Here is a 288,358-nt window from a genome sequence, read left to right on the forward strand (position 1 = left end):
TAGAGACAAGAGTAGTGGAATGGCTTTCAGTGGCCTTGCCAATGCCATGTCCCCCAATCTGGCACAGATTGATAACAAATGAGCACCCTCACTCAATGAACAGGCTGCTGGAAATTTAGGTTGACTGACTGACTGACTTTCCAAGGGCATGGCAAAGCACAGTGGCTCCCATATGGCTCTCGCTTCAGCACCTACCACTCTCTGATTTAATCAGAGAAGGTTCTTCCACTGCCCAGAGATCATCAGAGTGTCTCCCAGAGTGAGAGGAGGCAATGGTTCCTGCTGTAATGGACTGCATTGAATCCAGCTCACAGTTTCTGATCAATTATCCTTCATCTGGTGTTAAACACATAGCCTTCGTGAATGACATTAATAGAGGATTCAAAATAGATGTTCAATACCTTCAAAATTTCATAAATCCATCCTTATTCCTATTCAGTGAGATCTGGGTGCAATATAGCTTGCAACACTCTTTCCTCAGGACTGACAATAAAGGTGCAACTCTTATTTGTTCAGTTTCCTTTATCAACTCTTTCCCAATTACATAGTTTTGCTGTTAAGACTGGAAGAATATCCAGCAGTCAATATCCAGCTCAAAGTTGCAGACTGGAGCTTTACTTATTCTCTGTTGTTTTTCACAGCTGCTGGCTCTACGATAAGCTTTCAAAATCCATTCAATCCCACAGTCCATACAGCACATAACAATGGCTTCTGCCCCAAATCCTTATTTACAGAAAGCGACATTACTGGTCACATGATTTTGACAAGCCACAGTGTACAAAGGTATTTATCCAAACCAGAAACGTTGCTGCAGAAACTCTGCTTGAAATGTCTGCCAAAGGAAACAAACTTCTATGATTTGGAAAAGCACATAAAAACATTTTGTACAAAGGTAGGCGTTAGTGCAGGAGAGAACACTTGGGAGATTTTGAAGGATATTACTGGGGGCATTGCAAGTTTTCCAGATGTACCCTCTTTTTGACAATGTCATGCAATTTACATAACAGTGTGTTACATATATTTTAGGAACTTTCGCAGATTATTATATCCCTTTTACTTTGTCGGTTGATCAAGTTTGACATTTTAAAAAAAGTTTGTTTAAAAGAAAAGGCTGTCTTTAGACTAAGGAGGGAAGGTTCATTTCATATTAGTCCCAGGGCATTGCTACAAGAAAATCACAGGACTGAGCTCAACCATCTTTAGATGTTTCAATGTTGACCTTCCTTCCAACATGTTACCTCCAGTCTGCAACAAGAGCCCAAAACTCAAAAGGACCCAGTTTAAAACTGAGGGTTCACCTATTTGAGACAGAGATGAGGATTTTTTTCCTCTCTGAGGTTTGTGCATTTGTGAACCTCTCTTCGCTTTAGAGATAGGATCATTTAATATATTCAAGGCAAAAGTAAAGAACTTTTCATTAAAAACAGTCAAAGATGGATAGGAAATTGGCATTGAGGACACAATCAGTTCAGCCATGATCTTATTAAATGATGAAGCAGGCTCCAAAAGGCTGAATGGTCTGCTCCTGCTCCTAATTCATATTTTTACATCAGGTTATGCATGGGAATTTTCACTGATTACAAGGGTTCATTAACATTTGCAATTCCTCAGATAATGAAGCAAGGATGCAGCAAGACCTAGACAGCAACAGGCCTTGGCATAGTAAGTAACTTTTGTGCTACACAAGTTCCACACAATGGCCATCTTCAAGAAGAGAGAACCTAACTATCCTTATTTGACATTCATTCCTATTCCCATTGTGTAGCGGTAAGATTAAAAATGAAATCTTTAAACCAGATCATTAAGGGTTAATCATGAAGGGTTAATGGGACATGACAACAAGCAATTAAAACAAAGTGGAAAAGTTCATGAAAAACAGGCCAAATGCAAAAGCAGCCTGTTTTGACTGAGAGGTGACCACACAACACTAAAACTGTGCGAACTATCCTGTTGGACTGCCATGCAGAGCCACCTGGAGATATTTTTCTGTATGATAGAATGTCTGGAAAAGTGCTGAAAGTGCCACAAAATGGTGATACAGGTTGTAACCATAGATTCAGAATAGTATTAATATTTGCCGCATTTAGTGGACCTCATCTCAGGCTGGGCTTTGCGACTGTATGAAGGCAGTGACAGTGGTTGCCAACTTGATGCATTTGCTATTGGACTTCACCTCGGACCAGGATTGGCAAACAGTGCCAGAAACCCCATGCCCTCCAGACCTGCTGTCATAAAGCAAAATCCCTGATGGCTGTAAGGGTGTGAGACTCATTGTCAATATACATTTACTATTTTATATGTTTATTTGCTTTACATATATTTACTGCTTAATATATACAGTTACTGTCTGCTACATTGATGACTGCATAGGTGCCACCTCGTGCTCACGCGAGGAGGTTGAGCAATTCATCAACTTCACCAACGCCTTCCACCCTGACCTTAAATTTACCTGGACCATCTCTGACACCTCCCTCCCCTTCCTGGACCTCTCCATCTCCATTAATGACGACCAACTTGACACTGACATTTTTTTACAAACCCACCGACTCCCACAGCTACCTGGATTACACCTTTTCCCACCCTACCTCTTGCAAAAATGCCATCCCATATTCCCAATTCCTCCGCCTCCACTGTATCTGCTCCCAGGAGGACCAGTTCCACCATAGAACACACCAGATCTTTAGAGTCCACAATTTCCCTTCCCACGTGGTTAAAGATGCCCTCCAATGCATCTCGTCCACATCCCGCACCTCCGGCCTCAGACCCCACCCCACCAACCGTAACAAGGACAGAACACCCCTGGTGCTCACATTCCACCCTACAAACCTTCGCATAAACCCAATCATCCGCTGACATTTCCGCCACCTCCAAAAAGACCCCACCACCAGGATATATTTCCCTCCTCACCCCTTTCTGCCTTCCGCAAAGACCGTTCCCTCCGTGACTACCTGGTCAGGTCCACGCTCCCCTACAACCCACCCTCCCATCCTGGGACCTTCCCCTGCCACCGCAGGAACTGTAAAACCCGTGCCCACACCTCCTCCCTCACCTCTATCCAAGGCCCTAAAGGAGCCTTCCACATCCATCAAAGTTTTACCTCACATCTACTAATATCATTTATTGTATCCGTTGCTCCCGATGCGGTCTCCTCTACATTGGGGAGACTGGGCACCTCCTAGCAGAGCGCTTTAGGAAACATCTAAGAGACATTCGCACCAATCAACCACACCGCCCCGTGGCCCAACATTTCAACTCCCCCTCCCACTCTGCCATGGACATGGAGGTCCTGGGCCTCCTTCACCATCGCTCCCTCACCACCAGATGCCTGGAGGAAGAACGCCTCATCTTCCGCCTCGGAACACTTCAACCCCAGGGCATCAATGTGGACTTCAACAGTTTCCTCATTTCCCCTTCCCTCACCTCACCCTAGTTCCAAACTTCCAGCTCAGCACTGTCCCCATGACTTGTCCGGACTTGTCCGACCTGCCTAGCTCCTTTTCCACCTATCCACTCCACCCTCTCCTCCCTGATCTATCACCTTCATCCCCTCCCCCACTCACCCATTGCACTCTATGCTACTTTCTCACCACCCCCACCCTTCTCTGGCTTATATCTCCACGTTTCAGGCTCACTACCTTTATTCCTGATGAAGGGCTTTTGCCCGAAACGTCAATTTCGCTGCTCCTCGGATGCTGCCTGAACTATGCTCTTCCAGCACCACTGATCCAGAATCTGGTTTCCAGCATCTGCAGTCATTGTTTTTACCTTACTGTTTAATGTTTACCTCCACTTAAAATAGGTTAACACTAATAAATGTGTTAATTTGGATCACCTAAGCCATGGAGTTCTTCTGTTACATCCCACTAAATCCACGATCGAATAATAACACATTGCTGATACCCCACCATTAGCAGCCTAGGATTCTCACTGACCACATCAACAGTGGAGTTCCAAGAGCTGGCTTATGAATTCCTTCCCAAGGGCAACAGTATTCCCCAAGTGATGGAGTATAAATACTGGTAACATCAGTGACTCCCACGTGCCATGAATGAACAATATAATAATGGTATTTAAAGTCTGGTTGAAGACATTAACAGACACATGGTAGTCAGGAGGAATATCTGGCCCAAGCCAATCTAGGCTGGTTGCTGTGCAAGTTTGAGATAAAATGAGCATGTAAAAATTAAATCTGTAGGTGTTTTGGTAAAATGATGATGTAGTTTTGCTAAAAGAAATGTAATAAGTGTGAAATACATAGTAAGTCAGCTAGTAGTTCTAGAAAACAAGAAGGTATCAGATTGTGTCTCCATTCAAATCCTTTTCCATTTACTTTAACATCCCATATTTCTGATCAGATAGTTGTTTTGCCTTGATAGTTCCAGAATAATTAAAATACTAGTTGAGATTTTAAATAAAATTAGAATGAGCAATGTGTCAACATTAAGATGGATTAGAACCTGCATCCATCATTTCATTTAACTTTTGTGAAGAAGAAATAACTGAGAAACATTGATTGTTCAGAAAGTTGGAAAGTGTGGGAGAAACTCAGCAAGTCTGTCAGCATCTGTGGAGAAAAAGCAGTGTTAATGTTTTGAGTGCAATACAACCCTTCTTCAGTACTGAAAATAGCTGGTGAAACCTGGAATTAAGAGTCTAATGATGACCATAAAATGGTTGCCAAAATATCAAAAAAGAACCTCTGGTTCACTAATATCCTTTAGAGAAAGAAACTGTTGTCCTTCCTGCTGTGGCCTATGTGTGACTTCAGATCCCCAGTAATTTGGTTAACTCTTCTTAACTGCTCTCTGGGCCATCATAAATGGGCAATAAATGCTGATCTAGCCAAGGTGGTCACATCTCCTGAATTAATTTTAAAACTCCAAATTCGACTTTTCCAGTATTTCTGATCAGATAGTTGCTATCTGCCAACTTCAAATTTGATTTTTTTTTCATTGTCCAGCATCTATTTTAAAAATGCAAGCATTATCCTCTATAGAACATAGAAGGATACAGCGCAGTACAGGCCCTTCGGCCCTCGATGTTGCGCCGACCGAATCCTACCTAACCTATACTAGCCCAATAACTTCCAAATGCCTATCCAATGCCCGCTTAAATGACCATAAAGAAGGAGAGTTCACCACTGATACGGGCAGGGCATTCCATGAACTCACAACCCGCTGAGTGAAGAATCTACCCCTAACATCTGTCCTATACCTACCACCCCTTAATTTAAAGCTATGTCCCCTAGTAACACCTGACTCCATTAGCGGTAAAAGGTTCTTAGTATCTACCCTATCTAAACCCCTAATCATCTTATACACTTCTATCAGATCTCCCCTAAACCTTCTCTTCTCCAATGAGAACAGCCCCAAGTGCCTCAGCCTTTCCTCATAAGATTTTCCTACCATTCCAGGCAACATCCTGGTAAACCTCCTCTGCACTCGTTCTAAAGCTTCCACATCCTTCCTATAGTATGGCGACCAAAACTGCACACAATACTCCAGATGAGGCCTCACCAGAGTCTTATACAACTGCAACATGACCTCAGGACTCCGGAACTCAATTCCTCTGCCAATATCTTTTATTTATTCACATATCTTGTCAAATGTATATTATACCAGTGAGTTATTATCTGGGTAACAGTGAATTCACTGTCTTAAAAGTGAATGTTTCTGCTGCTAAGGTAGTTTTACCACTCTTTGATCTTACTGTCTTTCCAACCAAAATGACAACATTTATCCTCTCTCTCTCTCCTAAAACCAATGTGTGTAAAAACCCCTCAGAGGCTTGAATAAGTAGTATCATAAAAAGCAATAGGTTTCATGTCCATGACACCCCTTGATAATGGAAACTTTAAAATACAATGCTCCATGTTTAATTTTTTTTCAATGTTTCATTTACCCAAATAATATCTTTCACTTTGGGATTTTTCACAGTTGTACTCAATTCTAAGACCTCGATAGTGGCCCATTTGGGGTGCTCTGTCAATAGCCTTCACAATTCTTCATTTCAGTTTGGGAAGCCATTGCATTTTTTGTAAGGTCCTATTTTGACTAACTGCAGTGACATTAACATTTTCCAAATAAGTTTGCTAATGCAAGAAGACATTCAGTTCCTTCTACCGAATTCTTATCTAATCTACTTGGAAGACCCAAAGGCCTGACTTCCAATTTTGAATTCTGTTTCAAATCTATTTAAGACAATGATTTCAAATTCACTGCTCCCACCCTGCAAAAATTATCCATCTGTATTATAAAGGTTCCTGAAAACAGTCTCTGAAGGTGCTTGGAAAATATGGCAGGGTTTGTTTTCAAATGGAGGTGGCCCAAACTTAATAAAATGGAGTGAGTAAGAAATACCAAACTCCAACTGTACCATCTGGGCTGGATATGCATTTCTTTAACTTCTGGAGTACCCACAGTATGTTTGCTACTATTTTAGACAGTGAAGAAAATGTTCCTTTGTGCTGCTTTAATAATAAGTAGTACCAAGTGTTTGTTGTGAACAAAGCCAAGAAAAAGTCAAGTCTTCAAAAGTGATTTTTAGCCATAGATGAATCTACTATATCTTAATTACCTAGTTTTTCTTCAATCCCTCATGACACTAGCCTTGCTTTAGCTTTATATGTCCCAGCGACTGACACTGTTTTTGTGCATATCCGTGGAAATGATAAAAATGATTGTCCCCTATCTGACAACTGTGTACCCTCCAAATTCTTTCCAGACTTGTAACACTTGCTATTTGGCAGCTTTCATGAGTTTGTCTTCTAATTTGTTTGTAGCCTCCTTGACTTCCCAATCACATGGGCGCTTGTTGCTGCATTCACAACTATTATGTCCATATTAGTATATATATTTCTAAATCAACATTAGCAAATTCCTCCCATTATATAATTAAAATTCAATCCCTATTTGTTTATATACACACATTGCCCACAACTATGTTCTTATATTATGTCTTATTGTCAACTGACTAAATATGATTTCCACAGCTACCTTTAAAATCATAACCAGTACTTCATTGAAATCTTTTGCTAAGGACAAATTTACTATAGACCATGATGGTGTCCTTCAGTGTTATTTACAAATCTCACACCTATTACTTCTATCATCTTATTATATTGTTTATCCCTTATTTCTGCATCCTTTACTAACATCTTTAGTCATTTGGAGAACAGATGGGCACATTTACTATATAGTTCTAACACAATTAGTATTTGTCTTTTAAAATTCTGCATCTTGGCATCAACATTAATTACTTTATGGGTTCTATGGAGCTCTCCACTAAAGTGTAGAAAGAAGCCATTCAACCCATCAAATCTATATCAACCAGTTACCCAGTCCTAGACCCTAACCTTATGTATGTAACCACTTATTTCCCATGGCTTACCCACCTAGTCTGCATATCCCTGGATATTACCGGGCAACTTAGCATGACCAATCTACATAACCTGCACGTCTTTGGGCTGCGGGAGGAAACCCACACAGACGTGGGGAAAATGTGTAAACTCCACACAGATACCCAAGGCTGGAATCGAACCCAGGCCCCCTGCTGCTGTCAGGCAGCAGTACTAAACATTGAGCCACTCCAGGTTGTGTTCCATTAAAGGAATACAAAAGAGGCCTAATTGTATAAATTAAAAATAACCATTCTCCCAATCTGTTGTTTTCTATACTCCATTTTATCTGCACTTTTTCATTGAATGTCTACTTAGTAACAATGATAATTCCCTGGATGTTATGCCCATACTAATAAAATGATTTTATGAGCAATAACTACATCTTTTTAAAAGTTCAGGGTGTTAACATTACCAAATCTGGTAAAACTGTCAAAAATCTCAGACTGTGAGATGGTGCAGTGGGTCAGCCTCACCGTGAGGCAGACTGGGAGACTGTGCAGTGGGGTCAGCCTCACCGTGAGGCAGACTGGGAGAGGGTGCAGTTGGGTCAACCTCACCGTGAGGCAGACTGGGAGAGGGTGCAGTTGGGTCAGCCTCACTGTGAGGCAGACTGGGAGACGGTGCAGTGGGGTCAGCCTCACCGTGAGGCAGACTGGGAGACGGTGCAGTGGGTCGGCCTCACCATGAGGCAGACTGAGACGGTGCAGTGGGTCAGCCTCACCGTGAAGCAGACTGGGAGACGGTGCAGTGGGGTCAGCCTCACCGTGAGGCAGACTGGGAGACGGTGCAGTGGGGTCAGCCTCACCGTGAGGCAGACTGGGAGAGGGTGCAGTGGGGTCAGCCTCACCGTGAGGCAGACTGGGAGACGGTGCAGTGGGTTGGCCTCACTGTGAGGCAGACTGGGAGACTGAAGTAGACTGGGAGAAGGGGCCTTCATGAGAAGGGTAGTGGTGACAGGTGGTTAAAACTAAACCCCATCATCCTGTTTCTAACTGTCAGGGCCAAAATGTAACATAGGAAAAAAGTGCATTTTTCTTCCATGTCTGTTTGATTGGCTTAAATCAGGAGATGTTTTTATAGCTGGAGTACTTTTAAAATATTTAACATTCAAAACAATTTATGAAATTGATTAGACATGACTGGAGAGGTGATGTGTTGTTGCTGTAATATGTGGAGTTGCTCAGTATGATCCACAGTGACAACATCTGCAGCAGATATTGGCTTCTGTTTGAGGACTCTCAGCTCATGTTTGATGAGATGGAGTCCAAACTGTGGACAGTCTGACACTTCAGGAAAGAGAGGAGTTACATGGTCACTGTGCTTCACTTTACAGTCATGCCCCTTAGATTAATTACATCTAATTTAGTCCATGGTCAGGGACAGGAGCGTGTGACTGAGAGACAGGTATTGGGATAGAATTTGGAGGAGCCCCAGTCAGTGTCCTTGTGCAGTCAACATGAAAATCATGCTCCTGCTGTGGCCATGGGCACAGCTGCAGAGATGATAACCAAACATACCAAAGTCAGAAGTCACATGACACCAGGTTATAAACCAATAGGCTTATTTGAAATCACAAATTGTCAGAGTGCTGCTCCTTCATCAGGTGCAGTGATCAAGGCGCCAAAGTACAGAGTGGTGAGAGGAAAGGGAAATGTAATAGTAATGGAGATAGCTTAGTTAGGGGAATCGATTTGTTGTGTGCAACAAAATCAGAGAGTGCTAAAGGCTGTGATGTGTCAATGTGCCAACATTCAGCACATCTGTTCTGGGCTACAGAGAAACCTAGCAGAGAAGGGGAAGGATTGAGTTGCTGTGGTAGGGAGGGATTATGAGCATTTTGAGACTAAATTAAAAAACAGAACCACAAAGTTTATAATCTCAATATCACTGTCTGAACCAATCTTTGAGCTGAATACTTACCACTCTTATCTAATGTCAATCTAAAATTGATATACAGCTCAAAGATTGGTGTGGGAGAAGTCGCCTGTGATTCATGGGGCACAAACACTGGTACTTGGGAAAGAAAAAGCTGTTCTGTTGGAAAAGGCTTCATTTGAACCATGTTGGGGCCAAGTTCCTTCCAAATCATATCTCACTGGGGTTGTTGATTGGCCTTAAAGTAAGTAGTGGTTGGAGGATGGTTCAACTGAAGAGCTGATGAAAAATAATAAAACAAATCAAGCGAGGAGTGCAGGTTAATGAAGAACTGAACAATAACTAAAGTATGACAGGAAGGGGTAAAACACATCAGAAGAATCCAGCTGAAATTAGAAGCAGAATAAGTCATAACAATTAAAAAGTCAAAGCTCTGAACACAGTCAGCATTCGTCTTAAAATAGATGAGTTGTTGGCAAAAATAGACATAAATGAATTTGACTTGATAGCTATTACAAAGACATGGTTGCATGGTGACCAGTACTGGGAACTCAACATTCAAGGGTATTTGACATTTTGGAAAAGTAGGCAAAGTGGAAAGGAAGGTGGGGTCGCTTGGATAATAAAGGACAGTGTCAATGCAGTAGTGAATAGTGATAGAGATGCCATAGAGCATGATGTAGAATCAAGTTGGGAGAAATAAGGAATAATAAGGGTAAGAAGTCTTGGGTAGGAGTCATCTATAGGCCCTGAAGAGTAGCTTCACTATAGAAAGTATAAATTGGGAAATAATGGAAGCATGTAAGAAGGACACCACAATTGTCATGCATAATACTGACTTGGCAAATCAGATGGGCTAAGTTGATATGGTGTTTGTAGAGTGCATAGGGATTGTTCTCAAACAGTATGTTGTACAACATACCTGGGTACAGGCCATTTTAGATTCAGTAATGTGGAATGAGGCAAGATTAATAAAAGTTCGAGAAGTTAAAATTTCTCAACAAGTTGGCAATCTCAACATGAGAGAAGAAAGAGGGAGAGTACCTTGGTTCTCAAACCAGTGTCCTCAATCAAAATAAGGGCGATTGCAGAGGTATGAAGAATGCATGGTCTAAAGTGAGCTGGGAAATAGACTAAACAGAATGTTAGCAGAAGAGTAGCAGCAGCCATTTAAACAAATGTTATAATGCTCAGTAAAAAACTATTCTAGTCAAAAAGAAGAAGTTGATGAGAAGGATAAACTATCTACAGTTAACAAAGGCAGTTAAGATGACTATCAGATACAAAACTAAGTCATACAAGCAGCAAAGACTCGTGGTAAGCCAAAGGATTGGGACTTTCTTTTAAAAGAAGCTGTGAATGACAAAGTCTAGAGAAAATTGATTATGGAAGCAAACTGGCAAGAAATATAAAACAAACAGCATATGGTTCTAAAGAAATATAAAGAGAGTGCAGCTGAAGTAACTATCAGACCTTTGGAGAACACAATTGGGGAATTCACATTGCAGAGCAGGCAAGTAACTTAAACAAATATTTTGCATCCTCAATGATGGAGGACACTATAAACATTCTGAAGATATTAATTAAAATCCTGTAACAGTCACAGTCACAAGAGACAAAGTATTTAACAAACTAATAAACCTGAAGGCAGACAGGTCAACAGGACTCAATGACTTACACCCAAGTGTTTTAATAGAAGTGGGTGCAGAGATGGTGTGGGCATTGGCTGAAATATTCCATAACACTCAGGATTCCATGAGGATTACAGTGGAATGAAAAATTGCAAATGTGAATCATTGTTTAAGGAGGGAATGAGACAGAAAACAGGAAATGATAGGCTAGTTAGCTGAACATCTGTCATCGAGATAATGATAGAATCCATTATTAAGGAAGAAAGAGTAGAACATTTAGAAAAGCTTAAGGCAATCCAACAAAGTCAACATAGTTTCGTGAACAGGAAATCACATTTGGCCAATTTGCTGGAATTCTTTGAGGATATAATAAGCAGAATTCATAAATGGGAACTATTAAATGTAGAATGCAAGTGATAAGATGCCACATAAAGCGTTTATGCACAAGATAGGGTGTGTTGGGGGTATTGTACTAGCATGGATTGAGGATTGGTTGATACACAGAAGATAGATTAATTGGTCTTTTTCAGGTTGGAAAGACATAACCTTGAGGACCACAAGGACCTCTCTTATTACTTACTCATATTAATGACGTGGAAGAGGGATCAATGTATCAAAATTTATGGATAATACAAGGACTGATGGTGGGAAATGTGGTGATAAGGGCTAAAGTAATTGCAAAGGAATATAGATAATTGAGAGAGAGGGAAAAACTTGACAGATCAAGTTTAATTTAGGCAAGTATGAAGTTATGCGCTTCGTTAGGTAGAATCAACAGGCAGACGATTATTTAAATGGTGACCAACTCCAAAATGGGTGTGCTTTTATATGAAACATAAATGATTAGCCTGCAGGTGCAGTTAGTAAGTAGGGTGGCTCTGTTAGTATAAGAGTGAATTAACAAGAAATAATTTTGGATTGGATCAAGCAGAGGAGGTAAGAGATAACTAGGAGCTTTGCTTACTCATTTACACAAGCTTTTATCGCTCCTCTCGAATTGCTCAGAGGGCTGTTAAGTGTCAACCACATTGCTAAGGATCTGGAGTCACATGTAGACTAGATCATGTAAGTATAGCTGTTTCCCTCCCTGAAGAGCATCAGTGAACTATCTGAGAAATGACAACGTATTCGTTGTCATCATTAGACTCTAATTCCAGATTTTTATTGAATTCAAATTTCATCAGGACTTATACACTTAATGGTAAGGTCCTAGGGAGTGTTGCTGAACAAAGAGACCTTGGAGTGGAGGTTCACAGTTCCTTGAAAGTAGAGTCAAAGATAGACAGGGTAGTGAAGGAGGTGTTTGGTATACTTGCCTTTCTTGATCTGTTCGTTGAGTATGGGAGTTGGGAGGTCATGTTGCAGCTGTATAGGACATTGGTTAGACCACTATTGAAATACTGCATGCAGTTTTGGTCTCCCTGCTATAGGAAGAAATGTGAAACGTGAAAGGGTTCAGAAAAGATTTACAAGGATGTTGCCAGGGTTGGAGGATTTGAGCTATAGGGAGAGGCTGAACAGGCTGGGGCTATTTTCCCTGGAGCGTCGGAGGCTGAGGGGTGACATTATAGAGGTTTATAAAATCATGAGGGGCATGGATAGGGTAAATAGACAAGGTTGATTCCCCAGGGTAGGGGAGTCCAAAACCAGCAGGCATAGATTTAAGGTGAGGGGGGAAAGATTTAAAAGAGACCTAAGGGGCAACCTTTTCATGCAGAGTCTGGTGCGTGTGTGGAATGAGCTATCAGAGGAAGTGGTAGAGGCTGGTACAATTAAAACATTTAAAAGGCATCTGGATGGGTGCATGAATGGGAAGGGTTTAGAGGGATATAGGCCAAATGGGATTAGATTACATTAGGATATCTGGTCAGCATGGACAAGTTGGACCAAGGCTCTGTTTCCATGCTATACAGCTCTATGACTAACTGCTGTGGCAGGATTTGAAGGCAGGTCCCCCGAACATTACCTGTGTCTCTGGAGTAACAGTCCACTAATACCACTAGGCAATTGCCTCCAGCCAAAACAGTAGAACAGAGAATAAATAAAAGGAGATAATGAGGGTAATTACAGACACGTTAAAGTATATTAATCATGGGTAACTTTGATTTGGAGATGCCAGTGTTGGACTGGAGTGTACAAAAGTTAAAAATCACACAACACCAGGTTATAGTCCAACAGGTTCAATTGAAAGCACACTAGCTCCACAATCACCTGATGAAGGAGCGTCACTCCGAAAGCTAGTGTGCTTCCAACTAAACTGTTGGACTATAACCTGGTGTTGTGTGATTTTTAAATGGGTAACTTTCATCTTCATGTGGATTGGGAAAATGAAACTGAGTGTATTTGGGACAGTTTACTACAATGATATTATGTAGATCCAACCAGGAACAAAGCTATTTTGGATCTGATGATGTGTAATAAGGCAAGTTTAATAAATCATCTGGAAGTAAAAGATTCCCTGCACGACATGATAGAGTATCCAATTAAATTTGAGAGCAAGAAATTGGAGTCAGAAACAACTGTGTTAAACTCCAAGGGTAAGTACAAAGGAATGAAGAAAAGAGTTGGCTGGAGTGGACTGGGAAAAGGAGTTTCAGAAAAGACAGTTAAATAATAACTGAAATTTTTGAAAATAATTCATGACTCAAAAGAAATATCCCCACGAGCAAGAAGGGTTCTGCTCTAGGAGAATCACATGTGGGTATAAGAAAATTATTTATCAAGGAAGTTAACAATTAAATACAAAATATGACAATAATTAGTGGCAAGTCAGAGGATTTGGCAAGTTTGATAAAAAGGTGACAAAATCTGACCCAAAAAAAAGTAAAGATAGCGAAAATAAACTTAGCGGGTAAACTAGCAACAGTATAAAAATGGGCAGAAATATACAAACCACTACAGCTGAAACTGACACCCGGAAACGGCAAGAAGATCCATCAACAGACACATCAACCTGGACCCCACATACAAACTACTACAGCTGAAACTGACACCCGGAAGCGGCAAGAACAAACCACTATAAATACCGGAAGAAACATCAAAGCAGCGCTTCACAGGGGGCTCCAATAGCACTGATGATGTTCCCTAGCCAGGGAACGAAACGTTTGCAGCAAAAACTTCCAGCTCGGCGAACAGAACCACAACAATGGACAGAAATAGCTTCTTTAAGCACAAAAATAAAGAGAGATGTCAAAATGAGAATTTGCCTCCGAGAGGCTCAGGAAATAATAATGGGGAAGCAGGAAATGGTAGAGCACTTAAATAAATATTTTGCATAAGTCTTCATAGTTGAATCCACTAATAGCATTCCAATAGTATTAAATAATCTCAGACAAAAAGGGGCAGAAGAATTCAATGAAAATAAATGTCATAAGAGAACAAGTAGTAGGGTAACTAATGGGGTGAAAGACTGGTAGGTACCCTGGACATGATGAGTTGAGATAGTGGATGCATGAGTCATAATGGAAAACAGGAGCAGAATAGGCTCTTCAAAAGTTGCTCCATCATTCAGTATGATTGTGGCTGATCATCCAACTCAGTACCCTCCTCCTGCTTTTTCCCCATACCTTTTACTCCCTAAGAGCTGTATCAACTCCTTTTTGAAAACATTCAATGTTTTGACTTACTTTCCATGGTAGAGGATTCCATTGGTTTGCCACTCTCTGGGGGAAGAAAGTTCTCCTCATCTTAGTCCTAAATGGCCTACCCTGTTTCCTAGACTGTGGACCCTGGTTCGGGACTTCCTGGTCATCATCCCTTTGAGTCTAGCTTGAATTCTAAACCTTTCAATGAGACCCTTGCTCATTCTTCTAAAGTCCAGTTTCCAATTTCTCTTCAGCCATCAGTCATTTCAGAATGCCATTTCAGAAATCAGTGTGGTAAATCTTTGGTGCATTCTCTTCATCACCAGAACATCCTTTCTTTGTTAAGGACAGATAAAAAGAAACTCTAATAGTGGAGTTCCACAGGGATAGCCAAGTTTGTAAACGATGACAAAAGACAAATGGGAAGGTAAGTGGTGCAGATGATAAAGGGTCTATAGAAGAATATAAACAGGTTAAGAAAGTGGGCAAATATGTGGCAGAAGGAATATTATGTGGAAAAATGGGAGTTTCCACATAAAAAGGATGAAGCAGCTGAATATTTTTTTAAATGGAGAAAGACAGCAGAAAGTTGCAGTGCAGAGAGATTTTGGAGTCCCTGTGTACGAATCACAAAAATCTAGTATAAATGGCAGCAAGTAATAGGGAAGGCAAAGGGAATGCTGACCTTTATTTCAAAGGGAATAGAGTATAAAAACAGGGAGGTTTTGGTAAAACTATATGAAGTTAGTTCATAACTGGAGCCCTTATCTAAGGAAAGGTACACTGGCATTGGAGGCAATCCAGGAAAAGTTCATAGAACATAGAAAAGTACAGCACAGAACAGGCCCTTAGGCCCACGATGTTGTGCCAAGACTTAATCCTAATGTAAAATATAGTAACTTAACCTACGCATCTCTCAACTCACTACTACCCATGTGCATGTCCAGCAGTCGCTTAAATGTCCCCAATGACTTCGCTTCCACCACTACAGATGGCAACACATTCCATGCTGATTTTGGGTACGGAGGGACTGCCTTATGAGGAGAGGTTGAGCAGGTTGGTCTTGCACCCAGTGAAGTTAATAAGAATGGTAGGCAGTGTTATTGAAAATAAGATTCGTATATAGTCTGACAGTGTGCTGAATGGTTGTCTCCCATGGGAGAGTCTCAGACCAGAGGACATAATCTCAGAGTCAGGGGTTGCCCATTTGATACAGAGGTGAGAAAGAGATTCTTCTCTCGGAGATTAATGAATCTGTGACTTTCCTTACCACAGACAGCTGTTTAGGCTGGATCATTAAGTATATTCAAAGCTGAGACAGATTCTTAAAGTGATACAAGGTGTCAATAACAGTGCTACCATTCCCGGGCCACTCATTACTGCCTTGCTTCAAATATGAATTCCACGGTGGGGTGAGAGTGACAGCCTTTGATATCAAGGCTGCATTTCACAGAGCACGGCATCAAGAAGTCCCAGTAAAACTGGAATAAATGGGAATCGGGGGCAAACTCTCCAGTGGTTGTAGTCATACCCATCACACAAAATGGTTGTGGTTGTTCGAGGTCAGTCATCTCAGCTCCAGGACATCTCTGTCGGAGTTCCTCAGGGTAGTGTCGTAGGCCCAGCCAGGTGCTTCATCAATGACCTTCCCTCCATCATAAGGACAGAGGTGGGGATGCTCCCTGATGATTATACAATGCTCAGCACCATTTGCACCTCTTCAGAGACTAGACCTGGGCAATTTCCAGGTTTGGGCTGACAAATGGCAAGTAGCATTCACACCACAGAAATGTCAGGCAATGACCATTTCTAATAAGAGAGACAATCACTGAATTCCCCTGGGGGAAGGGGTTACCATGGACAGAAGCTCAACTGGACTTAGTGGATAAACACAGTGGCTACAAAAGCAGGTTAGAGACTAGGAATACTGTGGCGAGTAACTCACCTTCTGACTCCCAAAGGCTGTCCATCATCTACAACGCAAAAGTCAGGAACTTCATGGAATACTTTCCTTGATGAGTGCAACTCCAACAACATTTATGAAGTTTGACACCATCCAAGACAAAGCAGCCCACTTGATTGGCACCACATCCACAAACATCTACTCACTTCACCACCAACACTCAGCAGCAGCAGTGTGCAAGATCTACAAGATGCACTGCAGAAATTTGCCAAAGATCATTGGAAAGTACCTTCTAGACCCACAGCCACTTCAGTCTAGAAAGACAAGGACAGCAGATAGATGGAAACAGCACCACCTGCAAGTTCACCTCCAAGCGACTCATTATCCTGACTAGAAAATATATTGCTACTTACTGTCGCTAGGTCAAAATCGTGGAATCCCTTTCATAACACCATTGTGGGTCAACCTGTAGCACATGGATTGCAGTGATTCATGGTGGCAGCTCATAACCACCTTCAAAGGGGACAAAGGATGGGCAATAAATGTTGGCCAGCTAACAATAGCCAATTCCCATGAGTACATTTGAAAAAATAGGGAATCAAGAGTTATATAGATAAGACAGGAAAGTGGAATTAAGAATTATCAGATCAGCCATGATCTCACTGAAAGGGAGAACAGACTTGATGGGTGGAATGACCTACTTCTGTTCCTTTGTTTTATGGTTTTATAGTCTTTAGGCGCTTAGAGTCATCGAGCTACACAGACCCTTTGGTCCATCTCATCCACGCCGACCAGATATCCTAAGTTAATCTACCCCCATTTGTCAACATTGGACTCATATCGCTCCAAACCCTTCCTAATTATGTACCCATTCAGATGCCTTTTAAACGGTGGCTCAGTGGTTAGCACTGCAACCTCACAGCAGCAGGGACCCAGGTTCGATTCCAGCCTCGGGCGACTGCGTGGAGTTTGTACATTCTCCCAGTGTCTGCGTGGGTTTCCTCTGTGTACTCGGGTTTCCTCTCACAGTCCAAAGATGTACAGGTCAGGTAGATTGGCCATGCTAAATTGCCCATAGTGTTAGGTGCATTAGTCAGAGGGAAATCAGTCTGGGTGGGCTACTCTTCAGAGGGTCGGTGTGGACTTGTTGGGCCAAAGGACCTGTTTCCACACTGTAGGGTATCTAATCTAATCTAAATGCTGTCATTGTACCAGCCTCCACCACTTCCTCTGGCACTTGGATGCCTTGTGCTTAACAAATGGGAGCAATAAATATTTACAATGTGAATTGTTAGACTTTTCAATACATAAATGGCAAAAGCTTTATCATTGCCTGTGTTGTCCTTTCTGATGGGTTTACAGACAGAAATTCCTACAGGCAATGTTCAACTACCAGTTACAGCATGCAACAAAGCATTTTCAACTGAATGTACTTCGCTGCCTGTAACCACCTCTTACTGACTGAGCTTACAAAGATACTGACCTTTACTCCATCAAAGAGAGATCAGTGATGTCAAAGTAGCACTGTAAGCACACTGTAAATATCACATGCAGCTTTAAGTCACAGTTCCCTGGCTTCCTAACACTAGGATTTACAATGTCAGCATCATTAGTTTCAGGGTTCAAGTGATCTACACGCTTCCCACTCCACTGTTCAGAACCAGCGAGCCCAAAACTGATATTCAAATCTGTGGTAATTATGCAAATACCCCCCTTAGTATGTTAAGGGGGATTCCCAGTGTACTGTTGCTATCGACACCAACCTATATAGGGACTGTCCAGATATGGGCACCTCTGCATAAAGTAATGTTGCTGGCAGTAGTTAAAAAGTCTAAACACTCCATCTTTACAAGAGTTTTCTGCCAAGCTGCTGTCCAGGACAGAGTCAGTTCCTGACAGTGAATACATTGAATTCTTTTGACTGCTGCTGTCTAGGTTCTCCCGTTCTCAGATGAAGTGCCAAAGTTGGAAGTAACATGCCACGTGATTTGCACTGGCCAAAGTGAGCACTCCAATTCATCACTTCCTCATGGTTTTGATAGAGCAGGCTCCTCTTCTCCCAGTTGCTTCAGCTATCTTTTCATAATCATTCCAGAAACATGGAGTGGAATTTGGTCTCTGTCCATTTTCAATTCTAGACTGGGGCAGTTTATATTTATCTCAGAGACACCAGTAGGTACATTGGGTCATGGGACTTATCTAGATAATGTTGATGAGCTACGTCTGCATTCAGCTATCAACAACTCACCTATTTGTTACACTGAAGGTTGTCATCACATTAGCTCAGGAAAGAGTTGAGGAAGGCGGGGCTACAAGCATGAATTAGAAGCAGGATTGGACCATTTGAGCTCCTGTTCTGCCAAACAACAAGATCATGTCTGATCTGATTGTGGCATCAGCTCCACTTTCCTGCCTGCTCCCAATATCCTTTGACTCAATTTTTACTAAAGAATCTCTCTATTGCCACTTTGAAAATATTTACATCAGTGTCTCCGCTGCTTTCCAAGGAACAGAATTTCACAGACTCAAGACACTCTTACAGGAAAGCATTCTCTTATCGGTTTCAAATAGGTGAGCCTTACTTTGAGACTGTGTTCCCTAGTTCTGGTCACTCCTATAGAGCAATGGTTTCTCTGCTCTGCTCAGGACCTTTGAGGATTCAATAAGATCAGCTATCATCATTCAAATCCTAATGGATTCACACCTAACCTGTCGAACCTTTCCTCACAAGATAATCTTCCTGTCATCCCAGGAGTCAGTAAAGAGAACCTTCGCTGCATTACATCTTTTGAAATTGTCTTTTCTTAAATAAAAAGTGACCAAAACTCTACAAGTACTCCGTATTGCTCCAATGTCTTTGTACAACAGCAGCAAAATATTCCAATCTTTATTTTCTGTTTTCCTGTCAATGGACATCTGTTGTGGTTCTGCTCGCCGAGCTGGAAGTTTTTGCTGCAAACGTTTCGTTCCCTGGCTAGGGAACATCATCAGTGCTGTTGGAGCCTCGTGTGAAGCGCTGTTTTGATGTTTCTTCCGGTATTTATATTGGTTTGTTCTTGCCGCTTCCGGGTGTCAGTTTCAGCTGTAGTGGTTTGTATATGGTGTCCAGGTCGATGTGTCTGTTGATGGAGTTTGGGGATGAATGCCATGCTTCTAGGAATTCTCTGGCTGTTCTCTGTCTGGCTTGTCCTATGATAGGACACTATTCAAAAGGGCCACAACACACTGCAGTACACCAGAACTGCGAAAAGCGGAAGAGGAACATCTATACAAGGTATTCGCCAAAAACGGATACCCACGCAACTTTATCACCAGATGCCTAAGAGATAGACCGAGGAACGAGGACATGCCACAACCAAAAGGACTAGCCACTCTACCATACGTCAGGAGCGTCTCAGAACTGACAGCCAGACTACTGCGACCCTTAGGACTCATAACAGCACACAAGCCAACATCCACGCTCAGACAACAACTCACTAGAACAAAGGACCCAATACCCAGCATGAGCCAAACTAACGTAGTTTACAAAATACCATGCAAGGACTGCACAAAACACTATATAGGACAAACAGGAAGACAGCTAACAATCCGCATCCATGAACATCAGCTAGCCACAAAACGACACGACCAGCTATCTCTAGTGGCCATACACTCAGACAACCAGCAACATGAATTTGACTGGGAAAACACCACTATCATAGGACAAGCCAGACAGAGAACAGCCAGAGAATTCCTAGAAGCATGGCATTCATCCCCAAACTCCATCAACAGACACATTGACCTGGACACCATATACAAACCACTACAGCTGAAACTGACACCCGGAAACGGCAAGAACATCCATCAACAGACACATCGACCTGGACCCCACATACAAATCACTGCAGCTGAAACTGACACCCGGAAGCGGCAAGAACAAACCAATATAAATACCGGAAGAAACATCAAAACAGCGCTTCACACGAGGCTCCAACAGCACTGATGATGTTCCTTAGCCAGGGAACGAAACGTTTGCAGCAAAAACTTCCAGCTCGGCGAGCAGAACCACAACAACGGATACCCGAGCTACAAATCTTCAATCAGATTTTAAATGGACATCTGCCTTCCTAATCATCTATAAGGGCTGGTTGTCCATCAAGTATATTTTCAAACTCAGAGGAACTCTCCTGTTCTTCACTGACAGAAGTATTGTGTTGCACATTATTAAAATCTTTTCAAATGTCAGCTGAACCACTTCCAATGATTTACTTTCTTTAGCATCTGATTTTGCTTCCCCCAAAAAGAGTTCTAAGGTTTATGAAATATAATCTGCCTCATAATAATAATCAGTAATAAATACCTGTCAGGTCCAACAAACTTTATTAAGTTGATCCTATTGGGTAGGTTCTGGTAAATTGAAGTAATCGGTTTCTCAATTTTCTGGTTTATCCGACTCCTTTTACAATGCTGAGTTTGGATCAGACTTCATATTTCAGAAAGCAGTTGAATTCAAATCATTGGAAGTTTTCAAAGAGGCATTAGATATAGCTCTTGGGTTTAAAGTGATCAGAGGATATAGGAAGAAGTCAGGAACAAGATACTAAGTTGGATGATCAGGCATCATCATATTGAGTGGAAGAGCAGACTTGAAGAACCAAATTGCCTACTCCTCCTCCTACTTTCTAGGTTTCTATATCCTATTTCAACCTGTAACATCAACCAACTCCATTATTTCCTCCATTTATCTACCTTTGAGAGTCAACAGCCAGTAACCTAAATCTTAATTCCTGTTTAACAGGATAGATACAGATAGTTACTTGCCCCTGAGAGTTAGGGTCAATCAGAATGAACGAATTGCTTGAAGTTACATGCAGCAGTTGAGCAAATGTCACAACATTTTGACTTCAATCTTGGAATGTTGCTGATTTATTATGATTGGTAACTGAATATTGGAGTTAAGGAGAAATTATTGAACACTTTGGTGATATAAAACACATAGTCCTTTGGGCAGCCCAATGGCTAGCACTGCTGCCTTTCAGTGCCAGGGACCCAGTGGAGTTTGTACAGTCTGCCTGGGTTCTTCCAACCATCCACAGCTGTGCAGAAGAGGTGGATTGGCCATTGAAAATGCAGGATTTCAGGGATAGGGTAGGGGGATGGATCTAGTTGAGATGCTAGTCGGAGGATTGGTGAAGACTCAAAAGGGCCAAATGGCCTGCTTCCAAACTATACAGATTCTACAATTCTATGATTGCTGGGAACAGTTCATCTCTCCTTTTCTTTCGAAATTTTAAGCAAAATCTCTGTCTCAGCAAATGTTCATTAATGACCAATCAATTCGGTGTGAATACACACAAAATGATTGTGGATGAATTAGAAACAAACCATGATTCTGCAAGGGTGTTGCATGCAACTTCAAGGGTTAGAACAGGAAGCAGCATGTTCCAGCTGAGGCTCGACTGAGGAAAGCCCCTTCTTATGGTTTGTGAATAGAGCAACTGACACTTTAGTAAAGATACAGGATTCATCTTTCTCTAACTGGTTAGGTATAAAGCAGAGGAAAGTTCAAACTAGATGTCTTCCCAAATTACTAGATACAAGTTCTCATCTGAATACATAACATTGCACTGTGAAAGGCTTAGAAGGCTGGATTAACTAACAAACTATTTTTCACAAAATAGGTCAAAATCTATCAGAAAATATGTCCCAGCATTCTACTTATTTACAACTTCCATTAATGTACAGCAAGTAACAATAACAGTTTAAACAGATTGCAGCAGTTTTTCAACAAGCATAACATTCAACCTTCAAGTTTTCCTTGTTTCAGTATATCAGGCAAACTATGGCCTATTATGATCACTATAATAACTTGTATTACACAGCAGTATCTTCCACTGGGTGGATTTTCATGCAAAAGTAGTTTTTTTGTATTAATAATCTCAATTTAAATTAGGTTGACTATCAATTTTTGGCAATATTTAACATAATTGAACAAAGGTGAGATTTTATTTACATACTGCCATTACTATAACGTACAACCTTTGAAGATTAAAATCATAGTCATAGAGATGTACAGCATGGAAACAGACCCTTTGGTCCAACCCATCCATGCCGACCAGATATCCCAACCCAATCCAGTCCCATCTGCCAGCACCCGGCCCATATCCTCCAAACCCTTCCTATTCATATACCCATCCAAATGCCTTTTCAATGTTGCAATTGTACTAGTCTCCACCACTTCCTCTGGCAGCTCATTTCGTGCACGTACCACCCTCTGCATGAAAACGTTGCCCCTTAGGTGTCTTTTATATCTTTGCCCCCGACCCTCTAGTTCTGGACTCCTCGACTTCAGGGAAAAGACTTCGTCTATTTATCCTATCCATGCCCCTCATAAATTTTGTAAACCTCCATTAGATCACCCCTCAGCCTCCGACGCTCCAGGGAAAACAGCCTCTCCCTGTAGCTCAAATCCTCCAACCCTGGCAACATCCTTGTAACTCTTTTCTGAACCCTTTCAAGTTTCACAACATCTTTCCGATAGGAAGAAGACCAGAATTGCACGTGATATTCCAACAGTGGCCTAATCAATGTCCTGTACAGCCGCAACATGATCTCCCGACTCCTAGACTCAATGCTCTGACTAATAAAGGAAAGCATACCAAATGCCTTCTTCACTATCCTATCTACCTGAGACTCCACTTTCAAGGAGCTATGAACCTGCACTCCAATGCCTCTTTGTTCAGCAACACTCCCTAGGACCTTACCATTAAGTGTATAAGTCCTGCTAAGATTTGCTTTCCCAAAATGCAGCACCTCATTTTTATCTGAATTAAACTCCATCTGCCACTTCTCAGCCCATTGGCCCATCTGGTCCAGATCCTGTTGTAATCTGAGGTAACCCTCTTCACTGTCCACTACACCTCCAATTTTGATGTCATCTGCAAATTTACTAACTGTAATTCTTATGCTCGCATCCAAATCATTTATGTAAATAACAAAAAGTAGAGGGCCCAGCACCAATCCTTGTGGCACTCCACTGGTCACAGGCCTCCAGTCTGAAAAACAACCCTCCACCACACCCCCTGTCTTCTACCTTTGAGCCAGTTCTGCATCCAAATGTCTAGTTCTCCCTGTATTCCATGAGATCTAACCTTGCTAATCAGTCTCCCATGGGGAACCTTGTCGAACGCCTTACTGAAGTCCATATAGATCACATCTACTGCTTTGCCCTCATCAGTCTTGTTACTTCTTCAAAAAAACTCCATCAAATTTGTGAGACATGATTTCCCAAGCACAAAGCCATGTTGACTACCCCGAATCAGTCCTTGCCTTTCCAAATACATGTACATCCTGTCCCTCAGGATTTCATCCAGCAATTTGCCCACCGGTCTATTGTTCCCTGGCTTGCCTTTACTGCTCTTAAGCAGTGGCACCATGTTTGCCAACCTCCAGTCTCCCGGCACCTCACCTGTGACTATCAATGATACAAGTATCTCAGCAAGAGGCCCAGCAATCACTTCTCTAGCTTCCCAGAGTTCTCGGGTACATCTGATCAGGTCCTGGGGATTTATCCACCTTTAACCGTTTCAAGATAACCAGCACTTCCTCCTCTGTAATCTGGACATTTTGCAAGATGTCACCATCTATTTCCCTCCAGTCTATATCTTCCATATCCTTTTCCACAGTAAATACTGATGCAAAATATTAATTTAGTATCTCCCCAGGTTTCTGTGGTTCCACACAAAGGCCGCCTTGCTGATCTTTGAGGGGCCCTATTCTCTCCCTAGTTACCCTTTTGTCCTTAATATATTTGTAAAAACCATGTGGATTCATTGAATTATTATTTTTAAATTTAGGTTTATAAAATTAAATCTTACGGCAAGCAAGAGTGCAACTTGTAATACATACTGGAAAAGTAAAGCTAACAACTTGGTTTTCTCTACAGCTATATTATTATCTCAGCCAAAAAGATTAAGATGCTCAAACAGGCTACTGTATTTTTTTTGTTGTTTATCAAGAGAAATTTAGCCATTATCTTTAACCAACTGTTACATGTGATAACACCAAGCTCTGTTTACCTTTTTACATTTCTGATGGTTGAACGTCTGCAAAGTGGAGAGCATGGAGTCAAGTGGGACAAAGGAAGAGTGGTAGAATTGTGATGTTACTGGACTAGCAATTCAGAGGTGCAAATTATTTCACCATGGTCGCTGAGGTTTTTAACGATCATAAAAGCTTGGAATGTTGTAAAAACCTAAATAGCTCACTGATGTCTTTCATAGGCAGAAATCTGCTGTGTTTATCTGGTCTGTTTTAAATTTGACTCCAGACCAACAATGTGTGAACTTCTTAAATAGCTTTTGAAATGCCGCCTTAAACCATTCACTTGTAGCAAATCATTACAAAAATGTATAAAACATCAACAGTACCTAGAAATGACAAAGGGGCACCTGCAAATTTCTCTTTGATAACATCAGGAGACCTGTGCTAAAACTGGTCAAGAATCAGCCTGGCATACCTTCATGGAATCATACTTTACAGCCAATATCCCTGTGACATGTTTTCCCATAAATACTAGGTAATCATCTCCTGCTGACATCTAACAATATTACCATCCTCAAATATCCCACTAACCATCTCCTGAGGATTAGTGTTGGCCAGACATGAATTGACAAAGCCGTATAAATATTGTGGCAATAAAAAGTCAGCAGAAATTCGACCATGAATAACTCACCCTCTGACTCTCAGACTAACCATCGTTGACGAAACACATCATGAGTGCTATTGAACACATTTCATTTGCCTGAATGACTGCAGCTCTGATTACACTCGAAGATAAACAGCATTCAAAACAGCCTATCTAATCACTAATCCATTCACTGCTTACAAGCTACACAAAAGTAACTTATAACATTCCTCCACAGGCATCTTCTAAACCTATAACTTCCAATAGCAAGGAGGAAAAAATGCAACATTGCATGGGACCACCAACTGCACGCTCCATTCCACTTCACACCATCCAGACTTGGAGCTATATTACTATTTCTTCACTGTTGCTGGGTCAAAAGCCAAGTCCTCCTTCAGGTGTACATGTTCCACACAAATGACAATGGTTCAGTAAGGAAGGTCACCATCTTCAAGGGCAACTAGAGATGGACAACACATTCGGGCCTTGACAGCAAGATTCACGTGCCAAGGATATCTTTTAGAAAACTCATTTATTAGGTTCATAATATTTAAACTTTTAGGATAAACCATTCAGACATATTTGACTAACACAATTTATTTCAATTTATCCAGTTAAAAATATTGGAAGAATACTGAAGGCTAAATTCTTTAAACTCATTAACTAAGATAAGTTTGCTATATGTGGTTGCAGTTGAAGAGCACGTGCAATTTGACACCATCAGCTTGCTTATTTTTGTGATGTTTCATTTATCTAAATTTGTATTGAGAAATATTCATTATAGTTTGTGCCTCAGTCATTTCTCCCATTTGTGTGGCAGTTCATATACTAAATGTTTCCTTTGACAAGGTGCTGTACACGTGGCTAATGATTAAGGTAAGGGCCCACGGTGTCAGAGCTAAGGTGCTGGCATGGATAGAAGCTTCGCTGTCTGGCAGAAGGCAGAGAGTAGGGATAAGAGGGTCTCTCTCACAATGGCAGCTAGTGAGAAGTGGTGTTTCACAAGGGTCAGTATTGGGACCACAACTTTTCACTTTATATATTAACGATCTAGATGAAGGAATGGAGGGCATTCTGGATAGGTTTGCAGATAATATAAAGACAGGTAGAGGGACATGTAGCATTGAGGAGGCAAGGCGGCTGCAGAACAATTTGGACGATTAAGAGAGTAGGCAAAAAAGTGGCAGATGGAGTATAACATGGGAAAGTGAGAGGGCATGCACTTTGGTAGAAAAAAAATACAGACATGGACTATTTTCTAAATGAGGAGAAAATTCAAAAGTACAAGGAGACTTGGGAGCTCTGGTCCAGGAATCTCTCAAAGTAAATTTGCAGTTCGAGTCTGTAGTTAAGGCGGCAAATACAATGATGGCATTTATTTTGAGGGGACTTGAATATAAAAGTAGGGATATACTTCTGAGGCTCTAAAAGGCTCTGGTCAGACCCACATTTGGAGTTGTGCGCGCAGTTTTGGGCCCCATATCTCAGGAAGGATATACAGGCCCTGGAGTGTGTTTAGGTAAAGTTCATGAGCATAGTCCCAGGAGTGAAAAGTTTAACATGTAAGGAATGCTTGAAGACTCTGGATCTATACTCGATGGAGATTCAAAGAATGAGGGGGATCTAATTGAAACATACAGAATACTGAATGGCCTGGACAGAGATGATGTTTGGAAGATGTTTCTATTGGTAGGAAAGACTAGGACCAGAGGGAAAACCTTTTAGAATGGTGATAAGGAGAAATTTCTTTAGCCGAAGAGTGGTGAATCTATGGAATTCACTGTCACAGAAGGTTGGCGAGGCCAGATCATTGAGTGTAGTTAAGACTGAGATAGATAGATTCTTGAGTATCAAGGATTATGGGGAAAAAGCGGGAGAATGGGGTCGAGACACTTATCAACCATGATTGAATGGCCGAGCAAACTTGACGTGTTGAATGGCCTAACTTCTGCTCCTGTCTCTTACGGTCTAAAAATGCCTGAATTGCGTTTAATTTAGTCAATTAAAATCTGATGTGTTAGACATACAATTGGGCCCTATTGTGGTGCAGTGGTAATGTCCCTACCCCTGGAATGGGAGGCATAGGTTCAAGTCCCATTTGCTCCAGACATGTTATAATATCTTCAAACAGGTTGATTAGGAAAAAAATGGATAATTAATAAAACGTCCTGAGATTTCTTTAAAGAATTGAAAAGAAAAGTGAACTACAGCTAGCACATCTTTATAACTGTGCCAGGTATTTGAAAACATTGAATTTACCATTGCCTCTTCTGTGCAAAGTGGCAGGAATTAAGTACATTCAGGAAAACGGAGAGAAAACAACATGTACTCATTTGAGTTGTGTTGGGGGTGGGATGAATATATTGAATGTAGTGCCAGGTTTGGTCTTTGCCCCACTTCTGTTTCTAACCCATAGAAGTGACTAATTGAAACTTATTGCCAAGTGGTCAAATTTACAAATCAGGCAAAATATTTTTAGGCCATTGAAATCACTAAAGGTTTTCACAGAACATAGAATGGCAGAAAAAAAAAGACATATGCTAGTAGTCCTGTGGTGCAGTGATTGTGTGCCCACCTCCAAGCTAGGAGTCTTTGCTTCAAGTCCCAATTGCTCCAAAGGTGTGTCATAATACGTCTGGACAGGTTGAGTAAAAATATCTAAAGACATATCCTTTGGATTCAGACAGTATTCACATGTAAGGATTAAAAATTATGCATTTCTCTGAACAGGTAAATTACAAAAATAAAATTTTTAAAAAGCTTTTGTGGCACATTGTCCTTCTCTTTGTGCCCAGCAGCTCAAGTTCAAGTCTCAATTGTCCCAAAGGTGTATCATAACATATCGGAACAGGCCGATTTGATTTTGATTGAGGAAGTTTCCCAGTTGAGATAACACTTCTGGGTTGAGAGAGAAAAAAAAATAAATCACATCCCATGCTCTCAATGCCTCTAGAGAGAAAGGTAGGCACCACAGGGATACAGTGCTTTATTTACTCCCTCCAACTCCATTTTGATTTAGTCCCTTCCCGTGCTCTGTATCCTATCTATCACCTTACCATTGATGGTTTCCATTGCCCATAATGGACTTTGCTTGTAAATATTTTTTTGACTACATGGATGATTACTAGTGGTAGCTAAAAAACAAAAGGTCATAGTAATTTTGGTGGTGGGCATGTCATTCAGTCACATGATAACATGAATTTTAAACCCCCTCCCCATGTGTTATGGTCTGCATTGCTTGCTTCTAAATATTTAATTAGCTACAGGGGTGATTACTGGTGGTGGTGGTTAGAGGTTTTTTAAAAAAAAGTCAGTCACAGCAATTTGGTGCTGGGGAAGTTGCTTGAATGATAATGTAGAAAAAAGCAGAGATGGAGAAAGCAATACAAGTGGGCACTGCAGGAGTTAGTGCTTTGTTTGCTCTTCCAGTTACATTTTGATTTAGTCCCTTCACATTCTCTCCCTATCCAACTATCATTTTGATGGTTTGCAGTGCCCATAATTGGCTACAGGGTAAATTTACTGGTAGTTAATAATTAGAAACAAAACAAAGTCTGTGCTTTGGTGGTGGGGAAAGCTGTTAATTTATTGTAACATCACTTCTCTATGTTTTAAAATATAATTTTGAGTAGCAGCCTTGTGATGCAATGACAACATCTCTACCTTTGAGCCAGGAGACCTGGGCACAAGTCTCACTTGCTTTAAGGATGTGCAATGATAACTCTGAACAGGTTGACCACAAAAAGAAAGAAAAGCAGTCCCAAGGACTCTTGTGGTACAATGATAATGTACCTAGCTATCTCTGGGCTACAGAGGTCTGGGTTCAAGTCCCACCTGCTCCAGAGCTGTAATAACATTTCTGAACAGGCTGATCTTGGGGAGGAAAAAAAATAAAACAGATCCACAGAAAAGTCAGTGATGTGGTGAATGGAGAGCCATTTAGTTGTGAGATATGGCAGGGTGGGGCGAAATAAAGTGAGCAGTGGCTCGATTTTGGTGCATAATCGTAAATAATAGAATATAGAAGATATAACAGTGCAGCACACTAACAGGACCTTCTTTCAACTATGATGCCATTGTAAACTAATCCCATTTGCCTGCACAGTCTCCATATCCCTCTATTCCCTGCCTGTTTGTGTATCTGTCTAAATGCCTCTTAAACGTAACTGCTTCTGTCACCTCCCCTGACAGCATGTTCCAGACACCTACCACTATGTAAAATCCTGCCTTGTACATCTATCTCCTTTAAACCTTCCATTGCTCACCTTCAACCTATACCGCTAGTGACTTTGCGACCCTGGGAAATATTTCCAACTATCCATATCTCTCAATTTCATTTACTTTTCTCAGGTCACCCCTCAGCTTCCAATTTTCTCGCAAAAAACAATCCATAGCTCTCCTCATAGCTAATTCACTCTCAATCTCAGCAACATCCTGATAAATCTATTTTTTACCCTCTTCAAAGCCTTCACATCCTTTCTATTGTGTATGCGCTGTTCTGGTCACTACAATTCCAAAACTTGCCTGAAGTTTTGAACAGCTGCAACATGACTCGCCAATTTTTATACTCAATGCCCTGATAGATGAAAACAAGCATGCTGTACACTGCCTTTCCTACCTTGTCCATTTGATGTTCCTTTCCAGTATTAGTACATTTCCAAAGGAAGGACATGCTATCCAAACCATGGTGCTACAAGAGGAAACTCTATCATGAGAAGGGTTCAAAATTGGAGGTTGCAGCACTGAATAAGCTATTGGTACTTCAGGTTTACTTGGAACTTTAGCTGATTAGATGGGTCCAAGGATTTTGAAGTGAGACTGGAAATGGAAGGGATGGTGGCCATAATCCTCGTTTTCCCTGGACTCGGGGTGGTGCAGCAAAGGAAAATTACACGGTTCAAAAAAAATGTTAGATAAGCCCAGCAATTACAATTTAATTTTGATGAATAAACCTCAAAACAATAATTTGGGGCAAATGCATATTAATTAGGCAAAGCCAGCATTGATTTTTTTTCTTGAAGAAAATAATATTTAACTAACTTAAACTTTTGAAAAGGTGAGAGTTTTGATGAGTGTAATGTTTTTGATGTGGTACGCATAGATACAGTTCAATACCGTGCCACACAAACCTACCAGAAATGTTATGCTGCATGAAATAGAGCATAATGCATCGATTATATCATCTAACCATCTAATCTCAGGAAACAGAAAAGTTACATTTATGCACTCTAACCCTTTAAGATCTAATCATTCTGATAAACCATTTTACTCCAACAGTTGGACACACAATACTAAGTACAGTGCTTATTCCACATGGATTCTGGACCAATAAAAATTTGTCGAGAACAGTGCATTTTTTCTTTTAATACTACAACTTCTTGGAGATAAAATCCCAACTGTATAAAATGGTTTTTAAAAAAAAATGAAAATTCTCAGATGTGTACATGGCACCTAAATCCGGTTGATATACTGCAGCCCCTAGGCACTTACCATAGGAAAATATTCTGCTCAGTCTTTCTCAGACTGATATGATAATGTAATTCATTATTTCAAAAAGGCAAGACCATGGCCAATGAAGTTCAACCTGTCCAACCTTGTGTCCCAATCGTAGTTAAAAACCTTTAAATATGATAAAAAAGGGAACCACCACTTATCGCATCCTATCAAATTCCTACACTGCAGAAAACAACTTCTATTTTCATGTAGATTTGGGGCAGATTAGCAGAAATATCCAAGAGAAATACTTAATAGCAGATTGGGATAGTTTTCCTAGAATAGCACATTGTGGATCAAAGCATGGCTGAAAATGTGTTGCTGGAAAAGTGCAGCAGGTCAGGCAACATCCAAGGAACAGTAGAATCGACGTTTCGGGCATAAGCCCTTCTTCAGGAATCCTGCCCATAATACATTTACTTAACAGAAAGAAATTCTGATTAAAAATTAATCATCAATTCTGCATCCACTGCTGTCTGTGAAAGAAAGTTCCAAACATCTAGCACCCTGTGCATGAAATGCTTCCTAACATCTCTCCTGAATGGTGTGGCGTTAATTCTCCAACTACCGCAATTACTTTTCAAAACCCCAAATAGTGAAAAGAGTTTATCTATCCCACCCTTGCCTGTTAATATCAAATATTGAAATTTTGGTCAGATCAGTCTTTAACAGTCTAAATTCTAGAGAGAACAGGCCTAAACTCTCCTCATAACCCCTTCAGTGAAAGTATCATTTTTGTAAATTTACATTGTACTCCAAGGCCAATATATCCTTCCTAAGATGTCATGCCCATATCTGTTCACAGTATTCCAACTGGAAACTAACCAGTGTTTTGTACAACTGCAACAAAATTTCTGCAACCTTGTAATTCATTAGCTTAGGTTACTTTCTGTACTTGTTCATGATATTTTAAAAGATTTGTGTACTTGAACTCCAAAGACATCCACTGTATTTAACTTCATATCATCTAGAAAGTACCCTGATCTTGCAAAATGTTGGAAAAACCCATCAGGTTTACTAATATCCTCTGGGGAAGGAAACGGTCATTCATGTCTGGTCTGGTCAACATGGGACTCCAGATCCACAGCATAGGGTTGAGACTCAACTGCCCTCTTGGCAACTAGGAATGGGCAATGAATGCTGGCCTGGCTAGCAATGCCCATGCCCTGTGAAAAAAACTCTTTTGTCCAAAATGGAAAACGTCATGGTTGCTTAGACTGTACTGCACCTGCCAACATTTTGCCCATACATTTAGTATGAATTACAAAAGAATATCTACACTGTTTAAATTCTTTGTGCCATCAGAAAATTTGGATAAACAACTTTCTATGCCATTATCCAAGTCATAATGACCAGAAACAACACAGATCCTTATAGGACACCACTGATCACATCCTGCCAATTTGAGTACGTACCCATTAGTCCTACTTTGTTGCCTGCCACTCCTCCAATTTTGTAGTCATTTTGATAATTTGCCCTCAATTCCACGGGCTTCTATCTTAGTTGAGTCTCTTCATCAAATATCCTCTCCAAATGCATATAAGCAACATTCAAAGACATTATCTTGTCCACTACCTTATTCACCTCTCCAAAAAATTCAATGAGCTTAAGTCAGGCATGACCCACCTGTCATGAATCCATGTTGGGTGTCCCTGATTTACTGAAAATTTAATATGCCCAATTACCTCATCCTTGATTGTAGACTTCAACAACTTCCCCACCACAGAATTTTGGCTTTCTTCTTTTGCCCTTAAGAGAAAGTGACATTCAATTTTCCAATTCAGAGGGATGACTCCTGTAGCTAGGAACTCAGATTACACAGAACAACCTTGATTACCAGACCAAGACGACGGAGAGTATTTTGTTTGGACAATTTGAAATTTGGATAATTGACATTCAGATAACTGAGGTTGTTCTGTAATCAGGGCAAGTACAATATACCTTCCACCTTCCTTTAAAACTCTTGAACTGAAACCATCAGGTCCTAGGGATTTGTTACTTTTTCATTCCATTAATTTCCTCATTACCAATGTTTTACTTACGTTAATTTTATTTAGGCCCTGTTTCCAATCCACTAATTTCCTTGGTACTTTCTACACATTATCCTCACTTAGAAAAACATAACCAGTCAGCATGGCTTCATGAAGGGGAAATTATACCTCTTCAAAATTTGAATATATCTTTCAGGTAACAAGCAGGCTGGATAAAGGCAAAATACTTGATGTACTTTATTAGATTTTCAGAAGGCATTTCATCATGCACCACAGATTAAGGTAAGAGTGGTGTTGTACGGAGTATATTAGCATAGAGAGAGGACTGGCTAACAAATAGGATGAGGAGTTGGGATAAGGAGGGAGCTTTCAGGACTGCAAGCTGTAAATAGTGGAGTGACAGGGATCAGTGCCGAGGCCACAATTATTTACGATATATATTAATGACTTGGTGAGGAGCTGAACGTTTAAATTTAGAAAGATATCAGAAATCTGCAGCACAGTGATTTTGGAATCTTTCTGCATGAATCACAAATAGCTAGCATACAAGTTCAGCAGATAAAAAGAAAGGTCAACAGAATGTCAGCCTTCATTTCAAAGAAATTGGAGTACAAAAATAGGAAGATTCTGGCAAAACTTTACCAGGCATTAGTCACACCACAGGTAAATACGGTGAGCAGTGTTGGCTTTCTTAAAGGGAGCTATCCAGGTATTGAAGGCAGTCCAAAAAGGTTCCTTAGATAGATCCCATGTGTGGAGGGACTGTCTTACAAGGACAGGTCACGAAGACTGAGCCTATACTAATACGCATTTATAAGAATGAGAGATGATCTTATTGAATCATTACAAGCTTTTTTGGGGACTTGATAGATTGGGACCAGAGGACCACCTCTTCTTAGAATAAGAGGGTCAACCTATTTGAGAGAGATGAGAAATTTCTTCTCAGGGTAGAAAATTTGTGGAATCTTTTACCATAAAGAACTGTAAAGGCTGGGTCATAAAGTGTATTCAAGGTGGAGATAAACAATTTTTTTTAAAAATCAAGGACTCAAGCAGTATGGGTGAAAAAGGTAGGAAAATGAACTTGAGGATTATCAGATCAGCCAGGATCTCAATGAATTAAGAGTAGACTTGATGGTCTGAATGATGGATTGGGCCAGCAACATCTCTTCCCATATTTTGAAAGACCAACACTTTCAACTAGCTTGTATCTGGCCACAATACAAACCACCCTTCTGAAATCCCTCAAGTTCCAAAATCCCATATGGTTCAGTCCCAACGTTTCCACTTTTGCGACATTAGAGGTGATACTCTTGACCACAGTTTTTGCCACATAGAAGTGCTTTGATTATTTAAACGTCTATTGAAGTAAAATGAAATTCAATTTCAACAGTTGAAAGCCTTCTGGGTACAGTATTCCTACTAATAAAGTCAGGTGCTTCCATCATTTCAAACATGCATGAACGCTTTAGGTTAGCTTTTCAGACTTTATAAAAACAATTTATACACAAAGATATAACAAATCGGTCTTATGAGACACTTGGTTTAAAACAATGGTTTATTTCTTTGTAATCATTCTTTTCATGTACTTTAGTTGGATATCAACTCAGAAAGAAAATAATCTAGAAAGAAGAAAACAACCATTTTAAGCTTACTTAGAATTAAACAGCCACTTAGATTTCAAATTTAAAGGTGAAACAAATAACAGAACAAAAAACAATGCTGTCTTGTGAGGTGACGATTTGTTCCTCAAATGTCTCAGCACAGAAAGCATTCTAACACATTTTGCCCACATTAAGAAATGAACTTTTTCATGGTATTTTGAACAACTGCTTTTACTTTAGTGAAATTAGTATGTGCTGTGCCCTGGTAATAGGTATTTTCTTGACACGCAACGTAGAATTCAGTTTTGTTTAATGTGATTTGTAGCACAGCAATTGTCAAAGTTCCTAACGTATGTACTTGATGTGATTTCGTAATTTTGTTTTACTCTACAAAGTTATTTTAAGCAATTTCAAATGTAGATTTTGACCAATGTACCACTTGACATCAAATGTTTCATAATTGTTTTCCTCCCAAATAAAAACGTGATTAGTTGGCTACTTGATATTTATGGTTATGATCACACAACACCAGGTTATAGTCCATCAGGTTTATTAGGAAGCACTAGCTTTCATTACCTGCTCCTTTATCAGGTGGTTATGGAGTACAAGATAAAACGCAGGTTTATTTGGAAGCACTAGCTCTGAAAGCTACTGCTTCCAAATAAAGTAGTTGGACTATAACCTGGTGTTGAGAGATTTTTTAACTGTGTACACCCCAGTCCAACACTGGCACCTCCAAATTATAGTTATGATCGTTATATTACTGTTCCAATCTTTACAAACACAAAGTTATGTCAGTATCTTACTACCATTTTTACAGTTTTAGTCTTAGAAAAATACAGGGATTTAATGTTGTTTCACTGTAGCAAAATTTGAGTGCATAGTGAGAAGTTAGAAGTATAATTTTGTACAAGGGGCACACACAGTTTTCCCAGTTTTCTTTGTTCCTTTGCTGCTCTTTAATTTGCACCCCTTCCTCTTCATGGATGCAAAAGATATAATATGAAGTAATAAAGTTTCTTAAAAGTTTAAAGTATGCAGCGCAATATTCAAAGCAGTATTGTAATATTACCATTTCTCACTGTGGAACCCATGGTATATATGTTCAAAAACCTTAGAAATAATCACATAATTACCTCAGTTAAAATTAGCAGTAACAGGCATTAAAATATAAATCTGCAATATAAACACACTGACTTTTTAAAAAAGAACATTATCCTATTGAGCACATCAAGAGGCTATATAAAAAACATGCTCAATTGATTGCAAACTAAATCCTTACTTTTTTTTTGAAATTCTGGCAAACATTACTACATATATCAGCAGCAACCCATAAAGCAAATTTAACAAACTTAATTTAGAAAATTCTAAATGCTGGGATATTACTCCCAGAAAGGACTAATAAAAGGTTTGAATTTCAGGTAAATATTCATGTAGAAATTGTAAACACCCATTCTTACATAGAAACATGCATAGACTCAAATGACTTTAATAAACCCAACGGGTCTGTATAGCATGTTGAGCTTAACCCATTCTGTGCTAAATAAGCAAGAATTCCTTATGGTTAGCACAACAGATAATGCAACGAGTTTGACGATTTAGCTGTGCCACTGTTCAGTACCTGAATATGATCAGTTTCAATCCAGTAACTGCAATATTCAAGTATAAGGTCTCTCCATTCTTGATATTGAAAGTACTATTCTAAAATACTGTACAGCAAAAAAAATCTTAAATAAAAACAGATCAATGTTTCTTTTCATGAATATGCGAATAAAAGACCCTAATTTACCTTCAAGTTTCCTCAGACTGGGAGGTATGTTTAAAGTCTACAATACACAGTCCAAAACTGCAGTTTAAGTACCCAATAATTTAGAGACAATTCAGACATCCATTTCCTGTATGCCAGTTAGTATGCTATACCATCCTGGCATTCACATTTAATCATAAAAACCTGTGAGGAAAGTAATAAAGATGCATCCAATGGCAGTCACAGTTCCAAAAATATACACATCATTAATGCCCTGGAGACATTAGTCATGAACTGCTTAAATGGAGATAACAGAGATTCACAAGCACTTTTGTGAATTCTCATTTTGTTTTTAAAAGAATGACGTCAAATCAAATAACTTTCTATGACTTCCAGGAGTAGCAGAAGCTGTCCTGGTGGCAGAGACAGGGTAAGGCAGAAGCGTTCATTTGTGAATATTGTAGCTTTTTTGGTGTCAAGCTAGCTGGTCCTGATGAGTTTTGTGGAGGTGGTTGGTTGAAGTTTGGCATCATCGGATGGCCTGGACTAAACAGTAGTCAGCATAGCATGTTCAAATCACTGACTGTGCATTACTCTCAGGATGCAGAATGATATCTCACATCAAGCACAGAGGGAGTCTGAAAAATATTGTTTTTAAAAAGTTGTTACATGTGCAGAATTTCATAAATAATTACACAAACTTTAAGGATTTCATGAAAGGCTGAGATTTTGTCAGTTTAACAATGTTTCTCCCTCTGCAGATATTGTTAGGCCTGCTGAAAGTTTCCAGAATTGTGTACTTATTTTAAGCTTTGACCATTTGGCCAGGAAATCACAGCCTTACCCAAAGTGACATCCACAGTTATGTATGTCACACTGCAATTCATGCTCCAAAGCAAAACATTACAGATGCTGGAAATATTCAGGAAGTCAGGCAATATCTGTTTATGAGAAACAGAATTAGAATTTCAGTTTGATGACTTTAAGTCAAAAAGGTAAGAATTCAATAGTTTTACAAACGTAGGAAATAATGTAGCAGGAATAGACCATGTTGCACCTTTAGTCTGCTCTGCATTCATTATGGGTCTGAAGGAATTTGATAGGGTAGATGTTAAGAGGTTGTTTCCCTTGGTTGAAAAATCTACAAGACAGGCATGGACACAGGATAATGACTGATCATTTTCAGACAGAGATGAGGAATTTCATATTTGAACCTTAGCTCTCGAGTCCTTAACACCAAAATTCTGTCTTAGCCTTAAACATATTCAGCGATGGAGCATTCACAATCTTTTAGGGTGAAAAATTTTGGAAATTCACAGTGAAGAAATTTCTCATTAGTTCTGAGATGATGAGACTACCTGTCTTTAAAATGGCTACTACGTCAAGTCCCTCAGAATTTTCAGGTCAGCTCTCATTTTTATAAACACCAGAGAGTATAAGCCAAACTTACTTAGTTTATAAATGGATCAATCCGCGGATTCTAGAAACCAATTTAATGAACCTTCACTGCACTACCTCCAATGCAAGTATATCCTTCTCGATGTATGGACCAAAACTATGCACAGATTTGTCATTATCTCCCAATGTCCTGCACAACTGATGGAAAACCTTTCTTACACTTTTACTCCAAAATCTTTGCAAAAAAGGCCAATGTCATTTGTCGTCTTAAATGCTTGTTGTATCTGTACAGTAACTGTGCTGTTATGAGTTTTACGTAAACAAGGTGGGGGTGGGGTGGTTCTCTAAAGGAAAAGCATGGGAGCCATAGTCATGATCTAAAATTGTTGAACTTAATGCCGAGTCTGGAAAATCAAAATGTTTCACTGTAAACTCAGGCAATGTTCGTAGAGATTGAGCTTCATTGGAATAGTGTAGGAGACTGAAAACAAATTCATAATGGAACAAAGAATTAAAAATGACAAGCAACTGGAAACTCAGGGTTGATGTGCAGATTGAATGGAAGTGTTCAACAAAGCAAATGATCCGGTTTACATTTGATCTCCAGAATGTATTAAGTACTGCATTGAGTGTAACAAATACAAAAAGCATAAATAAATCATTGTTCTCTTGGAAGGATTTAGTAGTAATTTTACATTGACAGGTCCTTTAGACTCATTTCCTTCTTTATCCATCTCATTACATTTGACTTGCACCATGTTTTTGTAATGTAACCACTTCCACTGTCACAAAATGCACTTTTCCCCCTCTCAGCTTCTAGATTTGCTTCAAAACTATTACAGCTGTGACATTTTCCAGTTCTGATGCAAGTTTACTGATTTGAAAGTGGTTAACTTGCTCTCAGTCCACAGATGCTGCTTCACCTGCTGATAAACACCATGTTTTCTGTACTTATTGCATAGCTACATGCACATTTACTTTCGCTAATTTTCGACTTAAACATTTCAGATAAACATTATATTTTTTCAGCTTACTGCAATATTTTATAACCAATTACGTGTAAGCCTTTTCTATTATTAAACTTGTAGACAACCATACCCATCATTTTTTAAAATTATTACCGAACACCACTTGGGTCTAACCAAGAAGCCTCAGTCTTTGAAGAAACACAAAACATATGTTGCCATTCTGAAATAAAAGCATCAAATGCTGGTAATACTCAAAAGGTCTGGAAGCATTTTTGGAAAGGAGTTAATACCTCAGGTCTGTGACCTGTGAATGGCTTAATCATTAAACTTGATGGATATGTGCATCATCCTTTTGATCTTCTAGAATCTACAACAGATGCAATGCTCATATTATACTGAATGCCAATTATTAGTCATAATGACAAAGGCAGCCATTCATTATGATGAGCTCAGGCTGGTTCTCTGTAGAGCAGTCCAGTCAGTTCTATTCTTCTGCTTTATGCCTATAGTCTTGCATGTTTGTTTTCCTCGTGCTCATCCAATTTCAATTAGAAATTCACCTTCACATAGAGTCATAGAGATGTACAGCATGGAAACAGACCCTTCGGTCCAACCCGTCCATGCCGACCAGACATCCCAACCCAATCTAGTCCCACCTGCTAGCACCTGGTCCATATCCCTCCAAACCCTTCCTATTCATATAACCATCCAAATGCCTCCTAAATTCTGCATTTGTACCAGTCTCCACCACTTCCTCTAGCAGCTCATTCCATACACGCACCACCCTCTGTGAAAAAGTTGCCCCTTAGGTCTCTTTTATATCTTTCCCCTCTCACCACAAGCCTATGCCCTCTAGTTCTGGACTTCCCGACTCCAGGTCTATTTATCCTATCCATGCCCCTCAATTTTGTAAACCTCTATAAGGTCATCTTTTCTAAAGAGCGGTGACTACGACTGGGTGCAAATATTCTACTTGTAAGCCAACCAAAACTTTTTAAAAGGTTCAGCATAATATCCTTGCTTTTGCACTCAATATCTTTATTTTGTGAACTCAATATATCCTCCCATCAGAGATCGATACATAGCTCTCCAGGTCCCTCTATCCTTGCATATTCTTTAAAGAAGTGTACCACTAAATTTATATTGCCTCTCCCCAAACTGCTAAAATGCATCAGTTCAAACTTGCATATTAAATTACATCTGTTATCGGTCTACCCATGACATATGGTCCAGGGTGAGGAGAGAACGCACAGTGCTGTGAGAAAGGGAATGACAAGATTTTGATCCAAGAGTGAAGGAACGCTGGTTCAGGCTGATGTGAGAATTTGCAGGTATGGTACTCCCATGGAGGAGAAAGTGAGGTCTGCAGATGCTGGAGATCAGAGCTGAAAATGTGTTGCTGGAAAAGCGCAGCAGGTCAGGCAGCATCCAAGGAACAGGAGAGTCGACGTTTCGGGCATAAGCCTGATTCCTGATGAAGGGCTTATGCCCGAAACGTCGACTCTCCTGTTCCTAGGATGCTGCCTGACCTGCTGCGCTTTTCCAGCAACAGTTTCAGCTCTGGTACTCCCATGCCAGCTGCATACATCCTTCTCGGTGGTAGAGGTAGGGAGTTTAGAATGTTCTGTTGAAGGAGCCTTGTTGAGCTGTTGTGCACCACTGAGAGGCAATCCTAAAGCAGGGTGCTGATCAAACCAAATGCTTTGTCTTAAACGGTTTTGACCTTTAAAGATATTTGGAGCCACACTGAAAATGGCAAGTGGACAGTATCCCTTCACATTTCTAATTTATGCCTTGCAGATAGAGGACAAATTGCAGGTGTTACATGGAAGGTATTTTTTGCAGAATTGAAAGCCTCTGATCTGCTCTTGTAGCCATAGCATTTATTTTTTTTTTAAGATTAGATTACTTACAGTGTGTAAACAGACCCTTCGGCCCAACAAGTCCACACCGACCCGCCGAAGCGCAACCCACCCAGACCCATTCCCCTACATTTACCCCTTCACCTAACGCTACAGCAAGTTAGCATGGTCAATTCACCTAACCTGCACATTTTTGGATTGTGGGAGGAAACTGGAGCACCCGGAGGAAACCCACGCAGACACGGGGAGAATGTGCAAACTCCACACAGAGTTGCCTGAGGTGGGAATTGAACCCAGGTCTCTGGCGCTGTGAAGTAGCAGTGCTAACCACTGTGCCACCCATGTCTTTTCCAGTACACTTTCTGGTCAATGGTAATACGCAGGATGGCGATAGTGGGAGATTCAACGATAGTAATGCCATTGAATGTCAAAGGACAAATGGTTAAATGCTCTCATTATTTTGGATTGCACCATGTAGAATCTGTATGGGTGGAGGTAAGAAATAAAAAGGGGAAAATATTGCATTTCATGTATAAGTCAACCCCTTACTTTGGCTAAAAATCTTGTATTTTCCATATATCTTGTGTATAAGTCAATTCTACTATATCACATTATAAACCTCTCATTAAGGGAAAGTTATTGTTTGGCACGTATATGACAGGAAAGTTACTCGCCACTTGTCAACCAAAACCTAGATGTCAGCAGGTCTTGCTGCACTTGGACACAGCTGCTTTGGTACCTCAGGAATCACTAACAATGACCAGTGAAAATCTTATTATGGAGATGGTCATTAATGAAGCAGCTGAAGATGATCAGACTTAGGACACTACCATGATGAATTTCTGCAATTGTGCCCTATAATTGACGAGCGAATTCCAAAAACTATAATTGTCTCCCAATGCTGTAGACAGACTCTCTCTCTCTCCTCCTTCACCCCTTCCCCCGCCTCCAAAAATAAAAATCACGTTTGTTACAGTTGTTTTGGGATCCTCTATGTCCAACTTGATCAAATGCCACTTTAACGTTAAGGGCAGTCATTCACACGTGACCTCAAATTCTACTCCTCTGGCTGTTTTTGGTCTCTGGAGATAATGAAATCTGGAGCGAAATAGCCCTGGTAAGACCCAAATTGAGTTTCAGTGAGCTAATTATTGCTATAGAAGTGTCACTTTTAATAGTACCACAAACAATCTGATATATTATTTTGCAGATCAGAGAAGACTCGTGGGAGAGTTTTTGGCAAGTTTAGATGCATCCTGCCCTTTGTGGACACAGCCACGTAATTTTTCATATTTTATGGTTGATATTACTAATTCTGGAACACAAGTCTTCAATCTCATGCTGAATGTTGTCAGTGACCATCCTATTTTTTTTTGTAATATCAAGTGCGTTCAGCCATTTCTTGATATCATGTGAATTGAAGTTGCTGAAAGTTGGCATCTGAGGTTTGGAGATCCTTAACAAGAGAGACCAAAGCTGGAGACTTAAATATTCAGGGAATGTGACTTTACCAAAGGACAAACTGGAAGAGAAAGGTGGTGTGGTGACTTTATTAGCATAACATGGAATTAGTATGTTACTAAGAAATTATTTTGGATTGCACCATGTAGAATCTGTATGGGTGGAGGTAAGAAATAAAAAGGGGAAAATATTGCATTTCATGTATAAGTCAACTCCTTACTTTGGCTAAAAATCTTGTATTTTCCATATATCTTGTGTATAAGTCAATTCTACTATATCACATTATAAACCTCTTACAAAGGAAACTGCATGCTCCCATTAACTTATTTTGCTGAAATTTCATAGATTTTTCAGAAAATATCTGCATAATGAAGAAAATAAGTCAATGTTCCCATTAACCCACTTGAATGAAATTGCATTCATTCATTCATTCATACCAATTACTCTACTTATCATTCTTTGTTTACTACTAGTATATCGCATCTCTATTCATTCATAATTCTATTTCCCGCACTTGGTTTACTACAGCACATTTTGATTCATTCATTCATTCAGACTGTTACTGAGTCTATCAGCACTTATTGCCCTTTATTTACTATACATCCGATAGCTAATATTATTGAAAGGTTAATCATTTTAATTGTGCCATTATATCGGAATTAAAAAAAATGAAATATATTAGCTACATACTGGTCTATCTTTAATTCTTTGACATTTCAATATACTGCTTTGTTCAATTCCAAAATAATGAGGAATAACTCCAAAATCCACTCAGGTAGAGGATTTTATGGGATACACTGTACCTCTTTTAAAATTCAATTTCATATTAATAAGTGTTGATGTAATTATTCTAAGTTAATTTACAATCCATGCGCTCTCTAGAATGATAGAGTGGGCATACAGTTTAAGTTTCATTTCTTTAACTTGAGCACAGTTTGTGGTGTGAGCCGCTGTGTAACACTGCCTTCTCCCAACACATTCAGTGGCTACTGTCCCCCTCTTTTTCTCCCCCCACCACACATTTGGTGCTAGGCTACGGAACCTCCAGTGCCTCCCATCAGCAAGGCCCTACATAGGCGCATGGCAGGGAGGCAGTGCTGGTCACCTACCTCCAATGACATCACTGCCTGCCAATCAGAACGCCCACCTGCTTGACGATGGACAGAAGATTAGGATTCAGAAACTATTTAGGATTGTTCTTTACCCAGGATTAGTTGTGTGATCAAATAGACTTCTGCAAATAATATGGTATTTCGAACTAGAGCAAGAATTTCAGCCCCTCGAAAACAATACTTCATGTATAAGTTAACCCCCCAATTTCAGTTTTAAAAATTCTTCGAAAGTGGATAAGCCAGCCATGGTTAACCAAGAAAGTTAAGGAGAGTATCAAATTGAAAATAAAAACATATACCATGACAACGATGAGTAGTAAATCAGAGGATTGGGAAAGTTTTAAAAGCTTAAAAAATGATTAAAAATGGGAGACTATAAATTATGACGACAAGCTGGAAAATAATATAAAAATGGACAGTAAGAGTTTAAATATATAAAAAGTAAGTGAGGTGCCAAAGTTAACATAGGCTCATTCTTATAAACAATGGGGTCTCACTGCATGAATCCGACAAAGCTGGAATCCAAGTTCAACATAAGATAAGAAAATGAATGCTGGCCTTTATTTCAACAGGAATGGAGTTTTTTTTTAAAAAAGGAATGTCTTGCTAAAACTATACAAGCAACAACTGGAATACTGTAAACAATTTGTTCCTTTTGTCCAAGGAACGATATACCGATATTGGAAGCTCCCACACAATGTTCACTCAATTGAACACTGATTTGGGGGGGGCGGGGGGGATGGATTATTTTAATGAGGAAAAGTGGACTTGTACTCAACAGAATTTAGAAGAATCAGGGCACTTTACTGAAACATGTATGATTCAATACAAGGTGGTACAGTGGGACAGTGGTTAGCAATGCTGCCTTACTGTATCAGAGAACCGAATTCGATTCCAGCCTCAGGTGAGCGCATGTGTGGAATTTGCACGCTCACCATGTGTCTGCATTTCCACCAGGTGGTCTGGTTTCCACCCACAGTCCAAGCGTGCTGGATGAGCCATGCTAAACAAAAATTGCCAATTTACACACAGATAAAGTATTCCACTTTTAGACGCCACACACAACATCCTTGTCAAGGCTATTTTACCAAGGCTCCAAAATGCATTACATTCAAGTCTAATCAACTATTTAAGGCAAAAGCTGGTGACTTGCCTCTTCCTCCTCCTCAGAAAGTTTCATAACAACATCTGGAGAGTTTTGAGGTTTGTCAGCAATGTTTGCACTCTCTTCTCTGCTACCATGTTCCGCTTCCCACTCCTGCAGAACCTCTTCGAGATTGAAACGACGGCGATAATTCACAAAGAAGTTTCTCACTTGTACTACTGTCTTATTGCCAATTACATCTGAAATAGCTTGGAAATCCCGGCCATATTTCCTTATTGCTGTGGGCAAGAAAGAACTCGACTAAATAACAAAGAAGCAATGCATTTTAGCTAACATTCTTATTTTCATTTCATGCTGAAACATAAATCCAAGAATAATTCACTTACCCTGCACAGCTAGTAGTTGCTCTTCAGTTGTCCAACGAGCATTAATTTTCTGATTCGCCTGAAGAGCAAATTTGCATTTAGAGTTTTAAAGTATTCCCCCACAACTAATTACTTACAATTGAAGGACAGTAATTTTTTAAGCAAATATGACAGAATAATTTAAGGACAGCAATGTTTTACCAAGATAAATATTATAAAATATACCTTTTGAATACATTTTGGCAACAATAGTTAGACCAAATGAGCAAGAGCAGAAGTAGGCCATTCAGCCCATGGAGTCTGCTCCATCATTCAATGAGATCATGGCTGGCTTGATAACCCTCAACTCCACTTTTCTACCTTTTCTGTATAAATTTGGATCCCCTTACTAATTAATAACCTCTCTCAGCTTTGAATATACTTAATGACCCAGTCTTCACAGACCTCGGTGGTAAGGAATGCCATAGATTCACTAACCTCAAAAGAAATTCCTCATCTGAGATTCTATCTGTTGGTGTGAAACTCTACAACAAGTGGACCAACCTTATCATACAAGATAGCCTCTCATTCTAAAGCAAGTATAGCCTGTTTCTTCAAAAAAAATCTCCAAATTCAGGACTTTTTGAATCTTTTGTGGACTACCTTCAATGCCAATTTATCTTTCCTTGGATAAAGGGACCAAAACTGGTCACAATAAGTTGAAGTCAGTACAGCACAAGACCATTTTGCTCTTATTCATACATTTGGAGACTTAAGTCCACTTAAACATGGTTGTCAAGACCTTGCTTTAATCTCAGCTGAAAGACAGATTTGAAATCGAAAACTATGATTCAGCATTACATTCAGTGTCAGTCCACATTTGAACTGGGAATGGACCAAGGATCAAATCTACAATCTTTTGACTTACGAGACAGAGAACCACTAAATAGAGAAACTAATTCAGTCATGTGCTTTAAATTGCAATTACAAATTTTAGACAATTCTTATTACAAATCTGTAATCTACTAAATGTTAACACAACAGTGTGACAACATGCCTTAAAAAATTGGAAATGTGGGTGATTGGACAACACACCAGTAAAGGTTTTTCAAAACACTGACTACTAGGAGGGTCATAATTTCTTCAAACGCTATGAATTTCCCATACCGGTTTAACCTAAATTTAAGATTCGAACGGGTGCAAAAGCATGCTAAACATGCATAAATGCTGCTAAATTTCTAACAAAGAGCCACATTATTTCCCTCTAGATTTCATAAAACTCTTGGACTTCTTCCATTTTGACAGCTCATTTCAACCCCAAAACGAACCTAAACCAATTGACCCATTAATGTCCACTGACTCTCCTTCAAAAAAAAAACACACCTGCACTTCCAAAAGATACTCATACAAAAAGGTGCACAAAACCATACAAAAGGTTTCATAAAAAAAATCATAAACAAAAACACAAATAGAAGGTAGCCCTGACTTGGAAACTAAATGGTTTGGTAAATAGAAGGTAATGGGTGAAGGAAAAAAAAAGTGAAAAATAATTGGTGGGCTGAAACAATACAGAAGAATATCTATGCAGCTCCTATTATATAGAATGTAGAATGTATTATATAGAATACAGCACATGTCCCAAAAGAATCTGTCCTGGGACTTCAACATGTCACATTTATTAATAACTTGGATGAAAAATTCCAGAGTTGTTATCTGCAATAGACACTGGGTTAGGGGGAACAGCAAATGATGAGCTACAAGTTACAAAATGGTTCCAATTTGAATCAAAAAAGACAAGTCAACATTTTCAAAATGGCAAAACATAAGGAACTGTAGAGCAACAGAGAGGTTTACAAACCCAGATATGTATATCAACAGAAGCTTATGAACATATGTAAAAGGTAATAAAATTGTGTTGTGATCTGATTTTAACTGAAAGACTGTATTCAATTTTGGGCATTGCATCCTCCCAAGAATAGATCGGTCTTAAAGCAGGTGCTGTACAGATTCAGCACAATAGCATCTTGTTTAAAATAGAAGGATAAGTTGCACAAACTTGGCTTACATTTTCAAGTGAAGCAAACTGAGGAGTAGTTTGATCAAGGTGTTTCAAATGCTAAAAAGGATTTGAATAGAGAGAAACAATTTCCTCTGGTGGGGAAATCAAGAATGAGATATGAAATTATAAAATTAGAGTTCATTGCTTAAGGAGTCAAATCAGAAAGCATTTTCACACAAAAATGATTAGAAAATGTGGGTGTTTGGATACTATCTGAAAGTTAAACTGCTTATCAAATACAATTCTTCTCACTATTCAATATTTTTGAGAGATAAAATTAGCATAAATAACAAAAATAGTTTAGTTTTAAAATAAAACTGGTCAGTTGAAGAGGTGGACTTGTCCTAAGTATAACTTTCTTGTAGATGAATTCATCATCCTCTAAAGCATAGACCTGTTACACTGTTCATTAGTGATCAACACATAGGGCCAGGATACTGGTCAGTGTTGGCCTGGGATCACTAGCTTATCTGAAGTAATTATGTTGCTTGGTCAGAAAAGAAAAAAAGACTAACAAGATAATTTAACAAACAGTGGGACACTAAGGCTTTGCACAATGTGACACTGCCTATCTGTAGGTTTAAACTAAGTGTCATCAACCCACCCTGTAATCTTAAGATTATATGGATTGAAGAATGGATTTTATTGTAATTTAAAATTCTTAGTATGCTGGGGAGGCACAGGCAAATATATACTATTCCTTGATTTTATTCAATAAGGTGAACAATTCCTTACCTCAGGTGGCTTGAATTCCTCTATCCCACCGTCTAATTTTTGTTTGAGAGCACCATTTATCTGTTTCACATTTTGGATCTAGAATATTAGATTTTAATGACCCAATAAACAAAGAGTCACTGATAAAACTGTCAAAGATAGACTAAGAGAGATTTAATTTATATATTACATAGCCTTCCCAGAGATTATACTCCTATTAGCACTACAGACAAAGCATGACTATTTTCTTGCCTCCTTATATTCTGAAGCCATCAACTCCTTGCAGGTGTACATCTCCAAGGACACAATGTACTATTTCACCTTGCTCAAGTTGTCATTCTTGATTGATAAGCTTAAAAAAGTATGAGTGCTAGCAGGCCATTACCCACAGACCCAAAGGTGACTTGATTGCTCTGGACATCACACACAAATACTTTTTGGGGAGAATTCACTGATGGTAAATCAACAGTGTGAACAGTAGCTACTTTATTCTCCCTAATCTAATAAACAGCATGGATTACAGCTTATAATATCCTATCCGAGCACGATGAGTTGAATGCCCACGTTCTATGCTGCATCATTCTATGAAATCAGCTTAATGGTTGGACATCAAACCAGAGGGCTTCATATGCTGTATGTTTCAAGACTTTTGACCATTTTTGTGCTGAAAAAATTTAGAAATTACCTGAAATCTATTTTACAAGAACAGCGTATAACCACATTCTTCTTGTAAACAGGTGTGAAATGACATGTAACTAAGTTGATCATATACAATTATTGAGAAAATAAGCAATTTGGTGTTTCGTTTCCACAACTGATGAATACCTCTCACCACTGTGTGGTAAAGCTTTGAGTGCTGTGATTGATTATTTATGAATTTAGCAGGAGCTCAGATACCAAAAAAGCCTTTGCAACAGAAGCCAAAAGTGGAAGAAGAAAGGTTCCAGAGAAGACATGCTCATGGAAGCAAAGTTCAGAGCCATCTTGTAAGACAAACAAGATGACCCACTGAAGCAGGGTAGTACATTGTGCATGTAACCTTCATGCAATTACACTAATATATGTTGACTAAGTAAATCTGATCATAACTGCTGCTTTGTATATTCACTCAACTTTGAAATAAATGGCACAACAATTCAAGCCTTGCCTCAAGAGATTAAAGACATGCACAAATATATTTATATTTCAAGTCAAATGGGTAGGTTCCATTGTTACACAATTGGGTCTGCATTGTACAATAGTAAATACAGTAAAATCGCCTTATCCAGCAAGCACCAGGGTTGGGTGGTGCCTGTAAATTAACATTGGCAGTTAGCCAGTCAATTAATAATTCAACTATTTGGAGGATAGACTGCAGGCAGTATTTTTACAATCATTTCAGATTGACATAACATTTTATATAGCAACCTTGAATCCTGTTATATTTAAAAATTCAAGATTCAAAACAAGATTCTGATTTTTCGCCCCTAAATATTCTAGTCAAACACTTTGACACAGTCCATCTATCTGTTATTATGATATCATAAGGACGTAATGTTATCCAACCCAGTGCTTGATTTTCAATGGCAAACTCCTGGAGTGCCACTTAAAATTTATAAGTGCTGCATGTGCTGTTTTTAGTGCTTGGGTGCAAGTCTCTATATATGTTTTGTGAGGAATCCTTTGTAGCAATTTAGAAATCCTGTTTTTACATATACCCAGAGAAGGTACATTTTGTATTGGGAATGGGAAATACTGTTTGGTGGAGCGCCCCAATCCGAGGAGCTAGATATTGTGACTTTTACTGTACAGGGCTTTCAAAATCAAAGATGTAAAGCTACTCAGGACTGGCTGACACCTATAAACAAACATTGTTTTGTCCATCCAGAACTTCTGGTCTAGTTACAAATAACTCACCCCTTTGTTGACTACACTGCAAGAGGGCTAAGAAAATACTATTAAATACACCAACAAAAATTCCTGGGCAAACTCAGCAGGTCTGGCAGTAACTTTGGTGAGAAAGCAGAGTTAATGTTTCATGTTCAGTGACCTTCAGAATGGGACCCAAAATTTCTATTAATGGTTCTCACTTCCAGCATCTGCAGTTCTTTGGGTTTTTTTTGTTTACTAGTATTAAATATTTCCATTCTTTAATCAATGACACTTGATTGCTGTTTCAAGTCAATCCAAAGTGTTCATGGATGATATTACGTGAAATCAATTTTTATAAATATTGTTGTGAAATGATACAAGTCAAACACTTCTGCAGAAACTACTACTTTTACAAATTAATGATCATAAATCTAACTTTGCAAAATGATCCATACATGCAAGGAACTAGCTCAGCATTTAACCTACATTTCCATCAGATTTTTTTCTTTTTAAAATTTACCAAGGGTATTTGAGAAAATAGTAATCTTCATTGTTTATACATTAACTAGCTTCATTCCAAACAGAATCAGACAGGGAACAGCAACGATGTTTGGTTAATAAAGGGCCCTTCACCTGGAATTGACATGCATTTACACTTTTAGTCTTGTGTCGGAAAAGCAAGCGTGGAAATCATTAAGTATTATAATGAAATGCAATTTTTGTAACTGAAGATCCAGTTTAATAGCCAGGAATAGCAATGATCCTAGCTGATTGTAAACATAACTAATTTTCCCTGCTGCGTTCCTAATATTGGGGTGGGTAAAGAGTGGAATTGGAAAAAGCATAGCAAGTCAAGCAGCAACAGAGGAGAAGGGGAGTAAATGTTTCAGGTTGAAACTTTTCATCAGGACAAATACTTTAATACTGCATTCCTAATATTGTAAGTATAATACTATATGTTTATATTGGAAAGTCAAACAAGTTTTCTTATAAAAGTTTGAGAAGTTACGAGAAAGGAATTCTGAAATTAACTGAAATGAAGAAGTTGCAGAGCTTACTTGACGTTTAAGTGAGACTAATTCCATATCAAGTTGTCTGAGAACTGTGTTAGCAGCACCAGAGCTCGTAGATAATGCATCAAGATCCTCTTGAATCAGGAACATCCCTCTTGGAGGTTTCTGACTTATTCTTTGCTTTCCTTGAACAGTTCTTGTGTCCTTTTTGGGTGGGACGCTTTTCACAGTTTGAGATCCCTGCTATAAGATAAAAGGGAACACATTGGAATCATAAGGTGCAGAAAAAAAGCAGAATCTTACAGAACAAGAGAGCGCTACAGTAGTTTTCTATCATGCCTGCACTGTCTCTGAAAAAGCAGCGTTGATTAGTTCAACAGGTCCACACTTTTATCCATAGTCCTGCAAGTACCTTATTCTCAACTAAATTACTAACGTCTTTCAAAATTACTCATGGAATCAGCTTTTCAAAAACAAAATGCTCAATTCCAACAGTTCAAGTTCAATATCATTCTATAAAGATTAACTCAAGTCCTTTTGGCTAAACGTGGTGCAAGCTGGGAGTTTCGAAATGCAGTTTATTCTGGGGACTGCTGATACTCTTAGAGGTCTGGATAAAGTGGCCATGGAGAAGACGTTTCCACTAGTACAAGACACTAGAACTTGAAGCCACAGCCCTGGAAGTGAATGGACAATCCTTTAGAACAGATGTGAGGAGGAATTGCTTTAGTCAGAGGGCAGCTAATCAGTAGAACTCACTGCTGCAGACGGCCGTAGAGACAAGTCATTGAGTGCATTTAAGACAGATAGGTTCTTGATTTGGTAAGGGGATCAAGGGTTACAGGGAAAAGGCAGGAGAATGGGGTTGAGAAACATATCAGCAACAAAGTGCTGGTGGAGTAGACTCGATGGGTCAAATAGCCTAATACTGCTCCTGTATCTTAGAGTCTCATGGGAGCCTGCAGCTAGCTCAGTCAACAGTAGATACTTTTCATGGTAGTGCTTCATCACAATTCATCACAACATCACTGTTAAAGCATCAACATTAAAAATGCAAATTTGCATGGGAGAAGCAGATGTCATCTTAAAATTAAGCAGTGGGCTAAACTTGTTAAGTGTTGCAAGTCCATTTGCGTATTGTTTCAAGACAAGAGATCCACAGAAAATAAATCACTGCTTCCGTGGAAGTAACCACAAAATCTCATTATTATTATACCTAAAAAGATACACAATTTTTAAAAAAATTACTGCATTTTCATTTACTTACAAGTTGAACAGCTTTATTAATAAATTAAGAAGGTATCCTCCCATCCCCATAACTCATCTGACAAACTAGTTGTCTGCAATAGGGAAATTCCCAAAGTCATACAAAGAGATACATCAGAAATTGATAATATTTAAAATCAATATAGTAATTAGATTACAACGTGCATCCTGTTCATATGATAGCTTAATTCCATAAGTCAATAACATACATGATTCCTTGAATTCAACAAACCTAATCTAGAGGAATATAATTAAGTTTCAGAAATATCCCACTTAGTTATTATAATGGATAAATTTTGCTTGACTTTGATTATTTGATTATTAACTGGAGTGATTGATAGCTGGGATAAATGCTGAAATACCAATGTGTAAGTATACCTCCAACTAAACGTATGTAGCATCATGTTACATCAGGAATGGATTTGAGTTTTAGAAACAAATTATACAAATAAGGCCATTCATACAAATTTCAAAATTCACAATTGCTGGTAAAAATCTAAAATGCTGACTGAAATTAACTTCCAGCCAACTTTGTGTTTAAGACAATATACCTCTGATGTGTGCAACTGATTTTAAATCGAAAAATGAAAGCAACTGACCTCTTTTTTTGCCTCTTTACTTGGCTCAATTTCATTGTCAAGGATACTAGCTGCATTTGCACTGGATTCTTCAATCTCATCACCACTGCAAAGGATGACAACTTATAAATGAATCATTGAATATCAGAAGAAAAATTATTCAACAGTCTTGATCAAAAATGAAAAGTTACCTCAATGAATACAGCATGATTTTAAGCTCTGGGAGCGCATGTTTTTAAAAAAAAAATCACATGAATGTAAGGATCACCAGCTGCCTATCCCTAATCACTCCCAAGGTGATGGTGATAAGCTGCTTGTTTTTTTAAAAAATTGCTGCAGTCCTGGTGTGTAGAAAACCCACAATGTTGTTAGGGTGTTCCAGGACTTTGATCCTACAACAAAAAAGGAATGATAATACAGTTTCAATTCAGGATGCTAAGAGAACTTGCAGGTCATGACATTTCCATGTTTCTGATGCCCTTGTTGGTAGAGGTTACAGATTTGAACGGTGCTGTCGAAGGTATGTTGGTGAATTGCTGCAGTACATCTTGTAGTTGGCACACATTTCCTCTAACTTTCCTAAAGGCTGTGTGGGTCTCCAAGGCATAGCAACTTCTAGTCAATGCCACGTCCAATATGCTGACCCTGATCACCATGCAAAGAACTTCAGAATGATGGCACAGCATAGAGGGAACGGTGGGCATACTGCCACCACAGTGCCAATTGTGGAGTGAACGAATGCTGAAGATGGTGGCTGAGGTGCTAATTAAATAGGCTGCTTTATCCTGGATAGTGTCAACCTTGAGTGCTTTTGGAGCTACAACCATCCAGGCAAATGGAGAGTATTCCATCTCACAACTGCCCTGAGCCTTAGCAGATGGTGGATAAGCTGTGGGGAGACAGGGCATGAATTACTTGCCACAGAATTCCTACCAATCTGATTACTCATGGCCACATTATGTACATGACCAGTTGCTTTCTGATTGACAGCAATCCCATACTTTGTTGGATGATTCAGTAATGGTAATACTATTGAATGTCAAGGGGTAATGGTTAGATTTTCTCCTGCTTGAGATGTTTATTGCATGGCACATGTGTGGCACAAATGTTACTTGCCACTTCTCAGACCAAGCCTGGATTTATCCAGGTCTCAATTCTGCTTCAGTATTTGGTGAGCTACAAATAGTGCTGAACATGTGCAGTCACCAGCAAATATCCTCATTTCCGACTCACGATGGAAGTCATTGCTGAATCAGCTGAAGATGGTTGGCCTTGGACACAACCCTGAGGAACTCCTGCAATATGCCCTGCAGCAGAAAGGACTACCTCCAACTATCACAAGCATCTTTCTTTGGACTAGGTATGTCTGCAACCAGTAGAGCAGTTTCCAATTCCCATTAACTCCACTTTTGCCAGGGCTCTTTGATGCAGTCACTCTCACCTCACGTCACCTCTGGAGCTCAATTCTTTGTCCATGTTTGCACCAAAGCAGTATAAGGTCAGGACTTAGTAGCACTGACAGAACCAAACTGAAAATCAATGACTAGGCTATTGTTAAGTAAGTGCTACTGGATAGCACTGTTGATGAGACATCCCAACACTGATGAGCACAAATTGACTGACAGGGTGATAAATGGTCATGTTCACTTTTTAATATTAGAAAAGTTATGTTAATTCAAATATATCCATGCAAAAACAAAATCACACAAAATGCACTTTATTTTGTTTAACTCAAAAAAGCATAGGAACAGGAATAGGCCGTTTATTTCAAATTCTTCCTCAAATAGCTATGATTTTTAAAATTTGAATCTGTATTACCCAAATAGGTCAAATTCAATTAATTTTGCCAATCAATTCAGATTCAAAGTCTACTCATACAAGGCAGTGGTACAAACTTTCTTGGCTTGAAACTGTAATAATTATTAAAAATTCAGAATGTGGCCTGTTATCTAACTAAACATTAACATTAAAAACAATTAGACCAATACCAACACACCAATGAGGGAATTATATTATGACAGAGAATTCAAAACAGAGAATTACGAAACTTCTGAAATCATTGGCCAGATATCTTAATTAAACACTGATAAAGATATCCTCCTTTATTTGTGCACTCAAGGAGAATGCAAGCTTTCATCAATATGAAACAGTACAAGGACAAAACCTACTAAACTTAAATTATTCCTTGCAAGTCTATATTATCACAACTGGGAGGAAAAGAAAGCTGCCGGTAACTAGGAATTCCTGGATGGCACAACATATTCTTTATTTTTAATAAAAGCAATATGACCTGGAAGAAAGGATGATTGGAACTCTAAGGAAAATGCGCATAAGTCTGACCAAAATATGGCATCACAAAGCAGAAGGGTCATGGTAATAGCTGACAACTGTGGAGCTCTCAAGAATACTTGTAGGTTAAAGTAGAATCTGTTGCCAGCTTACTTTTGGCACTACTAACTCATCCAGATGGCAAGGGTAGCAGCAAGTGCAATCAAAATTTTGAAGCAACAAAGTCAAGTGTTCATTTGCAGGTCTTTGCCAGCATATGCAACATTTGAAGCTATTTTGTAAAGTTGAGTCTTGACATTGAGATCACTGATGTTATAATGGATAATGCAAGATATCTAGGAATCAAAAGATGCAATTTAGCATGCTAGATACTGAGCAACCCATCTTCACTACAATGGCCACAAATTTTAAGATAATTGAGAGAATTTGATGTTCCAATGGAACTTATCTTTGCATTTACCAAGTATGAATGAATTGAATCTAATTGCTGGATTTTGCAAAGTGACTGAAGTTTACAAGCACTTCAAGATGAGCAGTCCAGCGCACTTTCCTAATTCTTATAGCACCGCCTGGTTGCTTTCAGAGCCCACTTAGTGTTTCATGGGTGGAAAATCCAAGAAAAAGTGCTAAATTGCATTCTCCCTTACCACCAAAAAATCCTTTGAATTAATGGGAGTAAAACTGCATTTATATGTTCTTGTTGGCATATGTCATACAGGCAGGCTTGCTCACTGAGCTGGAAGGTGCGTTTTCAGATGTTTCATCACCATACTATGTAACATCATCAGTGAGCTTCTGGATGAAGCGCTGGTGGCATGGCCCACTTTCTATTTGTGTTTAGGTTTCCTTGTGCTGGTGATCATTTCCTGTGGTGATGTCATTTCCTGTTCTTTTTCTTAGGGGGTGGTAAATGGGATCCAAGTCAATGTTTGTTGATAGTGTTCCGGTTGGAATGCATTCTTCTAGGAATTCCTGTGCATTTCTGTTTGGCTTGCCCTAGGATGGATGTGTTGTCCCAGTTGAAGTGGGCTCCTTCCTCATCTGTATGTAAGGATACTAGTGAGAGTGGGTCATGTCTTTTTGGGACAAGTTCATGTTCATGTATTCATGATGTTCACTTAGGTAGTCCCCGAGTTGCCAACAGGTTCTCTTCGAGTCTGTCCCCAAGTTAATTTGCACGCAAATTAGAATAAAACATAGGACAATGTTAAGCAGCTGTTGGTAAGCACAGGAAATATTCATTTATCAGTTTTTAAAATTTACACCCAAGCATGGGATTGTTTGTAAGTCAGACTTTCATAAATCAGGGACACAGTACAGGGAAACTGAAGTCATTTTTCAAAACTGTCAGTTTTGGGAAAACCATTACTTTTAAAACTTTTATTACGAGCCCAGCTCATGTTATTGCTGGGCAAGTCAGATCAGATCTGGCTTGGCAGATTTTATTGCTTTTTATTTAATGGGTTTATGTTTCAGTGAAACAAAATCACACAATGCTGCAGACTGGTTTGAACATTAAAACTAAAGTTACTTTGCAAAATAAACTGAACGTAAATAAAATAAATCAAAATTCATAAAATACAATTGGAAAGATTTCACAAAGAAGAGTAAAATGCGATCTCTTCTACCCCAATACCGTTATTTTATGGATTCAGAGGGAATTTGCCTTTTCCACCACATCCATAATTTAACTGCTCCTTCCAATTCCTGATCTTAATCAGTCACACAACTGAGCTTAGACTTGCTCAGTTTCAAATAACACCTTCAGGGTTCTAACCAAACTTATGTTCTGGAACATTCAAGCAAAACCCTTCCACTGAGGTAATCTATCTCTGCTCTTACAGAAAAATGGTCTTACATCTGACTCCCACCAAGGGACCTCTGAACTGAAACCAAAATGTTTCCAAGTTACGGGGGTCTTTCCTCAAGGCAAAAAAAACCTCATTCTTCTAAGTTGAAAACAAGCTAATGCTTTTCAATATTTACTGTCTAATCATAAAACAAGGCAAACAAATTCCCATCACCTTAAGAACCCCCTCATACTGGTTTAAACAAAAACGGCTCTAGAAATACTGACCAGTTAATTATTAAACTCCCTCATGCATGTAAACCAAAGCAGACATGCTAATGGCTCAAAATACAAACTGAATATTTATGTGCATATCAATCTCACTCCGATGTCACAAAGTTAGTTTAAAAAAAACAGAAGTCAGCTTTTAAAAAGAAAAGTACTCTTCAATTAGGAACTGTTATAGAAAATTATTTCTAGGGAAAGAAGAACTACTTAATTTTAAAAGGTTATCTTTCATTTCACACTTTAGATACACGTTAGGTACAAGTAGATTTAATATTTAGGCATATTTGCCTCAGCTACAAATTGACTGGCGACACCTCCTTTGCCAATTACCCACTTTCTAAGTTGTATCTATTTTATTTAGAGAGCAAACTAGCAAACATGCACACATCATTCTGAACTATTTACTTACTGCAGTGTTTTACATCAGATATCAAGCAACGTATCTTTCCTGCTCTCCAGCAACTTGTGCCATACAGTCGAGTTGGTGTAGCAATATTTACCTTCCTTCCTTATCTCTTTTCATCTGCTTGCGAGCATGACGATCCATTACACTGGTCTTGGTCCGTGTCTTCTTCCAAGAGTAATAGAACTTTACCAGACTAGCTATGGATTTGTCAGGCAACTATGGAGACACATACGGTTAACAAGTTTTGCAGAAAAAAACTACATTTTAAAAATCCACTTAGTGTACCTACCTAATCAAACAAAAATCTATATTCAGTCAACGGCTATATTTAGGACCATGATAGATTTTTGAGCACCAACATAATCAAGGAGTATGACAGGAAAGGGGCGGTTGTTCATTCATCATGGTACCAAATAGCAATAGTTTAAGGTTTGAATGGTCTATTACTGCTCATGTTACAGAAATTTATAAAAATATAAATGGAAGTGATTCATTGTTCAACAGATAAATGTATCCTCTAACTAAACTACTGGGTCAAACATGGAAAGACTTATGGTTCAATCTCTATTTTGAGCTACTTTATTTCATTTCAACTTGGGCAGCAGCAGCAGTATTACAGTCAGGTAGTCTTGGTGATCTTATGTTTGGGTGAGGTCAACCACAGTTTCTTCTCCAGTGACATCTGTTAAAGAGATAAGGTTGAGCATTTCATTTTAATGTCAAACTGCCCATCAACACGCACAATCCATGTTCTTAATTGAAAGGAATATTCCTTTGTGTAAGGGTACCGAATAGTTCTGGTTTGTTAACATGGATACTACCTTTTAAAAAAATATTGAGTAGACCAGTTAAATGTTTGAAAGAGAACTGAATTGTATTTTGGAGAAATGAACTAGATTATAGAAACATCTACGCAATGAAAACTCATCCTTGCATATGAATTTTTTTTTACACTGCAGTATGGGAGACATTTTCTTTTAAAGAAAGAGCCACCCATTAAAACAGGTATTTGCTTAATTAGATTATAATTTGGAATTAAGAGTTTAATGATGACCATAAATCCAGTCAGTTGCCAGAACAACACACCTGATTCACTAATATCCTTCCTTTAGGAAAAGGAACTGCCACCTTGCCTTGCCTGGCCTACATGTCACTTCAGATTCACAGCAATATGGTTGACTTTTAACTGCCCTCTAAACAGTTAGAGATGGACAATAAATGCTGACCTAGTCAGCAAAGCCCTCATTCCGTGAATGAATTAAAAAATTAACATTTCTTTAAATTTAAAAAAAAACACGTCTTGTTGAGATTCATTTCACGTAACCACGTAATTTTTGCTAGTAAATTTCTTGTCATATGACAAAATGGAAGGTTTAGAAAGAACAGTGATAAATGTCACTATTCCACTGTAGCTTGACTCTTATTTTGTGGAGCAATACTAATATAAATGTAGAATCACGGAATTCCTACAGTATGGAAAGAGATTATTTAGCCCATCAAGTCTGCACAGATCCTTCAAAAAGGATCTTACTCAGACCCAGCCCCATAGAAGCATTCAGGTGTAGATATCTGTTGTCAGATGCTGGGTCAGAATTTTACACTTCACTGAGATACAAACTAACAGATAAAAAAAGACAGTCTGCCTACTTCCCAGTTTTTAAAAATTCAGGTCTACTTTGCAACATCTTTACCAGAATAAAAGAAAACAATCATTTCCTAAATCCCATAAATACCTATAGTCACACTCCACCAGTTATCTTCAACTTTTATTCAGTGCATTCACCAATATTTTAAAACCGTGGGATTTTAATGGCCAAGTGATAAAATTAGTCTGTTCTAATTCACAGTTTTAGGCCTAGCTATTTTCTACTGAATCATATGGTTAAAAACCCTTCAACAAAACAGACAGAATCCCAAGATTCAGACTTAACGTTTGAAAAGTTTCACAAAAGTCCCACCTTATCTAAGTCTCCTGGTCTTACCAGACTGCTAGACTGCATAGGGCTGCTTTCTCATGAGAGATTCTGTTGGTGGTAGTTTAACTGGAGGGTCACCACCTCAGGGAAGGGGAGAAGTTAAGAAGGAGTGTCCTTCATGGTAATCTCCGCTGGTGCAGGAATTGAACCTATGCTTTTGGCATCATTCTATAAAATAAAAATACTTGGATTTCTATGAAAATAACTAATGTCATGACAGAATTAAAATATATTCTTTGAACATGGTTGATCTGCACATTTTAATAACAGTGTCAAAATAGATAGGATTTTGCCCTCAGCGTTCCATTCACTAACCCTGGCAATTCATATCCTGCAGCTACCGCATTCACATTAAGATGATTTAATGGTTAACGGAGTAAATCTAATCCAAAATCTGAAGTGGAATCCCATTCGGCAGATTGTATTTCTCTCAAGTCATCTTCTGACAACTCCTGCAATCAACTAGGCCCTAGGTGTAAAGGACCCTTTTCTCTGGGTACCAGCCTATGAGGTTGAAAGAGGGGTGCACATGCTCACAAGTATGCACATCATAAGCAGGCCTGCATTACAAAAATAAAAGCAACCTTTTGACTTGGAAGCTGATTGCAAGGATCTTGTGCCCTAGCATGAACAATGTCCTGCAACCCAAAGCAAGCATATGCAAGACAGTCCAAGTTAACCATGAGCTACACAAGCCTGTTGACACTGCCATTCCATAAGAAACCAGATTAACTGACAAGTGAGGTGTAATCAATCTTTTACCAAAATGAAAAAAGTGTATTGAAGACCACTGTGGTACAAACTTCAGTGAGTGACCAATTGGCACAATCAATTAAATAGTCCAAAGCAACTTTAAGCACTCCCCTAAAGCTATGATCTGATAGAAATGTAGCCAATACCGTATCTGCCTGCATCCAGCATCTCAGAAAAAGAACATATCTATGACACCCTAGATGACATTCTGAGGAGCTGTCCAAATGGGAAGAAAGCTGGGTAAATTCAATGCACATATTGAAACAGTGATACAATTGTGGCACATTGACCTTATCTGACACGTTGCATGGCCAAAGATAACATTCAAGAGATTCTGGTGTCTTAAAGCATAAATGTCAAAAGGTTAGTACGCAGCTACAGCAAGTAATTAGGAAAGCTAATAGAACACATTTATATGAGGGGAATTTAATACAAAAAAAGGTTTGATTAAACTACACAGGGCATTGGAAAGACATCTGGAGTATTGCGAACAGTACTGATCATCTTATTTGTCCAAAGGATTTAAATATGTTGGAAGAGCTCCACAGAATGTTTCGCAAACTAATACCTGGAATGGATGGGTTGTTTTGAGTTAAGGATAGACAGGTTAGGCTTGTATCTGCTGCAGATAAGAGGAAGAGACAACTTGATTGAAAGTTAAGACCCTGAACAGACTTGACACAGTTAATATGCAAGAGGAAATATCCTCTCCGTGAACATCTACAACTAGGGGTCACTAATTTTAAAACATGGGGTCACCTATTCAAAATTGAGACGAGGTGAAAATTTCTCAATCTCTTTGGAACTCTCTTCAAATAAACAGCCAAAACAGAGTGCTTGGATTTTTTAAAAATAAACTCTGGGGAGGATAGAATCATCGTAAGAAAGCAGATGAAAGATTATCAGGGGTATGCAGGAACATGGATTTGAGGTCACAATTAGATCAGCCACAATCTTATTAAATAGCAGAGCAGGTCTGAGAAGCCAAATGACCAACTCCTGCTACTTGTTCATATGGCATTCTTGAGCATTGTGTCCTGAAAGCATTCCATCACAAATACATTCTTTCAAGACAAATATTGGCACAAACTATCGTCATTCCACAGAGTCTAAAGAATGGCAATGAGATCTGATCAACACAGGATTGCACAATTTCCCAAATACTGTGCAACTAGGTAACTGTAGTCAGAGAAAAAAAAACAGTGGAATGCCCAACATTCCATTCAACGATGCTTGCAATGATGACCTGAAGGCCCCCAAACCTTAATTATTGAAGCTCACTGGGAAAGTGGTGATACCCACTATAGGCTGACATGTACAATCACTACCACCAGTGGCTACAGCACTTGGCAACAGCAGCCTACAATAACACCTGATAATGCCATGCATAGCATGTGTGGAAGAACCTACTTCTCATTGAATGGCCTCTTCAGCCAAAGGTACACCTGATTAAAATACCTCTTCTAAAATGGGGGTATTTCACACTCTGTCCATAATCTTCGTAGATGAAAAGACAGCAAATGTATCAAAGGTAGAATCAATAATTATTTTCTTATTTATAATGAAATGGAGGTGCAACTTAACCAAATACATTTTAAAAAAACACATGCAGCTCCTCTTTGTCACAAAATAGTAAATATCAACAAGTTCCAGTAGAATTATCAATTTAAAGCACTGGCTAAATGGTTGCATGTTTATTCAAATTTTCTGTTGAGGAATATGTACAGATATATGTACAGATACAATAACTGCGTTAGATTATGACTGGGTCATTCGAAATTCCTTGTGCGTTCTTACAATTGACATTTAATTGCTTGCTTAGGCCAAACACACAAGATTACAATTTGCCAGTTCAGTAAACCATGCACGCTTCCCACTTCTTTCAAAGCTATAAATTTTCTGAGTTGACAGCCTGGGTTTCAGAAAAGTATGATTTTAGACCATACTGTTGTATTGCTGAAATGATTACAGAAGTTTGAAATCTAAAATAAAAGTCTTCATTACTCTTGCCACTTTCCTGAGGACCTAAACATTTTACAAATGCAGTTCATTCACCAATGCTTCAAAAAAATATTCATCTGCAATACTCGATTAATTATAGTGGTTGGTTTTTCATTGCAGGAGTGATCATAGTGGACCCCAGTCTGCCCTAACTAATGCACACTCCCAGCAATGATCTTTGGATAGTGGCAACTGAGCAGGAACACCAGTAATACAAGGGATATTCTTGCTGTAATAGATGAAAACAACCATCTCAGGATGTAACATTTTCATTAAAACTGAAGAATTTAAACAGGATTTTAAACAGGATTTTAAACAGGAAACACCGACTTCATGGAAAACTCTGACTAGACTATGCATTTAATGATAAATTAATAGTGCTAAATGCCATGCACTTATCATACTACAGTACTGAACAAGAGTCTGCCTGTCTAAAGTTCAGATTCTTATGCAGGGAGAGTACACTACAATGAATGAAAACGAAAATAGCATCTCTGCATGAATTATATAAAATGTTCTCTTTTCTTATGTTCAGCATAACATGGTCACTAAGTTCCAGCAGGCTCAGGTTATGGAAGGAAACATACATGGTCAATGCACAAGGTGTAACTTAAGGTAATTACTGTGTGCAATTTAAAGTATTCTCATTTATTCACTTTATTTGAAAAGGAATTTAAAATTAATTCACTTTTTCCTACCATTTGCTGAATTCTGTGGAAGGTTTTCCCATGGAAACTAAATGCTTGTTCAAAAAGGACCCGGTCCTCCACAGTCCACTCATCTGGAAATGGTGTGAAGTTTGGAAGGTCAGCCAAAGACTTCTCAATATTGTGTTTGTGCCAAAAGAGCATACCTAAAGCCTATAGAAAATTCATTATGAGTGCAAATAAAATCAAGACATTAAAATTAGATACAGTATATGCTAAGTCAAGACAGAACTGGAACAAGATCTTAAAATGGATAGACAGGTGGCAGAATAGTTGCTGAAATTGACAGGCACTCAATTACCCATCTGCATGAACATGACATAAGAGTCTGGTCATTCACTGGTACACACAAAACCACAATTTCAAAGCATAAAAGATTCCTGCGTCAGTCATAGCTCAAGCTGGTAGCATTCTCACTTGCGTCCGAAGATTGAGAGCTGAAGTCCCACTCCAGGGCAAGAGCACTAAAATCAAAAGTTGGCACTCTGGTGTATACTGAGGAAATACAATAGTGTAAAGTACTGCCTCTGATGCGGGATTTAAACAAGCCACTTCTACATATACAGCTAGATTCAAGATTTTGACAAAATGGCAGACAAGTTATCCTTGTGCCCTAGCTAGTAAATGTTGAAAATGTGTTGCTGGAAAAGCGCAGGTCAGGCAGCATCCAAGGAACAGGAGAATCAACGTTTCGGGCATGAGCCCTTCTTCAGGAATCAGAATCTGCAGTCCTCACTTTCCCCTAGCTAGTAAATCCCTTGATAAAAATCAGCAAATGCAGATAACGTGGTTATCACACTGCTGCTCCTGGTGGGAGCTCACTCAAATGGTCTGCTGCATTTCTTGCATTACAACAGTTACTAGATTTCAAAAGTATTTCATTGGTTTTAAAGTGATTGAGGTCATCAAGTGGTTACAACAGGTGCTATATGAAATGCAAAACTTTATTTTATAACTTTCATCCAATTGCTGTGAACTAGATAGCTCTAGCTGTCACCTATCAACAGTTGAAATACAGTATTTTCAATCTAGAAAGACTCAACGGAATGGGGACGGAGTCATGAACAAAATGTGAGACAGTAAGCAGAATAAAGAACAGCTCTAGCACTCTAAAACTCCGAGACACCAGCTTCATAACCTGCAGTGAAGCTGAACTAGCTAATTAAATGAAATCAAAGGTTTGTCACCTTCAAAGTGATTACTTCAAGCTCTTTACAGAATTGGCTTATTGAACTAAATTTTTGTAGTTTAATGTATTGGTTCGAAACTAAACAACTTATTATAATATAACATTTGAAAGGAAGTTAGCCAAGATCAATCCTTTTAGAAACTGTAATGTTAATAATAAAAAACACACATGTACACACACACAAAAGCACAATTGTTCTCATTATTCAAGTTACAGATTTGGTTTCAAATCAACAAGCAGTAAAACTTCAAACAAAAACTGAAGTTGCTGTGCAGGTCTGGTAGCATTTGTAGACAGCAAAACTGAATTATAACGTTTTGAGCACAATAATCCTTCATCAGAATGGTCTGTGCTCTGATGACGGGTTGCTGGACTTGGAACGTTATAACTATTTTTCCTCTGCACAGAAGCTGCCAGAGCTGCATTTCACCAGCACACTTATTGTTTCAGATTTCCAACATCCAGTCCTGTGTTATATGAGAACTGTAAAACCTGATATTCTATGATGTTTTGAATAATTATACATAACCTGGATGCTATCCTATTATTTTGTCATTTCGTATTAAACAAAGTATGCTCACAGCTAATTTCTAACTATATTACATCCTATTTTCAGGCTGTACTTTGGTAAATGTCTATGTATTTCAGAAGCTTTTTTTTAAAATCATTAGTCACATGTAAAGTTTTATTAGGCATCAAATATTTGCTTGTTACACACAGGCATTATCTACCAGTACTCCATCAGATGTTCAGTCTACATCACAAGTTTGTCATCAGAAGTGGTAGTTTCCATATCTGAATGAAGCAGTTGATCAAATTCAGCATGGAAAGTTTGAACCAAAATATCTTTAAGAGCATTGTGAAAATATTGCTTCAAAAATTCGAGCAGAAGAGAATATAAGCAAGTTTTCAAATCATACATACGTGGAATAATATTTGAACTAAATAACCTAACTTGCAGAGTTACTTTTCAAAGTTCCTCCATTGGCATGAAATCTCAACATCAGGAAAGAGAACATCACCGCACTTGGTCAAAAGTGCAGAAGTCCATCATAGCCAATCATAAGGTGGAATTATTTATTGTCTTTGAACTAACCTTCAGAATATAACCATCTCTGCTTAATAAATCAGCTTTGAAAGTAATTATGAGACTGGGGGGGGGTGGCAGGGGCAGGAGGGTTAAGGCAATAAAAATATTACCAAATATATTTTTGGTTCTCATGTTGAAGTTTATTTCCACACGCATTATGGTGTACTCATCACCAATGATATTTGTAACTTGGAAGACAGCAGAGGAAGAAATATAATAGGACTGTATGTAGGCATTCATTATCTTTCTTCTAGTTTTTTTTTGGTTTGAAACAGATTGCACAACTATGTCAAGAAAGCCTGGTATGCATTGTTTGAAACAGTTTATTGAGCTTGCATATTACAATTCTTTTTTACTTTATCCTTTAACTATGCATCTGTTTGAGAGACAGTAGGAATTATGATCAAAGAAGATTGGGCTTTTGATTATAGATATTAATTAGATGATGCTATTTAACTGTGTTCTTTTAATATTACATTATTAACAATAAATTCTTAAGTTTTGTTTACATTATAAACTTGTTCTTGATCTGATATTGTTAAAGTCTGGTTAAGAACAAGTGGGTAACTTTACAGAGTTGTTGAATTGTTTGCATTTCACCGTATTGTGACTCCCATGATAGTTAGGATGAATTCGTTTGGCTGGCTATCCCTGTGTCATAACTACCAATCAAACAGCAAAATTTAGTCTTTTAAGGTGAGGAGGGGTTCATGTTTGAGAAAATGTTGGACCAATTTTAATAGATATAACTCAGTCGCCATCTTAAGAGGCTGCATTTTGGTTTTTGTTCTATTCTATTATAAACTTCTATGTTCACATTTAGGATGGAAGATGCGTGTGCAAACACGTTATATTCTCCTACTAATGGTGGTTCAATATTATGAATTATCAGTTCTTTTGTGTATATTGCTATAAACTGCTTATTTCAACAATGGACTTTATGATTAGGGCTATTTGGAAGTATCAGAATCTAGCTTCGTACATGATACACAGTAATTACTCATTATGGCAAGGAGGAACAGCACAGTCAAGCGATTCTTCAACACTAAAGGACCACTTTCAAGAAACTACACTCAATATACTTTCTTGAAGCAATGGCAAGGAGCTTTGCCCTCTAACTGCCTGTCTCCATTCAAATAAGGATAGTTATTACATAAAGGGTGGGAAAATTCCTTACTTGAAGGAGAAATGCACAAAACTAGCTGTGATCCAAACAAAATTGGCTCTGGAAAGGAGCAGCACAACCTCCCAGATACGGTAGCAAAGTGGTTATGTTAGTGGTCATGTCAGTTGTCAAATGATCGAATGACCCATAACAAGAATCCAGAAACAGGAAATCAAATCCCACCACAGCCAGTAGGAAACAGGAATTCAGTTAATTAAATCAACTTGGAATAAAAAGCTAGCTTCAATAATGGCAACCACAAAAACCCAAATCCTTTGGAAAGAGACCCGATTTTTCAGTCCAAAATATTTTTAACTTTGGGTTCACAGCAAAACAGTGATCTCTTACCACCCTTCTGAAATGTTGTACCAATAAACTCAAATTTTATCAATCATTTCTCCACAACAAACTGCAATTGGTCAAGGTGGCAGCATACCAGCTACTGCAGTGGCAACACTCTGGAATGGATGAGTAACTTCGAGGAACTTGGAATATATCCTTCTAGGACAATAATTGCTTTTAAAAAAGGGATAAAGAGTAGCCAAAAGGTTATTGGTCCTAAATAAGGGGAGTGAACAAAATGAGAATAGATGTTACACAACATGAGTTAAGATCACATAGCAAAGCTCAAGAGGGGCAGGACACTTTTGATTATTCATTGTTGAATAAAGAATCTATCTTTGAGTGAGAAAAATGATTAAGTTTGGCATGAAAATTGAAACTGTATAAGATTGGAGAAAAGTAGATTTCAGCAAGGAGGGAAGCAGACAGATAAATTAGCAAGAAATTAGAACAATTAATGTGTATCAAGTAATCACATTTCAAAAAATATTAAACCAGAAGTTGCCCAAATTATGTAAGCATGAAATATGCCCAATAAAAGGTCAGCAAGACTTTAGAGACTTTAATAGTCAGAGAAGCGGTTAAACAAAAATAAAAACAATGGTAAATAATCAAGGAGATAAAAGGATGGTGAAGAAACTGAATAAGGAGAAGTTTCTGCTTTTTGACGTGCACCAGCAGGGATGGAACACATGAGACAAGGAATCAGAGACAGTAGACTAGATAATTTTGAAACAAAATTACTAACAAAAAACTAAAAAGCTTGCAGAGCTCAGAAAAGGTGGAAAGTTTGTCTGAAGGTGCACTTTCTAAAATGTTGAGGTAATTAAAGATCAGAACCTTGAATCACAACCTTTCAAATATGTGAAATGGAAATTCCTAGGAGCGGGGGGACAGGCATCCTAACTTTAGGGAATCTTTGATTACAATTTTATGGCCAGTTTGCAGCATCCTACAATAACAAACACCTGAACACCATGCAGAGGGGGTGCAGAGGAGATTCACTAAACTTGGTTCCACAGAAAAGAAGTTTCAATTATGACAGACGCTATTTATTCCTTGAACTGAGAAAAGTAAAAAAAAAGGTATTCATAGCTAATATCACTTTAATAAGTGAAAGCGAGTTAATTATTTCTTGATATCTCAGTGGTATGCATAGATTTAAAAATACCAAAAGAACAAAAGAAATGGTAAGGACATTTATTATCCATCTTAAGTTAGGTAGCTGTTCAAGAATGAATCAGAAACAGTGCAAATGAATTGTAATAGCTGTTAAATATTTGACCAGGACCTAAACTGAACCAGCAGTATAAATATTCTGCTTTTAAGAGTGGGTCAGAGGATGAAAATGCTTTTTTAAAATTCTTTCAGCGTGTATGGGTATCATGAACATGGCTAGCATTTATTGTATATCGCTAATTGCCTACAAAAGGCAGTGATAAGCCACCTTCATAAACCATTGCAGTCAATTTGGTACAGGTATATTACAGAGTTGCTAGAAAAGGGAATTTCATGAGTTTGACAATGAAACCGTAATATTGCTCCATGTAAAAATGGCATGCCATTTGGAGGGGAACTTAAGGTGGTGGCATTTGCAAATATCTGCGCCCTTGTCTAAGTGGCAGAGGTTGTTGGTTTATTTTGGACGAAGTAAACACTGTAACACCATGCATTCATGTTGCTGGAAGTAAATATTTAAATTGCATGGATAGACAGCCAAACAAGTGGACTACTTTATCTTGGATGGTACTCAGCTGAGAGCTGGTTAAGTCACTAATCCAAGATAAGTGAAAGTGTTCATAATGCTCATGACTTGTGTCATGTGAATTAATTGATTTACAATCATACAGCACCACTCTTTTTCAGGGTGCTCCATGTGGACAAAATTTAAATTAAAAATAAGCAAAGGGGTGAAACCAGCAAGTGTAAATAGGTGCTTAATAAAGAGATTGGGGCGAGGAGTGGAACTTTGAGAGGTTTGCCCAGAGCATTCCAGGGAATAGAGTTTAGATCATTGGAAGCACAATTCCAAAGACATAGGTATAGAAAATTTGGGGAAAGGTTAGTTGCAAAGGAGAAAGAAAGAATATAGAACCACAAAGGGATTCAAACATTACATAATAATTTTACACCTGAAATGGTGATGGCTAGTATAGGTTTGCTGACAAGAATATACAGTGTTGACCTGAGCAAAAGAGAACAACTTTGGTCTTTGCAGTGTTCAATTAGATAATTAAGGTGTTGGACAGGAAGTCCAATAAGAAGTGTACAAGTACGGTGGTTCTGTCAGCACACAGACAAATTGAAACCACATCTGCAATTGGAATCACCATGGGGACCATGCAGCAATTAAAAAGGAAGGGACCAAGGACAGAATACTTGGAAGGCAATAGTCTAGGGACAACAAGATTCCTTGCAGTTGTTCTGACTATAATTTGCAGGTTACAGTGGAAATTAGATAGGAAGTTCACAGTGAACCAGAGACGGGAGGGGAGGTGGAGAAGAAATGTTAGTTTCTACATTAAACAGGACAGATAGTAAACAATACACAGAGATTAAGGGTTATGCATCGCAGTCACTTACAATAATTCTACAATTTTAATCCGGTGCTGCAGCAGGGATAAAGCCTGTGGAGAAGTTCAAATAAGAGTGTGGAAAACACGCGATAACAGTCAACAAGAGAAGTTGAAGATGGAGCTCTAGTTTAGAAGGACAAAGGGATTGAAAATAGGCTTACTGGTGCAGAGAAGATGTGCAGACAGCAACTTTAAAATGGAGATGTTAGTATCAGGGGAAAGACTGCCATTTCAACAACAGTTAACATGAGGGCTAGGAGACTAAACAGTCAGATTAGTCAGAATAAGACCAAGGATTAAATTTCAGATCTTAAAAGATTTATTACCTGTTCCATGTTGTAGCCATGCTTCTCTTTGGCTATTGAAATGTACTCATCCACTGAAAATGCAAAGGAAAAAGTTTAAAAAAGTTCATATTTAGTGACAATTAACAAAAAAATAGTCTTTGCCACCTGCATGTTAACCTAGTCAAGGGAATCATGACCCCACTGTTGAACCCAGACTTTTATTCCACTGAAATAACCAGAATGAAATGGGGCAAATTTTAAGAGCAAGCAATCCACTCGAATTAACACGCTAATAGTGAAGAGAAGAATTTACTTTTATACCTTAGCCAGATTCAAGATGAAATAGGATCTTCAAGACCAATGAAAATATTTACAATCGGTACTGTTGTAACTTAATGCATAAGACAACTGAAATACAACTTAAAAGCTTGCTCTTTGGACCAAAGATCACACGCTTAAACAACAGAAATTCCTCTTTTTAATCAGATATTTGTCTAAGATATCTTATCAGTGAATATAATTAAGGCTGAAACATGCAGCAAGGAATCTCAGGATAAAGGGAGCAGGCAGGAAAGTCGAGGTGAACCAAATAACCATGATTATACTGAATGGTGCAGTAGGTTAAAAGTGCTATATGGTATTTTTCTGTTCTTACTTCAAGTGACTGCAATAATGGAATAGATTTAAAAAGTAAGCAGAACAGAAGCTATTGCCAATCATAATGAAGTAGTTGAGAGTGTCAACGATTAGTCATTCAGAGCATTAAATATTCCCTTCCAACCAAAAAGGCACAAATCTGGTATTAAATAAGTAAAATTGTTTACATGATATCGTTCAGGGCTACCTCAAGTTACAACAAAAGAGTTTCTATAAAGCAGGAAGCAACAAAAATCAAGGTTGAAATAAAAGTGAGCTTTTCCACAGTCTTTGATTAATTCATTAGCTTTCAACAGGCAACCATTTAACATGTCTACATTCTTCTGTAACTAAAGCACTAAGTAATGTTGTATTAGTGTCCATCTCAATTATGCCTGTTTTCTATAGCTTTGGTGTGAGGATATCTGGCGTACAATTTTGGTCTCCTAAACCAAAGGATGATCTCTTTAAAAGGAGCTTACAATTTAGTTTCGCCTACATAGTATCCTCGGCTACAAAGGCTGTCCTGTGTCCTTTGGTTATGACACTGGTGATAATTATTAACAAAGTTTGAAACCATTGCAAGTAAATGGTCCTTCCTATACTCAAGTACTTAGCAGATATTCACATTATATTTTGATAAATTTGGCAATGCTACAAAATGCGAAGTCTTTTCTCTTCCATTATCCAAGTAATTCAAGAAACCGTTCAAATATTGCTGAACTTCAAGATCTAATTCCCAAAACAATCCAATTCTAATGAACCAACTTTTTATTTTCAGTTGTACTCACAGTAATTCATATGTGTAAACCAGCATAGTGATTCAATCCCAAGATTGGAGACCTCAGTTTCATAATGTAATAACTTTAAGCACATTCCACAATATAGACATTTTTGATCTCATCTGTAAAGCTCCTTTCTCAGAGAAGGATTGTGCTTTTAAGACCTCACATTCAGGCAAGCAAATGCTAGGGAAAATAAATACTTGCAATATGTTAGAGGTGATTCTCGGAATTTTCTTATGGGATCAATTCCAAAAGTCTCTAAAATTTCTTTTTAAGTCATTCATAGGATGAGGGTGTCACTGGCTAAGCCAGCATTAATTGCCCACCCCAACTGCCCCACAGTCAACCAAATTGATGCGGGTCAGAAGTCACATGTAATCCAGATCAGATAATGATAGCAGCTTCCTTCCCTGAAGGACATTAAATGAATCAGATGGGACTTTACTGACAAACAATTACCATGGTCATTTTAATCTTAAGTCAAAATTTTTTTTATTGATTTCAGTTGCACTATCTGCCATGGCAGGATTCGAGCCTGGGCCCCAGGGTTAACAAGGTTAGTACAATTAAGCCACTGTCCCCTCTTATCAAGTTCAAGCACAACAATAAAATCATTGCTGACCGCCATAAAAACCTAGCCAGTTCATTAATGTGCTTTAAAAAAAAATTCCCTTACCTGGTCTGGCCTATGTGAACTCAATAATGTGCTCAACTCTTAACTGATAACAGAGCTGGCTTAGCAAGCCATTTAGTTGTAACAAAATGATTAAAAGTCCCAAAGAAATAAACCTTGCCTGACTATCTGGAATTGACCTAGGTAATAAGTAAACACAATGATGATGACGCTGACATCTAGGAACCAGTTTCAGAATTGCTCAGACTAGTCAAACAGCAGCCTGTCATAATCATGCTCAAAGAATCATACCTACAGACAATGTCCCAGACAATACTATTACCATTTTTAGGTGTGTCCTGTATCATTGTCAGAGTAAAGTTGGCAGAATGACAAGTCAGAGGTGTACAGTCAATAGGAAGATACTCTTAAGAGTTCGCAACATTTAAGTCTCGGACCCATCAAATTTATGGAATCAGGTCAGATTTCATTTTGGGATCTAATTTGTCTAGTAATAACATCAGGTGTGATCACAAGTGGCTCAAGGCAGCAACTACACCATCTTCTCAACGGCAACTAGGGATGAACAGTAAATGGATACAGGCAACTGTGATGGACAATAAATTCCAGAGTTATAAAACAGAGGTTGACCTCCCTCTGAGAGCTAAAACCGAAACATCCAAAGAAAAGCGCCTCGCCCTATAATCTTTTGAAAAGTGGTGTAACCTGCCCTTCAGCAACTTCGTGGTTAAATGAAATAAATTCCTGACATTCACTTTAAAACCAATAAGACACAATTTATCTATCTAACTCTGACAGTGAACAAATTAACTGAACTATTAACAAACCGAACAAACTTTTTATCTGACTTTTCCTAAATAAAGCAAGATTCTAATGGTATAGTGTTCCAATAAATAGAAGTCCCACTCATTAGAAAAAAAGAAATTAGACTCTCAAAATAACAGCCAGATTACGTGCTTTCTGTGTCAATTCTTCTGTGAGGAGTGCCTTCTATCATTGATACCTTTGGTATTTAGATTCTGTTTTCTCTAAGTCATGGATAAGCCTGAAAGCCAGCGATACTCTCTCAAGACCGTGTTGAGGGCCATTAACTCTGGTGAGCGGCAACTAGCTCTGGGAGTCTCTGTCCAAATGACCCTTTTATACATCTCAATCATGACATATCAATATTTCTTACAGTTGGACTGGTCTTGTCTTGTCAAAACCAGATTTAAATTTAATAGGTTTTTGGGAACTAAGTACCTGGTTCAAATTGACTGGCTAAATTTAAAAGCCTGTTGTCTTGGCCTGCGAACCACAAGGCCTTTCCATACAAACATTTCAATTTGGGCTCTGTGTACTTGGCGTTTACATCCATTTTAAATGTCTAAGCACCAAAAAGCACCTTTTTGTTTAAAAGGGACCACACAGTGCTTTCCCCATTTTACAAACACCAAATTGTAACTTCCTGCCTCCCAATTACTCAACTCCTATACTCAAAACTTCTAGCAATGAAGATAACTTAACCATCATGCAAACTTCAAAGAATTATATACCTGAACCCTTAGGTCTCTGTTCTACAACACTACCCAAGGCCCTACTTTTAGATGTACAAGTCCTGTGCTTGTTGTTTTACAAAAATTCAATATCTTACATCTATCCAAATTAAACTCCATCGTCACTCCTCAGCTCATTGGCCCAATTGATCAAGATCTTTGTGATCTTAGATAACCTTTTTCACTGTCTATTTAAATACTCAAATGTTGAGGGTTTCTGCCTTTAAAGGCAGTGAGTTCCAGATTCTCGCCATCTTCTGGGTAAAAGTTTTTTCTATCCCTTAGTTTAAGATCTATGCTCCTCCTTGGTCACTGATCTCTCCATCGAGACAGGAAATTTATTTCTATCTACCCTATCAATTCCCCTCAATTTTATACATCTCAATCATGTCATCTCTCAACCTCCTGTACTTTAAGAAAAGCAACACCAGTCTGTCCAATTTCTCATCAGAAATTTTCCAGCCTATGCAATGTGTGTGTTGCCTCCCTGGTACTGCAACCTCGATACTCTAGAACTTTAGTAACTGTTCATAGATTGAAAGAACCAGCGAACACCTTGAGTAAATGTTTACAAACAGTTACACAAAAGGAATTAAAAAGCAACATGCCAATTAATCATTCCTAGGAACAAGGCGTCAAAGTAACATATACTATTTCCCAGGAGAGTAGAGGTAACTAGCTATATGACAAATAAGATTGCCAGCAGAAGGAATATTCGGAGGTGAAGGGGTTATTGGTAGGCTGTGCTTCAAACGAACAGCTAACGCTGACTGTAACAACGAAAAGAGAACTAGGTTGAGTGCAGCTAGTTTTTACACCTAATAAGCAAGCTTCTGACTTGGTTACTTCATGCATCATAAATAATGTCAAACCACAAACTGAACAAAACAGAAAATCCTACAAGAGTTCAACTTTGGGATTCTTTATCAGAACTCCAGAGAATCACACTGCACAAGGAGTGAACCATGGACACCCGAGAGACAGACACTGTTGGTTGGAATCAATGCTAAATTCCACCATTAATGAGGTAACAGTTAAGTTAGGTCGAGAGGCAATACTTGCTTACTTGAAGATCATATTTACTTTGAAGGGTCTACATGCAATTAAGTTTAAATAGTTGTTTCAGTATTGGATTGTGAGCAATTTCTTAATAAGTAGCTGAATTAAAGATAGGTTGTGATAATTTACATAATACAGAGAAGGGGCCATACTAAACCTTGTATTGAGAAGTGAGTCTGGCCAGAAAGTCAATTTCAGTGGGGAATAACGATCATAATTCTACAAGTTTTAAGAGCCTTTTGAAGGGTAGATGGTCAGAGATAATGGACATGCATGCCCCTGTGAGGATAACTGATAAGGATGGCAAGAACTCTGGATGACAGATTTAGAAACTTGGTCAAAAAGAAAAAAAGGAAGCAAAGGTAAAATTTAGGAAACTGAAATCAGACATGCCCTTGAGGAATACAAAGGAAGTAGGGAGTAATGTAAATTGATAGAAGGGTGAAAAGTGGCCATTAAATGTCATTGGCAAATCGGATTAAGGAGAATCCAAAGGCATTTTATACATATATTAAAGGCTAAATGGTAGCCAGGGAAAGAACAGGTCCACTCAAGGACAAAAGGAAGTGGGAGACAATCTTAAATTAATACTTTGTATTGGTAATTAGCAAGATGGGCATGGATAATGCTAAGATTCAGGTGGGTATGTTGATTTTCTAGAGCAACAAGGATAATCCAGGAAATTATAGGCCAGTGAGCTTTACATCAGTAATAGAGTAATTATTAGAGAAGATTTTTAGGACAGGATTTACTCTTAGTTGGAAAAGAATGGATTTTAGGGATAGTCAGCATGGATTTGTGCATGTCTAAATAGCAAAAGAAAAGCTTAGTGGAGAAAAATGCACAGTGCAGTGCACCAAACAATAACAGATAATATGCGCCCATTATTTTATCATTGCTGCTATTCCTAGCCCTAACATGTTCATACTTTGCACAGTTATGCAGAAATTGGTATGCTAATCTTAAGATTGTTGCCACTGCTAAGCTTGCATTGACTTGCTTGAACTTATCAGCAAGAGTGTGGAGTTTGCATACCGAGCCAATCAATCCAGGTGTTCGCCATTAGGAAACCCTGGATGAATCAAGACATATACAACCTGCTAAAAACCAGGCATGAGGCCTTCAGATCAGGAGACCCACTCAATTATAAGGAATCGAAGTATGACCTTCACAGAACCATTACAGTCAAGGACCAATACTGATCCAAACTGGAGATCCAGACAGACACCCAGCAACTTTGGCAAGGACTAAATGACATCATAGGTTTTAAAAAGAGATAGTGCAAGATAGCAGACGACAGCACATCCCTCCCAGATTGTCTCAACACCTTCTATGCTCGCTTTGAGCAGAATTTCAGCAGAGAGGTGACACCTATTCTGACAAGTCCTGACGAACCTATCCCGACAGTCACTACGTCAGAGGTCAGATCAGTTTTCTTTCGTGTGACTTCAAGGAAAGCGATGGGACCAGATGGAGTACCAGGCCGTGCACTCAGAGCATGCGCAGATCAACTGGCAGAGGTCATCATGGACATCTTCAACCTCTCCCTGCAGCAGGCCACTGTCCCTGCCCGTTTCAAGAAGGCCAACATCATTCCTGTGCCTACGGAACATGTCTCAATGACTAACGCCCAGTGGCCGTAACTTCTGTGGTCATGGAGTGCTTTGAAAGGCTAGTCCATAGCATTAATCAACTCCAGCCTCCTTACTACTCTTGACCCACTCCAATTTGCCTATGGGGCCAAGAGATCCACATCAGATGCCATATGTATCACTTGCCCTTCACCCCTCCCTAGAACATCTTGACACCAAGAACAGTTAATCAAGAATCGTACTCATTGACTACAGTTCAGCCTTCAACACTATTATCCCCTCGATACTTAATGATCTCAGACTAAGCCCCACTCTCTGCAACTGGATCCTCAGTTTCCTGACCCACAGGCCACAATCAGTGAAGACTGGGGACAATATTTCATCCTCACTAACACAACCTCCCACCTACAGAATCCATCTCTCAGGCCCGCTGTCAACGAAAGCTGCCAGCATTCTTAAAGATCCATCCCACCCTGGCAATGTTTTTCTATAACCTCTACCATTGGGGAGTAGGTACAGAAGCCTGAACACATGCATCAGCTGATTTTGAAACAGTTTCTACTCTACTGTTAGAAAATGGAATGGGCTCACAAACTCTTAACATTCGACTGTAGCTGTGTTTTTGTTTCTGTCGCTGTTTACCTACTTACTTATCTATGCTACTTAACTCTATGATCTGCCTGTATTGCTCGCAAGACAAAAAACTTTTCACTGTGCCTCGGATACACGTGACAATAAATTCAATTCAATTCAATTCAATTGTACTGCACAAAATAAATGACTATTGTGATGTTCTCTCTCCTAGGAAAGAGGCTTCTAATTTCAAATAATTTAAAATATTAATGGAGCTTTTATTGATTAAAATTGCGAACAAATATTTCAAATGACTTTTTAGGTAAGTCACTATGCACCCTCTAGTGGTGACATAGTAACACTGTTAGAAGTTTAACTGTGCAATAGGGCTAGGGTCTGTCATGACTGACAAAATAAACACTGCAACAAATATAGCTGGCAATTTATACATACACTATACAGTTATGAAATACCTGATCCAAAGACAAAACTACAACATTATGCAAATCTGAAGGGGTGGGGGTAATGGGAAGCATGCAACTCAAGTATATGGAAAGAAGTTGAACAAGAACAAAACAATAAGGAGGTTTTTTTTAATTCTTCATTTTGATTTTAGACTGAAATGAGAAAAGACCCGCTTTAAGAACCAAGGATTGCTGAAGGATTACTGAAATGTTTTTGAAAGCAAGTAACCAGACACCGTTGTAAGCTTCATTTACACAACAGCTGCTTCAAGCAGTAATATTTCAGAGAACGAAAGTCAAGCACAACTGGATGTACAGTCAACAATAAGTAGCTGATTGATCTATTGACTAATTATCATGACAAAGGGCTTCTGCCTACTACTGAGATTGCTTTTGGGTGGGAAACCAGCAGTTTCTGAGCAAATCAGGAGGTCTGTTTTCTGCAATAATAGCCAGTAAGCCAAGAAAACCACTATTTTTCTTCAGCAGTTGTTGTTAGTTGTGACTTTTAATTAATAGGTCAGATCTTTCATAAATGTGAATCTGCTATACCATGTCTCGTACAAACCAGTGGAAGCATCCAGGCAAGACAGACAAAAGATTTCTGATCAGCACAAGTAGCTCAGTTGATCCTGCAAGCATAATTGTGTGCCCAATCTTCTGCCTATAACTTTGTTTTGTGTTGTATGCATTGAATTAAGGCAAGGTTAAAGGAGTTAGGAGTTTTAACTAGTCAAGTTATATGCTGACTGTTTATAATTGTTTGTTTGTTACAAATAAATAGACTTTAGCTACAGGTAATGTTTGTTAAGTACAGTAAACTGGTCGCACTGTGAATTTGGATCTAAAAGGCAGATAAATTGGTGAAGTCTGTGTACATTTAAGGAAGATTTTAAACTTATGCAACAACTAGGAATAGTAGGGTTGACTTCCAGTGCAGTACCTCAGCAAAGCATGATAGTAACAGGAATTTAATGATAATTGTTGGGTAGGGGAATGCAGAGACAGGAAGGGCAGGGAATGAAAGCATGCATCAAGGAAGATGTCATTGTTCAAACATTAGGTAATTGTGCTGGAACATGCAGCCTTGCATCACTTTTTTTCTGTTTAACTTCTTGCATAAAAGTAACTGCCAATGCTAACTCATGGCTTTAAAATCAACTTGGATTTCCTATACTAGTGAAGAGTTCAATCATGCGAAAGTAGCAAGTGGTAATGTTTCAGTTGCAAAATACAAAAGCACTTGGCTGTCTAAATGTTGTGGCCATGGATTTGGAAGTGCTAAGGAGACACTGACCTGTTGCAGTTCATCGCATATAGATACACACTGCTGCTGAGTGTCAGTGGGAGAGGGAACTATGTTTAAAGATTTAGTGCTAATCAAGTGGCTTGACCTAGGTGGTGTCAAGTTTCTCAAATATTGCTGAAGCTGCGCACACCCAAGCAAATGATAGGTATTCATTCACACTCAGACTTGTGCCTTATAGATGGTAAACAGACTTTAGGGAGTTAGGAGTGAGTTATTTACTGCAGGATTCCTAGCATCTGGCCTGCTGTCACAGCCTCAGTACTTATAAGGCTAGTCCAGTTGAGTTTTTGGTCAATAATAATTCCAGAATGTTGACAGTGGTGAATTCACAGTGTGAATACTACGGAATACTCAAGAGGTGGTGGTTACATTCTCTCCTGTTGGAAATGGTTACTGTTCATTGCCCCACTTGTGACATTATTTGCCAATGGTCAACATGACCCTTAATAATTTTCAGGTCATGGTCATTCAGACATGGACTGATTCTGAGTCTGAAGTGTCAGAAATGGGGGTGAACATTACTTGCGGAAGACAGCACATCGCTATTTGTAACTTTATAATGAAGTGAAGATCATTGATGGAGCAGATGAAGCTGATTAGGTCAAAGTTATGGCAATTCTCTACAAACAAGCCTTAACTAACCGGAAGGATTTTCAGTGATCTTGAAACGTTAAGCAGAGATAGAGGAGAATTGTTTAGCGGTGTTCCATTAGGTTTGAAATGTATTCACAACACAAAAGCTACCTTTAAGTCACGGCTTTCAACACAAGTTCATCGTTTTCGAATGACTTTGCTTAGTAGCTTAAAGCTAAAAGCAAGGTCGTATATGACACCATTCTACTTTTGAGGAAATATCTGGGTAACTAACTAAAAGCGTTGACTGGTATTAAAACAATTGAAGTCAGTCAGAAGATAGAAAGAATTGAGATGAACCCAAGCCAAATTTAAGATACAAAAAAAAAACTAGAAGTTTGATGTGAAATAATAAACAAGACTGCTGTTACTTGCAATGTCACAGGAGCTGACATAGCACATATAAGCTTTGCACTAGTTACCATCATTTGTTAGAGATCCCAGTTTCAAAATTGTGCTGTGCAATCTCGAAATTGAAATTCCGTGCACGGGAATAAACTGCAGATATTGTTCTCCCCCCAAAGTATGGCAGTTGTTTTTCAAGTCATCCATGAACAGATCAGTTTTTTTAAGTAACACAAGACTTATTGTTTCAGATAAAAGACATTTCAATACCAGCAACAACATTATTTCAGCACTTTTATATAAAGCACAAGAAAGCATGCAACTTTTTTGATATTTCATTGCACATTCAATCCTGGAGATGCAGAGGAGTTAAATGTTGCTGCATAGCGGTCAGTTCTGATTTGGGCTGGTTTACCACATCCGATTAAATTTTGACTTGAAATGTGAGTTCTCAAAAATTCCCAGTTGAAAATAAACACTGGTAAAGTGGAAGTGGTCTGGAAAACGTTTAACAGTGACAAGTAAATACAATAGCACTACAGGGGGCACAAGAACATAGGATATGTTTAGTATGGTTCGAAATTACTGTCATAAATGCAACACTAATCAGGCACCTTCAAAAAGACTTGCAATAAAGTGCACCTCTGCTGAATTAAAATGAACTATCCCTCCTCCTCACTGTTCATCCCTCACTTATTTCAAACACGGATCAAAACCAGACCATTGGAAATGAATCAACTATACTCAATAATTTGACAATATGTCAGCTTGTTAATGTGTACAATTATAATATCTAGGGCATTGTTGCTGAGCTGAAATAATGGCATTCACTTAAAACAATATTACTGAATAGGACTGCAAAACAAAAACCAACTTTGATAAACAAGAGACTACAAAACAACTGGAATCAGCAAAATGTTACTTAGTGAAAGGGAACAAATATTTTAAAAATATTTTTCAACACTGGCTTATTGGTAGACTAATTATTCATTAGTCAGAAGATAACATTCACTTTCCACCTTGAATTTAACCCAACTGATGGGACAGCTTTCAGAAGTGATAATTTAGGACAACATTAACTTCACTTAGAGAAACAGGTGTGTTTAAGGCAAATCATGTTTAAATAACGGAGTTTTGTGGTGAAATGAGAGGCTTGATGTAGGTGACCTGGCTGATGTAATGCAAATGAAGTTCCAAGAGACATTCCAAATATCAGGCTTTTCAACATAGTTGGAATAAAGGGATAGCAGCTGAGTGACAGGAAAGAATAGCGGTGAGGGGCTCTCCAGGGTCAGCGCTAGGACCTCTATTTTGCTCAATATTATTAATGGTTTAGACTGGCATGCACAGAGCACACTTTCGAGTGGTGAATGACAAATTGAAAGGGAGGCGATAATCTTGCAGTATGTGAAGGTGAAGTCTAGTGGTATTTGCATTGGACTGTTAATTTGGTTGGCATGGACCAGTTTGGGCCAAATGGCCAGTTTCCACGCTGTTGGACTCTATGATCCAGGTTTGAATCCTACCAATGCAATGGCAGAATTTGAATTCAATTTTTCAAAAATCTGGATTAAGAGTCTAATGATTATTATAAATTCTCAAAACCTATCTGGTTCACGAATGTCATTTAGGGAAGGAAACTGCTATACTTACCTAATCTGGCCTACGTGTAACTGCAGACCCACAGCAATGTGGTTGACTCTTTTTTGCCCTCAGGCTATCAGGGATGAACAATAAATACTGGTTTGGCCAGGGATGCCCTCATCCAGTGAATTAACTTTTTTTTTAAAAACACTATGAAATGGGAGGAGAATAAATGATAGGCTTCAACAGGATGTAGGCAGGCTGGCTTACAAGTTGACAGCTGAAACCGAAAGCAAAATAGTGTGAAGTGATTCATTTTGATTGGAAGAACAAAGACAGGCAGCTTAAAATTAACAGTACAATTCTGAAAAGGATGCAGAATACAGACATCTTCAATACCTGTGCAGAAATTAACAAAAGGTTGGCTGATTGAGAACAGTCAACTAGCACGAGTTCCAGTTTCTATAAGTAAGGGTATGGGATACAAAAGCAAGGAACCTCTGATAAATTTGTATAAACTATGTTTTAGCCTCAAATGGAGTATTTATCCAAATGTTGTGGCATCCTCTATGAAGGACATGAAAATGTCAGGGCATGCAGAAAACATGCACTAGAATGGTTCCATGAGTGACAAGTTTCAGTTGCTTCAGAGAATAGAGGCTATGGCAAATTTCCTTCAAGAAAAGGTCAAAAGGAGATTAGTTAGAAAAGTGGAGAGACCTTCTTTTGTGCTGTAACCATTCTACAGATTAAATGGTTGCTGCTACCTCAAGAGCAACCTCTTTCTTTCCTCAGAGCAAGAAATGCTGTAGTATTAATCTACAGAGATGATAATTTGCTAGTACAGTATCCAGTCTATGTCAAATTAGTAGATGCAGCTAACTTGCATATTGCCTAATCACACCAGAAATACTATTAATGCCCATGAACTATGTTACAGCCTTAAACATCCCACATGCATTGTCATTTGCAAAATTCCTGAGCATTACGTTGATGTGTGTATTTTTCAGATTAAGGGCAGCACAATGGTTAGCACTATTACCTCACAGCACCAGGAACAAAGCTTTGAATCCACCTTTACGCACCAGTGCGGAGTTTGTATGTTTGCCCTGTGTCTGCGTGGGTTTCCACCAGGTGTTCTGGTTTCCTCCCACACCCCAAAAACATGCAGGTACATGGATTGGCAATGCTAAATTGCCCATAGTACCCAGGTAAATGCAGGCTAGGTGGATTAGCCATTGCAAATGCATAGTTAGATAGGTAAGGGGCTTCAATACATTATCTGGGCCAACATGACACCAATTGTTAAAATTCACTTGAGAATGTAACTATTGTTAAAAAAGGTTTTGCAATTTACAAATGAGAGAACTGAAATCAACATGATTATTCTAAAGATGAGAGACTTAAACAATCCAGGTCTTTTTCAATATATAATTTCAGTTACATTACACTGTAAACTTGTGCTACAAAAGCTAAGTCTTACAATCTTATTCTCCACAAACACCTGAAGGAACAGCATTCCCGAAAGCTAGTGCTTCCAAATAAAACTGTTGGACTACTACATGGTGTAGTGTGATTTTTAATTTTGTACAGCCCAGTCCAACACCAGCATCTCCTAATATGGTTGTCTTTGTGTGTTTTATAATGTTCTTGAGAAGCTCCTGAGAAAATGTATAATAAAAGTTACTTGAGAAATGGCCAAAAGGGTTGCTTTTCAGACTGGGGGCCTGTGACCAGCAGTGTGCCACAAGGATCTGTGCTGAGTCAATTGCTTTTTGTCACTTATATAAACGATTTGGATGTGAATATAGGAGGTATGGTGAGTAAGTTTACAGAGGACACCAAAATTGGAGATGTAATGGACAGTGAAGGTTGCTCAGAGTATAACAGGACTTTGATCAATGGGCAGGTGGGCCAAGTGGCAAATTTAATTTAGATAAATGTGAGGTGCTGCATTTTGGTAAGACAAATCACAGCAACACTTATACACTTAATGGTAAGGTCCTGGGAGTGTTGCCAAACAGAAGAGACCTAAAGTACATTTCCTTGAAAGCACAGTCATAGGTAGACGGGATACTAAAGGCAGCATTTGGTATATTTGTCTTTATTAGTTAATGCACTGAATATAGGATTGGGATGTTATCTTGCAGCTGTACAGGATATTCATTAGGCCAATTTTGGAGTACTGCATTCAATTCTAGCCTCTGTTAGAGGAAGGATGTTGTGAAACTTGAAAGGGTTTAGAAAAGATTTACAAGGGTATTGCCTTTTATAAAAGGGTGAAGGGTTTGAGCTATAGGAAGCAGCTGAATATGCTGGGGCTATTTTCCCTGAAGCATCGGAGACTGAGTGGTAAACGTACGGCTTATAAGGTCATGAGGGGCATCAATAGGGTTAGTAATCAAGGTTTTATCCCCAGGGTAGAAGATTCCGGAAATAGAGGGCATAAGCTAAGGTGAGAGGGGAAAGATTTAAAAGGGACCTAAAATGACAACTATTTCAGAGAGATGGTGTACATGGAATGACTACCATACGTGGTCTTGAGGCTGTTACAATTACAGAATTTAAGCAGCAAGTGGATGGGTATATGAATAGGGCAGGATATGGGCCAAACGCTGTCAAATAGGTCTAGGTTAGTGTAGAGTACCTGGTCAGCATAGACGAGTTGGCCTGATGGTCTGTTTCCGTACTGTATGAGAAGTGAGAAAGAAAGAACAACAGAAAGCTAACGATAGAAAGAAGAGTGAAGCAAGAACATGAAAACAACAAACAATCAAGCAAGCTTACCCTTTGACAAGCATCAAGGTATCTGAAAGCAGTAATAACATCTTCAATACAATGAAATATCCTGGCATTGTCTGCAAGATAGGAATCTGACAGCATGACTTTTTCATAGCGTTGTGCAGTACTGTACAATAAAATGCAATACCAGCTTTAAGGGGAGATATTGTACCAGATCTTCAAAAGCTTGGACAAAGTGGAAAGATACAGAGATGCAGTGGTTTTAAATCATTCAGATAATATGGATAGCCCTGGCTAGGCAAGCATTTATTGCCTTCAATTCCCATGGAGGTGATGGTGGCAAACTGGTTCATTGAACAGCTGCAGTCTTCGAGCTGCAGGCTGTTAGGCAGGGAGCTCCAGGATATTGACCTAGAGACAGCAAAAGAACAGCAAACAATTCCAAGTCAGAATGATGTGCGGCATGAAGGAAAACTTACAAGTGGTGTTTACATGTATTTGCTACTGCCATTCTTCTAGGTGTTATGGCTTTCAGGTTTGAAAGTTTCTGTCGAAAGAAATTCTGGTGTGTTGCTATAACGTAACATGCAGATGCTCCACATTGGTGACACTGTGTCAGTGGTGAAAGAAATGAATGTTAAAGATGTTGGATAGGGAGCCATTCAAATCAGTTGCTTTGTTGTGGATAATATCAAGTTTCAAGTGTTGGAAATACACTCATTTAGGCAAGTGGAGAATGCTCCATCATACTTTTGACCTGTGCTATGTATGTGGCGTGTGTGTGTAAGATTTGAGTTACTCACTGCAGTATTGCTAGCCTGATCTGCGCTACAATCATACATTACAGAATAGGTCTTTTGGATTATCATGTCTGTACCATAAGAACTATATTAAAATGTTTACATTTGTAACCACAGCATTCATATGGCTAAGAGCTGAAAAATATATGTTGCTGGAAAAGCGCAGCAGGTCAGGCAGCATCCAAGGAGCAGGTGAATATACGTTTCAGATATAAGCCCTTCTTCAGGAATGGGCTAGTTCCACTCAGTTTCTGGTCAATGGTAATCCTTAGTATATTGAGGATGGGGGATTCAGTGATGGAAATGTCATTGAACAATGACCATTGATTCCAGTTTTGCTAAGGCGCCTCAGGGTCTCTCAAGTTTAGCAATGACCCCAATGGTAGTCGACTCTCACCTCATCTCCGGAACTCGGCTCTTTTGTCTATTACAACCTCGGTTCATATGTGAAGTCAGGAGCTGAGTGGCCCTGATGGAACCCAGACTAGGCATCAACTGACAGATTATTGCTCAGCAAATGCTGCTTAATTGCACTGTTAATATCACCTTCTATTACTTCACTTATGATTGAAAGTAGACAGACGAAACAGAAATTGGCCAGGTATGATTTCATATGCAGGGTGCATGCAAGACATCACTGGACAATATTCTACCATGTCAGATAGATGCCAGTGTTGCAACTACACTGCAATAGTTTGACTAAGGGCATGCCAAGCTCTCATGCATTTCAGTAATTCTTGTTAGCATGTATGCCAGGTAAAGATGGCACCAGAGTACATTCTATGCTCTTGTTGCTCAGTGCTTCTTTCAACTAGTGTTCAAGATGAAGTTGTACTGATTCATTTGATGTGGTAGGTAATAATCAACAAGTGGTATCAAGTCAGATGTGAGTAAGGAAACTATGAGAATTCCTGGATTCCAGAGTTAATGTTGAAGATTCCCAGATCAAAGTGTACATACTGATCTGCCACTCTGGACACTGCACACTGTAGTCCTGCTGGTGTGCACAGGGCAGAGAAAGGGGATGGCATTGTTAGTGCATTGTTTGCAAGATAGGAATATGAGAGCATGACTTTTTCCACAGTGTTGCTCAACTGTTTTGAGAGATAGCATTCCCAATTGTGGCACTTGCCTTCAGACAAGAGTAAGCAGGACTAACTTTGCAGGGTTCACGGTGCTGGGTTTCAATGTCTCAGTTGATTCCAGGTGGTCTGTCTGTTTTTTTTGTTTTAAAAACTTTCCAGGAGGTCACATACAACAGTAGCTGGCTAAGTCATTCCAGATGGAAACCAAAAGTCAACTACATTATGTGCCTGGGGTCATATGCAATTCAGAGCAGATCAGGATACCAGGTTTTCTACCCAAAAGAGCACAGGTGATCCAGGTGAGTTTTTACAACAATGACAGTTTCATGGTCACCATTTGACCGGTTTTAATTCCAAGTATAGTATTTGTGATATTTCAGCTTATACCACCAGATCATGAGGCTGAGCCTCAATTATTAGCGCTGACACTAAAACTTTGCTACCTCTCCCTTTAGGAAGGATTTTAAAGAAAACATCCACCAACATTAAAAAGTTAACCAAATATTATCAAATATTATTAAATGGCAGGAGAAAGTGACTGCAGATGCTGGAGATCAGAGCTGAAAATGTGTTACTGGAAAAGCACAGCAGGTCAGACAGCATCCAAAGAACAGGAGAATCAACACTTCATGAGCCCTTCTTCAGGAATGAGGAAAGTGTGTCCAGCAGGCTAAGATAAGAGGTAGGGAGGGACTTGGGGGAGGGGCGTTGGAAATGCGATAGGTGGAAGGAGGTCAAGGTGAGGGTGATAGGCTGGAGTGGGGGTGGGGATGGAGAGGTCAGGAAGAAGATTGCAGGTTAGGAAGGTGGTGCTGAGTTTGAGGGATTTGACTGAGACAAGGTGGGGGGAGGGGAAATGAGGAAACTGGAGAAATCTGAGTTCATCCCTTGTAGTTGGAGGGTTCCTAAGCGGAAGATGAGGCGCTCTTCCTCCAGCCATCATGTTGCTATGGTCTGGCGATGGAGTCGTCCAAGGACCTGCATGTCCTTGGTGGAGTGGGAGGGGGAGTTGAAGGGTTGAGCCACAGGGTGGTTGGGTTGGTTGGTGCGGGTGTCCCAGAGGTGTTCTCTGAAACGTTCCGCAAGTAGGCGGCCTGTCTCCCCAATATAGAGGAGGCCACATCGGGTGCAGCGGATGCAGTAAGTGATGTGTGTGGAGGTGCAGTTGAATTTGTAGTGGATATGGAAGGATCCCTTGGAGCCTTGGAGGGAAGTAAGGGGGGAGGGTGTGGACACAAGTTTTGCATTTCTTGCGGTTGCAGGGGAAGGTGCCGGGAGTGGAGGTTGGGTTGGTGGGGGATGTGGACCTGACGAGGGAGTCACGAAGGGAGTGGTCTTTTCGGAACGCTGATAGGGGAGGGGAGGGAAATATATCCCTGGTGGTGGGATCCGTTTGGAGGTGGCGGAAATGACGACGGATGATACAATGCATATGGAGGTTGGTAGGGTAGTAGGTGAGGACCAGTGGGGTTCTGTCCTGGTGGCGATCGGAGGGGCGGGGCTCAAGGGCGGAGGAGCTAGAAGTGGAGGAGATGTGGTGGAGGCCATCGTCGATCACGTCTGGGGGGAAACTGTGGTCTTTGAAGGAGGACATCTGGGTTGTACGGTATTGGAACTGGTCCTCCTGGGAGCAGATGCGGCGGAGACAAAGGAATTGGGAATATGGAATGGCATTTTTACAGGGCAGGGTGGGAGGAGGTGTAGTCTATGTAGCTGTAGGAGTCGCTCTGTTTATAGCAAGTGTCCGTGTTGATTCGGTCGGCCGAGATAGAAATGGAAAGGTCTAGGAAGGGGGAGGAGTCTGAGACGGTACAGGTAAATTTGAGGTTGGGGTGGAAGGTGGTGGTGAAGTGGATGGACCGTTCAACCTCCTCGTGAGAGCACGAGGCAGCGCCAATAGAGTCATCGATGTAGCGGAGGAAAAGGTGGGGTTGGTGCCAGTGTAGCTGTGGAAGATGGACTGTTCCACAAATCCTACGAAGAGGCAGGCATAGCTGGGACTCATGCGGGTGCCCATGGCTACTTCTTTGGTTTGGAGGAAGTGGGAGGACTGGAAAGAGAAGTTGTTCAGGGTGAGGACCAGTTCAGTCAGTCAAAGCAGGGTGTCAGTGGAAGGGTACTGGTTGGTACAGTGGGAAAGGAAGAAGTGGAGGGCTTTGAGTTCTTCGTGATGGGGGAATGGAGGTGTACAGGGACTGGATGTTCATGGTGAAGATAAGGCGTTGGGGACAGGGGAAGTGAACATCAGGGAGGAGGTAGAGGGCGTGGGTGGTGTCCCAAATGTAGGTGGGGAGATCTTGGACTAAGGGGGACAGGACCGTGTCGAGGTATGCAGAGATGAGTTTGGTGGGGCAGGAGCAGGCAGAGACAATGGGTCGGCCAGGGCAGTCAGGTTTGTGGATTTTGGGCAGGAGGTACAAACGGGCGGTGCGGGGTTGTGGGACTATGAGGTTGGAGGCGGTGGATGGGAGATCCCCTGAGGTGATGAAGTTATGGATGGTCTGGGAGATGGTTTGGTGGTGGGAGGTGGGGTCATGGTCAAGTGGGCAGTAGGAGGAAGTGTCCGCGAGCTGGCATTTAGCCTCAGCAGTGTAAAGGTCAGTGCGCCAAACTACTACCATGTCTCCCTTGTCTGCCGGTTGGATAGTGAGGTTGGGGTTGGAACGGAGGGAGTGGAGGGCTGCACGTTCCGAGGGTGAGAGGTTGGAGTAGGTGAGAGGGGTGGAGAGGTTGAGGCGGTTAATGTTGCGGCGGCAGTTGGCTATGAAGAGATCGAGGGCAGGTAAGAGGCCAGCACGGGGTGTCCAGGTGGATGGGGTGTGTTGGAGGCGGGAGAAGGGGTCATCAGAGGGTGGGCGAGAATCCTGGTTGAAGTAGGCGCGGAGACAAAGGCGGCGGAAGAATTGTTTGATGTCTTGCCGCTGTTGAACTCGTTAATCCGAGTGCGTTGGGGAATGAAGGTGAGGTCTCTGCCGAGGACTGATCTTTCATCCTCAGAGAGGGGGACGTCTAGAGGGATGGTGAAAACACAGCAGGGCTGGGAGCTAGGACCTGGTGTGGGGCTGGAACTGGGAGTGGGGGTGGGGTTGCACGTGGGGCGGAGACGGAGATGGAGATCAGTGTGCGGGTGGAGATCGGCGTGCGGATGGAGATCGGCGAAGGGGCAGGGTTAGGTGTGCGGATGGAGATCAGCACAGGGGGGCGGGGTTAGGTGTGCGGATGGAGATTGGTGTGGGGCGGGGTTAGACATGGTGACGGAGACAAATGCGGCATGGTGGTTGTGCAGGTTAGCGATGTCACTGGGGGCTGAATTGACTGCGACAACGGCAACCCAGGGGGCAGAAGTGGCTGTGGCGATGACAGAAACTGTTATTCCCGATAGCGGTGGACCCCACGAATCTGTCGGCGATGGTCTTCCTGGCTATCGTGGACGCAGTTGTCTGGACGACGATCGCGGAGGCTGCAAGGTCGGTGGGGTTGGAAGTAATGGCATGGTTCGCGGCGGCGGTTGATGCCAGGGGCGCTGCAGCGGCTGCGTGGTTAATGGCGCCCGGGTGATTTCAGAGGCTGATGGAAGATTGTGGAACAGTTGAGGAACCCAGATTGTGTGGGTAAGTACATTAAAGTTTTTGGTACTTACTGTCTTTAATTTCCGATATGGCTAGGAAGAACTGTTTGTTTAGTGTATGGATTCTTCTGTGGATGAAGAACAGTATAGGTCCTTTGCAGGTCTGAGTGTGTTGTCCTGAGCTGGGGTAGGTCTAATTGCAGGGAACGTAGGTAGCGGAGCATGGAAGACAGGCCGCCTACTTGCGGTACATTTCAGAGAACACCTCTGGGACACCCTCACCAACCAACCCAACCACCCCGTGGCTCAACCCTTCAACTCCCCCTCCCACTCCACCAAGGACATGCAGGTCTTTGGACTCCTCCATCGCCAGACCATAGCAACACGACGGCTGGAGGAAGAGCGCCTCATCTTCCGCCTAGGAACCCTCCAACTACAAGGGATGAACTCATTTCTCCAGTTTCCTCATTTCCCCTCCCCCCACCTTGTCTCAGTCAAATCCCTCAAACTCAGCACCACCTTCCTAACCTGCAATCTTCTTCCTGACCTCTCCGCCCCCACCCCCACTCCAGCCTATCACCCTCACCTTGACCTCCTTACACCTATCACATTTCCAATGCCCCTCCCCCAAGTCCCTCCTCCCTACTTTTTAATCTTAGCCTGCTGGACACACTTTCCTCATTCCTGAAGAAGGGCTCATGCCCGAAACGTCGATTCTCCTGCTCCTTGGATGCTGCCTGACCTGCTGTGCTTTTCCAGCAACACATTTTCAGCATTATTAAATGGCGGCCTAATATTGAAATTTGAATTGGTCCAAGGTTTTACAAATGAATTGCTAAATGTGTATCCTGACAATTCTATTTTAGCAACACATTCACATTATTGGTTCAGTAAGCAAGGCTATTTGCTGTTTTACCATGAAACAATCAGATAAATGGATTCAAAATATTATAAACTGTGAAACTGACCTCAAATTGTTACTATTTTAAATAACCTTCAAAAATGAAATCATACATAATTAAATAATAACTTACCTTTGCAATATTTCGGCATAAGCTAAAGCTTTATCAAATGACTGTCAACTGATTGCATTTGCTGAGATGCTGCACAAAGTAGGATATAATCTTGTGACAGGTGCTTCAACCAGAAATGTCCCAAATCAAGCACTGCGACTTAAGTTCCAATTTGATATCTTCATGATTTTTAAAAAATTTAGATTTAGATTCCCTACAGTGTGGAAACAGGCCCTTCGGCCCAACCAATCCACACCGACCCTCCAAAGAGTAACCCACCCAGACCCATTTCCCTCTGACTAATGCACCTAACACTGTGGGCAATTTAGCATGGCCAATTCACCTGACCCGCACATCATTGGACTGTGGGAGGAAACCCCCACAGACACAGGGAGAATGTACAAACTCCACACAGTCGCCCGAGGCTGGAATTGAACCTGGGATCCTGGTGCAGTGAGGCAGCAGTACTAACTACTGAGCCACCGTGCCAGCCTTTTTTTTTCCAAATCAGCTGATTGACTCCACATTGAACCTCCAAAACAGCATTCCACCCACACCCACCCCATCATGGTAACCTTGCATTTACTATGGTTAGTCCACCTAGTGTGCACATCCCTGGACACTGGGCATCTAACCTGCACATTTTTCGATTATGGGAGGAAACAGGAGCACCTGGAGGAAATCTACTTAGACATGCAGAGAATGTGCAAACTCCACACAGACAGTCACCCAAGGATGGAACTCAAACCCAGGTCCTTTTGAGGCAGCAGTGCTCACCACGGAGCCCTGCTGAGGAGTAAGAATTAGCATTAAAGCTTTAAATCTGAGATACGAACTTCATTAATCTTAAAGAATGAATTTTCTATTTAAAATTCTAGTAAAGAACAGGATGGTAATACCATGAAAGAGTGGTTGTTCCACAAACTCTTTCTTTTAACCAGTGGTATACTATACCATCCCTCTGGCTTTCTAAATGTTAGCTTTACAAACTTGTATACAAAAGTTTGTTTTTATTCATTCTTAGGATGACTGTAAATGTTGACCCTGCCAATGACATTGAACATCTAAAATTTCCTTCTTGAACTGCTACAGTTTTATGTCATGCAGGAACAGAGTTCTAGCATTTTTAGCCTGGCAACAGTAAAGGAACAGCAGCAATATATAATTCAAAAAAAGTATGATGGTGTGCAACCTACAGGGTACTTGCATTCTCCAGGCCTTGTCCTTCTGGCGGATAGAGGACAGATTTGTAATGTGTCGAGTAAGTCTTTGTGAGCTATTGCAGTGTATCTCAATTGTTATATTCTGGATTATTGGTGTTGGAAAAGCACAGCAGTTCAGGCAACATCCGAGCAGCAGTAAAAATCGACGTTTGGGCAAAAGCCCTTCATCAGGAATACAGGCACAGTGCCTGGAGAGATAAGTGAGAGGAGGGTGGGGGTGGGGAGAAAGTAGCATTGAGTACAATAGGTGAGTGGGGGTGGGTATGAAGGTGATAGGTCAGGGAGGAGGGTGGGGGAAGGTAGCAAAGAGTACAATGCGTGGATGGGGGTGGGATGAAGGTGATAGGTCAGAGAGGAGGGAGGAGTGGATAGGTGGAAAGGAAGATAGGCAGGTAGGACAGGTCATGGGAACAGTGCTGAGCTGGAAGATTGGAACTGGGGTGAGGTGGGGGAAGGGGAAAATGAGGAAACTGTTAAAGTCCACATTGATGCCCTGGGGTTGAAGTGTTCTGAGGCAGAAGATGAGGCGTTCTTCCTCCAGGCGTCTGGTGGTGAGGGAGTGGTGGTGAGAGAGGCCCAGGACCTCCATGTCCTCGGCAAAGTGGGAGGGGGGGAGTTGAAATGTTGGGCCATGGGGCGGTGTGGTTGATTGGTGCGGGTGTCCCAGAGATGTTTCCTAAAGCGCTCTGCTAGGTGGTGTCCAGTCTCCCCAGTATAGAGAAGACCGCATCGGGAGCAACAGATACGATAAATTATATTGGTGGATGTGCAGGTAAAACTTTGATGGATGTGGAAGGTTCCTTCAGGGCCTTGGATGGAGGTGTGGGACGTGGTGTGGGTGCAGGTTTTGCAATTCCTGCAATGGCAGGGGAAGGTGCCAGGACGGGAGGGTGGGTTGTTGGGGGGGGGGGGGGGGGCGTGGATCTGACCAGGTAGTCGAGAGGGAACGGTCTTTGTGGAAGGTGGAAAGGGGTTGGGTCTGTTTGGAGGTGGCGGAAATGTCTGTAGATGATTTGGTTTATGCGAGGGTTGGTAGGGTGGAAGATGAGCACCAGGGGGGTTCTGTCTTGGTTACGGTTGGAGGGGTGCGGTCTGAGGGCGGAGGTGTGGGATGTGGACGAAATGCATTGGAGGGCATCGTTAACCACCTGGGAAGGGAAATTGCCTCAATTGTCATATGTCTAAACTAAACAGAGTGATGGATTTCAGTGCATGTTATGCAGCCATCCAACAAAGAAAATAAATGTCAAGAACCATTCAGTAGATTCTCTCTCCTCCCTGTTTCACATGTACTTATTTCAAATCTGCCAACAATTAGCTGACAACCTCATATTCATCAACAATTTAATTTAATTACAGGAAATGTCAAGCTAACATAGTTCACATTTACCTGTTCCATTTACACATTGTTATTTTTGAGCACACTCACTATAGTCACTATTGTAAGGTTACAAAATCACAAGCTGGAATCCAATAGTATCTCAAAGTTAACCAGAGTAAAAATTGTTCAGCATAACCCAACAATATTTTCTACTTCAAGTAAGTGTCTATTTTTCCTTTTGAAGTAGTTATGGTTATTGCATCAACTACATCCTGTGGCAAAAACTTTTATCCAACAAACCATCGAAGAAATATTTCCCATCCACTTTGCAGTGACAATTGATTACCCATAACTGCTAACCTGAAAGTTTCTCACGAACTGATCAAACGCTTTTGATAACAAAAACCAAGATGATTGGCACAATGTTCTAATGTATATACCATTTATAATGGACCACAAGGCAATATCTCATATCTGAAAGAAGTTTCATTTTCATTAGTGGACAAAACTGTACTTGGAAATGGGGATAGAAAACTTATATTTTACAATTAAGTTTCAGAAAAAGGGTGTGTTAAGATGCAAGCAGTATCGTGTGTCACTGGCAGGGACAGTCAAATTAGGAATTGGCTATCTAATGACAAGTTTCCCTAAATTTGAGATGGCAACTAATGTGCCATATGTATAATTAACCCTGATCAATAAAATAATGGACATTTCAACAGGGTAGTTATGCTGATAAAGCCAGAGACTAGAAATGGAGGGGCCAGAAATCTGGGTGAGAGGGGTACCATGCCTCTCAACATTCACTGCCTTCCGAACCCTTTTAATGCTCAATATACAAGTCCGTAATTTGGTAATGAGGACCAATATCTCCTCTCAACACTTCACTCACAGTCCATCCCCTCAACCCTCGCTGCTGTCAGACCCCAGCTGAAAACACATCCAGGAATGAATTAACAGTCAAACGCAAAGATAACAAAAAGAATGAATTACGGTTCCTCCATCTTTTCATTTGAACAATTTTGACAATAGTTAACAGTGATTTAGATACTGAAACCCAAGAATTTAAAAGTATAATTGAATTCCTCCCACCGAGACAGAAGGCCTGACTCCAGTACCCAGGACTAGGGTGAACTTCACGATACGGGGCTCTAACAGGCCCACAGTGATTGGGAACATGGCCACACTTGTTCCCACCTACATCGGAGGTTCTGATCCAACACCACCAGACCTCTTTCAGGTGGGGTCATTGACACAAGTCTACTTCCAAGTAGACAGGTTGCAGAACTAGTGTTGGGATGGCACCACAGCAGCACATGCCCAAGCTGCAAAGATGCACAGCGACAAGAGGAAATTCCCAGGAGTTTTTTTCAGTCACTGCACTATAAATTACAAAACGTATTTTCTAAAAAAAATTAGACAATGATGAAAAATACTTAAGTTTATGACAACAGCTTCTACCTTAATCCAAATGTCTGTCTCAATCACAATTAAACTCTTTATAAAATAACAAACTTTTGCATTTTGCCTGGTTTGCTGTAGTGGACTGATTGGTTGATCAAGCTGTTTGATTAGTTTATAATTACTGATCTGCACATATCCCCAGTAGTTGATGCCAAACTCTTAAGTCATATTAGAAGGGAGGAAAATCAATACTGTAGTTCATGAGAAGAGAGTTGGTCAGTGATGCATATAGTTCATTCACTACTGTTTTTGAATGTTAGTAATAACTGCAAAGATCCGAATAAACTAACTTCTAATCAGGCTTTTTTCTTCCACGGAGGGGATAGCAACAGTTTGTCCCTGCTGACACAAAGATTTGCAATGGTCAGACATTTTGTATAAATTTGAATACACCACAGCCCCAAACCGCTGGGGATTGCTGAGTGTTTCAAAACAAGAATCAACTAACATTGAGGGCTTTAGAGAGTTTATTGTGGCTTTGCAAAACCCATACATTCAACATAATTTGGAAATTTTAAGACAGAGCACTACAAGACTGACTTGTGCATGGCTTAAAACAGTCAATGTATTCAAAGTAGATACTGACATTGCCAAAGTTAACTTTGACATAGCTTGCACATCAGCACCATCCATGAATACAGAAGAACGTGACTCACCAGACACAGTTAATAACCAATCTTCTGAAGTAAATAAGTTGCAGCTGAGAAAGCCAAAGGCCCCACAGATAGTAGCAATACAAAGTTGCAAATACTTAGCCAATATAGCTTTCAGAAATGGACAATTCTTCATTCAGTGGAACAGGTACAAGACGTAGGGTCACCTCATCAAGACAAGACTAAAGAATACAATGGAGAAAATGTTGGCTGGAGGGATGGGCAATCAGTGCATATAGTTCTCAAACAACAGCAGGTCAATGATGGCCCAAATGTATAAGCTAGTAATATGAAAGCAGATAAGAGTATTTTTTTTTAAGATATCTAAAAAGTGAGAGAGCAACAAGAGTGGACATTGGACCACTGGAAATTGAGCCTGGATTAGTAATGGAGAACAGTTTTCACAATGGAAGACATCAACCGTACACCAGAACTTCAAGGAAGTCAGGGGGCAGAGGTGAGCGCAGTGGGCATTACTAAAAAAAGATACTATGTAAGCTGAAAGGGCTTGAAAATAGATTAGTCACCCAGACCAGATGGACTACACCCCAGAGTTCTGAAGAAGGGAGGTGAGGAGATTTTAAAAGCATTAGTCGTGATCCTACTGGAATCACTGGAGTCTGGGAGGGTTCCACAGACTTGGAAAATGGCTAATGCAACACTTCTGCTTAAGAAGGGAAGAACGCAGAAGACAGAAAGCTATAGGCCTGGCCTTGGTAAGACTGGAGTCCATTATGGAGGACGAGATTACAGAGTACTTGGAAGTACATGGTAAAATAGCGTTGAGTCAGCACAGCTTCATCAAGGGAAGATTATGCCTGACAAATCTGTTAGAATTTATTGAAATGGCAACAAGCAAGTTAGACAAAGGAGAGCAAGTGGGTACAATCCAGTTAGATTTCCAGAAAGCCTTTGACAAGGTGCTGCAGAAGAGGATCCCAAATGTTAAGAGCTCATGGTGTGAGAGGCAAAGTACTGGCACTGATGGACAACTGGCTGACTGGCAGAAGGCAGACAGTAGGGATAATGGGTTCTTTTTCAGGATGGCAGTCTTTGACTAGTAGAGTTCCACAGGGTTCAATGTTGGGACCACATCTATTCATATCATATTAACAATCTGGACAAAGGGATGGAGGGCACTGTTGCTAAATTTGCAGATGATATACAAAGATAAGTGGAACAACAGGTAGTGTTGCATAAGCAGGAAGAGTGCAGAAGGAATTGGGCAGGCTAGCAGAGTGAACAAAAATAATGGCAGATGGAATGCAATGTAGGAAAGGGAGGTGATTCACTTTGGTAGGAAGAGTAGATGCACAGACTATTTTCTAAAGAGAAGGTTTCAGAAATCTGAAGTTCAAAGGGGACTCGAAAGTCCTCGCTCAGGATTCGCTTAAGAGCAACAAGTAGGTTAACTCATCAGTTAGGAAGGCAAATGTAATGTGAAGATTTATTTTAAGACGACGCAAACAGAGAATTATGTTGAGGTTGAATCAGGTTTTGGTCAGGTCACATTTGGAATATTGAGAGTTTTGAGCCCTGTATCGAAGGAAAGATGTGCTGGCCTTGGGAGATGCCCAGAGGTTTACAAGAATTATCTCAGGGATGAAGGATCATCATATGAGAAGCAGTTGAGAACTCTGGGTTTGTACTTAATGGAATACAGAGGATGGCGGGGTGGGGGTGGGGGTGGGGGTGGGGTGGAAGGAGTGTTGGTGGTGATGGTGGTGATTGAAGCTTACAGAATACTTGGCAGTCCTAGATAGAACAGATGCAGAGATGATGCTTCCACTATTAGGAGACTAGGACCACAAGGCACAGCCTCAGTGAGATGTGGAAGAATTTCTTGAGGGATGTGGCAATAAAGTGTCTTTAAGGCAGATATAGATATGGTCGTCATCAATAAGGGAACCAAGGTTAGGGGCGAAGACAGGAGGGATGGGGTTGAAAACATACCAGCCATGGTTAGCCAAATAGCTTAATTCTGCTCCTATAAACTTTAATGACCATAAGATATTTTAAAATCAACTTTACAGGTGGTGCCACATGTGGGGCATGAGAGACTTGAATCCAGATCTTTTACCACTGTGCCAACTGAACCATGGTAAGCACTGTAATTCAAGTAGCATTGGACGAAGCACCAGTTAATAGGAAGTTGACAGAGGAGTATCAACTAGCATGACAAGTTTCAGCAAGCAGCAACTGGAGGAATCTAACCTGATTTCTGACATTAAATCGAGGAGAAAAAGTTTTCATTTTAACAAGAAGTGTATTTGTTCCTTACACGTGACTGGAATTAAGTGCAAAATTGCCCATCACTGTAGTGAAGTGTTAAAAACAGCCTTGCCAGAAAGCAGCTGAATTGGTAGCAGTCAGGTTAAACTGAAAGAAGCAAAATTCACAACACGGAATGAGTTAAATACTTCAGGTATTTAGCAAAGCCACCAAACAAATTCAAGAATTTAAGGCCAACATATGGGCTTAAAGGATCACAAGCTTCATCCAGAGACATATGCTCTAAGAGAGAACATAGGCAAGAAGTGGAAAGAATCGGAGATCGAGGGTAATTGAGTTAATCCTGTGGTGGTTAAGCAAGAACTGTTAGTTGTTAGAGGTTATGCTGTGCAGACCTAGAGTGGCAATTGCCGAACGGTACAGATTACTGTGGTTATGTCACCTTCATGATCAACACTCAAGAATGATTTTGATAGAGTCTCGCCAAAAAGTTTGATGAAATAGGTTATGTAAGGACATAACAGATAGTGCAACAGTCCAGGTCAAACAGAAGAAAAGCCACTATTAGTTCCATTACAACCACAGAAATGGATAGCTAGACTGGGAAAGATTGCACATACATTTTTCAGAACAAGAGGTAAACACCTATTCATTGTGAAGATAGTTATTCAAAGTGAGTGGAAGGGTTTCCAATGATGTGAACAAGCAAAACTCTTCACAAGTAACATATTTTACATGTTGTTTACAGTTTCCTCTGAGAATCTGTCTGATAATGGGCACTAGTGTCATATTACTATTGGTTGAATACCAGCTGAATTATTCTTTAGGACAGCAGAAAACAAGATTTTCATTATTGAAACCACAATTATGACTGACAAAAGGCAGCAAATCATTCATGCAGAGAAAAATAAAGTCATAGGAATGGAGTAAGAAAAAGGAATAAAATCATAAAAAGTAAAAAAGTGAAGATCCAGCAGAAACTATCAGTAAGCAATGTGAGAAAAAAAAACATTTGAACATCGACCTCTTGAAGGTTTTTAAAGTGAAAAGACTATAAACATAACATTTAATTTCTAAAATATAAAATGAAGTGCAAACTTACATTTGGACTCTGAGATATTCTGATTAGGTGACCAGACCAGCATTCCAAGGTTCTCACGTTCATGGCAATTCTTTGCAACTTCTGTGCATGGGGAGAAATGCAAAGATAGAAATTTATATTCACTACATATATAGTTACCTTAAATTTAATATTAAAATACCAAAGCTAATGGGTAGCAGTTACATTATAACAACATATGTAACTTCGATTACACCAGTTATGCTTAGGGGTGGGGGAAGAGGCGTGCTAAAAGCAAATTAGAAGAAATTTAGAATAGATTGACACGACCAGATGGCTCTTCGAGGTTCATTCATGGAACATAGGCAACGCTGGCTGGGTCAGCATTTATTGCTCGTCCCCAGTTGCCCTTGAGGTGGTGGTAGTGAGCTGCCTTTTTGAACCACTATAGTCCATGTCACAAATTTCAAAAGGATCAAAATGTCCATTCAACATATTAAAAAGTTCACAATTTCAAGATTTATATTTATCTTCCTCCATTATACCTTCCCCCATACACAAGTTATTTCAATGCTACTATGATAAACTGATTAGCTTATTTGTAATTGAGCAGAATGCATAGACATATTTGCATATTGTAAGTTTGAATGGGTTGTGATTTAACAAGTCGAAGAGAGTGTGGTGCTGCAAAAGCATAGCCGGTCAGGCAGCATCCAAGGAGCAGGAGATTCGATGTTTCGGGCATAATCCCTTCATCAGAAATCATTTAATAGGACTTAGAAACAAGAGCAATAATTATTATGCATAAGCATCAGAACCTTTCTGAACAGGACACTCCTTGCAGAAATTGTGGAACTGCAACTTGAAAATCACGTGTCAAAATTGGAAAGGTACATTAGAAAAATTTGATATCTATTGACATCTGTCTGGACACAGACACGTGGAGACTGTTTAAGGAGCAGTTGTTTCGAGTGATGCATAAATTTGTTCCTCTCAGACAGGCAAGGAGTAAGATCAAGGAGCCTCAGATGACGAGAACAGAGGAGCTTCTCGGCAAAAGCAAAAAGCCAACTTACGAAAGGTGGAGAAAACAAGGGTCGAGCACAGCTTTAAAGGATTACAGGCTTGCTAGAAAGGAGCTCAGAAATGGACTGATGAGAGCCAACAGGGGGCACGAGAAAGGCTTGGCGAGAAAGATTAGGGAGAACCCAAAGGCATTTTATTCATATGTGAAGAACAAGAGAATGATCAGGGAGAAGGTAGGGCCGATCAGGGATAGTGTAGAGAACATGTGCTGGAGTCTGAGCAGATAGGGGGAAGTCCTAAATAAGTTTTTTGCTTCAATTTTCATTAAAGAAAGGGACCTTGTTGTGAATGAGAACTTTGAGGACCTGGGGAATAGGCTTGAACAGATCAGGATTGAAGAAGTTGATTTGCTGGAAATTTTGGTAAACATTAAAAGGTTGATATGGGGGGATCCAAGATGGTGGCAACCCAGCAAGTCTGAGTCCATAGTGCTCTTCCCAAGACTTGGGCAAAGTGGGTCACCCACCCCTACCACATTCACCAAATCATTTAAAATAGCTGTTTAATGTAAATTAGTTGTTTAGTATTGAATATAAACAATTTAATCTTCAGTAAAAATGACTAAAGGGAAGGAAGCCCGCAGCTCTCAGCAAGCAGGAACCCCTCCCCCACCCTCTCCAGTTGCAGCAGAGGCGTCTGCAGATGCCCCGGGGGACTTACCTACAACGGTGAGCCTTGTGGAAATTATCTCCAAACTGGATGCGAAGATAGACCCTTTTACTGAAGAATCCCAAAGTCGATGGGACTCACTCTCGGCCGCGCTGCAAAAGCACGACCGTGATATTAGGGAAATCGAGCGCCGAGTCGGAGGAGCAGAGCTAAAAGCCGTGACCTTCGAAACTACAGCGCAATCAGCCGTGGATCAGGTCCGGACTCTCGAACAGCGAGTCCGGACCTTAACAGAACCACATTCACGACCTGGAGAATCGAAGTTGTCAAAAAAATATTCGTTTGCTGGGCCTTCCCGAATGGGAAGAGGAAGGCCGCTTACAGTTTTCCTTGAACAGTGGCTTCCACAGCTGTTAAATCTGGAGGCCGGATCAGGTCAGGTAAGGGTAGAATGGGCCTACCGGGTTGCAATACCTGGGCCCGGCTCACACCAGCTTCCCCGCCCAGTCCTGTTCCTGCTGCAGAGCTATAAAGGAGAGGCAGATACTCCTAGAGCCTCTAGAAATCTTGGAAAAGATCCCCAAGCCATGATCTATAAAGGATCCAAGATCATGTAATTCCAGGACTTTTCCCCAGCTCTGGTCCGAAAGAGGAAGGCATTCGATGAGGCGAAGAAGTGTTTAAGGGACTTAAATATTCAGTACTCCTTACGTTACCCAGCGACGCTACGCTTTAACCATGAAGGATCCATGTATAACTTCAGATCACCGGAAAAGGCTAAGGAATCTTTGGACTCTTAGATAAATTGTAAGAGATAATTGATATTGGTTTGCCTTCTCCACACTTTTATATTCCCCCCCACCACTTTTCTTTTTTTAACCTTCCTGTTTAATATTATCTTTGGGGGGGGGGGGGGGTTTATTTATTTATTTGTTCTCTTCTTAACGATTTTCTCCCCTCCCCCCCCTTATTTTTTTGTTATTATTCTACATAGGCTGGGGGGGGTCTAGTTAATATTGGTGGGGGGAGGTGGTTACCTTATTCTATTTTACCTGTCTGTAGGAGCAGGGTTGTTTTCCCGTATTATTATATTTAATTATTACTTGTTGAAGTTGTAATTTTATAGTTATATATGTTTATGCATGGTATTAACATTACCAAATATATCCAGGTGTTGGTGTGGGTGGGGAGGTGGGAGTTGGGTGCTCGCTGTTAACTCTAGCTCTGTAGTATATTTGAATTTTCCTCATCCTATTGAGGAGCGCCTGGGTCAAGGGTGGGGGCACTGGTTGGGAGAGGATACAATGGACCTTTGGAAAGGAAGTGATACCCCCTGGGAACAAGGGAGAAAATCTCCATTTAAATACGTTTTTTATTAGACTGTTGTGACTGTATTAGAGAGCCTTTATTTTTATGAATTTTATATGCTCTATGCTCGGGATATTCTGGATAGGGTTTCCCCTCCTGAGGGGTCTTGGATTTGCCCAGACAATTATGGTTGATCAATCGGTTAAGTGGTGCATCTGGAATGTCAAGGGGAGTAATTCGCCAGTCAAAAGGAAGAGAATATTATCAAATCGCAAGAAAGAAAGAAAGAAAGAAAGAAAAAGAAAGAAAGGGTTGATATAGCTCTCCTACAGGAGAGGCACTTATTGGATAAAGAACACTTGAAATTACGACAGGGTGGATTTGATCAGGCCTTTTTTTCTTCTTTTAGCTCAAAAAGCAGGGGAGTTGTTATTCTTATTCAGAAGAATTTCCCTCTCAAAATCCTAACTCAGATAAAAGACAAATCTGGACGATATATTCTGATTAAAGCCCTTATAAATGGAGAGGAATATGGGATTTTAAATTTGTATGCCCCCTGGCACATCCTTTTAAACTTATAACGGAAGCCTTCTCAAAATTGATGGCTCTCGGTGCCCATCATACAATTATAGGGGGAGAATTTAATTGTATTATGGATCTAGAAATAGATAGGATTCCCAGGAGTACTGCAGGAGTATCTCCCAGATCGAGACAATTGGTGGATTTGAACAAAGAATTAGGATTAGAAGATGTATGGAGATGTCTTCATCCACAGGGCAGAGATTTTTCTTTTAACTCCAATCCACATAAATGTCATACCAAAATTGATAGGATTTTTTCCCCCTCAATTTTTTAAAATTCCATATCATCCTGTAAAATCAGTAGTATAGCAATTTCCGATCACGCTGCTGTATATATGGAAATCAAGGCAAGGAACAATGGGACATCCCCTCGGCATTGGCATATGGACCCCTTCCTGATGAAAGATAGTAAATCTGTAAAGTACTTCTCTCAAGAATTTAAAACTTTTTTAGAAATTAATTTAGGTATGGCTATCAACCCATCAATGTGGGAGACCATGAAAGCTTACGCGCGAGGTTTGATCATCTCATACTCAGCGACCTAGAAAAAATTAAAGGGAGGACAACAGCGTCTGCTCGAAGCTCGCTTAAAAGCAGCTGAAGCAGCATACGCTGATAGACCTTCTATTATCAAATTACAAAGGATTACGGCCCTTAGGACAGTCTAAACACCACGCTTACCCAAACAGCTAAGAGGGAAATATTATTTACAAAACAAAGGTTATATGAATTTGGTGACAAACCGGGTAGATACTTAGCATTTCTTGCAAAGAAAAAAAAAGGCCTCTCAAAGTATCACGTCTATCAAGGAAAGTACGGGTATTTTGACTCATGATCATAAAAGGATTAACGCAATCTTTAGAAACTTTTATTCTGATTTTATATAAATCGCAGGATTGTGAAGACAGGACTAGGAGGATGCAATCATTTTTTAAAAATTTGGCCTTTTCGGACCTAACTCTGGAACAGGTATCGGTCTTAAATGCTCCCCTAACAGTCCAAGAAATACTTGACGCAATCAGGCAACTTCAGAGCGGTAAGGCACCTGGCCCAGATGGCTTTCAAGCTGAATTCTATAAAGAATTTATAGGAATATTGGCTTGTCCACTTATGGACATGTGTAACTACACATACAGTCAGGGCTGTCTCCCGCCTTCGTTGAAAGAGGCAAATATCTCTCATCTTTTAAAAAAGGGAAGGACCCAGAAGATTGCTTGTCATACAGGCCAATATCCTTGCTAAATGTAGATTTTAAAATCCTTTCTAAAACATTAGCATCGAGACTAGAAAGGGTATTGCCACATATCATAAAGGAGGATCAGACGGGGTTTATTAAGGGCCGTAGATAATCCAATAATATTAGAAGGGTTTTGAATATGATTCAAGCCTGCCATCAGAGAAACATACCAGGAGTAGTAGTCTCATTAGACGCGGAAAAGGCATCCGATAGGGTTGAATGGGTCATATTTGTTTTACACATTGGAAAGGTTTGGCATTGGAAAGGAGTTTACCAAATGGGTCTCAACATTGTATAGTGATCCCAAAGCAGTTGTGGTTACCAATGGATTAGGTTCAGATAGCTTCAGTGCAGATAGGGGCTGCCGTCAGGGATGTCCTCTCTCGCCATTGTTATTTACGCTAATAATTGAACCACTATCAGAAGGTATACAGGCTGATCCTAATATAACGGCCCCAAGGATTGGAACAGGTAAACATAAAATTACCTTTTATGCAGATAATGTTCTTCTATTCCTCAGTAATCCTCTGATGTCCGTGCCTCGCTTAATCCAAGTTATTAATACATTTAGTGCATTCTCAGACTATAAAATTTATTTCTCAAAATTGGAGGCTATGCCAATGGGTGGCCTTGCTATGATACCCCACTTAGTGGACGGATCACACTTTCCCTTTCGGTGGTCCCTGGAGAGTTTCTTATATTTAGGCATTTTTATTGCGTATTTGCGTATTTTAGGCGTATTTGGACGACAGTTTACAAGGCTAACTTCGTGCATTTACTGGAAAGAATAAGGCAGGACCTCCAGCGATGGGGAGGCCTTCCAATTTCCTGGCTAGGTAGAATAGCACTAATTAAAATGAATGTCCTGCCCCCGTCTCCTATACCCTATGAGAATGCTCCCGGTGATGCTGCCGAAGCTAGCATTACGTAAATTATATGGCTGGTTGAGTTCCTTTATCTGGAATCATAGATGGCCCCTCATTAAGCTGAAGAAGCTACAGCTTCCACAGGCAAGGGGAGGATTGGGCTTCCCAGATTTTAGGAAATATCAGTTAAGTTCCCTATTAAGTTACATAGCTGATTGGGTCTTGTCTGACCCGCAATCAATCTGGCTGGACATCAAAGCTTCTCAAGTAAAATGCCCACTTATTAACCTTTTATTTTCAGACAAGAGGAAAATCATTACAGATCACTGTAAAAACCCTATAATACTAAACACAATTAAAGCTTGGAACATAATGCAGCAAAATGAGGGCAACTCATGTAAAACATCCCGCTATGCTCCGATAGTGGGAGCATGGGGATATCAACCGGGTTTACAGATGTCCCTTTCAAACCTCTGGAGATCCAGGGATATCTCATGCTTAGGGGACCTTTTAAAGAAGGGGCCCTGATGTCTTTTGAACAGTTGTGTCAGAAATTCGGATTAGCTAATGGAGACCTCTTTCAATAATTCCAAATTCGAGATTATATACAGAAGACGACTACATTATTAGATAGTCTTTATAAATCAGATAGAGAATGTACAGTGCTAGGACCAATGAGAGTATCTTCCGTCAGTACTATTTACCATTTACGACATGATGAAATATCAGGAGATATGGACAATCTGCTTAAAACATGGGATCAGGATTTGGGACTAGAAATCTCTATAGAAACGTGGAAAGACATTTGGGAAAACGCCAGAAGAATTGTTATCTGCAACAGAACTCAGGCTATCCAGCTGAAGATACTTCATAGGGTCCATATAGCACCGGATCGATTGGCAAAATTGAAGGCAGGAGCATCTCCAATGTGTCCCAACTGTAAAATAGAGGTGGGCACTCTTGTACATTGCTTATTGACCTGTCATAAGATCCGTAGATACCTGACTAAAGTAGCAAGTACCCTGACAGAAATTTTAGGAACGGAAATTAAAGTGGACCCTGTATCTCTCCTTTTGGGCTTTTCGAACTTACTCTCCCTGGATATGCACGGGAAGAGATTATTTTCTATTCTCTTTCTGTGCAAGGAAAAATATTTTGGTAAACTGGGTGGAAAGCCCCCCGGATTTTCAAATTGGCACAGATTATGGAATGTATTCCTCTTGACTTCCTTACAAATATTAGATTACTGACAGTGTGGAAACAGGCCCAACAAGTCCACACCGACCCGCCGAAGCGCAACCCACTCATACCCCTACATTTACCCCTTACCTAACACTACGGGCAATTTAGCATGGTCAATTCACCTGAACCGCACATCTTTGGACTGTGGGAGGAAACCGGAGTACCTGGAGGAAACCCACGCAGACACAGGGAGAACGTGCAAACTCCACACAGTCACCTGAGGCGGGAACTGAACCCGGGTCTCTGGCGCTGTGAGGCAGCAGTGCTAACCACTGTGCCGGCCACGATGGTGCACCGAAATATAGTGCACCGAAAGACCGAATTATTTCATAAAATATGGCAGCCCTTCTTGAATTGTATAAATACAGATATTTCGGCTATAAGGGCTTTTATTTAATTGAGATTGCGAACCTGGCTGGTCCGGGGCCCCTTGGGAGGGGAATCACGCACGAATATGGGTTTTGTTACATTTGATGTTAACACATTCCGAGCATGTATCTCACTATCCAATTTCTGTGTTATCCATTGTTTTTTTTTCCCTTTCTCTTAGTTGAATAATGTAAGAGACTTAATTATACATTCTGGTTAGTTGTAGGTTAGATTAATAGTTAGTTGAGTTTTTTTTTCCTCTCGGTATTTTTCTTTCGTTAAATCTTAAATAATAAACAAAATTTAAGTGTATATCAATGTTTGTACTTGAGAGTTTTGTTTATTTTTGTAAACTTGTAAAAATGTTAAATTTCCAATAAAAATGTGTATTAAAAAAAAGGTTGCTAAGTCCCCAGGGCCAGACCAGATTTATCCTAGGTTGCTCCAGGAAGCAAGATAGGAGGTTGCTAAGCCGCTGGCGAAGATCTTTGCTTCCTCACTCTTCAGCGGAGTTGTACCAGAGGATTGGAAGAAGGCGAATGTTGTTTCTCTTTTCAAGAGGGGTAATAGGGAAATCCCTGTCAATTACACACCAGTCAGTCTTACATCTGTGGTCAGCATGGTTTTGGAAAGAATTCTGAGGGATAAGATTTATGACTAATTGAAAAAGCGCAGTGTGAATAAAGGCAGTCAGCATGGCGTTGTGAGGGGCAGGTCATGGCTCACAAGTCTGATAGAGTTCTTTGAGGAGGTGATTCGACAAGTTGACAAAGGTCAAGCAGGGGACGTGGTGTAGAGAAACCTCGATTTATCCGAATATCAAATATCCAAATTCTGGATTATCTGAAGATGATGATCTCAAGGTCCCGATAGAAACATTACATCAAAGACGTGTTTCCAACACTGATCGTGTCTTTTGTTTACAGTTATTAAAAGAGAACTTGGCTTACTGAAATGCTGCCAAGAACAATCCTGGACATTGATGAGAGCCCAGGCACCATCTCCAAATGACTGACCTTCTGCCCTCTCACTTTCCCTGGAGTTCTACACAGGGGTGTACCTTAAAGCCCCATTCCCCTGATAACCTCTCTAATATTGTCCAGTACAGGGCAAAGGTGGAACCTATCAACCAGTAAAACATTGTCCTGTATATGGACTTCAAGGCATTTGATGAGGTTCCCCATGGTAGACTCATTCATGAAGACGGGAGATATGGGATATAGGGAGATTTGGCTGTCTGGATTCAGAATTGGTTGGCTGACAAGGCAGAGAATGATTATAGATGCAAAGTATTCTGCCTGGAGATCAGTGGAGAGTGGTGTCATGCAGGGTTCTGTTCTTTGGCCTCTGCTCTTTGTAGTTTTATAAATGACTTGGATGAGGTTGAGGGGTGGGTTAGTAAACTTGCCAATGACACAAAGGTTGGAGGTATCATTGATAGTATCGAGGACTATTGCAGGCTGCAGGGCCACATAGACAGGATGCAGAGCTGGGCTGAGAAATGCAAGATGAGTTCAACTTGGATAAACGCAATGTGATGCATTTTGGAAGGTCGAACCTGAGTGCTGAATATAGGATTAAAGACAGGATTCTTGGCAGTGGAGGAACAGTGGGATCATGGTATTTAAGTGCACAGATCCCTCAAAGTTGCCACCCAAGTGGATAGGGTTGTTAAGAAAGCATATGGTGTTTTGGCTTTCATTAAAAGGGGATAGAGTTTAAGAGCCGCGAGGCTTTGCTGCAGCTCTCCAAGTCCCTGGTGAGGCCACACTTGGAATAGTGCGTCCAGTTTTGGTCGCCCTACAATAGGAAAGACAGAGACTTTGGAGAGGGTGCAAAGAAGGTTTACCAGAATGTTGCCTGGACTGGAGGGCTTGCCTTGTGAAGAAAGGTTGAATAAGCTCGGACTTTTCTCTGTGGAGAGAAGGACGAAGACAGGAAACCTGATAGAGGTATACAAAATAATGAGAGGAATGGAGAGAGTCGATAGCCGGAGACTTTTCCCCAGGGTAGGACGGAGGTGTTAGGAAGATGGTAGAAAAGGAGATGTTAGAGGTAGGTTCTTTACAGAGAGAGTTGTGAATGGTGGCTGAGTGGTTAGCACTGCTGCCTCAACGTCAGCTATCCAGGTTCGATTACAGTCTCGAATAACTGTGTGGAGTTTACATGTTCTCCCCACGTCTGCGTGGGTTTTTCCTCTGGGTGTTCCAGTTTCCTCCCACAGTCCAAAAATGTGTAGGATAGGTGGATTAGCTACGGGAAATGCAGGGTTACAAGGATTTGTTTTGGGGGGGGGGGGGTGTAAGAATCTTGGTGGGATGTTGTTCGGAGGATTGGAGTCCATTCAAATGGGCCAAATGGCCTGCTTCCACACATAGGAATTCTAATGATTTGCTCCCTGGTTGAAAACAAAACATGCAGCACAAAAATGATTTGTTGAAGTTGGACCCTACAAACCCTACAACTTAAAAGCAATTTCAATAGAGATAAATGCAAATATGAAAAGTTTACAGTTATTTTCTACACAAAGGTAGCGCAAGAATGAACATATCTAAACATATGTTGCTTCAATTATTTTAAAAAGCCATTCAAATCACATTTAACAATAACCAAAAGGAGCACAGGAAATTAGTAAAATTTCCGTCTTTACAACTAATTTTGTACACACCAAATCACTGTGCATTTTTTTTTAAAACAACATAAAAATCGCATTGCATTGCTCAAGAGATCCTATCCTTTTAAGAAAGTTGAATCATTCCTTTTCTTAACACAACAGTGAAACAAGTACAACTGACCGAAGTAATTCTTTTTTCTTACTGATTTTTTTTCAAATCCATTTCTCTTTTTTTAAAATTACAAAAGCTAGACTATTTGCACTCCTCCTGCAACAGAATTCAGTTCAGGTTGGCTTATTAGCATCAAACACCCTGCATGATATACATGAGGCAGCAACTGTTAGAATCGGTCCTCACCAAAACCAGAAGCATCATGGCAAATTTCTTTGTGGATTAATTCAGTTTCAGAAAGAAAGAAAACGGAAGTACAATAGGGTTGTTAATTATACAGCTAAAAGATAACATCACAAGCCAGGCTACAAAAATAGTAGACTAGCCTATATTCCGACTTTTAAAAATTTATTTATGGAATGTGTGTTGCTGGTTTCTCATGTTTTGGCCCTCAGGAAGACAACAAACTACTTTCTGAAAATGCTACAGCCAGAGATTTAGTTACAGACATCCTATTGCTAGGAAAGGAGTTCCGGAAGGAAAGTACGTGGGATTGGCAGAAACATACAGGTGGTCTTCCCATTTCACAGTCATACAGCATAGAAACAGACCCTTAAGCCCATGCAGACTATAATCCCAAATTCATTTGATTCCACCTGCCTATGCTTGGCCAATATCCCTCCAAACATTTATTAATGTACTTACCTAAAATATCCTTTAAATTTAACTATATCTGCACCCACCACTTCCTCTGGCAGTTCATTCTACACATATACCACTGCAAAACAAAATGCCCCTCATGCTCTCTCGTGTCACTTATAAATATGCCCCGTAGCCTTGAAATCTCCCAACCTAAGGAAAAGACAAGTGTCACTCACCTTATCTATGCCCCTCGTGATTTTATAAACCTTTAAAAAGGTCACGCCTCAACTTCCTACGCTCCAGTGAGAAAAGTCCCAGCCTATCAGGCCTCTCCTTTAACTCAAACCCTCCATTCCCAACAAAATCCTGCTATATCTCTTCTGAACCCTGTCCAGAGGTGGTTCTGGTGAAATTCTCAGCTGTGTCCCTAAATAGCACACTTCAGCATTGTAGAACTCAAATCCCAAGTTGGCACATGAATACACCAGGACTCTAACATTCAAGAAACTAGGTGCTGAAGTTGGTTTTTAAACCCCACTTCCCTGTCATGGCACCTCCCCCCATGACAAATTAAATTAAATTAGACTAATTATCATTTCATTACAAATGATAGTAAATGATCAAACATTAACAAACTATGCAAATTTTGTTTTTCTAGGTGGTAGAGGTAGTGGACATGAAAGGTGCTGTCAAAGAAGTGGTGTCAAGTTGCTGCAGTGTATTTTGTAAATGGCTCTCATGCTGCCACTATGCACAGTGGCAGAGACCAATTAGCTAATTTAGCTGTGCAGCTTGTTTGAGATGCAGCACAATGCCAGTTCAATTCCCACATTGACCAAAGTTACTAAGAAGGTCCACTTTCGCAAGCTCACCTCAGATGAAACTCCTCACCATCGGTCATCTCTCTGTCTCTGACAGAAGATCAGCCCTAGGGTCCTCAAGGACAATGGTGACTTTAAACTTTAATGCGTTAAATGTAGTTTCTGCATTAGTGGTGCTGAAAGACCACAGCAGTTCAGGCAGCATCCGAGGTGCAGCGAAATCGACGTTTCGGGCATGAAGGGCTTTTGCCCGAAACGTCGATTTCGCTGCACCTCGGATGCTGTCTGAACTGCTGTGCTATTCCAGCATCATTAATCCAGAATCTGGTTTCCAGCATCTGCAGTCATTGTTTTTACCACCCTGTGTTAAATGTAGTGCCAGCGGGTGGGCTGCTTTTTCATGGCTGGCAACACATTTGGGTGTTGGTGTGTAATGTTAAAAGATTAAATGGGAAACCATTCTGGACATTAATGTAATATTGAAGAGTTAGACTGCAAAACCGAATATTCTGGAGATGGTTAGGGGCAACATTGTCTCAGAAGAAGCATGCAAACTATCCATGATAATTTACACTTCATTTAGACAGTAATTTGCTATTACTCCCCTGCTATTGTTAAATTAAACTATTATTTAATCTCTTCTATCCAGAAGCAGTTTCCCAGAAGGTGGCGGGGTCAGGAATGAACTGCTTGGGAGGGGAGGGTAGTGAGGCGAGAGACCTCAAAACCTTGAAAAAGTACTTGGATGAGCACTTAAATGTCATAACTTTCCTAGCTACAGGCCAAGTGCTAGAAAGTGGCGCTAGTGCAGATTTAGAGTAGCTTTGTCAGTGCTGACTAGAAGGGCCAAGGGGCCTCTTCTGTACCGTCTTTATGTGGGGAAGCTTTCTGATTCCCATCTGTTGATTGAGGCTGCACTACTGATGCTTGCGCAGAGCAGTCAGATCCAAGTGCACATTGAACATAAAAGAGTGAGAGAGAGTGGGATAGAGCTTCAGAGCCTTCATCCTTTGGCTCAGGTTCAGTCTTGCCCTGATACAAGCATTGATGTACGTGCTCAGTAACTACCAACTGAGATGAGGTGCAGTTGATCACTGACTCCGCACATGGTGCGGCAGGTTCTAATGTTTAGACAAAAACAGAAATTGCTGGACCCTTCAGGAGAAGGGTCACTGTACCCAAACGTTAATTTTGCTTTCTCTCCATAGATGCTGAGGTTTCGTTTACTGGAATTTTTTGCTTTATCTTGCTTTTTAGACGTTGCTTTTTGATTGCACAGCTGCTATCAAGCCATTACCTTGCTGTTAGTGCCGTAATTAGCATTTGAATCTCTATTTGCAATTCTCAGGAAGCAGGCTGAATTGGAATGTTTGGAGGGAAAGCCAAACCAATAAAGCCTTCACACCCACCCCCCACCATCATGCTGTTCATTTGCACGAGGGGAGCTGGGGGATGGGAGTTCATATTTTCTAAGACAGTTTGTAAGTTTCTGTTAATAAACGTGAACCAATTTTTTTTGACAGTGAGACTTTTCAATCATTTGCCTTGATTTGTCTTGTGGGGAGGCAGGAACTTTTCACATTGGTAACAGCTGGGTTTTTTAGAACGTTGAACAAAACAGCGCAACAACAGGCCCTTCGGCAAGTGTTAGGGATATTTAAGTGACTGCTGGACAAGCACACTCTGGACAGCAGTAAATTAAGGGGTGTGTAGGTTAGGTCAATCTTAGATTAAGATAAATGACCGGCACAATATAGTGTGTCAAAGGGCCTGTACTGTTCTATGTTCTAAATGCTTTCTGGCCAGAGATATGTCACACCTAGATTGTCTTGGGGAATCACTGAGTCCGGAAATCGTCTGCATTAGGATTCCCTAGGGATAGGGCACTAGCACTTGCTTCACCTGAGGATGATCTCATCCTCCCATCGTACTTGGAGTAACATATGACGGAGTCTTCAGTGGCATGTGACTATGGGGGAAATGGCCTGAGCATCTGTCGCATTGCCAACTGACTCGTACAAGGGGGTGCATTTTTTTTGTTCAGGGTCTCTCTTCTGACTCAACTTTGCACGACCACAAACAGTATCAGAGGGGTTAGTTACCGAGCTTGTACAGGCTTTATTAAACTTTAACAGTTTGCAGAAGTCAGTGTGCGTGATTTACATCTTGTATGCAAAACCTCAGGAAAAGAACCTAACAGGTGGAGCTGTGTTCATCCAAGCAAGTAAAATAAATCATTTTCTTGACTTGCATCACGTAGATAGTGCATAAGCTTTGGGGAAACAAGGGGAGAGTTATACACCACAGAATTTCAAGCCTCCTCTAGGCACAATAGTCAAATGCTAGTCCAGTTAGCTCCTGCTCAATGGCAACCTTCTAAACTTTCAGAGTTCCAGTGATGATAATGCCATTGTAGAATGAGGTATTTGAATTTTGTCTCATTGGAGACAATGATGGCATGGCAGACGTATAATTTGCTAGTCTGCCCAAGGTCAGGTCTTGTTACAGGTAAGTATACACTGCTTCAGTAGCTGAAGAACTGTAAATATAATGAGCAGCACAAGCAGTGAAGATCCCCACTTCTGACCTTTTGATGGAAGGAATGTTGGTTAAGCAGCTGAACAGTTGAACTTCTAGGACACTACCCTGAGATACTCTTACACTAATGTGCTGGGTAAGGTGACTGGCTTCCAACAACCAAAACCATTTTTCTTCATAGTAGGTATAACTCTAACATAGATCCAGGGCAAAAACCCTTCAATTATTTCAATTTGGCTTGGTTGCCTTAATGTCAAAAGCAGTCAGTGTCACTCTATCTGGCTTGTTATACGGAAGATGCAAACAAAAAGACTCAAATTCTCCACACACAAAAGCAGGTAAATGAAATGAAGTTTCTTCAACGAAGTCCATAGAGAATATTTTGCCCAGAACCCTAATTGATAAAGCATGCAACTTATTCAGTTTAATAAGAATTTTTCTCACTAAAGTGTTTTTTGTGCTGAAGGTACAAATATATTACAGCAGAAGTACAAGAAGGACTTTGAAATTAGAAAAATACTCAACAGGTCAAGTACTATTTAAAAAGAAACACCGGGTTAAAGGTTTCAGGTTGATGACGACCTTTCATCAAAACAGTGAAAAGTTTGAGATATTGTCAGACAGGGTACAAAACAGGACAACGAAGTGACAGAGGAGTTAGCTCTCCAAAGTCAAAGGGAATGGTAACAGAACAAGAAACAAAAGATGGACCTGGAAGTGGGTGTGTTACATTCCGAATGCAAAATAAAGTAAATCGAAGAAATGATTTTGGACGAGAATACAGGAAGCATGGACAATAAGCTTGCGGATGACTCCAATATTGGTGGTAGACAGTGAAGGTTATGTAACAGTACAAAGGGACCTTGATCAACGGGGCCAATGGGAATTTAACTTTGATAAATATGACGTTATATTTTGGCAGGACTTAACATAATTAATGGTAGGGCCCTTCAAATGTACTGTCGAACAGAGACACCTAGGGGTTCTGGTGCATAATTCCTTCAATGTTGCATCACAGATAGACAAGGTGATAAAAAGGTGGTTGGCACACTGCGTTCATTGCTCAGACCATTAAGTATAAAAATTGGGACATCAAGTTGTAGTCATACAGGATGCTGGCAAGGCCATTTGTGAGATATTGTATATAGTTCTGGTCACCCTACTATAGGAAAGATATTATTAAATTGGAAAGGGTACAGAAAAGATTTAAGGATGTTTCTGTGCCTGGAGGTTCAAGTTGAGGAGAGGCGAGAAAGGCTCAAAAACTTTTTTCACTGGAGTGTAGGAGACTGTCAGGTGGCCTTATAACCCTTTATAAAATCACTGATAAGCTGAATAGCAAAAGACCTTTTTGCTTAAGGTAGGGGAGCATAAAACTGAAGGGCATAATTTTAAAAAGTGAGAAGAAAGATTTATAAAAGGGACCACAGTGGCACCTTTTTCCACACAGACTGTGGTTCATATGTGGAACGAACGGCCAGAAGAAGTGGCAGATGCAGGTACTGGCGCAATATTTAAAAGACATTTATATAGGTACATCAACAGGAACGGTTTAGAGGGATATGGATTTTTCAAATCCATTGTCCAAATTATTACTAAAATAAATTCTAGACAGTGTTCGAACACTAATCTTCGTGGAACTACATTTTCTACCTTTTGCCATTATAAATAGCTTTACCTTTTAGCTACACTTTAGTTTCTGCCTTATAGCCAGCTAGCTATCCATGCTGCTTCTTGTTTCCTGACTGCATGCTTTGACCTTATTCCAGTCTATTCTGATGCTTCATTGAAACAAATCTAGACATCTACATTTTGCTGTTTACTTTCAACACCGTTAAAACAGGACTGCACCACATTGAACTGCTGAGCAAGAAACGGAACACAATATTAACTAAATCATGAAGCTGAGTGACAGCAGTTCCAAACATACATCCTTGGCAAGTCAGTGCAGTAAAAGCAGTGGCTTGTAAAGCAAAAAAAAGTTAGCTCCTTTCATTATGGGGATTCTTCTAAAAATGTTTTCAATGGTAACAATTGTTTTATATACACTGTACCTCATAGATCACTTAATATAAAGAAAAATTAATCATACGCAGGATCACAGCATGAACAGAATAAAAATAGATTCAGTGCAAGAAAAACTAAATACCATATTACATAAAGATTACAAAAACTAAAAGCAGGCAGAAGAGATAATAAATTATAATTCAAATACTAGGCAAGTGATAACATTTCAGTTAAGTCTATGTTGGTCAAGGTTTTGCAGAAAATCGCACACATATCCACCAAGAATTCTTTTCTCAGCCAGTACAACACTATAATGAATGTTGCTTTGTAACTATTCCTGGCTTGACAGATGAAATTCTCAACAGAACAACTGGCTTGCTCCTCTGTGCAATGAGGGGAAGGAAAGAGGAATTATTTTCTCATGCTCGTGGCTCTATAATTTGGATAATAGTTTACAAGTGAAAGTGTGGTAATTGACAGACTATATACCGACAACCTGAATGAGACAAGCACTACTATAACATGTTTATTGAACTTTCTCAATTTTAGTAGTCTATTTGAAACAAACTTGACATTTGTGAACATTTAACAGCACATTTTAATACTTTTAGATTAGATTCCCTAACTAGTCCACACCGACCTTCCGAAGAGTAACCCACCTAGACCCATTTCCCTCTGACTAATGTACCTAACACTATAGGCAAGTTAGCATGGCCAATTCACCTGCACGTCTTTGAACTGTTGGAGGAGACCGGAGCATCGGAGGAAACCCACGCAGACCCATGAAGAATGTGCAAACTCGACATACACAGTCGCCCTAGGGGGAAATTGAACCTGGGACCCTGGTGCTGTGAGGCCACTGAGCACCGAGCCACCGTGCCGCCCCACAGTGTATTTGGAGTATTTAAATACCACACTGAAAATTGTCTACATTATTTGTGAATGGATACAAGTTTCCAATATATTGAAAAAAGCAAATAAGCCTAGGAACTAGAGAAGCCTAATGCCATCTATTTCACTCACTCCAATATATAATATGGTACATGGCAACAAATACTTGATGTTAGCTGATTATCTTCATTAGAAAGTGTGACTTGGTCAAACTCTAAAATAAATCAGTTTACAAAAGTAGTATCTACCCATCATAAAATGGAATATACATAGAAGCAATAAAAATAAATGCACAACAAAATACAATCTAGGAAGAAAAAGAAAATTCCAAGAAACTGAGCAATACTGAAGGTCAAACCAAATACAAGCTTAATGTGTAGCTATATTGGGAAAAAAAAACAAAGACTTCATTTAAGAAGTGTTGTAATTTCAAAAACATACTAAATCATTAGAAAGACCAAGAATCCAATCATCGTATCAGAGTTATACAGCACAGAAATAGAACCTCTGGTCTAACCAGTTCATACTGTACATAATCCCAAACAAAACCAGTCCCATGTGCCTGCTACTGGCCCAGATCCCTCCAAATCTTTACTATTCACGTACGTATCCAAATGTCTTTTAAACGTTGTCGTCGTACCCGCATCCACCACTTTCTCAGGAAGTTCATTCTACACGTAAACCAGTCTCTGTGCAATAAAAGTCCTTCATGTCTTTTTATTAAAAGATTTGAAAGCTTTTACAACTACATATAAAAATAATACAAGATATAGTTAAATGTCAAATCACAATACTATAATAATAAACTACCTACTATTCTACCAGAACAAATGTACCTAATTAAACTATAATCAAATTAAATAAAAATTAAGTTGAGCTGAATTCAAATTAACTTTAATTGAATTATATCACATTACTTTATTCTATTTCACTCACCATACCTCCACTGAAGCTCCCACCCCTGGGAGCACCAATCGTTGTACCTGTATTTTTCAACCAGCCTCCCCCTCCCAAGGCCCAACGAGCACCCAAACTGATGCCCATGGTTATATCACAGCCCTAATTATTATTGCCAAAACGTCTGTGTCAATATAAAACCGCTCCATTTTGTGGTGCGCCATAGAGAGGTAGTCTTGGGGGAGAAGTTCCATTACCAGCCTGTACCACCCATAAGACCTGGACTTTTTCCAAGCGTTCACCATATTTAAAACGATTGGGCTCCTATGCTGTTTTATCACGGATTTAATCTTATCCATGAATAATAGATTAACATGGGGATATCTCGACCGCGAGGCTTCATACCAAATAGACTCAATCCCCGAGGGATGCCTGGAGAAAGAATACCTCATCTTCCGCCTCGGAACCCTTAAACACCAGGGCATCAATGTAGAATTCACTAGTTTCCTCATCTCCCCTCCCCCCACCTTACCCTAGTTCCAAACTTGCAACTCAGCACCATCGTAGTGACCTGTCCCACCTGTTATAATCTTTCTTCCCACCTATCCGCTCCACCTCCTCTCTGACCTATCACGTTTACCCCTTCCACCATCTACCGATTGCACTCCCAGCTACCTTCTCTCCAGCCCCACCTCCTCCCATTTATCTGTCCATCCCAGAGGCTTCCAGCCTCATTCCTGATCAAAGACTCCTGCCCGAAACGTCTATTTTCTTGTTCCTTGGATGCTGCCTGACCTGCTGCGCATTTCCAGCACCACTCTAACCTTGACTATAATCTCCAGCATGTGTGGTCCTCACTTCTGTATGTTTGAGATGACTGCCACCTTAGAATCATTATACAACCCTGCCACCCACCTAGACCAAAGCGCTCTAGGACCCCAAACAGGTACGGTTATTCTATCCAGTCATATGCCTTTCCCGTGTCTAGGGAGGCCACCAAACCCGGGATCAACCTTTGTGGCATACCTGCACTACCCCCCGCCCCGATATTGTTGGAAGAGCTACAGCTCTTGATAAAACTCGTCTCATCTTTTCACAATATAGGGCAATCCCTTTTCCAACCTCAGGGCCAGCATCTTTGACAGAGTTTTAAGTCTAGATTCAACAATGAAATTGGACTGAATGAAGCGTAGTCTTTGAGGTTTTTCCTCTTCTTTAAAATGAGGGAGATATTAGCCTCCCCAAGAGAGCACAGAAGACATGAATAGCTATACATCCCCAAAAGTGGCTTCACCAACACATTTATGAATTCCTAATAAAACCCACTCGGGAAAGAGGAGACCTTTTTTTGGCCACCTGTGCGCGCAATGAGTCGAGCGCAGCCTGGAGTGTTATGATATGCTGCAGCTTGACCAATGAAAGCCTCTTCTAACATGCTTCCTCAGTTACCTTCAGCCAGGTCTCCAGCCTCCATCGTTGCTCCTCCTTCTAATTGTTGAATATGAAGTGATCAGGCCTCAAATATGCCTTAGTGCCTCCCAAAGTATTGCCGGATTACCGGCCGTACTGGAGTTGATATCCCAGAAGGCCCTGAACACTTTTGTAATGTACGCAACAAGTTTGCTATCCCTTAACAGGAATAGGTCCATGCAACAGTGCCATGCATCTATTCCACCACCTTTGATTTTAACATCTAAATACACCGCCACATGGTCCAAGGTAGTTATACCCCAAATTTTGCAAGCCAAATGTTTCTGTCAAAACAAACTGAAGGAAACAAACATAAGGAACATGTCAATTCGTGTGTGGCACTTGTGTGGGTTGGAATAAAAAGTAAAGTCTCTCCCATTAGGGTGGAGATGCCTCCACACATCCACTAATCCCTACTCCTCACACAAGTTCATCAACTGGCTTGAATGCAAGGGCGTACTTGCTGGGCCCCTTGGCATCCTGTCAACCCTGGGATCCATTAGGCAGTTAAAATTCCCTCCCATAATCATGTGGCACACCCCAAGATTGATTAATTTGGCAACTGCATTAATTAGAAGTTTAAGAGGGTGCACTGGAGGACAATAAACATTCAGGAATACTGGAGTTGGGAGGTCATGTTGCTGCTATACAGGACATTGGTTAGGCCACTGTTGGAATATTGCGTGCAATTCTGGTCTCCTTCCTATCGGAACGATGTTGTGAAACTTGAAAGGGCTCAGAAAAGACTTATGGATATTGCCAGGGTTGGAGGATTTGAGCTATAGGGAGATTGAATAGGCTAGGGCTGTTTTCCTTAGAGCATCGGAGGCTGAGGGGTGACCTTATAGAGGTTTATTAGATCATGACGGGCATGGATAGGATAAATAGACAAAGTCTTTTCCCTGAGGTGGGGGAGTCCAGAACTAGAGGGCATTGGTTTAAGAGAAAAAGAGAGGAAAGATACAAAAGAGACCTAAGGGGCAACATTTTTGGGGAGGGTGGTATGTGTATGGAATGAGCTGCCAGAGGAAGTGATGGAGGCTGGTACAATGGCAACATTTAAAGAGATACTTGGATGGGTATACAAATAGGAAGGATTTGGAGGGATATGGGCCGGGTGCTGGCAGGTTGGACTAGATTGGGTTGGGATATCTGGTCGGCATGGACAAGTTGGACTAAAGGGTCTGTTTCTGTGCTGTACATCTCTAGGACTATGATACCATCTTCCTCTTAGAACTTTAAGGATGATGAACCATCCACGTTCGTCCTTAATTTGCTCAGTTACCTGGAATGGGAGATTCCTTCTTACTGGTATAGCTAACCCTTTACTTTTGGAGCTAAAGGAAGAGAAAAATACCTTGTCGTGACCCCATTGCTGCAGCTTCACATGTTCCTTATCAGTTAAAACGTGTCTTCTGCAGCAGGGCAACGTCAACCCTTTCCTTCCTTTTTTTCAAAAATGGGGGAATGGCTGCCTTTTACATTCCAGATGCACTCACTACCTGAACAAATCACTAGCCACGACCGCCCAGGGCAGCCCGTGGTTTCCAAAGAGGAGGAAGCTTATCTGAGGTGCAGCAAGACATTAACTCTAAAAAGTCTAAAAACTACTCCAACTAAAAAAACTAACCACTACATTTAACATAAACACCCAAATAAACCCCAGTTCGCTAGAGATCTCCCCACTTGCCCACAAGGGACAATCCTCCCAATCCTTGCAATCATCCTGGCTCCTTCCAGCTGAAGCCAGGTCCTAGCACCAGGCAATTCACAAAACAGAACATGTTATTTACATTCCTGAGAGTTAACATTGGATGCCCACCCTTCCCCCTCCTCACATCTTATCCAAAAGATATAGCCAGCCCCAATCCAAAAACAAAAAGGACAGCAGCAAAGAAAAAGACAATAACCAACCGACTAAAATAAAATAAATCAGGTTTTACACCAAGTCAGTACAAAATCAATAAAACCAATAACCACAAAAGGGGAGAGAAGGGAAAAAAGGGACAGAATAAAAACCGTACCATCATCCGTAACAGTGCCCCTTTCTACCAACCACCCCACCTCCACTCCCAACCAGAGTACTTTATTTCCAAGAGTTCACAAAGTCCTTTGCCTTTTCTCCCGAACCAAAATTATGTACCGTCCTTCCATGAACAAAACGCACCACCACCTAGTTTTCTCTTAACTTCATCAAATGCCTGTCTCTTAATAATTTTGGCTCCTGAGAAGTCTTGAAAAAACATTATCCTTGAGCCCTTGTATATTAAAGCCTGTGGATCTCTTCCCAGACTTCTTGCTGTTTCAATCACCAACTGTTTTTCTTTATAGTGCAGGAGTTGCACTAGGAACAGGCAGGGGCGCGGATACGGCCCGGATCTACGCAGTGTGATCCAGTGGGCCCACTCCACAGTCATCAGGCCAGACTCCAACTCCAGCCCCAGGAACTTCAGGAGCCACTTCTCCTGGAAACCAATGAGGTCCTTGCCTTCCTCACGCTCCATGAGACTCATAAGCTGCAAAGTTTTGTTTCTTCTACTTCTGTTTTCCAGGTCATCCACTTGTTCATGAAGGACCCAAACCTGACCTTTCGGAGTTCGGATCTTCCTTCTGAGACCTCCGCCACGGTCTCCAATGCCTGGTCCTCTGCTCCACCACTTCTTCTCTTTACTCCAGTGTTTGAATCTCCTGCTCCTATTTTTTCAGCATGGCAGATTTCAGCTCCACCACTGTTTCAATCTTTTCTCAGAGTTTGGCAAACTCAGAGTAAACACTGCTGCCCCATTAAATCCAAAGGGGCTGTCCCAGGAGTTTGAGCAATGGCTACGGGCACCTCTGATGTGGTAGGGAAGTGCCCTGCCTGCTGTACTCCTTTTGCCCCTTTTCCTTAATTCGCCTTCATCCTGATCTCAGGGCTGTCAAACCACAATTCTAGCAGCTCCAGATATTCAGTAACTTTTTATTAGCAATTTTTCTCCTAGGGGTGGAGAAAGGGAGGGGGTGGGGTAAAGGTCAATCTTGCCAGGGGGTATGGCACAGAGCCCAGCACAGTAGACCAGTCAGACCACTGCCATCTTGGATCTCCCTCACTTCTCACTTTAATAATGTGCCGCCTAGTCTTGAATTCCCACATTGTGGAAAAAAGACAACTTCTATCAACTATCTATTACATACCTCTCATTATTGGAATACTGCATGCAATTCTGGTCTCCCTGCCATAGGAGGGATGGTTCAGAAAAGATTTTTAAAAACGTGGCCAGGATTGGAGGGTTTCAGCTATAGGGAGATGCTGAACAGACTGGGGCTGTTTTCCCTGGAGCATTGGACACTGGGGGTGATGCGCTACATAGAGGAGGAGAAATGAAAGATTTCGACAATTTGGAGGATGAAAATGAAGATGATATTCATAATACTGACAAGAAAGACCATCTAATTAAAGTAGGACAGAATGTGTCAATGAAAAGTGAGAGTTAACCTAACAAACTATTTCCAAGAGGCAGGCTTTGTGCTTTAAAGTTCTCTCACTGATCTGGAAGGTAGTCCCTACTTAGTGAAAGTAAAGCTAACCCTGTAATTGGTGAGATGAGAGTGCAGTGATCAAGTTAGTGTGCAAAGTAGCAGAGGGAGTTGGTAGCACTCTCCCTTGCAGCGATCAGATTTTAGCTAACTGTTGCTTTTAACGCAGAACACAGCACAGATCTCTATCGCAGTCCAGGCTGGCTAGGTCTGGTTAAAAAGCCCCATTTGACAACAAGCAGGAAAAGGGCAATTAGGGTTAGGCAATGAATGCTGCTCTGGCCAGGGACATCCTCATCCCATGAATGAATTAAAAATATTTTTAAAAGGGACTGTCCTCCCTCTATCATCCTATCCATTAGCACTTGCCAGTAGAGCAGAAAAACTTATTGTTGCATTTAGGGCCAAATGCTCAGTGATCAACACCAATGAGAGGTAGTTTCTAATTTGCAGTATCTGAATAATGTGTAGCTGTGCTTTAACTGTGGCACTAGCAGAGTAACACCAGAATCTCCCCGCAGCTGTACTGCGCAGTTGCACAAGAACAACATCAAAGTGCCCAGTTGCATAATTAATGCAGTGAAGAGTATAGGATTGCAAGAGAAAGCCATGATAGACCAGGTGTCATAAATCTCAGTGGTCAAAACACTAAGAGAAGAGAAAATTCAGTGCAATGTGCCATTTCTGTTCAAAAAAGTAAATTAGTTTGCAACATATCTCCACATTATAAATCTTACTATGGTAGCAACATTTAGCAAAAGTGGCAAAACCGAAACATCATTTTTAAATAAAATGTAATCCTCAATGTAAGGTAGCCAATTTCTGAATTTGTTAAACTGCAGAAGATCCAAGCTGGTGCTACTGGATTTGTATACTTTTGTACTGGGTTTTTGCCACTTAAATAACCATCAGAACTCTCCAGCACCGGGAAAGTGTTCAACTTGATTCCTGCGCTTGGGTACTATGGTATAGGAACAATAGCTAAGTATCTTCAAGGGAAACTCAGTTACACATACTGTAAACACAATAAACATTCTGCACATTTGTATTTGTAATGGAAGTGCACAATAAAAATTACGACAATGAAAATATTGTAAATATTCTAATCTGGTGGTTTTCTGTGGAGAGAGAAAAAGTAAATGTTTCAGATGTTTTTCCTCTTTGGAACTGGATAAATCACCTTGGCTAGTTGACTGAATAGGTTGACGTGAAATTCAGTCACTGTTTACATTAAGAACATTTAAATAAAAAACTTAGTTAAATCTACCAAGATGCTAAAGGTACTAAAAGGGCACCCCAGATCCCAAATCTTTAAATTAACACTCAAAATGTTGGAATTTGCAGGTTTTAAATAAACTTAAAATTAAACATGCTTTCAAACCAGTGACTGGAGAACTTTTTAGTTAAAGCTGAAGCACATGCTTTATGCATGGGAAATCATGTCTCACAAACTTGAGTTTTTGGAAGTAGTAACAAAAAGGATTGATGAGGGCAAAGCGGTAGATATAATCTATACGCTTAGAAAGTAGACAATAAGTAGCAGCCAAGTAGAAATGCAGGAAGCTACTAAAACAATTAGGACGCCTGTAGACAATTTCAGTGACATTGAAGCAAAGATGTTTCGGCACAACTACATACTGAAATGTGAATGCAAGTTGATTATCTTAACACCTATTGGGCAAACCAGTTACTCAAACTTCAAGCAAGTAATCACTGGAGCCGAACTGTTAAGATCAGAAGATGTGGAGAGAAGGGAAGAAATAGAAGAGAGAGAGAGACACACACACACACACACACACACACTTACTTCAAAAAATACGTGGAAATGAATATTGTGCTGTGAGATTTAAGAATGTCAAATCTAAAAATGTGCTTCAACCTCTCCTTTTTGAGATATGTATAAATGGATGAATTTGTAGATGGGTGGGTGAATGAGTTTGCAGATAACACAAAGGCCAGTGGAGTTGTGGATAGTATAGAAGGGCGTCAAAGGATAAAATGGGATACAGATCAGTTGCTGATATGGGCAGAGAAACGGCAGATGGAGTTTAATCCAGGCAACTGTGAGGTGCTGCACTTTGGGAGATCAAATCATAGAATCCCTGCAGTATGGAAACAGGCCATTTGGCCCAACAAATCCACACTGACCCTCTGGAGAGTAACCCACCCAGACCCATTCCCCTACTCTATTATTCTACATTTAGTGAAGTATTCAGTTAATGGCAGACAGATCTTGGGGTTCAAGTCCATAGCTCCCTGAAAAGTGGCCACACGAGTAGATAGGGTGGTAAAGGAGGCATATGGTATGTTTGCCTTTATTGGTCCGGGCACCGAGTATAAGAATCTTGATGTCGTGTTGCAGCTTTGCAATACTTTGGTTAGGCCACACAGTGTTATATTCAATTCTGGTCACCGTATTACAAGGAGGACGTAGAAGTTTTGGAGAGGGTGCAGAAGATGTTTACCAGGGTACTATCTGGATTAGAGAATATGATCTATAAAGAGAGGCGAGAAAAACTAGGGTTGTTTTCTCTGGAGCGGAGGTGAAGGGCAGACGTGACAAAAAGGCTATACAATTATTAGATGCATAGATAGGATTCACCTTGCCCTATCAATCCTCAGACACATCATGCTTAACAACCCAAACAAAAGTTCATCTGGGGAAAAAAAAGATGAAAAGAGTAGATGTGATTTAAATGTCTTGGGAGAGAAGAGTTTGATAAATGATGCCGAATGAGAAACTGAAGAATGAAATAGAATTCTAAGGAACATGCCCACATGGAGTACAGAGAGCAAATGCTGGGTATAAAAGAAAAGTCAAAACATACATGGGTATTTAAACAGTGGTGTGTGTTCTGGATACTCAATTTCAGAATTTAGTTGTTGGCACCAGGTAGGGAGCACTATCGTTTGTAACAAAGATCATAAAATACTAAGAAAAGACTGATAAGTGAGCAGGAAGGGCAGTTATAGAAATAAAAAGTGAAGCAGCATTTTCAAAATGAGAAATGGTAGTTTTAAATGGAAATGGACTTCAAATGCAATATGATCTTTAAAAGTGGCACTAAGTTGAACCAGACATAAAGGTTAACAAAATCAATGCTCTTGAACTCAGGTAATTTCTACAAGATCTTACAAAGAGCATTACAGGTAGTTTGGCACACCATTTCAATAGATTTGGAAGACCATGCCAAACACATTAAAATCCTTCCAGGCTCTGAGCATCTATTAAATCGCTCCTTTACCTTCTCTGCTTTAAGGAAAACATTCTCTCCAGATAATAGGTCCCTCATGTCGAAACTTATTCGAACAATCTTTCTCTGCACACTTAAAGGTTTCTACGTTCTTTGCCTTTTAATGGTTGTTGCAGGTAGAAGTGATACATACTGGGGTGCAAATTGATCCAACTTGCTGTTAGATCTGAATTGTATGGAATCCTCTTTAAACGTTCTCTCAGCTTGACCATATTGTCTAAGCAGGAGAAAGCGAGGTCTGCACATGCTGGAGATCAGAGCTGAAAATGGGCTGAAGAAGGGCTCATGTCCGAAACGTCAATTCTCCTGCTCCTTGGATGCTGCCTGACCTGCTGCACTTTTCCAGTAACACATTTTCAGCATATTGTCTAAGCACTCAGAAATGAAGATGAATTTTAAAGCATAATGATCTTAAGTGAATGCCTGTAAAACTGCCATAAAGTTAACCTGGTAAACCACATTTAAACTGGGAACCAAATTAGATTCACAAAAAGAAGTGCAATGTAACTAAGATCATATTGTTTAAAATCAGTAAAAATATAACCTCGTTTAAGAACCTAGTTTTCATCTAGAGCAATGCAATAGCTACACACTGCCAACACTCAGTTTCCAGTCGGACAATTTAACTTGCACTTCAACCGATAAACTGCCAAATAAATAAACGGATGAGTACATTGCAGAAGGACACCATTAGACCAATCATTCAGCACTAACTCTTGAAAAGCAACACGTTTACTACTAGAGTCAGTCATAGAGATATACAGCATGGAAACAGACCCTTCAGTCCAACTCATCCATGCCAACCAGATATCCCAACCCAATCTAGTCCCACCTGCCAGCACCCAGCCCATATCCCTCCAAACCCTTCCTATTCATATACCCATCCAAATGCCTCCTAAATGTTGCAATTGTACCAGCCTCCACCACGTCCTCTGGCAGCTCATTCCATACACGTACCACCCTCTGCGTGAAAAAGTTATCCCTTAGGTCTCTTTTGTATCTTTCCCCTCTCACCCTAAACCTATGCCCTGTAGTTCTGGACACCCTGACCCCAGGGAAAAGACTTTGTCTATTTATTCTATCCATGCCCCTCATAATTTTGTAAACCTCTAAGGTCACTCCTCAGCCTCCTACGCTCCAGGGAAAACAGCCCCAGCCTGTTCAGCCTCTCCCTGTAGCTCAGATCCTCCAACCCTGGCAACATCCTTGTAAATCTTTTCTGAACCCTTTCAAATTTCACAACATCTTTCCAATAAGAAGGAGACCAGAATTGCACGCAATGTTCCAACAGTGCCTAACCAACGTCCTGTACAGCTGCAACATGACCTCCCAGCTCCTGTTCTCAATACTCGGACCAATAAAGGAAATCTACCTGTGACTCCACTTTCAAGGAGCTATGAACCTGCACTCCAAGGTCTCTTTACTACTGTTCCCATACTATAGCTCCCTGCAATTCATTTTGAATTGTAGTATTCCAGGTCCCTTCACTGAAGCACTCACAAGCGCTTTATATTTATTCATTCATAACTCCGTTACTAACCCACAAATGAATACTGTGTCCCTGTTTCATTTGTTCATAACTCCCTACTGTAACACTTCCATTAATTTCATAAAACCGCAGTTTTGTAGTATATTTTACAATGAAACAGAGCAAATTAAAACAACCCTTTCTAATCAAAGTTTTCATACCTTAGCAGCCCTTGCCACAGTAGTATTTAGGCCAATTTACCTCAATAAATAAGTGTAGCGTATTCAGAACAATACCAACCTAGCCAGCATGTCTCCCCAAAAGATTATAATATTAATCAGCCTTTACCAACTGCCTCTCAGACCTAAAACACCAGTTTCCTCAAATAGAATGTACTTGTTACCTTTTAACTGAGTCGTTACCTCTTTAAGAAACTGTCAAAACAGCACTTTGTGAAATTACATGAATGAAATGAAACTAACACGGCAAATAGTAAATGAATCTCACAACCCAGTTGTGGCAATCTGTTTAATACCCTTTATTCTTCAAGTACAGGTAAAATTGCTAACTTATTTGGAGCATATCGGCCTAGTTTTTTCTATGTTTACTAGCTTAAGGACAAAAGGACTAACACTTCTTAATTATGCAAGCAGGCTGGACAGACACACAGGTTTGATTATTTCCTGTCTCCCAGGACAGAAACCCCTCAAATCTTTGTGTACTATAGTATATAGATAAAAAAACAATATAACATCATAGTAATGGAATTTTAATATATGCAAGAACTGTGTGTAAAGATGCTAATTTAAGACCTGTATTTTGGAATTCTATTGCTGCCTTGAACTTGTGATATTGTGGTTGTTGAATAAAGGATATTTACACCACTCACCTATTTCTGTTGTTATTTGAACACAATCCTGCAGTTCTCTTCAAATATTAATCTAATTCTTTGTTTTCTATAAGAATTGGTTTCCACCATCTGTCAGGCAGTGTTTTTCAAATACTAACCACTTGATGTGTAAATGTTTTTCCTGAGACCACCTCAAGTTCTTTTGCTGTTCATCATTCATTTATGTCCTCAAGTTATTGACCACCATCTACTGGAAACAGTTTTGTTTTTTCCCCCCATCTAAGCCCTTATTTTAAATACCTCTACCAAATCTTCTTTCAAGTCTTTTCTCAAAAAGGAATAATCCCATCTCCTCCAATTTAGGACATAATTAGGTTTCAGTAGGATCATTTCTATACCATCGCCATTTCCTTCACACCTTTTTTAAAAGATGATGCATGGCACTGGACAAAATACTTGAGCTGGGACTAAAGTAATATTTATCCAGATTTAGGATGTCTTCTATGCTCCCATTCCTTTAAGCTAGCATCCCACGTCTTCTTAAATTGCTTTACTATCCTGTCGTACACCTTCAATATTTTGCTATCATGCACCCACAAAATGTCTGTTGTGGCACCTGCTTTAAAAGTGTACTATTGAACTTTATGTTCTTTTTTCAGATTCATTGCCTCAATACTCTTGCATCCAACCATTTCATTTGTTTGTATTCTCTGAAAGTCTATTACTATTCTCAAATTTAATAGATTTCAGAATTCCATGCCATTTGCAGATTGGTATATTACCCCCAAATCCCAGTCATTAATTAATGCATGCCCAAGTGGTCTTAAAACTAAGCACTTTGGAATGCCACTGCATAAATTGCTACGATTCAAAAATCAGCCAGCAAGCACAATTCTGTATTCCATCCCTAGCTTTCCACCAACAACTCCATCCTAGCTCACCTTAATGAGAGCAAACATGTCCAAACAGCTTTTAAACACAAAGTCTATTCTAAAGTAAATTTTCAATGATATAAAGCAGTTCAATTTTCTCAAATAGCTTATCATACTAGTAAACAAAAACCAGAAACATCAGCAAAATATCCAAAAATCAGCAACTTCATTGTTTTTGGCACAGTGGTCTTTATTTTTAGCTCTCACAGAAAGATTAAATTGATTGGCAAAGTCATAATTGTACTTTTTAAACAACCACACAATTTGCGGAGCATAACTTGTGTTATACAAAATTTGAATTCATGCTCAGTTCTCTTCACTGGAAGCAGCTGCTGTTAAGTCTTTCTTAACCAGCATACATCTGTTTTGTTTGTACATACAGGTGCAATGTTCAGTTTATGATAAAGTATGGGCTTGAAAAACTAGACACTAATAGTTCAAATTTTATAGTCGGCATATAGATCAACCTTTTTTGGAAGAACTCTCAGACGTTTTAAAAGTGAACTTATAATCCTCAAATCAACAATTAATATCTTCTTGATTTTAGCCTTCTGTGGGCAGTTAGTCAAGTATTAAGAAAAAGGGCTGCATTTCCATTTTACAACATTAGTTGGCAGGGCATTTACTGTTGGTAAAATGACTGAATCAGGAAAGGTATTTGGATTGCAGTTAATTAACATTTGCAATTTCACAATATACAGTACACAAACATACTATCTATCCCAACCAGTCTATTCTTCTAAGTATGCTCCATCAGAGGCACCTCCTATCCTCCAACATTTTAACTAACAGCATTACCCCCTACTCCTTTCCATTCTGTGTATTTACAAAATGGATTTAAGCTTTCTCTTAAATACACGAAAATATCTACTTCCAAAAACGATGGAGTTCCCCATTCTCACCACTGGGTGAGAAATTTGCTTTGGAATTCCTTATTTGATCACTTGGTAACAATTTTTATTCATTTATGGGATGTGGGTCTCACCGGCTGACCAGCATTTACTGACTGTTCCTAGTTGCTCAAGATGGTGGCGGTAAGCTATTTCTTGAACCGCTACAGTACACATGCTTTGAATCGACTCTCAAATGTTGTTGGGAATGTAATTTTAGGACTTTGACCCAACAGTGAATGAAGGGCAATATATTTCCAATTCAGGACCGTGAGTGGAGGGAAATTTACAGGTGGTAGCAGTGTTCCCGAGTCTGCTGCTCATTCTTCTAGATGAAGGCGCTGTCCGAGGATCTTTGGTGAAGTTCTAAAATGCATCTTGTAGACAATACACAATGCTGCTACTAGATGTCAGTGGGTAAAGGGAGTGAACGTGTGTGGATGTCGTGCCAATTAAGTGGACAGCTGTGTCCTAAATGGTGTCAAGCCTCTTGAGTGTTGTTGGAGTTGCACTCATCCAGGCAAGTGGGGACCATTCCATTACACTCCTGACTTGTGACTTGTAGATGATGCACAGGTCAGGAGACGACTTACTCCGCATTCCTCACCTCTGACCTGCTCTTGTAACCAATGTCTTTATATGGTGAGTCCAGTTGAATACCTGCTCAATGGTAACCAAAAGGACATTGACAGTGACACAATTCAACATCATGGGCAGTGATTAGGTTGTCTCTTTTTGGTGATGGTCATAGCCTGGCATCTGCTTAGCACAAATATGACTTGCCACTTGTCAGCTCAGAGTCTGAATACTGTCCAGATCTTGTTCCATTGGAACATGGATTGCGACAGTTTCTGAGTCGTCGTAACTGGTGAACAATCACCTGCTAACATCCCAACTTCTGATCTTATGATGGACAGCAAGTCATTGATGAAGCAGCTGAAAATGGTTGGGTTGAAGATTTTGATAATGAAGGCCTGCTTCTTCATCTTGCCCCATATTTGCTGTATTGTTAGATTCTAGTTTCATTCTTCACCATCTGTAGTCAGGGTGCTTCCCTCAAACCCTTTCATAATTTATTAAGCTTTTACTTGATAACACTCAATCTCCATTTTAAGATAAAAAGTGAAATGTTTTTATTCCATTCTGAATATACCTTTCCTAATAGGTATAATCTCAAGAGTTATGGCTTTATTCTTGTAAATCTTGTAAAACAGCTCCTAAAGAAAAGAGAGTTACTATAGAAACTGGCGTAGTAGAAACTGGGCAACTGTCCAAGTAAGACTGAGGGTTATTATCTAACAGAAAAAGATTCACTTTTAAAATATCTCATCAAAAATGGAGGCAAATAACTTGCACAAAGTACTATTTACAGTTCTAGTCACCCCACTTAAGGAAGGGCATACATCTATTAGAAGTATTTGGCAATTCCTAAGATGAGTGATTCATCACATAAGGACAGTTTTGACCTATGGTGTCAGTATTTGGTCAAAGGTTGACTTTCAGTTTGTCAATAACCAAATATGAAACCAAGTGTTTGAAAATTTCAGCCTGGGCATTTAGAAAGGATAGCGAACATACTAGATTTAGGCTAGGTTCATTTTAATGCAACTGAATTCAGCCAGAATAAATATGCAGAAGGTCAAGATAGACATCTTTAAGTAAGGGAATCAAGAATCAACCATGATTTCATCAAACTGCAGGACAGACTCAAAAGGCTGAATAGCCTACTTGCGCTCCTATGTAATATTCTACCTTAACAGGTACAGATTAGTGGAGGTAAGTTTAAGGCGATGCCAAAGGGGCATATCTAAGGGGCCTTGATACAAGCAAAACCTCACCACCTTTGGAAAACCAGAGAGGTCTTTCATCCTGTGATTGCTCTTTGCAACTGGTCTATTGATAAAGGTTTACCCACAGATTCCACCATAGTGCGTGAGGAGATAGTATCCAACCCAGCCTCCAACACACTAGCAAAAACAGCTTCTACTCAGCAAATATACTCCAATTCAGGCAAGTTCCTGGTAAATCTCTTTCGCACCATTTCCAAAACCTTCTGAGTTTGGCAACTAGAACTGTACACAGATGTAGCCTCGATTAATACAACTACTGCGTAACTTGCCAAATTTTACACTCAGTGCCTCAACCAATGAAGGCAAGCAAGTTATACACCTTCATTACTATCTTATTCATTTGTATTGCCCCTTTCAGGGAGCCATGGACTTGCACCCAAGATCCATCCATACATAAATGCTCTTAAGGGTCTAACTATTAACTGTACTTTTTCCTCGTGCATTTGGACAGCCAAAATGCATCATCGGGCTGGGGGGGGCCTCAATTCTGTTATAACACAGTCTGCTGAACGCTAAGTTTTTTTTCAAAATTTCACCATTGAACGGTCACTTATTCTGAAATTCAAAAATTCCAAATTCCGAAACCAGCTGGTCCCAAGCATTTCGGATAAAGGATTGTGCACCTGAACTAGCATATCATCGGCATTCAACTGGAGGACAATCAAACAGTGTCCTTCTTAAAGGCAACTCCACAAGTATTCAGGTAAATATTAATTCATTTGAATTCAAAAAAAGAATAAGGAATTAACGATAACTGTGAACCCTTTGATTGTCAGAAAAAACCTACCTGGTTCACTACTGTGCTTCAGAGGGAAAAAGAAAGTGACATCTTTACCTAGTCTGGCCTCCAGAACCACTGCAACCTAGCTGACTCTTAACTGCGCTCTGGACAATTAGGGATGGGCAGTAAATGCTGACTTAGCCAGCAATGCCCTCATCGAAAAAATGGAACAAAAAAAAAGAGACAATTTCACTGGACTTCATAAGGTGTCCAGATGGCAAGATAACGGTAATGGTCATCAGGTCCCGTTTTCTCAACCCTCAAGATAGGCATAATCCAGGGAAGGGCAAAGAAAATGATTTTTAAAAAATATTCAAGCTCTTCTTCAAATGACAGTATGACACTACTGTCATTTGAAGGAGAGCTTTAGCATGCATAAGATGGGGAAGGAAATTGCAGGGAATGGACACAATTGAAATCTGGAGCTTATTCAAGGAACAGCGGTGTTCCTTGATATGCACGGGTCAGGCAAGGAGGAAGTATTAAGAGAGGGAGCCATTGTTTACTAAAGAAGTTGAATCTCTTGTCAAGAGGAAGACAACAGCTTATGTTAGGATGAGACATGAAGGCTCTGTTAGGACACTTGAGAATTACAAATTACCAGGAAAGACTGAAACAAAGCTAAGAGCCAGGAGGGGACATGAGAAGTCGTTGGCATGTCGGATCAAGGAAAACCCTAAAGCTTTATATAGGTATGTCTGGAATAAAAGAACGACGAGACAAAAATTAGGGTCTATCTAGGTTAGTGGTGGGAAGTTGTGCATGGGGTCTCAGGAGATGGAGAAGCACTAAACGATTATTTTTCATCAGTGTTCACACTGGAAAAAAGACAATGTTGTTGAGGAGACTACTGAGAAACAGGCTACTAGACAAGATGGGTTTGATATTCACAAGGTGGTGGTGTTCTCTTTTCACATTTTCCAAAATTGTGAAGTCCCCTGGTCCAGTTCGGATTTATCCTAAGTTTCATCCCAGGATTCTCTGGGAAGCCAGGAAGGAGATTGCAGAGCCTTTGACTTTGATCTTTATATCATCATTGTCTACAGGAACAGCGCCAGACGACTGGAGGACAGCAAATGTTCTTCCCTTGTTCAAGAAGGGGGAATAGAGACAACCCTGGAAATTACAGACCAGTGAGTTTTATCTCGGTTGTGGGCAAAGTGCTGGAAAAGGTTATAACAGATAGAATTTATAATCATCTAGAGAGGAGAGGAATAAGTTACTTAGGGATAGTCAACACGGTTTTGTGAAGGGTAGGTCATGCCTCACAAACCTGAGTTCTTTGAGAAGGTGACCAAACAGGTAGAGGAGGGTAAAGCAGTTGATAAGGCTCCCCACGATAGGCTATTGCACAAAATGCGGAGGCATAGGATTGAGGGTGATTTAGCAATTTGGATCAGACGTTAGCTGGCTGGAAGATGATAGAGGGTGGGATGGTTGATAGGAAATGTTCATCCTGGAGTTCAGTTACTAATGGTGTACCACAAGGATGCATTGTGGGGCCAACACTGGTTGCCATTTTTATAAATGACCTGGACGAGGGCGTAGAAGGATGGGTTAGTAATTTTGCGAATTACACTAAGGCTAGGAGGGTTGTGGATAGTGACTAAGGAGTTGCAGGTTACAGAGGCCCATAGATAAGCTGCAGGGCTAGGCTGAGAGGTGGCAAATGGAGTTTAATGCAGAAAACTGAGAGATGATTCATTTTGGAAGGAGTAACAGGAAAAGGAGTACTGGGCTAATGGTAATATTTTTGGTAGTGGAGATGAGCAGAGAGATCTCTGTATCCATGTATGTAGATCCATAAAAGATGTCACCCAGGTTGAATAGAGCTTTAAGAAAGCATATGGTGTGTTAGCTTTTATTAGTAGAGAAATTGAGTTTCGGTGCCATGAGGTCATGTTGCAGCTGTACAAAACTCTGGTGCAGCCACATTTGGAGTATTGTGTACAGTTCTGGTCACCGGATTATAGGGAGGATGTGGAAGCTTCGGAGAGGGTTCAGAGAAGATTTGCTCGGATGTTGCCTGGTATGGAGAGAAGGTCTTATGAGGAAAGGTTGAGGGACTTGAGGCTGTTTTTGTTAGAGACTAGGTTGAGAGATGACTTAATTGAGACATACAAGATAAATCAGAGGGTTTGATAGGGTGGACAGTGAAAGCCTTTTCCCTCAGATGGTGATGGCTAGCACAATGGGACATAGCTTTAAATTGAGGGGTGATGATAAAGGACAGATGTCAGAGGTAGTTTCTTTACTCAGAGAGCAGTAGGGCTGTGGAAGGTATTCCTGCAACAGTAGTAGATATGCCAACTTTAAGGGCATTTAAATGGTCACTGGATAGACATATGGATGAAAATTAAATACTGTAGGATAGATGGGCTTCAGATTGGTTCCATAGGCCAGAACAACATCAAGGACCATAGGGCGTGTATTGTATTATAAAGTTCTTTGTTCTATTACTGACTGGGAGAAACTTGATGTCAATTGTTCAGACATCATAAAGCAACACTTCATTCATGAAGTTGTGTAATGCATTGAATCACATTTTAATGAGGCACAGCAGTAGAAAAAAAGCAAACATTGTATGCCAGATCATAATACTTAGTGGGACATCCTTTCCCATCTTCCAAAGATCTGTAGGTCAAAAAAATGGACTATTTAGTCACATGGAAAAGAGATCGAAGATCAACTGGAAGTAAAAATTTATGAAGAAAGGTCTCTGATCACCTCTGAGCAGTAACCTGTGAAGCAGCAATCTGGAAGACAAAGACAAAGACGACAGAGGGAAATGCTTACATGTATCACTAATCTCATCCTGTCAATTAGTGCTTAACGACCATCCTGATGTTCTGCTGCATGACCAATTTCCAAAAGAAGAATTTGGGTTCACTTTCATTGGCTTCAACTAAGAGTCTGTTCTGGACGTTCACATAATACCTGGAGACACTGAACTCTCCACTATTTTAGTCATCTCTTCAGAGCATTTAGGATTTTTCAGCTATGCTGATTTTTTTGTTAACAGTTTTTTAAACTATATTTTCATTGAAAATTTTTTTCTAAAATATTACAAAAAAATGAAACAATACAACTCAAAACAATGCAGAGAACACAAAGTAAAAAGCCCAACCTGCCCTCATGTACAAATGTATAAATATATATACAAAAAGATATATAGGTAGGATTGGCGAAACTGCGCCAGCACTTGTGGTGACACTGCTGCATTGACATTCAGGGGGCACAAAACATAGTTAATCAATAGGGCTTTCAGAAAGGAGATAAATTCAGAAACTAAATTTACGTTATTATTCGATTATTTGAAACTCATCCTTCCTTAGCATTGTACTGACACTTCTCACACCGCAGTCTTGCCAAATGAATGCCACTTTCCATGAATGCAAACATAAATCATTTGGAAGGCCCAACTTCACATTCGATTACTATTGTTTTCAATGTGTTGATTAAGGGCCTCAGTCTAGAATTAAATTCAGTTCACAGAAATAAAAGAGATTTGATATTCTATTTTTAGATGGCCTATCCAGCTAATTAGCTATGAAAGCAGAAAATCCTGGAAATACTCAGATCATGTAGCAGTGTGGAGAGATAATCAGGTCTATATCTTTCCTCTGAATGTCAAAGAATACAAAAAGATCCAAATCTTCCCAGCGTGCACCAAGATCTCAACAGTTCTTAGTTCCTGACGCTAATAAACAGCTTCCAAAGCATTTAGACCTACAGGGTTATTCAGGGATTGAGGGTACCAGAAGTGATTGATGACACAAAGGCACTTAGTCTTTTGCTCTTAGGCAAAATTGAGGAGAGCTTTCTTCTATTGTTGAGCTTGAGTCATGTAAACTGAAGCTTCATGCCCTGACATAGAGGAGACACAGTTCTTAATGAGATTGGTGGTTTTTCATGCTCCTTAGTTTGTACTTGACCTTCAATTGACTCTGTCAGACAGGCTGAAAATGGTTGACATTTTCACGAATGCCTCTTGTCCAGTTTAGGCAATCTTGATCTGGAGGTGTGCCGAAGTAGATAGCGATATTGCATTTTCTCAGGAAGGCTTCAAAAGATGATCTAAAGGTAAATACCCAGCCATCATGTTGGCCATGATGAAACAGAGCTTAGAGCTTGACTCAAGCATGCTGATACATGTTCTGGGGACATAGGCTCAAACTATACTGTAGCAGATGGTGAAATTTGAATCAAATCATTTTTTTAAAAACCTACCCCTATGATGACATGTAACCATAGTCAATTGTTATTAAAAACCCATGTGGCTCACTGGCATCCTTAAAAGAAGAAAATCTGCCAACTTTACCTGGTCTGGTCTACATGGAATTCCATGTCTACAGAGGTATGGTCAACTCAAACTACTCCCTAAGCATTTAGGGATGAGCAATAAATGCTGGCTGAGCCAGCAGCATCCACTCTTTGAACAATTTTTGAAAATCCTCCTTCAGATGTCAATCTTCAGCCAATTTGGTTCACTGCATAAAATATCAAGAAGTGGCTGAATGCAATGGATGGCAAAGGCCATTGGCTCTGACCACATTTCAGCAACCGTACTAAAGACACGTGCTCCAGAACTGCCATATCCCTAGCCAAGCTGTTCTAACAATTTGAGAAATTGTCTAGATATCAGATATACACAAGTATAATCTGGCCAATTAGCATTTTTTTTAGGAAGACTTGTAGCTCAGGTTGATGTCTGTAAGTTAGCTCACTGAGCTTGAAGGCTTTGTTTTCAGATGTTTCATCACTATATTAAGTAACATCATCAGTGAGTATCTCTGGTGAAACACTGGTGGTATGTCCCACCTCTTTTTTTATGGGTCTTTGTTTCTTAAGATGTTATTTCCAGTGCTTTTTTTCCCCAGGGAAAGGTAGATAGAATCTAAATCAATGTGTTTATTGATGGAGACTGCCATGCATCTAAAAGAATTCTCATGTGCTCAAGGTTTGTGCGAAGATTTGTAGCTCGGGTGCTCGTTGTTGTGGTTCTGTTCGCCGAGCTGGAAGTTTTTGTTGCAAACATTTCGTCCCCTGGCTAGGAGACATCATCAGTGCTCTGGAGCCTCCTGCGAAGCGCTTCTTTGAAGTTTCTTCCGGTATTTATAGTGGTCTGTCCTTGCCGCTTCCGGGTGTCAGTTTCAGCTGTCCGCTGTAGTGGTTGGTATATTGGGTCCAGGTCGATGTGTTTGTTGGAGTTTGTGGATGAATGCCATGCCTCTAGGAATTCCCTGGCTGTTCTCTGTCTGGCTTGCCCTGTGATAGTACTGTTTTCCCAGTCGAATTCATGTTGCTTGTTGTCTGAGTGTGTGTCTACTAGGGATAGCTGGTCGTGTCGTTTCGTGGCTAGTTGGTGTTCATGTATGCGGATTGTTAGCTGTCTTCCTGTTTGTCCTATATAGTGTTTTGTGCAGTCCTTGCATGGTATTTTGTAAACTACATTAGTTTTGCTCATGTTGGGTATCGGCTCCTTTGTTCTAGTAAGTTGTTGTCTGAGCGTGGCTGTTGGTTTGTGTGCCGTTATGAGTCCTAAGGGTCGCAGTAGTCTGGCTGTCAGTTCTGAAACGCTCCTGATGTATGGTAGTGTGGCTAGTCCTTTTGGTTGTGGCATGTCCTCGTTCCGTGGTCTATTTCTTAGGCAGGCATCTGTTGATAAAGTTGCGCGGGTATCCGTTTTTGGCGAATACCTTGTATAGGTGTTCCTCGTCCTCTTTTCGCAGTTCTGGTGTACTGCAGTGTGTTGTGGCTCTTTTGAATAGTGTCCTGATGCAGCTTCGTTTGTGTGTGTGTTGGGGTGGTTACTTTCATAGTTTAGGACTTGGTCTGTGTGTGTTGTTTTCCTGTGTACCCTTGTGGTGAATTCTCCGTTCAGTGTTCTCTGTACTATCACGTCTAGGAATGGGAGTTGGCTATCCTTTTCTTCTTCTCTCGTGAATCGGATTCCTGTGAGTGTGGCGTTGATGATCCGGTGTGTTTTTTCTATTTCCGTGTTTTTGATGATTACAAACGTGTCATCGACATATCTGACCCAGAGTTTGGGTTGAATTTGTGGTAGGGCTGTTTGTTCTAACCTTTGCATAACTGCCTCTGCTACGAGTCCCGAGATTGGCGATCCCATGGGTGTTCCGTTGATTTGTTCGTATATCTGATTGTTGAATGTAAAGTGTGTAGTGAGGCACAAGTCCAGTAGTTTAAGTATGCCGTCTTTGTTGATAGGTTCCGCCTCCTGTTTTCTGTTCTGTATGTCCAGTAGGTTGGCTATTGTTTCTCTGGCTAGGGTTTTGTCAATCGAAGTGAACAGTGCCGTCACGTCGAATGAGATCATGGTTTCTTCTTTGTCTATGTGTGTATTCCTGATGGCATCCAAGAATTCCTGTGTTGATTGTATGGAGTGTTTGGATCCGCTGACCAGGTGTTTCAGTTTCTGTTGTAGTTCTTTGGCCAGTTTGTATGCTGGTGTCCCTGGTAGTGATACTATGGGTCTGAGTGGGATGTCTGGTTTGTGTACTTTGGGTAGTCCATAGAATCTGGGGGTGTTGTTGCTTTCCGGTTTCATTCTTCGCAGGTCAGCTTTGGTTATCTGTCCGTTTTTTTGTAGATTCCTTAGTGTGTTATTTATTCTATTAGTGAGTTGTGGTGTGGGGTCAGAATCCTTCATTTGGTAGGTGTTGGTGTCTGCTAGTAGGTGTTGTGCTTTTTTGATGGAATCTGATTTATCTAGGATGACAGTCATTCTGCCTTTATCTGCTGGTATACCAACAGCCACGCTCAGACAACAACTTACTAGAACAAAGGAGCCAATACCCAATATGAGCAAAACTAATGTAGTGTACAAAATACCATGCAAGGACTGCACAAAACACTATATAGGACAAACAGGAAGACAGCTAACAATCCGCATACATGAACATCAACTAGCCACGAAACGACACGACCAGCTATCCCTAGTAGCCACACACGCAGACAACAAGCAACATGAATTCGATTGGGAAAACACTACTATCACAGGGCAAGCCAGACAGAACAGCCAGGGAATTCCTAGAGGCATGCATTCATCAACAAACACATCGACCTGGACCCAATATACCAACCACTACAGCGGACAACTAAAACTGACACCCGGAAGCGGCAAGGACAGACCACTATAAATACCGGAAGAAACATCAAAGAAGCGCTTCGCAGGAGGCTCCAGAGCACTGATGATGTCTCCTAGCCAGGGGACAAAACGTTTGCAACAAAAACTTCCAGCTCAGCGAACAGAACCACAACAATTCTCATGTGCGTCTTTGTCTCACCTGTCCTAGGAGGTGTGTGTTGCCCCAGTCAAAAGTGATATCCTTCTTTGTCTTTATGTTTGAAACTAATAACAGTAGGTCGTGTCTCTTGGTGAGCAGTTGATGTTCACGTATCCTGGTTTCAAGTTTCCTGCTAGTTCATCAGATTTTTTAAAAAAAAAAATTCGTGCATAATACTACTAACAAAACTAACGTCATTTATAGAGTATCTTTTGGACCCTTTAGGTTCATTAGTTGCTGTTAAGTGTGTTGGTAAGTTTGGGGGCTACCATGATACCAAGGGGTCTGCGTAGTCTGGAAGTCATTTCTAATATGTCTTTGATGGAAGGTAATGTTGCTATAGCTTTTGGCTGCGTTGTGGCTGCTTGAATAGGTTTGTTTCTGAGGAATCAGCAGGTTGTTTATTGGGTACCAGTTTTCCTTGAAAATATTGTATCAATATTTTTCTTCTGCTTTTTATAGTTCTTGGGTGCTGCAATGTAATGTAGCTCGTTGAAATAATGTCTTGATGCAGTTCAGTTTGTGGGTGTTGGGATGATTGCTTCTGAAGTTAAGCATTTGGTCGGTGTTTGTTGTTTTTCTGTAGATGCTGATTTGAAACTCTCCATTAACTGTATGTTCAACTGACACATCTAAGAATGGGAGTCTGTTGTCATTTTTTTTTTAAGATTAGATTACTTGGTGTGGAAACAGGCCCTTCGGCCTATCAAGTCCACACCAACCCTCTGAAGAGCAACCCACCCAGACCCATTCCCCTACATTTAGCCCTTCACCTAACACTACGGGCAATTTTAACATGGCCAATTCACCTAACCTGCACATCTTTGGACTGTGGGAGGAAACTGGAGCACCCGGAGGAAACCCACGCTGACATGGGGAGAATGTCCCACACAGACAGGTGCTCGAGGCGGAAACTGAACCCTGGTCTCTGGCACTGAGGCAGTAGTGCTAACCACTGTGCCATTGTGCTTCTCCTCTTGTGAATTTTACGCAGTCAGGAAATTGGTGTAGTATGCTTCCTCTGATTTGTTCCATTTTGCAATGAAAAGGTGTCATCTACACAGCAGATCCAAAGTTTAGGTTGGCTAGATGGGAAGGCAGCTTGTTCAAGTCTCTGCATTACTGCTTCCGCTATGAGCCCTGATATTGGTGATCTCATAGGTGTTCTGTTGATTTGTCTGTAGGTTTTGTTATTGAATGTGAAGTGGGTGGTGAGGCATAGGTCCACTATTTTGAGCATATTATCTTTGCTGACCAAGTTGGTGCTGTCTGGTGTTTGTGCTCCTGGTTGTCCTAGTATTGATGCCAGTATCTCATTGGCCAGGTCGATGATGATTGATGTGAAAAAGGGCTGTAATGTCAAAGGAGACCATTATTTCATCCTCTATCTTGGTGAGTTGATGGGTGGAATGAATGGAGTGGCATGAATCTTCGATTAGGTGAATGAGTTTTTGGTGGATTTCTTTGGCTAGTCTGTATGTTGTGATGGAAAATGTCCTCAATGGTATGAAGCAGCACTTGCTCAGCCATAAACTGTATGCCAGTGAGCAGATTATGTTCTGTCAGTGCCATTCAGCTCCTGGCCCAATTGCAGCCTTGGTTCAAACATGGACAAAAGGGCAGAACTCCAGAGTGAGGCAAGAGTCACTAGCCTTGATATCAATGCTGCAATAGACCGAGTACCCCATCAAGAAGCCCCAGGGAAAACTGGAGTAAATAGGAATTGGGTTGGGGGTTATACCAGCACAAATAAAAGATGACTGTGATTGCTGGAGGTCAGTGATCTCAGTTCCAGAAGATCTCTGCAACCATCTTTAGCTGCTTCATCTCACGTGGAGATGTTTGCTGATGACTGCAGTGTTCAGGTCTATTCACACCTCCTCAGAAAATGATACATTCAAATGTCCAAATGGAACAAGATCTGGACAACATGTTGCCAGATAAGTGCCAGGCAGTGACCATTGCCAAGATAGAATTTAACTACTGCCACTTGACATTTAGTCATAGTACGATCACTGATTGGCACCTTAACATCATCCCACAGATTACCATTGAAAGAAAGACTGGCTCTTTAAAACTATGGCTACAAGAGGAAGTCATAGGCTCAGGAGGGTTTTGGGAAGGGTCACTCAACCAGAAACATTAACTCCGCTTTCTCTCCACAGACGCTGCCAGGCCTGTTGAGCTTTCCCAGCAATTTGATTTTTTTTTTAAAAAAACATAGGATAAAATTCAAAACTGAGCATGTGAATTCCTGATTTGCCAAACCCAGCCCTCCATCTACAAGGCACCAATCAGGAGAGGGATGGAAATATTCCACATCTGTATGAATAGAAACAACTCAAGAAACCTGACACCACCCAGATCAATACTGTTTGTTTGTGAATGTGATACTAATCAAACATTCCTGCACTACTGATGCTCAGTAGAAATTCATCAAGGCTTCTGAGACAGTATCTGCCAAACCTAAACTCACTAACATCTTGATGAACAGGACAACACACATGGGAGCATCATAACCTCAAGCCACTCACCAGCCTAACTTGGAAATCATTCCTTTAAAATTGTTGAGCATTGAATCCCTAACAGCATTATGGATTACCTAAACCAAAAAGAACAACAGTTTTAGAAGGCAACTCACTACACATTCACCAGGGCAATTACTAGGATGGGCAGTAAATTCTGAACCAGACAGACAATGTCGTTTACAGTTCATGAATTAACGAACAAAAGTACTTGGACTGCAGAATAATTTCTAGAATCCCTGACAGTGAACCAAGGTGCCAGTTTACTGCTCATTCACTCTGGAGACATATTGTCCACTTCTAGGACTTTAAATGTTCTATGCTCATAGTTCAGGGTAATGAAAAGTTAAGCCAAGATGACTTGAAACAGGTTTGCAACAGATAACAGAAGCGATGTGAAATTTGGAAATCACATGCTATAGAAAGTTCAATAAGTTTCAGGATCAGTTGCGAATGGAATAAGCAGATTTAAAAGTAGCAAACCCAAATGTGATGGGACTGGGCAAGCTTCTGGTAAGCATTATTCGCTATAAACCAGGAGAAAGTCTTCTAGATCTCCATTCCACTATTCAAGGACGTTTGGCAGAATAACCTCAAAAATGCCCAGAAGTAGTGAAATAAAGTCCATCCAACAGAAGTACATAAACATACCATAGTTTAAGAAAATAATCTTCATCTTAACAGATGTGAAAGCATTTCATACAAAACCAGAACATTCAAGAGGAAAAACACCTCAGCTAATGTTCCTCAGCCATACATGGAAATTTGGAACTCATTTTTAACAAGGGGTCAAGGCTCATTTGCAAGGCTGACACTAGTTTGCCATTCTGGTTCTCCAAGCAGCTTAAGTATACTGTCACTTACTAGGTCACTTCAGAGTTCTTTTTTAAGTGTGGTTTTGGAGTCACGTACACCATAACAGGAAAGGACGACAGGTTTTCTTTCCCAAATGTATTGGTTAATCAGCTATATTTTTCCAACAGTTCAGTACCTCAATGCCATTTACACAGCTTCCAGCATTTTAATTCCAGGTATTGAAAAAAAAAATGGCATACTGCCATTTCAAACTGCTATTTGAGAATCTCTACAGCAGTCATGGTCTCATGGCTTACCAGTCTAATCATTATATAACCACTATACTTGCTTCACACAAAAAAGAGGCTGACCAAGTCCCTGTGTGATATAAAGTTTTTGTACTTCTTTCTAGATTTAGATGGTACCATCAACAGTGAAAACCCACACCTATACAAAACGAGTCACTCTTTCCAACTATGCCTCAAGAGCACTTGAACCATTTTCTCTTGACATCGTTTTTAGATAATTAAATTCACATTTGACACATCGTTTCCCAGCAGGATAATGATAAACGATACTCAAATTGGCCAGTTGAAATACTTTCAAAATCATGTCCAATCTCTGGGAAGGTCCGTACCAAAAGCATAAATTCATAAACAGCGCCTGAAGGCAGTAAATCTTTTAGTGCAGATAAAAAACATTAATGGAAAACCCTATCAACCAAAGCAAAATTAAGATAAGTTCATCAGGGATCAGTGTTGGGACTGCAATTATTCACAATTTACATAGATGATTTGGAGTTGGGGACCACTAGTCTAGTTTGCGGCTGACATGAACATGAGTGCTAGAGCATATCGTGCAGAGGACTGTGAAACTTTGCAGTGGGACATAGATACTTTAAGTGAGTGGGCAAAGGTCTGGCAGATGGAGTACAATATTTATAAATATGAAGTCATCTATTTCGTAGGAATAACAGTAAAAAAGTCTATTGTTTGAATGGTAAAAAATTACAGCATGCTGCTGTGCAGAGGGACCTGGATGCCCTTGTGCATGAATGACAGAAGTTCCGTCTGCAGGTACAACTGGTAATTAAAAAGGTAAATGGAATATTGCCCGTCATTGCTAAAGGGACTGAGTATAAAAGCAGGGGAGGTTATGTTGCAGCTCTACAGGGTACTGGTGAGGCCACACCTGGAGTAGTGCACGCAGTTTTCATCTCCTTACTTGAAAAGAAAGATACTGGCACTAGAGAGGATGCCGAGGAGATTCACTAGATTGATTCCAGAGATGAGAGGATTGGCTTACGAGGAAAGACTGAGTAGACTGGGATTATATTCATTAGAATTTAGAAGAATGAAGGGCTATCTTATAGAAACATAAAATTATGAAGGTAATAGATAACATACAAGGGAAGTGGAGGTTTCCAATGCCAGGTGAAACTAGAACAAGAGGTCATAGCCTCAAAATTAGGGGAGCAGATTTAAGACCGGACTGAGAAGGAACTTCTTCACCCAAAGGGTTGAGAATCTGTGGAATTTCCTGCCCAATGAAGCAGTTGAGGCTTCCTCAGTAAATGTATTTAAAGCTAAGAGTGATACTTTTTTGAATAGTAAAGGAATTAAGGGCTATGGTGAGAGGGTGGATAAGTGGAGTGAGGCAAGGAAAGGTCAGCCATGATCATATTGAATAGCAGAGTGGGCTCGAAGAGCAAGATAGCTTACTTTTGCTCTTAGCTCTTTTGTTAGGTGTACTAAAAGGTTTTCTGACTCAGTATGTGGATGTACCTTTAGAGAAGGTGCAAAACTGGACCCAATGTTGGGAAATATGGCAGGCAGGTGACTGAGGTATCAATATGGGAGCAAATTGGGGCCAGTGACCATAATTCTATTAGTTTTAATAATAGTGATGAAAAAGGATAGACTGGATCTAAAAGTTAAAGTTCCAAATTGGAGGAAGGCTAAATGTGATAGCATTAGACAAACAGCTTTCAAAAGTTGACTGGGGATAGCAGGAAAATGAAAAGCCTTAAAAAAAGACAACGACAGTCAAGAGACAGTGTGTTCCTCTAGGTTAAAGAGCAAGATTGGTAGGTGTAGGGAATGCAGGTTAACTAGGGAAATTGAGGTTTTGGTCAAGAATTAGAAGAAATCCCATGTTAAAGACAGCAGAAATCATTGATTGCATCGAAAAGTGAAAAGGTGACAGGAGTATACATAACAGGGAAATCAGGAGAGTAAAAAGAAGATGTGAGATAGCTTTGGCAAATAGGGTTAAGGAGAATCCAAAGGGTTTTTACAAATATATAAAGGACAAAGGATAACTGGGGAGAGAATAGGTCCTCTTAAAGATCAGCAAGGCCACCTATCTGTGGAAGCACAGGAGATGGGGTAAGATGCTAAGTACTTTGCATCAGTGTTTACTGTGCAAAACCATGTGGAAAATAGAGAATGTGGAGAAATAGATAACAACATCTTCAAAAATGCCCAAATTACAGAAGAGATGGTACTGCATAAAAAGTTGATATATCCCCAGGACCTGATCAGGTAGATCCTAGAATGCTGTTGGAAACTAAGGAAGTGATTACTGGATACAATATCCCAGCAAGGGATCAACAGCCACAGACGAGGTGCCAGCAGAAAGGTGGTAAGGAAAAGCCAGTGAACTATAGACCAGTTAACCTGACATCGGTGGTGGGCAAGTTGTTGGATTGAATCCTGACAGAGTTTACATATATTTGGAGAGGCAATGACTGATTAGCGATAGTCAACATGGCTTTGTGTGTGGAAATTGTGTCTCACTAACTTGATAGAGTTTTTTTGAAGAACAAAGAGGAATGATGAGGGCAGAATGGTGAATATGTGGATGCGATCTATCTGGACTTCAGTAAGGCATTTGACAAGGTTCCTCATGGTAGAGCGGTTAGCAAGATTAGATCACATGGAACACAGGGAGAAACAGCCATTCAGATACAGAACTGGCTCAAAAGGTAGAAGACAGAGGGTGGTGGTGGTGGAGGGTTGCTTTTCAGACATGAGGCCTGTAACCAGCGGTGTGCCTGAAGGGTCAGTGCTGGGTCCACTGCTTTTCTCATTTATATAAATGAGTTGGATGTGAACACAGGAGGAATAGTTATTAAGTTTGCAGATGACACCAAAATTGGAGGTCTCTGGATTCTCATTATCTCATTTCTGAAGGCTTCCCATTTTCCAGCTGTCCCTTTACCTGCGAACATCTGCCTCCAATCAGCTTTCAAAAGTTCTTGCCTAATACCGTCAAAATTGGCCTTTCTCCAATTTAGAACTTCAACTTTTAGATCTGGTCTATCCTTTTCCATCACTATTTCAAATCTAATAGGTGGGACTAGATTAGATTGGGATATCCAGTGTGGCCGGGTTGGACCGAAGGGTCTGTTTCCATGCTGCACATTTCTATGACCCTATGGAGGTTTGGTGGACAATGAAGATTACAATGGGTTCCCGATCAGATGGGCTGAAGAATGGCAGATATAGTTTAATTTAGATGAATGTGAGATTATGCATTTTGAAAAGGTAAATCGAGGCAGGATTAATAAACTTAATGGCAAGTTCCTGGGGGGTGTTGCTGTTTTTAAAAAAAAAGACACACCTTGGAATGTAGGTTCACAGTTCCTTGAAAGTGAAGTCACAGGCAGACAGGGGGCATGCTTTAAAGTGAGTGAAGATAGAATTAAAAGTTGCCCCTTTTCCACACAGAGGGAGGTGCGTATATGGAGCTCTGCTGCTTACTCAAGCAGATATTGAGAGAGAATGCATTGGGACATAGAAGTTCAGTAAAAGATCAAAAGGGTCATACAGCCCATGCCAATGTATTGAACAAACCGAGATGGCTATTAAGTCTTTAATCAGTTAGAATGGAAGTGCAGGTTTCCATTCATTAAGATGTAAATCCCTGCCGTAAAATGACTCCAGGTTTTATCAGAATAAAGATGACACCTCAGGTCAGACAATGCATTTTAGTTGTGAGGCCAGGTTTCAAGTCTGTTTATTTCGCACCCTGGAGCCAGACAGGTGTTACTTCCAAAGTAGGAATTTATAAAATGTCACATTGACTGTCTGTCTACTGGTTGTGTTCTTTCTAAACAAAATAGAATGTATCGGCAAATACACGTGCAGGAGAGAGTGCGAAAGTGGCGCACACTTGGGAGGGAGTGAGAGAGAGATGGAGTATACAAATATGAAAGTGAGAGTGAGATTACATGTATGAAAGAGGATCCATGTCAGTGTGCGTTTATGTGAGAAAGTATGCATCCATGTATAGGAGTGGGTGAATGAAAGTGTATAGTGTAGTGGGGTCACCTGTAGTGTGACATGAACCCAAGATCCCAGTAGAGACTGTCATGGGTACCAAACATGGCTATCAAATCAAGGCGCTCACCCAAATATCAGAGGCTGAATGTCGTTGACAGCTGAAGTGCTCCCACACTAGAAGGAAACAGCCCTGCCTGGTGACTGTTGTGCGGTGTCCGTTCATCCATTGTCATTGTGTCTGACAATATGCAATGCTTGCTCCCTCCTAGTGGGGGAGCACATCAGCAGTCAGCATTAGGCCTCAGATGTTTTCATAAATGTCCTCCAAAGCAGACTTTGGGACAGGCAACAACAGAGTTGCAAAACAGAGATTAAGTCATGTTCATTACCCACGACTATAGCCGCATCAAGATCTTGGTTCATGTCCCACTACAAGTGGGGGGAGGGTGGTGGTATTGGGCAGGGTTAGGGGGCAGTGCTGGACACCAGGGTGCGGTGTTGGGCAGGGGGCAATGCAGGACAGGAGACAGCGCGAGGTGGGCAGAGGCAGTGTTGGGTGGGGTTAGGGGGCAAGTGGTGGTTTTGGGCAGGGTTGGGATGGGCAGCGGGGTGGGGGCAGGAGCTTGCACGCTTTGTGTTTGGGGGGCCAGGGGCAGTGTTGGAACGGGTTGGGGGGCAGGTGATGTTGGAAGGGGTTTGGGCGGCAGGTGGGAGCCCGCGCACTGTGATCTGCTGCAGTCTCCTGAATGGGGAGCAGACTTTAAAAACCCCGAGCCTCAAGGAAAGGCATTTAATCAATTAACCAAATAATCGATTATCCAAACGAAATAGTGCCCGCCCATCTCGTCTGGATAATCGAGGTTTCCCTGTACATTCTCACACACGTGCACACACCTTTGCGCACACACGCACACATACCTATAAATCTATGGGGCGAGTTTGCATTTGCAGGTATTTTGTTCAAAAATCTGTAGACAGTCAATGTGGCATTTTACAAATTCTTACTTTGGAAATAACCTGGAACCAGACAGGTGTTAAGATACAAACAGACTTAAAACATGACCTCACACCTAAAATGTATAGTCTGACCGGAGAGGTCACCTTTATTCTGATAAAACCTGAAGTTATCTTGGGGGCAGTAACGTGAAAGATATTCTTGGATTTTAATGTTAATTAAATCAAATCTTGCGCCTCCATTCTAACCAATTAAAAATTTAATAGCCATTTAGGTTTGGTTCAATACATTCACTAAGGTGTATCACCCTTTGATCTTTTACTATAAATTCTGCATCCGGTGTATTCTCTCTCACTAGCTGCCAGGTGAAGGAACAGGGGCTCCAAAAGCTTGCGGTTTCAAATACTACACCCTAGTATTGTGTGATTTTTGACTATGTTATTCTATGTAATATAACATTAAAAAAAGTGAAATGTGAAATCTGAAAATGCCATAAGTACGAGAGGCCAGAAAGGTGTGGAGAGAGAAACAGAGTTAGCAGCTCATATTGATGACCTATCACGAACAGACCTTCCTAATAGAAGCAGATAATAGAAAAGTTAAATAATACACGGGCTCAGGAATTAGAGAAATTTGGTTGGAAAATATTTTCAAGGATTATGAATATTATTAATTATATGGTGCAAAAGCCACTTATTTCATACAAGTTTATGATAAAGTGTCCTCACTTTCTCCAAGTTTATGATCTATGTATAAAGAAACTACCCAAAGTGATACTCAGAAGCTTAAGTAGAGGCACAGGAGGAAATATTGTAAAAAGTGACTTGAAAATATGTAAATAAAGTAGATTTTAATGACACCATTTTAAAAAAGGATAGACAAAGAGTTTAGAGAGGAAATTCAAAATATAGGGAGCCAATCATCTAATTCACAGTTTATGAAGATACTCAATTTAATTGTGTCATTTACAGCATCTTCAATTCATTAGGCTAAGTTTCAATTAAAAAAAAACTAAAATGGTAACTGTCTCCTAGTTCTTGATTCTCTAGCCAGGGAAACACTGTCTCAGCATCAACCATCAAATCCTCCCAATCTCACATGTGTGGACCTCATACTCACATTCTCCTCAAGGGAAAGCCTTTCAGTCCAGAAATGTATCTAGTGAATCTTCTAGCACCCACACATTAAAAATATCTTCTCTTAGGATCAGGGATCAAAACTGCACTCCATACTCCTGGCCTTGTGAATTTCAGCAATACTTGTTAGCTTTTGTACTCCAGTGTACTTACAATAAAAGGCCAAAATACCAATTAACTTCAGAGTTGCTGTATATTTAAACGTTTTGCTTTGCCATCATGGAAGATCACAGACCCAAAATGTTAACTGTTTCACCACAAATAGTGCCACACCTTTTGAGCACTTATAGCATCTTCTGTTTCCAATTAGATTTTCAACATGTGCAGTATTTATCTCGAACTCATTTGCATTAACTCTTTTGTGGATAAGGACACCCAAGTCCCTCTAAATATCAACAAACAAGAAAAAAAAACACAATCTTCTTGTTCCTCACATTCTATTCAATGTGCTACCTTACCATTCTGTATCTATTTGCAGATGTCGTCCCCTCAATAGCTTACTTTCCCACCTAACTTCGTATTATTTAACTCATATCTTACTTGCTATCCCAGGTCAATTGTGAACAGATGTGGAGCTAATGTTGGATCCTTGCAGTAACTTGATATTAGCAGCCTGCCAAACTGAAAATTCTCAAGTGTATTCCTATTGTTTAATATTCTTCAATTAATCCTCTATCCAGGCTAATGTCACCCCCTTAATCCTGGAGCTTTCATTTTCTGCAACATCCTGGCATTACGCTACCTCACTGAATATCCTTCAAGAATGTAAATATTCAACATCCACTGCTTCCCTTTCAGCCACCCTGCCAGACATCCTCAAAAAAACTTTAATGAATTCATAAAGCAGCACTTGCCTCCCTTTCATCTGACAAATGATTTTGACTTTTTATATACCAACACCATTTCCTTAAAGAATTCGACAATTCACTGATTGTTTGGATTGGAGCTTAACTGGGATAGACCCCACTTGTTCTTGTCCCAATTTTAAAACAGCACAGCTACATTTGCTGCCTTCCATAGCATTATTCCAAAAGGCTGTAGATTCTGAAAATAAAAATCGCGAATGCACCTACCATTTTAGAACCTAAAATGAAGTCATGCAGCATGAAAACAGACCTTTCAGTTCAACTAGCCCACGTTTCCAAACTAAACTAATTGTTTGTGTTTGACCCATATCCTTTCCTATTCATGTACTTATCTAAATGTCTTTTAAAATGTTCTAAGTGTACTTATATCCAACACTTTCTCTAGCAGTTCATTCTACTCACTCCACATGTCCTTTGTAGATCTTTCCCCTCTTACTTTAAAAGTACGCTCCCTAGTTTTGAACTCACCCACCCTAGGGAAACGACCCTTACTATCCATCTTATCTACATCCCTCATGATTTTATAAACTGCTAAGGTCATCCTTCAACTTCCGACCTATTCAGCCCCTCCTTACCAGTCCATATAATCCTGGTAAACTTTTCTAAACCCTCTCCAATTTAATAGCATCCTTCCTATAGCAGGGTGACCAGAACTGCATACAGTTCTACAACATTACCGAGTATCCTACCATAATTGTACAAGTTCTGCCCTCGTTTGTTTTACCAGAATGCAATACCTCACATCTTTCCAAATTAAATTCTATCTGACACTCCTTAGCCCATTGACCAAATTGATAAAGATCCCTTTGTAATCTTAGATAATGTTCTTCAAAATCCACTATGCCACCAATTTTGGTGTCATCTGCAAACTTACTAACCACGACTTCTAAACGCTCACCCAAATAGTTTATATACAGAGGAACCTTGATTATCTGGATAAGATTGCAAAGTCCTGATGCTTGGCTAAACTGTGTTATTCGGGCATGAGCAGGAATCCTGAAGAAGGGCTCATGCCCAAAACGTCGATTCTCCTGTCTTTGGATGCTGTCTGACCTGCTGCACTTTTCCAGCAACACATTTTTCAGCATCTGCAGTCCTCACTTTCTCCTAAACTGTGTTATTCAGCATTCAATTATCCAAACAAAATACTCCGCTCTCATGTTGTTCAGCTAATCGAGGTGAAACACTGCTGGTCACAGATTTCCAGTCCAAAAAACAACTCTCCACTGACACAATGTCTCCTGGGTTTGGTGGCTTTTAATTCTGTTAATGTCTCCTGTAAATTTTGATTTCTAATTTCATTCAACAAATACATCACTGGCTTGACTCAGAGCAGAGTGTCGGAGTCTGATGTGCACTCAGATGAGTCAGATTAGACAAAAGCAGGATCACCAAGGCAGCAAGGGGATATCAATTTTTTTTTCCTTGCAGGACAAAAACAAACCATCACCATAGGACAGAACAGAATGATATTCAGAAAAAGAATGGCACCACAAGACAAAGTGACTAAGCTAACCAACAGCAGACAAGACAACACGACAGACATCTAGGTAAGAAACCTCTCCAATAGACAGCTCACAGGCACAGAAAAAGCCACACCAGCCAAGGGACTCAACTACGGAGTTCCTAGCTGCACTAGACTGTACACTCCGAGCTAATGGACTAACCGAAGAGACAGAGCAAGCAGTCAGACAAAGCACTGTACCCTTAGCAAAGAAAAGGCAAAATGAACAATCTCAACACCCGAGAGAGAGAGAGAAGACCTTAACACACAAGACAAGAACATAATCATAGTACCAACCGATAAAGGGCCAGAGAAACAAGCCTAAATTAAAATAGACTATTTACTGGAGTACAGTGCCCATTTTGCTAGATTACTAACTGAACAAAGTAAACGAAACAAAAATAATGATACTAAAGAAACTTGGCAGGTTTGGCATCATCTGTGGAAAGAGGAACAGTTGATGTTCAGTCTGTTGTGACTCTTCTTCTTGGTTAAAATCAATTATAGAAGTCACTCAGTTATATCTGCCATCTCCATCAGGGTGCTTTAGGCTCTTAGCTCTCACGTCCATCACCTCAACACTAATTACAATGTTGACTACACAAACTCCTTTCCATGACAAAGCTTTCCCAACTATTGAGTCTGTCCCACCATTTGAACATGGCTGATATGTCCCTCTCTGTCCCTCCCTCTGGAGCATTACATTCCACAGATTCTAGCAGAAGTTAAGGGATGACCTTAGAGGTTTATAAAATCATGAGGGGCGTGGATAAGATAAATAGACTAAGTCTTTTCCCAGTGGTGCAGGAGTCCACCACTAGAGGGCAGAGGTTTAGGATGAGATGGAAAAGATATTTTAAAAAACCACTTTTTCACACAGAGGGTGGTACGTGTATGGAATGAGCTGCCAGAGGAAGTGATGGAGACTACCACAATTGCAACATTTAAAAGGCATCTGGATGAATATATGAATAGGAAGGGTTTGGAGGGATATGGGCCGGGTACTGACAGGTGGGACTAGATTAGGTTGGGATATCCAGTCGGCATGGACGAGTTGGATTGAAGGGTCTGTTTCTGTATGGTACATTTTTATGACTCTATGATTCAACTCCCTCTGGCTGAAGAAATTCCTACTCATCTTTTAAAAGCCACCCCTTCACCCTGGAGCTGTTCCCTTGGTCCTCATCTCTCTAGTGGAAACATCATCTTCATGTCCACTCTCAGGCCCTCAAATATTCTGTAGTTTCAATGAGATTCCACCATCTTTCTAAACTCTTACTAAATATATACCCAGAATCCTCAACTGCTTCTCATTTGACAAGCTCTTCATTCCTGGGATTATCCTTCTAAACCTCCTCTGGACCCCCTCCAATGCCAACACATCCTTCCTTAGATATGGATCCAAAACTGCTCTCAATACTCCAAACGTGGTCTGACCGGAGCCTTATATAGACTTAGCAGTACATTGCTGTTTTTGTATTTTAGCATTATCAAAATAAGTGTTAACATTTGCCTTCCTAACTCCCACCTTAACCCACATTAACCTTAAAAGGATCCTAAACCAGGACTCCCAAGTCCTCTTGTGCAAACCCTTTACCATTTAGAAAATAGTCTATGCATCCATTCTTCCTACAAAGGTGAATCACCTCACTTTCCCATATCGGATTCCATCACTTCTTTGCCCACCCTTCTAACTGATCAAAGTCCTTCTGCAGCCTTCCTGCTTATTCACCACGACCTGTCACGCCCTCCACCTTTGTATCACCTGTAAACTTAGCAACAATGCCTCTAAGTTACTTCATCCAGTTTGTGAATATATAAAATGAAGTCCCAGCAACGACCCTACAAACCTCACTAGTCACTAGCTGCCATCTGAAAAAGATCCTTTTACCCTACTCTGTATTCTATTAGTCAGCCAATCCTCTATCCATGCCAGAATCAAGCCCTTAATACCATTGGTTCTTATCTTATTTAGCAGCTTCACATGTAGCAATGTCAAAAGCCTTCTGGAGATCCAAACATATCACATCCACTAGCTCTCCTTCGTCTAACTTGCTCATTACTGCCTCAAAAAATGTAGCCCTCATGTAATCTGTTGTTGTTAGTGGTCTCCTCTTCAGATCCTGATCAGTTCTCACATACTGCAATTGCTACTCCCGTCAAAAATTCTTTTGAGGCTGTCATCTTACAAACTACTGTTCCCATTCCTATCCAAAGTCTTCAAGTGTGCTTTTACCTTCCAGATCCATGTCCATCGTTCACAGTTCATTAAGCACAACCAAGTTTCTGCCCTTGCCACAACACAATCTGCTCTCCAAGACACTATGTGACTAGGATAATGTTTACCATAAATGCTCATTCTGCCTGCTGCCTTTGATGTGGCTGACCTCCAACTCCACCAACATTTCTCCACTATTCACCAGATGGGTGGTACAGCATTCACTAGATATATTATTTATTCAACTGTGTCAGAATATCACCTGAAATTGCTTCTCTTCCGCTGTTATTCCCAATGTAACAAAGATTTATTCCTGACTTCCAAGTAGTCAGCCAAATGCTAGCCTCCATTGACATCATATGAAAACAGTATCAAGTTTTGACATACACACTGATGGCACCCAGCTCCACCTCATCACCACTTCGATTCCTCCAGTATACTAAAATACCAGACTACTTGGCCAACAACCAATATAGCTCAGTAGGAATTTCATCTAATTAAATATTGACGTAACTGAACCCAATGACAATCCCTGTTCCCCTGTTCCCAACTAAATCGTTCGCCTCAACAGTGTCTAAGGCCGTAGCATAGCACTCATAACCATGATATCACATTGGTCACAATGAGTTTTCAATCACATACTTGATCCATAATCAAGATTGCCTATTTATATCTCTGCACCAAACAATGACTAAATCCTTCACTCATCTACCTAAAATCTTTATCCATACCTTTGTTACCCCTACACCTGACCGGGCCAGTACACTCACAGCTGGCCTCTCACAATCCATCTTCTCTAAAATTCATCCAGAACTCTATTGCATATACCCTTAAATGTATCATCATCCTGTGTACACTGATATAAGAATAGTTCCATTTAACAACATTTTGATTTTTCAAAACATCTCTTTGAAATCCTTCTTTCCCTTTTTGAACAACCTTTGTAAGCAGCCTTAAAAATTGCCTATGTGGGTCAGTGTCTAATTTTGTTTTACAGTACTCAAGTACCGTAAGACAATTCATCATGCTAAAAGTTGTATCATAAAGTTGCTATTATTGAAGTCCGTTCAATAGCAAATCCTACATTTTGAAACAAATTCAAGCCTTATAAAATTTTTAAATTCTGAATATTCAACCTTGCTTATTCCATAAGTCATTGGTGTTAAGCAGACCATTTTGCATCCGAAAGTTGCATTTCTCTCTAGACAACTTGAGCATCAAAACTATAGAAACAAAGAACAAACTTGTTTTAATAGCATGCCTTTCATGAGGTTCAAGTTAAAAATTGTTTGAAATTTAAACTTTATCCTGTTTTATGGGCAAAGCAAGCAGTCAATTACTGCAAAGAACGCACAAACAGTAATGAAAAATAACCAGTCAATTATTTCTTGTGGTATAACAGAAGAATAGGTCAAGACATCTGCAGAATTTTAGAAAAAATTCCAGTTAAAAATAGGCCATATAAATAGGTAAATGGGACTTTAAAAATTTTACATCACACCTACATAACAGACAACTCAAAACTCTTTCAGTGATACATGTAACAAGTGATGAGCTTGAACTCATGATTTTGTGACTTCTACCATGAGGGTTAGCACTGGCTAAACATTACTGTACATCGTGAACTACAACAATGCCATCAGCATTTGCTGTTCAGAACTTTAGAATATAAACTGATTTTCATACATCAAACAATGGCAACAGTAAATACAAGAACTCATTTTCTTTTCAATCAAGCTGGTTAGTTCAGCCAAATTCATCCCCATAATTTCACATCTGCCATAAACTGTACAATTAATGAGTTTGCAAACAAGCTTTTTACAGGTTTTCCAGAACCTCAACCTGAGCTACAAATCTTCTCAAAACTTGCTAAGCTTTTTACAGCATTATAGGTCAAAAAAAAAATACAATGCTCATACAATCCAAAGACAGCCAGACATTTGTACATATTTCCACTGTATCCCATGACCCAGTTCATATACTTCTACAAACTATTTTAACTTATTTTTAATTTGTCACCAAGTCTTGGAAAATTAAGACACTAAGTGTTTTGTTTCTTTCACTCCATGGTTATTTTCTCCTTTGAAGCAAAATGAACATTTTTGTTCCCCATTTACCTTTAATTCCTGAGCTGAACCCAATTTCACGTTCCTGCACTCTTTCTACAGCACCTATATTTGCCTCAAGACAAAGAGAAATCAATAGCTTATGGATATATCTAAATTTTCTAATACCTTAAGATTTTTTATTCCGAAACTCGATATAGTATTTAAAGAAATGCTGCCGTAGTAAGCTAAAATTACTAGTTACCAATCAATTCTTAGTCCAATTATTGAAAGTTAAGGACTTAAAAATCTACATCCCTTATACCATTTGCTCCACTTTATAAAGTAATTTGGCATACTACATGCAGTATTATAATTACTCTTAATATTCTCTCAAAAATTAAAACAGCAGACACAACGGTATTTTCATTTAGAAAATACTTTCTGAAGTCAATTCTAATTGCTATTTCCGTGTTTCACCTCTACCTCCTATTATCTGCATATCTGTGAAGACATATGACCAATTTTAAGCAGTTAATACATTTTGAATAAAATCATCTCTCTTCATTGCTGCAGATCTAGTCATAACTGTACGTCTGAATGCATGGCTTAGAACACAATCAACAAAATAGAAACAAAAGCATCAAGTAGTCAATATTCTCTTTCACAGATCAGCAGCAATGAACAGAGTCCCAAACTGGCCGTCACCCTTCCCAAGAAATATCTGAAGTTTGGACCCTCAATGCACTCAGGCTTCTATTAATGATTAACTTTTCGCAAAAGGCTTTTAAAGCACAGTTCAATGCATTTTTTTTCTGAAGTTAGATAGGTATTTGTTTCAATCAATATTCAAAATCACAAAAAAAGAGTGTGGTATGAGCTGTTACATGAAAATTTCTCCTCACCAACACATTTAACCTGGAAGAAAATACTTGGGCTTTTTCTAACTGCAACCATCTATGAAGCAATATCGAGACTCACCGCATCTATTGGCTCTACATGCCCCAAATATTCACTATGCAAGTCCACTGAATACTACTTTGAATCATTTATTAAATATATAACCAAGGCAGTCAGAATATCATTTTTTTAAAAATTAATCTCAAAAAACCTGAAATGATATGCAAGGAAAAGCAGTTACATAGATACCATAATGTAATCCTGAAAAATGCAGATTCTATGTTATATACTAAATTTTTAAAACTTCAAACTAAACGCAAAATAAATTCCATACAAAGCCATTTGAACTTAATACATTTTATTTGGCTAGGTCATTCATTTAACCTAGGAAATTACAATTACTTTCTAGACTCAATAAGTGTATCATACACCTGTATCAAAATTAAGGTTGACAATCGAAATAGTTGAAAGAACTTATGCACTAAGCAATAAAAGATAGAGTCCACAATTGACTTAAGTACAATGGACAGCTGAATGAACTGATTTTAGCTGGCGCAACCACAACTTCATTACAGAGATTGCATAGAGTCTATCATCCTCAGTTCTAAATCCTTACAGAGGTTGCCACTCAAGTATCATCACATCCCTGACTAATTGCTCTACTGTTGCCTTCAGCTGCCTGAGCCCTATGCTTTGAAACCACCTATCAAGCCACATTCTCCTACTAAAAGTACCTCTGACCTGGCTTTTTGATCACTGTCATTGTGAAATGTCTGTGCTATATAAAATGCAAGTTGTTAGGGAAGCACAGAAATTACACTTGATTGTTTTGTTATCCCAACTGGAAACTTCTATCTGAATATTGAGCATTGACAAATAGTGGAGCCAACTGTGATGCCTGAACAGACACCGATATATAATCTTCAAACATCAAAAGCAACAATGTTCGACACTCAATGGGCAATGTTCAAAGGGCAATGAATCAGCATCAGTGACTATGCCATAGCAAACAGTAACATATGGAAGAGAAAGTTACTGCATAGGAGAAAATGAAATCAAAGCTCACCAAAGGAATAAATTTTCCTTCAAGTCAGTAATTGCAGTTCAGCGCATAACTGAATGTGACTTTAAATACAAGAGCAGGGATGTCTTGCTGCAATTGTACTGGGCCTTGGCGAGACAACACCTGGAGTACTGTGCACAGTTTTGGTCTCCTTTGTGGAAGGATATCGTTTTGGCTATAGATGGAGTGCACCAAAAGTTTAACAGACTGATTCCTGGGTTGGCAGGACTAACACACAAAGAAAGATTGAATTGGTTAGGACTATATTAGAAGAATGAGAAGGGATCTCTCACAAATCTATAAAATTCTAATAGGGCTGGTCAGAGAAAAAAAAACACAGGAATGCTAAAGGCTCAAAGTGTACGGAGAAAGCAGGAATAGCTTTGATGATCAGCCATGAGCATACCAAATGGCAGTACAGGTTCTAAAGGCTGAAGGGCTTACTCCTGCACCTATTTTCTACATTCCTCTTTCCAAATCCTATACCTGAAGGATTAATGCATTAACCATACTCTCAGATACAGAACTGGAAGTACCAACAGAGACATATAAAATAGGCAAGACAGACCACCAATACCTTATCAAAGACGCAATGATGTCACCTAGCGAGGCAACAAAACTTATGCATAAAAACACACTGGCTCGGCAAATGAATCCATGACATCTTTACATCAATTCCATTCTTCTACCTCGGGCATCGTTTCACGCTGAACCAAATAGGTTGTAATCTTAGCATCTGTTCAGTCACAATCCATACCTAGTTGATCACAAAGACCTCTCACAACATCTCCAAAACAATAGCTAGGAGCAAGAATAAACAATTCAGCCTCTTTAGTCTACACCACTATTCAGTACAATTATGGCTGATCTCAGTGGCCTTCACTCCACTTTCCTGCCCATCTTCCATAACCTTTCAACCGATTACAATATAAAAATCTGTACATATTCACCACATTCTAGGTGAGTGAATTCCACAGATTACCCTACTTCATCCCACTTAAGAGTGAACATCATTCATTTCATCTTAAAAGGAGAAACATAACTATTCCAATGCTCTTCTGGGTAAGCATCCTATTCATTGCTTTCTCTCATTCACACTATGTTACTCATTTTTTACCTCAATTCCAATCACCTATCATCCTTTCTTCACTTATGGGCAGCACAGCAGCTCATTGGTTAGCATTGCTGCCCCACAGCATCAGAGACCTGGGTTCTATTCCCGCTTCAGGCAACTGTTTGTATAGAGTTTGGACACTCTCCCAGTGTCTGTGTGGGTTTCCTCCAGGTGTGCTGATTTCCTCCCACAATCCAAAGATGTGCAGGCCAGGTGAACTGGCCACGCTAAATTGCCCATAATATTAGGTGCATTAGTCAGAGGGAAATGGGTCTGGGTGGATTACTCTTTGAAGGGTCAGTATGGACTTGTTGGGCCAAATAGCCTGTTTTCACACTGTAGGGAATCTAACGTAACTTGCACCAACTTGCAATCCCCACCTTTTTGATAAATAATTTCATGGCTGAAACTGAAGAACTTGAACAGGGAAAACTCAAATGTTAATTTTGTTCAAGATCAATGACCAACTTTAAAACAAAAAAAAAGTGGTTTAAAGTTTATTTTCTTTGATATTAGCCTAAACCTCACCATAACAACGGCGAACAAAATGACAAGCACTCATTAAAAAAAGTCAAAAAAGCCCCACTAAAGTAGCATAGTTTACAAAATCTAAGCACATTCGAAAGACTTATAGTCTGTAATAAATACTATTCTTCTAAATGCATATAAACAGTATCATTGAATAACGAAGTCAGTTACAATATTAACATTAAAATATCGTTTCTAAAATTTATTTTCAACGACTTTTAGAAAGTGGGTTTTCTACACTGCACTTAACATCAATGCTTACTCGCAAAGGAGAAAGATGCTAACTATCCAACTTTTAATTATATTCAAACACATGCATTACACTACACCTTTCGCATCGCTCTCGGAGTCCTTTCTCGCACATGCGCCCAAAGGTAAATAATGCAGACTTCAAAATACACTTTTACTTTTCAAATCGCGTTGTCGATTTAAGCTAAAACGACACAACCATAACTATTTTGTGAAAAAAATTCCGAGAAACTCTAATAGCAAGCTCCAATTTGTGCAAAAAAAATCGTTTGCAGCGTTCATTCATAGTGAATGTGAAAGCAACCACATCCGAAACGAGGAGAAAGGAGTTGAATAAATCCCATGAAACAGCTCGCAACATTCAATCCCGGACCTGCATCTTATTTTTTGCCATTAAGAACTTTTGATCGCACGAAGAATATCAATGCAAGATTTCAATTTTATTCAGGGTGGGGTAGGAAATGATGATTTAAGTCAAAGCACGCCTGCAGCACACGCTGCTATTCTCAAAACGAACAGCAGGGCGGGGGGGGGGGGTGGTAAGAGGTATTCATCTGCCCTCATTTTATTATAATTAATGTCCTATACTTTTGTGACTGTTTTATTAACTCTTCTCACGACGGCTCAGAATGAAATCCCCCTCCTCCTTCGTTGATCTCTAACGAATGTAACCCCTTAAATAAGTATTCTGGGGGGTGGCGGGCAGGAGAGAAGAGTGAGATGGTGAGAATGAACGCCACAGTTTTAGGCTATCTCGACACAAACAGAATTAAAAAAAACTCACCAGGGTCGTAGTCAGGGACAACCGCCTGATATTGGGAGCCCACTCGCATTCCTCCACCTGTAACAAGTAGTGAATTCTCCCATCAACAATCCGATCACTTAAATGTGTTTTTTTTTAAAAAAGACGCGATCGGTGGATGTCTCTTTAAACAAAAAAAAAGAAAGTCAGTTCTAGGCTATTGCCAGTTACCGTGCTCGTCCTCGGAGCCGCTGCTCGCCTCTTCCCACGAGTTGTTGCCGTTGGTCGCCGCCACAGCCGGTGCTGCCGCTGGTGGTGCCGCCGCCGCAGCAGCAGCTGCTGGAAAACTTTTCGCCCCATTCCTGCCTCTCCTCTTACCCGAAACCTCGGGCCCTTTCTCGATCATGGTCGGCATTGTTGCTCCTCTCGGTGCCCCTTGTTTTTTTTTCGCGTGTGTGCGCGCGCGCAGAGAGTGAGACGGAGCGACTTTGGTAGTGTTGAAGTTTGGTCCCCAGGCTGTCTATGTCTCAGAGTGAGTGTCAGCGTCTGAAACTGCGAGTGAGGCTACTACTCCTGTTAGTCCCCGCGGTTCTCTCTGTCTCAGGGACGCCAGCCGCCGGCGCCGCTCTCTGCGCTTTTCCTCTCACTCCAACCGCACACCCGAACCTGATGTTCCCGCCTCCCCCTTCGCCCACTCTCTATTGGCCGGTAACTCCACGCGGCCCCCGCTATCCTCACGCTCATTGGCCAAATCACCCGTCCATTAAAGGTAGCCGTTTGCTCCGCCCGTCGCCAGGTTTGGTTGAGCGACGCACTCACTTCTGGACGTGGTTGCGGATCACTCCGCCACCCACAGACACATACTGCTCAGCACATCTACTTTTTAATTCTCTTGCCGTACTTTTTTATGCTGCAACCACTCGGAGGGGAATTGAAGATCTTTACTTTTTATAAAAAAAAACAGTATAATGTTAATAACCTATGATATAGGCCTTTGGCGGAGAATATTTGATCATACTTTAAGAACTATTTACTTTTGCGGAAGGCTGAGGAAACCCCAGCTTGCTGGATAGAGGAATTGTCTTTATTTAAAAAAGAAATGCGAAGTTTCATTCAATTCTTCCTCTATAATTAACAGTTAAGGTGCAGATAAAATAATTCTATACACTGTGAGTTTGTTGAACTGAAATATTCGTCGTCTCCCAAAAGATGAACACGTAGTCCTGAAGTGTTTTACAAATGGCTTAAAGTTCAGTGTTTGGTCATTATTTAAGCTGCTTATACAATAAATTATTATTTGACTGCTCTACCTCTAGGAAGTCAAAGGTATTAACAAGAACCTCAATGTACGCACAAGCTCCACGAATGCTGCAAGATTGACAGTGATTTTAGGGGTCCTGATCGGGTACAGCCGTACTTCATTTCACACCTAGTATTGAATGAGTAAATTTAACAAAAAAATCTAATAAATACTGGATTAAATATTTATATACGTCTATCATTTCCATTCCTTTGTTAATACACGCAATGCATGATGGTTTTAATATTGCAATGCAAATATTTGGTTACATCACATCCACTAGAAACTCCTAATAGTTTGGCATAGATTTGAATGTTGCAACATTGGATGTCTGACGGTTGAAACCTACAAGGGCTATATGGGTATTTAATACTTTCTGTTGGGAAAGTTCAAAAAGCCTCAATTCACCATGAGGCTGTTCACCAGCATCATCCAGTTGTTTGCAATGGAGGAAGTAATTAAAGACAGTGTTTCATGTACGCAGGAGATGCAGTGTACTGTTGTTGAGTGTGGCAAAGTAAAACTATATCGGGATCGTTTCCTGGAAAGCCTCGTGATGCATGAGTAAATCCTTTTGAACGCTGAATTTGATTTGGCTGCTCTTGCTTATATATGTCTGAAAATACCTTATATATATATTAAATTTAATCTGATGTGTCCAACTATTGTGAAATAGAGAAGTTAAAATCAAAACGGCAAATGAAGACAATGCCTACGGTTAAATTTTGAATAACAACAGCAATCTGTTATCTTGTCGTGAAAGTAGTCCATGTGCAACGCTGAAAGTGATGTCCACAAAGTGAGCCACCAGTTGGAATGTACGTACAGTCTTTTAAATAAAAAAAAGTCTTTTAAATGACAGATCCAAAAAAATTGAAAATATCTATTAAAACTTTTAATATCATAAGATGTTGATCTTTTATCCAACATTGTTATGATGTATTCACTTGGCAGCTAATTTGTTGATTGAGAGATATTGATAGTAGTTCTTATACAAGCAGATCATCTTGAGTTCTTTTGTTCATTCACAGGATGTGGGTGTCACTGGCTGGGCCAGCATTTACAATCCGACATAACTGCACAGAGACCAGTATCCTGTCATTAAATCGGCCTTTATTTACTTGCGCACAGAACATTGGTTGTGGCAAGCTAGCTCAAAGTCAGTCCCCTGAATTGAGGAAACTCTAAGTCTCCTGGTTATGTTGGTCAACACTGGCTTTCCCACTTGGCCCAGGTTAACAGCCCCAATCAAGGGTAGTAGATTGGGTTGGGATATCTGGTCGGCATGGACCGATTGGACTGAAGAGTCTGTTTCCATGCTGTACATCTCTATGACTCTAGACTCTAGTCAACAAGATCCAGCTGGTTCCAATCACAACAGTACCTATCCCTGGTTGCTTTAAAAAGGTGGTGATGAAATGCCTTTTTGAACTGCTGCAGTCCATTTGACGCAGGTGTACCCATAATGGCAGTAGAGAGGAAGTTCTAACAACAGTGAAGGAATGGTGGAATATTTTCAAGGAAGGATGACATATGACTTGGAGGGAAATTTACAGATGGTGGTGTTCCCATGTAACTTCTGTCTTTGTTTTTCTAGATGGTGGTGCTCGTGATTTTGGAAGCTGCTTTCTAAAGAGCCTTGGTGAATTTCTGTAGTGCATATTGTAGGTACTAGAAATTACTGCAGCTGAATGTTGATGTTGGAGAATGTAAGTGTTTTGTGGGTATGATGCCAATCAAGTGCACTACTTTGTCCTGGATGATGTCAAGCTTCTTGAGCGTTGCTGGAACTGGACTCCACATGGCAAATGAGGAGTATTCCATCATATTCCTGATTTGTGGCTTGTAAGTAACTTTCTGCAGGATTCCTATCTTCTATCCTGCTCTTGTAGCCACAGTACTAATACAACAATCCAGTTCAGGTTCTGGTCAATAGTAACCTTCAGGATGTTAATATTGGGGGATTCGTGATGGTGATACCATTAAATATTAAGGGGGCAATAGTTAGATTCTCGCTTGATAGAGATGGTCATTGCTTGCCACTTATGTGGCACAAATGTTACTTGCCACTTGTCAGCTCAAGCCTGGATATTGTGCAAGTCTTGTTGCATTTAAACCATGGACTGTTTCAGTATCTGAGGAATTGTGAATGGTGCTGAACATTGTGCTGTTGTCAGTGAACATCCCTACTTTCAACCTTATATTCAAGGGAAGGATGTAGCTGAAGATGGTTGAGCTAAGGAACTATTCTATGGAACCCCTGCAGGGATGTCCTGGAAATGAGATGACTGACTTTTAACCATCACAATCACCTTCCTTTATGCCATGAATGATTCTAACCAGCAGAGAATTACCCCTCTGATTCTCATTGACTCCAGTTTTGCTAGAACTCCTTTCTGCCACACTATTTGATACATTCTTTGAAATATAGAAATCATATTTGTTTTTAACATTCCTTTTCCCATACAATACACAATATCTTCAGTAGTAGATGGGAATCTCTTTTTCTTTTGTCACCAACAAAAACTAAGTTTCCATAAACTAGATCTTCAGTGGTAATATTGGAGTTCCCAAGGCTGTTTCACAAAATTGTATTTATATTTTACTTCAATGACCTAGACACTCATATTTTTAAAGTGCAGGAATGTAGTAGATACAAGGAAAATTGATATGCTGATGGAAAGAATCTAGAGAGGCATAATTATTGAACTGACAAAAAGTACATGGTATGTCATCACTGAAGTAAAAGTTTACATATAAACTCAAAGAGGTGTGCATTGTGATTTCAAAATTAAATATTTACATCCTGATACAAGTGTTCTGTTTTTGTAACACTCTTGGGTTAGCTTTTCCCATTGTAGATTCTGATATCTCTATTCTTCATAGAAACTGCAATGTAAACTTGAATAAAAATTCAAAAGAGCTGCAGCTCAGGCAGAGAGAATTTGTGTTGATGAACTGATATGTCGATTTTTCATCAGGCATGATGAAAGAGTAAGAAAAAGGAAGCTCTGTTGAAAAGCGAACCAGGATTTTTGCAGAGGGAACGATCCCTTGGGAATGCTGAAATGAGAGGTATTGGAAAATGTATTTGTTGATAGTATCACTCTGGAAATGGCAAAAATTGGAGAGGATGGTGGAGTGGAAGATATGTATGGTGGGGCGAAAGATGAGGATGGTGGGTTATCCTGTTATTAATCTTGAAAGAAGGAGGTGACAGCAGAAGTGTATGAAACAGATGAGACATGATGGAAGGCCCTGTCAACCATACGGGGTGGCAATTGTTGTTTGAGGCAATAAGGTATACCATCAAATGTTGCACCATCAAGACCAGATGCAACAGAAATGGCGAAACTAAGAAAATGGATTGGAGTCCTTTCAGGGAACAGCATGTGAGGAAGTGTGGTCAAGGTAGTTCTGAGAGTCCATAGGTTTGTAGTGAATATATTTCTTACAATACCTGCTCATGTAGGCACAGAGGTTGTAACACCTGTCCATTCTTGCACCGAAGCTCAAAGCATCTCTTCCACGTGAAACAATGGTTCACTTGTACTTCTTTTAATTTAGTTAAGTGTATGCTCTAAGTTGGGAAACCAAACACATACTTGTGACCACTTTGTGGATCATTTCCAATCAGTTCACTGGCATGACCCAGGGTTACCTCTGCTTCCCGTTTGAATTCTCCAACTCTGCCCTTTCTGCCGCTGTCCTGTTACAGTGTTCCAACGAAGTTTAATGCAAGCTTGAGGACAGTACCTCACCTTTCATCTTGCCATCTGAAGACATTACTGAGTTCAACAACTTTAGATCATAATCTTTGCCTCCAACTTACTGTGATTTCTTTTTCTTTTGTGGACTTGTTTCTCTGTTTCTTTATGTTGTATTCAGAAGAAAATTATACATCGATTGCTGCCTCACCTGAGCAAAATTGTTTTTTCTTTACCATACCTATTATCACTTTCTTTTGCTTCTATTTTATTGAATGAAGGACAGAAGAGATTAAAAATCATAGTTCTTCCTTCCCTTTTATTCTTCTCACTCTAATCCCTTTCTACTGGCTTAAAACTCTTCCATTTCTATCCTTCTTCGATTCTGGTGAAAAGCCATTGACCTGAAACATGAATTATGTTTCTTTCCATGGGTACTACTTGACCTGTTGAGTATTTCTGTTTTGTTTTTGTTTTTATTTTAGATTTCCACCATCCACAGTATTATTCTTTTGCTCTGTAAACTTGTGATTACAACTTCCCACCAGTTACAGCACTGTCACATCTCAGTTCTGCATCTCCTTGTTTTTCAATCTGTGCTACAGATGATCTCCTCTGCTTCAATCAAATCCTCCTATTTCTTCATTTTGATATATATAAACTAAATGTCACATGTAAATTTAAAGTATTATTTAAAATAAGAGTAGAATGTATGTTGTTTGAACATTGACCGAATCAAGTCTGCGTCCTGATCCAGTAATCCCTTAACGTTTAACCACATATCACGAGAAAGCCACATTTGACCATAATACCAGAAGACATAGGAGCAGAAATTAGGCCATTCAGCCCATCAAGTCTACTCCACCATTCAATCACAGCTGATAAGTTTCTTCACCCCTTTCTCCCACTTTCTACCCTTAACCCTTGATCTACTTGACAATCAAGAACCTATTTATTTCCATCTTAAATATACTCAATGACCTGGCCTCCACAGCATTCTGTGACAGTGAATTCCATAGATTCACTACTCTCTGGCTGAAGAAGTTCATCCTTATCTCCATTCTAAAAGGTCTTCCCTCAGGTCCTAGTCTCTCCTACCAATAGAAACATCTTCCCAACATCCACTCTGTCCAGGTTATCCAGTGTTCTGTAAGTTTCAATTAGATCCCCTCTCATCTTTCTAAACTCCATGGAGTATACACCAAGAGTCCTCAAAAGTCCTTATATGTTAAATTTTTCATTCCTGTGACCGTTTTCATGAACCTCCTCTGAACACGCTGCAGGGCCAGTACATCCTTCCTGAGATATGGGGCCCAAACTGCTATACTCCAAATGTGGTCTGACCAGACCCTTATAGAGCTGCAGAAGTACATCATTGCTTTTATATTCAAGTCCTCTCAAAATAAATGCCAAAATTGCATTTGCCTTCCTAACTACTGACTCAACCTGAAGTATACCTTGAAAGAATCCTGGACTAACTCGCATATCTCTTGCATTTCAGGCTTCTGAATTTTCTCCCCATTTAGAAATTAGTCCAAAGTACATGACCTCACACTTTCCCATGTTGTACTCCATCTGCCACTTCTTTGCCCACTCTCCTGACCAGTCCAAATCCTTCTGCAGCCTCCCTGACTCTTCAATTCTACCTGGCCCTTATCTTTGTATCATCTGCAAACATAGCCAGAATGCCCTCAGTTCCTTCATCTAGATTATTAATGTATAAAGTGAAATGTTGTGGTCCCAACACTGACCTTTGCAGAACACCACTTGTCACCGGCTGCCATCCTGAGAAAGACCCTTTTATCCCCACTCTCTGCTTTCTGCCAGACAGCCAAGCTTCTATCCTTGTCTCTAACACCATGGGCCCTTATCTCATTCAGCAACCTCCTGAGCAGCACCTTGTCAAAGGTGTTCTTGAAGTCCATGTAGATAACATCCATTACCTCGCCTTGGTCTCACCTGCTCACTACCTCCTCAAAGAATTCTCGCAGATTTGTCAGGCATGACTTCCCCTTGATGAAACCATGCCCTATTTTACCATACACCTCAGACTATTCAGAAACCTCATCCTTTACAATGGACTCCAAAATCTTACCCACAACCAAGGTTAGGCTAATCGGCCTGTAACTTTCCATCTCTTGCCTTACTCCGTCCTTAAACGGGGGTGTCACATTAGTGATCTTTCAGTCCTCTAGGACTCTCCCTGACTCTAGCGATTCCTGAAAGATCATCACTAACACCTCCATTATCTCTTCAGCTATCTCCTTTAAAACTCTGGGGTGTAGTCCACCTGGTCCAGGTGATTTATCCACCTTCAAGCCATTCAGTTTTTATTTAACACCTTCTCCTTGGTGATGACCACCACACTCAATTCTGCCCCCCTCTTGAATTTTTGGGATATTACTCGTGTCTTCCACTGTGAAGACTGATGCAAATTAATTATTCAGTTCCTCAGCCATTTCCTTGTTTCCATCTATCATCTCTCCAGCATCATCTTCCTGTGGTCCAATTTCCACTTTTGCCTCTCTTTTACCCTTTTATATATCTAAATAAACTCTTCTAGTCTTCCTTTATATTACTGGCTAGCTTACCCTCCTATTTAATCTTCTCCCTTCTTATTTCATTTTTTGTTGCCCTCTGTTGATTTTTGTAAGCTTCCCCACTGCCCTCACCACATTGTGCTTTCTACTTTGCTTTTATGCTATCCTTGACTTCCCTAGTCAGCCATAATTACCTTATCCTCCCTTTACCATGCTTTTTTTTTTCTAGGGATGAATTTTTGCTGTATCTCCTGAATCACTCCCAGAAACCTCTGCCATTGCTTTTCCACTGTTTTTCCTGCTAGGCTGCTATCCCAGTCAATTCGGCCCAGCTCCTGCCTCATGCCTTTGTAGTTATCTTTATTCAGCTGTAATATCGTTACCTTTGATTCCATCTTCTTCCTCTCAAATTGCAAGGTAAATTTAATCATATTACGATCACTGCCTCCAGGGTTCCTTCACCTTAAGCTCATTTATCAAGTCTGCCTCATTGCACAACACTAAATCTAATATTGCCTGTTCCCTAGTGAGCTCCACCACAAGCTACTCCAAAAAGCCATCTTGTAGATATTCCCCAAATTCCTTTTCTTGCAGTCCATTACCAACCTGATTTTGCCGGTCCACCTGCATGTTGAAATCCCCCAAGATCATTGTAAGTTTGTCTTTCTTACACACCTTTTTCTATCTTCTGATATATTTTGCTCCCCAGCTCCTGACTACTGTTTTGAGGCCTGAACATATCTCCAACTACGTATTTTTACCTTTGCGTTTCCTCAATTCCATCCACACAGATTCTACACCATATGACCATACATCATTTCTTACTGTTGATTTAATTTCATGTCTTACTAACAAGGCAACTCTGCCCACCTGTCAATCTTTTCCATAGGATGTATACCCCTGGATATTCAACTCCCAATCCTGATTCCTTGCAGCCATGTCTCCGTGATGTCCACCATGTGATACCTGCCAATTTCAATTTGCACCACAAGCTCATTTACCTTATTCCTTAGACTGCATTCAAATATAACATCTTCTGGAACAAAGATTACTCTATTTAACAAGACAAAAGTGAATGTTGATTTGGTCTGTACATAGGCCAAATTATATTTTTTTTTCAATTACCATTTGTTCTGTTGTCCCAATTTATTATTTTTTTGGTAGCACTGTAATACTTAAGTAACATTTTAATCAATATCATGTAGTAGCTTAAAAGGAAATATAACAGGTAACAATTGCAATAGTGCCATTGTCACACTTGCACTATCCAATTTGTTATACTTACTTATTTCAGAGATGGCACTGTGACCATTTCCAGCCTGTTTTATCAAATGCAATTAAAATAAAAACCATTTATTTTAATTAACCGTGAGCATCTGAAATTCACAAATAAGGTCAAGAATATTGTATCAATTATTCTTTGTTCAATGTTTTGTGGTATCTAATTTAGACTAGCATATCTCCAAGCAGACCTTGATACAAAGGATAGAAATGAATGATTCTAAAATGGATAAGTCATATATGAAAATACTTCAGGGTTACTCTAATTAGTATTCTAATACTCAGATTATTCTATTTCACAATTCAAAAATGAATATTGATTTGATTAAAACAGATAACCTAAAAGCTGATACATTAAATTTTAAAACAATCAATGACTGCAATTAAATCAGTGGAGACAAAATAGGTGATGTTAGAAAAGACCGGTTGGATCAACAGCTTAACTTTTTAGTTTGTTTTAGTTAAAACTTTTCAGTCAATTATTCTTCAGAATAAGTTGTCTTAACGATTTGTTACCTGTTACTTAGTCTTCTCTGGTGATCTCTTCCATGGATGTATTACACTTTGTTGAAACCATTCTATCTGATTTCACTGTTTAATTCTGTCACATTTTGACCCATAGTTTCTCTATCCTCCCTTATATCTAGATCATATTTATTTTATGCATTTTTACTAATGTTTTTATTAGAACAATTATGTTTCTGAAGTTGAAGTCACTGAATTTTACCTATTATCCAAGTACACATTTATTTCTGAAACAAAATAATCTGTTCTGATAATTGATCTAAATTTGCCTCTTGTCAATGTTTTTCCTCTCTACACTTAATAAATCAATACCCATTTTAAGATGTGAAGACTGAGATTGGATAAATACTTTAAGCGTGTGGTCTCTCTAGACATGAAATTATTACATATAAACTTTTGGCTTTGCCCCAGTTCACAGAATTGTTACTGTGTAGATAAAGATCGATTGGCCCATTGAGTCTGATTAAAAACTTTACCATGTATGAACAAGTGGAGAGATGTGCAATGATTGACAATAAAAGTACATTATTGAACATAATTTTATAATGGTTAAACTCCAATCAACTTTTACAATATTAGAATAGGAAATGAACCAGAACTACATTAATGTTTTGTAAGACTACATACCATTAACAGCAAGATTCAGTTATTCAAATAAACTTAATTTAATACGGGAACATTCTTGTACAGTTCATGAAAGATGATGTTGTGTTTTGAAATCTCAAAGTTTTATAGTCCATATTTCATTCCAATAATGTATCCATTGACCTCAGGTTAAAATCTTATCCTTTACAATCACTGGCTGTTAAATTTGATAGCTTCTGAAAACAGGCATAGGGAATTGATGAGCAACTGACCAATGCTGCTGATTGTGGTGCTGGCAGTTTGCCAATTTCATGCTGCCTGGACATTTCAATGTTTTTAGAGTCCAACTAAGGGGAAACAATAGTGTGCTGGTAACATTAATTGACTCATCACCTGGAGACCCACGCAACGTTCTGGAGATCCCCATCTAGATTCCCCCATTGTAGGTGATGGAATTTAAATTCATTAAAGAACTGAAACCAAAGGTATAAGGATGATCATGAAATCAATGTTGATTGTAATTTTAAAAATTTGCTGAATTGTCCCATGCTGTCTAGGGACGTACAGTATAGGTGGATTAGCCATGGCAAGTGCCAGGTTTATGGAGATATGTGGGAGGGCTGGGTCTGGCTGGGATGCTTTTCGGAGGGTCGGTGCATACTTGATGGGCCAAATTGTGCGCTGTAGGGATTCTATGATTCTATGTTCTTAAATGCTTTTTGAAATGGTCTAGCAAACCATTCAGTTATACAACCGTTAGAAAAGAAAAAGAGAATGAAACCAGATAGACCACCTGGCTTTGGCTAAAATACTGGAAATGAGATTGGTAAACTCAACCTTATTAATCCTGCATAGTCCTCCTTTCTAACATTTGGGGACAAGTGCAAAAATTGGAAAATCTATTTCACAGACTATTCTAGCAATCATCTGACAATGTAATACTCACAGAGTGATACTATAAACACAATGACCCAGACAATATCACTAACATCCCTGGGTAAGTCCTGTCCCATTGGCAGCTTAGACCTAGCAGGGATGGCAGACAATGGTGTACACTTGGGAGGGAGTTGCACTGGGAGTCCTCAACATGGACTCTGGCTGCCATGAAGTCTCATGGCATCAGGTCAAACACAGAGAAGAAAACCTCCTGCTGATTACATTCATAATAGCCATCCCTTGGTTGATGAATCAGTAATCCTCCATGTGGAACAACACTTGGAAGAAGCACCATTGGTCACAAGGGCCCAGATCATACTCTGGGTGGGTGACTTCGAAGTCTACCACCAAGCGTGACTCAGCACTGATGAAGAGGGTGGACTGGGTCTGTAGCAGGTGGTCAGGAAACCAACATGAAGGAAAAATCATACTTGTAAGGATGAAATCAAGTCTCCCTGTCCCAGATGCAATTGTCCGTAACGCCTTACAGTCATCGTGGAGAAAAAGTTCCGTCTTCACACTGAGAATACCCTCAATCGTGTTGTGTGACATTATCAACATTGATGCTACAGTCAAGACAGTACACCAATGCCTCTATTTCCTCAGAAGGCTAAGAAAATTTGGCATGCCCACAATGACTCTTACCAAATTTCATAAATGCACCATAGAAAGCATCCTATCCAGATGCATCACAGCCTGTATAGCAACTGCTCTGCCCAAGACCACAAGAAACTACAGAGAGTTGTGAACACAACCCCATCCATCTCCAAAACCAACCATCCTTCCATTGACTCCATCTATTCTTCCCATTGTTTCAAGAAAGCAGATAATATAATCAAACATCACATCTACCCCAGATATACTCTCTTCCACCCATTTCCATCAGGCAGAAGATCCAAAAGTTTGAAAACACATACCAGCAGATTCATGAGGAGCTGTGGGCTGTGATATTCCAACACAATCTGTATCTGCATGGCCTAGCATATTCCCCACTCTATCATTACAATAAATCTGGGGGTCAACACTGATTCATTGAAGAGTGCAGAAAGACCTTTCACAATCAGCACTAGCAATATCTAAAAATGAGTTGTCACCCCAGTGAACCTGCAAAATCGGATCACTTGTGTACCAAACAGCACGAACAGCAAGTAATATAGCTCAGCAATCCCACAACCAATGGATCAAATTCAAGCTTGGTAGAAGTGCCATATCCAGTCATGAATGACAGTGAACAATTAAACAACTCCCTGGAGAAGGAGGCTCCACAAGTATCCCCATCCTCAATGGTGGAAGAGCCCAACACATCAGTGCAAAAGATAATATTGAAGCATTTGCAACAACCTTCAGCAATAAGTACAGAATAGATGATCCATCTTGACTTCCTTCAGCCAAACTAGTGAGGAAGATTTGTGTTCTAGACCTTCCTACCTAGTCAAGCTGTTCCAGTACATCAGCAATGCTGACACCTATCCAACAATTTGGAAATTTGCCCAGGTATGCCCTGTACACTAAAAAAGCAGGACAAATCCACCCCATCAGGGTGAACGTGAGGACTACAGATACTGGAGATTAGAGTTGAGATTGTAGTGCTGGAAAAGACAAAAGACCTTCATCAGGAGTTTCCGGGCATTTCTGATGAAGGGCTTTTACCCAAAGTGTCAATTCTCTTGCTCCTCGATTGCTGCCTGACCTGCTGTGCTTTTCCAGATCCACCCCATCGGTTTACTCTCGAACATCAGTAAAGTGATGGAAGGTGTCATCAACAGTGTTATAAAGCAGCAGGTGCTTTGCTATAACCTGTTCACTGACACTTAGTTTGCATCAGGGTTATTCAGTTTCTGATGTTTTTAGAACCCTGAATCAAACATGGACAGAATAGCTGAATTCTAGAGACAAGCTGAGAATAACTGTCATTGATGTCAAAGCCATCTTTAATCAAGTATGACATCAAGGATCCTTGGCAAAACTGAAGTCAGTGTGATCAGGGAGGAAGTTCTCTGCCATTTGGAGACATACCTGGCACAAATGAAGATGAGGTCAGTCATCTTAAGGTAAACTTGCAGGTTGAATCAGGAGGAAGACAAATACAATCTCAAAAGAACTAGAATATAAAAGCAGGGATGTACTTCTGAGGCTTTATAAGGCTCTGGTCAGACCACATTTTCAATATTGTGAGCAATTTTGAGCCCCACACCTCAAGAAGGATGTATTAGCTCTGGAGTGAGTCCAGAGGAGGTACACAAAAATGATCTCAGGGATGAAAGGCTTTACATATGAGGAACGTTTGAGGACTCTGGCACTATACTTGAAGAAGTGTAGAAAGATGAGGGGGATCTGGTTGAACTTACAGAATTCACTGTTCTGCATCTACCTACGCTAAATGGACTGCAGCAGTTCAAAAAGGCAACTACCTTTTCAGGGACAACTAGGAATGGGCAATAATTTCTAGCTGAGCCAATAACAAACATTCCCTTGAGGCTGTGCCTCCACATAGACATCCACTCAGATCTATTGGCATTTGAAAATGTCACTGCCATGCAAGGAAGTTTGGAAAAAATTAGGGATTACATAACAGTTCCACCCACCTCCTTGCAGAAATACTTGTATCATCTATAAAAATGGGTGAGGTGCCGAATGACTGAAAGTGGTTACGTGCCTTTGTTTAAGAAGGGATGTGAGAAGAAGATTGGGTACGTTGTTGAAGTTGATCCTGACAGGTAGGTTTCAAATACATTTGGAGAGGCAAGGAATGATTAGCGATAGTCAATATGGTTTTGTTCAAGGGAAATTGTGTCTCACAAACTTTATTGAGTTTTTTGAGGAAGTAACCAAGAAGATTGGTGAAGGCAGGGTGGTGAACATTGCTTACTTGGACTTTTGTAGAACCTTTGACAAGCTTCCACATGGTAGACTAATTAGTGAAGTTAGATTACATAGGATTCAGGGAGAACTTGCCAGTTGGATACAAAATTGTCTCAACAGCAGGAGACAAGAGAGTGATGATGGAGGGCTATTTGTCAGACTGAAGGACTGTGACCAGTGGTGTTCCACAGGGATTGATGCTGGCTTCACTTTTGTTTGTCATTTATATGAATGATTTAGATGACAATATAGAAAGCATGGTTAGTAAGTTTGCAGATGACACCAAGATTGGTGGTATAGTGGACAGTGAAGAAGGGTATCCACAATTATAAAGAGATTTTGATTAATTGGATCAATGAATAGTGGCAAATGAGTTTAATTTGGACAAATATGAGGTATTGCATTTTGGTAAAACAAAGACAAGACTTACACGATTAAAAATAGGGTCTGAACATTGTTGTAGAACTGGGTTTAGGTACATAATTCTTTGAAGTTTGCATCACAGATAGATAGGGTGGTTAAGAAAGCATTTAGCATGCTTGCCTTCATTGCCCAGACCTTTGAGTGTAGGAGTTGGGATGTAGTGTGGAGGTTGGACAGGATGTTGGTAAGGCCTCTTCTGGGATACTGTATCCAGCTTTGGTCACCTAGTTACAGGAAGGATATTATTAAGCTGGACAGTGTTCAGAAGAGATTTACCAGGATGTTGCTGGGAATGGAGCATTTGAATTCAAAGGAGAAGCTGTATAGGCTGGGACTTGTTTCAATGGAGCATAGGAAGTTGAGGGGTGACCTTATAGAAGTTTATAAAATCATAAAGGGTATAGATAAGGTGAATGGCAGGTGTCTTTTCCCTCGGGTGGGGGATTTCAAGTCTGGAGGGCATACTTTTAAGGTGAGAGGAGAAAGATTTTTTTAAAAATGGGGCCAATTTCTTTACACGGAGAGTGGTTTGGATATGGAATAAACTTGCAGAGGAAGTGATGGATGTGGGTATAGTTACAACATTTAAAAAACATGTAGATAAGTACATGAATAAGAAAGGTTTAGAGGGATATGGGCCAAGAGCAGGCAGGTGGAATGGTTTAGTTTTGCAATATGGTTGGCATGGACTAAGTTGGATCGAAAGGTCTGTTTCCTTGCTGTTTGACTCCATGAATCTATGACTTTCCAGGAATGAATATTATACAACAAATATTGATTGGTAATCAACTGATGGGTGTTGCCAAAATTCTGAGTGGCTGACAGCACTTAAAACTAATCTGCATTTCTTAACGGTCAGAAATATTGTGGCTGAAGCAGATGCAGGAGGCCTGCATTAAGTGACCTAAGAAATATGGTTCAATCTGGGGAATAGGAGGTTCTATAGTCTTTGGCTGCTGCATTGAAAGCCTGGTGTTGGAGGTAAAAATAATGAGAGATGACATGTATCCAGTGGAGAACTTGCAGAAACATGCTCAGTAGGAACAGATAGCCAAGCTGGTCAACCCTCAAGAGTCAAGCCCTTAAGATGTGGATGTAGTGTCACAGGAAGTTCAAAGACTTCAAGCAAGTGGTCAAGTTTAGTGAATTGTCTTCAAGTATTTTATCCTACCAAATGCATCATTCATCTCAGACACTATTCAATTCTCCCACAACCTGATCATCCACTTTCTGCAATCTCTATCATTCAGAACAAACATCTGACATAATTTGGTTTCACCGCCAGCCGCACCCCTGCCCCCCCACAACCCGCAAAACCCTTATGCACTTCGCAACATTTACAAGCCACATCTCATTGTGTGAACTCACTGTTCAAGTATGACAGCCACAACAGCCAAACAGACTACACAATGCTCACTAACACTTTTCCCTCTCTTTCAGGAAAACATGGTGCACTACCAGAGGCAGCAGGAGCTAGCGAGACAGGGACAGGTATGACTGCATGTTCTTAGCCCTTGGAGGAAACATGTTGGATATCATTGGGATATCCATTACTAGGTCAGTGGAGGGGTTTAAATCTGCAAATACCACATTCTCCTTAGACCTTACCTTACTTCTCACATTCAAGCTCCCTTCCAACCTATACCATTTTCAACTTATGTGCTGTAGACGATGACCACTTGTGTCCCTTATTTTCCATCATCTTCCCACACCATTTTCTGACCTTTAAGCCTTTCTGCTCTCAGAAACCCAGGATTCCACATGTGCCCCTGTCTCTCAACCCTGTTGCTACTCCTTGGCTGCTCACCTTATGTGTGGCAGTGAGGCCTGACCCTCACAATGGTGAATTTGTACAGATCACCGAAGACCAACATGAATTTTGACAGCCGTTCAGCTAAGTAAAGCTCCTATAGACTGGCTCATGTTGTGAAAACACACTAATGATCTACTTGATCCCAAGTCAATGTATAGTCATTCTATACATTGGTGAAGCATAAGCATCAGAATCAAGAGTCATGACTTCATCTCATCCAATTGCCATCACTGTAATTGCTGTGGTTACTCAAATGGTTATTCAAATGGAGTTGCCACAACAGACTCCAACAGAATGATGACATCTTGATTGCTTTCAGGATCCTGAGTGCTGAGCTTATAATTTTATGCCTTTTTATACAGACCAGCTGGAAGTTGAGGGAGTGGATATAGATTGTGGTATAGGGCAGAGTTGATTTGTGGTGCCTGCAAAGTGATACTCATGCAGTCAATGGCACCCTGCATGATGGATAATCTTGCAATTCACATGCTATGTTTTTGTGATTCCGTTTCTCTCTGGCAAGTGAGAACAAAATGTAATTGGCTTCCCAATGAGAAGAGCAGGGTTGGCAAACAGTGGGTTGCAACCCTCAGTGGGCTCACAATTGGGGTTGCGAGCTCGGAGGCAGCAATAGCAGCTGTGAAACAAAGAGTCAAATTTGACAGTCCTAGAATTGAGTTTAAATGTGTGCATCTCGATTAGTGGCGCTGGAAAAGCACAGCAGATCAGGCAGCATTCAAGGAGCAGGAAAATCAACGTTTCAGGCAAAAACCCTTCAAAAGACCTGCTGTGCTTTTCCAGCACTACTCTAATCTAGACTCTGATCTCCAGCATCTGCAGTACCCACTTTCGCCTTTAAATGTGTGGAATTTTATTTCCTGTGGACATGACTCAAACCAATGAGCTGTGAGGCCCATGACTGGCACCAACAGAGCCTGTCAATGACTATAGTTCTTTTTGTGTGCTTATATCACTGCTGTTTGAGCCTCATCACATCTTTCCCCCCCCCCCCTCCACCACCCCAATTTTCACTCTGCAATCACACCAACGGGGTAACATTAAAATGGAGTCACAACAGAAAAACAATTGGAAACACTGGAGTACTGAGCCTCAATGGATGACAAACTGTTGCAAATGTCTTGAAGCCTGGCATCTTGATTGCTTATTTCTATAGTCACCGGCACAGCCACTGGCAATGTAGCCCTTTTCTTGCTTTGAGGTTACATTTGTGGCAGCAGATGGCAGGTTCCAGTGAGGACTTCCTTTGTGAAGAAGCACTCATCTCAAACTTTGACCCTCATAGAGATTCAGGGAGGAGCACTGTCCCCGGAACAAGCTGGCCAATTATGGCCTCCTGCTAAGAGGCCTTTCTCTCTTCCTTCTCCTTCTTCTAAGAGATGGTCCAGCTCTATATGACATCTGTACACTCTCCAAAACAGGGGGAGTTCCAAACAAAAGCTTTATTTAAGTAACCATGTTTGGAAGAAACCAGTTGATGCAGAAGCTATAAATCAGTAAGAACTCCTTGAGCCCTATCCTTATGCCCAAAATTTGATTCTCCTGCTTCTTGATGCTGCCTGACCTGCTGTGATTTTCCAGCACCACACTCTCAACTCTGATCTTCAGCCATCCGCAGTCCTTACTTCCTCCCACCTGTCACATCACTCCCTGTAGGCTTTTACAACTTAAAACAGCTACAGAGAGCAGCAGGGCATTTATAGGATTAAAAAAACAGACAGAAGAAATCAACCAATAACAAACTTGTAAGTGGTGACAATCCATTTAGATAGGGGTATTTTGTTGGTGGCGGGTTTCTTCCTGCAGCTTAATGCATTCTATGTGACACTGGGATAGGGCATTAGTTGGAATGTTGCAATCCAAACAGTATCACAGGTTTTCTGGTGAATGCTGTTTAATGAGATGTTCTGCCTACTCCACATATTTTTGGCAGTTGGACTACATACATTAACAGCTTCACCAATATAACATCTGGCATGATTTCCCCACAAGATTCTTTTGGTGCACCACAGACTCTAATTTGGAATCCAACGGCACTCACAGAGCCCCCCAAAAAGGCAGCAATTACTTAAAGTTTTCACTCACTATATTGTAATTAATTATATTCTCCCATAATTCATTTCTTATAGCAGTACAACTTAAGAACTCTAGCAAAAGAGGAAAACAGCTAAGTTATTCCCTTTATTAAAACAAAATGCCTGAACACAGATGAATGGCAGATGAAGAACTATGAGCTCCATATTCACCCATAAATAGAAATCAGGAAGTTACATAAAAATTAATGTTTAAAGTCCAATAACACACAGTAAGGTAGTTCAATTCAAAATGATCAAGAAAGAAATGGACTGGATTGTACAAGAAGAATTGGCTTCAAGGCTGGTGGTGAAACAGCCTCACCAGCTAATGCCCCGCAATTAGATTTAAGGGTCACAGGGCACTGATTGTCTGATGTCATGACCTCTGTCCTCATGTGAATGATGTCCTGCTTCCAAGAGCTTCCAGCCAGTTAGATGATCAGCAGCTCTCCAGTCCACTGACAGCAATGGTCACTGCTGGGACTCTAGCCATTCTCCAACAAGGCGCCATGGCAATGATGGATTGGAAGGTAAGAGGGGCAGCCTTTCCAGGGTCAGTCAGACAGGGAAAGAGGCCCCAATAGCTGGTATTTCCAGTGGGTCAAGGCCCTTTGTTAGATAATGAGTCACCAAACAGTAAGAACCTCCTCCCCAAGCTCTTGTCCAAGCCACCAGCATTTACCCGACAGCTTTGTCTGTCTTTGCACACACCCTCCCACTGATAAAATACCTGCAGAGGTAGGTAGACCAGTGAATTTATGTTTTAAAAGGAGCCAATCTAATGAGTTAACAAAAGATTGAGTTTATTTCTTTTTGCATTTTATAATTAATAATAACCCAACATACATGCGTGCAGATTAGAAAGAATAAGTGAGCACAGAAATAGATAAATGTTATTGAAATAGTTTGAATCAATATCTCGGGGCCATCACTAAAGAATGGCTAGTGGAAAATTGTTAATTGAACAATCAATTTTGGAATTTTGGCTGTGGCAAGTTAGTTAAAATTGTTTCAGAGCCATAGAGTCACACATCACACACAGAAACAGACCCTATGGTCCAAACAGTCCATGCTGAACATAATCCCAAACTAACTTGTCCCACCTGTGTGATCCTGGCCCATATCCCTCCAAACCTTTCCTATTCATGTACTTATCCAAATGTCTTTTAAACGTTTTAAACCTACATTCACCGTTTCCTCAAGGAGTTCATTCCACACACGATCCACCCTCTGTGTAAAAACGTTGTCCCTCATGTCTCTCGTCTCACTTTAAAAATGTGCCCTCTAGTCTTGAAATTCTGCATCCTAGGAAAAGACACCTACCGTTAACTCTATACCCCTCGTTATTGTATAAACCTCAATCAGGTCCCCTCTCAATCTCCTATGTTCCAGTGAAAAAAATCCCAGCTTATCCAGCCTTTCCTTATAACACAGACCTTCCATACCCAGCAAAATCCTGGTAAATATCTTCTGAGCCATCTCCAGCCTAAAAATATCCTTTCTGTATCTGGGCAACCAGAACTGGATACAATATTCCAGAAGAGGCCTCACCAATGTCCTGTACAACCTCAACATGATTTCTCAACTCCTATACTCTGTCTTGTTTCATTTTGACAGTGGTTGGTTGGCTGCATTTCGAGTAAGAGAGTCTGCTGTTCCTATTTCCTTTTGACTGACTTGTTAGCTAATTGGCATCTAGTACTCAGAGCAAGATAGAGATCGTACCTGCAATGTAGGGGTGACTGTTGGATTGTTCTTAGACTGACCTTCACAGCACATAGTACTTTGGATTTCTGATACATTATGACAGCACATGTGCTGACCAGAACGTTTAGAATGCTTGAGACAGATTTTGCAGACATTTCTCATCTGGAGTAATGAAAGTGGAGGCACAGTCCCAGAAGACCAACCTTCAGCTCCATCTGACAGACACCTGCTGTTTTCTCAGGAAGACTGCATGCTCACTGTCCCCACCGTTCATTCTGCCTATTGTCACATTTGATTTTGGGATTCAACTTCTGGCAGCTTGCAGCTGCGGTCGTTTATTGCCAACAACTAAATTTTGACAAGAAGAGTCTCTTGGAGAAAGTGAGGACTGTAGATGCTGGAGATCAGAGTCGAGAGTGTGATGCTGGAAAAGCACAGCAGGTTAGGCAGCATCCAAGAATGCCCACTCATTCCTGATGAAGGGTTATGCCCGAAACATCGATTCTCCTAATCCAAGAAAAGACACAATGTAGTTTATTGCATGATAGTAATCAGACACAAATTACATTAGTAAGATAGGCATTGTGAGTAAAAATATGAGGATGACAGGCCTATTTTTTTCAAGATTCTCAAATACTTTGTCTTATGCACAAACTTGTATGACATCAGATTGGTTGGAGCTTAAAATAGTCTCTAATATTAACCCTTTCAGAATAATTAACTTATACAGCACTTACTGGTGTCACATAGCCAGCTGGACCTGAACTATTTGGTCCATACCAAGGTGCTAAACGTCCACAGTTGGGTCTTGGAGGCCCACAGCTATTGAAGTCTTCCACCAGCGTCTTCAATGGAAGGGCCAGTTACTGGGTCAAAACTGCATAGGATCTGAAAGGTAGTGTTACCATCCCCATAGAGACTGATAACTTTTGAAAAGAGAATTATCCACTGTTTGACAGGAAGATCCCAAAGGACCTGATTTCATATTTTAAGACTTTTACTGCAACAAATAAACTGAAACAAACAGATCAAACATTAATTAACAGGCAACTGATACACCAAACTAAAGAAAATGGTAATTTTCATTTCCTGTAACTAGCACAATGGAAATGTTTTACAGAACATCTTTACACAGTGTTATACTACAAATCATTAAGAAACATTACAAGCATAGTTCCATGATAATCAAAGCTCACCAGTGGAGATTAATATCTCTCGTCATTCCAGGTCAAAGCTTCCAGTATTTCTTGATCATTTTTCCACTTACTTTTCAGGTTTTCCAGATTTAGTTATCATCAACAAGGCATTTTGGGTGTCTATTCCTTAAATTTTAAAGAGTTTCATCTGTTTTGGCCCCTTCCTTTATTTAATAAAAGTTGAACTCTTACAAGCATCTTGTCTGGTATTAAAATATAACTAGTTGACCTACAATTCCCACTGCATTAGTATCTTTGTCTATTTGTACCAAAACTTATTTTTTGTGTGAGATATTGTGAAAGTGTTTCAAAACAGGCACACATTACTTTAATGAGTTTGTTTCCAAGGCAACCAGAACTAATGATATGTTTCTGAACTGAGGTATTTTATTACTCTGCCATGCCCCACCCAATAAGGTTCAGTGTCCATGAGCTGAAAATGTGTTGCTGGAAAAGTGCAGCAAGTCAGGCAGCATCCACGGAGCAGGAGAATCGACGTTTCGGACATGAGTCCTTCTTCAGGATTTCTGAAGAAGGGCTCATGCCCGAAACGTCGATTCCCCTGCTCCTTGGATGCTGCCTGACCTGCTGCGCTTTTCCAGCAACACATTTTCAGCTCTGATCTCCAGCATCTGCGGTCCTCACTTTCTCTTCAGTGTCCATGACACTAGGTGGAAGGCAGGCACTAAGTTGGCAAAAGGGCAATTCTTAATTATTTCTGTTAACTATAAAAAGGAAACTTATGCCCCACTCCTGCCCTGCCCAGAGAGTGTGGTGAAGGGAGGGATATTCATTTGGGTGTTTGGATGTGGGCTGGTGACTCTTGCTCCACTCCGATTAAGTATGTGGGAAGAAGGCCCATGCACACTCATCCAGACTTGCCATTTATGTTGAGGCCCTTAGATGGCCATTTAATGTCTCCTGAGGAAAGGTCGTCAAGTGCTTGTGTGGAACAAGATGCAGCGGGAATTCCTGAAAAAGAGATGATTTGGTGCTACCCAGGGCCCTCCACCATCTCCACAAGATTCCAGTCTCAGATGGAACTAAGTTGCAGGATTCAAAATTTCAGGGTGAATTTTATATTCTGAGATCAAGATTGCTGCTGTCCCATGTGTGTAAAATCCGGTAGGATTATGTCACATTGTGAACAGTATCCCATAATACAGAGATCAGTATCCATTTAAATAAAAATGAAGGACTATTGAGCTTGTTAATAAGTTAACTGAGCAGAACAATACTCTGCCCTTGTCAAAATGTGGTGTTTGTACAGGAAACACATTCAATAAGACTTAGGTTTTTAACAGGAAGTGCTAGAAAGGCTGGTATAATGGCTTCAAGTCGGACAGTAGCTGAAGGATGTGAAACTTGAAAGGATTCAGAAAAGATTTACAAGGATGTTCCCACGGTTGGAGAATTTGAGCTACAGGGAGAGGCTGAATAGGCTGGGGCTGTTCTCCCTGAAGCATCAGAGGCTGAGGGGTGACCTTACAGAGATTTATAAAATCATGAGGATCATGGATAGGATACAAAGACAAGGTCTTTTCCCTGGGTAGGGGAGTCCAGAACTAGAAGGCTTGGGTTTAGGGTTAGAGGGGAAAAATTTAAAATGACCTAAGGGGTGACTTTTTCATGTAGAGGATGGTGTGTGTATGGAATATACTGCCAGAGGCAGTAGTGGAGGCTGGTACAATTACAGCATTTAAAAAGTATCTGGATGAGTGTATGAATATGAAGGGTTTAGAGGGATATGGCCAAGTGCTGGCAAATGGGACTAGATTAGGTTAGGGTATTTGGTCGGCATGGACAAGTTGGACCGAATCGTCTGTTTCCATGCTGTGTCTCTCTGTGACTCTATGACTTGACCAGAATTTGGTATTGTGCTTTCATTTCTTTTCCTGCTCATTTAAAATTAAAAATTAAGCCATGTCCTGATGACAAAGGAACAGCCAGGCAATCCTATAAACAAACTTTTACACTGTAGTATTTGTGATGAGCATACTGCACTGAATGGGAACACTCCATTCTATGGGGAGGAGAAGGTGGAGGGGTAGGGAAGCTGACCAAAGAAAGGAGTACCTTGTAGTCCATCCAGCTGGCTTACCTGATGCTGAGCAAGAACCTCCAGAGAAGGGACTATCACACCAATACATTCGACTAACTCAGGCAGAGCACCAATGCCTCTAAAGACTCTGACTGTTCAGGGGTACAACCACAGCACATGTTAGCTCCCACTATCACATCCAACTGGGGAAGTAAGTACCTGATGCCTGAGGTCTTGAAGATCCTGAATCTTTTCACTAGTGGTTGGGTCTTTCTCAGTCTCATCTGCAGACCTATGTGAGATCTGACAGCTGGCTGTGCTTCTCTGCTTCAAGGTGGTGCTTGGAACCCATGAATGTATTTCATTTACAGACAACAATGCCAATTAAACTGAAAGAGCCAAAGGCTATGACAGTATTACCGGTTTCCAAAGGCATAATAGTCTGAACTCATGTGGCCATTAAAGAACTTTTTTGTCTGCTGGGGCATTGACAGACTGGAATCACACACAGCTGGTATGCAACAACAGACAATGCAGGTCTGTGCACACTGTTCAGGCAGCAGCCATAATCCCTATGTCCTGAGGCACTGCCAGGTGCCAGGAATATTCAGTGGGCACAAACTTTAGATAGTTGCTAATGCAGGACAAAGGTTACTTTCTTAAGAGATGGCTGATAACATCAGTACTAAACCCATGGATGGAGGTACAATGCGTTGTCCCATTGTCTGTGATAACCTTGATGTGCCTCCTGAGGTTGCCTGAGACTATCAGGGATCTTGCATAATGGAGATCTCCTGCATGAGGCTTAATAATCACAATGTGTCAATGGCAGAGAGGCAGAGAAGCCACAGAGAGCACCTCAGAGGTATCCTTTGCTGGTTGCAGCAGCCGCTGATCCGTCAACCTGAGGTCTATTTAATATTCGTCTGCTTTTTTGTGAAAATAAAACTGTGACAAGTCTCCAAATTCCTCAGCCATCACTTGCCTTGAACTCAGAACTTTTAAACAAGACGTTGCAGTTTAGAGCACATAACTAGTTTCCAATTTGTGAATTCCTAGGTTTGGCCTTCCATGTAGTTCTCTGAATGGAGGAAGTCATGCCTTGCCCAGAGTGGGTGACGGCAGCACCCATAGCTTGCATGGATTCCTGCACCATTCCTGCCAGCGTACATAACTTCTTTGGAATCTCTGCCACATCTTCACATTCCTCCCATAAAATGTCCAGTAGTATTCATCATGAACAACTCCAGGGGCTCATCATCAGACTGGGGCTCAGCATCTAGATCACTTCCAACACTGCAACACATGATTACTAGCAGCCTGTGTCTGACAGTTGGTCTTGTGTCTCTGATATGTTCACACTGTGTGGAAGCTTTGAGGTGCTTCATACATAACCACCAACCGAGGCGCATGTATCTGGGTTGATGTGGAGCAAGGATGTGGAGATGACGAAAGATGTGAGGGCTCTGCCTTCTTCTCAGCTTATGGTGGCAACTCATGATGTTTGTCCTGTGGTGGAAACCAAATAAGGAAAATAAGGGAGATGATCATTGTCATTTGAGGTGAGTTCAAATGACACACTTCCTCATGATACTCTCGCACATGTTTAGGAGATGGTAGGTAGCATTTGAATTTTAAACCCTTTCAGACGGACAGTGCTTTCCTCAATAATGCAAACCTCCACAATCAGAAGTGTTAGTTAATATGAAGTGCTCTTTGATAAGTCATTTTCTCTGAGTGCCCTGGCAGTCAAGGACACTTGTGATAAATATCATTTCAGCTCATGAGCATCTCTATGTTTAATTACTCTACCTATGTACATAGAACATAGAACATTACAGCACAGTACATAGCAGCCTTCTGCCCTCGATGTTGCACTGACCTGTGGAACCGATCTGAAGCCCATCTAACCTACATTATTCCATTCTTGTCCATATGTTTATCCAATGACCATTTAAATGCCCTTAAAGTTGGCAAGTCTACTACTGTTGCTGGCAGTGCGTTCCATGCCCCTACTAATCTCTGAGTAAAGAAACTACCTCTGATATCTGTCCTATATCGATCACCCCTCAATGTAAAGCTATGTCCCCTCATGCTAGCCATTGCCACCTGAGGAAAAGGGTTCTCACTGTCCAACCTATCTAGCCCTCTGATTATCTTATATGTCTCAATTAAGTCACCTCTCAATCTTCTTCTCTCGAATGAAAACAGCTTCAGGTCCCTCAGCCTTTCCTCATAAGACCTTCCCTCCATACCAGGCAACATCCTTGTAAATCTCCTCTGAACCCTCTCCAAAGCTTCCACATCCTTTCTATAATGCAATGACCAGAACTGTGCGCAATACTCCAAGTGTGGTTGCACCAGAGATTGGTATAGCTGCAGCATGACCTCATGGTTCTGAAACTCAATCCCTCTACCAATAAAAATGAACACACCATATGCCTTCTTAACAATCCTGTCAACCTGGGTGGCAACTTTCAAGGATCTATGTACCTGGACACCGAGATCTCTCTGCTCATTGACATTACCATGAATCTTACCATTAGCCCAGTACTCTGCATTCCTATTACTCCTTCCAAAATGAACCATCTCACACTTTTCTGCATTAAACTCCATTTGCCATCTCTCTGCAGCTTATCTGTATCTCTCTATAACCTACAACATCCTTCATCACTATCCACAACTCTACTGACCTTCGTGTCATCCGCAAATTTACTAATTTATCCTTCTATGCCCTCATCCAGGTAATTTATAAAAATGACAAACAACAGTGGACCCAAAACAGATCCTTGTGGTACCCCACTAGTAACTGAATTCCCATCAACAACCACCCTCTGTCTTCTAGCCAATTTGTGATCCAAACCATTAAATCACCCTCAATCCCATGCCTCTGTATCTTGTGCAATAGCCTACCATGGGAAACTTAGAAAACGCCTTGTTGAAATCCATACACACCGCATCAACTGCTTTACCCTCATCCACCTGTCTGGTCACCTTCTCAAAGAACTCAACAAAGTTTGTGAGGCATGACCTACCCTTCACAAAACTATCCCTAATCGACTTATTCCTCTCTGGATGATAAATCCTATCTCTTATAACCCTTTCCAACATTTTATCCACAACTGAAGTAAGACTCACAGGTCTACAATTTCCAGGGTTGTCTATAATTCCCTTCTTGAACAAGGGCACTATTCCTATAGATAATGACGACATAAAAGTCAAAGCCAAAGGCTCGGCAATCTTCTCCCTGGCTTCCCAGAGAATCCTAGGATAAATCCTATCCAGCCCAGGGGAATTATCTATTTTGACATTTTCCAAATACAATGTTTCTTTCTATGTTATAATTGCTAACACCTCCTCCTTAGGCACCTCGATCCCATTTAGTCTTGTAGCCTGTATCTCGGTATTCTCCTCGACCACATTTTTTTTTTCTCATGTGAGTACTAATGAAAAATAATCATTTAGCACTTCCCATATCTCCTCTGACTCTACGCACATCTTCCCACTACTATGTTTGTTTGGCCCTAATCTTACTCTAGTCATTCTTTTATTCCTGAAATACCTATAGAAAGCCTTAGGGTTTTCCTTGATCCTATCTGCCAATGACTTCTCATATCCCCTCCTGGCTCTTCTTAGCTCTCGCTTTAGGTCTTTCCTGACCAACTTGTAACTCTCAAATGCTCTAACTGAGCCATCACATCTCATCCTAACATAAGCCTTCTTCTTCCTCTTGACAAGAGATTCAACTTTCTTAGTAAACCACAGCTCCCGCGCTCAGAAACTTCCTCCCTGCCTGACCGGTACATATTTATCAAGGACCTGCAATAGCTGGTCCTTGAATAAGCTCCACATTTTAACTGTGCCCTGCAGGTTCCTTTCCGATGCTATGCATCCTAAATCTTGCCTAACTGCATTTCACCAGCTATAACTTTTGCCCTCTGGTATATACCTATCCCTTTCCATCACTAAAGTAAACATAACTGAATTGTGATCACCAAAACCAAAGTGCTCACCTCCCTCCAAATCTAACACCTCGCCGGGTTCATCCCAGTACCAATCCTAATGTGGCATCGTCCTTCTTGGCCTGTCTACATACTGTTCAGAAAACCCTCCTGCACACGTTGGACAAAAACTGATCCATCTAAACGACTTGAACTAAAGTATTCCCAGCTGGAAAAGCACAGCAGGTCAGGCAACATCCGGAATTCCTAAAGAAGGGCTTATGCCCGAAACGTCGATTCTCATGCTCCTTGGATGCTGCCTGACCTGCTGCGCTTTTTCAGCAACACATTTTTCAGCTCTGATCTCCAGCATCTGCAGTCCTCACTTTCTCCTAAAGTATTCCCAGTCAATATTTGGAACGTTAAAGTCCCCCATAACAACTACCCTGTCAGTCTTACTCCTATTGAGGTTCATCTTTGCTATCCTATCCTCTACATCTCTGGACCTATTTGGCGACCTTCAGAAAACTTTCAACAGGGTAACCTCTCCTTTCCTGTTTCTAATCTCAGCCCATACTACCTCAGTAGACGGATCCTCAAATGTCCTTTCTGCAACCGGGTATTCTTCTCGACTAACAGTGCCACACCACACCACACCCTCTTTTATTGTTTTCTCTGTTCATACAGAAACATCTAAATCCTGGAACCTGCAATAACCATTCCAGTCCCTGCTCTATCTATATTTCTGAAATGGCCACAACATTGAAATCCCAGGTACCAACCTATGCTGCATGTTCACCTACCTTATTCCAGGATGCTCCTGGTGTTGAAGTTGACACACTTCAGACCAACTTCTTGCTTGCCAGTGCCTTCTTGTGATCTTGAAATCTTAATTCTGACTTCACTACTCATTATCACTACCTCCCATATACTGGAACTACAGTTTAGGTTCCCATCCCCCAGTGAATTAGTTTAAATCCACCCAAAGAGCATTAGCAAGCATCCCTCCCAGAATATTGGTACCTCTCTGGTTCAGATGAAGTCCATCCTGTTTGTAGAGGTCCCACCTACCCCAGAACGAGGCCCATTTATCCAGGGATCCAAAACCCTCCCTCCTGCACCATCCTTGTAGCCAAGTGTTCAACTCCTCTCTCTCCCTATTCCTCACCTCACTAGCATGTGGCACAGGCAACAAACTAGAGATAACAACTCTGTTTGTTCTAGCTCTAAGCTTCCACCCCTAGCTCTCTGAATTTCTGCCTTAAATCCCCATCTCTCTTCCTACTTATGTTGTTGGTGCCAATGTGGACCATGACTTGGGGCTGTTCCCCCTCCCCTTCAAGGATCCTGAAAACACAATCCGAGACATCACGAACCCTGGCACCGGGGAGGTAACACACCAAATACGAGTCTCTCTCGTTCCCACAGAACTTCTTATCTGTCCCCTTTACTATAGAGCCCCCATTGTCTAATGCTCTGCTCCTCTCCCCACCTTCCCTTCTGAGCAACAGGGACAAACCCTGTGCCAAAGACCTGTACCCCATGGCTTACCCCTGGTAAGTTGTTTCCCTGCCGCCACCCCCATAAGTCAACTACCTCACTGTAACTCCTCTCAATAACCCCCTCCACCTCACAAATGATCTGAAGTTCATCCATCTCCAGGTCCAGTTCCCAAACATGGTTTTCAAGGAACTGGAGTTGGGTGCATTTCCAACAGATGTAGTCAGCAGGAAATGACTGGTGACCCTTACCACCCACATTCTGCAGGATGAACTGCCCTAACCTCCATTCCCACAATTCTAAGTTCCCAACGAGACGAATGAAAAACTAAAAAAAAAGTCACCTTACCAATCATCTTACAGAACCTTTATTTTTGGTCAGAGGATGAGGACGGGTGGGAGACATTAACTGAGTAGAGTTTCGGGCAAAGCAATCACCCAAATATAAAACCACACTTACCCAGCAGTCCCATGGTCGCTCCTGCTCAGTGTATGCTCCACCTGTACACAGGGTAAGCTTTTATATGTTTTAAAATTTACCTTCCCATCAGGCCTCTGGTCCTTGCTGTCGCTCCTTCTATTCCAATTGCTGCTGGGAAAATGAAGCGGTTGCCTATGCCACAAAGTTTTGGAATACTTTCTTCACACCCAACCCCCTCTCTTCTCACTTTGCCCCTTTAAGATATTTCTTAAAACTTTCCTGTTTGACAAAACATTTGACCCAATATCTTTTCATGGAGTTCAATGCAATGTTTGGATTTATAATGTTCCTGTAGAGTGGCTTGAGACAATGTATTACTTTAAATGTACCACATGAACATAAGTTGTTATTGCTGTTAAGGGAAAAATGACAAGTGGGATAGCTTGGAAAGCAGTATTGGAACTTCAGTTTTGAAACTTAAAACAACATGATCCCAATCTGCAGCTGAATAACTAGAAAGGCAACTGATTCTAAAAGCTAATATGACCCAAAACACATTGGACAAAATATTTCATTGTGCTGAGTGTTTAAAATGTCATTACATAAAGTAAAAAGAAAGGCACAAGCACAGTGTGAAGTGTGTAAAATAATCAATATGAAGTAGAAAGTTATCTTGGATATTTAGTGGATTTGATGCATAACTTATTCAACCACTTTAGAGCAACAATCAAGAGATTGCATAGAACAAGAACAAAGCATAAATGGTAGAGTACTGGTCGGAATAAGCAATTCTTCAACTATGTGGCATGTTCAGTTAAAGTACTGAAGATAGTTCAACTTATCAAGGCACATAGGAGACATTCAGTCACTGGTAATAGTGCAAACAGTAACAAATAAGACCAACCTGGGATTAGGAAATCTGTAATTTGAGGAAACTGGAGAAACCTGATTGGAATTTTCCATCCTTATTGGGATACAAATGGAGGTGGAATCATAAAAGGCAATGGCTGCCGAGCAGCTGCCAGAAGTCTATCTCCATTTCCACATTCTATCTTTTTGGGCAGTGTCAGAAAAAGGCAAGTGGCAAACCAGACTGGCACCTATTGAAGCATTCATTAAGCAGATTGGGCCTCACAAACAGGCTTGTTTTTAATTGCGAAACTTATTCCAGGAAGAAGCTGGAAATCAGGAGTCTTCAGCAATTCTACCCAGTGAGTGATGGTGTGAACAGTAATGGAGACAGGGCATCAGTCAGTCACTGGAAATAGTGCTTTAAAACTCTAAGTTGGATTGTTTAAACAATTCAATTGTTCACAATCATTTCATTATTCTGGTCATTTTTATTGAGGCTTTTTTTATAAACTCATACATGTGAATGTGGACATTGCTGGTTAGCCCAGCATTTGCTTCCCATCATTAATTGCCATGAGAAGATGGTGGTGAGTTGCCTTCTTGAACTGCTGAAATCCTTGGATTGTAGGGACACACTCAAAGCTGCTAGGGATGGAGGTCCAGGATTCTACTCAGTGACAATGAAGACATGGCAATATAGTTCCCAGTCAGGATGGTGAGTGGCTTGGAGAATAACTTGCAGGTGGTGGTGCTCCCATGCATCTGCTGACCTTGTCTTTCTAGATGGAAGTGTTCATGGATTTGGAAGGTGCTGTCTAAGAAACCTTGGTGAATTACTGCAGTGCATCTTGTATTGATTGTGAAGGAAGTAATAATTGAAAATGGTGAATGGTCTGTCAATTGGAGCTGAAAATGTGTTGCTGGAAAAGCGCAGCAGGTCAGGCAGCATCCAAGGAACAGGAAATTCGACATTTCGGGCATAAGCCCTTCTTCAGGAATGAGGAAAGTGTGTCCAGCAGGCTATGATAAAAGGTAGGGAGGAGGGGCAATGGAGATGTGATAGGTGGAAGGAGGTCAAGATGAGGGTGATAAGCCAGAGTGGAGTGGGGGCGGAGAGAACAATTGGAGGTCAATTGGAGGGCAAGAACATTTGGAGGCCAGTTATCACACTGCAAACTGCAGCCAACAACTCTCAACACTTCTACAAACATGGAAGGATGGTAGTCAAGCCCACTCTCAAATAAGCACACATTCATTTCTGAGTATACTTTGCCAAAGCTGGTAGCAGACCCACATCTAGTTTACATTAGGAACTAGATGTTGCTTCATGGCAGCTTGGAGTCTGAGCTGAAAATGCGTTGCTGGTTAAAGCGCAGCAGGTCAGGCAGCATCCAAGGAACAGGAAATTCGATGTTTCGGGCCAGAGCCCTTCATCAGCCCTTCCTGATGAAGGGCTCTGGCCCGAAACGTCGAATTTCCTGTTCCTTGGATGCTGCCTGACCTGCTGCGCTTTAACCAGCAAAGCATTTTCAGCTCTGATCTCCAGCATCTGCAGACCTCACTTCTTACTACAGCTTGGAGTCTGAGACAGGAACACAACATGGGATCAGTCCCAACTTCCAAATTCCACTTGCAGTGGGTAAATCAGGTCCTAATAGATTTTAAATAATGAAAGCTGGTAATCGAGCAATGATATCATAGCAGTTTTTAAGGTTCATAAATTATATTGCAAATTTAAATCTTAAAAATGACTGAAAACTGAACCGTGAAAGTGAAATAAAGTGATACTTGTTCCACAAGAACTTAAGTAAATATGAAACATAAGAACATTATTCACAGTCTTCCACATTATCTTTCACCTGTCACTTTTTTGCCTCCTGACCTAACCTATTCTTTTTGTCAATGTAATAATTCAGGAAACCCAACTGGAAAGGATCCTCATTTATTATTGAACACCAAAATAGAGCCACTACTTGGTCTGTACATAGGCTAGTCCCAGTCCAGGGCAGGCAGTTATGCAGACCCATCTCTGTGTCATTTCAACAAGCTCCATAGGGATATTAATTAGTCATTCCCCATGAACCTTTTAGGGGTTATTGCAGTTTCCTTGAATTTCTGAGCAGGTTGCCCCTGTTCTAAAATGAAACAATTGCTTGCATACATTGAGAAACCAGGACATAATTAATGCCTCATCATTTCCTTATATCCTGTGTATTCGCATAGAGTTCAGATTTTCTCCACCTTTTAATACTAATCTAGCAAAATTTAGGCGTTTGCTACTACATAATTACTACGATTGAAAATTCCCTGACTGAGGACACTAATACATGGGTGGAAAGTGTGAGAAAATCTGTGCATTTGGAAATATGCTTGTGTGGTTGACATACGCACCAAGGTCAGCATCTTATATGGGCCTGAACGATGTGGGCTTTTGGTGGATGTGGCTGAATCATGTGGGAGATCCTGCAAGCTCTATCTCAACGTTTGGAGCAACTTGATTTTTCATTAAGTTCCATGCCTCGCAGTAAAATCCTCTCTAGAGAGCACTGAGTTGCCTACTGTAAAGGCTTGCTTGTTACCTACCAGATCACATCCTGCCATATTAATGTGCAGCTTCCTATCCTACCAAACACCACAAAAAACTAGATGCTGAGAATTCTCAATTTGGAGGTCGCAGCAGGTACATGGCAACAAACTCACCACTTGTTCCTAAGGAACTCTATGCTTCTCACCAGGCATCAACATCTCAGGGCACACTTCATGGGAACTGACCACACTCAACACATGTCCACACTGAAGTGTCGGAGGTTGAGGGGTGACCTGATAGAAATTTATAAAATCATGAGAGTACAGATTAAGTAAATAGCAAAGGTCTCTTCCCTAGGGTGGGTGAGTTCAAAAGAAGTGGAGATTTCTTAAAGTGAGAGGAGAAAGACTTAAAAGAGCCCCGAGGGGCAACATTTTCACACAGCAGGTGGTTCATATATGGAATGAACAGTCAGAGGAAGTGGTTGATGCAGGTATAGTTGAAACATTTAAAAGACATTTGGATAGGTACATTAATAGAAAAGGTTTAAAGAGATATGAGCCAAATGCAGCCAAGTGGGACTAGCTTATTTTGGAAAACTTGGTCAGCGTTGATGAGTTGGACTGAAGCATCTATTTCCATGCTGGATTGCTCTCTGACTCTATGACAGTACGTGCCAGTCTGCATGAACCCTCTGTTCCACTTACAGCATTGGAACTTTAATGCTGTACCTCAGGGTGAAACAGCAACTATCATTCTAATACTGCTTCAGGCTTACTTTGCCTTCAGAGACAGGCACTCAGCAAATTCTCTGGGCATGGTGGGTGGTAGAATGGGGCTAAAATCAGGTGAGATTAGTGCCATTGGGATGGGATAGGTAGTTTGTTAAGAACTTAAACAGGAATTGTTGGAGAAACTCAGCAGGTTCTCAAGGTCACTGGACTTGAAACATTAGCTCTGCTTTCTCTCCATAGCAGCTACCAGACCCGCTGAGTTTCTACAGCAATTTCTATTTTTGTTTCAGATTTTCAGCCTTCACAGTTCTTTGGTTTACAAATTTGTTAAGATATGGTGAGTGATCTTACAAGGCCTCATAGAGAGGCACCCTCCAAAAAACCTGATGGAACTGACACTTAGCCAAAAAAATGCAAGATTCAGACCCATGTTTGTGAAATAGTAGGTGAAGCTTACTTATAGCAGAACCAACCTTACAGTTTGGAAATATCTTCAATTGCAATTTGTCTGCAAACACTTTCATCAGGCTAGAAGATCCAACTCCTCTGAACTGGCTCCAAGTTTCTGATTATTTCCACCCACACACACTGGCTGGCATCTGTCACATAGACCTCACATAGATTCCTGGTTTAATATAACTTCACTCCAATGTCCTCTAGTCCATAATGTGAAACCAAAAACATGGGTGTGTTGTAAAAATATAACTTGTAGCAATTTTATACCTTTAATAATTTAAAGGATCATATGATTGCTAATCTTTACGTTTCATTTAAATATGACTCTGTGTAATTTCTGGTGCTATAACAATGCACAAAGGTTTGGTTTTCACATTGTAAAGTGAAAGGGGGAAGTACAGTTGAGTAAACAGGCAAGTGAGGGACGAGCTGGGCATAGAAACATATCAAAAATTCCACTTTCTAGTTGTCCATGCCATGCATGAAATGAAATAAATTATTGTTTATTTGCCAATTCAGTTTCCGAGAAGTATGAAATGAACATTCTAACAAGAGTATTGATTGGCTAGTTTTGTTTTTCCTGTTTTCAAATTAGCTAAAACCATCAGAAACATCTGCCATTTTGATTGGTCATCAGATAGAATTTACTGCAAAATCATTTTCAGTTTAAGAGGGAAGTATACTTTTAACAAACCTCCATATTTTTCTCTTTCAGGTGCTTTGTGATTCCCACATTTTCTTTTTTACTTCTGACTTTCAACCTTTTTAGTTTTCCCTTTTTGTTTGAAATGCATTGGGAGAGGTTCTGGGAAAGAATTCTAATTCTGGTGCTTACTCTCTCTGGGGATGTGACAATAATAACAAACATGCACACAATACTCGCTTCCAGTTAAATCAGCAAGAAACAGCTGGCAAAGTAATGAGCTTGTATTGGGTCCAGGTGAGAAGGGGTTAAGCACATAAGAACAACAAGGGTGTGTAAGAAAAAGGCTTCAACAGGTTTGGTAAGTTTAAAGAATTAAAAACTGGGTGTTCATGGGGATTTAGTTCATTAATATCTTTTCAGGAAGGAAATCTAGCTTTCTTAGTGAAAGGGGAAAGATATAAAAGAGACCGAAGGGGCAACTTTTTAATGCAGAGGGTGGTACGTGTATGGAGTGAACTACCAGAGGAAGTGGTGGAGACTAGTACGATGCTGAAAATGTGTTGCTGGAAAAGCACAGCAGGTCAGGCAGCATCCAAGGAGCAGGAGAATCGACGTTTCGGGCATGAGCTCTTCTTCAGGAAATCTAGCTTCCTGAAGAAGGGTTCATGCACGAAATGTCGATTCTCCTGCTCCTTGGATGCTGCTGATCTGCTGCACTTTTCCAGCAACAAATTTTCAGCTCTGATCTCCAGCATCTGCAGTCCTCACTTTCTCCTAGAAGAGACTAGTACGATTGCAACATTTAAAAGGCATCTGGATGGGTATATGAACAGGAAGGGTTTGGTGGGATATGGGCTAGGTGCTGACAGGTGGGATTAGATTGGGTTGGGATAGCTGGTCAGCATGGACGTGTTGGACCGAAGGGTCCGTTTCCGTGCTGCATCTCTATGACTCTATAACTCATTTGGTATGAACCATGTCTGGTCCAAAAATACAGCAATGGGTTGACTCTGAAATGTCCTAGCATACCACTTGTATCAACAAAAAAGGAATGAAATTGGATGGACTACCAGACATCAAAATAGGCAATGGATATGCTAAGAGCACACTTAATGCAGCCTACTCTGTGAAATCCTCCTTATTAACATCTGAGGAATTGTGTCCAAATTAGGTGAGCTTTTCCACAGATTACCCAGAAATTATCATATTTCAGAACCACATATCAACCATAGATTCATCACCAGACCTGAATATATTCTGTTCCACCCGACAGATAAACCTGAGATTGCTGCACAATATACAACCAGGTGGGAGTGGCCAGGGAGCTCTTAACATTGATCTATACTCTATGAAGTTGCATAGTGATGGATGAATGGAATAATTACTCCAAATGCAAAATTGCCACTAGTCCCTGCTCATGCACAGATGGGGGCCAGTGATACCCTCTTGTGACTGTCTTCAGGGTGTGTCTGCATCTAATGTCACCATCTTCCACGTGAGCAGACTGCCCCACCTCTATTTGAAATAAATTTGTTATTAAAATCAGTGTTGTCTCAGCCATTCCCTCCTGGCTGTTTGTGCTCATTCAGTCCAATGTGGGAGCGTGGGTGCAGGCAGCAGGACCAGTTTGTCCATTACACTGTCTATTTGATCTGTTTTGGCGTTTGTTATTCCTCTTTGTTGAATATTTATATTAGTTATTCAACTCATTTGCAGACCCTCTGTAAATACCCTCTGCTTTGTTAACAGCCTTTGCTCTGTAAATACTCACTGCTCTAAATACTCTCAGCTAAACTCTGGACCTTGAGTAGGTGGTGAGAGAAGCAACACAAGAGAGAAACCTACTTTACCCATCTACCTGTCATAGGTGTATTTACCATGTCAGTAGTGATGGGAGTGACAGAAACCTTGTGGAGGCGTAGTCCTGTCTTCATGCTGAGAACATCCTCCATCATGTGGTGTGGTACTGCCATCATTCTAAACAGGATGGATTCAGATGAGATCTATCAGCTCAAATAAATCAAACTCATGAGGCTCTAGCTGTAAGTCATCAAGAGCAGCAGATTTGTATTGACCCACAAATTTCAAAATTCATAATCTACGATGTTTCTCATTCTACCGTTACCAACAAGCCCGGGCATCAATCCTTGTTTAACGAGGAATGCAGAAGAAGAAGAAAGGCAACACCAGGTGAACCTGAAAATGTCTTATTTTTTTGGTAAAGCTGTATTACTGGAGTATGACTAAATAGTTACAGCAGTGTGACATAGCCAGAGCAATGCGATCCCATAACCAACAGATCAGATCAAAGCTTTGCAGCCCTGTTATTTTTAAAAATTTGTTCATGGGCTGTGCACCACTGGCTAAGTCGGCATTTATTGCTCATCCTAAATGCCCAGTGGGCAATTAAAAGTCAACCACAGTACTAAAGGTTTGGTGTTAGCTTAACCAATTAAGGGTATGAGTGAAGTACAGCAATCAATAATGATTACATGGTCACCATTAGGCCAGCTCTCTCATCCAAATTTTATTGAACTCAAATTTCACCATCTGCCATCATGGGATTCAAAGCCACGCCCCCACTACATTTGCTTAGGGTTCTGGATTGCTAGTCCCATGGGAATACCATTGAATATGAGTGATCATGAACAAATAAGCAATAAGCATGAGGTGGTGTCTCTATTTCCATCCTCGATGTTGGCAGAACACAGCACATCAGCACACAAGGCAATGCTGAAGTTCTTGTATCCATTTGTAGGCAGAAGTCAAGTAGATCAATTCATCTCATTCTTCTCCCAGGATCACAAATACCAGTCTTTAATTTATTTAATTGATCCCATAAAGCATCAAAATATGCATGAGAGGACTGGCTACTGCAAAGGCTATGCACACTGACAAAACCCTGGTAATATATAAGGGATGTACTCCAGAACCAGTTGTGCCCTGAGCCAAGCTATTGCAGTCCTGTTATTTTATTGACTTCTACTTGAAAAAGAGAAAAACTATCCACCTGTGTCCTGTTTGATAAAGGGATAATAAATCTAACCTGGTTCCTTAGCAAAAACCTGCACATCACTGGTCAGTCCAGGTTCCGACAAGGCATTCATCTCCATATCTCAATGCAGCCTTGTTCCACACATTGACAATGAAGCTGGATATCAGAGGTGAGCTGAGTGTGACTACCCAAATTTCTATCCTTGACATCAAGATAGTATTTAATTGAATGTAGCAAACTGAAGTCAATAGGAATTGGGGAAGAAACTCTTCATTGGTTGCAGTTTTACGTAACTCAAAGGAAGATGTTTCAGATTGTTCAAGGTCAGTCATCTAGGCTCAATTTCGTCACTTTGGGAGTTGCTCAGAATAGTGTCCTAGGCCATTTTCATGCTTCATCAGTGACCTTCTCGAGATAAAATTAGGTGTGTTTGCTCATGATTGTACAGTGTTCAATACCACTCATAGTTCCAAAGAGATTTGCAAGTCCATTAATAAGGATGAGATTGCAGAATAATTGCAAGTGCACTGTAACATAGGGCTGAGCCAGCATGGCATCATCAAGAGAAGGTTATGCTTGACAAATTTGTTAGAATTCTTTAAGGAAGTAACAAGCAAGTTAGACAAAGGAGAGTTCATGGGATGTGATCGATTTGGATTTCCAGAAGGCCTTTGACAAGGTGCTGCATAGGAGGCTGCTAAATAAGATAAGAGCCCATCGTGTTAAGGGAAAGGTACTGACAGAAGGCAGAGAGTGGGGATAAAGGGGTCCTTTTCAGGATAGTAGCCAGAGACTAGTGGAGTCCCGCAGGGCTCAGTGTTGGAACCACAACTAATCATGTAATACATTAACGATCTGGACAAAGGAACTGAGGGCATTGTTGCTAGGTTTGCAGATCAACAAGATAGTTGGAGGGACAGGTAGCATTAAGGAAATGGGGAGGTTACTGAAGGACTTGGATAGGCTAGGAGAATGGGCAAAGAAATGGCAATTCGAATAAAATGTAGGTAAGTGTAAAGCTATGCACTTTAGAATAGAAGCATAGACTATTTTCTAAACAGGGAAAAAGTTCAAAAATCTGAAACATAAAGGGACCTGGAAATCCTGGTTCGGGATTCTCATAAAGTTAACATGCAGGTTCAGTTGGCAGTTAGGAAAGAAAATGCAATGTTAGCATTCATTTTTAGAGGGCTAGAATAAAAAAAGTAGTGATGTACAATTGGGACTGTTTGTGTGGAGTTTGCACATCCTCCCTGTGTTTGCGTGCATTTTCTCCAGGTGCTCTGGTTTCCTCCCACAGTCCAAAGATGTGCAGGTCAGGTGAATTGGCCATGCTAAATTGCCGATAGTGATAGGTGCATTAGTCAGGGTAAATATAGGGTAGGGGAATAGGTCTGGATGGGTTACTCTTCAGAGAGTTGGTGTGGACTTGTTGGGCTGAAGGGCCTGTTTCCATACTGTAGGGAATCTATTCTAATCTATCTTCTTTATTTTTGTACCTAGGTACTTTGTATGTGCAGGTTAGGTGAATTGGTCATGCTAAATTGCCCGTAGAGTTAGGTGCATTAGTTAGGGGGAATGGGTCTGGGTGGGTTACTCTTCGGAGGGTCGGTGTGGACTAGTTGGGCTGAAGGGCCTGTTTCCACACTGTAGGGAATCTAATCTAATCTGTGTGTTGGCGACTTTATATACCTTTCACTCTACTCCTGTTCTTTTATAACTTGAGTATATGTGACAATAAGGAGAAAGTGAGGACTGCAGATGCTGGAGATCAGAGCTGAAAATGTGTTGCTGGAAAAGGAGGTCACACCTTGACCTCCTTCCACCTATCGCATTTCCAATGCCCCTCCCCAAAGTCCCTCCTCCCTACCTTTTATCTTAGCCTGTTGGACACACTTTCATCATTTCTGAAAAAGGGCTCATGCCCGAAACATCGACTCTCCTGCTCCTTGGATCCTACCTGACCTGCTGCGCTTTTCCAGCAACACATTTTCAGTATATGTGACAATAAACCTAATTTTAAATTCTAATTCTCAAGACAGTGTTGGAATATTCCTCACAGGATTAGATGATCGCAGCTCCAAACATTTTCAAGAAACTCAACACTATTCAGGACAAAGTAACTTACTTGATTAGAATTTGTAAACCATTCACTCCTTCCAAACATGAGCATACCAAGCCTGTGGTGCATACCATTGACAAGATGCACTACAACTGCACCAAGGTTTTTCAACATCCCCATACCCAGCTGACTCAGTTATGGTAATCACTTCCTTCAGTATTAAATGTATAGACTTCCTTGACCCTGTTTAGGTGGCTAATTGCCAGGGCTTGTGGGTGGTTATAGTGAAGCTCTCATGCTGAGTGCAGTCCCAATAGATTTTAGCTACACTGTAATTAAGTTTTGTCTAACTTTATCACATTTGATGTCTGAAATACAATTTAAATAAATTTGCATTGGTTTTTCAAAGATGTTTTAATGTATGAACACACTGCAAAGTTCTTCCCACCAGTGTAATACTTAAAACCAGAATTCTAATTCAAAGGAAATGATCAGAGGAGTGACAAATAACATTGTCAAAGAGGTGGGTTTAAGTCAGGTGTATAAGGATGGAGAGGGTGTGTGGGATACATGGGTCTAAAATCTAGTATCAAGAGCATTGGGCAAAAGTTTGGATTTTAGGCAGATTAAAAATTTGGCAATGATGTCATGTGACTGGATGTTGTACCTTCGTATCTAGCCACTCCATTGTTTTTGAGACTGAGGAAGAACAAAGGTCTCTAATTCTCACCCACATTAAAAAAAACAAATGAAAGTACATAAACAGCTTTTTAAAAGCCCGACTTTGCAACACTGCTGTAGACAGCCTCTATCCAGTACCTATCTGAATCAGAGCAGCTGCAGTCAAGTGAGGACTTTGTCAGGGGCAAGCCATGGGAGTGAAGAGTTCACGCTTAAAGGGCTCACCCTTTTGAAATAAAAATTACAACAGCCTATTACAGGTCAGCATTATAATGTTGCCAGTTCAGGGGTGGGGAGTCATTCTCTCGACTCGCAAGTTAGCAGAGAGTTTGGCAAAGCTTTTTGGCTCCACCTGAGAACCAGGAGGGTTGTTGTTGGAAATGGATCTACCAAGAGGAAGAGCAACAGAAAAAGCAGAGCCCCAGGCATCAGAAAGCAGCAAGGCATCACTACCACCTTTTCAGACTTCCCACTTCTGTTTCAGCCCAAAATTAAGTCTCTAAGCTCTAGACTATGGCTATTGCTTCGTAGACCCATGTATTATCCACCTTCCTCTGCAATTATGGACCTGACTTAAAACCAGCTCTTTGACATTGCTTTTTGTTAGGCCTTCTAATATATTCTCCTTTGGATCAATATCCTGGGGAGATGAACAAGGGACAAAATGGAAAAAGAAGATCTACAAGCAGCTGCAAAGCTATTGGAGACATGCGTGAAGGATTCTCAAACACAGTGCAGGATTCTGAGATATCCAAAAGGTGATAGATGCTCTCCTTGCCAATGCTGAACAACTCAGCAGATTTGGGTGATCCATCACAGGGTCAGAGAGCACTGGGTCCTGTGTGTCGTCTGTTCAGGTTGTTTTTTTCTCTCTGCCATCTTCATAATATGGCCCTCCTGACTTGTGTGGGCCTTAAGGAAAGTTGTGGCCCAAGAAGAGATAGCCCACTGAATGAGAAACAGGAGGTAAGTGAGGGGAAGGAATTGGAGGTGGAGAGAGGTGGCATTGATAAACATGTGCCTTTGCTGCTCGAGAAGGTGGCCTCCTCTGCTTCACGGGTGTCAGGCACCCTTGTGATATCTCACTTCCCTGTGCTGCGGAGATAGGCCTTGACACAAAGTTTCTCCTTCAGCATTCCTAGCAGCCTCAGTGATGGCTATTTGAGTCTGAAATTCACTTCTCTTCCTGTCTCTATTCGCCTTATTCCATATAAGAGAAAGGCAACACAGTGAAAACCCAAACTTCAATTAGTTCCTACCACTGGCAGATTCCTAACACAAAACAGAACTGGTTGTTCCTTCTCAACTCTGTGATGAAAATCTGGCCTTTAGTGATTAGAGGTACTGCTGCTAAGCATCTAGTGGAAGGACAATGAGAAGTACAAGAAGGCTGAGTGAATAGAGCAGAGATGCAGGTAGAGTAAGCAAAGTTTGAGAAGAATGAGATTCCAAAAGGCATTTGAACACTAACAAGAAAATGAAGACATTAGGGGACCAGAAACAAATTTGAACCAGATAGATACAGGATGGCTGACACTAAGTATTTGTTAGAATATAGGCAGAAGGCATTTGGATGAGCTGATATTTACAGAAGGTGGAGGCTGGAACACTTGCTAGGAAAACATTGGAATAGTCACATCTTGAGAGAACAGAGGCTTGGATAACAGTTTGATGCACTGCTGTGCTAATATATCTGTTGAACCTGGTGGGCTTTGTTATAAAGAGGATGCTGGGTGCAAGGCCTAACTCAGCACTAAATAAGATGACAAGACTGATTTGTAGGTGAGAGGAAGAAGGGGATTAGAGGAAAATGAATGAGGTTTGTTGGCACATAGATGTAAACTGGGATGTCAGCAGCATTCATGTGGAAGCTGATTATGTCTTTGGAGAAAGTTGCCAAGAGGTAGCACCTAAATGCAGAAGGTGAAATGGCTAATACTTTGGGGACGCCAGAAGCTAATGTTACTGGAATGCAAAGAGAAGTTGTTGCTCTGACTACAATTGATAGTTGATCATGGAAATCAAGTGAGGGGAGCCAACAGAGCTGCACAAGAGCAGTGAGGCATTGGATGAAGTTAATCTGGTCCCTGTAACAAGGTGAAGTTATCATAGTCCTACCAGATCATAGAGCCACTGTCATTAGAGAGAGAGAGATGGCTGGTGGTGGTTTAACTGGAGGGTCACCATAGCTCAGGCAAGTCGAGAGATTGAGAATCCTTTGTCATAACTTTAGCTAGTACAGGAATTGAACCCACGCTGATGGCGTCATTCTGCATCGCAAACCAGCTGTCCAGCCAACTGAGCTAAACCAAACTCCTTCCCTGTAACAAAGGTTGCAGGGAAGATGAGAATGAGTTAAAAGGTAAATTGATTATGCCTACAATCAAAGATCATGTTACGTTTGACTGATTTGGATTGATTCATTGCTGTCAGAAATGTAGGAACTTGTGGAACAAGGTGGCACAGTGGCTCAGTGGTTAGCACTGCTGACTCACAGCGTAAGGAACCCAGGTTTGAATCCAGTCTCGGATACCTGTCTGTGTGGCACATTCTCCCCGTGTCTGTGTGGGTTTCCTCTGGGTGCTTCGGTTTCCTCCCACAATCACAAAGATGTGCAGGTTAGGTAAAGTGACCATACTAAATTGCCCATAGTGTTCAGAGATTGTAAGTTAGGTTCATTGGTTGGGGCAAACGTAGCATAATAGGGGAGGGGAATGGGTCTAGGTGGGTTACTCTTCGGAAGGTTGGCGTGGACTTGTTGGGCCGAAGGGCCTGTTTCCACACTGTAGGGATTCTATGATTCTATGAACTTGATTGGTGAATTTCAAAAGAGAGTAAATCAAATCAAACATGGAATTGTTCGAGGACCTGGAGAAGAATGAGGGTTAAAGACATGTACAAAGGGAAGAGGTGGAACTTTGAAGAGGGATTGATAATACTGGTTTGAAAGCCAGACGTCAGTAGGCCATGAAGGTTTTGAGAGTTCAGAATCATATCAATTGTTGGAAATGCCAAATATCACCACTATGTAAGAAGGGAAGGGAGACAGGGACAAACCAGAACATGTCAATTTAACTTGCTTTTGGTGGAAATGACTGGTTATTATCATCAAACAAATAAGGCAACATAATGTCAAAACTGGAGCTAGGCCAAATAGGACTAAAATTAAGAAGCACTGTGTCCAAATTGTAAGTGTGTAATTTCCTCTCCTGAGAGGAAATAGATGCTGAATCAATTAAAATTTTCAAGAGTTTTTAGGATGTCAAGGAATGTGGAACAGAAACAATTAAATGGAGTTGAGAATCAGATCAGCTATGATCTAATGTAATGGTGGAATAAGCTTATGGGATTGTTTGACTATATCCTGTTTCAATATAAACAGCAGAGAGACTTAACCAAATCCAAGATGGAGTGCTCTTAATTCTGATTCATGATTTCCCAACTCTATTACTATTTGCATTACACAACAACATTTCATTTGATGAATCTGTCAATGTCTTTTACAGTTGTCCTCAGCCCAAACACCTTCAACTGCTTCAACAATGGTCTTCTGTCCATAAGTTTAGAAGCAGGAATGTTTGGCGATGATTGTACAATGTTCAGCACCGTTCGTGATTCCTTAGATACTAAAGTAGCCCATGTTCAAATGCAGCACAACCTGGACAATATCCAAGCTTGGGCTGACAAGTGGCAAGTAACAGTCATCTCACACAAATTCCAGGCAATGACCATCCCAGTTTTATCATTTACATAAATGATTTGGATGCGAGCATAAGAGGTACAGTTAGTAAGTTTGCAGATGACACCAAAATTGGAGGTGTAGTGGACAGCAAAGAGGGTTACCCCCAATTGCAACAGGATCTGGACCAGATGGGCCAATGGGCTGAGAAGTGGCAGATGGAGTTTAATTCAGATAAATGCGAGGTGCTGCATTTTGGGAAAGCAAATCTTAGCAGGACTTATACACTTAATGATAAGGTCCTAGGGAGTGTAGCTGATCAAAGAGACCTTGGAGTGCTGGTTCATAGCTTCTTGAAAGTGGAGTTGCAGGTAGATCGGATAGTGAAGAAGGCATTTGGTATGCTTTCCTTTATTGATCAGAGTGTTGAGTACAGGAGTTGGGAGGTCATGTTGCAGCTGTACAGGACATGGGTTAGGCCACTGTTGGAATATTGCGTGCAATTCTGGTCTCCTTCCTATCGGAAAGTTGTTGTGAAACTTGAAAGGGTTCAGAAAAGATTTACAAGGATGTTACCAGGGTTGGAGGATCTGAGCTACAGGGAGAGCCTGAACAGGCTGGAGCTGTTTTCCCTGGAGTGTTGGAGGCTGAGGGGTGACATTATAGATGTTTACAAAATTATGAGGGGCATGGATAGGATAAATAGACAAAGTCTTTTCCCTGGGGTCGGGGAGTTCAGAACTAGAGGGCATAGGTTTAGGGTGAGAGGGGAAAGATATAAAAGAGACCTAAGGGGCAACTTTTTCATGCAGAGGGTGGTACGTGTATGGAATGAACTGCCAGAGGATGGGTGGAGGCTGGTACAATTGCAACATTTAAGAGGCATTTGGATGGGTATATGAATAGGAAGGGTTTGGAGGGATATGGGCCAGGTGCTGGCAGGTGGGACTAGATTGGGTTGGGATATCTGGTCGGCATGGATGGGTTGGACTGAAGGGTCTGTTTCCGTGCTGTACATCTCTATGACTCTATAACCTGATCACTGCTTCTTGACATTTGAATCCCTCATTATCAACATCCTAAGGTTACCACTGATCAGGAACTGAACTAGACTACCATGTAAATACAATGGCTAGAAGAGCAGGTCATACTGCAGTGAGTAACTTACTTCCTAACTCCCAATAGTCTGTTCACCATCTACAAGTTGCAAGTCAGGAGTGTCAGCAAATATATGGGAATACCACCACCTGCAAGATCCCTTCCAAGCCACTCACCATCCTGACTTGGAAATATATTGCTGTTCACTCAGTGTTGCTGGATCAAATTCTGAGAACTCCTGCCCTAACAACAAATGGACTGCAGCAGTTCAAGAAAGCAGCTCACCACCATCTTCTCAAGGACAACTAGGGATGGGTAATAAATGGGGGAAGCCCACACCCCCCTGACTGATTAAATAATTAATATTAAAATCTGTACTTTAAATGGGGTTTACCAGTCTACATTCACTGCAGTGGTTAATTTGGCTTTAAACCAGGCATGTGGCAGTTATTATGCAGCAGAGAAAAATGAAGAAGAATTTAGAGGAGGAGCAATAGTATTTTCTAGAGGATTTGCAGGACAGAAATCAAACAACTGGGCCTCCACAAGGCAGCTGCATGTGTGTCAGTTTCATTTCTTACTGTTGTTTTCATAATGACCTGGAGCTTTCCTTACTGCAGAAATTTTTTTATCCGTGCCTATGATGATAAATTCCATGCATAAATGTTATGCCAGTATCAAAGAAATATTTGCAACCACCCTTGGGCAGAATGTCGAGTGGATGTCCCATTTCAGTCTCCTCCAGAGGTCTCCAACATCATAGGTGCTTATCTTCAGCCAATTTGAGTCACTCCATGAAGATATCAAGAAATAATTTCATACAGCTATGGGCTTTGAAAACATCCCAGCAGCAAAAGCATAGAGTTGTGTTCCAGGACTAGCTGAACTCTAGCCAAGCCATTCTGATGTAGCTAAAATATTGGCATCTTTTTGACAATGTGGAAAATAGCCCAAGCAGAACTCATCTGATCAAAATATATATCATGAGTCCAACACTCACTCGAAATTTTTCACTGGCTGCGTGGCCCTTCTACGCACATGAAAAGCAGCAACTTGCAGAAGCGGAAATCGGTTCTGTGCGTAGAAAATCAGAGCATGCACAGCTTAGAGGGAACATTGCACCAGTCTATTCCCAGTTATCAATACAGGAAAGGAAGGTGCTGTCACCCAGGAAAAGCAACACTTACTCAACAATAATCTACTCACTGATTCTCACTTTCGGCTCTACCAGGGCCATTCAATTGCACACCATACTACAGTGTTTATCAAAGCTATGGACAGCAATGCTGAATTTCCGATGTAAAGTGAGAATAACTGTCCTGGATATTAAGATGGTACTACACCATGTATACTTTCAAACAGCTGTAGCCAAATTGAAATTGATGGAAACTGTAGGAAGTTTCTACATTCATTAGAATCCTACCACCATGAAAAAAAAATTGTTGTAGCTGTGATTGAAAGACAATTATCTCAGCCAAAATGTTAAGTCAGAGAGTCATATTGTCATAGTGAAGTTCAGCGTGGAAACCGACCCTTCGGTCCAACTCGTCCATGTCGACCAGATATCCCAGCACATTCTAGTCCCACCTGCCAGCACTCAGCCCATATCCCATATCACTCCAAAACCTTCCTATTCATATACCCATCCAGATGCCTTTTAAATATTGCAATTGTACTAGCCTCCATCACTTCCTCTGGCAGCTCATTCCATACACGTACCACCCTCTGCGTGACAAAGTTCTTCATTAGGTCTCTTTTATATCTTTTTTCTCTCACCCTAAACCTATGCTCTCCAGTTCTGGACTCCCCCAATTCAGGGAAAAGACTTTGTCTATTTATCCTATCTATGCCCCTCATGATTTTATAAATCTGTATAACGTTACCCCTCAGTCTCTGACGCTCCAGGGAAAACAGCCCTAGCCTATTCAACCTCTCCCAATAGCTCAACTCCTCCAACTCTGACAACATGCTTGCAAGTCTTTTCTGAACCCTTTAAAGTTTCACAACATCTTTCCAATAGGAAGGAGACCAGAATTGCACACAATATTCCAAAAATGGCCTAATCAGCGTCCTGTACAGCCATAACATGACCTCCCAACTCCTGTATTCAATACTCTGACCAAAAAAGGAAAGCATAAATAACGCCTTCTTCACTATCCTTCTTCACTTTCAAGGTGTTATGAACCTGCACTTCAAGGTCTCTCTGTTCAGCAATACTCCCTCAGGTCTTACCATTAAGTATATAAGTCCAGGTAAGATTTGCTTTCCCAAAATTCAGCACCTCGCATTTATCTAAATTAAACTCAATCTGCCACTTCTCAGCCATTGGCCCATCTGATCAAGATCCTGTTGTAGTCTGCGGTAACCTTCGTCTCTGTCCACTACACCTCCAATTTTGGTGACATCTGCAAACTTACTAACTGTACCTCTTATGCTCACATCTAAATTGTCTATATAAATGATGAAAAGTAGTGGACCCAGCACCGATCCTTGTGGCACACCACTGGTCACAGCCTCCAGTCTGAAAAATAACTCTCCACCACCACCCTCTGTCTTCTACCTTTGAGCCAGTTCTGTATCCAAGTGGCTAGGTCTCCCTGTATTCCATGAGATCTAACCTTGCTAACCAGTCTCCTATGGGGAACCTTGTCGAATAGGTAAAAACAATGAATGCAGATGCTGGAAACCAGATTCTGGATCAGTGGTGCTGGAAAAGCACAGCAGTCCAGGCAGCATCCTAGTACTGCTCCTCAGATGCTGCCTGAACTGCTGTGCTTTTCCAGCACCACTAGTCCAGAACCTTGTTGAATGCCTTTCTGAAGTCCATATAGATTACAACTACAGCTCTACTCTCATCAATCCTCTTTGTTACCTCTTCAAAAAACTCAATCAAGTTTGTGAGACATGATTTCCCACGCACAAAGCCATGTTGACTATCTCTAATCATTCCTTGCCTTTTCAAATACATGTACATCCTGTCCCTCAGGATTTTCTCCAACAATTTTCCCACCACCGACATCAGGCTCACTGGTCTATAGTTCCATGGCTTGTCCTTACCACCTTTCTTCAACAGTGGCACCATGTTAGCCAACCTCCAGTCTTCCGGCACCTCACCTCAACTCAATGATGCAAATATCTCAGTAAGAGGCCCAGCAATCACTTCCCTAGCTTCCCACAGAGTTCTAGGTTACACCTAAGCACGTCCTGGGGATTTATCCATTTTTATCCATTTCATGACATCCAGCACGAGCGGGAAGTGGAGGAGATGCACTGTCCGTTTGGAGGTGGTGGAAATGACCCGCTCCTCCGCCCTTGAGCCCGCCCCTCCAATCGCCACCAGGACAGAACCCCACTGGTCCTCACCTACCACCCCACTAACCTCCATATATATCGTACCATCCGTCGTCATTTCTGCCACCTCCAAACGGACCCCACCACCAGGGATATGTTTCCCTCCCCTCCTCTATCAGCATTCCAAAAAGACCACTCCCTCCGTGACTCCCTCGTCAGGTCCACACCCCCCACCAACCCAACCTCCACTCCTGGCACCTTCCCCTGCAACCGCAAGAAATGCAATACTTGCGCCCACACCTCTCCCCCTTACTTCCCTCCACGGCCCCAAGGGATCCTTCCATATCCACCACAAATTCACCTACACCTCCACACACATCATTAACTGCATCCACTGCACCTGATGTGGCCTTCTCTATATTGGGGAGACAGGCCACCTACTTGTGGAACGTTTCAGAGAACACCTCTGGGACACCCGGACCAACCAACTCAACCACCCCGTGGTTCAACCCTTCAACTCTCCCTCCCACTCCACCAAGGACATGCAGGTCCTTGGACTCCTCCATCACCAGACCATAGCAACATGACGGCTGGAGGAAGAGCGCCTCATCTTTCGCCTAGGAACCCTCCAACCATAAAGGATGAACTCAGATTTTTCCAGTTTCCTCATTTCCCCTCCCCCCACCTTGTCTTAGTCCCAACCCTCGAACTCAGCACCACCTTCCTAACCTGCAATCTTCTTCCTGACCTCTCCGCCCCCATCCCCACTCCGGCCTATCACCCTCACCTTAACATCCTTTCACCTATTGCATTTCCAACACCCTTCCCCCAAGTCCCTCCTCCCTACCTTTTATCTTAGCCTGCTTGGCACATTTTCCTCATTCCTGAAGAAGGGCTCATGCCCGAAATGTCGATTCTCCTGCTCCTTGGATGCTTCCTCACCTGCTGCGCTTTTCCAGCAACATATTTTCAGCTCCAAGGCCTCTTTGTTCAGCAACACTCCCTAGGACCTTACCGTTAAGTGTATAAGATTTGCTTTCCCAAAATGCAGCACCTCGCATTTATCTGATTTAAACTCCATCTGCCACTTCTCAGCCCATTGGCCCATCTGGTCCAGATCCTGTTGTAATCTGAGGTAACCCTCTTCGCTGTCGACGACACCTCCAATTTTGGTGTCATCTGCAAACTTACTAACTGTACCTCTTATGCTCGCATCCAAATCATTTATGTAAATGACGAAAAGTAGAGGGCTCAGCACCGAGCCTTGTGGCACTCCACTGGTCACAGGCCTCCAGTCTGAAAAACAACCCTCCACCACCACCCTCTGGCTTCTACCTTTGAGCCAGTTCTGTATCCAAATGGCTAGTTCTCTCTGTATTCCATGAGGTCTAACCTCGCTCATCAGTCTCCCATGGGGAACCTTGTCGAACGCCTTACTGAAGTCCATAGAGATCACATCTACTGCTCTGCTCTCATCAATCTTCTTTGTTACTTCTTCAAAAAACTCAATCCACTTTGTGAGACATGATTTCCCACGCACAAAGCCATATTGACTATCCCGAATCAGTCCTTGCCTTTCCAAATACATGTACATCCTGTCCCTCAGGATTCCCTCCAACAACTTGCCCACCACTGAGGTCAGGCTCACCGGTCTATAGCTCCCTGGCTTGTCTTTACCCCCCCTTCTTAAACAGTGGCACCACGTTTGCCATTCTCCAGTCTTCCAGCACCTCACCTGTGACTATCGATGATACAAATATCTCAGCAAGAGGCCCAGCAATCACTTCTCTAGCTTCCCAGAGTTCTCGGGTACACCTGATCAGGTCCTGGGGATTTATCCACTTTTAACTGTTTCAAGCCATCCAGCACTTCCTCCTCTGTAATCTGGACATTTTGCAAGATGTCCTCATCTATTTCCCTGCAGTCTATATCTTCCATATCCTTTTCCACAGTAAATACTGATGCAAAATATTCATTTAGTATCTCCCCTATTTTCTGTGGCTCCATACAAAAGTCGCCTTGCTGATCTTTGAGAGGCCCTATTCTCTCCCTAGTTACCCTTTTGTCCTTAATATATTTGTAAAAACCCTTTGGATTCTCCTTAATTCTATTTGCCAAAGCGATCTCATGTTCCTGTTTTGCCCTTCTGATTTCCCTCTTAAGTATACTCCTACTTTCTTTATACTCTTCTAAGGATTCACTCGATCTATCCTGTCTATACCTGATATATGCTTCCTTCTTTTTCTTAACCAAATCCTCAATTTCTTTAGTCATCCAGCATTCCCTATACCTACTAGCCTTCCATTTCACCCTGACAGGAATATACTTTCTCTGGATTCTTGTTATCTCATTTCTGAAGGCTTCCCATTTTCCAGCCATCTCTTTACCTGCGAATATCTGCCTTCAAACAGCTTTCGAAAGTTCTTGCCTAATGTCGTCAAAATTGGCCTTTCTCCAAATTTAGAACTTCAACTTTTAGATCTGGTCTATCCTTTTCCATCATTATTTTAAAATGAATAGAATTATAGTCGCTGACCCCAAAGTGCTCCCCCACTGACACCTCAGTCACCTGCCCTGCCTTATTTCCCAAGAGTAGGTCAAGTTTTGCACCTTCTCCAGTAGGTACATCCATGTACTGAATCAGAAAATTGCCTTGTACACACTTAAGAAATTCCTCTCCATCTAAACCTTTAACACTATGGCAGTCCCAGTCGATGTTTGGAAAGTTAAAATCCCCTACCATAACTACCCTATTATTCTGACAGATAGCTGAGATCTCCTTACAAGTTTGTTTCTCAATTTCCCTCTGACTATTAGGGGGTTTATAATACAATCCCAATAAGGTGATCATCCCTTTCTTATTTCTCAGTTCCACCCAAATAACTTTCCTGGATGTATTTCCGGGAATATCCTCCCTCAGCACAGCTGTAATGCTATCCCTTATCAAAAATGCCACTCCCCCTCCTCTCTTGCCTCCCTTTCTATCCTTCCTGTAGTACTTGTATCCTGGAACATTAAGCTGCCAGTCCTGCCCATCCCTGAGCCATGCTTCTGTAATTGCTATGATATCTCAGTCCCATGTTCCTAACCATGCCATGAGTTCATCTGCCTTCCCTGTTAGGCCCCTTGCATTGAAATAAATGCATTCAATTTATTAGTCCTATACCTTGTCCCTGCCTGCCCTGATTGTTTGACTCACTTCTGTTCTCAGCTGTATCCCGTCTCAGATCGATCTCTTTCCTCACTATCTCCCTGGGTCCCACCCCCCACCCCCCTTACTAGTTTGAATCCTCCCAAGCAGTTCTAGAAAATTTCCCTGTCAGTATATTAATCCCCTTCCAATTTCAGTGCAATCCGTCCTTTTTATACTGGTCACTTCTACCCCAAAAGAGATTCCAATGATCCAAAAATGTGAATCCTTCTCCCATACACCAGCTCCTCAGCCATGCATTCATCTGCTCTATCCTCCTATTCCTGCCCTCACTAGCTCATAGCACTGGGAGTAATCCAGATCTTACTACCCTTGAGGACCTCCTTTCTAAATTTCTGTCTAACTCTCTGTAATCTCCCTTCAGCATCTCAATCTTTTCCCTTCCAATGTCGTTAGTTCTAATGTGTACAATGACGTCCTGCTGGCCCCTCTCCCCCGTGAGAACATTCTGCACCCTCTCTGAGACATCCTTGATCCTAGCACCAGGGAAACAACACACCATTCTGCTTTTTCTCTGCTGGCCACAGAAATGTCTGTCTGTACCTCTGATTACAGAATCCCCAAACACAATTGATCTCTTGGAAGCCTTTAGTCATTCAGTATTCCCTATACCTAGCAACCTTTCCTTTCACCCTAACAGGAATATACTTTCTCTGGACTCATGTTATCTCATTTCTGAAGGCTTCCCATTTTCCAGCTGTCATTTTACTGCAAACATCTGCGCCCAATCAGCTTTTCAAAGATCCTGCCCAATGCCGTCAAAATGAGCCTTCCTGCTAGTTAGAACTTCAACTTTTAGATCTGGTCTATCCTTTTCCATCACTATTTTAGTAATTAAAATTAGAGGGGAAACAGATGATTGCTGTCAATTAATTCACTGATACCTGGATATATAAAAGGGGGAACATTTATTCGTTAGTTGATAAATAGTATTCAGATGATTAAAACAACAAAATAATAAGTTAGAGAATGATCTTCTGAGATTGAGCAAGGAATTTATTGGACTAGTGTAGTCAATAAACTCTCTGCAAGAAGAAAGTCTATGTCTTTTAATTGTTTTTTGTTTAAACTTGTTAACACTGTAGGAGTTCCTTGAAGTTCTATCCTTAGATCAAGTCAGGAAAGTCAACTTTCTAAAAGGTTTTATGTTACATTTCATGATATCTAACATTATGAATACACCAAAACATATTCTGTGTCAGTGATGATAGGAATGAAATCACCTGCACAATTCGATGTCTGCCTAGGTTTGGAGCTCATGAGAGAATGGAGAACTAATTCTCAATTCATTACATCCAATACAGAAAAAAAAAGCACTGGGTACTAAACAATTTCTTCTTAGCAGAGCAAATTCCAAGGAAACTCATTTTACAAATATTTATCGGGAAATTTATTTGCATGCAGTTCCAAATAAACAAGAAAACCAATTTCCCTGTAACCTTCCAGAATGGTAGATTTTAATCCTGGTGTGTTTTTGACTGAAAGCTGAATCATCTGGTGAAGACACTCAATTAACAACTTCAGCAAAGTAGATAAATGTCAGTTATGAGCTAAGTGAAACAAAAGGAGGTACTGCTTTCAAAACTTGCTTTTACTGACCACATGAAAATGATAACAACAGAGCTGCAAGGAATAAAACTTAAAGCAGATGGTGAAGGAAATATTGCACTCTCCACTGACAAAAGCCATACTTAATTTTGCTCTCCACATGATGGAACATTTTAGTATTGTAAGTGAGGATCAGACTTGAAACAGGAAGAAAAGTGGTCAAGCCAAAAAGACATTGTGCTTATCACACGTATGAGTAATGTTGTATTGAGTTTCAGTTTTGTTGGCGTGATGCCAGATATGTAGACTGTATGTTCCAAAACTTGTCAGATTGTTTTAAAGGCATATCCCTTAAACCGTGCTCAAAAACAAAGGCACTAACTGCACACAACCAGCCTACATCTGTGAAAGCTCAAAACTCAATGTACAACATGGGATATAATTCTGAATTTAGACAACATTTGCTATATTAGCTTGAGTACACAAGAAATTATTTTGACAGCCAATTTAGAATTGTCAATCAGACTCATGGTATGGTGCACTTGTATGTATTGGGAGCTATATGTTAATGCCCAGGGCCCTATTTGTTCATAACATATACATAAACATATATGTATAAACACTGTGAATGTTACAATACAACAAAGTAAATGACAGCTCATTCATTCAGCAAGACACTGCCTTAACCAATCAGAGTTAACCTGCCTTAGTTTAAAATTTAAACAAAGCTTGACACCTGTCAATCATCATTAACTGCTGCATTGTCCAAGCAATCCTCTGTCAGTCAAAGTCTATTTGCCCAACAATGTGCACTCTCCTCGCATACAACATCAATGTTTTGTTTTCATTTTTACTTTACTATTTATTGTGAATGGTCTCGATGAATTCAAGACAAAAAGCTTTAATAATCAAAACAGATGTGGACTGAAAAAGCTTTAATAAAATGTGACTCTTTTCAGCAATATTCAAGTTCTGTACTACCAAATGAGTAAAAGAAGTAGTCTGTGTTGCCAAGAATTGTAATTTATAAGATGTATAATGTGTAATTAAGGATTCAGTTTTAATTCTGAATGCCATCCATTTTCAGCTATTGAATATTGCTTTCATTACTCCAATCAGTTCAGCCTTTCATCCATTGGCAATGAATAAAATGGTTCATTAAAACATTTGCACATTTTGTGACATTCATACAAAGTTATATGCTTACAATTGTGCACATAATGTCACATATTTTGTTGGCTCCTCTCTGCTTTCAGTCCACATCTTTGCTCTGTTTTGCTTTCCTGTTTTCCACTCTTAGTCCTGTCCAGCCTGAGCTGAGGCATTCATAAAATTTGGGGTCACCCATGGTATCTGCTCCCCAGCCAGAGCTCAGGCTGGAAATGGGTTTAAGACTCTCTCTGTACCATGTGGATTTGCAGATTTAAGGATATCTGGCTGATATTAGAAATCATCATTTAGAATATTTGACATATTCAGTAGGGCTGGTAGCATCTGCGATAAGAAAAGCAGAGTTAATGTTTCAGGCAGTGCTTTCAGCCCCTGCAACAAGGTCCTTTGCTGGCACACCAACTAACTCTATCTCTCTCCCTGGAAGCTGTTAAAGTTGAAGCATTCTCTTGACAACTTTGGTGTCATGTTTGATCTGGTGATAAGCTTCCAATCACATAGCCCCATCAACACTAAGTCTTCCTGTTTCTACCTCTTTTAAATTGCAAATGTTGTGCCATACCTCAGTTTATTCATTGTTGAAACCGTCAGCAAAGATTATGTTCAACTCACGCTTGGTTGAACTCACACTCCATTCTTAATCCTCCATAATCGTTCGTTCATCCATCTGTATCTTAACTCAGAAAATTCCATTCACCTATTATTGTTGTGTTTGCTGATCTAAACTGGCTGCTAGTTAACTTATTGCTTAGTTTTAACATTCTCATTCTTGTTGACAAGTTTCTCCATGACCCAGTCCCTTCTGATGTCTGTAATCCCCTCCAGCATTATAACCATCCAGAATGTCTACCTCCTCTAATTTTGGCCTTTCGTGCATCCTGCTTTATTTGCTACACTTGGAGGCTATGCCTTCAGTAGCGAGAATGCAACTTTAAAAGAAAGGTTTTGAGATTTACACATGAAAGAAGTGAAACTATCACTGTATTCTAACAGATGAAAGGCTTAACAGACAATCATTTTTTCAATGTATAATTTCAGTTACATCACACTGCAAATTTTTGCTATAAATTCTGTGTTACGATCGAGCCCTCCACTATCACCTGATGAAGGAGCGTTGCTCCGAAAGCTAGTGTGCTTCCAATTAAACCTGTTGGACTATAACCTGGTGTTGTGTGATTTTTGACTTTGTACACCCCAGTCCAACACTGACATCTCCAAATCAGTTGTGATCACCTTTAGCTCTGGAATTTACACCTTGTAGCCACTGTACTGTCTTCCTTCCTTATGATGTTCCTTAAAACATAACTCTTTATATGGTTCAGTGTCAATTTTGTTTCTCACACGTGTGAAGCACATTGGACATTTCACTGCATATTAAAAGATGCTATATAAGTACAAGTTACAATTGTTGTTAATTAGTTATAAAATGCTTTGGGAGGTGGTGTGAAAAGTGCTATGACCAAAAGAAACGACTGGCACTGTTTTGCATATTAACTGATTGTTGTTTTGGTACTTTTTAGCTATGAATTGTATGTAGAAGAAAACCTGATGAAGTAGGCTATTGTTGTGCATTTTTGAAATCTGTTCCAGTATTTAATAATTTAGAAATCTGTGGCTTGGCATTTGCCTTTGATATGTATTGAATAATAATTTGTTTTCTTGCACTGAATAAACTGCTTTTCTTCCAGCTGACTGTTTGTAGTATCGCATTTGAATTTGCTGAAATAGTGGTATTGGTTTTGACTCAGCTGGTTTTAGAAAGATGGAATAAATATTGCAACATCTGGATAAATAGCAATAATTTAGTTTTAACTATAAATGTCATTGACTGAAGAAACATCACTACCAGGGCTTTTTGGTTGAGTGCTTTGCTTAACTACTTTGGTTTAACTACTTTATTGGTACTGATGTGTCAGTGTGGTATAAGTTGGACTTAAACCTAGTACAGGATGACAACTCCATTACCTTGTAATAATGGAAACAATGTCATTTTATGTTCTGAAAATATTAATCTTTTAATAGAATGTAATTCCAGTGGTATTAATTTGCATTTCAAAAGCTCACATAAATGATCATTGTTCTTAGTGTTTCTTGACACTGGGTGTAAGCAAGGTATTCAACCTCTGCAGGCATCACAACCAGTGAAAATTCACAGATGCAGGTATTTAACTGCAGCAGGCATCATTACCAGTGAACATTAGCAGGTGTGTTCCTCATAGCAATGCCTGTACCAATCAGAGTCCACTTATCACCAGTCACCACTCTCCTCACAAACAGTATAAATGTTGTTCTCATTATACTTTGGTGCTTATTGTGAATTGTCCTGGTGAATGCAAGACAGACAGCTTTGTCAAAATGTATCTTTTTCAGCAACAACTTCTTAATTCAGCCAATTATTTATTTGATTACTGGTGCACTATGACTAATGTAAGTTTTAGTAACAAGTCTAACCGGTGTGGCAAAACTGAAGTTCATTGGAAAGAATGGTGATGCAAGCCAGCTCCTTAAATGGACCGACAGGGGAAATCAAGATTCCATCCAATTTATCCTTACATTACCCAATGAACATAATTCACAACAATTGTCTTGTACTGCAGCTTAGGCAGCTATTTTTTTGATGCACAATTCTAATTGCCTGGGGGAATCTTTTCTCTGTATTCATTTTATTTACATAATTGCCTCAGAAAGGCACTAATATAGGGCAATGTGTGTTTCTGGTTAGCTATTCTACCCCAGAATTTCCTAACACAATTTAAAACTCTCCACCATTTCCTCTTTGAGTTCCTGTGCATCTAATTACCATAGCACGTCAGAGAAGCTGCAAGTTGAATTATTGAATTGGCCACACATTAAACGTCACTCCTGAAAGCTAAAACTAGGAGAGTAACCAGTTCTTTTAAGAAAGCAGTTGACAGAGCAACAGATAAAAGGCTGGTTAACATAATTGATGCTTATAGCATTGGAGAGTTAGTGTCAGCTTGAATTTTAAAAATGGCTTTAGGACAGAAATCAGCAAGTTGTTCCAACTGGTTGTTTTTCAGACTGGAGATGGAGAATAGCATGTTTCCTAAGGGTTAGTGCTTAAATGAGTTTGCCTGGAATTCGGAGTTATATTTCATTTATATTTTTCTTTAAATGGCAAACATGGAGGGTGTTACAAATCAACTGCAACAGGACATAGACTGGCTAGCAGAATGGACAAGTGCCAAATGGAAGTTAATTATGAAAAATGTGAAGTGATGTATTTTGGCAAAGAAATGGGGAGAGGCGATACTTTGATAATGGCACAGTTCTACTGATTTATCCTTGAACAATGGACCTAGTAATTTATGTGCATAGCTCTTTGAAAATGACAGAAATCATTGAGAGGGTGATAAGCAAAGCATTTGGGACCTTGGAGTTCAACAATGAAGGTTGTCAGCATCCTTTGATCCAGCAGTGATGACCACACCATTTTAAATGATCCATATGATGCTTTATTATTAATACTGAAGAGTCTAATGCTTGAGATGCAAGTTCTGCCAGAAATGCTGCACAAGAAGCTCCTAAGTGTCATTGTTTGCATTGGTATCTGTTGCTAGGCTGATCATAGCAGTGGTGCACACGAAAGCGTTGCCATTTTCTTCTATCTGTACAAGACTCATAAACTATCAGTTTGGTCCTAAGAATCATAATGAGATCATGTCATGTGCTACCTGTTCAACTTTCTTGGATGAATTTTCGAGCCAAGTGGGTGATGCTTTTTGAATATTCCAATTACTAAGGAGCTTCTGAGGTAGTTTCCAAAGCAGTGACTTTTCAGCTGGGTTTAAGTCATCATAGTAAAGTTGAAGTATGTGTAGGAAGTTTGTTAATGCTCTGAATAACAGCTAAATTACCCATTAAAAACTTATTAAAGAAGTCATATTGCATTTTGGTTTCTGACACGTCAATTAACAATCTCTCTTAATAGCAAGTGCCTGAACAGGAAGCAAGTCACTGCCGAGAGCTAGTTAAAGCTATTTAACTACTGCTGGAAATACTGAGCAGGTCTGTATTGATATTCTACTCCATAGTTCCAACATTTTCTGTTTTTCTTTTAGATCACAGTATGATAACATTCTTGTCTTATCTAAGTAACACAAATGAAGAATGTGGATTCTGTATATCTGAGGATCTCTGGTGGGCTTATTTATAGTTAAACTAAGTTAGTACAGCATGATCTCCAGACATAGCATGTTCCTTGAGCATTGTAGAGCAGAAAGCCTGCAGTCATCTCACAACTTTCAGGTACTTGGCTTATTTATATGCTGGTCTCTTAAAGGGACATCACTCCAAAGATGATGACACAACATTTCACCTTTTTTCCAAAGATGATGCGGATAAAACCATGTAAAAATTGTGGAATGGCAAAATAAGTTATAGACACAGGGATCGTAAAATTTACAACTACAGAATCCATATATCATTTTGGAGGATTAACAATTGTCCAGATCTTGTTATAGCTTTCTGGTTGATTTTGTCCTTGGATTTTCTTGGTCTGTAGATGTGTTTATTGTTGTGTTAGTGTTCCAGCACACCATTGTTAGCTCCATGTGCATATTTGATATATTGTATACTTGCCTTGTCTATCTTTTGGCTCCTCTTCAGCATTATTCCATGAGATACCATGGCTTCATAAGATCCGGATTGCTGTGCACTCTGAGTTGTCTGCAGAGGTTTTTATTGTGGAGTATGTGTGACTCTGTCCTACTCTTGAGGTTAAGGTAGTTCCACACGCACATGTTGTGTCAGTCACAAGTTTAATTCTCCTTTGTGTGTCAAGAACTGCCATCCTGCATTTCGGAGAATTTGCTTAGATTAGATTACTTACAGTTTGGAAACAAGCCCTTCGGCCCAACAAGTCCACACCGACCCGCTGAAGCGCAACCCACCCATACCCCTACATTTACCCCTTATCTAACACTACGGGCAATTTAGCATGGCCAATTCACCTGACCCGCACATCTTTGTGACTGCGGGAGGAAACCGGAGCACCTGGAGGAAACCCATGCAGACACGGGGAGAACGTGCAAACTCCACACAGTCAGTCGCCTGAGGCGGGAATTGAACCCGGGTCTCTGGTGCTGTGAGGCAGCAGTGCTAACCACTGTGCCACCGTGCCACCGCATAGGTAGTGGCTTGGTAAGATCGATCTCACTTGCTGGCAATGGTAATCCTTAGCCCAGAGTATAGCTCTGAGATGTAACATGACTAAATGAAAACCTTGTTTCGTTGTCCCACACTTCTGAATGAGTGATTTAATAGCATGAACCATTTACTGAGCAAGACCATTTGAGTTAGGGTAACATAGTGAGGGATCACATAGTTCATGCCCCATTTGGTACACCTCCCTAAAAGCTTTGCCCATATACTTCAGCCCATTGACAGTAATGACCTCTGCAGATGCACTAAACAAACTGAATATTGCACTCAATGTGTCCGCCATGGCTATGCTTAAAGTCCATCTTTACCTGTCTGATATGCAGAAATTTGGAGAGACAATTAGTGACTTAGATGAAGTTATTTCCATTCATGGCAAGAGACCAAAAGCTATGTTTGTATTTTGTGTTTTCAATTGATATTTTACTTTCTGCATTCTTTATATGTTTTCTGCACTGAACTCAGTGTTCCTTTCTATATTTTTGGCTTGAAACTTGTTTCAGGACTTCTTCTGTTAGCTCTGCACTGTTTTTGACTGCAGTCTGACTTTTTCTTTAGGGTGATTTGAAGTACTTCAGCTCCGAGCTGACTCGAATAGTCATTCAAATTTAAAATAGCTTTTCGATTGATCAGCTTGAATTAGCTGGCTGCCTCCACAAACCTAGCCAACAAACTGGTACTCCCAGTTTCTGAACAAAAATCTTACTTCCTTCTGTTTTCTACATTGTGAGAGCTTTTGTTTGCAGCTGCCCCCTTGGTCTTCCAGCTTGTTGGGCTGGTTTGTTCTTTGTTCTTTTTTTAAAAGCGCGAAGAAATCCCAGCTGCAAACCATGCAATAATATTCTTGTGTTATGTAAATGTAGCACAAATGAGGTACATGGATTCTGTTTACTCAAAGATCTCTAGTGGGTTTATTTACATCTGAACTAATATATACAGCATAGAATAATTCCGAGATGCAGCCTGTGCCTCAGTATTGCTGTGCACAGAGAATGTGGCCTGTGCCCATGCGGTCATGCAAGAATTTGAAACTGACTGCTCAATTGCTAATGTCAGTGTAACCAGTGCCATCCAATTACAGCTGCAACTTCATCCGATCTGTTCTTAACAAACAATTCAGACTGGTCTGTATTTTATCTTTTTGAACAAAAATTGATATCTGTACTTTTATGTTTAGCAAATTATAAATTCACTTTTTTTTGTTAAGTCAGGGAAAGCTGTTTACATTCTTACATTTTATAAAGAGCTTAAGTTCATTTGGGTCTAGGAGAAAGGTAACCACAAAGGGAGGGACCCTTTTCAAATTAACCTTACTGTGACCAACTGGGAAGGAGTGAGAAGAATCTTTTTTACCCAAGCAGGAGTTAGGGTACGAATGCACTGCCCCGGAATGCAGTGGAGACAGTTTAGTTGAGGCGTTCAAGAGGGCATTGAAGTGGTTATTTGGATAGAAATGGTGTGCAGCCATATGGGTAAAAGGCAGGAAATTGGCACTAGATAATAGAATAGGTGCAGGCGTGATGGGCTGAATGGCCTCCTTTTGCACCATGACATTCCTGTGATTCTGTGAGTAATAACCAAGGGAAGCCAGTTCATCTCTCCTAAACTGGGAACTTCATGATTTGGAGTATCCCATCAGAAACCCCAATAAATTGGGGAATCTTGCCTGGGGTCTGGTCATAACAACATACGGGCCATTACTATGATACAAACCTTTTTTTTCTAAATGTAAAAATTGCAAATGGCTTGCTTGGGCTTGCACTGCTACAGTATAGGGATGTCTGCATTTGATGCCAGCACATTCCTAACAAAACTGGAGAAAGTTGCATTTGGGGTTTTTAAAAGTTCTGTCCCTCAAATTGTTTAGACAAAGCAGTTGGGATTAGAATTCTGCCTGAAAGCCAGGAAACCCAAAATTTTAAAAGAGGTGGTCAATGGATTACAGGTACAAATTGAACTAGGTAAGAAGAGCTGCAGAGACACCTGGGTCTCTGCTCCACCCTCTGCAACTGGATCCTCAGCTTTATGACCCACAGACCGCAGTCAGCAAAGATAGACAACTGCACCTGCTCTACGGTAAACCTCAACACTGAAGCTCTCCCATGGATGTGTTCTCAGCCCCCTACAATACTCCCTATACACCCACGACCGTGTTGCCAAGTTCTGAACGAATGCCATCTACAAGTTTGTTGGTGAGACAGGCCTCCTCTATATTGGTGAGACAGGCCGCTTACTTGCGGAACGCTTCAGAGAACACCTCTGGGCCGCCCGAACCAACCAACCCAATCACCCCGTGGCTCAACACTTTAACTCCCCCTCCCACTCCACCGAGGACATGCAGGTCCTCGGACTCCTCCACCGGCAGAACACAACTACACGACGGCTGGAGGAGGAGCGCCTCATCTTCCGCCTGGGAACCCTCCAACCACAAGGTATGAATTCAGATTTCTCCAGCTTCCTCATTTCCCCTCCCCCCACCTTGTCTCAGTCGGTTCCCTCAACTCAGCACCGCCCTCCTAACCTGCAATCCTCTTCCTGACCTCTCCGCCCCCACCCCACTCCGGCCTATCACCCTCACCTTGACCTCCTTCCACCTATCCCACCTCCATCGCCCCTCCCCCTAGTCCCTCCTCCCTACCTTTTATCTCAGCCTGCTTGGCTCTCTCTCTCTTATTCCTGATGAAGGGCTTATGCTCGAAACGTTGAATTCTCTATTCCTGAGATGCTGCCTAACCTGCTGTGCTTTGACCAGCAACACATTTGCAGCTGTGATCTCCAGCATCTGCAGACCTCATTTTTTACTACAAGTTTGTTGGCAACACCACCATGGTATGACGGATATCTAACAATCTAACAACATTCCTGATGAAGGGCGTTTGCCTGAAATGTCAATTTTCCTGCTCTTCAGATGCTGCCTGACCTGCTGTGCTTTTCCAGACCACTCTGATCTAAACTCGGATATCTAACAATGAGGAGTCAGAATATAGAAAGGAGATAGAGGGCTTGATGTCATGGTGCAATGAGAATAAACTCTCTCTCAACGTCGGCAAAACTAAAGAATTGATCATTGGCTTCAGAAAGAAGGGAGAACACAGCCCCATCTACATCAACGGAGCTGAGGTTGAGAGGATGGAGAGCAACAAGTTCCTAGGAGTGACGATGACAGACAACTTCTCCTGCACTTCCCACATAGATGCAACAGTCAAGAAGGCACAACAACCTCTTCTTCCTCAGGTGGATCAGAAAATTTGTCATGTTCATAGGACCCTCATCAACTTTTACAGGTGTATCACAGAAAGCATGCTGTCTGGGTGCATAATGGGCTAGTAAAACAACTGGGCGAAAGTGAGGACTGCAGATGCTAGAGATTACAGTGAAGAATGTGGTGCTGGAAAAGCAGGTCAGGAAGCATCCAAGAAGCAGGAGAATCAATGTTTCAGGCTCAAACCCTTCATCAGGAATGAGACTGTGAGCCAAGGGGCTGGAGAGGTAAATGAAGAGGGATAAGGCTGGGGTGGGGTGCAGGGGGAAGGTAGCTGAGATGACAATAGGTAGATGGAGGGGGGTGTCCAATGGTGATAGGCCAGAGCGGACAGGGGGGAAGAAAGATGGACAGGTGGGACAGGTCATGAGTGTGATGCCGAGTTGGAAGGTTGGAACTGGGATAAGGTGGGGACAGGAGAAATCAGGAAACTGGTGAAATCCACGTTGATGCTGTGTGGTTGGAGAGCCCCACCCTCCTCCCATTTATGTCTCCACCCCCGAGGCTCCCAGCCTCATTCCTGATGAAGGACTATTCTCCTGCTCCTCGGATGCTGCCTGGCCTGCTGTGCTTTACCAGCACCATATTCTTGACTCTAGTACAGCAACTGCTCTGCCCAGGACAGTAAGAAACTACAGTGCACAGCCCAGACCATTACGAAAGCCAACCTCCCTTCCATGGATTCCGTTTACATGGCTCACTGCCACAGAAAGGCTGCCAACATCATCAAAGACTCTTCCCACCCCAGTAATGATCTCCTACAATCTCTTCCATCAGGTAGAAGATACAGAAGGTTCAGGGACAGCTTCTTCTCAGCTGCTATTAGACTGTTGAAAGGATTCTCAAACAATGCTGATCTTGCTAACATTGATCTAGCACAAACCCTGTGCCCACCCTGTGCTATGTAACCTCTAAGTTCTTTATTTTCACCCTATGATCTGTATGTGCTTACTTACTTTGATCTGCCTGTACCGCTCGTAAACAAAACTTTTCACTTACTGAGGTACATTTGATAATATATAAATCAAATCAAATCTGAGAGAGAGAACGGTGAATATCCAAGGGGATCTAACTCATCCCTCCTCACCAGGGGCTTAAAACATTGGGGTACCCTGTCTTGAATAGTAATAAATTGAGGACCCTTGCTGGGGTTTGATTGTAACACAAGCCATTGTTAATGGACAAAGTGTATTTAAAAGATTCTTGAGATTAATTAAATAGTGCAAGTTCTGTATCTGACTAAATGTAAAGTCAGAGCACCAGGAAAATAACATCCTAGCTCCATAAACTGTCCATAGTTATTGAAATAAGATTCATAGGAACCAATGTCCTTTGGAATTGGAATTTCAAGAGACTAACTGTATTTTAAATTGTAGGTTTCTTTGCAAGAATGAAAATCAATTTGCAATATAGAATATGTGAATAATTTGTTTGCAGCTTAGTAGCAAAGCCCCCAAAGTACAAAGATATAAAATTACCTCAAATGCCAGGTGATATTGTAGATACGGTCAATGACAAATTGTGGATGATTGCGAAAGGAATGAGCAGCAAGATCAGTTTTTCTTTCTCTTTCAGCTAGAACTAAAATTCCAGAAAGATTCAAAGAAAATCTTCACAGCCGACACGCTATGAACGATTACATGTTGCCATAGCAACAGTAAAAATACCAAAAATAAAACGCAGTTTGAGTTCAGTTAAAAAAGCTAATTGCGCCATTTAATTGTACCTGAGATTCAACTGCTACTGTCTGTTATTTTGTGCCTCTTTCTCCCTGTTAAACTTCCTCTAGTTGACAGGTGGAAACAAGTCAGCGTACAATGTCTACTAAAACGTAACAGCTTGCAACTCCTCTCAGATTGCAAGACCTGCCGGCTATTTTGTTTGTCAGGAACTTTTGCTTCACTTTTACCAATTTGTCCCTACTGGTGCTGCATTAACAACAAGAATTTATACAGTACCTTGTACCTTTAATAAGCATCCCAGAGTACAGCATACACTTCACAAAACAAAGTATGATACTGAATCAGAAAAGGGCATATTAGGTCAAATGGCCAAAAGCATTGCCAAACTGGTACATTTTAAGGAGCACCTTAGACAGTAAGAAGCAGCGAGGTTTATGCATTATCAAGCTTGGACCAAGAGATTACAGATGGAACAACAACTAATGCTAAGGCATGTTCTCCAGCTGTCCCCTAGTAACTTGTTCAAGTACATCCCTTCAACCATTAGTGTAAAAAGTGATTCCAGACCCATGCAATTCAATTGACTCAGTGCCTAAAGGATGAGCAATAGATGATGTGAAATAATTTAATTGATTTCTGCTTCCAGTCATTGCTAACTACACTGTTGATTTACTGAACATCTGAGCAAGGCAACAATATTGTGAGTGGCTAGCAGCAGTTAAAGCTAAGCAAAGCTGTTAAAAGCTAGCATTGCAATAAGTAGAAGTCCTGGAAGTCTTGTGCTAGCATAATTTAATATAGGAAAGACTGAAGAATAGTGCAACGTGACAGTCAGTGGGCTTCAATGTTTTCAGATGTTGCATCGGTGGAGGAGGTGGAACAATGGAAAGCTAACCCTCCAGATGCAACCGGAAAGTACTGGGATCAGATAGTCATAGCTATCAAAGCCAGGAGCCTGGCCCCAAGGATTAAGATACAAAGCTACGAGTAAATCAATTAAATCAGACAAGTGTTAAGGGTTAGTGAATGCTTCTTCCAATATCATATGCTACAGATGCTAATATTGTGGGTTTAAGTCCCAGACCAGCTGAGGTTACTGTGAAGGTCCACCCTTCTCAACCTGACCCCTCGCCTGAGGCATAGTGACCCTCCGGTTAAACCATTTACCAGTTGTCTCTCTCTCTCTAATGAGTGAGCAGCCTACAGTCCCCTGGGACTATGGTGACTACTTTCACAACATTACACCACTAGCCCACTATTGAAATCATAACAGTGCCATCATTCACATACCAAATGTTCACATGCTTTGCATCACCCTCGTACACTTTGCGTTAATGCAAGTCTCAGACTCACATTTCACAGTGTGCAAACCCTGCCAGTTATTCCACCATAGGCAAACAGGAGGTTGGAAGAGCACAGCAAGCCAGGCAGCATCAGGAGGTGGAGAAGTTGACGTTTCAGGTGGAACCCTTCTTCAGGGTTGCTGTGTTCTTCCAGCCTCCTGCTTGTCCACCTTGGATTCCAGCATCTGCAGTTTGTTTGTTTCTAAACAAGCTATTCTCCCATGACAATAGGCCAACTAGATTGCACAACACTGATTGATACACTTCCCTCTCTGCTGAAGGACAAGGTGATCAGCAGCAAGAAACAACATAGAGTCAAAGTCATAGAGATGTACAGCACGAAAACAGACCATTCAGTCCAACCCGTCCATGCCGACTGGATATCCCAACCAAACCTCGTCCCACCTGCCAGCACCTGGCCCATATCCTTCCAAACCATTCCTATTTATATACCCATCCAAATGCTTTTTAAATGTTGCATTGTACTGGCCTCCACCACTTCCTTTGGCAGCTCATTCATACACATACCTCTGTCTGCATGAAAAGGTTGACCCTTCAGTCTCTTTTATATCTTTCCCCTCTCACCCTAAACCTATGCCCTCTAGTTCTGGACTCTCCCAACCCAGGGAAAAGACTTTGTCTATTTTTCCTCTCCATGCCCCTGATGATTTTATAAACCTCTATAAGGTCACCCCTTAGCCTCCGATGCTCTAGGGAAAACAGTCCCAGCCTGTTCAACCTCTCCCTATAGCTCAAATCCTCCAACCCTGGCAACATCCTTGGAAATCTTTTCTGAACCCTTTCAAGTTTCACAATATCTTTCCGATAGGAAGGAGACCAGAACTGCACACAATATTCCAACAGTGGCCTAATCAATGTTGTGTACAGCCGCAACATGACCTCCCAACTCTTGTACTCAATACTCTGACCAATAAAAGCATGCGTACCAAATGCCTTCTTCACTATCCTATCTACCTGCAACTCCACTTTCAAGGAGCTATGTACCTGCACTCCAAGGTCTCTTTGTTCAGCAACACTCCCTAGGACCTTATCATCAAGTGTATCTGTCCTGCTAAGATTTGCTTTCCCAAAATGTCGCACCTCACATTTATTTAAATTAAACTCCATCTGCCACTTCTTAGCCTATTGGCCCATCTGATCAAGATCCTGTTGTAATCTGAGGTAATCTTTTTGGCTGTCCACTACACCTTCAATTTTGGTGTCATCTGCAAAACTTACTAATTAAACCTCTTATGCTCACATCCAAATCATTTATATAAATGACAAAAAGTAGTGGACCCAGCACAGATCCTTGTGGCACTCCACTGGTCACAGGCCTCCAATCTGAAAAGCAAGCCTCCACCACCACCCTCTGTGTTCTACCTTTGAGCCAGTTCTGTATCCAAATGGCTAGTTCTCCCTGTATTCCATGAGATCTAATCTTGCTATTCAGTATCCCCTGGGGAACCTTGTCGAACGCTTTACTGAAGTCCACGTGGATCACATCTACCTCTCTGCCCTCATCAATTCTCTTTGTTACTTCTTCAAAAAACTCAATTAAGTTTGTGAGACATGATTTCCCACGCACAAAGACATGTTGACTATCCCGAATCAGTCATTGCCTTTCCAAATACATGTACATCCTGTCCCTCAGGATTCTCTCCAACAACTTGCCCACCACTGACACAAGGCTCACTGGTCTATAGTTCCCCTGGTTTGTCCTTACCATCCTTCTTAAACAATGGCACCACATTAGCCAACCTCCAGTCTTCTGGCACCTCACATGTGACTATCTATGATACAATTATCTCAGTAAGAGGCCCAGCAATCACTTCCCTAGCTTCCCACACAGTTCTAAGGTACACCTGACCAGGTCCTGTGAATTTATCTATTTTTATGCATTTCATGGCATCCAGCACTTCCTCCTCTGTGATATGGACATTTTTTCAAGATGTCACCATCTATTTCCCTACAGTCTATGTCTCCCATGTGCTTTCCCACAGTAAATACTGATGCAAAATACTCGTTTAGTATCTTCCCCATCTCCTTCGGCTCCACACAAAGGCCTCCTTGCTGATATTTGAGGGACCCTAATGTCTCCCTAGTTACAATTCTGTCCTTAATGTATTTGTAAAAACCCTTTGGATTCTCCTTAACTATATTTGCCAAAGCTATCTCATGTCCCCTTTTTGCCCTCCTGATTTCCCTCTTAAGTATACTCCTACTGCTTTTATACTCTTCTAAGGATTCACTCGATCTATCCTGTCTATACCTGACATATGCTTCCTTCTTTTTCTTAACCAAACCCTCAATTTCTTTAGTCATTCAGCATTCCCTATACCTACCAGCCTTCCCTTTCACCCTGACAGGAATATACTTTCTCTGGGCTCTCGTTATCTCATTTCTGAAGGCTTCCCATTTTCCAGCCGTCCCTTTACCTGCGAACATCTGCACCCAATTAGCTCTTGAAATTTCTTGCCTAATATCATCAAAATTGACCTTTCACCAATTTAGAACTTCAACTTTTAAATCTGGTCTATCCTTTTCCATCACTATTTTAAGTCTAATAGAATTATGGTCACTGGCCCCAAAGTGCTCCCCCACTGACACCTCAGTCACCTGCCCTGTCTTATTTCCCAAGAGTAGGTCAAGTTTTGCACCTTCTCTAGTAGGTATACCCACATATTGAATCAGAAAATTTTCTTGCACACACTTAACAAATTCCTTTCCATTTAATCCCTTAACACTATGACAGTCCTAGTCTACGTTTGGAAAGTTAAAATCCCCTACCATAACTACCCTATTATTCTTACAGATAGCTGAGATTTCCTTACAAGTTTGTTTCTCAATTTCCCTCTGACTATTAGGGGGTCTATAATACAATCCCAATAAGGTGATCATCCCTTTCTTATTTCTCAGTTTCATCCAAATAACATCCTGGTTGTATTTCAGGGAGTATCTTCCCTCAGTACAGCTGTAATGCTATCCCTTATCAAAAACACCACTCTTCCTCCTCTCCTGCCTCCCTCTTTCTGTCCTTCCTGTAGCATTTGTATGCTGGAACTTTAAGCTCCAAGTCCTGTCCATCCTGAGCCATGTTTCTGTAATTGCTATGATATTCCAATCCCATGTTTCTAACCATGCCCAGAGTTCATCTACCTTCCCTATTAATCCTCTTGTATTGAAATAAATGCAGTTTAACTTATCCATTCTTGTTCACTGCTTTGTCCTGTCTGCCCTGACTGTTTGACTCACTTCTGTTCTCAACTGTACCAGTCTCAGATTGATCTCTTTCCTCACCATCTCCCTGGGTCCCATCCCCCCACCTTACTAGTTTAAATCCTCCCAAGCAGCTCTAACAATCTCCCTGCCAGTATATTAATCCCCTTACAATTTGGGTGCACTCCGTCCTTCTTGTACAGGTCACTTTTACCTGAAAATAGATTACAGTGATCCAAAAATATAAATCCTTCTCCCATACACCAGCTTCTCAACCATGCATTCATCTGCTCTATCCTTCTATTCCTGCCCTCACTATCTCATAGCTCTGGGAGTAATTCAGATATTACTACTCTCGAGGACCTCCTTTTTAAATTTCTGCCTAACTCTCTGTAATCTCCCTTCAGAATCTCAACCTTTTCCCTTCCTATGTTGTTGATTCCAATGTGCACAATGACCTCCTGCTGGGTCCTCTCCCCCTTGAGAACATTCTGCACCCTCTCTGAGACACCGTTGATCCTGGCACCAAAGGCAACACACCATTGTGATTTTTCGCTGTTGGCGACTGAAACGTCTGTCTGTACGTCGGACGACAGAATCCCCTAATTCAATTGATCTCTTGGAACCTGACGTACCCCTCATTGCATTAGAGCCAGTCTCAATACCAGAAGCTTAGGTGTTCATGTTACATTCCCCTGAGAATCCATCACCCCCTACATTTTCCAAAACAGCATACTTGGTTGAAATGGGGATAGCCACAGAAGACTCCTGCACTATCTGCCTACCTCTCTTTTACCTTTCCTGGAGTTAACCCATCTATGTGACTGTATCTAAGACTTTCCCCCCTTCTTGTAACTGTCATCCATCACATCACCTTGCTCTTGTAAATTCCTCATTGTCTCTCACTGTCTCTCCAACCGATCCATTCGATATGATAGGATTCGCAAACAATGGCATTTATCGCAGATGTAATCCTCAGTAACCCGTAAACTCTCCCTAAACTCCCACATCCAACAAGAAGAGCATATCACTTTACTAAGGGCCATTTTTGCTTCTTTCAATCTACAGACCCAGAAAATAGCACTGTCTTATTCTTCTACAAAACATTGCTCCAGGTTAAATTGATATTTATGACTTAAAATATAAGTATAATCAAGAGACATATCTCAATAAAACATATAATCAAGAAAGAACCCACTCTACTCACTGCTGCAGACTTACTGTAAGGCCGCACTTAAAATATTCACTTATCTGTTTCTGTGTTGTGACCTCTCCCAACCATGTTTCTCCAAGATTAGTTGCGTATTTCACTATTTGTTAATTTTCCCAGACACACTCTGATGTTCAGTGATACATGAATTCAAACAGCAAAGGCATTAACTGCGCAGGTCCACTGATACAGAAGACAGACTTGTAAATCCTGATCCCCAAAGAGAAGATATGATGGGCAATTATTGAGACACTCAATGCTAAGGTTTGACCAGTGGAGAATGTAGACATATTGAAGATGGTATTTTCATGGTTAGTCCTCCTCACACCAAGTATGAAAGCAAAATACTACTGGAAATCTGAAAAGAAAGTCTGGAAGTGCTGGAAAAAAAACAGGTCTGAAAGCATCTGTGAGAGTAACATAGAGTTAACATTTCAGCTTCAATATGAATTTTCTTCAGAGATGAAGAGAAGTGTCAGTGTGATGACTTTTACGCTGTTGAGAAAGGTGGGTAGGAGCAAGTGGAACTGAAGGGAAGGTCAGGAAAATGTTAGGGGATGAGGTGTCACAGACAAAAGACATTGGGAGTGGAAATGGTTGTGGAGAAGTGACAAAGCACAGATCCAGCAGAGATGCTAATGATACGTGTTGATAGCAGAATATAAAATAGCTCTGCTGAAAGCAAAATCATGAAGGCATTGGAGCATAAGGGGTCTCCGTGGTAAATATCAAAATCGATGAACGAGTTCGAAGTTCTAGACATCTGGAAGGAATATTGGGGGACTTGGACATTGAGCAGGGAGGAGCTAAAATGGCAGATGTTAAACCTCCTGCTGTTTATAGAAGAAGATTGATGGGTTTACACAATAAATTACCTAGTGCATTGGGAAGCCTAATAGAGAACCTGCACTCAATGTGAAGGAGTAAAGGGCTCACGCAACAGTGTGACACAAAGATTGCATGGAACTCAGAGTCCAGCATTTCCAGTATGTAAGTGATAGCCCACTCCATCTTGGCTTGTTCAATTGGACCAACCATGATAGAATAAATAATCATAGCATTAACCTCCATTGCAGCACAAACAACTTGTATCAAAAATCTGAGTGATGGAATGGAAGCTCAGACTGAAGTCAGCTTTGATCGGCCAGCAGCTTTGACTCACTGTGTACTAAAATGCTTGTTAGATTTGATGAGGTTCTGCCTCAGGGGAATGACGGTGGCTGCTTGGAACACCAAGCCACTGCTTTCCTTCAAGAAAGCAACCTTAACATCCAACACTTAGCATTCCACCTGTATCTTTACTGTTGCTCTCAGCCAGACAATCCTGCCCAACCATAAAGGACAGTGCAAGTCACATCCTCCTGAGTTGCTTGATGAAAAGTTGGTGAAAAGGTTGTCCCGTCATCATGGTGATACTGAGTAGCATACAGATTGCCACCACAAATCTTGATACTCACTTGACTGCTGCAGTACTTCTCCAAAGCAGACCAAATAGTGGAAACATTGGATCAGCATGTCAATGGTCTGTTCTATCACATTTCCTTGGCAGCATTGCTCTCAATGAATAAATAATGTCCATGTATATGTGAGGGTTGTACACTGAATAGAGACAAGATTAGAGTGGTGCTGGAAAAGCACAGCAGTTCAGGCAGCATACGAGGAGCAGGAAAATCGACATTTCAGGCAAAAGCCCTTCATCAGGAATGAGGCAGGGAGCATCCAGGGTGGAGAGATAAATGGGAGGGGGTGGGGGTGGGGCTGGGGCTGGGTAGATGGTAGCTAAGAATGCAATAGGTGGATGGAGGTGAAGATGAAAGTGATAGGTTGGAGAGGAGGGTAGAGTGGATTGGTGGAAAGGAAGATAGGCAGGTAGGACAGGTCATGAAGGCGATGCTGAGCTGGCGGGTTGGAACTGGGATAAGGTGTGGGGAGGGGAAATGAGGAAACTGGTGAAGTCCACATTGATGCCCTGGGGTTGAAGTGTTCCGAGGCAGAAGATGAAGCGTTCTTCTTCCAGGCGTCAGGTGGTGAGGGAGTGGCAATGGAGGAGGCCCAGGACCTGCATGTCCCCGGCAGAGTAGGAGGGGGAGTTGAAATGTTCAGCCACGAGGCAGTGGGGTTGATTAGTGCAGGTGTCCCGGAGATGTTCCCTAAGCGCTCTGCGAGAAGGCGACCAGTCTCCCCAATGTAAAGGAGACCGCATCGGAAGCAACGGATACAATAAATGACATTAGTGAAACGTGCAGGCTCCTTTGGGGCCTTGGATGGAGGTGAGGGAGAAGGTGTGGGCGCAGGTTTTGCAAATCCTGCGGTGGCAGGGGAAGGTGCCAGGACGGGAGAGTGGGTTGTTCGGGGGGTGTAGACCTGACCAGGTAGTCACGGAGAGAACGGACTTTGTGGAAAGCGGATAGTGGTGAGGAGAAAATATATCCCTGATGGTGGAGTCCGTTTGTATGTGCTGGAAATGTCGGTGGATGATGCAGCTTATGCGGAAGTTGGTGGGGTGGAAGGTGAGGACCAGGGGGTTCTGTCCTTGTTACGGTTGGAGAGTGGAGTTTGAGGGCAGAGGTGCGGGATGTGGATGAGATGCGTTGGAGGGCATCTTCAACCACATGGGAGGGGAAATTATAGTCTTTAAAGAGGAGGCCATCTGGTGTGTTTTGTGGTGGAACTGGTCCTCCTGGGAGCAGATACGGCGGAGGCGCAGGAATTGGGAATACGGGATGGCATTTTTGCAGGAGGTAGGGTGGGAGGAAGTGTAATCCAGATAGCTGTGAGAGTGGGTGGGTTTATAAAAAATATCAGTGTTAAATCAGTTATCATTGATGGAGATGGAGAGGTCCAGGAAGGGGAGGGAGGTGTCAGAGATGGTCCAGGTGAATTTAAAGTCGGGGTGGAACGTGTTGGTGAAGTTGATGAATTGCTCAACCTCTTCACGGGAGCACAAGGTGGCGCCGATGCAGTCATCAATGTAGCGGAGGAAGAGGTGGGGAGTGGTGCTGGTGTAACTACAGAAGATGGACTGTTCTATAGCCAACAAAGAGACAGGCATAGCTGGGGTCCATGTAGGTGCCCATGGCTACACTTGGTAGACCTCATTGCCCAGTACCTACTCTGGTGGTTCATATGCTGCTGATGCAGTGAACACACAAAGAAGGCACTAAGTGTGCTTCCCAGCTTTTAGCATTACCTCCATGATTCTCTTTATATGGTTGCATATCAGCTGGATATTAAGATAGTGAGTCTCCTTGTTTTCAGCATAGAGCAGAATTAGCATATGGCACCCGCACAATAGGGAAGACTACCTTCCCAACAAAACTGTGTGTACTTAATTCTGACAAGAGAGAAAGAAATGTAATTAACTCTGTAAGAATAGAGAGAGCATAGACTTAGAGTGACCTTCCTTAATCAACAATCTATGGAAAACTGCAAAAATATCTCCAGCTCCAGCTCCAGTTCCAGTTCCAGCAGACACATGAAAGAATCATCACCACAATCAGCCTCAGTCATTTCCAATATATCCTTGCCATTCACTAAAGTTACAGGGGGACTACAGCAGGTTGCAGATTTCAGTGTGATCATCTTATATAAACGCAGATACATCATACATTGTTCATTGTTGAGCTGCAGGACAATTACTTTTTGAATTCCCTGGTGGAGATGACCTCTAATTGAAAGCTGTTCTACCTATCCTTTTCATCCTTCCTTCTTTCAGCACTCCTGGTTATTTTCTAAGTCTTGCTGTTTTCTAAGGGGAAAGGCTGCCAGCAGACTTGTGTCAAGGTTTTGAAAGAATCCTTGAAATCAGCAAAAACATCTTAAGCACCACTCATTGCAGGCTTTTTGCAAATTTACACAACAATAGAAAGAACCAGATACATGTAGATTTCAAGGTTTCAATTGGAAGCTAGGTTTAACAATCGATGTGCAGGGGATGATTTAAATGTTTGCTGATGATATGAAACTTGGAAGAATTGTAAGCTGTGGGGAGGACAGTGTATAACTCTAAATGAATATAGGCACAGTGAATACATGGATAGATACATGGCAAATGTATTTCAATACAGATGATGATGATGCATTTTGATAGGAACAACATCGTCAGACAATATAAAATAGGAGATCTGACAGTTCAGAGGGGTGCAGGAGCAGAGGGACCCGGGTGTATGTGAACAAAGATTACTGAAGATGGGAGAACAGGTGGAGAGGTCAGTTAAAAAAAAAATCATTCAGTGACCTGGGCTTTATTAGTAGGGTCATATAATACAAGAGCAAGGAGGTGATGGTGATCTTGTATAAGACACTTGTTCAAAATCAGCTGGAAATATTGCATTTAGTTCTTGCAGCCACACGTTAGGAAGGATGTGAATGCATTCCTAAGTGGACAATCTTCCTCATTAGCAAGTGATTGCCAATGACAATAAATACATCGGAGAGGGTGCAGAAGAGATTTATAAATATGGTTTCAGGGATGAGAAACCTTCAATTCTGAAAGATTAACTCTCAATTGGAGAGTTAGGCTCTGTTCTCCCTGGAGAGAAGAACGTTAAGATGAGATTTGATTGAAGTTTCAAAATCTATCCAGACCTGGGTAGAGTAAATAGGGAGAAATTATTCCTGAGCATAAAAGGATTGATAACAAGAGGGGCAGATTTAAAGTAATTTGTAAATTTAACAAATATGCTGTGAGAAAATAATATTTTTAGAGAAGCATGGTTTAGGTCTGGAATGCACAGCCTGACTCTGCAGTGGAGGCAGAGTCATTTGCAGCACTCAAATTGATATTGGATGATTGTTTCTATTCATATCAATGTGCAAAGTTACAGGGGGAAAGCAGATGAATTTCACCCAGTCATAATACTCATTAGACAGCTCATGTAGATGTAATTGGCTGAACGGCTTCCTTCTGTGCCATAACAATTCTGAGATTCTGTGAAGCGACAGCCAGAAGGTATGAATCATCAACTTGCCTCAGGGCAGTCGATGGTCCTTTTTGAGTCATACCAATGGCAGTCATCTGAGGTTGATTGTGTGTTCGGTCTTGCTTCATTAAAGAAGACATTAGACAGAGCAATGAAATCCAAAATAACACAACAGGTAGCAAGGTCTCCTGATGAAGGGCTTTTGCCCAAAACGTCGATTCTCCTGCTCCGTGGATGCTGTCTGACCTGCTATGCATATCCAGTACCACACTCTCAACTCTGATCTCTAGCAACTGCAGTCCTCACTTTCTCCCATCTTGATCTCCTTACTCTGCATACCACTGCTGGCCATTCATGTGTATGACATGAATGCACTCACCAGTATAGTGTCTTGTGCAATTCATTTCAATGCATACACATGCCAAGGCTACAATCTTGGACACCAAACAGAACAAGTAAATGCTCCTGATCCAAATTTCACATCCAAAATACCTTCCCTTTCCAAAAGGGGCAACAAGATAGCAAATAAAGGGATGGCTAATATTTCCTTTTCACAGCTTTTGGGTAAAAAGTTAACTGCCATTCCTTTCCATCCTCCCAGCTCAGATGAAATCAAATAACTCAGCCAAGGACCTTCCTGATTTCTGTGATGGTGGCTCAGTGGTCAGCACTGCTGCCTTACAGTGCTCAGGACCTGGGTTCAATTCCACCCTCAGGCGACTGTCTGTGTGGAGTTTGCACATTCTGCCGTGTCTGCATGGGTTTCCTCTGAATGCTCCAGTTTCTTCCCACAGTCCAAAGTTGTGCAGGTGAATTAGCCATGTGAAAGGTAGAGGGTGGGATGCTTTTTGGAAGGTTGATATGAGCTGAATGGTCTGCTTCAACACTGTCGGATTCCGTGCATGCTACACTATGCCTGAACAGTTTCTTTCCCTGAGTATTTTAATTATTTTTCAATGATTAAGTTTAACTTCTATTAAGTCTGTGATTTTTTTTTTGCTTATGCATTTGAACTAAACATCATCTGAGGCAGCAGTTTTGGTTGCAAGTTTTCAACTGTAATATACCCACCAGCTAAACTACATATTTCCCCTGGGAATTCCAGAACATTTTGACTGTTTATGATTTGCTGATCAGTCAAAAACAATAGGTGACTTCTGTGAAGCCAGCAGCTAAATCATAACTTGCTGTAACATAAACTGTTTGCCATCTTCTGTCTTCCCTCCCCAATTGCATGGTGAATCATCTTATGATGTGTCATGAGATGAGTAGGCAGCATTAATACCAAGTCCAGATCATAGCAACAGAGCCCTAATCTCTAAACGTCTATTGCCTACTTGCACACTTACATGGCAACTCTATCTGAGAATCTATTTCTTCCAATCTTCTTAATCAATCCTCTCAAAATGTTATTGGTTTCTTGTCAAAGGTTTGAGATAGCGATTCCTTTTGAAGATACTCATTTTGCATTTCTTGCATGAATGTTAATCTTCAAAATTAAAATTCAAGGAAGTTCCCTAACAGCCTGTTGCACTGACTCATGCAGAGCAAATTTAATTTTAATTTTAAACAAATTTTGATCCTGGTTTGCACCAGGAGCAGTATGGTGGAGGAGGAGGAGGAGGAGAGGTAGTTGAGGAGGCATTGGGGCAGGGTAGTTGAGGGAGGGTGAGAGTCAGGGGCTTCCCAGAGCTGGAGTACAGTGAAAGAAAGCAGCAAAAGTTACTTCTCCGGTGGGAAATGTTGAAAAGAGTGTGCATGGGAATGAATGAGGTTTAGATCAAATTCAGCCTGTGACCGCCCGCTGATTAAGTAACCTGCAGTTCTATGTGAACACACACTGACAAAGTATCACTGGAGCAAATTATTGAGTGCCTTTTGGAACTATTTAGCAACAGGCTTCATAAAAGAGGAATAGATTTTGTTTTAAAAAGAGAACAATATCACTGTACATTGTTGCTTGCAGGTTCAGATATTTTAAATGAACTGTCTGCTTGACAAACAAATTCCTGTGTGGGTTTGAATATTGAACTCACATTACAACAGTGGATTTCAGCAATAACAAAGATAATTCTGCTGTTTCATTTACTAGGTATCAGTATAAAAGATGAACATTAATGTAACATTCACTGAGTGACAGCTGTTATGATGTAGTTGAGGTGCTTATTGTAACTCAGTGTATACAATATTCTTATCGACACCAGGTACAAATCAGAGAAATAACTCCCATGTCTTGTCTTTGATATGGATCTGAGGTGTGAAGCAGGAAATTCATACTAGGCTGGTACAAACTACTGCCTCTGATACTCCTGCTAGTTTTTCTGCTTTAAATCTTAGCTCATGCATCAACCGGGTGATTAGCCCCCTTACACACAGTGACATTTAGTACGAAACCAAACAGTGCATATTCAATAGCGGTCATGATGACCTGCTATGAATGCAACCATCCAGAGCTCACAGTTTAAACAGCTAGTAAATGCACTTTTACATCCTTTGGTATGAGCAAGGCTTACTAATCACAGAATCATGGGCACAGCCATGCAGCCTATTGGACCTGTACTGGTTGTTTAAAATGCTAGCTAATTATTTGCATTTTTCTCCTCTTTCCCGCAGCCCTGCATGTTTTCCCTTTTAATTGTAAGTCCAATTTCTTAATGAAAGTTACAGCAAATCTTTTTCCATCCCTTTTACTTGCATCCACATCATAACAATTTGTTATTTAAAAGATTCTCCTAAACTTCCTTTGGTTCTTTTTCAATTATTTTAAATCTGTAGCCTTTGGTTACCAGTCCTGTTAGTGGAAACCATTTCTTGTTATTTATATCATCAAGATTTATCATAATTGCTATCATTCACATTCTCTGCTTGGAGCAGAGCAATGCCAGCTCTCCAGTGTTTCCTGAAATACTTCAACTCTGCTATGAATCTAGTAAGCATTCTCTGCAAGGCTTTTAAAGAAGCATTTTAACCTGTTATCCAATGGTAATCTTTATTGCTTATATGTAAAAGTTATCACCAATTGACATTTTAGGGGACCTATTTTGTTCCTTTTTTATTCATTTCTGGGATTTGGGTACTACTGGCTTCATCAGCATTTATTGCCCAACCCCAGTTGCCCAGAGGGCAATTAAAATTCAACCATATTGCTGTGAGTAGGCCAGACCAGGTAAGAACATAGACATAGAAGAGTATAGCACAGGAACAAGCACTTCAGCCCACTATGTCTGTGCCAATCATGATGCTATTCCAAACTAAATCCATGTGCCTACACATAGTCCATATCCCTCTATTCTCTGCCTGTTCATGTGTCTGTCTAAATGCCTCTTAAACATTGCCATCATACCTGCTTCTACCTCCTCCTCTGGCAGCATGTTCCAGGCACTTAGCACGCTCTGTAAAAAAAAACTTGCCTGGCACATCTCCTTAAATCTTCCTCCTTCACCTTAAACCTATGCTCACTAGAATTTGACATTTACACTCTGGGAAAAACACTCCAACTCTCCACCACTTCTATGCCTCTCATAATTTTCTATACTTCTGTCAGGTCACTCCTCTTCCTCTGGTGGTCTAGCGAAACTAATCCAAGTTTGTCCACCTCTCCTTATAGCTAACTTATAGCTAGTCCAAGAACAATGAAGATGTATCAGCATTGAGTTGTTGATATGGTCAGGGCTGGCAACTGGTTGGATGTTGATTTTGTCAATCAAGGGAGGATTGGTGCTAACCAGCCAACCACAAAGAATGTTCATTAAAAAAAAGAGACAGCATCAGTCCTGACCGAGTGTTTTTGCAGGAGACAGAGTGATTTTTGGGAAGCTTCAGGACAGGCAGTTCTGTTTTGCTCTCCCTCTCTCTAGCTTTCTATTAGAATAAAGAACAAAGAACATTACAGCACAGGAACAGGCCCTTCAGCCCTCCAAGCCTGTGCCGATCCATATCCTCTATCTGAATCTGCCTTTTATTTTCTAAGGATCTGTATCCCTTTGCTCCCTGCCCATTCATGTATTTGTCTAGATACACCTTAAATGATGCTTAAATTATTAAGTTGTCGACTCATTGCATTTTCTGAGAAAAGAATTGCTGTCCTAAAGAGATAGCAAAATATTCCTCGGAGTCTGCTGAAATTATTTGCACGAACAGTGATTTTAGAACTTGAGCAATAAATACAGTTCTACATATCTGAGAATAACTCGTTGTCCAAGGATTTCATGATGGTATTCATCTGTGAGAGTAGGGGTTATGATTAAAACAAATTAGCCTTTAGCTCACAGATATTAATTAGATTATCTTGTTGCTTATTTGTGTTCTGCTGAAGTTGTATGAGTAATAATAATCACTAATTTTTGTTAAAGTTATAAACATGATCTGCCTAAACTCTGATATTTGTAAAGTCTGGTTAAGAACAATCAGACAGTTTTAAGGGTTATTGAATATTTTAATTTCACTGTGTTGACTAGGGCTGATTTGATTTGGCTTGCTCTCCCTGTATCATAATAATAGGCATATTGGAAGGATTAATATGTTGATCATGTTATAAGTACACATTCTGTTGCCATGAAGTCCTACACTGATACTTGAACCTGGAACTTTGCCTTAGAGGCCAATTTGTTACTCACTGTGTCACAAAACTTTTAAATTGACCTTCAACCATAGGTCTAATTATTAAGTTATACTCCCTGGTTCAAGACTCATCAAGAGTGGAAATAATTTTTCTTTGTCTACCCTTAATTCCTCTTAATGACTTGAAAACTTTGATCAAGTTTCCCCTTATTCTTCTAGCTTCCAGGGAAAACAGCCCTAGTTTATGCAATCTTTTGTTTTATTTTAACTCTTGGAATCAACAGCACTCTGATAAATCAAAGCTGCTCTCGCTACAAGACCAATCTGATCTTCCAAAAGTGTGTTCCTGGAACTGCTTACAGTTCCTGGTGTGGTCTAACCAGGGTTTTATACAGCTGTAGTAAAACTTTGATCTCTACTATTCTGGTTCTTAGAAAGACAAAGACTCCAATGTCCTTTTTGCTTATTTTATAGACATGCTCTTTACAGTTAATGATCAACTGTACATGTACTTCCAAGAACTTTGGACTTCCAGCATCTTCAGTTTGTCACCATATAGAAAGCAGTCTGTTCTAGTGCTTTTTAGTCCCAGAATATATGACTTATATTTGCCCACATTGAAATCCATTTGCCACTGTTAAATCCATTCACATGACCTGTTGATATCTCTTTGATCTACAGTGTTTACAATACCATCAATATCTATGGGAATGGCGGTTTTCTTTCGTAAAGGACATTAGTGAACTAGATGGCTTTTAGAACATAATACCATAATTCATGAGTAGGAAAGTTTCTTCCTTGGGGTTGGTGAGTCCAGAACTAGAGGGCATAGGTTTAGGGTAAGAGGGGAAAGATATAAAAGAGACCTAAGGAGCAACTTCTTCATGCAGAGGGTGATATGTGTATGGAAGTGGTGGAGGCTAGTATAATTGCAACATTTAAAAGGCATCTGGATGGCTATATGAATAAGAAGGGTTTGGAGGGATATGAGCCAGATGCTGGCAGGTGGGACTAGATTGGGCTGGGATATCTGGTCGGCATGGACGAGTTGGACCGAAGGGTCTGTTTTTATGCTGTACATCTCTATGACTCTAAGTAGGCCATTTAGCCCATCAAGCCTGCTTCACCACTCAGTAAGATCATAGTTGATCTAAAATTCCTGAACTTCAGTTTCTTAGCTTTCTTTCATAACTCTGGATTCCCTAACTAATTAAAAATCTCTCTCTCTCAGCCTTGAATATGTTCAATGACCTGGCTTCAACAACCCTTTGTGGAAAAGAATTCCATATATACAATTGACAATGGATTCATGGTCATTGTTAGACTCTTAATTCCATTTTTTTTGTTATTGAATTCTAATTCCCCCATTTACCCTGGCAGGATTCAAACCTGGATCCCCAGAAAATTACCTGGGTCTCTGGATTAACAGCCCAGCGTTAACATCACTAGGCCATCACCTCTCTATTTATCTGTATTCCTTCTCACACTCCTTTTTGTACTCCTCATCCTCCCACCTCTCCTACTTTTCTTCAACAACAACAACTTGTTGAAGTGCCTGTAACATAATTAAACACCTCACAAAGCCTAACCAAACCCGTTAAGGAGATATTAGTTCAGATGACTGAAATTAATTCCTTCAGGGATGTGAGAGTTGCTGGCTAGGCCAACATTTATTACTCTCTGCAGGTTATCATGGCAATGGTGGTGGTGAGCAACCTCCTTTAACCACTGTTAGGTGAATTGGCCATGCTAACTTGTCCATAATGTTCAGGGATGTGTGGGTTAGGTGGATGCACTCGTCAGGAATAAATGTACAGTACTAGGTTGGGGGAATTGTTCTGGGTGGGTTGCTCTTCAGAGGGTTGGTGTGGACTTGTTGGGCCAGATGGCCTGTTTCCACATTGTGGGGATTCTATGATTTCTATGATATTCTCAACCCTCTAATAGAATAAAATTCCTCCTCATTTCTCTTCTGAATGGATGACCCCTTATCTTAAGAGTGAACCCTGTGGTCCTAGACTTTCCCTGAAGGAGAAACAACCCTTCTGCATCCACTTCGTCAAGTCCCCTAAGAATCTTGTTTCTTCAATAAGGTGTCTCTCATTCTTCTCAACTTCAGTGAATACAGGCTAAACCTGCTTAACCTCTCCTCACAAAGGCAGTCCCTCCAAATCAGGGATGAGCCTATTTAACCTTTGTTGCACCACCCTCTCTGCCATGAAATCTTTCCTGGCAGATGAAAAGGGATGAAAAGTATTCACAGTATTCCAGGTGTGGTTTAACTAGTGTCCACTATAGTTGTGGCCAGACCTCCCTATGTTTATACTGCATTGCCTTTGAAATAAATGCCAACATTTCATTGCCTTCCCTCTAACCTGCTGAACTTGTATGCTAGCTTTTTGTGACTTATGCACAAGGATTCCCAAATCTCTCTGTGCTGTAGCTACTTCAGTCCTTCCCCATTTAAATAATATTAAGCTCCTCTATTTTTCCTACCAAAGTGTATAACCTTACATTTCCCCACTCAATCTGCCAAGTTTTTGCCCACTCATTTAACCTACCTATATCCCTCTGTAGACTCTATTGTCCCCACCTTGCCTTCTCACTTACTTTTCTGTGTTCCACAAACTTGGCTGCATTACATTCATCCAAGTGTGCCATGACTGTATACTGTAGCACTCCACTAGTTAGCATTCTGAAAATGCTCCCTACTTGTCCAATTCTCTGTCATCTACTAGTTAGCCAATGCTCTATCCATATTAATCTTCTACATCCAACACCATCAGCTCTTACTTACTAAACCATCCAATGTGTGTTAACTTATCAACAGCCTTCTTGAAATTCCAAATATATTACATCAACCATTTCTCCTTTATCTACCCTACTTGATACCTCATGGAATAATTCTAATAAATTTATTAGGCATGATTTACCCTTTGTCAAGGGTACTGACTCTACTTCATCAAATTACATATTTCTAGATGTGCTGCTATTTCATCCTTAAAAACAGACTCTAATACTTTTCCAGTATCAAAATTGAAGCTAGCTGATCTATCATTACCTGTTTATTGTCTTGTTTCATTTTCATTAGTAGTTTCCCAATCCTCTGGTATTCTTCCATAATCTATGGATTCTTGGATGATTGTATTCATTATCTCTGTGGCTATGTTTTAATATCCTAGGATGCATCCTATCAGATCCAGGGGACTGATTGATCATTTCCCTATCACTTTTTCTCTGGTGATGCTTGTTGTATTTATTCCCACTTATCCTATTGCCCCTTGATTGTTTAGTATTTTTGGAAAACTATCAGTGGCTTCTACAGAGAAGGCTGATCCAAAGTATTTATTCAACTTCTCTGTCATTTCTTGGTTCTGCATTAATAATTCCCCCGCATTGCTTTCTAAGGGGCCTATATACACCATTGTCTCCCTCTTCCCTTTTACATATTGAAATAATCCCTTATTGTCCATCTAGATATTATTTCCAGTTTATCCTCACACTTTATCTTCTCTCTTTTTATTCCTTTTTGGGCAACTTTTGTTGGTTTTAACACTTTCACATTCCTCTCACTTACAACTAATTTTTGCCACACTGAACACTTTTTCTTTCAATCTGATGTTATCATGAGCTCCCCATGGTTGGCTTATTCCTGACCTAGAATCCTTTATCACTGAGATATATCTCTTCTGTGGGCCATTTTCTTAATATCTACCATTATTCCTCAACCTATACTACTCAATCACAATGCCAGTCCACTCTGACTAGCTCTGCCCTCATTCCTTTGTAGTTGCTTTTATTTAAGTTTAGCAAAGTTAGATCTGACCCAAGTTTCTCCCTTTAAAAGTGAAAGCTAAATTCTACCATCTTATGGTCACTGATTTCCACAGGATCTTTCACACTGATGTCACTTATTAAGTTGCATCACTACACATCACTAGGTCAAAATAGCGCAATGCTGGTTGGATCTACAACATATTGTTCTTATTAAACATGCTGTATAAATTCTTTCTGGTTGCTACCTCTGCCAATCTGCCTATCCCAATCTCCTTTAATATGAGAACCATCCTTGATTAATGTACTGCCTTTTTACTTGCTCTTATTGTTTCCTGATTTATTCTCTATCTCACTATCTCGCCTCTGTTAGGGATCCTGTAGATACTCCTTTCAGTGTTTTCTTCCCCTTTCTGTTTCTTACCTTCACCCATATGATTTCTACAGCTCCTGATCCAAGATCATTACTTATTGCCATACTTATTCCATCCTGTTGTAACAATGCAACCCCACCACCCTTTTCTACCTGCGTGTCCTTTTGAAATGTCACATACCTCTGAATATTTGGTTTCCAGCTTGGAACCATATCCTTGTAATGGCAACAAGATCATATCCATTAACCTGTTGTTGGATCATTTATTCATTTACTTTGCTCTGAGTATTATGAGCATTCAAGCAGATAATCATCAATGTTGATTTTCTTTTACCATTTTTCCACCTTTGACACTATTTACTACTGTTTTTAAATGGTGTATACTCTGTCTTTTCCTTGACAGGTTTGATTGCTTTACTGGCAAGACCAGCATTTATTGATGAAACAGTGATCTATGACTGAGCTTGTCTGGTATGTGACTTCACATAGAATCATAAGAAGTTGGCCTTTCAGATCAACTAATCTGTGCCGATGTTTATATACATGCCTCCTCCCTATTTCATTTATGATGTTGAAGTGCTGGTGTTAGATTGGGGGTGGACAAAGTCAGAAGTCACATGACACGAGATTAGAGTCCAACAGATTTATGGGAAATCACGCTTCACCTGAAAAAGAATCAGCGCTTCGAAAGCTTGTGATTTCAAATAAAATTGCTGGACTACAACCTGGAGTCATGTGACTTCTGACTATTACATCTACCAACTGTAGTATCTTCCATGGTTATTTTCTAGCACTTATGTTGTGTGAATGTTACATACCCACGAATAAGCAGGTCTTAAGGCTATTTGCAAGCATAAATAACTAACCAGAACTTATACTAGGATCATTCCCTAGTGGAACGTTTACCCTTCCATTTTCATGAACTTTAGTTTGGCCAGGTCACCTTGATGCCACCTTCACCAAAAAATCTATGTTAGCTTCAAAGACAGTCACTCGCACCTTACCTCTGGAATTCAATTCCTGGGTCATATTACAGTGGGTCAAAGCTGTACAGAGGTATGGCCTGAATTGCCTTATGCAATTGAATGCAGTCTCTAACATGGATAAACATGCTTGTGTTAATACTTGATCATATGGCAACAATCTGAAACTGATCACATCGTTAGGAGACAATATCAGGAGCTTGATTCTTATCCCACAAAATAAAAGGAGGAGGAAAATCAAAGAAAAATGTTAAACTTCTCAGTATTTTGGTCAACCTAGCAGCTATCACCTAAGTTACAATGTAAGAGATTTTGTTTCACGTGTTATGATCCTGCTAGGAACTGTTAACATTTAAAAGAAGAAATAGGAATACCCAACAATCAATTGACATAATCTAACTATTCCCACATAAAGCCTGAACCAAGTTTAAAGCCCCACTAGCATTTCATGCGGTGAATGATAAAGGTAGGATTTTCTCTGCTTGAAGTGCCAGCCTCACTGATTAACATCTTCTGTTGGCTCTTTCAATCCTGTGAGTTGCAGTCTACACCAAAGCAATGTTGCAACTACCTCCGTCAGATCCCAACTGAACGGTTTACTTCTGCCAACAAACACACACAAACAACTTAAACCACCTTCACAACCAGTTTCCATGACAATGTGGCATGCATTAGGAGATCCTCAAATAGAAATAGAAATTAATTTTATCTTCCACGTTACTCTTTAATTCTATGACCCACACGAAAATTGTATACTGTATTGCTAATGGAACTCATGCCCCTTTATCCAAACCTTTTGGCTCCATTTCAAGTTTAGAGGTGGATTATTCATTGTTCACCTTATTTCATGATCAACTCTGACATTGTAAGGTAAACATTGGTTAATTAAACTTAGGCTTGTTTGATTTCTCTTTACTTTAAGATTGTTTATCAGTTTCCAACTAGATGCGCACTTATTTTACACTTAATACTTCATCTTCCAAACTAAAAATTACATTCATGAAACTAAAAGTTATATTTTAAAATATATGAATAATGCATTGAAGATTCGCAACACCAGCCTTACAACTGTACATCACTATTATGTCCAGAAATACATATATAAGATGAAGAAGGAAAAAAAGTGAACAGTGCCAAACAGATGGCATTAACCTTATGCTTATATTGACAATTTTAATCTTAACTTTGAGCTCATTCTCAGTCTAGTATGAAACTGATTAAAATATCATTGAAAATTTAAAGCACTCATAGGCAGGGAGCAAGTTATTCACATTACATATATTCAGATTTTAAAAAAATAGTCAAAATCAATCAGTAATAAGTAAGTGCTAAGCCTCCATTAAGAAGAGATGGTTTGGTGTTAAAATTCTAATTCCTAAAATGAATTGGCTGCAATAGCACTGTGATTGGCACTGAATTTCAATTATTCTATGACAAAGCTCCAGAGCTCTCATATTATTCTGTAAAGCAATGCTGTTGGCAAATCTCCAAAGGAACAGAGTTTTTGGCCCATCCCTAATTTAAAATCTTTGCACATTCCACTGCACTGGAGGCTAAAAGTACAAAAAGGTGTAAGAAAAGTAACAATCCAAATCTCTGACTCACACGCTATCCCACATTTTACAGATATGTCATACAAACATGCTTAATGATTCTGACTCTTGCTGAGCCTGTGCCCCGTTTGGATTGTGCCTAGCCATATTTTAGATGTGAAATGGTTGCCTAAGGGTCAAACATAGCAGTGGGCCTGAATGAATGTAAGCCACCTACTATTATGTCCAGGGCACATGCCAGATGTATTTTAAAAAGCCTACTGTTATTTTACACGAGTTTATAGTAAATATTATTTGATAGCCCATTGGATTTAATCCTTCGTCACTGTTCACTCTTTACCACCTCTCACTCGGCTCTTTCCTTCTGTTGTGAAGCACTATCATGGTATTTCTCCTGCATACCAAATGATTAAAGGTTTCCTTCCTTTTTTGATTGATTTGAGAAAATTATTTTTAAAAACTTTTATGTATATAGTGCCTTTTGTGACTTCCAGTGCACTGTAGAGACAAAAATATACTTTTGAAGTGAAATTAATGTTCTAATTTGGAAATGCAGCAACCAATCTGCATTCATCTAAATCCCACAAACAGTCCTAAAAAGATGGGAATCTGTGTTTTTTTCAGTGATTTTGTCTGAGGGATAACTTGGTCTAAATCCTGATGTGTTTGCTTGTAGATTCCTTGAACAGGTAAATGTTGAGGTGCCAAGTGAGAGATTCCCTCAATCAAATGCACCATTTCCTGATTTAGTACTCATCTTTGAGAAGAAATGGGAGTCTGTTGACCTCATTGTCCATGCTGAAATCCATTTCCTCCATTATCCACACTTTGTTACACCACTTACCACTGCCTGGGTCCCACAGCGATTAGAGATGGCACTGCTTATTACAGAAGACACTGCAGTTTGCAGAACGTCTGCCCCCATAAACCTTGAACCAGTCGGAAGGCCCAGCACACGAGCCTGGTAAATGAGACAAGTTGCAGTATACCTTCTTGAAAAGAGGTGACATGGGGATTTTACCAGCTCCCCAGTTAATAGCCATGAGCTCAATTACGTGCCCAATGTTTTGCATTCTGATTTCCTATTTCCATGGGTTTTGTTTTTATTTTAGGTATCCAATACCTGCAGTGTCATCTTTAGCTAAGCATGTTATTACCAGAGGAGAGTAGCATCCAGATATTTGTCATGTACCCATGTCAAGAATTCCCAATCGTGCAAGCTCTAATACAGATATAAACAAAGACAGAGATTGCACTCTGGGAGGTTCAATGTAAAGAGAAAAGTATACAGGAAATTGTAGGATCCTTAGGAGCATTGATATACAGAGGGATCTTGTGGTGCAAGTCTAACTCCTTGAAAGTAGCAACACAAGTGGATAAGGTGTAAAGAAGGCATCTGATGTACTTGCCTTCATTGATCAGGACATTGAATATAAAGTTGTCAGGTCATGTTACAGCTGTATAAAAGTTTAGTGAGGCCACATTTGGAATATTGTGCGCAGTTCTGGTTGTCACATAATAAGAAGGATGGAGTGAGAGATAAAGGGCATATGCCTGAAACATCAATTCTCCTGCTCCTCAGATGCTGGCTGACCTGTTGTGCTTCACCAGCACCACACTCTTGACTCATAAGAAGGATGCAGAGGCTTTGGAGAGAGTAAAAAAGAGGTTTATCAGGATTTTGCTTGGAGTGGATTAGCTATGAGGAATGGATGGACAAACTTGGATGTTTTTGCTGGAGTGTCAGCAATCGAGGGGTGACTTGATAGAAGTATATCAAATTATGAAAGGCATGGATAGGGTGAGTGGTCTAAGTCTTTTTTCCAGGGTGGAAATGTCAAATATTAGAGACATAGATTTAAGGTGACAGGAGGAGTAAATTTAAAGGAGATGTGTGAGGCACAGAGCATGTTGGGTGCATGGAACATGCTGCCAGGGGAAGTGGTAGAAGCTGATACAATAGCAACATTTAGGAGGCATTTAGACAGACACATAAATAGGCAGAGAATAGAGGGACACCGACCATGTGCAGGCAGATGGAAATAGTTTAGAATAGCATCATGGTCATGACAAACATGGTAGGCTGAATGGCTGTTCTATGTGCTGTACTGTTCGATGTTCTATGCTGGAGAAAGAAACAGAGTTAACATTTCGGGTCAAGTCATACCAGAGTTAACTCAGTTTCTCTCTCCACTAATGCTGTGCGACCTGCTGAATTTCTGCAGCATTCTCTGTACTTGTTTCCAATTTCCAACATCCACAATATTTTGATACAGACATGGCACTGTGAGGCAATGGTGCTAACCACTGAGCTGCCATGCCACTCCCATTTAGAGGTCTTGAGGCCAACCTGGACACATCCATAAACTTAACAAAGAGGGACTGGAATAGTTTTATTAATAAATCCAACTACAATCAGCAAAATGCACACCATTCTTAACGACTAATCAAAACCGATATCCTACTGCTCAGCATGACGATAGCTTTACTTAGAAAAAAGGTGAAGAAATGTTGGAGCATCTAGCTATCAAACAATACATACAATAGGGTTTGTCCTGATAGGTCACTATGTCCATGTATGTACAGGTTTCCCACACACACAAAGGTGACATCCCTTTACACCTTATGCTATCAGCAACCAGTTCTGAACAACATAAACTGACCAAATTGCTGGGTGAATTGCTACAACCAGTTTTGAGCAAGTTTTCCACTTAAATACTGAAGGGTTCCTTCACATTTGCAAAGACTACACATGGCTTATATATCCATAACATAGCAGGGCATATTGACTCATTTGACATGGCGAGCTTAGTCAGCAATGTACTATCCCAAGGAAGCTATAAGTATTTGCACTGCAACATGACATCTTGATGATATGGACCATTCACCAGTGTGTGAATCAATATTCACTGAATTTATGAACTCAACAACTTGCATAATTTAGTTCAGTTTTTACAATACTGCATATGTCCAAATAGAATGTGCTGCCATGGGACTCCCCCAGGCCCATTTTGTCACAAACATCGATTTGTTGATTCCATGAGAGAATTGGCTTTGTCAGAATTACAGAAAAATCTCCTACCCCTTGATATTTCCAATATGTAGATGGTAGAATCCATAGCAGAAATTTTCTATGCTCAAATTTGCATTGGAAATGGAGCATTCAAATAAAATCCCTTTCCTCATTGTTCAAGTTGAAAACTCAGTCATATGTGTGAGAAACATACCTTCAACAGTCAATATACATGTTGAAATTCCCACAGTTTCCCGCACTATAAGATTGGCCTTATCAAGAAACCTGACAAATAAGGCTCCAGCCATTTGTTCACTGTGCAAGCTTGTTGCTGGAATAGGATGTATCAAAGGTATCCCCGATCTAATTTCTTGCTGTATATCATGCAAACTCATGAGAGGTCATAGGTGGCAATCTTGGCCTTTAAAAGTGTCCAATCTAATCAGATTCCCTTGGAAGGATAAAGTGTATCAAACATTTGAGCACCAGAGAGGCTATTTCATGATGTTACTGTGCACTAGGAACATGACTGATGTTTGCCACTGATGGGATGCTGTATCAAGTTGAAAAGATATTCTACCTGTCCCACAAGTGAATTGTGTGGTATAAGAATTTCAGTGCTAGTGTGATGCCTGATATTTGACCATACACCCCAATGGCTGGTAGCTTGAATTACAGAGCATGTCCTTTCGGCTGTTCAAAACATGCACCAAACAGCCTGCACTTGCAAAATTCACCACACAGTCATCAACATTAGATGTGATTCTGCAAATGGACAACATTTACTGGATATTCCTGGGGTGCAAAGAATTACACTGACAATTAATGTAGGATTGCCAGTTGGACCCACATTTTGGTGCACAATTGAGTACTGGAAGCTCACATTATTAACAAACAGGGCCTGTATTTGCAGACAGAAAGCACATGTGCATGCGCTGTGCCTGTTTCAAGTGAACAACATAAGTGACAGTATTCTCTGGTTCGTTTATTTCTGACTAATCAAAGTCAAGCTACCTGGTTTAAAATCTATACAAAACCTGGCAGTTAACATTCAAAAAGCTTGACACCATCCAAGACACACAGCTCACTTGAATCACCATAAACATGCACTCTCTCCACTACTGATGCTCAATAGCAGCAGCACGTACTGTGTACATGATGCAGTGCAGAAATTCAACAAATATCCATAGACACCATCTTCCAAACCTACAACCACTTCCATTTAGAAGGACAAGGGCAGCAGATATATGGGAACACCACCACCTACAAGTTCCCCTTCAAGCCACTCACCATCCTGACTTGGAAACATATCGCCGTTCTGTCACTGTTGTTGAGCCAAACTCCTAGTATTATGGGTGCACCTATAGCAGAGGGACTGCAGTGGTTCAAGAAGGCAGTTCTCCACCACCACCTCAAGGGCAACTAGGGATGGGCAATAAAAGCTGACCAGCTAGCGATGTCCATGTTCCATGAGTGAGATTAAACACAACTGCTACTTTCTCCATGACAACATGCCTGGTAATTAGAGTCTACTTGCCAATCAAACAGCAGTTTCCTCTGCTAATGTATAACATTTGGTTTACACCTTGAAATGGTGTTCTTCCAAATTGTCTGTAAATGCAAGACAAAAATATGTCCATTTTTCAGTAATATTCAAGGGATAGTTCGTTGCATTATAGGAAAATGTGCAGATTACATTGACTAGTCCACCATAATTATAATGACTATCATTAGTCAGAGATAACACTCATTTCTCCATTAGGACCTCAAATTAGTCTGTTTTTTCTCCATTCAAATATGGTGTGACATCAGATTGAGTGGAGTTTAACGGAGCTTCAGCACTAACTCTTTTAGAACCATTACTGATTACCTTTCAGAAGCACTTGCCAGATTTGCCACTGTTCCAAATGAAGAGTTGCCTACAAGAGCTATAATGCAAAAGGGCAACTCTCACCATTCTTATTTACCTAACGGCTAACCACCAAAACTCATTGAGCTTTCATCCAAAATGATGGGGTGGGCTGACAGCCTGAAAATCATCCCCAAACAGTTTTACCATGGCCATGTTCTTCAAATGATCCACAAGCCTCTTCGCAGTTATACTTTAACATCATCCCCTTGGCTTTTTCAAACAATATACTCTAGTCACGATGTGATATTCATGTGAGGTGCCTTCTGTATCATGAAACACAGTAGCTGTTTATTTTATCACAGCTTGGGTAATTGGTAAACTTTAAAATAATTAATCAATGAATTCATTAGAACCATAGACCTATGTTTTTTTTCCCTATCTGTAATTATATGATTGTGCTATAATGTTGCAGCTGGCAATGAAAAAAACCTCAGATGTAATGTAATAATTCCCTTTAAGGGCATAATGAGAGTTAATGAAGGAATCATTCAAACCAAGTAACTGGGGAACAGTAAATTAGTTGCCAGGCAGCTGAGAAAGAACAGCAACACAATAGAGGACTCATATTATTCCTCAGTAGCTCTCTTATCATTTGGCAATTAATTCTTGTGCATTTCCAGCAACTCCATAATTAAGTATCATCAGTGTGGTTAAACAAGAAGAGTCAATCAATATTACCTAATATGACTGTTTTTATGCTTATATACCTCTTATATTTTACAATCTTTCTGCAGAAGCTTACTATTTGTAGGTGTACTTCTGATGATAGGGAAACAAACCATGAAGTCATGGAGAATCTTTCTCATTGCTATTTCTGGTAGGATTTCAGAAAGTTAAAATGTGTCATTTACTGGTTATTATTTAATGGAACAGATTTTGGAGCACCATAAACTGCACTAAATAATTTGCTGCAATTGGAAACATAATCAAGGTGCAGGCTTGGTGAGCCAGGCTCAAAATCTAACTTTGTTCAGCTTTGCTCTGGATATCAACTTCAAGTACCAGAACCAAAAGGAGAGATATGTACCATTATAGTGAGAGACTGGTAGTAGCTTAGCTAAGCAGTCTAAGGTGATGTGATTGGTGGTGCAGTTGTAGTCAGCTTACCTCTAGGCCAGGTGCTCGAGGTTCAGGTCCCACTTGCTGTGTTAAAGCATGTCAAATTATGGTGATTAAGAGTGGAGCTACAATGGATTGGAACTTTGTTCTTGAGATGGCGAGGGGTGTGGAGACTCGGTTTGAGAGGATATGAGAGGAGGATGGGATAAGGCAGTGGTAGTAATAAATGTGAGGCCCTTCTGATGGACCCAATGGATGTAAGAGGAATTCCTATTCGGACACCCACCAGCCCTTGCAGGGAAACCTGTCAGGTTAGTTGCATGGAGCAAGCTTCTCCTGCTCACAAATTAATCCTAGTTGGGGCAGGATAAGGCATTAATTGCCCACTTAAGGGACTCAGTTGGTTCACTGATGGATGAATTACTGACTGCTGGTAAAATGGGAGAGGTGATAGCCTAATGGTATTATCGAAGGACTGTTAATCCAAAGATCCAGATAATGTCTGAGGACCTGGCTTCAAGTCTTGCCATGGTAGATGGTGGAATTTGAATTCAATTAATAAAAACTGTCTCATGATGACCATGAGTTCATTGTTGATTGTCAGGAAAAACCCACCTGGTTCACTAATATCCTTTAGGGAAGGAAACTACCATCCTTACCTAGTCTGGCCTACATGTGAGTCCAGATCCACATCAATGTGGCTGACTCTTCACTGCCCTCTGGGCAATTAGGGTTAGGCAATTAATGTTGCCGAGCCAATGACACCCCCAGCTCAAGAATGAATAGAGAAATGAAAACAAAATGGCAGTGAGTCAGAGGCACACAAGTAGGTGGCAAACAGATAGTCACTGATTTAACAAACACTCCCTCACTTCCAAACCTATCAGTGGGGAAAACTTAATCAAACCCGAGAGTTTTGTCAATGTCAACACATACATATTGTTACTAACATTCAACTTTACTCATTATACAGCCAGTGCTGTTTGGTTAGCCACATTGATTGAAACTTCTCATTCTGACTTCTAGCTGATGACAGGGTTTCAGCGGACTATAGAGATTTATTGATAGTATGGGATTAACTATCAAGAAAATAACTTTAAAACAAAGTGTACATTTCAAGAGAACCTTTTGATGACTTCAGTGGAAATGAGTTTTAAGAGAATTGTAAAGATGCTGCCAATTCATGATCACCCACGATCACACAATATCAGAATGCATCCCACTGATTGTGTATTTTTAACAAGTTGTGCACAGATTTGTCTATTGCAAGAGGTTTGTGATCTGCATTAAAGCTCATCCATAAAAAACGATACTGTTTGCAAAGGGTTGTCTTTCACCTTCATGATTCTTGATGTGAGCCCATTTCTGAATTTCAGGCTATGCTTGTTTTTCATTCCCATTATGTACAGGTATGGTGACACACAGCTGAAGATAAAATATTGCAAAGATCTAACAACCAGCTTGTACCAGAGCAAGCATCATTAATAAACACCACGCACAATATAAGGTAATAGGAACAGACACATCTTTCTCACTCCTACCTTTTTCATTTTTAACAGCAGCCCTTGGTATTTGAATCCTTTGCCACAGTGATTCATTTTCCTGGAACAAGTTGCTTCATAAATTTAAAAACTTCATTTACAGCACTTCAAAACTTCCACTGCTCTAAAGAAAAGAACAATGAAATTTTGTAACATTCACACATAAGCTACAAAATGTTATCAGAATCATCTTTTATCTTTACCACATAATTCTCATAATCAAAGACATTAATATCATCCTTCTGATTATTTAAACACAATTAAAGAGTATGAGTTACAAGTATTATGATTGTTAACGCTACTTTTACCTTATCATAAGGACTTGTTAAAAATAGCCCAGTTCTTTCAGGCTTTTGCCCGCCCAGGGTAAACTGTGCAAAACTCAGATTATAGCAACATTTTATTGGCCTAATCTTTCCAGGAATATAATCAAATATAGGATATATGACTTATATAAGTGAATGGACTAGCTGGGAGGACATTGCACCATACAAACCCCACCCATCATTATCCAGCACCATAAAAATCTGGGTGTTTAAACAATGGATCTAATGCTTCTCAGGAATAAGTTAAGAAAAATTGCTAGGTGATTAGACATTTTGACAGTGAACGCGCATGATGTCATGATCCATAGTCTGCCACAATATTTACTGAGGTCAGCCTCCGATTTTGTTCCAAAGTGAAAAAGAGTCATTAACTTCAAAATTATGCAGTTTTATTTTTGGGTGGGAAGTGGACGAGGGCTTTAATATATTTTTTGGCTTTAGCACCCTTTTCAGTATGACTTTGCCTGCTAAATATTTAGGTAACTCTTAATGAGCTGAGGGATTCAACAGAAAACAGCTTTATTGCTAGTTTTTGATATTTTGGTTCTTTCACCCAAACTCTCATGATTTCTATTGACAGTAGTCAGTCCCAGATTAAATATCAATTTGTGGTTTAAATTAAATTAACCAGTAAATCAAGAATTGAACAGAAGCACACTGCATGTTTACAGTAATTACAGGCCTACCTATTCCTCAATGGAAGATTTACAACAATAAACAGCTGTATCTGTTCTATGAAACAGCTTTGTAAGTAGGACTAGACACAAGGTCATTCAATAAAGCCTGATTTAACAGTTGTTTACAGATCATTGACTAACCTCTCTGGGTATTTATCTCTGACATGGCCGTGTGCGTCGAAATAATGAATGTCAATGGGTTATTCACCTAATTCACATTGAAGGACAGAATTCAGCATAAGGATTACTGGATAATGATAAAAAATAACAACAATGGTTGATATTTCCCTTCCTTAGTACTGAAATACAGAAATCAATAGCAGTTACCCTTCTGCAGCTAATTAGCTAACCTAATAGAGTTCAGTCCTATGCACTTACACTGCAGTTTCATTATCCAGAAGTAATTAATGGACAACTGATTCTCTTTGGATAAAAAATCTTTCAGTCTGACACCATTTCCGAGGTTAGTTTTAATACTACTGTAGTGAAGATGACACCCATGTGCATGAACACCTTTTAAAAAGATCTAGCTCTTGTGTTGGAGATACATGAGCAAAAGTGAATTTATTATTCAATATTAGTTATTCTAAGAAAATGATGATGCGATATTTCCTTGAATAACTGCAATCCTTGATCTAGTAAGGTTTCTTTGGATGTTCTTAAGAGCTCAGGCCGAATTTCAGGATTACTTCAAACAATGTGTACAAACAGACTGTACATGAAGGTAGGATTGCTGAGCAATCTGTTCTGTGCTGCATAGATTCCAATCTCCTAGCAGAGTACCAGCACATGACCAGAGCTGATGGCTACATCACATTTAACTCAGAGGCTCATCTACATATTTATTAAGCCCTATCTCTATATTTGTGGTGATGGTCCTCCTGTATTCATGTCAGCTAGGTGATTTTAGGATATAGACACAACAATGGTGAAAGAATGGTGATAGAAAGCAAACCCCAGAGGGCACCCTAAAATGTTGATTCTTCAACAGAGTTTCTACTCTTTTTTTAATGGTGGTAAATGTCACTCGTGTCAAAGGTGTTGTCAAAGCCCCTGTGGTGAGTTGCTGCAGTACATTCTGTGGATCATGCAAACAAATTCCACAGTGGGTTGGTGCAGAATGGTGGCAGATATAACTGTGGGTAAGCTGTCCTATCCTAGATACAGTGTCTATGTTTGTATTCATTTCAGTCAAAAGTATTCTATCAGATTCCTAATCTTATCCTTGAAACAGTGCTTTGAGGAAGCAGGAGGTAAGCTGATTGTCACAATATACACAACTTCTATTCTGCTCTTATAGCTTTGTTGTTGATGTGGTTGTTCCCATTTGGTGTCTAACTAATGGTAACCCACCAATATGCTGGTGACAGAGGTTCAATGATAGTAATACTGTTGCTACCATGTGTGACTTCACTGTCCGAAAGCTGAGCTGTTGCTATCATGTGTGACTTCATTTTCAGAGAGCTGAGCATTACAGAAACATCAGTGGATAGCCCCACCTCAAAAGTTATAATGGAAGAAAGGTCATTGATGAAACTGTAGCTGAGGACATTGTCCTGTGGAAGTGCTGGGCCATTATCCTGGGGCTGTGAAGCCTGGCTTTAGCAAACTACAACCATCTTACTGCACAACACACATAATTACAGTGGGCAGAGGGCTTTATCAGCAAACCCTTTAATCTTTGCAAGAGTTCCTCGGTGCTATAGGACAGCTGCTCTTATGTCTGAATTCAATCTATGATAAGGTTTCAGACAGAGTGGTTTGGTCAAAACCTAACTGATGAGCAAAATGTTGTCACTTAATGGCACTACCAAAGGTTTATTTTAATGATGATTGGGAATAGTACATGATGCAATAGTTGACCAGGTTACATTTTTCAGTTTTTTTGTCGTCAGGACATATCTGGATAATCTTCCAGATTGCCTATGGAGAGTAACAGCTGTGCTGACAGTTCAGATATCTCTGGTACACTATAGTCAGGATGTCATGGGATCTATAGTATCCAGTGTATTCCACAGTTCCTTAATGTTTTGCAGAGTGAATCAAATTTGATAAGGATGACACCTATAATGATGGAAACCTCTACGTAGGTATAATAGGATCATCCAACAAGATATTTGCAAACATATCAGCCTGACCTTTTGTATTTGCATATTGAGATCTTATCTAGTTGATAATTGAAAATTCATGCAGCTTATAGAGTCATGAGGTTTACAGCATGGAAACAGGCCCTTTGGCCCAACTTGTCTATGCCACCCAGCTTTCACACTGAATCTAGTGCTATTTGCCGGCTTACTGTTCCACTTCATCGTGCCTGGTTGTCCATTGCTTTTCTTCCTGTATTATATGTCCAGTTTTGATCTGACCCATTAGCAGTGAAACCACACTCTCCTGTCTATACCCTGCTGTTTTTGATGCTGGTAATAGCTTGAAAAGGATTGTGGCTTATTCTAGGGAATGCCAAGCGTTGCTTCTACATTCTGCACTGACACAGCTGAGAAAGTTGCTTACATTTCATGTTATATTCACAGCATTTTGCTAGCATTTGTCAGATTATGATGGTTAAAAAAAAAATGTGCATGCTGCTCCTTTCCAGGGTACGCAGTTATGTGGAAGTGTGGTTCTTATGAAGTGAACTAACAGAATGATGGTTGCCATGCATTAATTTTGATCCAGATTTTCCTACTATCCCACAGATATAAACCTCCTTCTTCAACTGAAAGTCTATGTTAAATTCAGAGTTCTTGCCACTGCCATTCTGTAAAAAGTATGCTGGAAACGCCAGTTGTTATTTTCTTTGCTGATGGCTTTGACTATTAATATTCTGGATTAGTGGTGCTGGAAGAGCATAGCAGTTCAGGCAGCATCCAAAGTGCAGCGAAATCGACGCTTCGGGCAAAAGCCCTTCATCAGGAATAAAGGCAGTGAGCCTGAAACGTGCAGAGATAAGCTAGAGGAGGGTGGGGGTGGGAAGAAAGTAGCATAGAGTACAGTGGGTGAGTGGGGGAGGGGATGAAGGTGATAGGTCAGGGAGGAGAGGGTGGAGTGGATCGGTGGAAAAGAAGATAGGCAGGTAGGACAAGCCATGGGGACAGTGCTGAGCTGGAAGTTTGGAACTAGGGTGAGGTGGGGGAAGGGGAAAAGAGGAAACTGTTGAAGTCCACATTGATGCCCTGCGGTTGAAGTGTTCCGAGGCGGAAGATGAGGCATTCTTCCTCCAGGCGTCTGGTGGTGAGGGAGTGACGGTGAAGGAGGCCCAGGACCTCCATGTCCTCGGCAGAGTGGGAGGGGGAGTTGAAATGTTGGGCCACGGGGCGGTGTGGTTGATTGGTGCAGGTGTCCCGGAGATATTCCCTAAAGCGCTCTGCTAGGAGGTGCCCAGTCTCCCCAATGTAGAGGAGACCGAGAGCAACGGATACAATAAATGATATTAGTGGATGCGCAGGTAAAACTTTGATGGATGTGGAAGGCTCCTTTATGGCCTTGGATAGAGGTGAGGGAGGAGGTGTGGGCACAGGTTTTACAGTTCCTGCAGTGGCAGGGGAAAGTGCCAGGATGGGAGGGTGGGTTGTAGGGGGGCATGGACCCGACCAGGTAGTCACGGAGGGAACGGTCTTTGCAGAAGGCGGAAAGGGGTGGGGAGGGAAATGTATCCCTGGTGGTGGAGTCTTTTTGGAGATGGTGGAAATGTCGGCGAATGATTTGGTTTATGCGAAGGTTTGTGGGGTGGAAGGTGAGCACCAGGGGCGTTCTGTCCTTGTTACGGTTGGAGGGGTGGGGTCTGAGGGCGGAGGTGCAGGATGTGGACGAGATGCGTTGGAGGGCATCTTTAACCACGTGGGAAGGGAAATTGCGGTCTCTAAAGAAGGAGGACACCTGGTGTGTTCTATGGTGGAACTGGTCCTCCTGGGAGCAGATACGGAGGAATTGGGAATAGTCAACTACAATGTTAAAACACGGTCACACTTTAGCAGCTGGAATGTGGTGACAGGCATTCTACTAAGTAAAGACTATTCTTGCTGGAGTGGAAAGTATCTGTACCCTGATGTTGGATGTGCAGTTATATAGGAAGCATAACCACAGACGCTCTCCAATTCTCAAACACTGACCCGCTCCCCCTATCCCTCCACCTCCCAACCATCCCAACTTGAATTTGCATTATCCATGAGAGGGCATTGAGCAGATGCTCCTGGCACAACAGGTACATTTTGCATGACCATCTGCTCACACACCTAGATGTTCTAATGCCTCTCAGTGGTCTGCTGGAGGGTTGCTAGATGCAGAGTTTATTAAACACTCTCCTGATCCTTGCAGACCTTGTCTTCCTACCCTCTATCCCTTGGTCTTCAGTGTAAGGACAAATAATCAGTTTTAACAGAAATTCCATTTTCAGAGGTTAAGTCACTTCACTGGTGGACACCAACTGACAAAGTCAAGAACAGACTAGTAAAGCTCACATTCCTCAATCTCCAGTCTCTTCCCATATCCCACATGAATAGGGAAGTTGTATCTCTTGTCAGACTGATCTCTATGAGCTAGACTTAAACTATACTTAAAACCTAACAGGAGTTCCAAATCCAGAACACAAGCTTAGGGTCATTTGACCCAAAATGTTAACTGTGATTTCTCTCCATAGATGCTGCCAGGCCTGCTTAACCTTTCCAGCAATTTCAATTTTTGTTTCTGATTTGCAGCATCTGCAGTTCTTTCAGTTTTTCTTTGGCATTTAACTCACTCTCTTCTAAGTATGCCCCACCTTGAAGACGTTCTGCTCCTCTGTTCGACAGGATTTCCATTTCAATCTTTCCTCATGTCCACTGCCATTAATTTGACCATTGCTCCTAGTATTTGACCAGGTATTTGCTACAGCTCATTTCCACACCCACATTAAATTCCTCAATGACTACCAGTTCTGAGGAAGGGTTACTCAACCTGAAATATTAACTCTGATTTCTCTCCAAGGATACTGCCAGACCTGCTGAGCTTTTCCCGAAATGTCTGCTTTTATTTGTGACAGTGTATCTGAGTTTCATCTCTTTGAAGCCATTCACTTGGAATCCAGTTGGTGTTATGTCAGGACCTTAACAGAACCTCAAAAAAAATGTATATGAAATTTATATGAATTTATACTATTAAAAAAATGTAAAAGTTTTACTTTCAATGCTTTTAGCATATAAGAAATGATCAGGATGTACTGTACTTTACTAAGATTTCTGTACAAATGTTATTTATTGCACAGACTAGGTTCTCGTCTGCTTCTTCCTAATCTAAAATGAATTGCCTTTCAAAATGCTTCACAGTAAACTGCACTCAGCAGTTTCATTTTAATGATTGCATGGAGACAACATTTGGCAAATTCTGTGACACTTTGAGCACCTGGGCACCCGGATGGGCCCTTGCTATGCCTGCCTCATTGTCCCTCTTCAGTACCTGTACAGGCACTGTGCCCAATTCTTTTGCCGTTACATCAATGACTGTGTCAGCACAGGGTCCTGCACCCAGGCTGAACTGGAGCAGTTCATCGACTTCGCCCATAACTTCCACCCCGCACCCAAATTCACATGGTCCATCTTGGACACCTCCTTCCCCTTTCTTGCTCTTTCCATTTCCATCTCTGGCGACAGTCTCCAGACGGAGGTTTACAATAAACCCACAGACTCCCATCCAGGTGTACCTGGACTCTACTTCCTCGCACCCAGTATCCTGCAAGAACTCCATCCCATTCTCCCAATTCCTTCGCCTCCACCGCATCTGCTCGGATCAGGAGGCATTCTACTCACAAATGTCCCAGATGTCCACCTCTTTCAAACTATGTGCTTTTCCTCCCTCTGTCATCCAGACCACCTCCACTCCCTGTTCCATTGCTCTAAACGGCCCTCCCGACACACTAAAGACTGAGACCCACTTGTCCTCACCTACCACACCAGTCTCCGCATCCAACGCATCATCCTTAAACACTTCTGCAAGCTCCAACTAGATCCCACCACCAAGAACATCTTCCCCTCCCCACCTCTCTCTGCCTTCTAGGACTGTTCCCTTCGACAGTCCTTGGTTTGTGCCACTCTCCCCACCGACCCTCCGAACCCCTAGGTACCTTCCCTTTCAACAGGAAAAGGTGCAAAACCTGCAAGGACACCACTCCTTTTACCTCCATCCAGCGCCCCAAACAGTACTTCCAGGTGACACAGAGGTTCACCTGAATCTCCTCCAACCTAGTTTACTGCATCAGCTGCTCCTGATGTAGTCTTCTCTGCACCAGGGAGACCAAACCGGCACGGTGGCACAGTGGTTAGCACTGCTGCCTCACAGCGCCTGAGACCCGGTTCAATTCCCAACTCAGGCGACTGACTGTGTGGAGTTTGCACGTTCTCTCCATGTCTGCGTGGGTTTCCTCCGGGTGCTCCGGTTTCCTCCCACAGTCCAAAGATGTGCGGGTCAGATGAATTGGCCATGCTAAATTGCCCGTAGTGTTAGGTAAGGGATAAATGTAGGGGTATGGGTGGGTTGCGCTTCGGCAGGTCGGTGTGGACTTGTTGGGCCGAAGGGCCTGTTTCCACACTGTAAGTAATCTAATCTAATCAAACATAAATTAGGGAACAGTTTGCCGAGCATCACAGCCAGGCTCACAAGGGCTGACAAGACTTCCCATCCCGCTCCCTTTCCGAAATGACCATTGTTGGCCCCCTCCATTGCCATAACAACTCACACCTCAACTTGGAGGAACAACACCTCGTCTTTCACCTGGGTCGCCTAAAGTCCAGAGGATTCAACATTTGAGTTCTCCAATTTCTAATAACCTCCCTTTCCATCCCATCCCCCACTCTCTTCCCAGCCACTCCCTCTCCCTGCCACCAACCAGGTCATACCTTCTTCATCGATCTCCACTTCACCATCCTGCCCCCACCACCCCCTTTATCTGCAGCCTCCCCCCCACCCCACACCCAGAGTCCTTAAGAAGGGTTACACGGGAAATAGGTAAAAACAATGACTGCAGATGCTGGAAACCAGATTCTGGATTAGTCGTGCTGGAAGACCACAGCAGTTCAGGCAGCATCCGAGGAGCAGTAAAATCGACTTCTCGGGTAAAAGCCCACGGGAAATGTCGACTTCTCCACTTCCTGCCTGTCTATTTTCGATTCCAGCATCTGCAGTTTCTTTTTGTCTCTAGCACTTTCAATTAAAGCCAAAGCTTGGAGCTGGCTACAGTTTCCTTTGCTGTGATATATGTTCAAGAAAAACTGGGGAACTAAATAAACAAAGTCTTATTGTCATTTCAGTGTGTAGTCCTTCAAAAAAAAATGTTTCATTGATACTGCACCGGGTTAGATTACTCTGAAGATCCCGCCTCCTCAACCTCCCCTCATCTGAGACATAGTGGACCCCAGGTTAAACTCATCAACAATTGACTTTCTCTGGAGAAATCCTTCAGGATTATGGTAACATAACCTTTTACACTGATTATTAAATAGAAATTATATTTTAAAATTCCTTATGATAATTCATAATCAGGGCAGCAATAGAATGGTTATATTTCTGGACTCGTAATCTGAATGCTTGAACCACTATTTTGGAGACATGAGTTCAAGTTCAATCGTGGAAACCGGTCAGAATTAAATAAAATTTAGAATGAAAAAGTATTTGCCGTAATCTGACTGTGAAACGGCTGGGTCGCTATAAAAACCCTATCTGATTTATTAATGTGCTTCAGAGAACACAGGAGCTGGAGTAGGGCCATTCACTCGCTTGAGCCGAGTGGGAGCTAGCGATATAGAGTGACAGAAGGTAAAGTGGGCGCGAATTTATTTTATATTTTTTTGAAATACCACAATCCCTGAGCCAAGATCCTGGATCTTGCCTCCATCTCGACGCCAACCATTTAACAATCCCCAGTCATGGTGTCAGAGAAAAGGATGTGGCTTTGTGCTCCCATCTCACTTTCAATGATTTATTTTCACAGATGTATATGGGGGAGGGGGAAGGGAAGCTGAGCAGATGCCACATGCTTCAGTCGAGAGGAAAAAAAGGGATGAGTCACTCCAGTTTAACGTTCGTAGCGTTGGGTTCACTATCATGAAATCCAAGAGCTGTCATTGTCAACTCTTTCAATCAGATTAACAATGTATGAAATACAGGAGAGTTAACAAACAATTAGAATTGTTAAAACAAGCAGAAGGAAGAGGAAATTTTCGGCACTTTAGTCCCGTGAAATGCTGGGACCATGAGCAGGCTGAGAACCCACGTTAAATTAATTCATGGTTTTGGAGAGAGAACCAAGACTCAGTGAAAGACTCCATCATTCCACACCAAATTTCCTCGACCAGTTCCAAAGAATGGGTGGGATAATGTGATTCATCATTTGAGGAAGGTTTTGTTTTTATTTAAAGGGACCCCGCCAAGGCTTAAAATGGCAGCAATAAGTGCAGAATTGAATCTATCTACCAAGGGTAAGACACATGGAAAAATCTGTTCATCTTCCTTCTCAGACTTTGCACCATGTCACGGAGATTGATAGTGATTTGATGACCTTGAGTAAATCCAATAATACAAGTGTCCTATAATCTTCATGTGGCAGCCACATTATCTCACCACCCTGCATTTTCCTGCACAGCCCTCCTCTGACCAATACTGGGCTAGTCCAGAACCCTAGGCTAATAGTCTGGGGTCATGGTTCAAATACCAACATGACAGATGATGAAATTTGGATTTAATAAAAATCTGAAATTAAAAAAGCTATCCTAATGGTGACCATGTAAATAATGTTCATTGTTATAAAAAAAACTCATGAGGTTCACTAATGTCCTTTAGGGAAATAAATCTGCAGTCATGTCTACATGTGACTCCAGATCCACAGCAATGTATTTCACTTTTAATTGCCCACTGGCCAATAAGGGATGGGAACTAAATACGGGCCAACCCAGAGACTCACTTTCAATGAACAAATAAAAGAAAATACATTTTACTGTCACACACATTCCTTTCTCTCCTGAAACCTTCCCACCTTGAGAGATATCATTCACATTCACATTCACCCTCATCCCTCACATGACCCTTGCAAACTGTCCACTTCTCACATTCCTAAGTTTCTGAATTTTTCTCATTGCAGGAGAGAGCTCACAATTCCAGGGAGAGGAAAGAGTCCCGAGGGGCTGGAGCTGCAGCTGTACTCCCCCTGTTCTTGGTGGAGGCGGGAACACCAGAGACTGGCAGCAATGCCGTCCACGACGACCAGACGGACACATTCGATGTCAGGTAGGTGAAAGTGAGGACGGCAGATGTTGGAGCTTAAGAGTCGAGAGTGGTGCTGGAAAAGCACAGCAGGTTAGGCAGTATCCGAGGAACAGGAAAAATCAATGTTTCGGGCAAAAGCCCTTCATCAAGAATGAGTTTAAGAGCCATGGGGGTGGAGAGATAAATGGGAGTGGGTGGGGCTGGGGGGAAGGTAGCTGAGAGTGCAGTAGGTGGATGGAGGATAAGTCAGAAGGGAGGGTGGAGCAGATAGTTGGGAAGGAAGATGGACAGGTGGGATAGCTCAGGAGGGCAGTGTTGATGTGGAAGGTTGGAATTGGGATCAGGTGGGGGATGGGGAAATGAGGAAACTGTTGAAATCCACATTGATGCCATGGGGTTGGAGGATCCCAAAGCAGAGGATGAGACTTTCATCCTCCAGGGGTCAGGTGGTAAGGGGTGATGGACGAGGCCCAGGACCTGCATGGCCTCGGCGGAGTGGGAGGGGGAATTGAAGTGTCGACCACGAACAGTGGGGTTGGTTGGTGCGGGTGTCCTGGAGATGTTCTCTGAAGTGCTCTGTGAGTAGGCAACCTGTCTCCCCAATGTAGAGGAGACAACATGGGGAGCAACAGATACAGTAAATGACGTGTGTGGAAGTGTAGGTGAAACTTTAATGGATGTGGAAGGCTCCTTTGTGGCCTTGGACTGAGGTGAGAGGGGAGGTGTGGGCGCAGGTTTTGTGATTCCTGCCGTTGCAGGGTAAGGTGTCAGGAGGGGAGGGTGGGTTGTTGGGGTCGTGGAGTTGACAAGGTAGTCACAGAGGGAATGGTCTTTATGGAAAGTGGATAGGGGTGGGGAGGGAAATATATCCCTGGTGATGGGGTCCATTTGTAGGTGGTGGAAATGGCAGAAGATGATGCGATGTAATTGAATGTTGGTGGGGTGGTAGGTGAGGACTGGGGGGGCTTCTGTCCTTGTTGCGGTTAGAGGGGTGGGTTTGAGGGCGGAAGTGCATGAGGTGTGGATGAGATGCACTGAAGGGCATCGTCAACCACGTGGAAGGGGAAATAGCGGTCTTTAAAGGAGGAGGCCATCTGATGTGTTCTGTGGTGGAACTGGTCCTCCTGGGGGTAGATGCGGCAGAGGCGGAGGAATTGAGAATAAGGGATAGCATTTTGACAGGCTGGTAGGAAGTGTAATCCAGCAGCTGTGGGAGTCGGTGGGTTTGTAGAAAATGCCAGTGTTGAGTCGGTCACCGTTGCTGGAGATGGAGAGGTCCAGAAAAGGGAGGGATGTGTCAGAGGTGGTCCAGGTGAATTTAAGGTCGAGGTGGAAAGTGTTGGTGAAGTTGATGAACTGTTTAACCTCCTCGTGGGAGCATGAGGTGGTGCTGATGCAGTCATCAATGTAGCGGAGGAAAAGGTGGGGAGTGGTGCAGGTGAAACTGCGGAAGATAGACTGTTCTATGTAGCCGACAAAGAGACAGGCATAGCTGGGGCCCATGCGGGTGCCCATGGCTACCCCTTTCGTCTGGAGGAAGTGGAAGGATTCACAGGAGAAATTGTTGAGTGTGAGGACCAGTTCAGCCAAACGAATGAAAGTGTCAGTGGAAGGGTCCTGGTGAGGGCTTTGAGGCCCTGATCATGGCGGATGGAGGTATATAGGGGACTGGGTGTCCATGATGAAGATGAAGCATTGGGGACCAGGGAAATGGAACTCTTAGAGGTGGTAGTGGAGGGCGTGGGTGGTGTCCCGAACATATGTGGGGAGTTCCTGGACCCGGGATTTAGGACAGTATTGCGGTATGTGGAGATGAATTCGGTGGGGCAGGGGCAGGCTGAGACGATAGGTCGGCTGGGGTAGTCAGGCTTGTGAATCTTGGATAGGAGGTAGAACCAAACGGTGTGGGGGTTCCTGAACTATGAGTTTGGAAGCTGTGGGTGGGAGATCCCCTGAGGTGATGAGGAAGATGGTGGTTTGGTGATGGGAGGTGAGGTAGTGGGCAAGGAGGCGATTGGAGGAGGTGCCTTCAAGTGGTGCCTGGCTTCAGCAGTGTAGAGGTCAGTGCGCCAAACTACCACTGCACCCACCTTGTCTGCTGGTTTGATGGTGAGGTTGTGTTTGGAGCAGAGGGAGTGGAGGTCTATGCGTTATGAGGGTGAGAAGTTCGAGTGAAGGAGGAGGGCTGGACAGGTTGAGGTGCTTAATGTCTCGGCGGCAGTTGGAATTAAAAAGGTGAGGGCAGGTAACAGACTGGCACAGTGTATCCAGGTGGATGGGGTGTGTTGGAGCAAGCGAAGGGGTCCTCTAAAGGTGGTAGGAAAAGGTAAGCTCGGAGGTGGAGGTGATGGAAGAAGTGTTCAACGTCATGATGTGTATTGAATTCGTTGATGCATGAACAGAGGGGGATGAATGTAAGGCCTTTGCTGATGGCTGATCGTTCGTCCTCAGTGAGGGGCAGGTGTGGGGGAAAGTGAAAACTTGGCAGTCCTCAGTAAAGGCCGTGCGTGAAAAAGTTGCTCTTTAGGTCCCTTTTACATCTTTTCCCCTCTCACCCTAAACCTATGCCCTCTAGTTCTGCACTCTCCCACCTCAGGGAAAAGACCTTGTCGATTTATCCTATCCATGCCCCTCACAATTTTGTAAACCTCTATAAGGTCACCCCTCAGCCTCTGATGTTCCAGGGAAAACAGTCCCAGCCTGTTCAGCCTCTCCCTGCAGCTCAAATCCTCCAACCATGGCAACATCCTTGTAAATCTTTTCTGAACCCTTTCAAGTTTCACAACATCCTTCTAATAGGAAGGAGACCAGAATTGCACGCAATGTTCCAGGCAAGAAGTTGTGGTTGCATCCAATTACAGTGTAAAGTTGCAATTCAAAAAGAATAAAGTGAATTGAGACTGAAGAACCACCCCTTGCAGAATAAATCTCTCCGTGCAGTTATCCGCACTTTGGCAATCTCAGTCTTTATACAGTTGCTCTCAGATGCATTATGAGCAACAGTGAGTTCTGACTGTGCATTCATCTCCCCCAACTGGTGAGATGTGAGGCTTCTCCAATCTATGGATGACAGTGAAAGTCTGAAACAGAGGTTAAAGAAGAACTATAGAATCACAGAATCTTAGAATTTTACAGTACAGAAAGAGGGCATTCAATCATCGAGCCAATACTGGCTCCTGAAAGAGCTACATAGCTAATTCTCCCATAGACTCCTTAGCACCATTCAGTCACTAGGGATTTCCTCATGCAAAGAAATTACATGGTTCTTTTACACAAAAGAATTATAAAAATGCAAATTACTGTCGACTGTTATTTATTTAATACGCAATTAAAAATTTTAACAGTCCCCAGAAAAACTATCAGAAGTTAAGGATTTTAATTAGTTGTTATTTTAAGTGCCATTCCTGTTATGATCAGAAGAGCCTACAGAAAAGGATTTACCCTCAAATGCTGAAAAGCATGAATACTAAATGAAAGATCCATCATTTTTGTACAATCTGGTGTGTCTAGATCTTGAGGGAATGGGGTTTTTGCATCAATCTGTTCTTCAGGGCAGATATGATTTCATCACAAGATAATTTAACCATCTCCAATCTTGCCAAAAATTGGTTTTATTAGAAGATTTCAGTGTTATAACTCTACTGCTCTGGGCTCAAATCTGTTGTGTGTTCATGCACTAGGAAATGCCTTTATTTCACACCTAAATTGCATTGCTCACTATTTTGGATCAGGTATCTCTATAAGTGTCCAAAATCCACAAAAGAAGTATTTAAAGGAACAGTCAAGTTATGAGTAGTTCTCCACTAACGCAGTTTCTCCATGACACAGCTTTTAATGTACTGCCCATTATTCCAATAACACACAGTTGAATACAATAACCCATTTTGTCTCCAGCTCCCAGTGCAGAGGAATAAAATTCAGCTTCCTGAGACATTTACTGCTTGTTCAGCTCATTTTGGCCATTAACATCTTGAGTGAGAACTCTTTCTAATGTAGTTCCTTAGCACCTTCATCATGAATGCAAAGATATTGTGGAAAATTAGGAAGTCAATTTCCAAAGTTCCAAGGTTGTAGATGAGTTGAATGAAGATCCACCTCTGATAAGCAATCGTGTGTATGAGGCAAGAAACATCAAAAGATATTATTTTTGCTTATCTTCGGGTCAATTTTTCTGTTTTATATTAACTCTGTGTTTGTATTGTGTGCTTGTTTGAGATTCCAGAAATGTAACCCAAACATTTACATGGGATTTTATGGGAATATGTGTTTTGGATAATGCAGTAATTTTTAGAAATGCAATTACTGCGTTAATTGATACCTATCCATGTATAGTTGAAAAACCTGTAGCTTTTGGAGGACCCTTGTCAGACTTTGGTGTGTGTCTAGCCTTACTTTGTGCTAAGCTTGCTCAGTAGTATATGGTGTGAACTAGTATAAAAGGCACTTCATCTGTGGATCTTGGAGCCATGGTAGGTTAGTTACCTGCTTGCCATTCTAGTTAATGGTTAACCCAGGGCATTTATTAGCCTGGTTGCTGAGTCTGGAAAGTTTTTTTTTGTGAAGAAGGTTTTGTTGCCATTACTGTGTTTTTGGCTGGTTTATAAATAGTTCAGCTGAACACAGGATTGGGCCTCATTGAGGGATGGAGGAGAAGGGGCAACATTGAGAAAACCAACAGAGAATAACTCAAAGTACAGCTAATTTGTGATCAAAGGCCTCACATCATACAGAACTATATCCAATACCATGAGTCATGAATTAGTCGTTGTTCACCAGTTCTCTGTAATGACTTTTACTGTCAGGCTCTACAGTTTAGCCACTGAATGACAAGGTTTATTATATGATGATACATGACTTCACTATCAGGAACCACTTCAAAAGTGGCCAACAAGAACCCTAGCACACAAAAAAGCATGATTATAATCGGTAGCTCCAGGCAACAATTCCATTGCTGGATCATTCTGGAGAAGCTTGGTATTCCAGTGCTGAGTGGATATTCAGATTTGTGCTTGCCTGCTGTATGCTGCATAACTTTACCATGACAAGCGACCGACCCATCAACCACTTAGGGAGCAAGAACACACCAAGAGGAGAAACAGGAGGAAGAGCAGAAGATGATTTGATTGCCACAACTCCAAGAGATCAGCTCACCCAAAAACACACCATTTAAGCCATCTCCATAATCCTCATCATATACGTGGTCACTCGAAGTTACCATTGCCCTTGTCCCCAATCAGATTACCTTCTTTCAGTTCAACCTGATGGTTCTGATGTCGGTGCAAATAAAAACTCCAAAAGCAGCTTCAACTCAAAAAACATCTTTACCAAATATCTCAATTCCAAATCGAACAGTTATCTTCAGTAAGCTAGATGCAGTGCTGTCATTTCAACCTGCCATTGGTCCTCCCCAATTCTATGGAAAATTTACACCTTAGAAAGAGGCCATTTGTTCCACCATGTCTGTGCTATCCAGCCTAATCCTATCTTTTTGTGTTTAGTCCATATTTTCTGTAGGTTACTGCACCTCAAGAACATACAAATGTTTATTTTAATGTAATGCATCTTTCTGCCTCTACCACTTTTTTGGGTCATGAGTACAAGATCCCAGCAACAGCTGCATGATGAAATTCAGATCCCCTCCCTGTAATTGTTCTAATTCCTTCAATTTACATCCTAGTTATCACTACAAATGGAAATAGTTCATTCCTGCACACTCTATTCACTGTATTCAGCTCATAGTCTTAAGTATCTAGGTTCCAAAGCAAACAATTCAGTCTATCTAATCATTCCTCATAGCTAGAATGCCTTTTGCCAAGGGAGTCACCATCTTTTGTTCCGTCCCAGTGTTTGTGTGTGTGTGTGTGTGTGTGTGTGTGTGTGTGTGTATATATAAATATGGTGCCACATCCAGTGAGAAGGTATGGTGGAGAGCTCAGGCATCATCAGACAGATTGGCTTTTGCTCTCTGCGTCTGCCCTCCCCCACTGGGTGTACAGAAGCAGCAGGGGGTATCATATAATCAGCACACTGCAACAACTCACCAGACCTTTTTCCACAGCTTCTTCCAAAACCATGATCTCTACCACTTAGAAGCAGATATAATACAAACATCACCTACAAGTTTGCCTCCAAGCCACACAACATCTTGGCTTCAAACCAGAGCATTTTTCCTTTATTGTCACTGGGTTACAATCCCAAACCTTCTTCCCTAACTGGCTGCATTTACACCATGCCAGATGACAGCAATTCAACAAGGCAGCTCATCAGAACCTTCTTTAGGGCAATTTGGCACAGGCAACACGTGCTGACCTTGCCAACATGAATGAAAAAACACCTGGAATGAAAGAGAGGCATCGTGCAAACTTTCAGTGTAAAAGGTAGCACAAGAGAGAGCAAGTGGTTGTGCAAATGTCTGAATTTAGTCATAGGATGGGGGAGGTGCATGAAGGGAAGTATGGATATGGTGTGAAGAAAGCCTGGGCAACAATCCCTCCTGTGCTGCCATCACAATAGACATGACTCTGCCCCCTGGGGGACCAACTGGTATGAAAGAAAGTAGGGGCACTTTGGTCGTTGAGGAGAGGGGCAGGGTGTTGCTGCCAAGATCGCAAATGTTGGGGAAATGGAGGATGCAATGCTTCTCAAACTATAATAAAATACGTCCAGTTAGCATGAAAACCATGCTTTGAAGTATATTGTAAAACTATTGTTTCATACACATACATTGAATTCAGTTAAGGTCTGCTCAGTTGCCCTATTATCCAGCTTCCTGATGCAGGAATGACTCCACGTATTCCATGCAGCTAGCAAGAGGGTGCTTCTACCAGGGTTCCAGTTCACTGTGGTTACACAAATAATTTTTTCTTACTCTTTTGTGGCATGTGGGCATCACTGACTGGTCAGCATTTATTGCCCATATTTGTGGCCCTTGGTAAGATGCTAGGGAGCTGCCATCTTGAACCGCTGTAGTCTACCTGCTGTGAGTTGACCCACAATGTCCTTAAGGCTTGGCATTCCAGGACATTTGCCCACAACAGTGAAAGAACAGTGACATGTTTCTAAGTCATGATGTTGAATGGCTTGGAGAGGAATTTGAAGGAGTTGATGTTCCCATATATCTGCTGCCTTTATCCTTCTAAATGAAAGTGGTGATGGGTTTGGAAGGTGCTTTCTGAGGATCTTTGATGAATTTCTGCTGTCCATCTTGTAGATTGTGCACACTGCTGCTACTGATCATTGGTGGTGGAGGGAGTGGTGCCAATCAAGCGGGCTACTTTGTCCTGGATGGTGTCAAGCCTCTTGAGTTTTGTTGGAGCTGCACCCATCTGAGCAAGTGGGGAGTATTCCATCACTCCTGACTTGTGCATTGTAGATTGTGTACAGGCTTTGGGGAGTGAGGAGCAGAGTTACGTGCCACTGTATTCCTAGCCTCTGACCTGCTCTTGTAGTCACTATACTTCCATGCTGAGTCCATTTGAGTTTCCGCTCAATGATAACCCTAGAATATTGATAGCAGAGGATTCAGTGATGGTAACCCCATTGAATGTCAAGGAGGGGGTGATTAGATTGTCTCTTATTGGTCACAGTCATAGCCTGGCATTTATGTGATATGAATGTTCTTGCGGGTTGTCAGCCCAAGCCTTGATATTGTCCAGATCCCATTGCATTTGAACTTAGATTGCTTCTGAATCTGAGGGGTCATGAACAGTGCTGAACATTGTGCAATCATCGACAATCATCAAAACGTCTGTCATTATGATGGAGGGAATTGATGAAGCAGCTGAAAATGGTTGGGCCTAGGACACTACCTTGAGGAACTCCTGCAGAGATGTCCTGGAGCTGAGATGACTGTCCTCCCATAACCATGCCCATCTTCCAATGTGACAGGTATGACTCCAACCACCAGAGAGTTTGACCCTAATACCTATTGATTCCCGTTTTGCTCAGGCCACTAGATATCAAGGGTTGTCACTGTCACCTCCCCTCTGCAGTACAGCTCTTTTTTCTATGTTTGAACCTTAGCTGTAATGAGGTCAGGAGCTGAGTGGCCCTGGCAGAACCCAATCTGGGCGTTACTCTGCAGGTTACTGCTGAGCAGGTGCAGCTTGATAGCACTGCTGATGACACCTTCCACCACATTTCTGATGATTGAGAGTAGACTGATGGTTGGATTTGTCCTGCTTTTTATGTACAGGACATACCTGGACAATTTTCCACATTGTCAGGTAGATGCCAGTGTCATGACTGTATTGGAAGAGCGTGGCTAGGGGAGCGACAAGTTCTGGAGCATAAGTCTTCCGTGCTTTGCTGGAATGTTGTCAGGGCCCGTAGCCTTTTCAGAATCCAGAGTCTCCAACTGTTCCTTCAAAATGACTGAAGTTTGGGGACCGGTATTGCAGGTTGAGTCCGTGATTAAGAAAGTGAATGCGATGTTGTCACTTATCTCAAGAGGGTTGGAATATAAAAGCACCACTGTGCTACTGAAACTTTATAAAGCTCTGGTTAGGCCCCATTTGGAGTACTGTGTCCAGTTTTGGCACTGGAACGTGTCCAGCGAAGATTCACACGGATGATCCCTGGAATGGTTGATCTAACATACGAGGAATGGCTGAGGATCCTGGGATTGTATTCATTGGAGTTTAGAAGATTAAGGGGAGACTTAATAGAAACTTACGAGATAATACATGACTTGGAAAGGGTGGACGCTAGGAAATTGTTTCCATTAGGCGAGGAGACTAGGGCCCGTGGACACAGCCTTAGAATTAGAGGGGGTCAATTCAGAACAGAAATGTGGAGACATTTCTTCGGCCAGAGAATGGTGGGCCTGTGGAATTCATTGCTGCAGAGTACAGTGGAGGCTGGGACGCTAAATGTCTTCAAGGCAGAGATTGATAGATTCTTGATGTCACGAGGAATTAAGGGCTAAGGGGAGAATGCGGGTAAGTGGAGCTGAAATGCCCATCAGCCATTTTGAATGGCGGAGTGGACTCGATGGGCCGAATGGCCTTACTTCCACTCCTATGTCTTATGGTCTTATGGACCACTGGAGGAGGGTGAGATGGATCATCCACTCGGTACTTCTGACTGAAGATTGCTGCGAATGAGCAATAATGAACGATACTGGACAAAGGTGGCCCTGAAAAGTAATAATATAGAACGTGTGAGACAATTAGCTGATTTACAGAACAATTGCATAAAATCTGGATATTGATCATCCTGCTATGCCTCCTTATCTTCAAAGGGAGAGTGCAGGCTGAATGGCAGCCTCCTGGGTGATGAGTGTCCTTCCCCTGCCAGAGGGACAGGTGAGTGTTAATGACAGATGTATGAGGTATTTAATAATGGTGCCTTTCATTGGATTAGCTTGTTTTACAGTGTGGAGAAATGAAGGTTGCAATACTGGAGTTTTATGTTTGTGGAAAAATGGCAGTCTGAAATATGGTGCAGTGATTGGAGGAAAGGGAAAGGGGTGAATGAAGGAAGCACTATGAGTAGTGAAACTGTACATGATACAGAGAAATCTGAGAGAACATCTGAGCAGAGAGGGAGAGAACTGCATCATTACCTGAACAAAAACAGAACTGACTGGAGAAATTCAGCAGATCTGGCAGCATCTGTGAGGAGAAAGCAGAGTTAACATTTAGAAGAAAGATCATTGGACTCAAAATGTTAAATCTGCTTTCTCTCCACTGATGCTGTCAGACTTGCTGAGTTTCTCCAAGAGAGAAAGTGAGGACTGCAGATGCTGGAGATCAGAGTCAAGAGTGTGGTGCTGGAAAAGCACAGCAGGTCAGGCCGCATCCGAGGAGCAGGAGAATCGACAGTTTGGGGATAAGTCCTTCATTGGGAATTAATTTCTCCAGCCTTTTCTCTGTTTTGGTTTCAAATTTCCAGCATCCATTATGCTTTGTTTTATTTTAGTTGTTTCCTGAACATTCTGACACCTGATGAAGTCAGTCTAAATTCTAACTGTGACCTGGAAGCTAGGTTCCTGTCATTAACCTGCTTTTTGAAATCTTCCTAATTGTGGTGAAGCTATAACCTGGAGGAGTGTGCCTTGAGGGAAAGGATGTAGTTCTTTAGCTCTCCTACAAAAACTGAGAGTGCTGGAGAAACTCACCCAAGTCTGGCAACATCCATGAAGTGAAAAATAGAGTTACTGTTTTGAGTCCAGAATTTTCTGTTGTGCTACTTCTGCCACTTCAGCCAGTTCTGATAAAGGGTGTGTCCATTGGTGCTGCCAGGCCTGTGAGTTTTTCCAAGACTTTCTGTTTCTCTTTCAGATCTCCAACATCTAAGTTCACTGTTTTACTTTCTCTACTCCCTGCTCTAAGGCCTTCAAGGCAAAAACAGGAAACATGGATGACCTACTTGTAACACCCATTTCTCAATTCATAAATGTTTCCCTTTGTCTGTAGCTAGGATATCGTTCACCTTTTAGTGATGTTGACTGTCTGTAAGTGGCATTATATTATTAGCTTTCCGACAGGTATATAATACACGTAGCACAATGAACACTGGTTATACACAGTGATGATGCTGTTCCTTTAACAAGGTTATATTGTCCTTGGCTTTTTTTTCTGAATATCCATGTTACACCTGCTTAAACCAACTAGCAAAGTTAGGGTTCTGGGCTATTTTCTTGAAATGTGTTGAGGGCATCTGGCCTGGTCCATAACAATACTGACTCATAATAATCAACAACTATATGCTGCTTGAGATAACATTGTATAGTGTGCAAACCCATTTCTGAGAAAAATCTAATTACTAGCTCTTCCTATTTAAATTCCTTCATGGCTCCACCCTGCCCCATATCTGTAACACCACCTGTCTCAAAGCATTTCTGCTAATCTTCAGTTTCTCTAGCTCTGGTCGTTTCTTCTGCCCTACAATAACATCCTTGCTTTCACCATTTTCTCATTTTTTGGCTCACCATTTGTTTTTATTTCTGAAAGCACTTTGAAAGTTTTTTTAAAAAATCTATTAAAAATATTATATAAATGGAAGAAATGTTGAGTAGCAATAGTACAATGGAGAGTTACCTCAAATCCTATTGACTGTAGAATTGCTAGAGCTCTTTGTCACACTCGGTCAAGTGTAGCCTTTCTGCCTGGGTCTATCTCTACCTCACCTCTGGAATTCAGCTCTTTTGACCATGTTTGATTGAAAGCTGTAATGAGGTCAGGAGCTGAATGATGCTGGCAGAACTAAAATTGAATGTTACTGAGCATATATATTTTTCCACTTTGTTATGTAGATACATGTTGTAGCTGTACTGGAACAGCTTGGACAGGGGTGCAGCAAGTTCTGGAGAATAAGTCTTCACTTCTCTTGCTAGAATGTTCAGTCTTTGCTGTATCTAGGGTCACCAGCCATTTTATATAATGCGTGGAGTGAGTCAAATTGGCTGAAGGCTGACATCTGTGATTTTGGGGACTACTGGAGGAGGCAGAGATGGATTATCAACTCAACAGTTCTGGCTGAAGATTGTTCCAAATTCTTCAGCCTTATCTTTTGCACTAATGTGTTGTTCTTCCTGATCATTGAGAATAGGGATATCTGGGGAGTTTCCATCTTCATTGGCTTGTTTAAGTTTCCTTAACTTCGTTAGCTAGCCTCTCCCAGTTGCTGCTAGCTCCCCAGCACCACTTCAACTAGAAACTAGTGCTACAGGTTAGACTGATACTCCATAATTTTTTTAAAAATTGACTGTTGGGTGTCGGAGGCTGAGGGGTGACCTTATAGAGGTTTACAAAATTATGACTGGCATGGATAGGATAAATAGACAAAGTTTTTTTACCCTGGGGTCGGGGAGTCCAGAACTAGACGGCATAGGTTTAGGGTGAGAGGGGAAAGATATAAAAGAGACCAAAGGGGCAACCTTTTTACGCGGAGGGTGGTACGTGTATGGAATGAGCTGCCAGAGGATGTGGTGGAGTCTGGTACAATTGCAACATTTAAGAGGCATTTGGATGGGTATATGAATAGGAAGAGTTTGGAGGGATATGGGCCGGGTGCTGGCAGGTGGGACTAGATTGGGTTGGGATATCTGGTCGGCATGGACGGGTTGGACCAAAGGGTCTGTTTCCATGCTGTACATCTCTATGACTATGACTCTATGTGAACACCATTAGCAAGACCAGCATTTATTACCCAGCATCTGTGGAAGGTGATATTGAGGTGCCTTGTTGAACTCCTGCAATCCATTTGGTTTGGGTATACTACAGTAACAGCCATTGGGATCCAAGGGAGAGTGGCAAATTGAACCTAAAATTGTTTTAATGGCAGGAAGAATATAGTCATGGCTGATGGTTGTTTTTGCAACCAAAAGGTTGTCATCAGCAGTTGTTCCACAGGACACAGTTTTTTATCCCTTGCTTTTTTTAAAGTTATATTTATAATGTAGACAAATGTAGGTGTGTGTTGAGTTTTCACATGATAAAGAAGTAGACTGTGTGGCTAACAGTGAGGAGAGAAGCTGGAGATTGTCAGCTGGTCAAAAAAGGTGTAAGGTAGAATGGTAGAATTCAGTCCACAGAAGTGTGAAGTAATTCATTTTACAAGTTGCAAATAAGTCAAGGGAGCTCCGATTAAATGAGAGCGGATGAATAGTGTGGAGAAGCAGAGGGATATATTGCTACAGGAAAATGTGATTGCACTGGAGATTTATCAGGATTTTGCAAGAACTAGAAAATTTTATCTAAGAAGGAAGATTAGATAGACATTGTTTTGTTTTTTGTTTTGCTGTGTGTTTAGGGTTTTGCACTATTTAGTCTCCCAAAGTATGGTGCTTGAGTCCATGGTGCTTTCTGTAAGAACTCTTTATTTGCATCTAGTTCTATGCACACATTATCTCAACACAAGGTAGGGGTTTCCAGTTTGTTTACTTAATCATGTGATTGACATGATTATTACATCATCATTACATCATTATGACATTCTATACATTTCCTCCCATGCTGCAGACTGGTGTTTTAACCGATCTCCTTAATCTGCTTCTGATCACTTCCTTCTGATCAATGTGTGTTCTTCTCTTGGTTGTACAGTTTTCTTCTTCCTCTTCTTCTGGGCAATAAGTCCACATTTCTATTGGTTTCTAGTTTAATATCAATACATTGAAGTTCTACTTATAATCCTGTGGCTAGGTATTTCTGGGTTGTAATGTTTTTTCTATTGTCATCTTTTCTCTGTTGATTGTTACCCATATATACTTCCTAGTTTCATCATGGCAAGTTTTGTGCAGTGTATGTTTTATTGAAATTTCAACTTTAAATGTCCTTTGCTCTTCCTCTCACTTTCTCACTGTTATACTATTATGGTAATTCTCTGGTTTATGTTGGAAGAAAATTCATGGTTTAGGCAACTGAAGGCCTTAGATCTTAGAACATAGAACATAGAAAAGTACAGCACAGAACAGGCCCTTTGGCCTACGATGTTGTGCCAAGATTTAATCCTAATGTAAAATATAGGAACTCCCTACGCACCCCTCAACTCACTGCTATCCATGTGCATTTCCAGAAGTTATTTAAATGTCCTCAATGACTTCGTTTCCGCCACCACTGCTGGTAACGCATTCCATGCATTCACAACTCTCTGCGTAAAGAACCTACCTCTGATGTCTCCTTAATACCTTCCTCCTAACATCTTCAAACCATGACTTCGTGTACCAGTCAATCCTTCCCTGGAGAAAAGTCTCTGGCTATTGACTCTATCTATTTCTCTCATTATTTTCTACACCTTGATCAGGTCTCCTCTTCGTCCTTCTCTCCAGAGAGAAAAGTCGGAGCTTATTCAACCTTTCTTCATAAGGCAAGTCCTCCAGTCCAGGCAGCATCCTGGTAAGCCTTCTTTGCACCCTCTCCAAAGTCTCTCTATCTTTCCTATAGTAGGGCAACCAGAACTGGACACAATATTCCAAGTGTGGCCTCACCAGGGACTTGTAGAGTTGCAGCAAAACCTCACAGCTCTTAAACTCTATTCCCCTGTTGATGAAAGCCAAAACACCATATGCTTTCTTAACAACCCTATCCACTTGGGTGGCAACTTTGAGGGATCTATGTACTTGCACACCCAGATCCCTCTATTTCTCCACACTGCCAAGAATCCTGTCTTTAATCCTATATTCAGCATTTGAGTTCGACTTTCCAAAATGCATCACTTCATATTTATCCAGGTTGAATTCCATCTGCCATTTCTCAGTCCAGCTCTGCATTCTGTCTATGTCGCGTTTCAGCCTGCAGTAGTCCTCTATACTATCGACGACACCTCCAACCTTTGTGTCATCTGCAAATTTACTAACCTACCCCTCAACCTCCACATCCAATAAAACCTACAAAGAGCAGAGGCCTAAGAACAGAGCCCTCTCATCACTGTCCTCCAGGCAGAAGACTTTCCATCTTCAACCACTCTCTGCCTTCTGTCAACCAGCCAATTCTGAATCCAGATAGCCAAATATCCCTGTATCCCATACTCCCTGACTTTATAGATGAGCCTACCATGGGGAACCCTATCAAACCCTACCTTCATTCCTCATGAAGGGCTTATGCCCGAAACGTCGAATTTCCTGTTCCTTGGATGCTGCCTGACCTGCTGCACTTTTCCAGCAACACATTTTCAACCTTATCAAATGGCTTACTGAAATCCATATACACCGCATCCACTGCTCAACCATCGTCGACCTGTCTTGACACCTCCTCAAAGAACTCAACAAGGTTTGTGAGGCATGACCTGCCCCTCACAAAGCCATGCTGACTGCCTTTAATTACACTATGCTTTGCCAAATAGTCACAAATCCTATCTCTCAGAATTCTTTCCAAAACTTTACTGTCAACTGACTGGTCTGTAATTGCCAGCGATTTCCCTATCACCCTTCTTGAAAAGAGGAACAACATTCACCTCCTTCCAATCCTCCAGTACGACTCCCGTAGAGAGTGAGGAGGCAAAGATCTTCACCAGCAGCTTAGCAACCTCCTTTCTCGCTTCCCAGAGCAACCTAGGATAAATCTGGTCTGGTCCTGGGAAATTATCAATCTTAATGTTTTCCAAATTTTCTAGCATATCAACTTCATCAACCTTGATCTGGTCACGACTGTATCCCAGCTCCTCTAAGTTTTCATTTATAACAAGTTCCCTTTCCTTGGTGAAAACCAAAGCAAAAAACTCATTTCGGGCTTCCCCTGTCTGCTCAGACCCCATGCATAAGCTCCGTCCGCTATCCCTGATCGGCCCTACCTTCTCCCTGATCATTCTCTTATTCCTCACATATGAGTAAAACGCCTTTGGGTTCTCCCTAATCCTTCTTGCCAAACCTTTTTCATGCACCCTCCTGGGTCTCCTCAGTCCATTTCTCAGCTCCTTTCTAGCAAGCCTGTAATCCTCTAAAGCTGTGCTAGATCTTTGCTTCCTCCACCTTACATAAGCTGCCTTCTTCATTTTGACGAGAAGTTCCTCTGTTCTTGTCATCCAAGGTTCCTTAATCTTACCACTTCTTACCTGCCTCAGAGGATCAAATTTGTGCATCACTTGCAACAACTGCTCCTTAAATAGTCTCCACATGTCTGCTGTGTCCTTTCTGTGAAACAATTGCTCCCAGTCTGTACTTCCAACTCCTGTCTCCTATCTTCCCTCACGAACTGCTCCTTTCACTCTCCAAGGCTATGCTAAATGTGAGGCAGTTATGATCACTGTCACCAAAATGCACTCTCACCGCGAGATCTGACACCTGTCCTGGCTCGTTGCCAAGCACCAAATCCAAAATGGCCTCTCCCCTCGTTGGTCTGTCGACATACTGAGTAAGGAAACCCTCCTGAACACACCTGACGAAATTGGCTCCATCCAAACCATCTACACTTAGGAGGTTCCATTCGATATTGGGAAAGTTGAAATCACCCATAACAACAACCCTGCTACATTTGCATTCTTCCAGAATCAGCCCGCCTATGAGTTTTTAGATTAGATTACTTACAGTGTGGAAACAGGCCCTTTGGCCCAACAAGTCCACACCGACCCACCGAAGCGCAACCCACCCATACCCCTAACCTAACACTGCAAGCAATTTAGCATGGCCAATTCACTTGACCTGCACATCTTTGGACTGTGGGTGGAAACCGGAGCACCTGGAGGAAACCCACGCAGACACAGGGAGAATGTGCAAACTCCACACAGTCACCTGAGGCGGGAATTGAACCCAGGTCTCTGGCGCTGTGAGGCAACAGTGCTAACCACTGTGCCACCGTGCCACCCACTAAGAGAGTTCTTCAATCTCTCTGCTGCTATTGGATGGTCTGTAGAAAACCCCCAATGTGGTGGCTGTTCCCTTGTTGTTCCTGATTTTCACCCATACTGACTCAGTAGACAAACCTTCCTCAACAGTCTTCATTTCTGTAGCTGTGATGAACTCTCTGATGAGCAATACTACACCACTTCCTCTTTTCCCACCTTTCCTGTTCTTTTTAAACGTTCTAAACCCTGAAACTTCAAGCAACTATTCCTGCCCCAGTGAAACCCACATCTCTGTTATGACCACAACATCGTAGTCCTGAGTACTGATCCATGCTCTCAGTTTGTCACTCTTATTTCGGACACTCCTTGCATTAAAGCATACACACTTTAACCGATCCCTTTGTTTCTTCTAATTAGAAACCTTCCTCTTAGATTCAATATATCCTGTCACTGTCATGTCTGCAACTGACCCCCTCCTCAGACATATGGCTCTGATTCCCACCCCCCTGCCAAACTAGTTTAAACCCTCCCGAATCACACGAGTAAATCGCCCACCCAGGACATTAGTACCCTCCAGTTCAGGTGCAACCCATCCTTCATGAACAGATCCCACCTTCCCCAGAAGGTATCCCAATGGTCTAGGTATCTGAAGCCCTCGCTCCTGCACCAGCCTCGCAGCCACATGATAAGCTGCATTCGCTGACTGTTCCTCATCTCACTGTCTCGTGGCACCGGTAGCAAACCTGAAATCACCACTCTACTCATCCTGCTCTTCGGCTTCCAACCTAACTGTCTGTAGTCACTTTTCAGATCCTCAATTCCTTTCCTGGCTATATCATTGGTGTCAACATGTACCACAATTTCTGGCTGCTCCCCCTCCCCCTTCAGAATCTTGTAAACCCAATCGGCAACATCCCGGACCCTGGCAACAGGGAGGCAACATATCTTCCCGGAGTCCCATTCCTGACCACAAAATCTCCTGTCAATCCGTCTGACTATTGAGTCCCCGACTACTAGCGCTTTTCTATTTCTCCCCCTTCCCTCTGAGCCACATTGCCAGGCTCAGTGCCAGAGACCTGATAACGTGGCTTACCCCTGGTAGGCCGTCCCCACCACCAGTATCCAAAATGGTATACTTATTGCTGAGGGGTACAGCCACAGGGAATCCCTGCTCTGACCGTCTGTTCCCTTTCTTCCCCCTGACAGTGACCCAGCTGTCCTTCTCCTGTGTCTGGGGAGTGACCACCTCTCTGTATATCCTCTCAATTTCACCCTCAGCCTCCTGGATGATCCGTAGTTCATCCGGATCTCACCCACTTAAAAACCTTCCCAGAAGTCCTTTGCTCCTCCCTCACACCTCTCGGCAAAACATTGACAGCTCATTTTCAGGTTAGTATGGTGCTGCTCCTGGCTTGCCCTCCTGCACTCTCCACTGAACCTGGGTTAATCCCCTGGTTTGATGGCAATTGTTGAGTGGGGGATATGTCATACCACGAGGTTGCAGATTGTGCTAGAGTGCAATTCTGCTGCTGTTGATGGCTCACAGCAACTCATGAATGTCCAGTCTTGAGTTGCTAAAGTTATTCAATGTCTGATGGCACTGGATACTGCAAAGACTATGGGCTCTGACAATATTTAGCACAGTGGTAGTGCCACACAACATGACGGAGGGTATTCTCAATGTGATGACGGAACTTTGTCTTGACAAGGATTGTGCAGTGGTCACTCTTACTGTCTTGTTGGTTTCCTCACAGCCTGCTGCAGTTATGTCCAACTCAATCAATAGTGCTGCTGTTATCTACCAAGAGGACACTCTGCAATCTTGGCACTTCCTTCAAGGGTTGTTCAACATCACGGAGTATCAGCTGTGGGGCTGCAGGATATGTGGTTATCATCTGGAGGCTGTGCCCAGACTAGTCTGTGAGGCAGACCTCCTAATTTTACTACTAGTCCCCAGGAGGACTTTGATTTCATGAGGGTCTTTAGGCTGTTACAACAGATGCACTATGCAGAGGGCGGTTTAAGAGTTAGATGCAGTGCTGTGATTCTGGAGTTACCCCACGTATGCCAGATCAATATGGACAACAGTTAACATTCTGCAAAGGCCATTCATGAACCAAATAGATTTTTACAACAATTGATTCTTCTTCATCATCATTAAATGTTTGATTCCAGATTTTTATTGAATTCCAGTTCCAGCATCTGCCGTCATGGTATTCAAATCTGGTTCCCTTGATCATTGCCTGAATCTCTGGAATACTATTCCAGTGACAATTGTGCCACCACCACTTTGTAATCAAATTTCTTATCAACCCAACTTACTACAGAAGACTATTTTGAAATAGTCCTGTTTATAAGATCACTGATTATTTCCTGGCCAGCCAAATTCTGATCCCCCCCTGTGGAATTGAGATGAATGAATTCATGCAGGAAAGGGCAGACTCGCTTTCCAGACATAGCTGACTGCCTGTCATTGAATCTCTTTTATTCTGTTTGGTTTTGTTATTGGTACCATGAAAGATTATGCCACTATCTATTTCCCTGCTCAGATATATAATGCTGGATCAGTTCAAACTTTCCAGACTGAGGTCAATAGATTTTTGTTAGGTAAGGCAATTAGTGGATGTTAATAATTCCAAATGCAGCATTTAGCTTCAATGCTTTAGTAAAATCTAATGTATTTCACAGGCATGTATATTCAACATATGGCTATCTATATTCGTGAACTGGGTAAGTAAAGCACTCAGTGACCAAATAACACTAGCACACTCTATGTTTTGTCTTTCTGTTAAATTTTTATTGTCTGAAAACCAAACATACACGTGCCTACTTTATGCAAATCCTTATTGAGACTAATTTTTATTTACTAATCAGATGTTGTATATCTGGATCCATAATTAGCCAAGTTTGGCTAATTTTGACGAGTGCTGTAAATCTCTTTCTAACAGGATTTTGAGAACTGCACACAGCATTCCAACTTTGGATTGAACAACATACAAATTCATCATCATTTTCTTGCTTTTATAGTGCTCCTAAATGTAAAATTTAAGACTACTTTTAAATAATTTTTATTATAGTAACTTATTCAGCTACACCCTTCTTCCTCTCAAAAATGTATATGTCTGTGGCCTTGAATCATTTTGTTACACTATTCTGGATGTTCCCATTTGGCGTAATTCTTTTCTGCAGAATGCATCAACTTCTGTTATTTGAATTGTTTTATTATTGGAAAGAAAATTGATCCCAGGAAAAATTGCTTGATATGAACCATAACCTGCATTTTCTTACCCTGGAAATGTTTTTTACATGACTCTGCTTTCTGTCCTTTTCTATTCCATTGACTTTTCCTTCTGGCCATGTCTTCTTTGATACAATTTGTTTTAATCTTTATAAATCTTGAGCATTGCAGATAAAAATAAATCTTTTGTTGAAACCTTTCATCTTGCAATCATCAGGACAATTCTTGGGAAAAGCTGAAGTAAAAGGAAATAAATATATTTTTTAAAAATCGAAAGAGCTGTGGATGTTGTAGATCAGAAACAAAAGCAGAAATTGCTGGAAAAGTACAGCAACTCAGGCAGCACCTGCTGAGATTTTCCAGCAATTTCTGTTTTTGTTCAACATTTTTTTATTGTGTGGGAGGAGCATATGCAGTAAATTGTTATCCTTTATTTGGATATTTCTTGTGAATTGCCATGATGAGTGCAAGACAAAAAGTTTTGAATTTCCTTTTCCCCAAAGAGAAAAGAACAATTTAAGAGAGCTGGTTAAAGCAAGGTTTTTACACAGAGGGCGGTAGGTGCCTGGAACTCACTGCCAGGAGAGATGGTGGAAGTAGATACGATAATAACATTTAAGAGGCGTTTAGACAGACTTGTGGACAGGCAGGGAATAGAGAGATACAGACCAAGTGTAGGCAGATGTGATTAGCTTAACCATGTCAATGCAGATATGGTGGGCCAAAGGGTCTGTTCCTGTGCTGTACTGTAATATATTCTGTGTTCAGCAATACTCAAGTTCTGTAATACCAAACAACTACTTTCATAATTCTTTTAAGATTTATTTCTTTTCTTTTTTACAACCTTGTGCTCAAAAAATTTAATTGTTGCAAGCAATCATGGGAGGGGCAAAAGAGAAGAAAAAAGGTAATGAATCAGGTTTTAACACTGACATAACTGCAAGCTGAACGGTGCTCCCTGTGATTTTGAGCAATTTATGAGGAAGCAACACCGCATGAATTGTGAATCACTAATGGTTGCTGGAGGATTTCCAAATTTCTGCTGTTATTTGCACTTCATGAAAAGTGCAGCTCGTTGTCAGCCTTCCTGTGAATTTCCTAAAATTGCTGCATTTGCGCATTAATTGCCAATTAAAATTACTGCACAAATTTAGATTGTTGTGTGTGAAGTATTTATTATAAAAAGAGGTTAATGTGCTAGTGCCATCAGGTACCTGGTGATGGAGTGGTAGTGTCAGTGGACTAATAATTTAACTAGGTGACAGTGAGGTCTGCAGATGCTGGAGATCAGAGTTGAGAGTGTGTTGCTGTAAAAGCACAGCAGGTCAGGCAGCATCCAAGGACCAGGAGAATCAATGTTACAATCCATTGAAAAATCCTCTTCAATAGATTCCTAATGAAGAGTTCCGGCCCGAAACATTGATTTTCCTGCTTCTCAGATGCTGCCTGACCTGTTGTGCTTTTCTAGCAACACACTCTCAACTAATAACTTAGCCACCCAAGTTAATGTTAAAGTAGGTCCTGTTATGCAGAGGTAATGTTGCTACCTCTGAGCCAGATGATCCACCTGCCAAACAGGTTGATTTTAAAAGTAACTACAAACATTACTGACTGAACGATGTCTGCACTGGCTCAGACATGTTCACCTGATGGATGATGACCTAAACTCAAAGACCTTCAGTCCTGTGAACTGGTTCAAATCTTCTATGGATCTACTGCAAGGACACCTGCAGCAAGATGTAAAGCTGGTGGATGTTGTTGCTGACAACTGGAGACACCCACTGACAGCCAAAACCTCTACAGATGACTGTTTGGAAAAGCTTTGGAAGAGATGAGCAAAAATCAAAAGCTGTCTGAGAAGAGGGCCAGATGAAGAACATGCTAGATAATCGTGCACCTTTTCAGTGTACACTCTTCATAGAAAATGTGACAGAGACTCATGTACCAATATGGGGCTCCTGAACCACGATAGATGATAGTATATAATTGATTATAATGGCCTCTATTATGTGTCTCTCCGTTAACATGCAATCTCTCCAACCCAGACAGCAAATCATTTATTAAGTGCAATTCTGTTCATAATAGTAAATTGTGATTGGAATATTTTTTAATTTATCCCTCCATTTCACATGGTAGAAATTTGACTCTGTTTAATATACTGTCTTCTTGGTTAAACTTTTTTCTCAAATCATTAGATCTCATTTGTTCAGGCCATTTATTGGGTCACTGATGTCCCATAGCCCTCATTGTGCTGTTAACTGCTCTGACTTAAGCAACTTAATGTTTTTGGAGTTCATGAATAAGGGAAACTGTCTAAATCATGGAGAATTCTAAGAGATAGTTGATTGGGAGAGGCTATTCACAAGTAAAGGGATGGTTGAAAAGTGGGAAGCTGTCAAAAATTAGCTAACAAGAGTTCAGAGACAGTATGTTCCTGTTAGTGCAAAGGGCAAGGTTAGCAGGTGTTGGGAATGTTCGATGATGAGAGAAATTGAAGTTCTTGCCAAGGAAAAGAAGGAGGCTTATGCCAGGTCTAGACAGTAGGGATGAAATGAATCCCTAGAGGAGTATAAGGCCAGTAGGAGTGCACTTAAAAGGGAAAACAGGAGGGCAAAAAGAGGGCATGTATTTAAGGAGAATCCAAAGAGATTTTACAAACACATTATGGGCAAAAGAGTAACAAGGAAGAATAGGGCCCTTTCAAGATAAACAAGACTATTTATGCAGGGAACCACAGGAGATAAATGAAATATTAAATGAGTATTTTGTGTCAGAATTTACAGTGGAGAAGGTCATAGAAGCTAGAAAACCTGGGGAAATAAATAGTGATAACTTGAAAAGTGTCCATATTATAGAAGAGGAGGTGCTGGAGGTCTTAAAATGCATAAAGCTGAATAAATCCCTAGGATCCGTTCAGGTGTATCCCAGAAATTTGTGGGAAACAAGGGAAGAGATTGTTGGGCCCCCTGCTGAGATATTTGTATCATCGATAGCCAAGGGTGATGTGCCAGATGACTGAAGGTTAGGTAATATTGTGCCACTATTTTTAAAAGATGGTAAGGAAAAGCCAGAGAATTATAGACCGGTGAGCCTGATGTGAGTGGTGGGTAAATTGTTGGAGGAGATTCTTAGGGACAGAACTTAGGGACAGAAGGACTGATTAGGAATAGTCAACATGGCTTTGCATGTGGGAAATTGTGTTTCAGTAATTTGATTGAGTTATTTGAAGAAATGACAAAGAAAATTGATGAAGGCAGATGGGTAGATGATGTATATATGGTGTTCAGCAAGGCAGTTATCAAGATTCAGCATGGTAGAATGGTCAGCAAGGTTAGATCACATGGAATTCAGGGGAAGCTAGCCAATTGGATACAAAATTGGATTGAAGGTCGGAGGCAGAGGGTGGTGGTGAGGGGCTGTTTTTTTGGACTGGAGCCCTGTGACCAGTGGTGTGCCGCAAGGGTCAGTGCTGGGTCCACTGTTTTTCATCATTTATATAAATGATATAGTATGAGATCTCTGTCTCAGGCTTGCTGCAGTTCTCTAGCAAAGCTCAGCATTTTCCACTTGGGGACCCTGCAGCCTACTGGACTCAATGTCAAGTTCAATAATTTTAGGCCCTGAACTCCCCCATGTCCTAGCCCCCTACCCCACACACCTTGTTATCCCATGGTCGGCTGTTACACGCTACCTATTGTTAGCCACTAACAGTGTCCATAAACAGCTATTCGCCCTCCCAACCAGATTGTTATTGATTCCTCTGTCTGTTCTTCTCTCTCTTTGGGCTCTATTCTCACCTCTCATTTATTCCTCCCCCCACCCTGTCTTCTGCATATAAACCAACATCTTCCTAGCTACCATCAGTTCTGAGGAAGGGTCACCAGATCCGAAACATTAACTTTGATTTCTCTCCACAGATACTGCCAGACCTGCTGAGCGTTTCCAGCAGTTTCTGTTTGTGTTTCTGGTTTACAGCATCTGCAGTTCTTTCAGTTTTTATTTAATGACTGAAGGAGATTTGCTGTAAGTTAAGGTACAGGAGTTTTGGAAGATTTCAAATGTATTTAGGATGAAAGAATGGGGGACAGTCAAGAAAGAGTTTCAGTACTCGTATGTGATGTTCCCTTCAACTTTTTCTAGGCTGGCTGCAGCTGGCTTGTTACACTAAACAAGAGACGAGGAGGTCTGCAGGTGCTGGAGATCAGAGATGAGAGTATGTTGCTGGAAAAGCACAGTAGGTCAGGCAGCATCTGAGAGCAGGAAAATCGACGTTTCGGGCTGGAGCCCTTCATCAGGAATGAGGCTGGGAGCCTTGGGGTGGAGAGATAAATGGGAGGGGGTGGGGGTGCTGGGTGGCAGATAGCTGAAAGTGCAATAGGTGTTGAACTGTAAGGTTGGAACTGGGATAAGTGGGGGGAGGGAAATGGAGAACTGGTGAAGTCCACATTGATGCCATGGGGTTGAAGGGTCCCAAGATAGAAGATAAGGCGTTCTTCCTCCAGGTGTCGGATGGTTAGGGAGTGGCAATGGAGGAAGCCCAGGACCTGCATGTCCTCAGCAGAGAGGGAGGAGGAGTTGAAATGTTCAGCCACGGAGCAGTGGAGTTAATTGTTGCGGGTGTCTTGGAGATGTTCTCTATAGCACTGTGCGAGAAGGCTTCCAGTCTCCCCAATATAGAGGAGACCGCATCGGGAGCTACGGATACAATAAATGACGTGTGGAAGTGCAGGTGAAACTTTGATGGATGTGGAAGGCTCCGTTGGGGCCTTGGATGGAGGTGAGGGAGGAGGTGTGGGCGCAAGTTTTGTGACACTGAACAGTCCATTTAAGATTAAGATGGCTATGGGCATCTTAAAGGAGATGTTGTTTGTGTGCATTTTTTTTTGTTGCCTGTTTGGCTCATTCCCAGTGACAGTGACCACATGTTGGCACAGTTGCCAGGGAAGACTGGTCAAAACTCTAAAGGGGCAATCACAATTTAACAACAGTTGGGTTGAACTGAGGTGGAGTTGAGTGATGTCATAGAAGAATGTGCAATCCGTGATTCATCAAGATACCTATCAGCAAAACAAACTACACCCTGTATACTTCATGGTTGATTCACATGAATAGTATCATCCACACTATTATAGGTCTGTGCATGTTTATCTAAACTGCTTAAGATATGAGGTAGGATCTGAATGAAGTGTAAGCAAGCCAGAAAGTGGTCCCTTTCCAGGGAAGGCTGGCTTCCACATACTAATCCGTGAGGGATTGAGCAGACCTTCCCTGATCTCAAAACCCCTGGAGGTGGAGCTGCAGGCCACTCAGTGCCTAACGACTCTTGTGCTCCGTCCTGTCTCAGAGGAAGACATGACTGCAGGAGTCGCAAGATAGCGAAGGATCCAGGACAAAGGTAAATAGTATGGAGGGATTGCAGGAGTTGGCACTTTTGGGATGCAGGGGGTTCAGCAACAAGAGCAGAGGGGTTCCATCCTTCCAGACTTTGAGCTCCTCAATCAGCTACTGAGCGTCCTTATTGGAGGTAAGCCCTCCCACCCACCCTTGATAGCCACATGGTTCTAGTTGCTGTACATGCTGCATGGTCTCAAGCCTGCAAGACCACTTGCAGCTGGGCTAATCCCAGCGGTGATGCTGAGGCCCTTAAATGGTCATTAATTGGAAAATTAACGGCCTTAAAGGACAACATGCCGGGAAGATCACCATAGGCATTCCCACTTGCACTTAATTCTGGAGGAGGTGAGAAGGAGATAGAGCTGGTATTCCAGCACCATGGCTGAATAACTTCCCTTTACACATCTACAGTCACCTTCTCCAGGAGCAGGAAGTCCTGCTCAAGGTGACATATCGATGGGCGGCACGGTGGCACAGTGGTTAGCACTGCTGCCTCACAGCGCCTGAGACCCGGGTTCAGTTCCCGACTCAGGCGACTGACTGTGTGGAGTTTGCACGTTCTCCCCGTGTCTGGTGGGTTTCCTCCGGGTGCTCCGGTTTCCTCCCACAGTCCAAAGATGTGCGGGTCAGGTGAATTGGCCATGCTAAATTACCCGTAGTGTTAGGTAAAAGGGGTAAATGTAGGGATATGGGTGGGTTACGCTTCGGCGGGTCGGTGTGGACTTGTTGGGCCGAAGGGCCTGTTTCCACACTGTAAATAATCTAATCTAATAGCTCGCCATCTGTTGTCATTGTTCACAATTCACCTATCACCTCAAACCTCTCCCATTCAGTCTCAGGCTGCAGTTTATGGTGTCTAAACATATGAACTTTGGCTTGGGAAAGAGTGATTAAATGTTCCAACCCTGACACACACCCTTAATATTCGTGTTCAATTGTTTAAGAACATATCTCAGATATCTCCTTTCCAAATTGAAAAACTAGTTTCTCCAGTCTTTCTTCTGCAACTCTGATTCAGGTTCCTAGCTTTACAGTGACCAGAACACAGCAGAATATTTAAGATGCCGTCTGTCCAGACAGTTGTCCAGTTTGACCATGATTTCCAGTGACATTTAGTGATTGATTTTAAGTGAGACCTACATGGGTGGATAATGCATTTGAGAACATTACTGAAATGAAGTGTACACGATCATAATGCTGGGCTTGGTCATAATGAGATTGAATGGTTGGTTGGCAGGCAATCATGTTGGCGCAGAATACCAATCCATGTTTCTGAGCTCAATGATACAGTTCCTTTTTGCCAACATCTTGCACTGTATCTGTTCAGGGTCTCTCTCCTTTTTCCCACAATTGTAATGATTACGTTCCTCAGCATCTATTGTGATGGTGCTATCTGAGTGCTATTTAAGTACTTACCTCGAAGCCAGCAGTCTTTTTTTGCAGCAGAGTGCAGCGGGAGCTGGGCGGAGGTGAGGTCGGAGCACAGAGGCTGTTGCGAAGGTTAGTGAGTGCTATTGAAGTAGGTGAATTAAGTCGGACTTCACCAACAGAGTGCAGGGAATCCTCAAGAGTGAAGGTGAAGAGCCAGAGGTGTTGGTGCACATTAACACAAATGACGTCGGGAAGAAGAGGAGGCACATTCTACAGCGGGACTTCAGAGAACTCAGAAGAAGGCTAAAAAGCAGGACTCCCAGGGTAGTTATCTCCAGTTTGGTTCCAGTTCCTCAGGCTGGTGAGGGCAGAAACAGGGAGATAATGGACTTGAATATGTGGCTGAGGAACTGGTGCAGGAAGCAAGGATTTAAATTCTTGGACCATGTTTTGCGGTAAGGATAAATTATGCAGGAGTGACGGGTTGCACCTCATGGGGTGGGGGCAGCATTCTGGCAGGCAGGTTTGCCACTGCAACCAAGTGTGTTTAAACTAAGTAGGGGGGAGGGGACAAACTGGAAATTCAAGAAAGAAGTTAAAGGGAAGGTGAGAATAAGAGGAGTTAAGAAAGACAACAGAAT

The 288,358-nt window shown here is 41.0% G+C and overlaps 1 protein-coding gene across 3 annotated transcripts; it reads right to left on the minus strand.

Annotated features, from left to right (window-relative positions):
• Window positions 1-34,085: 34,085 nt before the first annotated feature.
• Window positions 34,086-158,534, minus strand: rcor1 (REST corepressor 1). Of its 3 annotated transcripts, none has more exons than XM_060829250.1 (12): window positions 158,087-158,534; window positions 157,898-157,954; window positions 96,834-96,914; window positions 68,521-68,573; window positions 61,824-61,985; window positions 56,490-56,611; window positions 51,645-51,729; window positions 49,825-50,019; window positions 46,937-47,014; window positions 44,185-44,242; window positions 43,847-44,076; window positions 34,086-36,530 (listed from the first exon to the last, which is right to left on the minus strand). In XM_060829250.1, exons 1-12 carry the CDS (start codon window positions 158,268-158,270, stop codon window positions 36,489-36,491), a joined length of 1,347 nt encoding a protein of 448 aa, XP_060685233.1. In that variant the 5' UTR covers window positions 158,271-158,534; the 3' UTR covers window positions 34,086-36,488. The 3 variants fall into 3 exon arrangements, with proteins under 3 accessions (XP_060685233.1, XP_060685232.1, XP_060685234.1); XM_060829249.1 differs by having other exon boundaries at window positions 49,825-50,022; XM_060829251.1 differs by lacking the exon at window positions 46,937-47,014 and having other exon boundaries at window positions 49,825-50,022.
• Window positions 158,535-288,358: the final 129,824 nt, after the last annotated feature.

This window comes from Hemiscyllium ocellatum, chromosome 8 (genome assembly GCF_020745735.1).
Source record: "Hemiscyllium ocellatum isolate sHemOce1 chromosome 8, sHemOce1.pat.X.cur, whole genome shotgun sequence".
NCBI classification, from domain to species: Eukaryota; Metazoa; Chordata; class Chondrichthyes; order Orectolobiformes; family Hemiscylliidae; genus Hemiscyllium; species Hemiscyllium ocellatum.

What these genes read in the sequence shown, in the direction of transcription:
- rcor1 (XM_060829249.1), bottom strand. Translation starts at nt 158,270, where the DNA reads ATGCCGACCATGATCGAGAAAGGGCCCGAGGTTTCGGGTAAGAGGAGA. An exon ending in GAATATCTCAGAGTCCAAAT is followed by an intron (nt 68,574 to 96,833) that starts GTAAGTTTGCAC and finishes TTGCATTTTCAG; the next exon opens with TGGATGAGTACATTTCAATA. An exon ending in TTTCTGAGGAGGAGGAAGAG is followed by an intron (nt 36,531 to 43,846) that starts GCAAGTCACCAG and finishes AATATTTTTCAG; the next exon opens with ACTCCCTCTGTGCTTGATGT.